Below are 204,671 nucleotides of genomic sequence, written 5' to 3' on the forward strand. Positions count from 1 at the left end.
TAGGGAATCAACACCACCATGCTCTGTGGGAAAAAAAGAAAAACCTTCTGCTCCCTTACCTCTGCTGGAAGCTGGAGGGTGCTAGGCCCCTGTGTAGTAGTGCATAGAATTCTAGCTTTTTTCCTCCTTTCTCTGTATATTGGGCTCAGAGATTACACTGTGTCTCTATGTGAATATGGACAGTTAGCATTTACCAACATGTATCTGTCTACTTTCTCTTGTTTAAAAAAAGAAAAAAAAAACTTAAAAAAATGGGGTTATAGAAGGTCAGCAAAGGGTGGGTTTGAGATGTTGGGTGGGTTAAGTGGGCATTTTCACAACATGGCTTCTCCTTTGGCATGTTTAATTGTGATGTTTAACGGACATCCTTGCAGTTTAAGATGACACTTTTAAAATAAAATTCTCTCCTAATGATGACTTGAGCCCTGCCACTCGATGGGAGAATCAGCAGAACCTGTAGGATCTTATTTGCAATTGACATTCTCTATTGTAATTTTGTTCCTGTTTATTTTTAAATTTTTCTTTTTGTTTCACTGGAAAGGAAAGATGATGCTCAGTTTTAAAGGTTAAAAGTGTACAAGTTGCTTTGTTACAATAAAACTAAATGTGTACACACACACACACACAAAAGAGTCTTCTCCAACACCACAGTTCAAAAGCATCAATTTTTTGGCACTCAGCTTTCTTTATCATCCAACTCTCACATCCATACATGACTACTGGAAAAATCATAGCCTTGACTAGACAGACTTTGTTGGCAAAGTAATGTCTCTGCTTTTTAAGATGCTATCTAGGTTGGTCATAACTTTTCTTCCAAAGAGCAAGAGTCTATTAATTTCATGGCTGCAGTCACATCTGCAGTGAATTTGGAGCCCAAAAAAATAAAGTCTGTCACTGTTTCCATTGTTTCCCCACCTATTTGTCATGAAGTAATGGGACTGGATGCCATGATCTTAGTTTTCTGAATGTTAAGTTATAAGCCAACTTTTTCACTCTCCCTTTTCACTTGGAAATGCTTACCATTCAGTTTATTAACATCCAACCAAACTGGCATCTGGAAAGTCTATTTATTTTGGTTACCTTGCTCAGGTAGTTCTCAAAATGTAGTTTTAAACATTCAAAATGAGGGCTAGAAGGGCCTTAAGTACAGGCAGAAGGAGAGACCAGCTGCTGTTTCACTAATTGACCAAGTAGTGTTGGAAGGTGGTGAGAGATGGGATTGAGAAAACAGATTTTGGAGTCATTTTATTGCCTGGATTTCAAACCCAACCTCTGCCATTTACCAGTTCTTTGATCGTAGGCAAATTACTTAATTTCTCAGTTCCCTTGTTTCTAAACAGGAAAATAATAGAATAATATCTCTCGAGGCTGTTGTAAAAATTAAATGAGATATCTATATTATAAAGCACTTTGAATCATACCTGGAATATAGTAAGTGTTAAGCAAATGCTTGTAATACTGTTTTATGCTTTAACAATGAAAGTGGTAATCCACCTCCTCCCATTTGAGAGGAAAATGATTAGCCATGCAGATTCTGTACAGATTTATAGCCATATATTGTCATGGCTGCTTTTCACAAACAGTGACCAGTATTAAAATTAAAAATGCTTAAATTAACAATATTGTTCTTTACATTTGAGCTCCACTTATACTGCATATGGGCTTCCTTGGTGGCCCAACCAGTAAAGAATCTGTCTGCAAAGCTGGAGACGCAGGTATGATCCCTGGGTCAGGAAGATCCCTTGGAGAAGGGAATGGCAACCTACTCCAGTATCCCTGCCTGGGCAATCCTATGGATAGAGGAGCCTGGTGGGCTACAGTTCATGGTGTCTCAAAGAGTCGGACACCACACGTGACTGAGCAACACTCTATACTGCATATAGTCTGCAAGTGATTAGATTTCATTTGTATTGGTCCTGTTAAACTATAATGTGCTTTGAAAAAACTTTTTTAACTTTTTATTTTATATTGGAGTGTAACCAGTTAACAATGGTGTGATATTTTCAGGAACACAGCAGAAGAACTCAGCCATATATATACGTGTATCCGTTTTCCCACAAACCCCCCTCCCATCCAGGCTGCCACATAACATTAAGCAGAGTTCCCTGTACTTGTATGTCCTTGTTGGTTACCCATTTTATCTTATCCTCCCTGGGTGTGGTTCACACTCAGCATGTGCTTGGCTTTGTTCAGCATCCTATCTGTTGTGACTTAATCCCAACAGTCACTAAAAATGAGATTGTGAGAAACTTTGTTCCAGAAAAATTTGCTTACAATACAAAAGTTATTCATTTTTTCAGTGTCTTAAAGAGTTATAGGTCTTTTTTTAAATGTGGGGAGGGGAGAGGTCAACAAATGACTAGGATTTAACCCAAATGATTAAAAGGACAGGATGTTCTTTTTTCCCCCTAGAGGGCCACAGAAGGAAATGAGAACTAAATTTAATATCATGAGTTCTCATGTTCATAAATTGATGTCTTAGGTTTATGTGTCCCAGTAATTGTGCCCTGCTTTGGAAAGAATTACTCTGAAAGTTTAGTTCGAAGACAGAAATTCAGAAGCTGGTAAAGCTGAGTAGAAACTATGAAATAAAAATGTTGAGAGTTTCCAGCAAGGTATTTATCTCATGTGTAAATTCAGGGAAAATTTGTAAAGTGGAGTTAATGTGTCATGTCCCTGCCATCCTTTTCTTTCTTACCTCAGTGGTAAAACTGATGTCAAGCCACAGAGCGCTTTCACTCTCATCTGCTTGTTCAGACTCTGCTATCAGACATTTAGATTTTGGCGAAAACTTAGGTCAATGTGTTACTGTTTTCAGGAAGGATTTGGTTTGAAAACTTTACCTCGAATTATAGATCGCAAGGTTTTTAATTGCCGTGTCATGAGTTATATTGCAAGCAACTGAGACCAGTCTAATTAACTTAGGCAAAAGGAATTTATTGGAAGAATAAGCTCACAGCTCATAAAATTGAAGGAAAGCTGAAGAATCAGGTTTTGGGAAGGACAGGAGCCAAGTCAAGCAACATCTTTGCAGCAGTATCTAATCACATTCTCCTCAGGGACCTCCTTCGAGATGAACTCTGATCTCCTTAAGTTTTTGTGTCATTCTACTCAATATTTAAATGCGAGGGAAAGAACATCTGGTTGGTCTAGCTTGAGGCCAACTCCTTGCTCAGGGAAAGGAAAGGGTGCCAAGACTGCAGCAGTGGGGTGAAACAAGATTCCGCAGAGGACTGAGGCATTCTTGGAAAAGGGAACAACAGATGCTGTGCAGACAAAAACATACATTTACTATACTCACCAAGTAAAGGCATTTCATAAGCCCATAAATGGGTGTGGGACATGCTCTTTGGAGATGCAGTAGAAGATTGTCCCCACATTCAGGTCACCATCTTTCTTCACATGAAGGACCCTCCAAAGAGACCATTTCCTGGTCTCCAATGAGAGCATATAAGCCAAGTGAGATAAGAGCGACTCCACCATTCTTTCAATGGTTTTCTCTCAAAAACCTTTAAAGTTTAACTGCACTTGAGAAAAATATTGAATTCTGAAAGCTATACTTTTCAGTCTTTTGCAATGGTGCTGAAATGTGGTTTCTAAGGTAAATATTTGAATGAATGTTAATATATCTCAACCACTGTTTTAGACTGTAGATCACTGCCCATCTATGCTGCTGCTGCTGCTAAGTCGCTGCAGTCATGTCCGACTCTGTGCGACCCCATAGACGGCAGCCCACCATGCTCCCCTGTCCCTGGGATTCTCCAGGCAAGAACACTGGAGTGGGTTGCCATTTCCTTCTCCAATGCATGAACGTGAAAAGTGGAAGTGAAGTCGTTCAGTTGCATCCGACTCTTAGCGACCCCATGGACTGCAGCCTATCAGGCTCCTCCGTCCATGGGATTTTCCAGGCAAGAGTACTGGAGTGGGTTGCCATTGCCTTCTCCCACTGCCCATCTATAGTCCCAACTAAATGTGCAGTTTCCTGAGTGCAATCCCAGAGTTCTGGTGGGGAGAAGTTCAGGTGCGGACTGATAGTAAACTTTTTCTAAGCTTCTCAGGTAGTTTTAATGTTTGTTTGAGAACCACTGAACCAGAGTCAACAAATCCCAATGGCTGTTGAGGATCTACTCTGCGTCAGTCAGTGTTCTGGACTCTAGAGATCCAACAATGAACAAGACAAAGTTCTTGCTCTTTGGAAGATTCTTATGAAGAAGAAGGAGAAGAGGGCATCACCAATGCAATGGACATGAACTTGGGCAACTCTGGGAGATGGTGAGGGACAGGGAGGTCTGGAGTGCTGCAGTCCATGGGATCTCAAAGAGTCGGACACAACTGGGTGACCAAACAACAACAATGGAGAGGAAATTAATGATGAACAAACAGAAAAAATAAACGAACAGGAAAATTGTAGATCTCAAGCTTAACATGACCAAACAGAAGTGCTCACTTTTCGCCTGTCATTTTCTTTCTTCTCATGTTTCCTCTGTCTTAGATATGGTGCCCTTCTCCACCCAGATTCTCAGGTCAAAGGTTTGGAGATTATTCTGGGTTGACTTCTCTCTTCCCCTCCCTTCCCTTACCGGCCACAAGCACTCTGGCCTGAAGTCATGTCAAGTACTAGTAGTAGCGTTAGTCACTCAGTCGTGTCTGACTCTCAGTGACCCCATGGACTGTAGCACACCAGGCTCCTCTGTCCATGTTATTCTCCAGGCAAGAATACTATAGTGGGTAGCCATTCCTTGCTCCAGGTGATCTTCCTGACCCAGGGATCAAACCCGGGTCTCCTTCATTGCTGGCGGATTCTTTACCATCTAAGCCACCAGGAAGCTCCTCCTTAGCTTGAAACCTCCTAAAAGTCAAACTTACCCTGATCTACCAGAACTACAAGATTCAGCCACCCTCCCCACCCAAGCACTCCCGCCACCTATGGGGTGCCTTGTCCTTTGTTCTCAATCTCCTACGCATACCAAGATTGTCCGACTTCATAACCTTAGAACTGGTTTTCTCCCTGGCTGACAGCTTCAGGTCATTTGGGCCTCAGCTCAAATGTTACCTCCTCAGAGACTTTCTTCATCCTTCCAAACAAGTCATTGTCAACAGTCTGTTTTATTTCCTTCACAGTCTTTAACATCTGAAATAACCTGACTTGTCATCTTGTTTACACATTAACATCTGTATTTTCTCAGTACAATGAAAGCTTCCTGAGTGCAAAGATATTTGTCTGCTTTATTCATTGCTCTAACCCTAGCACCGGCTGTCTGGCACATAATAGGAGTTCAATAAATACTATTTTCTCAATGAATGAAAATAAGTGAGTGCATTAATGGAAAGTAACTGGTGGTGCGTACGTGAGTGCTAAGTTACTTCGGTCGTGTCCAACTCTGTGTGACCCTATGGACCACAGCCCACAAGGATCCTCTGTCCATGGGATTCCTCAGGCAAGAATACTGGAGTGGGTTGCTGTCCCCTCTTACAGGGGATCTTCCGGATCCCAGCTGGAGGTGGGGCTACTTAAACCGGTTATCTGTAAACAAAGGCTGAGTTTTCAGGGTCACGTTTGGAGACTACATAAATTCTAACTTTGCCCCGCACAAACTTTTCATTCCAGGCAGACAGGTTTACTTGCTGTTTGGCCAACATTCCTCATACTCTCCTGTCTGCTCAGTGAAGAGACCCAAGTCGTGCCATCACCATGAGCATGTCCTGAGCAAAGTGTTGGGTGACCTCTGTCAGGAAACTCACGTACACACCTGTGCTCCTTCCACCTCCATCAGCAAAGGCCCTTCTGCTCCATCCTTCCCCCATCACAGTTCTGGCTCTTCATACTCCCTCTTTTCTCCAGCAGAAATTGATCTCTCTCTTCCCTGACTCTTCGAGGATTCTCTGAGTACACTATTTACTTTGACTCTGGAGGTGGCGCTAGCAGTAAAGAACCCACCTGCCAATGCAGGAGACATGAGACATGGGTTCGATCCCTGAGTCTGGAAGATCCGCTGGAGGAGGGCATGACAACCCATTCCAATATTCTTGTCTGTAGAATCCCATGGACAGAGGAGCCTGGCGGGCTACAGTCCATGGAGTTAAAAAGAGACAGACGCAACTGAAGCGACTTAGAACGGTCGCGTGCATTGGAATATGTACCAGACGTGTGCCTTGGGCAAGTTATTTAACCTTTCTCAGCCTCAGTTCCCTCATTTAAAGAATATAATTCATGGTACTGATTTAGCAGGATTGATAAGATGCTTAAATATATATATATATATATATACATATGACACCAGGCATAACACTTGGTACATCATCACTCACTAAATGGTGGCTGTAACAATTATTGGGCTTCCCTGGCGGCTCAGACAGTAAAGGATCTGCCTGCTTAGCAGAAGGCCCAGGTTCGATCCCTGGGTCGGGAAGATTTCCTGGAGAAGAGAATGGCTACCCACTCCAGTATTCCTGACTGGAGAATTCCATGGATAAAGGACCCTGGCGGACTACAGTCCACAGGACCTCAAAGAGTCAGACACGATTGAGCAATCTACACTACTACTACTATAACAATTATTATTTCTTCTTATTGTTAATAAATAATAGCAATTAGACCAATAATCATTGAAATAGAAAATAATATTATGGATAATAATTGATAATATAATATTGGTGATACTATTTATTGATTGTTTACTATTTTCTAGTAGCTTCACATTTATTATCTCATATGTGGTGATTTTACAATCTGGTTGCTTCACCCATTTGTGTTTCATTTCCCAGCTAGATGTTTAGGGCATAGGCTAGCTATGTCTCAAGGTTGGGTTTTTTTTTTAAATAATCCTCTAAGTGCCAAATTGGTGCATAGTTCATCACAAGTCCATTTGTTTGTTGCAAATGGTAAGATTATCTGTAGCTCTGAAATTTAGTGACTTGCATTATATCAGAATATAAGCTGATCTAGAAATTCTGGAAAATTTAAAACTTGGGCTTAGATATGTCAGCTTCTTAAATAGTGTGCTGGTGAAAGGTCTGTGTGTGTGTGTGTTAAGTAGCTTCAGTCCTGTCCAACTCTTTACGACACTATGGATTGTAGCCTGCCAGACTCCTCTGTCCATGAATTTCTCCAGGCAAGAATACTAGAGTGGGTTGCCACGCCCTCCTCCAGGGGATTTTCCCAACCCAGGGATTGAGCCTTCATCTCTTCTGTCTTCTGCATTCGCAGGTGGGTTCTTCACCACTAGTACCACCTGGGACGCCCAATGAAAGGTCTGCCTTATATCTATTTAACACTTCTGAACACCTACTAGGTGCCATGCTCTGTTATAAGCAACTGGCAAAGGCTTCTAAGATAGGCAAAGAATGACATCCATTTGTTTGTATTTCTGGGAGGTTTATAAACTCCATTTTTGAAGTTGCTTATTCCTTCCAAGAAACTGGCTCCTATTTTTGAATCTAAGCCACTTAGAGAATATACAAAACACAGCATAACGAACAGTTCGGCTCTAGAGTCAGAATGCCTGGGTTTGAATCCTAGCTCTGCTAATTTGTTGCTCTGAGATTCTGGGCATGTTACTTATCCTCTATCAGCCTCTGTTGCTTTAACTTAAAATAATAATAGTCCTTATCTTCAAGGATTATTGTGGATATGAAATGAAGTAATGCATATAAAGTATTTAGCACAGGCACACTATCAGTACTGGAAATATTAGCTCTCATTAAACTACTAGTTCATATTACCCTACCGAGCATACTAAAACACTGGACAAGAAGAACCACCTGGAAACTCATTTTTTAACAAAGAGAGAAGGAATGAACATATATATATATATATATATATAAATTCCATTATGGGTCAGGCTCTAGAATAGAAACTCTGCCTGTGTTATGTCAGTCCTCACAACAACATGGTCAAACAGGAATAATTTTACAGATGAGGACTAGGATCTAGAGAGATTAAAAGTTTTGCCCAAGTTTACAGTGTAGAAAGAGTGGAGCCAGGGTTAGTCCTTCTCTGAATCCTTCTCACATAATAAAAAAGGAGCCACCTGTGTTTCATTCATCCTGTCTCAGAGATTCTACAAACATTGTCTTGTTTCTGCAGGGTGAAGTGAAGTGAAGTGAAGTCGCTCAGTAGTGTCCGACTCTTTGCGACCCCATGGACTGTGGCCTACCAGGGTCCTCAGTCCATGGGATTTTCCAGGCAAGAATACTGGAGTGGGTTGCCACTTCCTTCTCTGTAGGGTAGCAGTACTCAAATTTGGTGTACACGGGAATCACTTGGGATGCTTGTCAAAACCCTCAATCCAGGGCCACAGCCTAAAAGATTCTCATTCAAGGATAGAGTCCAAGAACCAGCGTTCCAGGAAACACTCTAAGTCAATCTGTTGCACATAGTTCCTGATCACATTCTAGAAATAGTGTTGTAAGGATTAAAACACCCAGGTTTTTAACTTACAACACTGTAGTGGTTTGTGCCATACATTGACACGAATCAGCCATGGGTATACATGTGTCCCCCATCCTGAACCCCCCATCCACCTCCTTTCCCAACCCACCCCTCAAGGTTGTCCCAGTGCACTGGCTTTGAGTGCCCTGTTTCATACATCAAACTTGGACTGGTCATCTATTTCACATAGGGTAATATACATGTTTCAATGCTATTCTCTCAAATCATCCCACCCTCACCTTCTCCCACAGAGTCCAAAAGTCTGTTCTTTATATCTCTGTCTCTTTTGCTGTCTCTCATATAGGGTCATCATTTCCATCTTGCTAAATTCCATTATATATGCGTTAATATACTGTATTGGTGTTTTTCTTTCTGACTTACTTCACTCTATATAATAAGGTTCCAGTTTCATCTACCTCATTAGAACTGATTCAAATGTGTTCTTTTTAATCGCTGAGTAATATTCCATTGTGTATATATACCACAGCTTTCTTATCCATTCATCTGCTGATGGACATCTAGGTTGCTTCCACATCCTAGCTATTGTAAACAGTGCTGCAATGAAAATTGGGGTACACGTGTCTCTTTCAATTCTGGCTTCCTCAGTAAAACACCCAGTTTTAAGATCATGTAATTCAGATATGTATATTAAAGACTGGTCCTGAAATCTTAAGGCATGTGATGATAATAAACAATGTATTTTAGGTTTAACATAGCGATTGCATACTTTGTGCTAATTTTTAAAAAATATTTATTTTTGGCTGTGCTGGGTCTTTGCTGCTGCGTGGGCAGTGGCTACTCTTGGTCGCAGCACCTGGGCTTCTCATTGCAGTGGCTTCTCTTGTTGCTGAGCACTGGCTCTAAGGTGCATGGGCTTCAGTAGCTGCAGTTCCCAGGCTTGAGCACAAGTTCAATAGTTGTGGCACAAGGGCTTATTTGCTCTGAGACATGTGCGATCTTCCCAGACCAGGGATGGAACCCATGTCTCCCTTATTGGAAGGCAGATTCTTTACCACTGAACCACCAGGGAAGCCCATATTTTGTATTCATTTTGTGTTTCTCTACATAGAAACTGGTAAGTTGATTTTTTGTGTAGGTTGATTTTTTTTAACCTATGTATGGGGCTCTTATTGGAATATCTTATTTACAGCGGTTGTTTATTAGTTTTTTGTGTATTAGCAGTTATTTGTTTAGCCATTGTGTGTTAGCAGTTATTTGTTTAGCCATGATGACTCCTTGATAGGTCAGTCGGTAAAGAATCTGCCTGCAATGCAGGAGACCAGGGTTCGATCCCTGGGTTGGGAAGATCCCCTGGAGAAGGAAATGGCAACCCACTCCTGTATTCTTGCCTGGAAAATCTCATGGACAGAGGAGCCTGGCAGGCTACAGTCCATGAGGTCTCAAGGGTCAGACACAACTTAGCAACTAACCATATGATAATCTTAAAAGACTCATCAAGCGGAGAATGAATAAATGACAATAAATACCCTTTGGGGAAAAAGGGAAGACTCTGAGGGTGGTATTTTGTAAACGTTACAGATATGTATCAGGCCTGGTTCTTAAACAGTTTTTTAAGAAACTGTCAGGCATTTAACTGAGGCAATTCCTTTAAAATAAACCATATGGTCACATAGTACTATTAAAATATGTTGATACATCCTTGAGTATCACTCTGATTATGTCTCCTTGGGGAGTGGGGAACTCATTAGCATGAGTTCCATGTCAGTCCTTCCTCCTCTGTTCCCCAAATACTTTCCACACTCACTTGGCACAAAGGGGTGATCAAAACGTATGTAGCATGGCCAAGTTTCCAAATGAATGGTTCATCTAACCCCACTGATTGAATACATGACATTAAGAAGTATGAAAAGACTGTTGTGCTTCTCTGAGTTTATCTTTCTGTCTGAGAGCTTTAAAAATGTAAATTTGGGGGGAAAGCATGGTGGAGGGCTCTCTATACAAATTCTTAGCTATTCATTTTACAGATGCTATTTCCCAGCCCAAGGGAAAAGCATCAAAGCTGAGAAGTTGTTAAACTGGGAGCAGCAGGGTGCATACGTGAGTGTGTGTGTGCGCGCGTGCACACACACACACACACACAGGGAGAGATAAACCTGTTTGCTTTCCGAACCATTAAAGTAGTAAAACAGGTTGTTTAGGGTAAAGTCCCTTGAACTAGGTAATTGATTTTAAATACATCTGTCTATAATAACACCTTTTCTTTACAAAGTGCTTTGAAAAGTTCAAAGCATTTTTTCTTTTATTATCATTTGAACTCTATAACCACCCTAAGAAGTAGGGACAGCAGGTCTTATCATCCTCCACCACCATTTAAAAGATGGCTCAACTTGAGGCACAAGCATGTCCAGAAACTTGTTTGAGGTCACATAACCAGTTGGTTTCACAACTAGAACTAGAGCACTGGAATTCTGAAACTTAATCCTCTGTTCTCTTGGCAGAGAGTGTCTCGGCTACTGCTTGATCTACCCAGAGTTCATGCGGTGATTTGTGGCTACAATTTAATTGGAGAATACAAATCAGGCATGCCTAAAGAGCTCTACAGAAAGGAGATTGTTTCTCTTAGATCATGACTGTGTTAGAGAAAAAGGAGGTAGAGAATGGAGTCAGTTGTTTTAGACAATGCAAATTACAAACACACAAAAACACTTTGTAATCGGTTTCTGGATATTTTGGGGGGCTATTCATTTCATTAATTTGTGTATTCATTTTTTAAAGTATCTATTAAGTGCCTTTATATAAGAGACTATGCTCAGTACTTTGGGGAAGATACAAAGAAATGCATTTAATTTTGAGGAGTTGCTTTGAATTATACGAATAACAGCCATTTTACTCATTGTCCATTAGCACCTGATAGACAATTGCCTTCCTTGCAGAAGAGCAAGATAAAAAGAGATGAAGAAACTGGGCAACTAATTTCCTTTAATTCTCTCCCTATGTTGTTGTTTAGTTGCTAAGTCATGTCTGACTCTTTCCAACCGCATGTAGCCCACCAGGCTCCTCAGTCCATGGGACTTCCCAGGCAAGAATACTGGAGTGGGTTGCCATTTCCTTCTCCATCTCTCCCTATGGGAGGCTTTTTTAAAAAATGTAAGTGATAAATTGTCTTGCCAGGTACACAAAACACCAAGTTTGCTCTGTCAGCTAATCTAAGGTAATGCCCCCTTGCAAACTAGGGAGGTATGCCAGGTTCCTCATGAGGAACATCAGATCAGGATTTAAGGGAAAAAAATGCTAGACCCTAGCCCCAAAAGCAACTTCCAAAAAGCATCTCTGAAGTTCAGAACTAAATCTCTACAATACTTTCTCCTCCCTGGATCCAAAATGAACTTATCCTCTTCACAGGCGTTCTTGAGGATCTAGACAAAAGGGAACTGAGGCACCAAAGGGTGCAAGAAAAGAAGTGCAGGGACCTGCCATTTGGGTGGAAGATGAATAAGAGTTTGCAAATAATTTTTGTGAATTTCCTTAGAGGTCACTTAAAAAAAAATTCCCTGGGGACGAATTTCTTTACTTTCCAGCATAAACACCTCCAAGCCTGAAGGCAATATTTGTGTTAATATTTACACACATTACGAGCACTTGTTTGATATATCTTTAGTTTATACTACATGAACACAAAATGAGTGAAAGACTTTTTGATGTTGTGACAGGTCTTGCTCAGGCCCCAGTGTGGGTCTGTGAAACAGTATGTATGTTCATACATGTTGTTTATTTGCTGTGTGTGTGAAGGCGCTTCCCTGGTGGTTCAGATGGTAAAGAATCTGCATATAGTGTAAGAGACCCAGGTTTGATCCCCGGTTCAGGAAGATCACCTGGAGAATTCTTGACTGGAGAATTCCATGGACAGAGGATCCTTGTGGGATACAGTACATGGGGTTGTCTATGTGAAGAGTAGAGACCGAGTTAACTTCCCTGAGCCCCGAATTTGTTTCTCTGGGTTTCCATTTTTTTCCATTTGTGAAATTACAGGGTTGGAGTTGGTGAGCTCTAAACTCTGTTCCAACTCTACCAATGATGATGAACCAGTTCTTTTAAATGATGTTCCGATTGCTATTAAACACATACTTTGCATTCCAGTCAGTCAGTATTTTTAGCAATATTGTAGGATTCTGCCGCAAGAAAATTGGTTATAATTGGGTATACAATCATAAGTCAGATAAAATTAAGTTTTTTCGCTTTACAAAAACAATATGTGATTTGCAAAATAGTTTTGGAATAGTTGTAAATAATAAGCTCTGCTTATACATTTAAAATAAAGACATTTTTAATCCAAGTTTTCAGGAGAAGCAGAGTGTAAGGTGAAATACATACGCATCAAATAACAAAAATATAAATGTTTAATTGTCATAAAAATCATAGTATTTTGGAATGCTAAAGGAAAATTTCAGTGCAACATCCTTATTTTAAAAAACAGGGGACTATGGAACAAAAAAGTTTACTTACCTGCTCAAGATCGCTGGTAGTTAACAAAAGCTGTGTAAAAACATCAATCGCAGAATATTTTCCATATTTTTCTCTACTCATATTTTGGGACCACACCTCCTCATTTACTACTGAAGAAAAAAAATCTCAGATGTTCAGTGCTTAAATTGAGGAATATTATTTGAGATAAAAATTAAAGTTATTAAGCAGACTCATTTTCCTCCTGTGTGGACACACCACATTCTAATAATGTAAATAGTAAATTTGGATGCATTTAAAGTAATCTACCTATGAGTTCCTTAATTTTGCTGAACTTTTAATTGCCACTGAAATAGCATAATAGCCAGCTATTATTTTCTTAAATTAGTTTAGATTTTTTATTGTTTTTTCTATAAATAATAATTTTTACAAGTACAGATTGATCTGTCAATAGTATATTTTCTTTTTTTAACTGAAGTACTGTTGATTTACAATATTTTCTAATACTGATATTCACTGAAATACCAGATATGCTTGTATTAGGAAGACTTGACTCTTGTTCCCATTTGTGTGTTTTATTTTATTATTCTTTTCTTGCTCTTGTATTAAATATGAAATAACCTCCCTTTGTAGAGTTATCAGTTTAAAGCGATGATTCAAAATTAATTATTAACACAAAGTACTAGTCAGTTTCAAGGCACATCACTTTATTTTTGCCATGGACCCCAGAGCTTGAAGTTGGCAGGGCTCTTTAAAACCAATGCTTCTAGCATTTCATTGACTCACACTAAATCGGTCCCTCGATCACCCAGTTAATTTTAACCTTGACCTCCCACAGCTGTACAGCCATACTCAGTCCAAAAAAACTCCCTGCTTCCACCCTTTCAGCCTCTCATGAAGCAATAGTGGAGAGGAAAAACACTACCCATTCCTTTAAGAAAGATTCCGCCTCCTCTCTCATAAGCAAGCGCCTAATGGTAATCGTGGAGTCTGTACCAGAGTCACACACTTTACTACTCGGCGTTGGGAGAAGCCGCCGCAGCCGCCGGTCTGAGGCTGCAGTGGGTTTCTGTGCAGCACTGCAGAGTCCACACCTAGAAGATACACACGTCTACTGCCCTGGACACAAGAAAGCCTTGCATCCTAAGCGGGTAAGCAAATCTTCTATTTTGTCCAGAAACTGTGGGAAATGGAGTGATCACGGGAAGGATTGCTCATCAGACATGCTTAAAATGGATTATGTTAATTTGTCTTCCTTTGGGGGCGGGGGGGAGGTCTAGATCTGTGACAGGCAAACGTCCTGTGCAGTGGAGACTATTGTCTGGTATGTACCCCTAACGCACTTTTGGGGGGCTATTCATAAACCGGCTAACCTTGATGCGTGCCAAGCTTTTTTTTTCATTTTTTGCTTTCTAAATGCAAGAAAACATCCAGCCACTCCCAATATCTCTCTCAAATACTGCAGATATTTTAAAATGCCAAATAAAATGACAGGCCAAGCGTTTTCTAAACATTTTCTCCCAAAGCCAGGAAGCCTTCCCCACCATCCTTTAGGGGTATTTAAAAACCATGAGGCATGGTTAGATTTTGAGCATATGGGAGATGGTGGTAGACTAAAATTTCTATAGCTTTGGTCCAGTGGAGAGAGAAAGCGAGGATAAATGAATCACAGTTTGTGCCAAGACAAGATTCATTTTCCACACTTCATATGTGGGAAGAGGAAACTACATTTTAATTAGCACATTTTTAGGGAAGAGGGAGGGGATGAAGATGAGGGGGATGGCACGAAGTATTTGAGGGGGAAGAGAAGAGTCTGCAGAGGAGGAAGGAAATGAAGTGGACTGTCGCCAATGCCTTGGAAACGAAGGGAGATAAGGGTGGGGAATGAAGTTTGTTGTTGTGTGTTAGGGTGGGGTTGACCCAAGAGACCATGAATAACCAGAATGCCGCTCAGAGGGTGGGCTTGGGAGTGGATTTGTGTCGGTGCAGTACACGTATGCGGGAGGGGTGTGCAAGTCGTGGGTGGTAGAGGAAGGTGTGCGTTGCTGGGAGGTCTATTTCTAGGGTAGGTCTTGTCTGGGCGGAGGTGGGGGGGGGGCAGTGTCACCTGTGGATGGATCCACATCCCTGCAAAGTTTACCCGGCCCCGAATTAATTTTCAAGGCTGGCAGTGCCTTGACTTTTCACTCCAAGAGATGAGCTCTCGTAAGTCTCAAGGCCAGGGGCCAAATTCTGGGTGAAGACCCTTGAGGCGTGCAAGTGGAGCTGATAGAGAGAGCCCCTGCCCCTCTGTGGAGGTGAGTAGGGGAAAGAGGCGCCCCCACAGGCAACTATGCTGAGAACACCCAGGCCCCTCCTGTGAGGGGCGTCCGGAGGTTGAACCTTAGCAGTGGCCTCCCGCTGAAGACCCAGCAGCCAGTGTAGGCGGCCGAGGTTGACTCTGAAAGCTGTGGCTCAGCGTCAGGAGCGTGGCCGGCGGCGGCGGGAGGTGGGGGCCTCGCTCAGGTTTGGGCGGGCGGCATTTCCAAGGCGCCCCTCCTTATCCCTTGGAGTCGAGCTTCCGTCGGGGTCTTTTACTCCTCCAACCCTCCCGCAAGGCACGCAACGGATCGAAGCTGTAGAGCTGGAGGAGGACGCTGAAGAGATGCCAGACAGCTGCCCCGCACCAGGCCCTCCCACAGGCCAGGCCTGTAGGGCCCCGCGGCCGCGGCTTTAGAGGCTGGGTGCGGGCGGGAGAGGAGGGGGCCGTAGGGGGCGGTACCAAGTCTCTGGAGGGGCCCGAGGGGCCGCGTTGGGGGCGGGGCACTGAGGAGGCGGGGTCAGGAACATCCTGTGATCCCGAGGGGCGGGGCCAGGACGCTCGGGGACCCGAGGGGTGGGACCAGGGGCGTTCGGGGGCCGCGAGGGGCGGGCTTGTGGGGGGTGGAGCCAGAGGCGCCTGGGGGCCTAAGGGCGGAGCCTTGGGGCGGGGCCAGGGGACGCTCGAGGGGCTCTCGGCCAGTCCCGCCAGAGCGTGAGCCGCCTGCCGGTAACGGTCGCTGGTGCGCAGGGCGGGAGGGCAAAGAGAGGGGTTTATATTGTATTTTTTAAAAACGGAGAGCGAAAGCTAGAAGCATCGCGACCCAGGTGTCGCCGCTTCCTGCCTCTCAGGGCTCGGCGCCCAGGTCCCTCCCTCCTCACGCCCCCTCCCCTTCTGCCCTCCCCTCTGGAGCCGTGCGGCGCTTAAGAGGCGGCGGTGGAGGATCGCGCGGCCGCTGCAGTCCCGGCGGCCGCGGAGAAGGAGGGAGGGGAGCACAAAGCCGGCTGCGCGCTGCGAGGTAATCCTGAGGGGAGAGAAGGCGCGGCCTTTCCGCGGCTTCTCGCGGCGGGGACGGCAGGCGCCCGCGCTGGCTGGGCTGCGGGGACCCTTCCAAGGGGATCGCGCGGGGGTTGGATTGCGGCGACTTGCTGGGCCGAGGGGACTTTCCTATTGGCTGCCCCTGCGGCCTCAGGTGAACCCTTTTCCCTCCGGGACTGGAACGGGAGCCTCGGGCGAGGAAGGTGGGCCTGCAGGGGAGGATCTCGGGGCGCCGCGGGGTGGGCCCGAGTCTTTCGGGCGTCCTCTGATTTCTCCCAGAGGACGGGGAGTTCTAAAAACCAAGAACTGGCCGAAGCTTCGGGATCCGAGGGACCTTAAGCTCTGAAGGTGCGCTCCAGGAGGGTTGGGAGGTTCCCGCGCTTGGAAAAAGGTGGAGGTAAGGGAGGAAGTGTTGTTTTCCTCGTTAAAAAAAAACTTCTTTTACCAAGTTGAGAGTATTCAACCAAACCTTTCTCCCGTAATCTGTGTCCCCATCCCCCCGACACACACCCACCCACCCCACGCCTACAAATGTATACATGTTAGGTTGTGCTTCCTGCCCGGGGTGACAGGCAAGAGTTGGCTGCAGGTCGGGTTAGCTGGTGTTTAGGGGCGTCCAGGCTGTTTGGAGGTATGCCATTATAGCTGAGGCAAGACCACGGAGACAGGTAGAATAAGCTAGGCCTCTAGTAAAATAGTAAAATAGCAAGAATGGCCTCAGGTAAACTTTTTTTGTTGGAGAGATTTAATTGCAAGTAGGTGCCCGTTTAAAATGGGAGCGTGAGTAAAACCTCTAATTTCTTTGGCACATGTGCTGTTGTAATTGACCTGCTGGAGTGGTGTGGAGAGAAATGGAATTTAAATCAACCAAGAGGCTTTGAGTGGGGATTTATATGCAAGTTTGGTGAGGGAGTTGATAAGATTTGGGGGGTAGGAATCAGCTACATTTTAAAGGTGCATGAACTTTTTTATGTTATGACACTTTAGATTTAGCAGTATGAAATGTTTGCTTTTCTTGGAATGGAGTGCATCAGCACCATGCTGGGTACATCCTACTTTGGGCTTTGGAGGACTTCTAATTAGATTATTAAAGGGAGTAAAATAAGAATACCGTAATTTGTCGTTTTTAAATAAGATGCTTGACTATTTTGTTAAAGGAAAAAAAAGGTAATTAAGATATGGGACCCATTCATTTATAGGGTTAAGTTACTTTTGGAGCATATGTATAAAGTTTGTATATCTAAAAGTCTCCATTGCATTGTAATTGCACTGTAACTCATTTTCCTCCGCTTAAATTGAGCAGATTACCTTTGCAAAGGGAAGACCAGGGGGAAAAAAGGCCACTTTTGCTATATTTAAGTGTTCCTCTTTCTGAAGAGTTCAGTGTCTGCTCTTAAAACTCTAAATTGACTGAAAAATGTTGGCAATAGTTGCTTTTAAAGAAAAAAATTGATAGGTCTATTTTGAATGTTAAACATAATTTGAGCTCTTGAGATGGTTATGAGGAATTCAGTAAGTTGCAGCTTTTTTACATATATGTTATAAGGAAATGTTTGTTGGTAGACATATGACACAGGTGGTCATAAGACATCTAGGAACTATTTTGCATGATAGAAAGATTGTATTTTCACAGTATGTTTTACATTCTGAAAATGAATGAGAAAATGATATTGCACACTTTGCTATTTCTAACCCCCTTTTCAATAATGTTACACCAGTGTGAATGCGGGTTCTGCTCAGTGATGTTTAAAGTGTGGATGTGGTCTTTGTAAAACCAGAATGTCTTTTGAGACTAAGAGGACAAAGCATCAGCCCACCTCCTACACACAATCCTGAAACCTAAATGCAGAGTAGGGCCCAAGCTCTGAAGTTGTGAGCGCTCCTGAAGTAGGTCTCTTGTGCCTGAGTGTTTTTGTTACACTTAAGCCTATGCAGGTTGTTAGCTATTTAATCTCTGCCATCTCAAAGTAGTTGGTTAGCAGTACTGGGCAACACTTACGTATGTCATCAGAGTACAAGAAATTTTATTTCTATTCGAGAAAGAAATCATATAAAAATCATAAAATCCCAACTCGGAACAAATTGGGTTTGTAAAATGCTGGGAATGATACTCTCAGAACCTTATGAGTTCTTATATATAAAGTGCTTAGAATATAGTTTGGTACTCAGTGTTTTATGTGTTTATATGCATCACTATAAGGTTACTTTTTTTGAAGGTGGTTATATCATTCGTCCCAGCAAGTGAAGACTCAGCAAATACTTGTAACAGCCAATATTATTTGTTCTTCTTCTGTGCCAGGCACAGACTTTTATATGTTTAATCCTCATAACAACCCAATGCGTAAACAGACATAAAGGTTTAAGTATTTTGTATAGCTCCTAGGCACAGACTGGCTGGTTCTGAACCCAGAGCCCGATTTGAAAGTGAGTCTACATAACCAGTAACCCCTGCTGCTATTAAACTTGGGGTAATACCTGCAAATGAATGAAGTATCTTCACAGGGTCTCCAAGACTCCCAACTGTGCATATGCCTTGTTTAGCAACACCCTTCTGTGTTAATATCACCAAGATGTGTTTAAATCTGAAGGGCGATAATCAATCTGCATTAAGTAGAATCACTTTTTGACTTTGGAAGAGGATTCTCTTTTCACATGACATATGTGTAGCTTGAATGCTAGAATGTGGGCTGTACTATGTTATCTTTTTAATTACTGAAGATTCAAGTCTTTTTTTGTTGATCTTTAAGCTTGCCAGATGTGTAGGGCCTCATCTGGTCCAACAGGCTCTTTGTTGATTCTAGTTCTGCACTAAGTCAGTAGGCTTGATCTTCTGATTATCAACACTGCATCAGCCTGAGGTGAATATTAACTTCAGTGTGTTCAAAATTCCACCTGAGTTACCTTTTACAATTAGCTGTAAGTGGCTTTTACTTTGTCACTCCCATTCCTCAAGGACCTCTGTGTAGCTGCTTCACTAGTGTCGTTGATAGGTCAAGCCAGTTAATTATAACCTAAATTAGTAGCTGTTTTGAAGTAATGTTTAGGATTACTATTGTAGAGATTAAATATGTCCTTTGTTGGCAATTTAGTGAAAGGTAATATTAGGGAGCAGTGTTTAAAACCAGCATTCAAAAAATAAAAATAAAAACAGCATCTGTTGAATTAAGAAAGCTCAAACTATATTGAAGACACAGGCTACTAATATGTTCCTCACACTAAATAAACACTCATTTTTCTGATATTAAAATTCAGTGCTGTTTCAGATTCCTTTGGAAATATTAAACATGTAGAATTTGAATAGAAAACATTTAAATGTTTAATCAAGAGTACTTTCTTTTAGACATAAACTATTTGAAATTAATTGAGCAGTCATAGACTGTGGCTAGTCACTGAGATTCAAAATGGGTGCCCTAATACTTTATTTCATGTCTCTGTTAATGCTTAATCATTTGATCTTGGGGTATGTGCCCTAGTATTTCTAGATGAGATTGTTATGAGATATTTCAGGTCTTGCTAGTGACTAAATTCTTTTGGCCAAAAGCCAAGACAGTCTCAAATTTTTACTGCAGTGGGTTGTGTATGTTAAGAATCCTCTCTAAATCATACAGGTTAGCAGTGTTTCATTGACTGTGGCTTGAAAGAAAAAGTTTGTTATCCCTTGTATATCCCTTATGTCTAATATGTTAGATGAATTTGATTAGTTTTTTTTTTTTTTTCTAGCAGTAGCTAGTTATGGACACACATGTGTAACCATACTACTTGGAGGATGCTCTTCCTTTCAGGTTAATTACAAAATGATTCACCTGGCATTCATGTAGTGATTATTTGAATATCAACTGCATGCATAGAACAGTTTTAACTGAAATTAACTGAAAGTATTAAAGTATTAGAGAAAAAGACCTGTGTGGGTTTTTTGTCTCATGTGTATTTTAATGTTGATCTCTTATATGTGGACTAATCACAAAATCAAGCTCAAAAGTAAGTTAATTACACAATTGAAAACATACTTGAACGTTAAAGTACCGCTTAACTTACTGTAAAGTCTTAGACGACAGCATAGATAATGAGAATCAGAGTCTTTTGTTTTCTTTAAATTATTTTCTTGTTGGGTATCTTTGGAAAGTAGCTTTCAGGTTTCTAGGACATGACTTACTACACTGAAGGAGCAATTTTAAAAAGAGTATCCTAGAAACCTTAAAGAATAAATGTGGCTTTCATAATTGTCTAGCATAACTTAAAAACTAGTTGCATGACCTCCAAAAAGTATAAAAATGGATGAAACTCATGCTTGATGTTTAAAGGCTTTTTGTTTTTGTAAATTTCCTTCCTAGGAAGATTGTATAGACTGGTTTTTAACTATGCCAGAGCTGAATTATTATTATAAAATATGTTTGCTAAGTCGCTTCAGTCGTGTCCAACTCTGTGCGACCCTATGGACTGCAGCCCACCAGGCTCCTTTGTCCATGGGCTTCTCCAGGCAGGAAGACTGGAGTGGGTTGCCGTTTCCTTCTCCAGTGTGTTTAGTCTTTGACATATAATTATATCTTTATAATGAGGTGAGATCTAAGTTGATTTTACCTAATGTCAGGCTGATCTGTCTCACCACTGTATATACTTTACAATTACTTGTTTTAAAAGTTGGTTTTAGTTAAAGCTTAATTGGAAATGGTAAGACTCCCTGATATAAAATGAACTTTGAAACCTCCTGTTTTAAATTGCCTGAAACTGGATCTGAGGATATTGGTATATAGCAGTACATTAACTAGCATTTAAGACTGCTACTGACTCAAACTAGACTAGAGTTTGAAGATTGGGTTATGAAGCTCACTTTTTCTGCTGTAGACATACTGACCTCCATAATATAAAAAACTTCCCACAACCAGCCAACCAGGGGGTGAAACACTTTTTGGAAACTTAAGGGCAGTAATAACTTACATTCTTAAAACCAGTGTTTCAAGAAGCACACTGTATATGTTATTAAAACAATTTTCAAAATTTAATGCTCACAGTGTTCATAAAAACTTAACTCTAAGTAACATACATGGAATTCTTGCTTTATTCCTTTTGCTAATTCTCATACCTCTTTGAATTTGTTCTTGTAATTTTTCACTCCCCCATCCCCCACCAAAGAAATGCTTACTTTGGATGGAAGAGGAAAGGACAGTGCAGGTGTGAGTTCAGGAGCCTGTTTAATTCAGCTCCCAGGGCTATTGGTTGTTTGCTAGGGGAGCTGGAATTTCAACAATGTAGAAAGCAGTCAGGTTGGAGCAGTGCTGAGTTTTATCAGTATCTTGGGGACTTAGTCTGTGTCTTTAATTTGTCACCGTCAGCAGTGTTTCTGTGAAGTTCTTCCACAATGGCTCAGCTCATCCTGTGCAAAAACAGCATTTCCTTTCTCTTTTCCATACAATATTCTTGTCCTGTCATCTTTTGATCCGCTGGAATGACTCCATGCCACGGCAAAGAGATAGGTTTCCTCAGTATTCTCGTGGAGAAGGTAATTAGGCTCATTTGGTACATCTAAAGAAGTATATTTTGGGATCAAGGCCTCCCCGGGGATCCCTTTTTTAATCCTTCAGAAATTAGAGCCAGCAACTGTTAGCTGCATTGTTACTTCTAATCTCCTTTGTCTTATTAGTACATAAGGAAAAGATTCTGTAAGGTCAGCCTTTTATTATCTGAGGAAGTGTTTAGGGAAGGGTGATGATGGTCAGAGCTCAAGTGGAGCTGTGAATGGGCTTAGATGCATAGGGTGAAAGTGGACAGGGGGAAGGATGAAATTGATCTGTTTTCCCTATTTCTTATCCCCACTCCCGGTGCTTTTTTTTTTTCCTTTTTAAAATTTTAAAACCATGTTCCTTTTACCTTGCCTTTCTCCTTTGACTTCTTTTTTTTTTGCCAGGACTGAGTTTTAACTCAACTAGAAAAGGTGGAATTTTTAAGATGATTGCTGAAAGGTTTGGCTTTCACCTGGAGTTTACACTAAAAAGAATTTCCTTCTGTTTCTGTCTGCAACTGTATGCTTTTTAATTAAAAAAAAAAAGTCTGAAGCAGACGTGTGGGAAACCTTACTTATCATTAATAATTGGGAACTATTATGTATTAAAGTAAAAGACAGATTAATGAATCAGAAATATGTATTTGTTTTTTGGAAAATTATATGTACAGTAATTTTGTATTAGGATGTTTGATTCTTTTTAAGTGGGTATGAAGAATTATATGAATTTTTTAAACCAAAAATGTTGAAAGTAATATGAAAGTAATACATCTTTCATTAGTCTTAGTGAATGTTGATAATGACACAATCACAGTTTTCCAAACACTGTGCTGTCTTGAATACCGTAATGAGATTTGATAGACAAGATTTGATCCGTAGCCACTGAAAGGCTGTTACCTCTGTATTAGGGAAGGAACATTTTATGCCTGAATAAAAAAGATAGAAAAGGCTCTGAGAAGCTGATTACTTGGTAATCACTTGTTAGGTGATTTTATTAATATTGTGTTTGATGTTTGTAATCTGAATTTCCCTGGGCTCTTTAAAAGTGTCTGATTGGACCATCAACTTTTGATGAATGAGTTTCTGGAAGGATTGTGACGGCCAGTTAGGAGCTTTGAAGAGAGAATCCCTGCTTTGTATCACACCTGAATGTCATAGCACATGCTTCTTGGCATGTGTGTAATTTGGGCTCAAAGGGAAGAGTGCCATCTACTGAATGAATGACCAGCATCAAGTTGAGCAACCCCAAGTTTTTGTTGCAGAACTTTCAACTGGCTTCTGGAGAAACCAGACTCAGCTTCGTCAAAGAATTTGACAGGATCTTAACACCAAGTGGAATTGTTGTTTGCTTAATTTTAATTATGCTTGCCAGCAGGAGGCCGGAACACATGATGAACTAATTCACTGCCTGTTGAAATGCATGGGGAAAGGAGAAACTTGAAAAAGTTGCTGGGACGTCATCTTAAAAAATAGTCTAGCAACGGTTAAATCATTGTTAAATTAAAAATGGTAAAGAATTGTTTTAGTGAGGCATGTTTCATTAGTAGCACTGGTTATTGATGGCTCCTGCAGACAATAATGCTGTTGTTTAAAATTTGGACTTCAAATCTTCAGTCATTTGTTTAACTGGAGGTAAGGGTTTTAGAAGTATTTGAGTAATTTGGTTAGTTTTTCTCTCTTGCCTTTTTCTTTGTCTCTGGTTCTAAGGCAGATTCCTGTTTGAGTGAATTCTGTGTTTTGAAGTGGATTTTGTTGCTGTTTTGGCTTACTCAAGTGGTCTCCTGTTTTGTTTTTTGTCATGTGTTCCCTCACTTCCAGAAACTGCTTATGGTCATAGCCAAGGGTAGAACTGGAGGTAGTAGAACCAGGTATGGGTCAGGAGTGGAGGTTTATGATACCTGGGACAGACCTGTCAGAGCCAGACAAGAGGGAATTGAAAGGAAGCTTTGAGATTGTTATGGTAAGAAGGATATCTTTGTTATGTATTTATTATATATAATTACTTAATCAGTAACCACTTTTCTCAGCCTTAAAACCTGCCAAGGATCCTGTTAAGCACTTTACATAAATTATCTGAAGTTTAGTTAAGAAACTTGCTCAAGACCATACAGTTAATGAGTGACAGAACCAAGACTTGAGCCCAGGGCTAATTCCTTTAAACGCTCTGCTCACCTGCTCTTTATTAAGCTCATTCTTATTGGTAACTGCACAAAAGACTAGAACTGAGATCACAATGGTATTTCTACCTTTGCTGGAAAATATTGGTGGTTTTTGCTTGTTTGTTTGAAGAAGGTGATAAAATGGTTAAATAGGATTGAGATTTCAGTAGAATCAGGAAATACATGAGAGATGGACTTCCAAATATTTGGCTTGTCTATAATATTCATTTCTTTGTTCCGTTTGCTATAATATTAACTTAAAACCACAAGAAAAGTTCATTATTGAAGCATTAAAGTGAATTGTTTCACGTTGCTTAAAATCTGCTGCTGCTCGGAGAGAAAGGTTGAGTTAATGAAGGATTTTACGTTTGATTTGGGAGAGGGAGTAGGATGGGGATAGGTAGGGATTTGTTAGTCTTTCTGTAGTTCAGTTCAGTCACTCAGTTGTGTCCGACTCTTTGCGACCCCATGGACTGCAGCACGCCAGGCTTCCTTGTCCGTCACCAACTCCTGGAACCTACTCAAACTCCTGTCCATTGATGCCATCCAACCATTTCATCCTCTGTCATCCCCTTCTCCTCCTGCCTTCAGTCTTTCCCAGCATCAGAGTCTTTTCAAATGAGTCAGTTCTTTGCATCAGGTGGCCAGAGTATTGGAGTTTCAGCTTCAGCATTAGTCCTTCTGTGTTTTGCTTGCTCCTAAATAGTTTTAGGTTGTAGTACTTTTTGATATGGTGGTAATATTGCATGTCCACAGCACAGTGAAGTTCAACCATGTGCAGTCTGAGGTCCTGGGGTAACCTCAACTTCTTGTGCACATCAGGTAAGCTCTCTAGACCAGATAAGTACCATCTTAACATACCTTTGTGTAGTTAGACTTTTGAATGCATGTATTCTCTGTTAAAAGATATTTTACACCTGACTAATACTGAGTATGTTTTTGGTACACAACATATATTTTAACCTTTAAAATATGTTTTGACCTTAAAAGGCATCCTTATTACTTTAAAAGCATGGAAATAATTATTTTGGTATAATACAAAGCTTCTGAAATTACAGTTCAGTCATGGTTGTGCTGTGTATTCTAAAACCCAATTGCTCTTTTAGAATTTCTGACTTTTTCCCTTCATATGTAGAAACATTACGCTTTATTGTCTGGAAAATCCCCTTAGGAATATCAGTTATGTAACTCTTTGAGATTCTGACTCTCTATCCAGTCAAGCATTAAAAAAAAGCCAGCAACAACTAAGATGACTATACAAAAGATGTTACTTGCCAGTGTATGATGAATGCTACAGGTACAGATAACAAATACTATAGGTCATCTGATCAAGAAAAGAGCACCATGGATAGAACAGTCAGAAAAAGGTCCCCAGGAAAGAAGAATAGGGGTGGTTCTTTAAAGGCATGGTAGAGTTTCACTAGATGCAGACCTTGGAAAGGGTTTTGGCAAGAAATTTCTGACCATGAAAAGAGTAATCCTTTGGGACTTCCCTGGTGGTCCAGTGGCTAAGATTCCATGCTCCCAAAGCAGGGAGCCTAGGTTTGATCCCTGGTCAGAGAACTAGATCCCGTGTGTGGCAACTAAGACCCGGTGCAGCCAATTAAATATTTTAAAAAATAGTAATCTTTTTTCCTGTAGCACGCTGGAGATAGTTTATAATCATGGTTCACAATCTCGTCTCACTGTAAGGCACGTGAAGGCTATCACATACTCTATGAGAAACAGTGCCAAGGACACACTGCCGAGGAAGTATGTTAGAATATTGCAGGGCAAGGAGGAAAGGGTGGTAGGCTTGGTGAAAATCATGTACCTTTTAAAAATTGTCCCCTCTGGACCTCATGTGAAAATGATTGATTCGTAGAAACATCTTTATACTGCTATTTGAAGCCAGTAATGCTTAGGAAAGTTGGTACTTGCAAAAAGACTTTAGAAGTCTTCATCATTCCCAACACTGGACAATGAAAGCCTCCTTTGGGGAAAAGGTGTATATTTTTCTTAAATCTAAATTCATCCATCGTTTAGTTTGTTTGCTGAATACTGGAGTATAGTTTTGCTGATGGCTCTGTTATAACTTTTGGATCTAACATGTGGATAGATGGTGTTGCTGATACTATGAGATATAATAATTTTGACTTAATTTTTGTGACTATCTTGTTTTGGATACTAGAAAATTTGTCCCAATTGTCTGAATTCTCTTAGGTTTGGTAACATTTATCACTTACTATTTGAAAAATATTAGTATAATTAACTATTCAAGTTATTTTGAGCAAGTCCCTGTTTCTTTTTCACTGTAGTTTTTTAAATAAAATATGTGAGGGGTTGAGATCATTTTAGATCCATTTTAGTTTGAAGAGGCTGTGATTGTAGTTCTTAGAAAGGTGAGTTTACCAATTAGTGGTTTTAGTTGAAAGGTGACTAAGAAACATATGATTGTACTGTGTGAAGGCCCTGGGACTAGGTCTGATAGAAGGCTGTGAAGGTCCTGGGACTAGGTCTGATAGATCGCTAAGACAGCCCCTTGTCTCTTTGTGTATGTGGTAGCTGAGAAAAGGACATCATCATTCTAGGAACTTGTCCATTCCCAGAGTTTCTTTCAGTTCTTCAGAAGCTAAGGGCCCTTGGCAATGGACAGTGGATAGATCCTCTTTGAAAACAATGAAATAGGCAAGAATAGTAACTTTTCCTAAAGCCAACTAGGCTTTAGGAAACCTTGCACTTTTTCAACTAGAAACATTGAACCTTTTTTAGAAATGTACTTTCCTTTCACATCACAACTTTATTATGTTTTGGTATATTAGTTCCTCATAAATATTTCTCTGACCTTTCTTTAGCTTTTCTGAGCAGCTTTATGCTTCCTTTCGCTTGTTCATTTATGCATTAAACAAATATTTATTGAGCACTTACTATGTGCTAGATCCTCTTCTAAGTGCTGGGAATATAGCAGTGAGCAAAACAGATAAACTCTCTTGCCCTAATGGAGTTTATATTCTTGGGGGTAAAGAAAAATAAATAAGTAAAATATATATTGTGTTGATATAAATATTTTGGAGAAATATAGAAGGGGGAAGGGAGATAAAGGAAGTGTTTGGGGGCAATGACAAATTTAAGTGGCCAGAGGAAGTCCTTACTAAGAAGCTGACATGTATGCAAAGACCTAAAGAAGGTAAGGGAGTGGATACAATCAGTACTTTGTCTGTGGGTTCTGCATCTGCAGATTAAATCAACCACGGACCAAAAATATTTGGGAAAAACAATTCCAGAAAGTTCCAGAAATCAAAACTTGAATTTGCTGTGTGCCAGGGCTTCCTTCCCTGGTGGCACAGATGGTAAAGAATCTCGGATGGCAATGCAGGAGACCTGGGTTCAGTCCCTGGGTTAGGAAAATCCCCTGGAAAGGAAATGGCAACCCACTCCAGGATTCTTGCCTGGAGAATCCCATGGACAGAGGGGCCTTGTGGGTACAGTTCAGGGGGTTGCAGAGTCAGACAGGACTGAGCGAATAACACTTTCACTTTCTGAGCCTATTTGCATATCATTTACATAGTATTTATAACTCTTTACATAGCATTTACATTGGATTAGGCATTATAAGTAATCTAGAGATGATTTAAAGTGTATAGGAGGATGTGCAGGGCTATATGCAAATATTAAGCCATTTTATATAAAGGTCTTGAGCATCCACAGATTTTGGTATCAGTAGGATCCTGGAACAAGTCCCCCTTGAGTACCAAGAGGACTGTGTGTGATACCAAGGGGGAGGTCATGGCAGGCAGGGGGAATGCCAAGCAAACGCCTTGAGGCCCAAGGGTGTCTGGTATGGGTGAAACAAAATGGGGGATGGATGTTGGGAAGCCACTGATGACTCTTAGAAGTGGGACATAATCTGACATATATTTTGCAAGGATTATTTTGGTTGTGTTTTGACACTCAATCATGGTGGTACAGTAGTAATCTTGGAGAGATTGCTCTGGTAGAGGTGGTGACATTTGAGTGGATTCCGAATGTAGTGTTCAGACAATAGAACCAATAGGATTTACTGACTAGAATGTGAGTATAGTATATACGTGAGAGTATAGTATATACGTGAGAGAAAGGAGTCAGACGACAGCAAGGTTTGGGGTGTAGGTAGAAGTTTGCAGGAGGAATAATTTTGGCCAGGAGGAATAATTTGGGGAGTAGAAAAGAGTAGAAATTCAGTTTGAGACATAGTAAGTTTGAAATGTCTATGAGAGATGTTGGAGTAGAAGATTCTGTGAGTGGAGATCAGTGTCTAGTTACTGACTGACTGACTATAAAATTGGGAGTTATTATTTTCCTCTTTCATTTAAAATATTTGCATATTTAATCCCTTTGATGACTAGACTTTGCTGTAGTAAGGGTTTGATGTGTCGCTATACATCTTTCTTCTTTGAAGGGGTTTAATCTTAATCTGTCTTGTAAAATCTTGGATTTGCTTTTAACTTCTAAGGACCCTGAATCCCAAAGGAAATCTTTTCCTCTAGGGTAGAACAATTTACTTTTTGACAAAATGTGAAAATAAAAACTGTTGTTACTGCCCTTAAAAACATGTATGTGAATGTAAAATGAACAGTTTGACTGTACCTCCAAAAGTTAATATGGTTTAATGGTTAGAAATAGTAACATATATGTTCCATTATGACCCAGCGGTTCTATTCCTACATTATATACTTAATTGAAAACACATATTCCCACAAAAACGTGTACACTGATGTTCATGGCAGCATTACTCATAATAGCCAAGAAGTGGAAACAGCCTAAATGTCTGTCAGCTGATTAATGGCTAAATAAACATGGTATATCCGCACAAAGGAATATTATTTGGTCATAAAAGGGAATGAAATCTTTCTACTACATGGGTGAACCTTGAAAACGTTATGCTAAGTGAAAGAATCCAGACACAAAAATGCCACATATTGTATGGTTCCAGTTGGTATGAAATGCGCAAAATAGGCACATCCATGGTGACTGAAAGCAAATTGATTAGTGGTTGCCAGGGGAAGGGGATAAGGGAAATAGGGAATATTTGCTTAATGGGTACTGGGTTTCCCTTTGGGGTGATGAAAAAGTTCTAGAACAGATAGTGTTGATGATTGCACAACATTGTGAATATGCTAAAAACCACTGAATCGTGCAGTTTGAAAAATAGTTAAGTTTATGGTGTGTGAGGGGCTTCCCAGGTAGCTCAGTAGTAAAGAATTCCCTGGCCAATGCAGGAGACTCAAGAGACCCAGGTTCGATCCCTGGGTCTGGAAGATCCCCTGGAGGAGAAAATGGCAACCCACTCCAGTATTGCCTGGAGAATTCCATGGGCAGAGGAGCCTGGCAGGCTACAGTCAATGAGACTGCAAAGAGTTGGACACGACTTACAGACTGCACAACAACAGATTGTCCCTTTTGCAGTAATAATTTATATTATGGTGTGTGAATTATATCTCAATTTTTGAAGAAAGATACCCGGAAAAAAGTGTTTGTGCACATTCATATGTACCCAAGAATAACTGAAGAAAAACTTACATAGATCTTACTTCCAAAATCGAACTAGTTTCCCCAGTTGATGAAGCAGGAATTATCATGCTAAACTTGGTTTAGCTTGGTTTGCTTAAAGAGGCAAAGTGAAGATCCTTAGATCATTCAGGTAGAAATCAGGAAGCAGTTTGTGATCCTGTCTTTGGCAAGTCATGGATGAATCTAAATGTTTTTAAATGCCCAGTTTCATGGAGATGACCTAGATAAGCAAAAGAAGGCTCTGTAATAATCAGTTTTGTGGGCTTCATAAAGCAGGAACTCATTTATAAATAACTTTATTAGGTCTTAAGTCAGTAAGATGGCTTATTTTTTTCTCCATACCTATAATTAAAAAGTATGGCGAACTCAATTCCCAGTAATTTTTTTAGCCAACCCAAGATGATATTTACCTTCTTAAAAATATTATTACTATCAAAGAGTTGCCTGTTGAGGAAGTACATGAAAGGATTGTCTTCTTTAACTTTCATGTACCACCCACACTAATGTTTTTTTTAAAATTAAGATATAATTCGCATACCATAAAATTCACCCCCTAATTTTATTAGCAACATACACATACACACATATATATTTTCGTGACCTTTCCTGGTGGCTCAGCGGTAAAGAATCTGCCTGCTAATGCAGGAGACTCGGGTTCGATTTCTAGGTTGGGATCTCCCTGGAGAAGGAAATGGCAACTCACTCCAGTGTTCTTGCCTGGGAAATTCCATAGAGTAGCCTGGCAGACTACAACCATGTCTCAAAAGAGTCACACACGAATGACTTTGTTCTAAACAAAAGCAACAATATATATATTCATATATTCCTTTATTAGAATAATATTTTTGGTGGCTTGATACGTTTTCAGCATTTTAAGGAATGCATATGTGAACCAGACAAGAGCTATAGTGGGGAAAATAGATCCTCGTGTAACTGACTCCACCACCATCCTGAGAGTAGTGCTCTCACAACAATTTACAGGAAGTGCAGATGGGCACAGAAAAGGGAAATGTTTATCCAGTGGAGAGCAGTAATTCACAGAGGAGATGACATTTGAGTTGAGCTTTAGAAGATCTCTTAAATGTTGAAGACGAGAGTAAATTACTGACTGAAATAATAGGCTGTGCAATGGGCATGCGGGTCTGTGGATGGATGTGATGGAAGAGAAAACAGGAAAGATAAGGTTGAGAGCACTAGGTCATGAAGGCCTTGGGTGCTCTTTTAAGAAATTTAAGTTTTATTCTGTGGCACTTAGATTTTAGCTAATGAGGGGCATAATCAGATGTGTCTGAGATTTGGTGTTGTGAAGAATGGGGTGATAAAGAGTGTTGGCAGAGAGACAAGTTAGAAGGCATTGAGATAAGCAGATGAACTAAGGTAATGGCTTTGAGATAGAAAGGGAGGAATGGGACATTTTGGACACAGAAATCCATACAACTTGTTGAACAATGAAGATGTTGAGGGAACATTTGATCACCAGGTGTAGAAATTTAAATGTTGTATTTTACTCCATTTCTGATACTCTGATTTATGACAGAGGGAAAATATACCTGTTAAACTAGAATTTAGGTAGATTTAGCAAGGCTTGAATGTATCTTTTCCTTACTATATGTAAAAGACTTTAGAAATGTGACTGTTTCATAATCTTCTTTAATTTTTAGTGCATGTCAGTGATTAGTCAATTTTCCTGTCTTTGGCGATGTTTTCATTTGTGCATTTGGAAATGGTTGAATAATCATCATTTTGGCAAAAGAATAGTATTTTTGTTTCCAAATGAAACTGCTGTGCTGTGCTTTTGTGTTTCATTTTATACTTCTGTGTAGTGGAATAATAAAAAAGAAAGGACTGAAAGTGGTATTGGCCATTGCAATATCAAGTACTCTATGCTGTCATTACAGGAAGTCATTGTGCCATCTTGAATTTCCCCCTTATTTCATTTAGTGGTTTATCTTGTAACTTATAAAATAACACATGGTAAACACCTGTAAGAAACAATTAGAAATGTCAAAAGCAGCTTACAAAATCATTTGTTTTTTCTTTGTAAATGTAGTGGCAAATCCAATCCAGTAAGACTTTATTTTGTATTTTTGCTTAGTGAAACAATTAAGATTTGGCTCCTCTGATGTTTCTCATCGCTTATTTACGGGCACGACTGACTATTTTTGTTTGTAGCTCCCTTTAATAAAACATGTGCAAAGAGGGTGTTACATTAGGACACAGTGATTTTATAAATGGGTAGAAGAAAATACCGAATTTGACAGAACTGACTACTGAATTAGTGTAGTGTATAACTTGCTTTCGTGCTTAAAGATTCTAAGTGTTAAATGTTTAAAATAACTTATTTAAAAGCACCTCAATAAAATTAAAAATACTTTATGGACATACAATACAATGAAAGTTTTTGTGTTTTGTTTTATTATTCTTTTCTTGTTCTTGTTTTAAATACGAAATATGAGATCATGAAGCAAGATCCAAAAGGCACATAAGAATGTACAATGAAAAGTAAGTTGTCACCCCATCCCCGAACTACTCTACTCTCTCTCTTCCTTCTATATTATTCTAGAGATATTTTTCAGTGTTTATTTTTAAATTCCTGAATCAAGACTTTGCCTGCCTACACCTGGTAGATAAATTGCTGTATAACATTGCTGCATAAAATACAATTTTAGGCTCAAAACAATCTGAGGAAATAGCCAGCCCTATTCTTTTCCTTGGTGTGTTTTCTAGATTCATTGTCTCTTAATTAAAGAGTGTGTTTTCCTAGCTTCCCCTCCCCTTCAGACAAAGCTATGGAAAGTGGAAGGTGGTCATTGTAATCATCGTTCACTCATATTTTATGCTAGGCAGTGACAGGTAACTTTTATGAAATGATGCATGCTAGCAAAGCAAATTCCAGCTGAGAAGTGCTCCCATGGAAAACATCCTCAAGTAGGGAGGGAAAAAAATGGTCAGCCTTTCCCATCGTGTGTATCTGCCCTGTTAGGGCAGCTGGACTGGACTGCTTCTAAAGCTTGACTTTTAATTTTTTAGTACTTGGCATTATTTTGTTGATTCTGCCTTTGGCTACCCACCAAGTCATAAGATTTTCCTCCCAAGCCTTGGGATTACCTGACTCAAAACTTTTCAATACTAGACTTGGTTTCTTCTTTGGATGGTATTTAATAGAACATCATTCCTATGCAGATACTGTAATAGTCTCATATTTGTGTATATGTGGAGGGGTCCTTTAAAAAAGTTTTCCAATGTATTTTTTTTATTTTTGTATTGGTTATCTTTTATTGGTCATTGTTGCAAATTAGGATATTCAGCAGTGATCATGTTCCTCAAGGAGGAGTGTTGGGCAAAGGTCACGGTCAGGGAAGCAGAGTGTGTCCCTGCACTGGGCCCTCTTCAGTGGTACTTGCTTAGCTGCTCATGTTTGAGATCCTTCTAAGAAAGGTAGTATTTGAAAAGTTTGTAAGCTGCCAGCGCAGTAGAAACCCCAGCATTGCTTCCTTTCTTCACGTAGACATACTTGTTGTCATACCACTAGTAACCTCTTTGAAACACTCCAGCAGTGCCTTTAGGGGCAAAATCCTACCTCATATCCAGATTGGCAGCTCCCGTTTTAACGTTAAAATCCATGAGTTTCTTCTTCACTGATACAAGTGATGCCATCTTGGAGTCCTGGGTATCTGCTGTCTTCCAGTACTTTTTACTGTGGTAAAATACACAATATAAAATTTACCATTTTTAAGTGTACAGTTCAGTGGTATTAAATACATTCATAATGTTGGGTAACCATCACCAACATCCATTTCCAGAGCTCTTTTCATCATGTAACTCTGAAATCCTATACCCATTCAACAATAACTTCCCATTCCCCTCCTATATTCCTGGATCAAAAAAATTATTTTAAGATCAAAATTTTGGGTGATACAAAGATCTATTATTCCTATTTCTAATCAAGATTGTAATTTGAAATCCCTATACAGGTCTGTATTATGCAGCAAAGATTATGATTGACATTCAGGACCCTGGAAGATTGAGACAAGGGTCACAGAACCTGTGGCCTTTGATACATATTTCAAAGTGAAGAATTATATAGCCTCATTATAATTATAAGAGACCTCACCCCTCAGCTGTGCAACTTATATATGTTACTGGATGGGAGAGGGAGGTTGTTAATTATGGGAGAGGCAGAGATCAGCAAACTGGTGCTAGCCAACCTCTGCCCCCATGACCTAATAAAAAGGAAGTTTCCCAGTAATAGATACAGAGACTCCACAGGTTTGCACATTTCATTGGATGCTAAAACTCTGCCTTTGTTGAATCATTCAGACCTTCTATTATTAGTCAAAGTGTGAATTCTCTGTTAGCTTTAACATTTGGAGAAGCAGAGCTTGGTAGACTGAGGAGGAGGATGAAATCTAGACCCATAGAATTTTGGAAACCTTCGCATTTTTATGGATCAATGACCTTGTTTGATTAAGTGAAGTGACATCTTCAAAATGGCTGATCTAGACTCAAAACTGTTACCCCTGACTCTCAGGCCAGTGCTTTTTCTACTTTGTTACATTCTCAGCCATCTTAACCCATTCATGCAATTCTGGGGTGAGGGAGTTCACCAGAATTCACTTAGCCTTAGGAGACCTTTGTCTCTTAGGGATTTGAAGCTGCTTTTCAAGAAAGAGTTGGTACCTGTCTCTGTTTGTTTTAATCTCTCAATGAATTGGGGAGTGTTTTGTAAAGCTTTTTTCTAAAAATCTGGGCTTTGTCATGAACTTTCTTGTTATTGTAACAAAAAGCTTTGCTGAACTTCTGTATATTGTTCCCGTTTAAGCATGCTCCCCACTGAAACAAGTCATGTACATGGTAAATGTTTCTGACATGTTTAGGAACATTATATTGAAAATTTAAACTAGATGTATTTGGCTGCCTTGACTTTTTTTTCTTTTGGAAAAGAACATGTTTAAATGAGAAACAGTTCCATCCTCCAATGAAAAGGAAAAGTTTTAGGTCATTCGTTTGAGTAAAATAGATTATAGAACTTCTGGCCTCAATTTTCTATTATTTTCAATTAAGTGGCACATAAGGCATAGTGCCTTACGTAAGGCAGAGTGACGGAAGAAATTGGACATATTAGAAATGTTAATGATATAGTATAATTTTGTGATTAAACTCTATCAAGTAAGGTTTTTAATCACCATCTGTTGCATCATACAAGGACTTTGAATGGATTCTGTCAGATTTTTTTCCCAGTGTTTTGCTACGACATTTAATTCCATGACAGCAGTTTTAGTAGGCATTAAGATAACCAGGTCTGTGTGTGAAAATAGCTGGTGGGAAGCTGCAGTATAACACAGGGAGCCCAGCCTGGCTCCTAGGATGGGTCGGGAGGGAGGTGATATGTACACACACACACACACACACACACACACACACACACACACACTTAACGACTGATTGTGGTGTTTTATGGCAGAAACCAACACAACATTGTAAAGCAATTATCCTCAATTAAAAATTTAAAAAGATAACTGGCTTTTTTTCAAAATACTTCGTATGGCCTTCTATAATACATCCTTCTGAGGAACTGAAAAAATTCATTCTTATGGTGGGGGGAATAAATAAAATAGAATCGCGTTTGATTTTACTGTGAGTGTAAAAGATGTAGTTTGATCTATTTTTAAATCAATTTTAAGGAACAGATACAAAGTCAAAGTACTTGGACATGAATCTGAGCAAACTTGGGGAGACAGTGAAGGCCAGGGGAGCCTGCAGTTCTCAGGGTCTCAAAGAGTCCGACACGACTTAGCAACTAAACAACAGCACCAAAATACTTACTGGAGAACTTGAGTTCAGTGTTTCATTAAGTTGATTTAAACCACTTGGGGGCTAGCAGTGTTTCCTGGTAACTATGGGCCTAGGAATTCCTTGGTACTCCAGTGGTTAAGACTCCACACTTCCATTGCAGGCACAGGTTCCATCCCTGGTCAGGAGACTAATATCCTGCATGCCACACAGCCCAAAAAACCCCCAAACTTTATAGATCAGTTATTATGAAAACCATGTCATGTCTCTTTTAATTATGATTTTTTTTCAAAAAAAAAAAGCTTCTATTGGTGCTTTTCCCTGAGATTTTGGTCTATAGATGATAAAATGCCTTTTAAATAGAAACTTCAATTACCTGAAATTCCTTGGATCCTTTACTGGGAAATAACCAAATGATTAAGCATACAAAAGGGTGTCAGGGATGTATTGGAAGCAGTGACTTGTAGGTGGGTGTATTTTGACTCCTGTATCTTGTGTGGTCTACTGTACTTAGAATAATCATTCAGAGGGAAGATCCTAATATTTGCACAAGTCTTTTAAGCAATAGAGACAAATGTGTTCACAGATGTATATGAAACCAGAAGTTGGAATGATGGCTTTTTAGATTTTTTTGGAGCGTGGATGAGAAAGCTACATGTTTGGTTTGTTACTATAAGAATTGACAATTATTTACCATTTATGATCAGAATAACTAATTATATAGGTTTCCCCAAAGTGTTTTGATAGCCTACTACCTTTTCTTTTAAGAGGAGTTTAATCATAATAGTTTGGGCCTTCTGTTCAAGAACGGCTTTTGTACAAAGTTTGATTTGAAGCCTCATATGGAGGCCTTAGGCTAATGCTGTTTCCTTCCTCAAAATACAAGTGTAGTTTAAAATTTTCTACTATCCATGTTGGAAAAACTACAAAGAAACATGTGTGAATTTTATTGAACACAGTTTAAAAATATCTTTCAACATGTAATCAGTATTAATGAAATGTTGATTCATTGAAGTATTGATTCAGTGAAAAATTAATGAAATATTTTGCTCTTTTTTTATCTACCAAGTCTTTGAAATCCTGTGTAGATTTTACACTGTAGTGCCTCTCAGTTCACACTAGCCACATTTCAGCTACTGGCGGTCACATGTGGCTATTGGCTACCAAATTGGACAACATAGCTCTAGAACATCTTTCTCTTTTGTCCCACATCAGTGTTGCAGATTCTTCAACTAGAAATTTATTCCACAGGGGCTAGTTTTGCCATCTATCTGTGTGTATGATCTGTAACAAAAAGTTCTCAATCATATTTGTTTTGATCATTTTTTGCTTTTATAGTGTGATAACCAAAAACTAGTATTGCTAAAAAACTGTCAATGTAACTGCATGAGAGCTTCAGAGGGCAAGTTCAGTTGGTTGTGGGCAAGTGAAGAGAGCTGGGATCCAAAATGAAGGGTCAGCACCAGGTAGCACAAATTGAACAGAATCCTGCTGTCCTTGAGCAAGTTACTTCACTTCTCTGAGCCTTTTTACTTTATTCATATGTGAAATCAGGATAAAGATAACCATCTCTTGAGTTGCAATGGAGTTTAAACAAGGTAACACATGTGAAATGTGTAACTATGAGTTGCTAAGTAAATTTGTGTTAAGTGATTGTTGCTTGTTTATGTCTCCCACTCCCAAATCCTTTCTTTTTTTTTTTTATTTGATAAAGTTTTATTTTTCAAAATGTACAGCTGGTGGGACCTGTTCATGCATCTTCACCAGCAGCTGGGGCATCTCCACCCTTGGTGTTTCTGGTGTAAATCACTTGAGTTCTGTGCTTTGAAACCAGTTTAATAAGTCCTTTACTAAGGAGTTCCTGAAGGACTGCTCTGGCCAGGAACCACAAATCTTCCATCTCTCAGAGACAACAGCTGGAGTTATAAGCTCATGGTTGGGAACTTCTTTACAGAGTTTGTCATATGTTGCTTTGTCAAACAAGACTAGGTTACTGAGCCTGTCCCGAACTTTGCCTTTGTACCACTTCTTCTTTTTGGCCTTGCCCCTAGATTTGTTCACTGGATCTTTGTCTTTCTTGGCCGACTTTCCGGCATCTTTCTTCTTCTTGTCATCCTTGGGCGGCATAGCGAAGGCCAGAGAGCAACTGCAACCACTGCCGCCTCGCTAAAATGTTGGACAAAAAAAAAAAAAAAGCTCAAATCCTTTCTTGTGAGAGGAATAAGGAAGAGGAGGTATACCTAAAATAAATGTTGTAATATAGTCAAGAAAGCTATCCATTTACTAAACTGACTAGGATTCAGTGTTCAGAACAAACTAGTCCCTAAGCATTGTGATTGAGATTTTAATTTAGGACCATTATCTGGAAGGTTCACAAAGTAATAATATGAAATAGTTCATACTCCACATTGTTGAAATAGAAATGAATAGTATCAATTTTATTTCAGTAATCAGTAAAAATAGCACCTGTAGTTGTTTCTAATTATTTAAGAGAAAAATCTCAATTATTAAAATACCTCTTTTTATCTTTTTCTAGATATGGTAGAAATGCATCATTATCTGTTTCTTTAAAAGTTTTATCACAAGGGTTATTGCAACTTGGAATTTAAATACGTTTGCATCTACAGAAGGCTAGTCTTTAGTGTAATAGTATACTGATGATTTAAACTTGTGTAGTACCTGGAACTAAGGAAATCTCTTCTAAATGAAAGGAAAGCTGTCACTTGGTGACTAAGCTTTACGTTACAATGCAAGTGACCTGTTGTTCTTGCTCAGACGTTACCATCATTTTGTATTTTTAGATAAAAAGGGGGCTTTCAGTGTCATTAGCTGGGTAGCATGTTCTGAATCTATTTGGAAGGAGGGAGGTTTCAATCATACATGTATTTCTGATTCTCTGTGCATTTTGAGAAATTTATTTATAAATTTGAAACACCACTGAAATGTGGGAAAGCGTGGAGTGTTTTGAATAGATGATTAGATTAGATATGAACTTTTCAAAGCTTTGTATGCACCCAATGTGTAGGCCACATTGCTGTGATGTTCTTGGAAATTGGTCACATCTAAAGAGTCAGTTCTTTGCCAATAGCATCTGGTTGCATTTTACATACTTTGAAAGTACTTTTTGAATTGTGAAAGAGCAAACCACATGACATATTTTCTTACCTGATTGAAAGTTGTTTACAGTTATAGTTGAACTTTAACAAACAAAGGCATAATTGTCTAAATGCATGGATTCTTAACACTGATAACCTGAGATTCTTATAGTTACCAGCTTTTCAAATTGTCCAGACTTTTATATTATTCTAGTGACCCTGTACAGAGGTCGTCTTATTGAAAGTTCTTTCAAGTTTATGGAATTTTGAAGGTACTGACCTGACTGGAATACACTGTGCTGATTGGCAACCAAGAAATGGTGTTAATTGATGTGATTGGCATTCCTCTATCCATTGCTTACAGCTTCCTACAGGTGTTACTTGTTACATACTTATATAGATCTTTGTCATACCTGATTGTGTGAGCTTTTGATGTAATAAGAGTAATCTAGGGCTCGGCCCTAGAAAAGATTTGTGAGATGTATTAAGTGGTCTGAATCTAGGCTAACCTGTGAACCGGGCAAAATATGTCCTTGGTTTCCTTAATATTCCCTTCTCAGCACCCCTTTTTTGCTTTCTTCCTCTTGACTTTCCAGGTGCTAACCTATCTCAGATAATCTCTGTTGAAATGTTAGCTGATTAGTTCACTGCTTTTCCAGAGGTGTTAAAAGTGAGGTTTTTTTAATAACAAGGCTTTCAAGGTCCCTAGTGGGATAGTGGGGCTTCCCAGGTGGTACTAATGTAAAGAACCCGCCTGCCAGTAAAGGAGACATAAGAGGTGGGGGTTCAGTCCCTTGATCAGGAAGGTCCCCTGGAGGAAGGCATGGCAACCCACTCCAGTATTCTTGCCTGAAGAATCCCATGGACAGAGGAGCCTGGAAGGTTACAGTCCATAGGATCGCAAAGAGTTGGTCACGACTGAGGTGACCTAGCATGCATGCACACAGTGGGATGGTGAATACTGAGTTTTAAAAGGACAGAGTCTTTGGACTGGGCCCAGGCTTGGGGTCAGGATTGTAGAGCCCCACTGCCCAGTAACTCAGGCACTTGCTGTGTATAGCTATTGACTGCTTGAAATGTAACTAAGACTTAATTGAGATATAGTGTTAAGTGGAAAATACATGCTAGATTTCTGAGACTTTGCAGAAGAAAAAGACTGTAAAGGAACTCAATTTTTAATATTTATTATATGTTGAAATGATATTTTGATATATTGAGTTAAATAAAATATATTGTTAAAATTAATTACACCTGTTCTTTTTACATTTTTAATGTGACTGCTGAAGAATATAAAAGCAGTTGTGGCTCACATTTTATTTCTGTTGGACAGTGCTGTTGTAAAGAGTTTACATTGTGTTCTTACTGTTGGGAGCTTGCAGAGGTTCAGGGAAATGCCCCCTCAGGACGCCTCGGCGACAGCTCTTCCAGCTGACTTGCTGGGCCGCTTCCTGTTACGTGCTTCAAAGAGCCGTTGCCCACAGCAGCCACTCTCCCCACTTCTTCTCTACCCACCACTCTGCCCACCACTCCAAATGATTGCTAGTTCCTGACCGGCTTCTTGAAGCTCAGTTCAGTTCAGTTGCTCAGTCGTGTCCTACTCTTTGCGACCCTATGGACGGCAGCACGCCAAGCCTTTCTGTCCATCACCAACTCAACGGAGTTTACTCAGACTCATGTCCATTGAGTCAGTGATGCCATCTAACCATCTATCCTCTGTCGTCCCCTTCTCCTCCTGCCTTCAGTCTTTCCCAGCATCACGGTCTTTTCCAATGAGTCAGTTCTTTGCATCAGGTGGCCAAAGTATTGGAGTTTCAGCTTCAGTCCTTCCAATGAATATTCAGGACTGATTTCCTTTAGGAAATTTCTTGAAGCTAGATGATTAAAAAGATAGATTTATAAGTACCATGTATTGGGTACCTGCCATTTATCACATAGTGTGCTAGGTACTTTACATAAAATCTTGAATCCTCCCATCAGTTCTCAGGATCGATATTACAAATGACAAGAGATCCATGTACATTGTTCTTTGCCCTGGGTTAGCTAGTGGCAGCTATGTGGCAAAATCAAGATTCCGTCCCAAATCTCTCTGATCCCAGAGCCATTGTTCTTTCTCTTTTATTATGCTCTACTCATGTTTTCCATTAACTGTGTGTGTGCACTTTAGTCTGAAAAAGAATGCTCAATATAAAGGGGTCTCTGGCCGAATAGTGTTGACTGGTCTTTGGTTCCTTTTGTCTTGGTGAATGACCTCAGTACTCTTCACTCCAGGTTGCCTGCCTTCCCTGTCTAGTACCTAGCAGTAGCCCAGACTTTAATGCAGAGACTTATGTTTATTGATAGCCTGTGGAGCAGGATAGATAATCTTGAGGCCTCCTGGGAAAGAGCATCCCTTCCACGTTGAAAATCAGTCAACAAAGAATGTTTCAGATGCCTTCAGGAAGAGACACAAGAGGAGAATTTCTCTAAATTCCAGGGCTATGAAATCTTAAGACTTCAGAGATTGGCCATATAAGGAAGGGTTTTTGTTTTTAATAAACAAAGGTTTTTTTTTTTTTTTTTTAATAAAGGGGGTTGAAATGAAATAATGGCATATTGAGCTGGATAAGTCTTGTATAATCCTCAGTCATCTCTTAATGGCTGTGTCCTTGACATTATTGCATGAAGAATTGAGAACAAGAGAGAAATAGTCCATGTGTTGGCCTGTTTGTCTGTAAATTGGAGTAGATGTAGTCATAATTCATGAATGCTCTGGAAGGCTGGATGTGGCATTTACTCTGCTGCCTTCACTTGGCTCAAGTAAGTGGTAGTGACTTTGAAAAAAATAAGGGGAGAAAAGGAAGATCAAAGAGGTTCAAGGAGTGAAACTAGACTGGAGGTGGGCCACAGGGAGGTTTAGGCAAGTTCAAAATGCAAAGCCCTTTTATTCATGTATACACATTATATTTATAGTACTAGAAGCCATGTAAATGTAAAATACTGTTATTTCAGGGAAGAAACTGTGATATACTAGAAAGAAAATGGAATTTCTAACTAGGAGATGTAGATTCAATTCTCCCAGCTCTACCATCCCTAACCTTGTAACCCTAGGAAACTAGAGTCTGAGATAATCATTGTCTTTCTCCCTTTCTGACTTTACCTTCATGTTTTAATAAGATCATGATGAGTTTGAAAACACTTCGGATAGGCTCATGTGCTGTATTCACATTATTAGTGTTTTTATACTGTTATTTACTCTGCATCTGAAGTGTTGCTTACCTGAAACACCATTGATAGGAAAAAATGTGTACCCAAGAACACTAACATGATTAAGGGAAGTTAGAGTTAAATGGCCAGCAAGTCAGACTAATTTGGCTCTCATCCCTAGGCTTTATAAAAAGGACAGTGGCAGCCTTGTGGGTGAAGGGAATGTAGACCTAATTGCTTATTTAATTCAATCATTCATCCTTTTAACCCCTTTTAAAACTTGACTTTTGTAGGTCGATTATATAATGCATGAATGTGCAAGCACACACAGTGTTCTCTTTAAGTGAAAGGCCTGATTCAATGCCTTTTTTTTTTAAGATTTTGATATATTCATAGTAATAAACCTGGTTTGCATTTCTTTGAGGCTCATGGTCTTCGACTTCCGATCACGTTAATAAAGGGTTGCTATAACTACCAGATGGCAGTCTTTCTTAATCCAGTGTTAGACATCAACAGACTTACACAGAATGAATATAAGCAGAATTCAAGCACAGAATTTGAAGTATTATTTAAACTGCTCATCTTGCAAATTTAGCATAAAGAGGATAATATATTAGCATAAAGAGGATATCTATTGAATATATTCATGTTACCATGCAATTTTTTGGTTCTCAGGGCAATCCCGGAATGCATCTTTAATTTGTATTCCATGTAAAATGCTGGGTACAGGGATATTTTGCCAAATGCCAGTTTGAACTTTACTTGAGATCCATCCAGCTGGCAGATCAGTTGTGCTAATCAGATGAGCCCGTTTCTGGGGAATGGAATTTCATAGCGGGAGCAGTGTTCTTGAAGTATTATTTTAAAAATAAGTAAATTTTTAATTTTAAAGTCTAATGTGCTCTATTGAAATGTATATAGTATAAACATTGTAATATATGTCGTGCAAATACTTCATGCATTTTTGTAAATAATAAATAGCAGGAACAATAAGTTCATTGTATTGTACTCATTTGTTTTTCATTTCTATTTTGAGTTCTTTGGATCATATCTTGTTTCCTCCTTAATCTCTATGAACAGGAAAGATACTGAAGTGCAGATGGGTTAACCCTAGAAACTGTAGGCAGCTAACTTTTCGTGTAGAATAAGCTCTACACTGATACTCTGTTTAAAAGGTGAACTGGTAGAGAGGCTTAGTCAAAGATCACTTGGTGTAAATGAAAAGGAATTCATACACCATAGATGGGGATTAGACCTGAAGAACTAATACGGATCCTTTTAAACTCCAAAGTTACCCTGCGTATAAGTGTTAATATACACTTTCATGATCATGTTAGAAACCTCATGCCACAGAGTAGCATTTCCACAGCATATTCTGTAGATCGTTAGTTCTAAAAGATTTCCCAGGAAAAATAGTTCCAAATATGTTTGGGAAACTGTTTTCTGTACTCTGTCTTAAAGGCTCATAATGCATATTAGCATAAGCAAAGACTGAGAAATATTGCTAAGTACTGGGATTACCTTTTTTAAAAAAGTCAGTGTATTGCAAATTGAATATGTCACATAGACCAGGGAAAGCAGCCTCTCTAGTAAAATGTATTAATATCCCATGGAACTCTTGTTTTATAGACTATACTGGGGGGAAATAATGCCTTAAATTACATATTAACAGATCTCAGAGCTTGTTTTTGTGATTATTCCCCCTTTTTAAGGTTATATTTGGCAGTTACAGATATCTTAGCCTAGGGGAGACATGGTTGTGCTTAAAGCTTTTGTTTTAAAATTATCTTACAAGATAACTTTACATAGAAATTTTGTAATTTTACATAGAAATGTTCATTTTTATGAGGTATGTCTTTGCATTGATGTTGACATTATCTTTTGGGGGCATTTTGATGTTTTTTATAAATATAATTTTTCTTATACTCTAAAATTTACATATACTTTTTGTAAGCCAGATAATTTAACATGCTATTTTCCAATTATATATTTTTTTAAGAATAAAATAAAATATAATTCAACTATTAGGTAAAGAGATGTTTTAGGAGCAATTAAAGTAGTCCGTGGGCTTTCCTCGTGGCTTAATGGCAAAGAATCCACCTGCAGTGCAGGAGGTGTGGGTTCGATCCCTGGGTCAGAAAGATCCCTGGAGAAGGAAATGGCAACCCACTCCAGTATTTTTGCCTGGGAAGTCCCATGGACAGAAGAGCCTGGCGGGCTACAGTCCATGGGGCTGCAAAGAGTCGGACACAACTTAGCGACTAAACGACAGACCAGTCTGTAATTGTTTTTATTTGAACTGGGAGGAGAACCAAAGATTTCAGTAACCCAAGATACTGCCATGTAATTAGTTCTATAAAATGAAGTTTTGAGACTGTCAGTCTAGACAATGACACTCTAAGAATAAACAAATTACCTACTATTTCAAAGCCTACTGTTTATATTCTCTAACCAGAATATACATCAGGGATTTTAAGCATTTTTTGCTTTTCATGAATTTCTTAAATGACATCTGAGAATTTTTTTTAAATGTTACAGCTAAATGTGGATCTTGAATCATCCCCAGGTTGGAAAATTGCAAAGTTGTGTCATATCGTGAGTAACAGAAAATACTAAACATATTCAGGCTTCCCAGTGTGAGCTAGTGCATACATTAAATTAAACCAAAAAAGCTTAGGCAGCCAAAAAAAAAAAGCTTAGGCAGCCATGTTTCAGGTTTTGGAATATGTAATGTATAAATATAATCTCCTACAAGAAAAGAAATAGCTCTTACCATTAACCACCAAACCAAACCATGAGACAGTATTTTATTTTCAGTTGTATTTGGAAGACCATGTTATCTGTTAGCTTTGGCTTGCCATTTGCTGAATAACTAAAAATGGCATGTTTAATGCTAAGTAGCATTTATGACTAGACCATCAAACCCCAAATGGAATTGAGGGAGAGGTATCTTTTACTGAAATATAAAAAAAGAAATTTCCCTTTAGTATTATGTTAGTACAAGATCTTTAAACTAGCTCTCTTGTGGAACATAGGTAATTAATTGTCTTATCCACAGTTTCCTTTCATCCATAAGATACTGCTTGGTGAGAAAGCCAAAAGATTAGAGTGATTACTAACTCCACCAGAAAGTAACTGCTCAGCAACAGAAACGGAATCAAATTTTCAAGCCAAATTAGACAAGCTGACTCAAAGAGAGACTCACTTGTGGAACTAACCATCCTAGCTACCTGGAGAGGGACTCACTCTCTTACCACCAGTGATACTGTGAAGCCTTTTTGACTAGTGGTTCTCACATGTTAGCCTGCATTGGAAGCAGCTGGTGGGCTTATTAAACTGTAGCTTGCTGGGCCACACCCGCACACTTTCTGATTCAGCAGTTTGGAGTAACGCCCAATAATTTGCATTTCTAACACATTTTCAGGTGATGCTGCTGTTCTGAGACCAGATTTGAGAACCGCTGTTATTTTTTTCTAGACTAGGGAATCTTTTTGAATCTTTCTTTTCCTTTCATTCCTTTTCCACCCCCAGGCCACCCACTGTCCCCGTCAAAAGCCAGCCATCTTCTGTTATGGAACTATTCCAGAAGCCTTCTTTTCTTATAAGCTTTTACTACATTGGTTTCTTTCATTTTTTAAAACCATCTACAGTGAGACAGCTTTATACAATGAAGTCAATTTATAACTGTACAGTATTTTTACCAGTCTTGGAATTCTTTGTTTTCTCCAAGCTTTGATATTTCTTACTTAAACATTCCCTTCCATAATTTAGAAAATACATGTTTTAAAGTTGTCTTGTTTAGGGGTTTTTGTTTTTTTTTTTGAGGTATTGGATGTGTTTATTACCTGGATTGTGGTGCTGGTAAAATGAGTATATGCATACATCCAAACTCACTTAATTCATTAATTATGTGCAGTTTGTAAATGATTGTACCTCAATAAAATTGGGAGAAAAGTCAGATATCAAAAATGGAGTCAGACCCTTTATTTCAGGGGAAGGTTAAAACTCCTGTGTCCTTTCTTAACTCAAAGAAGGCTCTGGCTGCTCCTCCGTGTAGACTCTACCAGAAAGGCTTTAGGCAGAAGTCATGTAAGTGGCCTTCCTGAGTCAGGTATATGCAGCATCAGCAGAGTTCTTTGTGGCTTAAGATGCTTTACCCCCACTTGAGAAAAAGCGAAAAAGTTAGTTGTTGAGAGGTAGGTCGGAGCTTCTAGTCTGTGAGGTGGTTGACACAGAAGTGGATGCTGCTCAGCCTGCAGGGTTGGGCCATGCTTGGAAGCATGACTGTGTGTGCAACAAGAAGGTCATTCCATCGCGCTATAGTAAGAGCTGTGGGAATGACTTGTTAGGGAGTTGCCACTGAGTGTGTCCAAGGAGATTGGTGTTTCCTCCATTGCTAGGGAAGGGCAGCACTCACACTGGGGCCTTGGCTGCCATTGCCATGCCCAGGCATTAAGCTTCAGGGACAGCCTTGTCATTCCTTCCTTCTACCATGGACTTCACGAGATTCACGAGCAGCTTCAGATCACCTGTGTGGCTTCAACTCGTTACTCCTTGTCCTTTCCAGAGAAACCTATATTTCTTTTTTTGTTATATACTTCAGGTGTATGACATAATTTGACATCTGAATATACTACAAATTGATCACCACCACAAGTCTAGTTACCATTTATTTCAACTTTTAAATAGATGATTCCCACTCTCTGAGGTACTGTCATATATGTGATCTTCTCATTTCATGCTGGCATTTTAGGGTAGGAGGATACTATGTCAATAGCAGGGTGTGCAGATTACTGCCTAGCAGTTAAAAGTAGTGTCAACGACTAGCCTGCTGGAGTTAGAAGTTAGGTGAAGAGCATTAGACTATTCCTCTTCAAGGAACTGTTCTTTTGTTATCTCAGTCCCTTCCTGGCTTGTGGTTAATCAGACTAGTGCTTTTCTTGCTTTCCAGAAATAGGCCAGGTACTGAGTTCTGAGAATGAGCAGGTGGGTTTCTGGAGGATGGACATTTATAGGAGCACTGGGTATATCATAATAAAAAAGTGAGAAAATGCTACATGTAATGAACTGTTCATAAACGTCAGAGGTCATCTAGTCCACCTTTCTCATTTGACATGGTAAAAGTGGAACATTTCCCAGACTTGCTGCCCAAGGTCATAGAGCCAGCCATATACAGGTCACTTGACCACTGGTTCCGTCTTGCCTCAGGGCTCTTGCTATTCTTTGACACTGGCACGAAGGGAAATTTTGTGGCACATTGGGGTAGTAACTAGCCACATAGTTCAACTTCTTAAAAATTAATGGCACACAATATTTATTTTTGAAATTGTAATGTTTTTGGTGATTTAAAAATCTATGTAAATCCAAAGAAATTACTGCCATTTCATGGCATATATTGTGTGCATGTGTGTGTTTCATTTTTAAAAATGTTTGTTTCTGACTGTAAGAAAGCCTATTATAAAATGTTGAGGAAATATAGATACAAGTTAGTAAATAAAAACCAAGAATAAATCATCCCCCAGAGAGAGCCTAATACGTTACAGTCACTTTGGTACTTTGCTGTTGTTGTTTGGTCACTCAGTTGTGTCTGACTCTTTGCGACCCAGTGGACTGCAGCACGCCAGGCTTCCCTGTCCTTATCTATCCCCCAGAGCTTGCTTAAACTCATGTCCATTGAGTCAGTGATGCCATCCAACCATCTCGTCCTCTGTCACCCCCTTCTCCTCCTGCCTTCAGTCTTTCCCAGCATCAGGGTTTTTTCTAATGAGTTGGCTCTTTGCATTAGGTGGCCAAAGTATTGGAGCTTCAGAATTCAGTGACTTAATGTAACGATTTACTTTTCACTATGTGACCTTCAGTGTAAATGGGAGAGGGGTGATTTTGAGATCCAGGCCCATCCAGGATCTTCAGATCCTACACTAGATCTTGAATCTTCTGCAGCTGGCAATCACAATACAATGTGGGAGTGGACTACACAAGAGTATGAATACCAGGAGGTTGGACTCACTGGGGGCCATCTTAGAGTCTGCCCACCACAAATACCAATGGTGTTTTAGGTAAATCATTAGGGAAGTTGTTGTTTCCACAGATTTCCAACCTTTATCTTATATGGAGATGTTAGACATTGCCAGCATTGCTTGTCTGAGTGAGGTTTGGATGAGAATACCCTCAGTGGAAGAAAAGTGATATAGCTTTTTTTCTCTACTTGGTGAAGACAGGTCATGTAAAACATTTGCCAAGATTGAGAGGTGATTAATGGGCCAGGTTACCTGAAACATAATTGAGCAAATTCACACCGGCAGGATTATATAGCACACATCCAAAACCAATTAATACATGTACTAATTGATACATGTGTACTTTACAGTAAAACAAATAACCCCACTCAAAAAAATGGGCAGAAGACTTAAATAGACATTTCTCCAAAGAAGGCATACAGATGGCCAAAAGGCACATGAAAAGATGTTCCACATCGCTAATTATTAGAAAAATGCAAATCAAAACTACAATGAGGTATCACCTCACATCAGCCAGAATTGCCATCATCAAACAGTCTTCAAATAGTAACTGCTGGAGAGAGTGTAGAGAAAAAGAAACCCTTCCGCAACATTGGTGGGAATGTAAATTGGTGTAGCCACTATGAAAAGAGGGTGGAGTTTCCTCCAAAAAACTGAAAATAGAGTTAACCATATAATCCAACAATCCCACTCTTGGATGTATACCTACACAAAACTGTAATTCAAAAAGATACATGGACCCCTTTATTTACAGCAGCACTATTTACAATAGCCAAAACATAGAAACAGCCTAAATGTCCATCGACAGATGAATGGATACAGAAGATGTGAGATAGATAGATATGTATATGAATATGTATATCTGGTTGTAAAGATGGCACAGTGGTAAAGAATCTGCCTGCCAGTGCAGGAGACTCAGGTTTGATTTATTGGTTAGGAGGGGCCCCTAGAGTATGACATGGCTACCCACTCCAGTATTCCTTCCTAGAAAATTCCATGGACAGAGAAGCCTGGCAGGCGACAGGGTCCATGGGGTCTCAAAGAGTCAGACATAACTGAGCATACACACATACTTTATGGTAATTTTTTTTAATGGTTATCTGTAGTTAGTGGTTATTGCAAATTTAAGTACTCTTTTATTTCATTGCAGTGGTAATTTATAGTAAAGATTTTATCATGGTGAAATTTCCATGTGAGGGAATTTAGACTTCATTCTTTGGCAAATGGGGGAGCCATTGAAGAATTTATAGGAAAAGGAGTGATGAGGTCAGATTGGTTTAAAAAATTTCATTTTGGCAACAATATTTAAAAGTAGATTGAAAGATGAAGGATTGAAGGCAAAGAGATTGTTGTAGTAGTCCAGGAGAGAGAGAATGAACGTCTGAAATGAATTAGTGGTCTCAGGGATAAAGAGGAAGAGAGAGGAAGAGTCCTGAGAGGAAAAATGGTAAAATCAGAAGGAGCTGGTTAGTACCCTGATGTAGGAGGTAAAGGTCCTGTTAAAGAAACTCCTGGTTTTCTGGCATAGAGAAAGAAAGCTGTGACAAAGACCTCATCTATTTCTATAGAAGGATGTGTGGGAAATATGAGTTTGATTTTTCAGCATGTGAATGTTGAGAGACTTGGACAGCAGTAGGAGATATCAAGTGAGCAACTGAATATTTTGTATAAAGCACAAGGAGTTTGACAGGACTGGAAATACAGATTTGTGAATGGGAGAGGAGGATGATAGTTGAGGTTGTGGGAGGCAGATGAGGTTGTCCAAGGTGAATGTGCAGAGTGAAAGAAGTATGCCAAAGGTAGAAACTTTGTCAGATACCAAGGTATAAAACAATTCTTTTTGTAGTTACAATCCAGACCAAAAAATATCATTGTAGGGATCCATTCTAATCCCAGCCCTGCTTGAGATTACATAGATAGAAGTACCAGGACTCCTCTGTGACTTTGAAGAAATCACTTCAAATCTCTGAGCCTGTTTCTTCATCATTAAAATAAGGAGGTTGTTTCAGATCACTGATTCTCAAGGTTTTTTTTTCTTGCAGGGTTATGTGTAATGTTCACATGCATAGCACATTTCCACTCGTGTGCTCAGAATTATGGGCAAATTCATTGCTCTGATTCTCTTTGTCATACAAGAAATGGCAAGTAAATGAGTTATGTTAATATAAAGATAATTTTAGGTCTGTTCCATTATATATTTCAAGAAGCAAATATTTTGCAAATTTGAGTATCTAAATCAGCAAGAACCTACTTGTAATAGATAAGCTCACAGTTGATAGGCATGTGCCAAAGAAACCATACTTAAAACTCACAATCTAGTTAGGTCACTTCCTAAACTCTTTTGGGGACACAGGCTACTTTGAGAATCTGATGAAAGCTATGGACTCTCCCCAGAAAAGAATACATATAATTTTTGTATTTGATTTGAGGGAATCCAAATTAATTTTTCTAAAGTTATTCATTCCAGGAAGCTCTTGGAATTCATGAGTCCTGTATTAAATTCCTTATCTTAGAAAAATCTTCTCCTGGAAGATTTTATGACTTTATATGTTGTAAAAGGAGTCCTCGTTCTTCGAAAATGCACTTTGTGATTAGATAATTATAGGTAAGGAATTCTATAGTTGTTCTAAAATAATGTTGTATCTTAAAGGCATTATTGCTTATATCAGAGATTGTCATAATTAGAAAACAGTTACTTGTCTGAGGGCAAACTGGAAACCATATTAACATTGAGAAGAATAAGGTGATTTAAAGCACAGCTATATTGAAATGTGCTGTGTGCTTAGCTGCTCAGTCGTGTCTGACTCTGTGACCCCATGGACTAGTCCACCAGGCTCCTCTGTCCATGGGATTCTCCAGGCAAGAATACTGTAGTGGGTGCAATGCCCTCCTCCAGGGGATCTTCCCAACCCAGAGATCGAACGCAGGTCTCCCGCATTGCAGGCAAATTCTTTACTGTCTCAGCTACCAAGGAAGCGCATTTTATGCTAACATTCTATATTACCTTCTCAGGAGGAGGGCAGTGAAGGCAGCCAGAAGGTTACGAAGAGCCCAGGCCTTCAGGAGGTTTGATGAGTACACAAGTGTTTTGCTTGTTTATGACAACATGTTTGTCAAATTCAGTCTTGCCCAAGTGACTTGGAAATGTTTAGGAGTATATATGATAGGTGAACTAGAAAAAAAATTCTTTAAATAAAATCCTATAAGAATAATCCTATGTGAGAAATAATTCTACAGATATTTTTACCAAAAAGCCTCATACTTTTAAAAGAGAAAAAATAATTCATTTCAATTAATGCTACTTTTAATCAGGGAATATTCTGGAATTACATATAATATGAATTTTAGTTTAGTGTTAGCATATTTAGTTTAGCTTTAGCTTTATTATATGATACTAACAATCTTATTCATAACTGATTGTGTCTGGTACTTTTTTCCATCAAGTTTTTCACATCTTAAACTCAGGAACCAAATCTAATTATCCTGGTAATTACAAATAAGTACTTCTTCAATAGTTTCCATCATCCAGTTATTTTATAAGAAGGTTTCCACTAATGGTGAAACAATTTTATTTGTTCTTTGTTTAAAAATAAATACCTACCAAAGAAAATTTAAATTAATTTTGATCTAAATTAATATTTAAAAGTTTGAGAAAAAGTAGAATGCATGTTTTTTCACTTCAGAATTTTAATGGATTACCTTTTATTTTGTTTTTCATGAATCATTATGTATTTCAGCTTTTTGGCAAATTGCATGCACTGGGGCAGTAATGATTAATCCTGGTTCAGTGGTCAAGAATGTTGATTTAAAAAACTTATTTCCAGGCTGTGGAACAGCCTAAGGAGGACACAGTGATTTTGTTTGCATTTCAGTTGTGCTGGAGACCTTGGTCTATATGGTTGTTGGGCCAGTCCAATTTTTAGTCGATCTGCTGTTTACAAGTGAACATCTCTTTCTGCTCTGGTAGTAACTGTAACTTGAGGTTGTCTTAGTCCTTAAAGCCAGATGAATTTTTTTCCTGAAATAAACTTTAAGCACTAATAAAATAAGATTAATATATTCATCAAGTTTTTTGGTATTTTAAAATCATATAATAAGAAATGTTTCAAATCCAGGCATGTATATTTTTGAAAGAAGTAGAATTTATTTTCAGGTGTATCCAAATAATGTTTTTAGAGAAAGCTCTTAACATTATCATGTAAAGAAATTGATCCCCCACCTTAGTATTTTCTAACAATTCTATTTTTAAAGTATAGTTAGTCTTTCCTTGGTGCTTCCCTGATAGCTCAGTTGGTAAAGAATCTGCCTGCAATGCAGGAGACCCTTGTTCGATTCCTGGGTCAGGAAGATCCCCTGGAGAAGGGAAGGCTACCCACTCCAATATTCTTGGGCTTCCCTTGTGGCTCAGCTGGTAAAGAATCCACCTGCAATGTGGGAGACCCCTGTTCGATCCCTGGTTTGGGAAGTTCTCCTGGAGAAGGGAAAGGCTACCCACTCTAGTATTCTGGCCTGGAGAATTCCATGGGTGGTTCTTATGACTTTCTACCTTTACTATCTATGTTCCATTTGGATATCTCTAGATATTTTACTTACCCATTTGCTGTTACTCCACTTTTATGGTTAAATTACTCAGTCCAATTTTAATTCTTATGTTTCAACCAAGGATGAATAGCTTGGGAAGAATAACATGGTGAAAAGAACCGATCTTTCTTCAAGGGGAAAAAGATATCACCATTGGAAGCCACATTTTTCCACTGAATAAGTTCTCTCAAGACAGACTGGAAATTTTTAAAAGCTATGTTAATCCCTTGAAACTAATGTTATTTTCAAATTATTTCATGGGGTTCTAAATTCTTCATTCGATAAATATTTTAATTCTTGCTGTTACTAAACAGGATAAAGGATGCAAAGATAAACCAAAAATAGATCCTTTCCTTAAGGAACATCAAATTGCTTCGAGAGAACATGCTGTATACTTATATGTATAAAGTGGTGAAGACTTTATACAGACTTTATACAGACATCAATGACTGGGAGTTCAAAGGAAGGATTGATTTTTGTATTTGGAAAGAGAATCAGGGATGGTATTCTTTTGAATCTTGTATAAGAAAATTCGCTAAATACTTAGTAGAAAAAGAAAACTTATGGTTATATTAATTAGACTTCATAGGTATGAGTATATCCTATGGGAGACATTATGTGAAAATTTAGTCACTGTATTATTGTGTCTTCCGGCCTATTAGGTCGTTGGCTCCTTGACAGTAAGAATCGTGTATTTTTATGGTTTTGTTTCTGGAACTTCATATATATAATGCTTGATGAAACATTATAAAATACTGGTTTGAAAATATTGGTTTAAAATTGAAAAAGAAAAAAACCTGAAATACTGTCATAATGCAGGACAATTTGTTCCTTTTTTTGTTTGTTTTATGTGCTGAGATCCAGTATGATTCTGAAGTAATGTTTACAGTGTGCCTTAAGGTTTATCCAGGTGTGACAGATTCTACTAAGATGAAGTATTTGTCTTCTTAAAGACAGTGGAATTTTGGGTGTTTACCCAAAGACAACGAGAACACTGATTCAAATATATATACAGCCCTGTGTTTATTGCAGCATTATTTATAGTAGCCAGTATAGATGCAACCTCAGTACCCATCAATAGATGAATAGATAAAGAAGATGTGATTGATAAATTGATATATATATATCATTGTATATAATATGACTAAATTATTATATAACATTATGTATGTTTATACATTATATCTTATATATTTTTTTGTTCAGTCGCTCAGTCCTGTCTGACTCTTTGTGACCCCATGAACTGCAGCACTCCAGTCTTTCCTGTCCTTCACTATCTCCCAGAGTTTGCTCAAACTCATGTCCTTTGAGTCGATGATTCCATCCAACCATCTCATCCCGTCACCCCCTTTTCCTCCTACCCTCAATCTTTCCTAGCATCAAGGTCTTTTTCAATGAGTTCACATCACATATAATATTCATGCATTATATATGTAATATATAATGTTTATATAATGGAGTATTACTCAGCCATATAAAAGGATGAACTCTTGCCTTTGTAACAATATGAATGGACCTAAAGGGTATTATCCTAAGTGAAAGAAGTTAGATAGAGAAAGACAAATGGCAATGATTTCACTTATATGTGGAATCTAAAAAAACAAAACAAATGAGCAAAACAGAAACAGTCATAGGAATAGAGTCTTATAGTAGGAGCAGTGTTCTTGAAGTATAGTTATTTTAAAAATAAGTTAATTTTTACTTTTAACACATTATTGACCAGGGGATTTTTGTAGAAACTAACACCAGTAGCATTAATAAATCTCCAGTCAATAATGTGTTTAAATCCTCAGGGGAGCTCCTGGTGTAAATCTCAGTCTGAGAGCAGGAGATGAGATGGCCCAGCTCAAACAGTAAGGCAGAATGCCTTAAAAGCGAGTTCCTCCTTCCTCCACCTTTTGTTCTATTCAGGCCGTAGAATTGATGCTTTTGAACTGTGGTGTTGGAGAAGACTCTTGAGAGTCCCTTAGACTGCAAGGAGATCCAAGAAGTCAATCCTAAAGGAAATCAGTCCTGAATATTCACTGGAAGGGCTGAAGCTGAAACACCGGTACTTTGGCCACCTGATGTGAAGAACTTACTCATTGGAAAAGACCCTGATGCTGGGAAAGAGTGAAGGCAGGAGAAGGGGACGACTGAGGATGAGATGGTTGGATGGCATCACTGACTTAATGGACAGGAGTTTGAATGGGCTCCGGGAGTTGGTGATGGACAGGAAAGCCTAGCATGCTGCAGTCCGTGGGGTGGCAAAGAGTTGGACACAACTGAGCGACTGAACTGAACTGAGGCCTTCAAAGGATTAGATGATGCCTGTTCACATGGACATCCCCTGGGGAGGGCAGTCTGTAAACCCACTGATTGAAATTCTATCTTATCCAGAAACACCCTCACAGATACACCCAGAAATAACATTTAATCTGGACATCTGTAGCCTGTCAAGCTGACACATGAAATAAACTATCATGGGCACTAAGACCCTTTCAGCACCAGGGTTGCTAGAGAAGTTGAAGAGAGGAATTTCCTTACAGCTTAAAGAAACTAATGTTCAACTGTTGTGCAGAAACAACCATACTATAAGGAGGATAGTATATTCTGTTAATAAATAATAATGAGACCTTCAAGAATCTATTCTGAGGTGGTCAAAATACTTGGTGTAGTTCATGGGAATAACTGCAAACACAATAAGAAAGATAGAGCTTTTACTTTTGTTAGTGAGCAAATACAACTTCCCAGTAGTACAGTAAATATAATCCAGATGGCTGAGAGCATAAGATCATAGCAGAAGGGGGGAAATACACTCAACAATTTACCATTAGTCATCTTTCTACATTTTCACATTTAATTCAATAGTAATAAAAAGGATGCTGTTAGATTCACTCTAAAGTAGGTGAATGTAAATAATGCCAGTTTCTGTTTGGACTTAATGTGAAAATTTCTTTTTTGTGGCAGATGATAATGGAGTATGAAAGCTTTTCACTTCTCAGCGAGCATTCCTCAATATATTATCTTTTGGGTTATTGCTGTTAGAAGCTGTCTAACTGGATTCTATGAGGTCACTGTTGGGTGTTTAGATATATTTTAAGCCAGCATTTCTAGTTATGCTGAATAATAGAATAGCATATGTACAATAGAATCAGGTGCATATGCTCTAATACCCAATATTATTCTTCTTCTGTGAACTTAAAGTAGCAAGGTTTATTTCACAGAATGTACTTGAGTTTTTTTGGGTTTTTTTTAGTTTGATTTTTTTTTTTTTAAACTTAAAAACAGTAAATGGAACCTTCACTGATAATTAGTAGTCTAATCTTGCAGGGAAGTTAATAGAACCACTGATTCCTTTTCCTTGATCATTAATGTTTTCACTGAGTAAAGAAATGAGTAAGAGTTTCCTGGAACAGAAATCTTAAATGAAAATTTAATTCTAATGTATATACTGATTGACATAATGTCAAGCTGGAAAAAATACCAGAAAGAAACAGGAGAAAGCTGGAGTGATAAAACATTCAGACAGATGTATTCACAATATTTGATTGAACTGTTGAACTTCTTGCCCAAGTGTTCTGAATTATTTTGGCGATGTGTGGATATAGAATATAGTGGTAAATCAGCATCTTTACGTAGACTGCTAAGCTAATTATCACTCCTTAATTTCAGAAATACTACATGTGGTACTTTCTGAACATTACTTTGCTTTAAAATATTCATATTTTGGGCTAAGTGTTGAGAACAGTGCTCCATATTTGGCAGAGTTAATAGGAAATCTGGTTTGCTCCTAAGTGAAGGAAATGGGCTTCCCTGGTGGCTCAGCTGGTGAAGAATCCGCCTGCAGTGTGGGAGACCTGGGTTCGATCCCTGGGTTGGGAAGATCCCCTGAAGAAGGGAACGGCTACCCACTCGAGTATTCTGGCCTGGAGAATCCCATGGACTACGGTCCACGGGCTCGCAGAGTCGGACAGGACTGAGCGACTTTGACTTTCATGCTTTCAAGTGTGCAACTGTGGATGAATGGATAAACTTGCTATGAGATATAAATACAATAGAATATTACTCAGCCTTTTAAAGGAAGGAAATTCTGACATATGCTACAACATGGGTGAATCTTAGGGGCATTATGCTAAGTGAAATAAGCCAGTTAAAAAAGGCAAATACTTTATGACTCCACTTATGTGAGAATCTAAGATTTTTGACTACTTGAAGTGACAGAAAATACAGTGGTGGTTCACCAGGGGATGGGGAGGGGAAATAAGTTATTTCTTAATAGGGTTGGAGTTTCGGTTTTATAAGACAAAAGAGCTATGGGGGTGGACGGTGGTGATGGGTGCGTGGCGTTATGAATATATTGAATACCAGTAAACTCTACACTTCAACATGGTTAGGATGGTGAATTCTATGTTGTGTTTATTACAATAGAGTTGAAAATTTTCACATATTAATTATTGAGGTAATAAAATTATCTAAAGTTCAAGTCTTTATAAATGCTTATAATGTTAATAACTTATTATTTTTACTTGATTTTTCATATTATAAGTCTAAGAAAATCCTAATAAAAAAACTGATACGCTGAAAGTTTGTTTCTAAAGTATACCTAAGAATATAGATGCAGGTGTCAAAAGACTTGGATTCCAGTCCTAATCCTGCCATTTATTAACTGTGTCCTTGATAGGTTTTTGTCTGTTTAATGGTGGTATAATTTTTCATAGTTTCATAAGCATAAAATGAAACAGTAGTTATGAAAGTATATTGTAAACTAGAAGGCACTGTGCACATAGAAGGGGCTATGTAATCTTTTTGCAATCTGGACTTTCTTTGCACAGTATGTTTTATTAGATGACATAAAAGCCCATCATGCCAATTTTCTTGATGGAATTAGACAGTAACAGTAAAAATGGAACACTTACTGTAAATTCAGGCTAACCACTATGAAATCTTTTGGCCTAGCTAAACATGCAGACTGTTATAGTGCCTGTGGTAGCATATGAGCTTATGACCTGAAGGCTGTTGAATTACAAACAGATTTTTAAAAATCAGCAAAGACATTAATCCAAAAATCACATCACAATCCCAAGTGTTCTTAATGGAATAACTAGCTGCATCTCCAAGGCATCTCCTTCATCTCCAAGGCTTCGACTTGAGGGGAAACCTTAATCCCTGAGCTGACATAATTCAGAAGGGTTCTGATGAGCCTCAAATATATAATTAGTTTCATGAATAAATTGCACATCAGAGTGACTTCCATTTTTGCATTTGCAAAATGTCCCTGGATTGAATGGTATGTCTTCTAGTCAGCTGGTTCCTTTAATGATCAATTTCAGGAACAAACGTGTGTGTGTGTGTGTGTGTGTGTGTGTGTGTGTGTGCGCATGTGCATGTATACTTATGGGCTTCCCTAGTGGCTTAGGTTGTAAAGAATATGATCAATTTCAGGAACAAACGTGTGTGTGTGTGTGCCTTTAATGATCAATTTCAGGAACAAACGTGTGTGTGTGTGTGTGTGGTGTGTGTGTGCATGTATACTTATGGGCTTCCCTAGTGGCTTAGGTTGTAAAGAATATGCCTGTAATGTGGGAGACTGGGTTCAGTCCCTGGGTTGGGACCCCTAGAGAAGAGAATGGCTACCCACTTCAGCCTGAAGAATTCCATGGACAGAGGAGCCTGGCAGGCTACAGTCCACTGGGTCGCAGAGTCGGACACGACTGAGCAACTAACACTTTTATATGTACTTGTATATACTTATACTTTAATATTTATAAAAAGCAGGAGAGTGCAAGTAAGAACTACCAAAGATTTAAAAAGTTAGTCTTGACCTCTTTTTATGTTGAGAATTAAAATTAATTTGAAGATTACAGCTCAGCTGAAGTTGAGGGTTTCCCCCCTTCACAAACAATAGTAGATATAATTTTTAGAAACAGGGGAATACCTTTCCTTATGCTTTGGGAAGAAATGGAATTTTTTGTTAAATAACTCCAGACTTGGGATAGAAAGTGAAAAATGAACCTCATGGTTTAGGGTGTTGATTTGTTCTGACCAAGAGTTAACAGAGGCAATGGGAAATGGACAAATCAGATTTTTCATTTAGTCAACGCTGAATAGATTCACAGAAGTATTGAACTTAAAACCACTGGCATAGATTTAAGATACAAGATCCTTATCTCCAGTCCCTCCCAAGTGAAACTTGATGAAGTTACTTTATAGCCCATCTTCCTCAGAGGTACCCTCATCATATATCTAGAGCAAATGGAGAACTCATGATGGGTTTTCTTCAGCTTCCAAAGGGACTTTTTGGACAGTAGCTATACTAGTGGGAAACTTGGAATTATTATTAGATTACTTTGGTTCTTTCCAGAGCTGTGTCTTTATTAGAAAGTTGTTTGGATTCCTGTGGTCAGTGTTATAAGGAAACACTAGGTTATTAACAGTTTCCAATGGTTTCCTTAAGAGTTCCTTTGGTTGCAAAATCTTTTGATGCCTTTGTTGATAAGAGGTGGGGCGAGGGTAGTTACTCGGTGACACAGATTCTTAAGAAATCTTTGATACTTGCATGTTCTTTTCTCATAACCCCAGTTCTCCCCTTCACTACCCCATCCTACTCAACACTTTTCTAACTGCTTATTATGTGACAACTAACTTTACTCTATATTGAACATATTACATTGTTGTTGTCTGTCCAAAAAATAATTGCCAGTAATTTTTCCTAATAGTTTGCTCTGGAAACTTCTTCCTTTGAAAAGATGTGGGAAAGCATTTTGACTTAACCAAGAGTGACTTTGTTTTTAGCCACTAGATCTCTTTATCTCTCTATTCATAGATGAGAGAAAGATGTTTTCAACTTGGAATACATTCTTTGTAACATGGGGTGAACTTTGTACATAAACATGTCAAAAGATATTAAATGGATCGTTTGGTATAATGAATGGTTCTACCATTTTAGAAATGGTGATTTTGTGGTGTCTGTATACGATATTACTTTTCCAATATGTTATTTTAAAATCATGGACTATTACCGAGTACATTCTTGGGACATACTAATGGGACATGCTTAAAGCATTTAGAATATTTACTTCAAAGAGAAAAGATATATACTAAAAACTGATTACAGTGGATATTACTATACATGGTATAAATACTGAGAAATGCTTGTGACTCACATGTGAGATGAAAATAATCAAGAAGGGATCAGTGACTTGCCTGAAGGATTTGGCTGTAAAATCTAATGGGAAGGCGGCTTTTTGATACAGTGAACTAGAAAAGCACAAGGATTTATAAAATAGGTAATGACTTTCAATTAAAAGATGTAACTTTTGTGATGTCATGAAGCATATTCTCTAAAAAGTTCTGTGCAGGTCTAGAATGTGAATGCTATAGAATTTTATAAATCAGTTTTTAATTTTTTTAAATTAGCTTTTGATTTTTAGTGAGATAGTTAAGTACAAGGAATGACCTTTCATGGGGAAAAACTTAATTCCATTTTGCTCATACTAGTTAAATTGTTTTTTAAATAAACATATAAAAAATGAAAATTAAAGGGACTGTATTTTGCTTTATAAAGGACTTTAATCTTGTCTGTCTTTTCTTCCCTTTAATTTCGTAACATTGTTAATAATACCTACTTTTGGATTTGGGCAGTTCCTAATGATTTTGCATGTATTCTTCTCACTAAGAACCAAAACATGTTGATTTGGGGTTATTTTAATTTTCCCCTGAACATATATTTGCATTAATGGTGCTTAACCCCTTCCTGCTAATTTGAACCCCAGTGTATCTTTTTGATCCTAAGATTTAAAAAAACAATCCAGGAACTTCCCTGGTGGTGCAGTGGCTAGGACGCCACACTCCCAGTGCAGGGGGACGGGCAGGTTCGTTCCCAGGTCAGGGAACTAGATAGATCCCACATGCCACAACTAAAGATCCTGTGTGCCACAGCTAAGATCGACACAGCCAAATAAATAAAAGGAAACAATTAAAAAAAAATTAAGGAAAATAAAAAATAATCCAATTAGCAGAATTTTTAAACAATTACATTTTATGCTACGATTATTGCATTACAGAAGCACCCCTATATGCTTCCTGTGTGTCAGCATATCCAGGATGACTGTTCTGTCCCCAGTCATCCCAGGTGTCCTAGCAGTAGGCAGAAATAGCAAGTTCGATAGCCGCCCCCTGCAGGGATTATATCTTGACTAGGGTGAGGGGTGAAAGAGTTGCTGATGTAGAGAGAAAGTAGATTTCACTTTCTTACTAAGAAAACTGTCTTGTACTCTAAATAAACCTCCTTAACTTTGGGTTGGTAGGACTGGGAGAAGAACATGGAAGAATCTATTTCTAGGCATCCTTTATTTTTATCTTCATTTCTTCAGAGACTCAAAGTTGAGAACTAATGCACTAGTTCACTAGTACTCAAATATGACTGTTCTTTGAAGCTATCTAAGAAGCTTTAAAAAATACTGATGTTTGGGTCTCACCCCCAAGATTCTGATTTGAATGGTACGGGATGCAGCCTGGGTATTGGGATTTTTTTAAAACTCATGTAATTCTGTTTTGCGGTAAAGTTTTAAAATCATGGCTGTGATTGAGTACAATGAAACTAGACAAAGTACTTTATAAAATGTGTCCTTTACAGTTGTGAGTAGTATAACTTCATGGAAGGCAAGAAGCTTGTGTCCCACTGTGTGTCAAATGGGTAAACAGGTATTTGGTGCATAGTAGGCACTCAGAGAATATTTTTTTGTTGAATGAAAGAATATGCTTCCTAAGAATTAGTATGATTTATTTAAAGAATAAACCATTCAAACACCAGTTCTTTGAAATAATCCAAACTATAAAAACTACTGATAGAAAAAAAAAAAAAAAAAAAACTACTGATAGATTAGTGATGAAACATGGATCCTTTTTGTGTGTGTGTGTGTGTGTAGAAAAAAAAACGAAGTTAATTTTTTTAAAAATATATAAAAATTCCTGCATGAATGTAAAGTGCAAATATGATCTTATTCCACTTAAGCGCATTTGCACTTGAGATAAACACACTGGGGCAAGATGATTATTCCACTAAGGCTAACTCCTATCATGGGAAATGTTTCCTTGATTTAGTTTTCTCCTTTATCTCTTGAAAAAGATTTTTTTCTGCTTACTGTTTTCATGTATTTTGCTTTTCCTGTGTGTGTGTGCGTGCGTGTATGTTTGTTTTAATAAAGGCAGTGCTCTGTCTCCTTTCTTCAGGAAACACCTTTTTTTCTGTGTGATAGTCATTTTTTTTTTTCATTTCCACTTTCATGTGAACTAAGAAGTCATCCTTTTCCTGTGAAAAGGAAATTTCCCAGCTGTTCATAAATTGTGGAGCCTGCTGTGGCAGAGAGCACAATCTCAGAAAGAGTTCCTTCTCTTCCTTCCACATGTTCTGTTCTTACTTTTCCACACCGCTGACCTTTTCACATCTAACGTGCACCATCCAAGTGACAACACGCTGACTTCCTGTTTGAGAGTGAGCTCTGTGTGTGTGTCAGACCCTGTGGTAACACTTGGAAGGATTGTGGCAACACTGGTGTGCTCTCCTCTGATTGATTTAAAAGGTAAGCTGAGAAAATCAAGTGAGTAAAAGGAGTATTCTTTTGAAATTAATTCTATAGTGTTTTCTTGGTTAAGATGCTCACCACTTCCTCCCTTCTCTAGACACACCCATTTGAGCATATCACTATTTCCTTTGTTTTGAGCCTCTCTTATATATATGGGCTTTCCACTCAGTCTGTAAAGAATCTGCCTGTCATGCAGGAGACCTGGGTTCATCCTGGGTTGAGAAGATCCCTGGAGAAGGAAATGGCAACCCACTCCAGTATTCTTGCCTGGAGAATCCCATGGACAAAGGTGCCTAACAGGCTGTAATCCATGAATTTGGACACAACTTAGTGACTGTGGCACCCAACTCCAGCATTCTTGCCTGGAAAATCCCATGGATGGAGGAGCCTGGTAGGCTACAGTCCAGGGGGTCGCAAAGAGTCGGACACGACTGAGCGGCTTCACTTCAGTTAGTGACTAAACCACCACCTAATTTATGTACAGAGAACTACCATTTGGAATATGATCTCCTGTTGGTCCACCTGAGCACCTGTAATCAGCATCCAAATACCTAGCTAACGGACTTTTTCAGTAACAAATCCATCCTGAAGTGGAGCTAGAGGAAGAATCTGCTGTATTTCTGTTAGATTATCATTGGTCCCAGATATAGGGTTGCTTTTGCTCAAGCTGCTACTAGTGCCTAGAACATTCTCTCTCGCTGCTTCTTTGCTTGACTGATAACTCTTATTCTTTTAAATTATAATTTATAAATCTAATATATACAATTTATAAATCTCATACACATTGTATATATTATAGTCACACGTTAGCTCCTTATGAAATGCTACCTTTCCACTTCTATTGTGCTGGGCCTGGGTGAGGTAGTCTTGTTTGTGAGCTCACATAGTATCCTCCTGCAAAGATATAAAAGGAATTTCTATTTTTTTTAGTTGTATTTTGGTGCCATGGAAACAACTTTCAGAAATGGGAAACTAAAGATCATTCATTCAAGTATGAATTTCTTAAGAGCCAAGACTAGTTTTGTCATTCTTACTACAACCTCTTTCCTCAGAAAAGTACAACCAACATAGGTGGGGTTTTTTTTTTTTTTGGAGATGTCATGATTAAAGGTTATTCTTGTGAATTCTCAAAGTGCTTGACTGTCATCTGTAGACCACTGACACTTCATCAAGGCTATTTGAATGGGTGTGTGCAGCATAGGCCTGGTCAAAGGATGGGTGTGTACTGAATATGTGAAGGGAAAGGAATAGAATTGAGGCTTGGGAACATTTGTACGTTTTGGATTGCTACTTCCTGTTGGACTAAGGAGACTCCTGTAACTTTGCTGTTAGCTAAGGAGATAGTCCCGTAAGCTTGACAGATCACAGCTGTATCCTGTACTTTGTGTGAAAATGTATTTGCTTTCCCTCCTGTTCATTTTTCTAATTTCCTAATACATCAAAGTTTATTCCAGTGTTTTATGGAGCAAGGAGTTGGATATATGCCCAGAGTACAATGTGAACAATAGTTAAATACTAGGTTAGAGGCAGAGTGAATTAAATATGGGATATGTGTGCTGCAAAAACTGAATGACAAGGAGAAACCCCCTCTGAATAAATTTTTAAAAGATGGTCCCAAGAACATAAACCACTCAATTCCTTTACAAAGAACTAAATACTTGCTCTGTATTGTAACCATTCTACCACATTATTCTCTCTCAAAGCTTTAGAACAACCTCAGGACACTGCTTCTTTCATCTTAACCATCTTTGTTTGCCACTGGAACAATACTAATTACCCAGAGCTCTTTCCTTCTTTGGGATTTCATTTTCTAATGTCTGTTACACTGGTAAAATGCTTTCATCAGTTCCAGTTCATTTCTTCATGTGAGACAGATAGCTTGGAAACATTTTTCAGTATCTCATCTCAGTTGGGATGGAATGTTTCATTGATGATTCAGCAGAATGACAATCAACAATTCCATAGGATAGAGGATTCCAATTTGAGCATTCTTTCCTGAATGGCAACTTTAACTTTTATGGTAAGAGTGGAAAGAGTAGTGGCCTGAAGTCAAGAGATAAGTGCTCTGTGCGACCTTAGGTAGCAGCCTTAAGGAACAGAATTCTCACAGTGAAAAGAGAGAGTTGGACTAGTTGAGCTTAAACATCCTTTCAGCTGTATTTGACATTTTGGGAGCATGAGTTCTCTGCTTGAACAAATTCAGTTGTCTTATTCGTTATATTAATGGCTGTTTCTCCAAACACCCACTCTGTAATGTGAAAGATGAAAAGAAGGTAAGCCAGTTGAACTTTCTGATTTATAAGGATGAAGCCACAGTGTTCCAGATGGTGAGATTCATCCAGCAGAGCCACAAACTACAGCCAAAGTAGCCACAGGTAATGCTGATGGCCTCCTGACAGTGCGGGTCGTGGACTAATGGTAGGGACTGACGGATTGACTTATTCACTGACGCTCACTTTTAGTGGTACAGCACAGTCTAGAAACAGATTGTCTTTTTTTTTTTTCCTCTTACTGCTAGTGGTCTTGGGGAAGTCTCAGTGACAAAATTAACTGGAGTTAAGCCTTCCTTTGGGAACACAGAATAAGAGCATCTTCAAGAAGTTTTTTGTAACAAGTGAAGCAAATGGGTGCTATACTTCACACAGAGTAAACTTCCTGTAGTGTGCTGTGACGCACAGATGAAATCCAGGTGCTTGTAGAGGAAGACGGAATATCCATTTGTGTGGAAATCTATCGTAAAAAAATGGACTGGCTAATGAAAGGCTATTTGCTTTTAAAAATATTTGTATATTTATTTTAATGAGGTATACTTGACATACAACAGTATATGTATTTTATTGAGGTATAATTGATATACAACAGTACATTAGTTTTAGGTATACAACATACTGATTCAGTATTTGTATATGCTTTTTTTTTTTTAAATACAGAAAGGAGGCTTTTCTCTTTTAAATTGTTTTAATTTTTTTTTCAGGTAAACCTTTAAGTATAAGCTTAACATTAATGCATAGGAAAGTGCACAAATCATAAGATATGGCTTGGTGAATATACACAACATGAACATCCTGTGTACCTCACCTCAATCAAGAAATGAAACACTAGGAGCACAGCAGTGTGCCTTCTCATCTCCTCCTACTGGCTTCTGAGATTTGTGTAAATGGAATCGTTCAATATCTACTGGCTTCTTTTGCTCAACATTTTCCCCCCAAATTGTTGCATGTAACAGTAGTTCGTTTTCATTGTGTGTATTCCATTTTATGAATACTCGATAATCTACCCATTTTGTTGATGGACATTCAGATTTTGTTTCCAGTTTTTGGTGTTCATATGCATGCATTTCTGTTGAACCTGTTCCTGGGAGAGGAATGGCTGGATTGCAGGGCTGGTGTGTGTCCGGGTTTTGTAGATAATGCCAAAAAATCTTCCAACATATTTATACTAAATGCACAAGGACTTACAGTGTTCCGGATGCTCCACACCTTTGCCAGGACTTGATATTCACAGTTTTTTTGTGTTTGTTTTTTACATTTTAACCTTATTGGTAGATAGCCATTTCCCATTATGGTTTTAATTTGTATTTCCTTGATGACTAATGGTGTGGGCAATTTTTATGTATTTATTGGTCACTTAGATAGTCTCTTTTGTGAAGTACCTGTTCAGATCTTTCACCAGTGGGCAGAGTTAGGTTGTCTTGTCTTATTTTTATTGATTTTAGTGGTTTTGAGAATATTCTAGGCAAAGGTAATAGTTCTGTCTCTCTCCCCTTCTGAACAAAATAAAGATTTTAAAACAGTTTAACTTTTGTTCTCATTCCCATCTTATGTGATGGCATTTTAGTTCTACCTTGTTTTTAACCCCCCTTCATTTGCTATTGCAATTGTTTTATAGAGCATTTTAGAAACTACTCATTTACCAATTTCTTTGCTCACTCCTTCCATCTCAGCTCTTCCTTCCAGTTTTCTTTCTGAAATTAATCCTTTGAATGTTCCTTTAAGTTCATAGAACATTTTAGTGAGACTGTTTTATTTTACTTCCTCTTGATAGTTCAATGTATAGTTGTAGACTGACAGTTATCTTCTCTCAACACTTTGGAAATACTTCGGTGTTATACCGCTATTTTTTCTTTCAAGTCCACCACAAATATAATTGTCCGTCCTTTACAGGTGATTTGTCTCTGGGCATTTCTGGGGAACTTCTAGACGTGATCTCTTCAACCATGACCTCTTCCCTATTTCATTTCCTCTTTAGGAATTCCAGTATGTTGAACTTCTTTGTTGTCTGTGTATCTCAGCCTCTCTTTTACATATATATATATATTTTTTCTGTCTTTCTGTGCTTCAGTCTGACTAGTTTTTCCAAATCTGTATTCCAAATTATTCTCTTTCCACTTGGGTCTTTATATTATCTTGTTTCTCTCTCATACTTTTAATTCTATCTTTAAGGATTTTGAACATGGTTTTTACTCATGTTATAGTCTGTGTCTCAGTATTCCATTGTCTGCAGTTCTGGGGGTGGAGGAGGTATCAAATTCTACTTTGTTGTTTTCTGCTGACTTTTGTTTAATGTGGTTTGTGTACTCATGTGCTTTGTAATTTTGAATTTTGAACTTGGCCGGATTTTATCTGTGGGAATCCTTAGGTATCCTGTTTTGAGAGTATGTTCTCCAAACCTATGTTTCTTTTCTGCCAGCTGTCTGATGGGGATGGGGGAGGGGCTACCAACCTAAGATCACTTTAGGTTACTCTCTTGGAGTAAGGTTTTGTGGACCATTCTGGTGTGTAAATTCAGATCCCAAGTTCTTGGGAGGATAGACCTGTTGTTACAGATTCTCAGGAGAGATTTTTCTTTTGCCACTCAGTGCTCTGGAAAAGACAGATAAGACTCTGGTCTGTGTGTGTGTGTTTTAAATTCCCTCTATTTGTAGACATGTTTTTTCTTTTTCTTGGTCTGCCTCTTAACTGAGGGTATTACCCTTGGGGACTCTGGCTTTTTGAGGAGGGGAGTGGTAGAGAGGTCTAATAACAACTCCCTGCTTTCTGGAAGGAACTCTATCTACCTCTAAGTTGTGACTTAAAAGAAGATCTGATTTCTAACTGAGGAATTTTTTCTTCACAACATTGAGCTCATCATTTTCAGAAGATCAGGCAACTTCTATTTTTTATTTTTGATCCTACTCAACCCTCGTAAATTGATTGGAAATTCTTTCACAAGTTTTAAGCTGTTTACACTGCTTTGTATTTGTAATTAAATGTTCAGTTTTGTTTTGTTTTAATTACTGAAATAAGAGTTATTTCCATGAGTGTTTCTTCATAGTGGTATGATCTATATAATGACTTTGTTTTGAGAAAGGATTGCTCCTTGGAGCGCTAGCTACACATTTTTGTTTTTAAGCTGATGAAGATGCAACTCCTCAAACTCTCACTGTACTGAAAACACTGGCCTCTGTGCACTGATGGCTTAGGATTTATCTGGTATATCCTGTGTGTCATGGCAAAGACAAATGCTTGACTACAGAGTATCCTTTTTCTAGTTCCTGTAGTAAGGTAGCCATTAATGCCTAGAAGAATGAACAGATGTGATTAATGTAGTAAATCATCTACAGAAAGCTTGAAACATCTCTTATCAGGGAGGCATTGTTTCACCTTTCATTTTTGGGAGTGTCACAAATGTAAAAATAACTGTTAACCTTGAAGTTGAAGCAGCTGATTTGCTTCGGATAGAAGGCCTAACCAAAATCCTTGCTGTAATTTTAGAAGTTACACGATTGAAAAATATAGTAGTAAATGTGTGTTACCTTATTGCTCCCACTTCGTTATTTTTTTAACTTAACAGAAACTCCAAAGGTACTAGTTTGGGCCTCTTTCCCCTCTCCTTCTCACCTTTTTATTTAAAACATCGTATCATTTATTACATTGGAGCAGCGAGAATCAGTTTAAAGGACTTGAGAACTGTGTTAGATTAATGATTTGGCAACTTGGAAATAGCCCAGTGGAGTCACAATCCTGCTTATCTTGGAGTAACTTTTTAAAACTCAACCATTAAGGATTGTTTCTATAAGCTGCCAAATTGAAAGTTAATTGAAAAAAAAAAAAATACACTGATCCACAACCCCCCAGATTCTTGTCAGTATGCTTTGGCAGGATCTTGTTTGAAAGATGATGTAGTCTGCAGGGTAAAAAACTGTATCATGACAATCAATAAATATTGCAGCTCTGTATTTACATGGACTTTAGAGTGTTTTTCCTCAAAGGTGTCAATTTTTCATTTTCATATATCAGGTATTTACTGCTCTTTTTTGTTTGATAGTTTTAAAAATGGTAGTGTTGTTATTATATCCTAACATCTTCTATAAAATTGCCAACATTCGCTGGATTATAGAGAAAGCAAGGAAATTTCAGAAAATCATCTGTCTATGTTTCATCCACTCCACTAAAGCCTATGACTGTGTGGATCATGACAAACTGTGGAAAGCTCTTAGAGAGATGAAAATACCAGACCATCTCACTTGTCTCCTGAGAAACCTGTATGCAGGCCAAGAAGCAACAGTTAGAACCCTGGATGGAACAACTGATTGGTTCAAGATCGAGAAAGGAGCACGACAGGGCTGTCTGCTGTTACCCTGTTTGTTTAACCCAAACGCTCAGCACATCATGAGAAATGCGAGCTGGATGAGTTACAGGCCGGAATCAAGATAGGCGGGAGAAACACTAACAACCTCAGATATGCATGTGATACCACTCTAATGGCAGAAAGCAAAGAGAAACTAAAGATCCTCTTGAGTGTGAAGGAGAGTGAAAGAACCAGCTTAAGACTAAATATTAAAAAAACTAAGGTCATGGCATCCAGCTCCATGACTGCATGGCAAATAGAAGGGAAAAAGGTGGAAGTAGTGACATTTTCTCTTCTTGGGCTCCAAAATCACTGCAGATGGTGACTGCAACCATGAAATCAGAAGACGATTGCTTCCTGGCAGGAAAGCGATGACAAACAGTGTGTTGGAAAGCAGAGACATTACTTTGCCGACAAAGGTCTGTATAGTCTAGGCTATGGTGTTCCCAGTGGTCACATACAGCTGTGAGAGCTGGACCGTAAAGAAGGCAGAATGCCAAAGAATTGATGCCTTTGAAATGTGGTGCTGGAGAAGATCCCTGAAAGTCCCTTGGACAGCAAGGAGATCAAACCAGTCAATCTTCAGGGAGATCAACCCTGATATTCACTGGAAGGACTGATGCTGAAGCTGAAACTCCAGTGTTTTGGTCATCTGATGTGAACAGATGATTCATTGGAAAAGTCCCTGGTTTTGGAAAGGATTGAGGGCAGAAGGAGAACAGGACATCAGAGGATGAGATGGCTGGACGGCGTCACCGATGCAGTGAACATGAACTTGGGCAACGTCTGGGAGATGGTGAGGGACAGAGGCCTGGCGTGCTGCAGTCCATGGGGTCGAAAAGAATTGGACATGACTGGGCGATTGAACAACACTTTCTATATTAGAAAAACACCCCTTCTTTTTCCTGCTACCATTTGTAGGATTGCTCAATCTTTCAGTTAAACAAAACCAAAATTGTTCACTTCTCAGTGTTCCACCCCCTTGAAATAAACCACACAGCTCTCTGTGGGTGTGCCGGCCTCAGACTGCTGCTACAGTTACTTGATCCTCCTTATCTGGCGTCACTCTTGGCTCCTTAGTTGTCTCTTCATCTACTGTCTTAGCTCCTCCTTTTTCTTCTTCCACCCAGTTTTTTCTACTGCTCTAGCCACCTCCCTTCTCAGAGGTTCAAAAGCTGTTCTCGGGGACTTTTTTGGTTTTGTTTTTCCTTTTCTCAAAATATTCTAAGGAAGTTACTTATACACCATCCAAAGATACATGTTTCATTGACAAATTTCTGCACTAGGGTTAAATCTCTCAGTTTGAACTTTTTTGCAAGAGGTTTTTTTTTTTTTTTTTGCTTTTTTGTCAGTGCTTAGATATTATAGGTGTGAATTCATGAATATAAAGTACATATAACACTTGCTTTATGTAAAATATATGCTCTAAAAACTTGGCTATGTCCTAATATAATGGGCTTCCCAGGTAACTCAGTGGTAAAGAATCCACCTGCCAATGCAGGATTCGATCCCTGGGTCAGGAAGATCCCCTGGAGGAGGAAATGGCAACTCACTCTAGTATTCTTGCCTGGGAAATCCCTGGGACAGAGGAGCCTGCAGGCTCCATGCCGTTGAGGAGTTGGAGATGATTCAGTGACTAAGCAACAACAGTAGTTGTAACTTGGTCAAAATGGAAGGTCTGTTCTCAGCAATTTAACATGGTATTCTTTTCACCTTTCATTGGATTAGCCAAATTTTCCAGTTCATAAAAATCTTTCTCGTATGTATAAGCATCTTTCTGGGTCAGTGAGTTTGAGCATTTAGGTGCCTTTCAAATACAATGCTTGTGATCAGTTATGGCTTTCTTTTTTTTTTTTCCCCTTGAAACTGTTATTCACTCAGTCGTGTCCAACTCTTTTCTTCCTCATGGACTGCAGCCCACCAGGCTTCTGTGTCCATGGGATTTTCCAGGCAAGAATACTGGAGTGGGTTGCCATTTCCTTCTCCAGAGGATCTTCCCATCCCAAGGGTTGAACCCAGGTCTCCTGCATTGCAGGAAGTTTCTTTACTGTCTGAGCCATAAAATCTACCATACTTGTACTAGATACCATTAAGGCTTTGAGCCTATATATAGGGTTGGTATATCTGGGCCAGGTTGACCAAATTATTGTTTACTGACCTTTGTATTAACCTAGAGCATTCTTAAGTCTCCTTTCATGGTGATATGGTGGCAGATTGCAGTTTGACTGGCTCCAAGATAATTTCTCTTTATTATTCCTAAGTCTTTGGTTAATGCAGTGTAAGAACAAGCATTGTTCCAAGAAAGGATATAAATGGCTTTTGAGTTTCTTTTCTTAGCATGCAAGTCAAAAGATCAGGGTGAAAGCAAAAGCACATGACACAAAAGTGTATGGTTTGCTAGTAGATTATAAGGTTCCTCTAGCTTAAATTATACAAACCACTGTAAGCTGTTAACTAGTGACAACTTTCATCTCCTTTTTCTATTAGTCTCTATTTTCTATTAGTTTTCTATTAGTTCTATTAATTTTATTTAGAATAAAACCATATGATAAATCATAGGTTTATTAGGTATGTTGCTTTTCGTATCTTTCTGCTCCCCCCACCTCCAGTACCTGCTCATCCTTTTAAGGTCCAACTGCAGTGTAACTTCTCAAGAACTTTTCAAATTGGCTCCTTTCTCTGGGTTTGTAATGCAGCTCTAATAACAGCATGCTGTATAATTTTTTTTTCCATTTATTTTTATTAGTTGGAGGTTAATTACTTCACAATATTATAGTGGTTTTTGCCATACATTGACATGAATCAGCCGTGGATTTACATGTGTTCCCCATCCCCAACCCCCCTTCCACCTCCCTCCCCATCCCATCCCTCTGGTTCATCCCAGTGCACCAGCCCCGAGCACTTGTCTCATGCATCCAACCTGGACTGGCGATCTGTTTCACACTTGATAATATACATGTTTCAATGCTGTTCTCTCAGATCATCCCACCCTCACCTTCTCCCATAGAGTGCAAAAGTCTGTTCTGTACATCTGTGTCCCCAACCCACTAAGTTGCTGGTATGTTAGAATCCAAGATCATATCTCATTCATTTCTTCATTTTCCAGTTGTACTGCCTCCTTAGATGTAGGACATAATAGGTGTTGAATGAGTTGTTAAAAGAATGAATTAATTTAAGTAGAAAAGTGGAAAAATTAGTTGATATTAGTTGATGAATTGACTGACCAACTTAGAATTTAAAGATAATTTTTTGAAATATAAATTCAGAGCAGATTAAAAATCAGTACAGCTATAGATTTGGCACAGAACAAGTTGATATTCTCCAACTTTAATAATATTTAGAGGCAGAAAGTATGATGCAGTAAACTGAAGTAAACTGCCTCTAAATGTGAAAAAGAAATGTGTTTATGGGCTACTTTTGTTTCTGTGTTTGTTTTAATTATAATTAAACCTCCTATCATGCTGTCTGTTTGACTGAGGAAATGTTGGCACATCTACCAACCACAGGAGATACTTTCCTGAAGTCAAGCGGAACTGGAGGGATTGAGGAATGGGAGTGAACATGGGGAGAAAATTCCTAAACCTGTCTCCTGCCCTGTCTTGGATACAACTTATGATGGTATTTGGTGACTCAAAGCTGTTTTAGTTTTAAGGGATGGGATGTGGTTCTTGTCGTGGGTAGGCAGCACGTGTTCTAGAGCTTGATCTTGGAGAAGTAAGATTGTTGGTCCTCTAAGTCCTGTGATGTGTTAGCTTGGCACTCACCTAGCTAATTAGCACTCTTGGAAGGTAAATACTTGAATTTGGGGAAGATAATTTTTTAAAAAATTGGTATGGCTTTTTTCCACTGGGTAAATTATTTGAAATATGACACATTTTCCCAACTAAATAGATTTTTGATTCTCTTTTGGACTTTCCTCCAAAGCAAAAATTATTTGTGAATGCAGGTTTCTTAATAGCACATGAATATTGTGAATTCTTCCCTTTTTTTAATGTAGGGTTTTTATTTTTTTAATGCGGGTTTCTCATTATTTATTCTTGTTCAGTCGCTAAGTTGTATCCCATTCTTTGTGACCCCATGGACTGCAGCACTCCAGACTTCTCTGTCCTTCACTCTTTCCCAGAGTTTGCTCAAACTCAGTAGTCAGTGATGCCATCCAACCATCTCATTCTGTCGCCCCCTTCTCCTCTTGCTCTCAATCTTTCCCAGCAGCAGGGTCTTTTCCAATGAGTCAACTCTTCGCCAAAGTATTGGAGGTTCAACTTCAGAATCAGTCCTTCCAGTGAATATTCAGAGATGATATCCTTTAGGATTAATTGGTTTCATCTCCTTGCTGTCCAAGGAATTGTCTTCCCCAGCACCACAATTTGAAAGCCTCAATTCTCCAGCACTCAGCCTTCTTTATGGTCCAACTCTCACATCCAAACGTTGACTACTGGAAAAACCATAGCTTTGACTAGACAGACCTTTGTCAGAAAAATGATATCTCTGTCTAGGTTTGTCATAGTTTTTCTTCCAAAGAGCAAGCGTCTTTTAATTTCATGGCTGCAGTCACCATCCACAGTGATTTTGGAGCCCAAGAAAATAAAATCTGTCACTGTTACCAGTTTTCCCCCATCTATTTGCCATGAAGTGATGGGACCAGATGTCATGATCTTAGTTTTTTGAGTGTTGAGTTTTAAGCCAGCTTTTTCACTCTCCTCTTTTCACCCTCATCAAGAGGCTCTTTAGTTCCTCTTTGCTTTCTGCTGTTAGAGTGGTATCATCTGCATACCTGAGGTGGTTGTTATTTCTCCCAGCAATCTTGATTCCAGCTGTGCTTCATCCAGCCAAGCATTTCACTTGATGTCTTCTGCATGTAAGTTAAATAAGCAGGGTGACAATATACAGCCTTGACGCACTCCTTTCCCAGTTGGAACCAACCCATTGTTCCATGTCCGGTACTGACTGTTGTTCTTGTCCTGCATGTAGGTTTCTCAGGAGCCAGATAATGTGGTCTGACATTCTGTCTCTGTAAGAATTTTATAGTTTGTTGTGATCCACACAGTCAAAGGCTTTAGTGTAGTCAGTGAAGCAGAAGTAAATGTTTTTCTAGAATTCCCTTGTTTTTTTCTGTGATCCAGTGGATGTTGGCCACTTTATCTTTGGTTCCTCTGCCATTTCTGAATCCAGCTTGTACATCTGAAAGTTCTTGGTGCACATACTGCTGAAACCTAGTTTGTAGGATTTTGAGCATAACCTTGCTAGCATGTGAAAATGAGTGCTGTTGTGTGGTAGTTTGAAAATTCTTTGGCATTGCCTTTCTTTGGGATTGGAATGAAAACCGACCTTTTCCAGTCCTGTAGCCACTGCTGAGTTTTCCAAATTTGCTGGCATTTGTACTTTAACAGCATCATCGTTTAGGGTTTGAAATAGCTCAACTGGAATTCCATCACCTCCACTAGCTTTGTTTGTAGTAATGCTTCCTAAGGCCCACTTGACTTCACACTCCAGAATGTGTGGCTCTGAGTGAGTGACACATACCCATCTTTGCATGAAATGTTCCCTTGGTATCTCCAGTTTTCTTGAAGAGATCTCTAGTCTTTCCCATTCTGTTGTTTTCCTCTATTTCTTTGTATTGTTCACTGAAGAAGGCTTTCTTATCTCTCTTTGCAATTCATTAGAACTCTGCATTCACATGGTTATATCTTTGCCTTTCTCCTTTGCCTTTCACTTCTCTTCTTTTCTCAGCGATCCATTCGTCAGACTTCCTCAAACAGCCACTTTGTCTTCTTTCATCCATTTTTCTTGGAAATGGTTTTGGTCCCACCTCCTGTATGTTATGAACCACTGTCCATAGTTCTTCAGGCACTCTGTACCAGGTGTATTCCCTTGAATCTATTCACCTTTTAAGAGATGGTTAATAAAATGCATTGGTTTTGGAAGTATTATGCCATGGTTGAGTCAAAGTCACTTTTTTTTTTCTCACTTGAAGTTTCACAGCCTTCAGATACAATACACACTCTTAAGTTTGATTATTTTTTGTTTTAAATTGGGATAATGCCTAATCTTTAGACCTACTGTTTCACTGAATTTCAGCTTCAGCTCTGTTAGGCTTGACTCATCAATCATTGTAAATTATGTTGAATATTTTTTTTAATCCAGAAAAAAGCTATTTTGAATATTAACCAAATCTCACTTATCTTCAACCTTTTCTATATGACTTTTCTGTAATTGCTTCCTCTTTAAATCCTGTATTACTTCTTTTAACAAATAACCATCTGTCAAGTATTAAACAGGTGAAGGACATTATTCATTTACCATTCATGTTTTTTAATTTGCCTGTGCTAGGTCCTGAGGCAGCCTGCCTTGCTGTTTCTCAGTGTGCGAACTATGTCAGTGAACAGACAACTGTGAGTCAGTGTAATGGGTGCTGTATTGGAGGTGAGCCACAGGGACTTGTGGCTTTAAACTTTAGGCTGGAGGCTTTCCTTCATAAATCCATCTTTGAAAGGGAGACAAAACTAGGGTATTCCTAAAGGAGAAATTATGGAATATAGTCAGAGATGCCTGCAGGTAAGAGTTCATTTCACCAACTTGAGGCCATCATTATCTTCTTTTTTAAAAATTGGAGTATAGTTGATGTACAGTGTTGTTGTAGTTTCATGTGTTACACATGTATTTATATCTATTCTTTTTCAGATTCTTTTCCCTTATAGATTACTGTAAAATATTGAGTATGGTTCCCTGTGCTATAGTAGGACCTTGTTGTTTACCTGTTTTATATATTGTAGTATGTATGTTTTAATCCCAAACTCCTAATTCATATTTGTTGAACATAATGTGTGTTGAACTATCCCCCAGATTTAAACCCTCAAGCTGTTTCTAATATTATAAGGAACCTGTCTAGTCAGTACCCTTTTCCTGTCTCAGAGCATTTTAAATTCTCAGAAGGAGGTAGGATGTTGAGTCAAAGTGAATAAACAGTTTAGATTCTTGATACATGAACACCATGGTCACCATTCTAATCAAGGTTATCCATGCTGTATTATCACTTCTGAGAACAGTTTGGGGAAGAAAGGCCATGCCGAGAGTAAGAGCTCCTCTTTAGCACTCCCACACATTCCAGGGCCATCTCTGACTTATGTTTCATAACTCTGGGTGGCGGACTGTTCTGTGAAGATAACACCTACATAGAACTCACACACCTCTTACTGCCTCAGCTTTGGTTTGTTTTTTGTCTAGACCTTTTTTCTCCCTCTGACTTTTGCTCCTTCTGTTGAATCTCTTGTACTGTTTGGTTGCCCCTCAACGACTGGGTTTTCTTATCGCAGAGCCTCCCCACACTGTGTGTAAAACTGTCTTATGTGAAAATGACTTGTAATGAAAAATCACCACTCTGCTTTTCATCTCCATTGCCACTGGTTGTATGAGTTTATTTGCTTAACCTCCTTGAGTCTCAATATTCTCATCTATAAAAGGAGCCTGATAGGGTTGTTGTGGGTGGTACATGAGATAAGTATATGAAGCACACCACAGCCTGAATTATTCTAGTGGCACTTCCAACTGCTTGGTGGTAGCCACTTTTCTTAAAACACAGAAGTTTACACATGCTTGGCTTTTAATCTAAAAATCTTGTGCCTGTTCATGTGCCCTATGATTATCTCCCTGCACGCCCCCCCCGCCCCCCCCCCCCATTTTTCTGGCACTTTGCTTTCCTTTTTTGGTGAGTGTTCAGCCTTAGTTGTTTTGCTTCTTTGGTCATACCAAGTGCCCACTTACCCAGGCACGCCCATTCAGCAGATATTCATGGACGGTTTCAGTGTGCTAAGCTCTGTGCTAGGTTTTGGGATGGAGAGGTGCTCTCATTCAAGGAGGGGAAAACACAGGGAAGCAGCCAGCTGGTAGGGGGAGTTCTGTAATGCTATTACTTTAAGCATTATGGAAACCCAAACCCACGTGAAGGAATTTTAAATTTGTTTGATAAGATCAGAAAAGTAGGTTAGCTTTTAGCTGGACCTCTCATTTGGTGGATAAAAGAAAGATCATTTCAGGCAAAATGAGCTGTTTATACAAAAACAGGTAAAAATGTAAGGTAAATATAGTCACTATGAAGTCAGAAGAAAAGGAAAAGCCTTTTTTTTCAGATGTGAAAAACTTCTTGCATCAGTGCTTGCGTTATTTTCTTGGCATATATATGCAAAATGAGAGCAAATGTAGGGGTAGGGTAGCACACGCACTTAGAAGCAATATGTGGAAAGTGCATATTGTTGAACTGAACTTCGTACTGTCAATTTTCCCTCCACTTGCTATGTTTCTTCCCTTTAATCATTTACTGTATGCCAGGCACTTTACGACGGGTGTTTCTTTTAATCCATACAACTTTATGAACTAAGATTTTCCTCATTTAGCAGATGAGAAAACTGAGACTCAAAGGTGTTTAAAAAAACTGAAACTAAAAAACTTGTTTCAGATGTATAGCCTTTAAGTGGTTGAACTCTTCCTTCAAACCAGTGTTATCTCCAAAGTTTCTGTTCTCTTCCCTTTAAAATGTGGAGCTGCAGCCAAAGAGCCTTAGATTAGGTCCACCCAGTAAATTGCTGAGCAGTTGGATGACTGGTACAGACAACCAAAGCTTTCTAAGTTTTTTTCCTTCGCCCAAGAAATTCAGTAATTGGAGCAGATGAATCTACACTTCCTTTTAACCTTATGATTTCTTCTTAGGCTCCTTCCATCTGTTTCATTCATATCTGATCATTTTGTTCAGCCAAGTATAAGTTACGTGATATAGTAGAGAATGTTCTGATCTCCAGGTTGCAAAGACATGACTACTTGGAGTTGTTTAAAATCACTTTTGAAATCAAAACAGTGATTGCCTCTGGGAATGTGGGAGAAGGAGATTGCCTTGGAAAAGACATGACAGAGGTTTTCTGGGGTAAAGAAAATGTTCTGTATCTAGACAGGAGTTGGGGTTATACAGGTGTACACTTAACATCTTTCTGCACCTTCATTGTTGGTACATTTTGTACCAAAAGAAAAAAAGTGATAAGCAAACACTGAACTTTAGTTAATGATATGCCTGCTGAAGTATTTAGAGAAAGTATACAGTTCAGTTCAGTTGCTCAGTTGTTTCCAACTCTGCGACCCCATGGACTGCAGCACACCAGGCCTCCCTGTCCATCACCAACTCCCAGAGTTTACTCAGACTCATGTCCATCGAGTCGGTGATGCCATCCAACCATCTCATCCTTTGTCATCCCCTTCTCCTCCCACCTTCAATCTTTCCCAGCATCAGGGTCTTTTCCAGTGAGTCAGTTCTTCGCATCAGGTGGCCAAAGAATTGGAGTTTCAGCTTCAGCATCAGTCCTTCCAGTGAATATTCAGGACCGATTTCCTTTAGGATGGACTAGTTGGATCTCCTTGCTGTCCAGGGGACTGTCAAGAGCCTTCCAAAACCACAGTTCAAAAGCATCAATTCTTTGGCGCTCAGCTTTCTTTATACTCCATTCTCACATCCATACATGACTACTGGAAAAACATAGCCTTGACTAGATGGACCTTTGTTGGCAAAGTAATGTCTCTGCTTTTTAAGAAGCTGTCTAGGTTGGTCATAACTTTTCTTGCAAGGAGCAAGCGTCTTTTAATTTCATGGCTGCGGTCACCCACCATCTGCAGTGATTTTGGAGCCCCCCAAAATAAAGTCTGTCACTGTTTTCACTGTTTCCCCATCCATTTGCCATGAAGTGATGGGACTGGATGCCATGATCTTAGTTTTCGGAATGTTGAGTTTTAAGCCAACTTTTTCACTTCCTTTTTCACTTTCATAAAGAGGCTCTTTAGTTCTTCACTTTCTGCCATAAGGGTGGTGTCATCTGCATATCTGAGGTTGTTGATATTTCTCCCGGCAATCTTGATTTCAATTTGTGCTTCATCTGTACACTTTCATTTGTACAGAAAGTGTACAATTGCCTGTAATTTACTTTAAAATGCATGAAAGGTAAGTTAGATTAATGGATGGAAAGAGAAATGGGTAGTTGAAGACATGTGTGATAAAGTATAGTACAGTGTTAATGATAAAATCTAGCTAGTACATGTATGGTGCTCACTGTAAAATTCTTTCTAATTTGCTGTCTATGTAAAAGTTTTTTTTTAATGTAAAAGTTTTAAGCATAAAATAAATACATATGTATTAGTATTAAATACAATAAATTCTTGAGGAGAAAAAAATGAACTGCCAAAGTTTCATATCTCCAACCTCCTCATTTGAATGATCTTTGTTAGTACCACCCAAGGCTCTAGTTAGACTGTCATGAGTTTAAGTGACCTGATATAAACAACTCAGGGAGATCTTTGCTTTCCTTAGCCAGTCTTGTAGGTGGGGCAGGTTCCTTCCCTTAGACATTTCAAAGTAGTCTAAGTGTCCCTCAGAGCTTAAGCTTGCCAAGCAAAGCTCATCTCTTTTGCTGTTTGAGTCAGTAACAGTTATACCATATTTCTAGAAACTAGTGTCCCCAGCAGCCAAGGTTAAACTTTTCTTCTCCTCCCTTTCCTACCCCAGATATATCCTCGATCAGATGAGGATTGTTAAGGATAAAAACGTTCTTTGGTTTTGTGCTTTGTTTTCAGTCTACCACTTGTTTGAGATGCCTTATATTTCTTTCACAAATCACACTTCGTGCTTTCACAGCACTTTAGTTGGAGACAACTTCTCATTGTGCTGGTTTGAGTTCTGGCACTTCAGAGCATCTTCATTCTGAAGATTATTTGGAGCAGAGAGCTTTTCTTCTCTTCATTGGTTGAGCCTTAGCCCCTCCCCGTGTGTTCAGTCACTCAGTGGTGTCCAGCTCTTTGTGACCCCATGGACTGCAGCTGGCCAGGCTCCTCTCCCCCGTGGGATTTCCCAGACGAGAATACCGCAGTGGGCTGCCATTTCCTACTCCAGGGGGTTTTCCAGAGCCAGGATCCAACCCACATTTCCTGTGTCTCCTGCTTTGGCGGGTAGATTCCTTACCACTGTGCCACCTGGGAAGCCCTAGCCCCTAGTGGTACCCAAATTGAGTATGCCATCCAAGTTGTGTTTGAAAATACTGGCATTGGGAGTGTATGAACTCTTGTGCAGCAAAAGAAGAGAGGGGAGGTGTTTGGAACGATGAATTCAATCATGGGATACCTAGTTTATTTTTTAAAAAATAAAGTTAAATCGGTAAAATCTGTTTTGAATTATTTTGTTCTAAAAATGACTTTTTCTTTTCTATAACTCTCATGACAGTAATTAATCACAAGTCATTTTACATACTGAAAACACAAGTTATTGACATGCTGTGTGTTTGAAAATAAAGTATAACAAAATGACATTTTACAAAATTTAAGTGAAACAGACATTTGAGGTAAAATTGGAGTTGGAGGGCAAGGGAGAGAAGGGAATAGAATACTTCTTGAGTTCAACATGAGTCTCTGGCACTCAGTAGAGAGTATTTTTATTTAAAACCCACAAAACTGATGGGCAGAGGAAAGGAGAAATTTGATTACTTGAGAGTTATCCTAGAAGATTGGATCTGTAAATTTACATGAATCGCTGAAATGGGCAAGTGTATGTGGGTGCCAAATAATGTCTGAACTAACTCAGAAAAACTCACTTTTTTGCATGACTGTGGTGAAAGCATTGCTTCCCAACAACTTTCACGTTTATAAGGATTTTTTTTTTTTTAAGGACTAACTACACATTGGGCAAGCAGCTCTGTAGTCCAAAAAGTATTGGCTGGATTTAACGTACTGGGGGCATGTGGATTCTGAAAAATGTCACACCTTGTCTATGCCAATAAATCAGAGTGTCTATTCTTGATACTAAATCTGATGTCATTGGCAAATTTTCCTCCTTATTGGTAGGGTGATACTCAGAAGGGAGAAATTTTTTCCCTGTATTTTGCTCTCTCTCTGAGGTGTTCTTACAGTTTCTTTTTCTTTTCTTTTTTTTTCCCTTAAAGCTATGAAATAATACTGGCAAATCCCAAGAAAACTAGCTCTGGATTTCATTTTGTCTGTTCAACTCTGTGTGATCTTGTGCACATTCCTGACATGTTACAAACAGCTTGTGTCTCTGCATGTGCAGTATCCATTTTCAGTGGTGAAAGCCCCAAAAGGAAACAGACTGATTCTTCCATGCACAAACAGCTGGGCAGTTGTGGATGGAATTAATTGCTGATATGTATTGGCTGTGTTTTTCTTCTCTTGTCATTTCCTTTGCAGCTGTGAAAGTGAAATTTGACTTGAAAACAGACACTTCCAACAGTGCAAATCCAAAAAGTATCAAGATGGGACTCTTCAAATAGAATATCTAACTGCTACCTTTAAGTTGCTCATTTTGGAGGTTAGATGGGGAAGAGCAAGGGATGGCAGCAGGTGATTCATAATTACATATACGGATGAAAAAATAATTATATCAGGCAGTTGGACTATGAAAGGAAGATGTTAGAATGGGTTGACTTATATGGCAAGAGTGACCTTATAATCCAGCAAAAGGTTAGATCAGTCAGCACCTACCTCCTGAAAGAGGGTGTTCTAGGCCATCTCTCAAAATATTGAAATTTCAGTACTCCAGACTGATTTATTGTTCCATTGTGAGGGAGTAGCAGTTAGAGAGGGTAATGTGACAGCATGTATCATTAAAAATATTTTCCCAGTCATCTCCCAGAGCTTTTTCCATTGTTTGTGTTAAAGTCTATATAAATGATTATATAGCTTATTTTTTACAGGCTTAGGTATTTTACTGAGAAACCTATTTTTTTTATGTCATCAGTTATAGGAGTTCAGTTAATAATAACTAGTTGTGTCTCTGGGCATAGAGAAAATAGTATTGATTAAAATCATTTTGAACAATAATCATGTTTAATAAGTTTCAATAACTGAAATTTTAAACACTGTTAAAGGTTTTTAGACAGTATATATACATCCTATTGAATATCTTATATGGAAATAAATCAGAAAAAATTAAAGCATGGAGTTATTTGAAAAAGTGATTGCAACTTTTTTTAAAGCCCAGTGTGCATATTAATGATTTTCATCAAAATAATTTCCCCTTTTATGTGTTTATTTCAGTATCATGTCAAAGCATAAATCAAATTCCTTGGTTTTGAAGGCAACTCTTGCTAATTAGTTAATAAGAAAATGCTTTTGTTGTTTCTGCATTGCCAGGAGAACGGGAGCATTGGTAGAAAAGGATAGGTAATGCTTGAACGTGTTCAGGTCCCCTGTCTTAGCCAAATAGGCCAAAGTCAAGTTCTACAGCAATATTGCTGACACCTTGAGATATGCAGAAGCTGCTGTTGCTAAACTTAGAAGTTGGCATGGTTGGACTTCCTTTATAGTAATCCACTTCCACCTATCATTCTGTTGGCTGAGCTGCATGATCTACCTTACATTCTGTCTTTACTTTCTTCATGAAAAAGCAATGTCTGTATTTCATTCTGTGGCAGGAAAGCTGATCTACAAACCTGAAATTTCCCCCCATTTCTTTGAAGACAGTTAACAAATTAATTTTGACTCTGAGGCACTGCAGAGTGTTGTGGCAACACTAACGTGCAGTTTGCCCTCACTGAAGTCGGTCTGGGTGTGTTGTTTCCCCTAGAGTGAGCTCCACCCTTGCTCTAACCGCACGGTGTGGATATCTCACTGTTTAAAACAAAGTTCATTTTTAGGGCAGCGTTGCATCAGAGTTGCCACACAAAAGCCGGCTTAAGAAAATTACAGCAGCTTCCATTCTTTTTAATAAGTAAGTACAAAATTGTCCATTGTAATCCTGAGAGCTCACAGCTTTAGGGGGAAGCAGAGATAAGATAGATGGTTAATTTTGTGCCAGTTGCTACCAATGTGCAATATTCTTCTTGGGGACGAGCCTGTGTCTTTACCAATCAACTAAATTTTTTCCTGTTAGTTCACTTGTCTGCTTTTTGGCTCTCTTGAACAGTTTACTGAATTGTTCTTAATTGTTTGGGGGGATAACATTGACTGTTTAAGGAAAATACTGATAGTCTCTCATGTGCTAATTGTTTAAGAGTAAAATGCTTAAAGTCATGTTTTACACTGAATATATTGGACTCATTAATAGCATAATCTGGCAATACTGTATTTCAAGACATTATGGCATGAACTTTGTGTGTAAGAGTGGGTTCATTGAATTAAAAAAAGGCAGCATCTAAAGAGCCTTTATTTCTGTCATAATGATGCTTTGTCCTCCTGCTGTTGGGTGTTTGTCAGAAGCGTTGGGGAAGGCTGAAGCCCAAAGTTCTGCTCCATGCCTTGTCTGTGCCTCTGTGTTCTTTCTAGAGTTTGTGACGTGAACGGTAAGTTGAACTATAGGAGATGTATTGTTATTCAGTGAGGGCCGCATTCAGCAATAATTCTTTGCAAATGGGGGCTAACTTTTCTTTTTCTCACATATTGGAGTTCTGTTTGGAGTGGGTTTTAAATGCCTGTGAGTATTTAATTCTGCACTGACCTGCGAGGGCACGATGGAGGGCGGCTGTGCTGCGTGATGTCTCCATGCTGTCTTCCTCCTGCAGGGTCAACGTGCCCTCTTGTGGGGCAGACACACCCACTTGATACAAGCAAGTTGAATCATTTGCCTTAGTTGAAATCTAAAGCTGTGTGTTGAAAACAGATTTTCTGTAAAGCTTGCAGGGGTGACATTGTCTCATCCTTTTTGGACTTGGATTTCCTACTTCAGCTTCCTCTTGGTTGAATTACTACTCTTTGGTAGTAGTAATGTGTTGAGCTATGTTCTAACATCACAAGAATATAAGAATAAAGTAAAAGCATGGTATCATAGAAAGAAACACTAGCCTGGAAACCAAGAGGCTTTTACTTTGGACACTAGTTTCTTTATCTGTGAAATTAGGAATTTGGGTTAGCTTTCTAAGACCTTTTCCAGCTTAGAATACTCTTGATCTCTTGGTAAAAGAATCATGCCTATTCCAGAGATGCTAAAGGGAATGCATTAGATTTGAGAGAAAAAAATGTTCAGATGTTAATCCAGAAACATTCTTACAAATGACGTTAGAACTAAAGCTTTGCTTTAAATAAACTGCATGTTCAGAAATTTGGGGGAATTTGCTATTTAGTATCTGAGCAGTAGAATTAGATATATAAATCATCTTCTCAACAAGAAAGTAAATTTTCAAGCTGTAACTTGGTGAATCTCTTGCCACAGGTGTTTTGTAGACATTTTATTAAATGTTGCCTATACTCAATGTGGGCTTCCCTGGTGGCTCAGATGGTAAAGAATCTGCCTGCCATGCAGGAAACCTGGGTTCGATCCCTGGGTTGGGAAGATCCCCTGGAGGAGGGCATGGCAACCCACTCCAGTATTCTTGCTTGGAGAATCCCATGGACAGAGGAGCCTGGCGGGCTCCAGTCCATGGGGTCGCACAGAGTTGGACTGCAGTGAGTAAGCAGCAGCAGCATACTCAGTGTACAGTTATTACTTCTGTAGCCTTGGCTAAGTGGCTTTCAATCTTTAAAATACATATATATTTTGCATCATGACCAATACATGTACCACATACATACCACTTAATCCCCAAAATAAATTTCTCTTAGCACAAAAAACACACTGCTGTATTTTCTGTTCTGAGTCATTTAAAAAAAAAAAGTGTGTTTCAATCCACTGAGTTAAATGACCTCTGCCATCCCCTTGAACTCTAGGAGAATATAGTTACTCCTGGACTTTTATAGTTGCTCCAGAGCAAAACGTGCCAACAATATTGAAGTTAAAATTCAATAAATATTGAAGTTAAAAGCTTTTCTAGATAGATGTCATTTAGAATTGTTACTGAAAGTCAGTAGGTGAGATATCTCATACTGTATCTTATTTTTTTCTTGTAATTGTTATGTAGTGTAGAGAAAATGGTCTTTTTTTTTTCTTAGCCCTATTATATAGCTGCCATCAAATCCCTTCCTCTTTACCTCCAGTGTGCTATACAAATTTTATTTATGCCTATTGTATTAGTGAAAACTAACATACCATGACATGAAAAGGGTTAGAAAGTCTTTTCCAGAGAAATAAATTGTGTGTCATGTAGATTAGATAGGGTCTATCAAGGCTAATTTGATACTCTATCTTTGTTTTCCTCAGAGTTTTCCCAGGACTCAATATAAGTTTCTCTGATTTAATGGACTTCTAAAAAGTATTAATTTTGTACCTTAAAAAATGCACATGAAAAAAGATGAGACAATATAAAGGACATAAGACAAAATGTCTCTTTCTCACCCTGTTTGAGCCCTGTGTCCTGGTGGGTATTTTCTTCTCTATTTTTTCCAGAAAATTTCTATGAATATGAGTGGATATCTTTTTTAAAAATCCAAATAAAATTATATTCCACATAAACCATTGTGTATCTACCTCATTCTTTTTAATGGTTGATGGTACTTCAATGTATGGATGGATATACTATCATTTATTTAAGCATTCATCTTTTGATAGATACCTGGATTATTTCCATTCTCCCTTATCAGATATACTTAGTCTATCAGTCTTCTCTCCTACCTCCATTTTGGGACAGAACCTAAGAACCTAGGTGCTATTGGAAAGGGGTGAGAGTGCTGTGTGGAAATGGAAAAACCCCTCACCACCTTTTGTTCCTCTGGATAGAACACCAAAGTAGGCCCCACTGTCCCGACTATCATGAGTGTCTAAGACTGCCCTGGGAGTCATTTTTCAGCAGATTAATGAAATAACATTGGGTTCAAAGTCTGGTAACTAGAGTGTAAGTAGGTCACTTAACCCCCTTGATCTTCAGTTTTACCATCTATAAAATGACATTGAAATAGATGAGTTTTAATGTCCCTTCCAATTGTAATAGTTACATAGTGTTTTTTAATATTGGCTTAAGCTCTAGAACCCAAATTGTATGAAGTTTCTGTTATTTAAATTAAAAACATCTTTTGTGTATATTGTGTGGTCTGTAATTTGTTTGACCTGCCATATGGTCTAAGCTATTTGAAAGTTTAAGAATGTTAAAAAAAAATAAAAAGAGAAGTTGAATAATATACGGTATTTTACATAAATTCTCCTTTTCCTTAAAAAAAAAAAATCACTTTCAGAAGTATAAAACCCTTTTCAAAAGTAAAAGCAAATCTTTTTATCAAGCTTTTGAATACTTGAGGAGAAGATTCTGAGTGAGGTGATGTTTGTTTTTAAAATGGATCTTTGTAATTTTCAATGAATCCAGCCATTCAGAGTTAATCCTAAGGGCTTTGAAACTTGGCTTCAGTCCACTTGTTTAAATTGTTTTCACATTCTAGCCCTCTAATCCATCTCCTTGTTTCATTGAATGCTAAAACTGATGTTGCTTGACATAGCTGAAGTTTTCTGATTTGGTGCTGAGGAAGCAGTCTTAAGAGGTGAACTGTGCACTCCCATCCTGCCAGCAGAGTTATCAAGTTACACAACGAAGTTACAAAGTAACAGAAGCAGGAGTTTTTGCTGTATCACATGTAGGATGTTTAGCATTGCCTATTTCACAATTCTTATAATTCTGTCAAATGACAGCTATCCTGAAAGCAAAATGGAATAAGAATGTCTTCATTTGATTTATATCATTATAACAGGGAGATAAGATGACATTTTCTTGGCATGGAAGTAGAGGAGTGTGTGTGTGTGTGTGTGTGTGTGTGTGTGCGCGCGCGCGCGCGTGCTGGTGACCCTAGCTTCTTAGCAGAAAGCGTGACATACCTTGAAAAAGTATGCTTCCCTGAAACCTGAGAGATTGTTATCCAAATAATGCTAGTATTCCATGTTAGTTTTCCTATCAATTGTTTGACATAATTCAGTTTAGCAAAATGTATTGAGGACCTTCTAGGAGCCAAGGACTGCATTAAATAGTGGGAATGCCAGGTGATAGAGACAGGCTCACCAGCATCTACTAAAATGACAACTGTTATTTCTTCCATTGTTGCAGTTTTCCAATATCCACTGGTAAGTAGAACTGGGCAGAGACAGTTCTTCAAGTTTGAGAAAATAAATGAAAACAAAGTGTATTTCCAGTATTTAATAAGGGGTATTAATGTCTTCTTAGGGTAGTGTCAGTTACTCTTCTGTGTGTGGGTCTGCTGGTGACATCAGTGTCCCACTAATCAAATTCTAAATGAAAGAAACACATTTGTGATATGTGGATTAATTGAGCCCTCATTTTTGCCTATTGTTGCACTTATTGTACCTTGTATTTTGTAGTGGCTTAAACAATTGCTTGTATGAAACTAACCTAGAAAATGGTCACATCATATCTTGATGGCATATCACAATATCCTTGTCAAGCTACTTCATCCATTGTGGCATTTACAACTAAGGAAATTATCCAGAGTTAGAAATATACAGGATACTTCTGCCTACAGGATGTTGAACAAACTTTGTCTAGTACCTTTGAAACCATTGTAGAAAAACAGTCCCAGGATAGCAAAATCAGTCAAGTAGATTGTCGTTTGAACTGAAGCAGAAAGCTTTTTAAACAAGAGAGAAATGGTCTAATCATTACTCTTGGTCTGTTATGTATGCAGTCCCAGAAGGGACTGCTTTTTTCTCCTTTGGAGCCCAGCTTTTGGCCAGAGTCCTGTGACACACAGTGGGAATTCACTTCCTATCAGGAAACGCTGTTTTTCAATGTATTATCTTGTTGAGACAACCACAGTGGACAATAGGCTATTAATGTATTAGAACAACAAGTGTCATAACTAAGCCAATATTTGCTTTGTTTTGAGTGTTGCCCTAAAAAAAATCTTTGGCCAGGCTTCAGAATATGTTTGACCATCAGTAACTGCTGGGTACAAAAGCCATGAAAGTTAAAAAGAGCAAAGAAGAAAATAGTGCTTTAATAATGGAGATGAACTTTTGCAGGTTTACTCTACTCACTTCCTATCAACAGAGAGAGAAGAATAAATTATTTCAGCTACGTTTTGGGGGGTATGAAAAATGTCCATTTAAAAGCCTGTTTTGAATTTTGGAAGCCCTACCAAGAAACTGGTATAAAGAAAAAAGCCTCCAACTCAAGTTCTCTTACAAAATATCAAGCCTTCAAAAGCTGTTACTTTTATAATGAGTGATTAAGAAGAAAACTCCATTCAGGGGGTGGTTAGTTAATATCAAGTCACTACTATAATTATGTGATAAGACTACAATAAAATTTCAGATTTAGAAGGTTGGCCTGGAGGTCATCTGTTTCAAACCACCTCACTTTATACATCATGAAATTCAGACCTTACCTCTTCAATGAAACCTTCCCTTACTATCTTAATCCAGAATTCTGTTTATCAGCAGTCCTCAACAACTCTTAGATATCTTATTTATTTTTGCATTTTTCCAAAACAGTTTAATTAAAAGTGAAGAATCAGAAAAAATTAGGGGATGGGGAACCCAAAAGAGATTATGTGAGTCCACTGGCTCAGTCACAAAGAAATACCATTGTCAAAAAAGATGTTTGAGTTCAATACAAATTTTATACAAAGAAAATGTGAAAAAAAATACTTCCATATGCTAAAAGCAATTATGCTTCACAAATAAGGCCAGCTAGGCTACTTTTCTTCCTTTTTTTTTTTTTGACAACTGCAATTCACATGTTCTTTCCTGTTTCCTTTTAGTACTGTCTTTTTTTATTTCTTCTCTAATATGGGTAACTAGATGGAAACAGTACAGTTCGCATCCTCTTAGCAATATTGAAGAGAAAGGAAACAAGACTAAAATGTACAACAGAATGTACTGGAATGATACCGTACAATTAATTTTTCTCATATACACACATCACCTTTTTGCTTTGTTCAATGCTTCTTGTTTTACACAACATACAAAGTGGTACTACGGCATATGTAGTGTAACAGACAGCACGGCGGTGTCCTGTTTCCCCTCCAGTTGCCTTTGTTTCGTGCTGACATAAAACAAAATGCCGTCATATAAATATTACATACATGCTTCATCTCAGCTCTTAGATATCTTATTTTTATTTATGTTTCATTTGGCATTTGGCGTAAACTGGCTTGTACTGTCAGTTCTCTCTCCATGTAGTCAATAGAGAATTTTAATTCTCATTAGTTAAACTAAAAAAGTCTTCAAGGGCAGGACCTGGATCTGTGCTTTATATCTCTTTATACTCTTTATCTAACAGCTGGATTAGTGGATAAGTCGCTTTTTTGGTTTTATTAAGATGATATTTTGTAGCATTATTAGTATCTGGCCTCAGAACACAGTGGTTAAAGAGCAATTTTTAAATTGCTCTTTTTATACCTTCACATTTTTTTGTGATTACTTTTCAGTCTGCTGTAGACGTTTCACACGTTTCATTACCTCAGCCGTCTTGGGTGCCTGGCCATTCGGATCAAACTGTGATTAGCCCAGTTTTCAAGAGTTGCTCTAGATTCTCTGTCCTAGTTTACTGGAGAATGGGATATTATAAGTCAGTAGCCCTACTCACCTCACTCAGTTTAATAAACCCTTACTGCGTAATGTTAGTAAATGTAAGTGGACGGTGAAGAAAGGAAAAAGATGTTGGCCCAGTTACTGGAGCAGACAACATAAACAATTCAAAAGCAATACTGACTATGATCAAGTGCTTTGGGAATACTAAGGGGAGGGGCAATGGGGAGGCTAATTCTGATGGAGAAGACTGGGGAAGCCATCATGGAGGGAGTTGCTTTTCTAACAGACCGCAAGGTGTAGGTTAAGATTTGACTGGATGGAGATGAGCCGGGAAAACGGAAGTTCCAAGTATGTGAGAAATAAGGTGATCAGAGCATCAGTTAGGGAAATGGCTTTTGTTTGGGAGAGTCATCATTTTCCTCTAAATCTGTGAAGGATCCTAAAGTCTTTTCCATCCTATTTTCAGAGCCTGAATTTTAGAAACCCCCAGCCTGATTCTGAGTAATTTCTTTTTTATAGATGGGACTCTAGGATGCTTAAAAAAAAAAAAAAAACAACTTGAGGGAATGACTAAGAAAATAGTGTGTTTGGAAAATTATGGTAGGTAACTTTGTGTTACTCAGATGTAACGGTGAACCCAAAGGATTGTAGTATCCGTATTACCTTTTAGAAGTTTAAAATAATACTTTACAACTTTATAGAATACCCTTCCCTGACAGTAGAGATAAAAAGTAGACACAAAGTATTTACCAAACTCTGGAGAGCTACTTAAGTTACTAAGCTCCATAAAGATTGCTTTTTATCTGACAATAAAGTCTTGATGTAGGCTTTAAATCCAGCTAAATAGGCTCTATAGAACTAAACTGAGAGTCTAGTCTTTGTGAGCATCAGAAAAACAAGAATCCTACTCCAAGCTTGAATGTAAAATACAGCAGGCAACTTAAGTGGACCCTTCAGGCATGTATGAGTGGGCATAAAAAGCTGAGTCATAAAATATATTCTCCCTAGTGAATTACCTTGAAGGTTTAAAAGAGAAGTGTTCTCATTGTCTAAAAATGGTATAAATGACTCTAAATTCTTACTAAAGCGCACACCAAGAAAGTCTGTTTTGTGTGTTTTTAACCCTGAATACATACCTACAGACCCCTTAAACTCAAGAAACTGGTGCTTGAGGCACTGGGTGATTTTTCTTTCTCATGAAAGTTAACATTTAATGTACAGTAGCTTTTAAAATTAGTTTATTGCCAAAACCTTTAGTCAAAGGAATTTTTTAAATGTCGTTCATATTCAAATAATCTCTTACATTGAGAGATCGTGTGATTGGCATTCTTTATATCATATGCTACTCTAAATAAGGTGAAAAATCTTGAGTAAGATAAATTGCGGGACTTGTGTGAGTCACAGTCTCTCCTAGGACCCGTTTCTTCCTATGGAGACATGAGGGGGTAGTACTTTGTAATAATACTCTAACACCTTTAACTTCTAGAGATGCTCTTCCTCTTTTGCTTGTAATTAGATAATATTAGGAAAGGCAGTATTTATTTCTTGGAGGAGTTGCCATTTAGATTTATAAATGCTGGTTGTTTCTCTGTTATCGTTACAAAGGTATTTTTCCAGCCTCTTGTTTTTAATAAGCTTGCCTCTGTAAATTAAAGATGTTATTCTAATATTTTCTCTTTTCCCCTGAATTTGACATTAGATTTTTTAAATCTTCTTTCACATTTTTTTTTAACTTTTTATTAAGACTTCTGTTTCCAGCTGTGGAAACAGCTGATCTTCCCATCATCTTCAGTCTTCTCAATGTTCATGTCTGAAAAGAATCTCAGTCTCTTTTCTCTTCTATGAATTGTGATAAAATATCAAAATGTGTGCACACACATTTTCAAGATTCTTACTCATACTGACTAGGCTTACTTCTCAAGGCTAAATCTTATTGTATACCAGGTCAGAATCTAGACCTCTTTAAATGAATCTACAAGCCTATATGGCAGTAAATGTCTAACACAGTTCTAGATGAAATAATGAAGCATATGTAATCTAGACATTAGGATCCAAAGGACTCCCCGCACCTCTTTCTAAAGCTCACAGTTACAGTTTTAGATTGTACTTTGCGGAAGATAAAATTTAGTTAATTGACCAAGGGATTTTACTTATTTATTATTGACTTGATATTCAAATTCCTGAGAGTCACACTCTGTACTTCATGTTTTTACATTCAGGTAAACTTCATTATAAGAAAATATAATCTATGAAAACATATATCTTAGTCAAAGAGTTCACACTAGAGGTGGGGACTTGGATTTGGAGCTGAGTAGATAGAGGAGGAGTTGGAAACATTTACCAAAGGACCTTAACCAGGTGTAAATTTGAAATGACTCAAAATCTGAAAACCCTGAAGTTTAGTGATGGGGACAGGTATAGTAGAAGGTCAAGATACAACATAGTGTAGGTTCTGGAGCCCACATGCTTGAGTTTATATCATAGCTACACGCACATTGCTGTGTCACCTTGTACATGTAACTTCAATGTGCTGTTTCTTTGTTTGTAAATTGAGTATGGCAATAGCACCTACCTGCCTAAGGTTATTATGAGGATTAAATGAGAGTTAAAACATGCTACCTTTTAAAACAATGTTAGGTAATATGCTCAGGAAATGTTGACTACTGGCCATTACCCCTCTCCGCATAAAAACATTCAAAAATTGTGTTTTTTAAAATTCTGGTGTAATTTGTTTAATGGGAAAATGCAAAAGCTAAATTACTAAGAAGGATGGTGTTAGTAACAGAGTTGGAACGGCTGAATGCCTGACAAAGATTTGGAATCCAGGCAAGACCCTTGAGGATAGGACAGATTCCTTGCAACAGACAGTAGGAAAAAGCCCAGGTGTACGATTGTTAGTGTAAGGGAGGTTGGACAGTAGGTTTCAAACCCTGGCCTGTAGGCAGAGCACAGGAAAAGGGTGATCTGGAAGGGTGGCCATTGGTAGAAGTCTGGATGGGAATTAAAGCCGGGGAAGTCTGCATGGCATCTGCAGTCCCCTGCTAAAAGTCAAGATTTGTGCTATTAGGTTACCTCAGGGAACAGTAGAAACTGATAGAAGGGTCCAGGACTAAAATCTGGGAAAGAGGGCCTTTAGAAATACTTTAAATACTTTTGAAAGTGGAGTTACCTGATAGAAAGGCAAGAAGGGGATTCCCTCGTGGTTCAGACAGTAAAGAATCTGCCTGCAATGCAGGTAAATCCAGGTTCACTCCCTGGGTCAGGAAGATCCCCTGGAGAAGAGAATGGCAACCCACTCCAGTATTCTTGCCTGGAGAATTCCATGGACAAAGGAGCCTGACAGGTTACAGTCTATGGGGTGGCAAAGAGTTGGACACAACTGAGCAACTAACACGTTCACTTTTGAGTGAGTGAATGGCTAAGAGAGAACAGAGTTTGATTATTAATAATCAGATAAAAGTATTGCTAAAGTGAAAGTCAAACATCAGAGTGGGAGCAGCAGCAGCAGGTCTAACCTGATGCTGAGCTGCTAAACTAGTTTCTTAAGGTTTCTTGTAATCCTGGGGGCCCCCAGAGCCTGGCATGAGGCTGAATCTGCAGGTTAGGGTTTAGTGATCCCTAATGTGGGGAGAAGGGCAGAAATGCAGCTTGTATGTACACATGACAGGAAACCTGATAAAACTGAGTGCGTGCCTTTTTAAATTCACTCTTGCTTAATGAAAAAACATTCCATCAGACTGCAATGTTTTATAATTTGATAACTGCCTTACTGTTTCAGCTGTGGTGGAACCAGTAGAGCCCACTGCATCTTTCATTTGTGGTTGATGCTCATTGTGAATCTTCATGGAGTTTTACAAAGAAATTTCTGTTCAGAATCTGATATAACAGGAACATTCATATCTTTTTGCTGCAGATTTTCTTGGGAACAGTGTTTCTTGGTCTAACATTGTGATAGTTTGCAAAAATCATGCCATTGTGGAAGACATTTATGTTGCATTGCCCTTACTTAGATCAAATGATATATCAAATGTCATTTGGCTTGCTATTTTGATTTCTGTCTTCTTTCTTAAAGAGCTGACTTTGATTTTGCAAAGGTGTGCTATCCTCCCCAACTGTTGTGATGGTAAAATGCCTCCTAAAATAGGTGTTATTAGGATGGAAATTCCATTGGAACAGTATGTATGTTAGTTTCCTAGGGCTACCATAACAAAGTACCACACAATGGGTGACTGAAAACAACAGAAATTTATTCTCATACAGTTCTTGAGCCCAGAAGTCCAAAATTTAGGGTGTCAGCAGGGTTGGTTTCTTGTGGTGGCTCTGAGGGAAAAGCCATTTTGTGTCTCTGTTCTAGCCTGTGGTAGTTGCTAGCAGTCTTTGGTGTTCCTGGGCTTGTGGCTGCATCAGTTCAGTCTGTGCCTCCATCACATGGCTTTTTCCCTTGTGTGTCTTTGTGTCCACATCTCAGTTTTTTCTTATAAAGACACTAATCTTTATGATCTCATTTTAATTTGATTACAAATTATGACCTTATTTTCAAATAAGGTCACAATCTTAGGTAATGATATGAATTTTAGGGGATACTATTCAACCCAGTACAGTATGTAGTAAAAAAAATTTAGATTTAAGGGATAATTCATTTGAAAATAATAGTTCCACAATAATAGATTTAAAAAGTAAAAAAAACATTTTTGTGGTTGATAAACATCTCTTTCCATGGACTTCCACTTAAAATCATTATCAGAGTTCTGAATGACAGGTTATGACCAGTATTTTTGGAAATGATTTTCAAGTACTGTTACCTGTGTGTGCTCAGTCGCTCCAGTCATGTCTGAGTCTTTGCTACCTGGTGGACTGCAGCCCACCAGGCTCCCCTGTGCATGGGATTGCCGAGGCAAGAATACTGCTGTGGGTTTCCTCCTCCAGGGGAATCTTCTTGACCCAGGGATTGAACCCGATCGAACCGAATGCATCTCCTGCATTGGCAGGCAGGTTCCTTACCACTGAGCCACCTGGGAAGCCCCACTATTACCTGTGCTTAATAAATTACATTTTCATGACACAGTCTTAGACTTTCCATAGAAAGAAAACAGATGAGGTTGTGATGATCTTGAAATCCTACTTACCATCCAAAATCTGGTAGGAGGAACTTCTTCAAATCAGATTTCTTTGCAGGAGCTATGTATTGAGTTACCTACAGCTTTTGGATTGACTTTTTACAGCTGTACTTTATAATTTATAATCATGAAATCCAGAAATCCTTAGTTGAGATACCTGAAATAGTAGATCAAAATGAATTCTTGGAACTAACTCATACCGTGGGTTCTTTAACATTTTCTGTATATTTTCCTTTGAATTTTTAAAATAAGAAACTTTACCTCATATTTTCTGTATCAGTCTTCTTCCTGTCTTCACTGATCATAATGATGGCATTAGGAATCGACATTAGAAGCACCATCTACAAAAACAACTCAGTTTACTAGATCAGCCTTTTGGGTGAATGTTTTATTTTGCAAATCAACTTGTTTTTAATACTGTAATGAACTTTCGTAGGATCATTTGCATTTCTTCAGAATGAGAAGCTAGAATTTCTTGAGTTCAGAATTTTTTAAAAAAATAGGTATATGTAAGGTTGGAATTTGAGGGAGTTAAGTTTTATATATTACTTGTATTCTGATACTCACTTTGGAAAAATTTTCCTGAGGTTTCAGAGGAGATATGCAGTAATAGGTAAGAGTGAATTTTCCTCAAACATTCCTCTCAAGAAAATGTCAAAAGTGGCGACTTTAAATTTTTCAAGCTCAGTACTGCATGAGTAAATTTTTTATTAAAAGCTTTTTTCCAGGACTAAATAGTAAAGAGCCAAAGATTTAAGGTATCTCCAGAAACTGAGAGCAGTGCCTCTTTCTTTAAAAATCATAATCTCCAGTGATTCCACTTTTTAAAACCTCTCATTTATCATTAGCTGTCAGGTTTTGGATAGTTTCCTGGATCTCAATTTAAAAATTTTCACTGATACCAGGGGACTTAATAACAGAAACTAAATGTCTTAAGGGCACATTTGAGTAATCAATCCACTAGTCTCTGTCAACTTTCTCTTAGGGAAAAAAAAAAAATCCACCTTTTGGTTTTTTCCTAACCATTTCCAAATACACTCCATGTTGAAGACAAATGATGACTGGAGGGATATATACAAAATGTTCATCATATTTTGTAGAAAGGAGGATATAGGCACTGAGGCCGTTTGAATTCTGTAAGATACTTGAGAGAGTTCCTCTCTCTCTGGTTGTTTTACTCATCATTTTACAGGAATATATATATATATATTTAAAAATCAGTTTTATGTTTGCTTTTTCAAGTGATTCATGTTGGGAACAATTTGAGCAAAGTCTAAAAAGTGATTTAAGTTTAGGCTTCAAAAAATTACACTTCTGAACTTTTGGTTCATGTCTTCAAGTTTGTAACTCTGTCCCTTGCATGCCCGTTAGAACTGGTCGATTTGACCTATTTATAATGAGAGTTTTTTCAGTTTACTGACGAACGTTTTTTCCAGTCCTAGCAATGTCTAAGCAAGTGACTTTCTCTCTTTTCCACAGCCCCTACTCTTCAAATAGAAGACCAGCTCACTGTTCCTTCAAACAGGTAATTTTGAAGGAATATTGCTGATCAATGCAATATTCTTCATCAACTGTTAATACCTTAGTGAGAAAGATTCATTTTGTTTGTCCAACAGTGAATGTCTTTAGTCTTTGAATCACTTTGCTCAGTGTAACCCAGCAAGGACCTACTTGAACAACATTGTATTATGGGTATATAGAACTACTACTATGTTCCACTTATACAAGCACAGGGTGTATTTTTCATGTTTGCTAAAATAGTTTATCTTAATTAGAAGTATTACATCTATTTATAAAACAGTTTAAAGCCAAAATACTCCCAAGCTGTGCTCTCCAATTGATATGTTTCCTTTCTCATGCTGAGCCAGCTATCAGTTTCCCTTAAGTACAAGACCCTTAGAAACATGAAGGGTTGTTGTTACTGTTATTAGTTTGTTTTATTATTGTTGGCATTGTTTTCCTTGACTTTAAGACAGATTTTTTTTTAATTGATGTGTAGTTGATTTACAATATTAATTTCAGGTGTGCAACACAGTGATTTCCTATTTTTACAGATTATACTCCATTAAAAGTTATTATAAGATATGACTATAATTTCCTGTGCTATACAATATATCCTTGTTGTTTATCTATTTTATACATAGTAGAGTGTATCTCTTAACTCCATTCCCCTAATTTGCTCCCCTTCTCTCTCCCCACTTTGGTAACCACTGGTTTGTTTTCTACATCTATCAGCCTGTTTCTCTTTTGCATATACTTTTTTTTTTTAGATTGCACATATAAGTGATGTCATACAGTAGTTGTCTTTCTCTGACTCATTTCACTAAGCATAATATTCTCTAGATCCATCCATATTGCTGCAAATGGTAGCATTTCATTTTTTTCCTCATGACTGAGTAATATTTCATTGTATATATATGCATCACATCTTCTTTATTCATTTGTCTGGCATTTGGGTTGCTTCTGAATCTTGTGTACATAAATAGTGCTGCTTTGAACATTGGGGTGCATGTATCTTTTCAGTTAGTGTTTTTGTTTTCCTGGATATATACCCAGAATTGGAATTGCTAGGTCATATGGTATTCTATTTTAGTTTTTTGAGTTAAGTTGAATTTTTAACTCAGGCCCAAATCAATAGTATATTTTGCCAATCAACTGTAGATTCATTGAGTCCTAGACTTTTGTGTTGAAGCTTAGCGTTTATAGTTTTATTTTAAAGGTGTACTGAACAGAAGTAAGGTTTCCCAGGTGGCTCACTGGTGAAGAATCCACCTGCCAATGCAGGAGACACCAGTTCAGTCCCTGGGTCAGAAAGATCCCCTGGAGAAGGGAATGGAAACCCACACCAGTATTCTTGCCTGGAGAATCCCATGGACAGAGGAGCCTGGCAGGCTACAGTTCATGGAGTCTCAAAGGAGTCGGACACAACTTAGTGACTAAACAACGGCAACAGAAGTCATTTCAGAAGAACAGAAAAAGGATTCAGAAATTTAAGAATGATTTGGATCAATTTTAGGATTCTGGCAATAGACCACAGAGAATTAAATTTATACCAGTTTGGTAGCCATCCAAGACTTTTTTACTTTACTACTTTGAGAATATTTATCATTTCTGTTTTGGAGCTGAGTATTTTAATTCTAGAATATATTTTCAGGTGCCCAGTAAAGAAAGACAGTAATTAAGTTTGTAATAGCTGTATGTACTTGTAGGAAATAAAGCCCTTTGAGCTGTTCCATCTTTTTTGGTCCACTCTTCCACACCTAATTAAGGTCTATAACTGTGAGTTAATTCCTTGTTTGGTAGTCCAAGGCAAATTGCTAAATCTCAGGGTTTTTTTCTTAATCTATACAGTGGAATTACTGCCAACATAATTTTTTTCTGAGGGTGGAATTGTCTCATTATACATGAGATGAGATGGATGGCATCACCGACTCAGTGGACATGAATTTAAGTAAATTCTGGGAGGTGGTGATGGACGGGGAAAGCCTGGAGTGCTGCAGTCCGTGGGATCGCAAAGTCAGACACGACTGAGCGACTGAACTGAACTGAACATAGTTAAAGACCCTCAACTCTTTTTCAAGTGATGCTAAATTAACTTTAGAGATAAAAATGTAAACCTGAACATAATTTATTGGTAACCCAGGGCACAGTCAGTGTCATTCTGATAATTCTAATTAAGACATAACAGTTATCTGCTAGGTAACAATTACAACTTCCAAAATACTGATCATTGCCCGGGTGGTGGTATTTTCATATGGACTTGAGCCAGTTTAAGGACGCTTACCCTGCATGTGTTAATTAGTTCCTCTTTGTTTGAAAAACAAAATTGTATGGAATGTTCCATGATATTTTATGATACTACTCATCTTTGCCTATCTTATTAAACTTCTTGGTCTGCCCATCTCCTAATACTCCTTGTTCTTATGTATCTTATTTATCTGGATTGCTGAGTACTGATAGAAAAGAAGGCCAAGGAATGAGGAAGCAATATTGTGTTGCATAAAGAGCTAGGAGAACTTAGATCACCCCGATGGTGTTAGGTGTGTAATCTTGGGCATGTCTCTGAATGAAGACCTCTTTCATTAGTTATCTAATCTAGAAAACTAGACATTTGGACTGGTTGTTCTCTTAATTTTTGCTTCAAAGCCTGTAAAGAATTAAAGTGAAAAGACAGATAAGATCCTTAATTTACTAGTAATACGGTTAGTAGATACTTCTTAATTTTTAAAAGTCTAGTTACTTAAAGAAAATGTGTTAGACCGTTTTAGTCATGCAAAGCACCACTATGCAGCTACCTCATTTGTACATCTACTTTTCTGTGCATGCTAGACAGACAATCATAACATTAAGTCCATTTACAAGCACTGGGATTTTTAGGCTTTCTATATTGCCTATTCCTCTCAGTCAATAGTATTTATGAAATACTTGTGTATGGTGGGCCTTGTTTTTTTCTTATATTTCATTTGAGGTATAAATTTTGACCATGGGGCTATCTGTGATTGATATGGTAATACTAATAAATTAGTATTACAAATGTTAATATAATTTTATAGCAGTATCTGATACTTCCGCATTGTAGCTTAAGAAAAATTGCTCAACACTTCTGAGTGTAGTTTCCTCTTATCAGTAAAATGTGTTCCTTGATTCTGGTCTGAAATATTCCAAGAGCACTCTCAGAATCAGTAGCCATTATAGCAATAAGATCACAATGCTTCATGGGCTCATTAAATCTTCTTCCATTTGGGCATTTAGAAAGTGCCATTTGTAGTACTCAATGCCACTCCATAGCTTTTTTTTTTTCTTTTTTCTTGGCTATTATCTACTTCTAGTTCAGTTTTCTATATCTATCAATTTCCATGTCATTTGTGTATAAAATTTTGGCTGGCAGTTGAAAGTAGTTCATGTACTTTATAGTATAAAATGAAGAAAAACTTCATTGGTGGATCTGATGTGGCTTGTCGTAGTTTATGCAGAGTCTAAGTTGTTTTCTGGAACTTTAAATATGTTCACAATTTTATAGTAACTTTCATTAAGAAAAACTAAATAAACCAGCATTTGTTATTGTTGTTGTTAACCAAATATGCTGCTTTGAAGTCTCAGCATGTATTTGATTGTTGTTTTAAATACGAAACAATGGGCCTGGTACTTGAAAAGTACACCCATCTTTTTGCTTATGTTCTGGAGAAAGCTGTTAAAAGTACCAAGAGTTTCAAGTTTGGAAAGACTTTTTATAAGTAATAACTTTTCATAGGATTGTTTTTACCATTCCCAGCCTAGAAGTAACACAAACCAGATTGATTTGGAAAGAGCTGTGATATAGTAAAATAATTCAATTCAGCCGCTGCTATGGAGTATTCTGTCCTTGTGGGGACTACAAACATAAGCAGAGAGATCTCAAAAAGTGAAGTGGAAGTAGCTGTGAGTCAAGAAAAAATGAAGGAAAAAAAAACCCTATTATTGAATAACACAGACAATACTTTCTAAGTGTTCAAATGCAGGAAAATTTAGTTAGCCCTCAAAGCACTAGTATCTCATTGCTATAATCTGCCATAAATCTTATTGTTAAAAGAATCAAGGAATCACTTATTCCCTTCCATCTCTCTAGCTCATATTCATTCCCCCCATCTCCCTCCCTCCTCTCTCTCACACACACTCTTCTCCTTCCTATTTCTTATCTGATCTTGACTTAGAGTGCCTAGGGCAGTGTTTTTCAAACTGTAGATTACAGCTTAATAGTAGATCATAAATAAATTTGACCAGCATTTTTTTAAAGGAAGAGATTAAAATAGAAAATATCAGAATACACCACATAGTAAGGGAAAGTATTAGTATCATGTCCTGAATTTGTTTCAGTTGTACATCTCATGTATTTGTATGTGATTACAATATAAAATATATTTCTTATTGTAGATTGCCATTTTTTAAAAGTTCAAAAGCCATCATTCCAAAATGTTTCATCTAATTATGTCTTGAAACTAATGTTCTTTAAACATACATACTAGTTACTGCATAAATATTTGGATGAGATTTTTAAAGCTAGAACTTTGTTTATGCTTGATATCTTGTTTCTAATCTGCATATCCAGAGGAAAGCCCATAGTGTTAAGTTTTATATTACTTTTTTAAAATCTGTTTTCTGCCTCATTTTCAATTCAGAGAACATTGTTGAAAGACTATTTTTCCCACCAGTGGAGTTCAAACTGGTTTGTGCTGTCATATTTTTCTGAAGAAGAAGACATGACTGTGTAATAGGATTGGTTAATTTTAAAGAGAAAGAGTCCTAGAACTGAGTTGTTTTAAATATCGCCCGGAAGCAGAAATATTTATGCTTTTAGAATTAAGCATAAAAGGTTAAGAAAATATAGAATCTACTACTTACTTCCCTTTAAACATGCTTCCTTAGGGCTCAGTGTGGTGAAGATGCTGACTCCCTTTTAAGCCATGGCAATTCTGGTATGAATATTTTTTCTTCTGGGACCTGAATAAAATCTTTTCAACCCCTCAGTGCCACTGAATAGTGGCTTGAATTAGCATTTGAAAAGAAACTACTAGTTACACCTGCCTGAATCTGACTTGTAATTAAGACCATGGGCGTTAATCTTCTCTAATCAACAAACAGACTTCCTGGAATTGTGAAGTCAAATGGGCCTTAGGAAGCATCACTATGAACAAAGCTAGTCGAGGTGATGGAATTCTAGTTGAGCTATTTCAAATCCTGAAAGATGATGCTGGGAAAGTGCTGCACTCAATATGCCAGCAAATTTGAAAACTCAGCAGTGGCCACAGGACTGGAAAAGGTCAGTTTTCATTCCAGTCCCAAAGAAAGGCAATGCCAAAGAATGCTCAAACTACCGCACAATTGCACTCATCTCACACACTATCAAGTTCAGTTCAGTTCACTCGTCAGTGATGTCCGACTCTTTGCAACTGCATGAATCGCAGCACACCAGGCCTCCCTATCCATCACAAACTCCCGGAGTTTACTCAAACTCATGCCCGTCGAGTTGGTGATGCCATCCAGCGATCTCATCCTCTGTTGTCCCCCTTCTCCTCCTGCCCCCAATCCCTCCCAGCATCAGGGTCTTTTCCAATGAGTCAGTTCTTCGCATGAGGTGGCCAAAGTATTGGAGTTTCAGCTTCAACATCAGTCCTTCCAATGAACACCCAGGACTGATCTCCTTTGGGATGGACTGGTTGGATCTCCTTGCAGTCCAAGGAACTCTCAAGAGTCTTCTCCAACACCACAGTTCAAAAGCATCAATTCTTCAGTGCTCAGCTTTCTTTACAGTCCAACTCTCACATCCATACATGACCACTGGAAAAACCATAGCCTTGACTAGACGGATCTTTGTTGGCAAAGTAATGTCTCTGCTTTTTAATATGCTCTCTAGATTGGTCATAACTTTCCTTCCAAGGAGTAAGCGTCTTTTAATTTCATGGCTGCAATCACCATCTGCAGTGATTTTGGAGCCCCCCAAAATAAAATCTGTCACTGTTTCCACTATTTTCCCATCTATTTCCCATGAAGTGATGGGACCAGATGCCATGATCTTAGTTTTCTGAATGTTGAGCTTTAAGCCAACTTTTTCACTCTCCTCTTTCACTTTCATCAAGAGGCCTTTTAGTTCCTCTTCACTTTCTGACATAAGGGTGGTGTCATCTGCATATCTGAGGTTATTGATATATCTCCCGGCAATCTTGATTCCAGCTTGTGCTTCTTCCAGCCCAGCATTTCTCATGATGTACTCTGCATACAAGGTAAAGAAGCAGGGTGACAATATACAGCCTTGATGTACTCCTTTTCCTATTTGGAACCAGTCTGTTGTTCCATGTGCAGTTCTAACCTTTGCTTCCTGACTTGCATATAGGTTTCTCAAGAGGCAGGTCAGGTGGTCTGGTATTCCCATCTCTTTCAGAATTTTCCATAGTTTATTGTGATCCACATAGTCAAAGGCTTTGGCATAGTCAATAAAGCAGAAATAGATGTTTTTCTGGAACTCTCTTGTTTTTTCAATGATCCAGTGGATGTGGGCAATTTGATCTCTGTTTCCTCTGCCTTTTCTAAAATCAGCTTGAACATCTGAAAGTTCACGGTTCACATATTGCTGAAGCCTGACTTGGAGAATTTTGAGCATTACTCTACTAGCATGTGAGATGAGTGCAATTGTGCAGTAGTTTGAGCATTTTTGGCATTGCCTTTCTTTGGGATTGGAATGAAAACTGACCTTTTCCAGTCCTGTGGCCACTGCTGAGTTTTCAAATTTGCTGGCATATTGAGTGCAGCACTTTCCCAGCATCATCTTTCAGGATTTGAAATAGCTCAACTGGAATTCCATCACCTCGACTAGCTTTGTTCATAGTGATGCTTTCTAAGGCCCACTTGACTTCACATTCCAGGATGTGTGGCTTTAGGTGGGTGATCACACCATTGTGATTATCTGGGTCATGAAGGAAGATCTTTTTTGTACCTTTCTTCTGTGTATTCTTGCCACCTCTTCATAATATCGTCTGCTTCTGTTAGGTCCATACCATTTCTATCCTTTATCGAACCCATCTTTGCATGAAATGTTCCCTTGATATCTCTAATTTTCTTGAAGAGATCTCTAGTCTTTCCCATTCTGTTGTTTTCCTCTATTTCTTTGCATTGATTGCTGAGGAAGGCTTTCTTATCTCTCCTTGCTATTCTTTGGAACTCTGAGTTCAGATGGGAATCTTTTGTCCTTTGCTTTTCGCTTCTCTTCTTTTCACAGCTATTTGTAAGGCCTCCCCAGACAACCTTTTTGCATTTCTTTTCCGTGGGGATGGTCTTGATCCCTGTCTCCTGTACAATGTCACGAACCTCTGTCCATAGTTCATCAGGCACTCTGTCTATCAGATCTAGTCCCTTAAATCTATTTCTCACTTCCACTGTATCATCGTGAGGGATTTGATATAGGTCATACCTGAATGGTGTAGTGGTTTTCCCTACTTTCTTCAATTTAAGTCTGAATTTGGCAATAAGGAGTTCATGATCTGAGCCACAGTCAGCTCCCAGTCTTGTTTTTGCTGACTGTATAGAGCTTCTCCATCTTTGGCTGCAAAGAATATAATCAATCTGATTTCAGTATTGACCATCTGGTGATGTCCATATGTAGAGTCTTCTCTTGTGTTGTTGGAAGAGGGTGTTTGCTGTGACCAGTGCATTCTCTTGGCAAAACTCTATTAACCGTTGCCCTGACAGAATGGTCGACTGGAGAAAGAAATGGCAAACCACTTCAGTATTCTTGCCTTGAGAACCCCATGAACAGTATGAAAAGGCAAAATGGTTGGATACTGAACGAGGAACACCCCAGGTCGGTAGGTACCCAATATGCTACTGGATATCAGTGGAGAAATAACTCCAGAAAGAATGAAGGAATGGAGCCAAAGCAAAAACAATACCCAGTTGTGGATGTGACTGGTGATAGAAGCAAGGTCTGATGCTGTAAAGAGCAATATTGCATAGGAACCTGGAATGTTAGGTCCATGAATCAAGGCAAATTGGAAGTGGTCAAACAGGAGATGGCAAGGGTGAATGCTGACATTCTAGGAATCAGCGAACTAAGATGGACTGAAATGGGTGAATTTAACTCAGATGACCATTATATCTACTACTGTGGACAGGAATCCCTTAGAAGAAATGGAGTAGCCATTGTGGTCAACAAAAGAGTCCGAAATGCAGTACTTGGATGCAGTCTCAAAAACGACAGAATGATCTCTCTTCGTTTCCAAGCAAACCATTCAATATCACGGTAATCCAAGCCTATGCCCCAACCAGTAACGCTGAAGAAGCTGAAGTTGAACGGTTCTCTGAAGACCTACAAGACCTTTTAGAACTAACACCCAAAAAAGATGTTCTTTTCATTATAGGGGACTAGAATGCAAAAGTAGGAAGCCAAGAAACACCTGGAGTAACAGGCAAATTTGGCCTTGGAGTACAGAATGAAGCAGGGCAAAGGCTAATAGAGTTTTGCCAAGAGAACGCAGTGGTCATAACAAACACACTAGCAAAGTAATGCTCAAAATTCTCCAAGCCAGGCTTCAACAGTGTGTGAACTGTGAACTTCCAGATGCTCAAGCTGGATTTAGAAAAGGCAGAGGAACCAGAGATCAAATTGCAAACATCTGTTGGATCATCAAAAAAGCAAGAGAGTTCCAGAAAAACATCTACTTCTGCTTTATTGACTATGCCAAAGCCTTTGCATCTGCAGATCACAACAAACTGTGGAAAATTCTGAAAGAGATGGGAATACCATACCACCTGACCTGCCTCCTGAGAAATCTGTATGCAGGTCAAAAAACAAACAGTTAGAACTGGACATGGGACAACAGACTGGTTCCAAATTGGGAAAAGAATACGTCAAGGCTGCATATTGTCACCCTGCTTATTTAACTTATATGCAGAGTACATCATGAGAAGTCTTGGACTGGATGAAGCACAAGCTGGAATCAAGATTGCCGGGAGAAATAACCTCAGGTATGCAGATGACACCACCCTTATGGCAGAAAGCGAAGAACTAAAGAGCCTCTTGATGAAAGTGAAAGAGGAGAGTGAAAAAGTTGTCTTAAATCTCAACATTCAGAAAACTAAGATCATGGTATCTAGTTCCATCACTTCATGGCAAATAGATGGGGAAACAGTGAAAACAGTGACAGACTATTTTGGGGGGCTCCAAAATTACCTCAAATGGTGACTGCAGCCATGGAATTAAAAGACCCTTGCTCCTTGGAAGAGAAGTTTTAACCAACCTAGACAGCTTCTTAAAAAGCAGAGACATTACTTTGCCAACAAAGGTCCGTCTAGCCAAGGCTGTGGTTTTTCCAGTGGTCATGTATGGATGTGACAGTTGGACTATAAAGAAAGCTGAGTGCTGAAGAATTGATGCTTTTGAACTGTGGTGTTGGAGAAGACTCTTGAGTCCTTTGGACTGCAAGGAGATCCAACTAGTCCATCCTAAAGGAAATCAGTCTTGAATATTCATTGGAAGGACTGATGCTGAAGCTGAAATTCCAATACTTTGGCCACCTGTTGTGAAGAACTGATGCATTTGAAAAGACCCTGATGCTGGGAAAGATTGAAGGTGGAAGGAGAAGGGAACTACCGAGGATGAGATGGTTGGATGGCATCGCTGACTCAGTGGACTTGAGTTTGAGTAAACTCCAGGAGTTGGTGATGGACAGGGAAGCCTGGCGTGCTGCATTCCATGGGGTTGCAAAGAATCAGACACAACTGAGTGACTGAACGGAATCAACAAAGTAGATTTAAATCCCTGATCTACCACTTGCTAGCTCTTGGACCTGAAATGAGCTACTTCTCAGTGACTTTATTTCTCATAGAAAGCAATAATATTAAATTGATCTGACCACAGCAAGATTTTTTACATTTCCTTAACAGAACCAACAGTTGAGTTAGTATTTTCACTCGCTACGTCCCCTGGTTTATAAAGACTAGTAGTGAAATCTGAATAGTATCCATTAAATGCTTTTTACAATATTTTATTTTCTGCTGGGGGCTTCATATTCTGACCGTCCTTAATTTGAGTAAATTACTATGTAACCAGATAGTAAGTTCCAAAGTGACTCTAATCATCGTGAGAAGTATTTTTCAGTGACCAGTTGATGCTAATAGAATGTATACATTTTTATTCATGTGTTTTATTTAGTTGTATTGACAGAACTGCTTTTAAAATACATTCCGGTACAGAAAATATCCAAAAAGTAACTACAGTGTAAGCTTTATTCTGCTGTAGCGTTGATCACATTTTTATGTGAAATAGAAACTAGCAATTTGACTTCTTCCATCATTATGGAATGGCCTTTTTTAAACTTAAATTTTCAAAGTTTGAGATAATCATAGATTCTCATGCAATTGTAAGAATTAATACAGAGACCCTGTGTACCCTTCATCTTGAAGTAGTAGTAATCGCTCAGTCATGTCCTGCTCTGTGTGACCCCGTGGACTGTAGCCCTTCAGGCTCCTCTGTCCGTGATTCTCCAGGCAGGAATACTGCAGTGGGCACACATTCCCTTTTTCAGGGGATCTTCCTGACCCAGAGATTGAATGCAAGATTTCCTGCATTGCAGGCAGATTCTTTACCTTCTGAACCAACGGGGAAGCCCCACCCTTCATTTACTTTCCCTCAATGGTGACATCTTATAAAACCATAGTGTAATATCACAGTCAGGATATTGACATTGTGGTAATCCACTGGTATTATTCAGATTTTCACAGTTTTGCTTGTAAGTCACTTGTATGTATGTTTGTGGGTTTAGTTCTGTGCAGTTTTATCTCATGTGTATGTTCATGTATCCACCACTGTAGTCAGGACATAAAAGAGTTCCATCACCACCAGGATCTCTTCTTTTATAATCCTCCATACCTTCCTTCCTCCTGTGTACTCCTCTCTCCCTCCAGAGCATGCGCCTTCCTCACTCCTGGCGACCACGAATCTATCCCCCGCTCCTATATTTTGTTATTCAAAGAATATGATATAAATGAAATCATGTTATATGTAATCTTTTGCAATTGGCTTTTTTTTTAAATTCAGTTGTGGTTCACTAGAGATTTATTCTGGAGAAGGCAATGGCACCCCGCTCCAGTACTGTTGCCTGGAAAATCCCATGGACGGAGGAGCCTGGTAGGCTGCGGTCCATGGGGTCCCTAAGAGTCGTCGCGACTGAGCGACTTCACTTTCACTTTTCACTTTCATGCATTGGAGAAGGAAATGGCAACCCACTCCAGTGTTCTTGCCTGGAGAATCCCAGGGACGGGGAAGCCTGGTGGGCTGCCGTCTACGGGATCGCACAGAGTCGGACACAACTGAAGTGACTTAGCAGCAGCAGCAGAGATTTATTCAGGCTATTATATGTATCAGTAATTCATTCCATATATTACATGTATAATATTTTCTAGTATGGATATACCACAGTTTGTTTCATCATTTACATGTTGAAGGATATCTAGATTATTTCTGGTCTTTGATTGTTACAACTAAAACTTCTGTGAACATTTGTATACAGATTGTGACATTGTGTGAACATATGTTCTCCTTATTTTTGGGGGGTTAAATGACCAGGAGATCAATTGTTGAGTCATTTCGTAGTTGCATGTTTTGTTTTTTAAAATGCCAAACATTTGCTGAAATTGCTTACTATTTTATGTTGCCACTAGCAAGGTTTGAAGGATCCAGTTTCTCTGTACCCTCCGCAGCATTTAAGGTTATCATTATTTTTTCTTTGTTTTAGCCTTTCTGGGAACAGAACCTATGTAGTAATACTTTGTGATTTTAATTTGTTTTTCCCTAATGACTAATGGCTTTTCAAGTGGCTCAGTGGTTAAGAGTCTGTCTGCCAATGTAGGAGACGTGGATTCAGCCCATGAGTCTGGAAGGTCCCTTGGAGAAGGAAATGGCAACCCACTCCAGTATTCTTGCCTGAGAAATCCCACGACAGAAGAGCCTGGCAGGCTGCAGTCCATGGCGTCGCAGAGGAGTAGAACACGACTGAGCACACATTTCTCACCCAGTCCTTTATGTGGTCTACTACCAATAAGAGCTAGTGGTGTTCAACATCCTTTTATGTGCTTTTCTACCATGCATCCTTTTCAGTGAAATGGCTGTTCCTGTCTTTTTGCCCATTATCTAATTGAATTGTTTGATTTCTTTTTACTTCTGAGTTTTGAGAGTTTGTTACATCTTATACATTCTAGTCCTTTGTCAGATGTGTGGTTTGCAAATATTTTGTCATGGCCTATAGCTTGTCTTTTCATCTTCTTAACAGTGTCTTTTGCAGATAAATATTTAAAATTGAGGGGAAGCTCAATATGTCAGTTTTCCTCTTATGGATCATGTTTTGGTGTCAAATCTGTGAACACTGCCTGGGCCTAGATCCTGAAGATTTTTTTCCTAAATGATTTATAGTTTCTGTTTGAGTTAATTTTTTATTGTGGTAAAATATATATAACATAAAATTTGCCCTTCAAAGTGTATAATTCAGTGGCACTGAGTACATTCACAATATTGTACAGCCATCCCCACTCTCTAGATCCAGAACTTTTTCATCATCTCAAACAGAAACCCAGTGCCCATTAAGCAGTCACTCCCCATTTCTCCTCCACTCCCACCCCTGCCAATCATCAGCCTGCTTTCCGTACCATGGATTTGCTCTTCTGTATATTTCATATAAGTGAAATTATATAACATGTGGCCTTTTGTGTCTGGCTTCTTTCACTTAGCTAATGTTTTTGAGGTTCATTTATATTGTAGATGTAGCAACACTTTATTTCTTTTATGGATAAATATTCCATTAGTGGATAAACAGTTATTATTTATCCATTCATCAGTTGATGGACATTTGGTGTGTTTTCACCTTTTGGCTGTTGTGAGTAATACAGCTTTGAACATTTCATGCACAAGTTTTTATTTGAATACCTGTCTTCAGTTCTTTTGGGTAGATTCTTAGAAGTGAGTTAATTTTTTAATAAGGTATAAGACATAGGTTGCTCCTTGGAAGAAAAGCTATGACAAACCTAGACAGCATATTCAAAAGCAGAAACATTAAAAAAAAGGAAAAAAAGTGGAGATATCACTTGGCCAACAGAGGTCTGTACAGTCAAAGCTATGGTTTTTCTAGTAGTCATTCACGGATGTGAGAGTTGAACCATAAAGAAGGCTGAGCACCAAAGAGTTGATGCTTTCAAACTGTGGTGCTGGAGAAGACTCTTGAGAGTCCCTTGGACAGTAAGAAGTTCAAACCAGTCAATCTAAAGGAAATCAACCCTGAATATTCATTGGAAGGACTGGTCCTGAAGCTTAAGCTCCAATACTTTGGTCACCTCACTCCTAATGAGCGAGGAGCTGACTCATTAGAAAAGATCCTGATGCTGGAAAGACTGAGGGCAAGAGGAGAAGAGGGCGACAGAGGATGAGGTGGTTGAAGGACATCACTGACTGAATGGACATGAGTTTCAACAAACTCAGGGAGATAGTGAAGGACAGAGAAGCCTGGCGTGCTGCAGTTCATGAGGTTGCAAAGAAGTTGGACAAGACTGAGCGACTGAACAAGACTCAGGTTGAGGTTTTCTTTTTCTTTTTCTTCCTTTGCCTATGGATGTACAGTTTCTTCACTATTTTTTGAAAAGGCTATCTTGCAAGGGCCATTAATAACAGAATTATTTTAAAGCTTTCGGAGAATCCCTATCCCTAGAGTTTCTGTATATACACATTAATTGTGAAGAAAAGCAAAAGAATTTGTAATGCGAGCCTGTAAGGATAGTATGGTGGGTTTTATTGGAGTTTTCTTTATATTTGTGAAAGTTGAGGCTTGGATATTTCTGTTACAGACAAAGCAATTGTATTTTCTATGAAAGAAACATAGAGGTGATGAGGAAAAGATAAAACAAGTAGTCCATAAAGGGTTTTATCCCATGAATGACAGGAAGCCATTTAAGGTTCTAAGAAAGACAATCAGATCAAATTAAAAGATGGACTTTAAGAAAGATAACTCTTGGTAGAATGGAATATAGGCTCTAGTCAGGCAAGACTGACACAAAGGTGTGGGAAAGTGTTCACACCCCATTTAAATGGACTTGCCTGTATTTTCTGTGACATTTCTGACTCAGGAACTTAAACAAATTGAGAAAAATCAGCTTCAGATTCATAAAACTGGGGCCATTTTACATATGCTGCATTTAAATTGTTAGTTGTTGTTGTTGTTGTTTTTTTAAGTTCAAGGACCTAAAATCTTACTCCTAAAACTAGCTTGAGGAGAAAACTTTTATTTAAAGAAGACAACTTAACTGCTGTCTTTAAAGGCCTATTATTATTATTTTCCTTAGACTACTTTATCCCCCAGCTCCCAGAAAAGAATGTTTTAACATGAGTGGGTTACATGGGCTTGATTTCCTAGTCTTAGTAAAACCATTGAACTTTGTTACAAAATACTATTGAGAAAACTTCTGGGTCAACTTTTTAGTGAAGGAGAATAGAGTATATGCATTAAGAAGTACTGATTACTAATACTTCTTTAAAGTTTTCACTTTGGAACCCTTTTTTTCACTTCTTACTGTGTACAAAGTGCCTAAAAATGGTAGGAATCACTTCTTTGCTTGCTTTATTAGTCTGTAAGTTTGCATTGCTTTCTAAGCAAGCATGAAATTCACCTGTTTCTTCAAAAGTCGTGTAACTTTTTATTATAAAAATAATTGGTGTTAAATGATTTAATTTACCTGCAGGAATGATTTTTAACCAAATCTTCAAACAATTGCTTTACTGTCTGTTTGATGCGCTGTTTATTCCATTGCTAACTTTATTCCCTGACACATTGCTGTTTACCTGGGCTTGTACCCTCCTTAATGTGAGAAAATGTCATGTTCTCTAGGAAGCTTCCCCTTATTCTGGGTAGAATCCTTTTCACTGGGTTATAGAAACCTCTGAACCACTCTCAGAGCTCTCAGAGGGTTTGACGGAACAGTCCACCAATACCTCTGGTATAAGGCCTGGAACATAGTAGATGCTCAGTAGATACTTGTTGAAGGAAAGAAGGACCTGATATATACTTATTTATAGCAAGTTATTTAACTGTGGCCTGTTTATCGTTATTTCAGACTAATTTAGGAGTTCTCGCTAAGCATAGAAATCACTTAATTTTGTATTAATATGAGCAAAATGTATTAGGTTGAGTAAAAATTATTTAGTCTTTAACATTGGTATCATAATCTTCCAGAAAGGTATTTGGTGACATGTGTCCTGTGGGTAACTATATAATTGAAATATAATTGACAGTACAGTGTACATGTTTAAGGTGTACAGTGTGATTATTTGATACATGTATAGTGAAATACTTGCCATAATATGGTAAGCTAACAGTAGTCTTACCTCACATACTTTGTTGTTGTTACGGTGAAAACATTAAAGTTGTACTTTCATAGCAGTTTTCGAATGTATCATATGGTATTGTTAACTACAGTCATCCTACTGTACCTTAGATCCCTGGAACTTATAACTGAATGTTTGTACTTTGTTTTTATGTACAACTGAATGTTGTACTTTGACCCGTACTTCCCCATTTCCCCCACCCTTCAGCCCTTGGCAACCACCATTCTACTCTCTGTAAGTCTGATGTTTTTAGACTCTTCATGTAAGTGAGATCATGCCACATTTGTCTTTATCTGACTTATTTCACTTAGCATAAGGCCATAAAGGCCCATGCATGTAGTTGCGAGTGGCAGAATCACCTTTTTATGGCTGAATAATTTCACTGTGTATGTCACATCTTCTCTATCCGTCCATCTCTCTGGATGGACACAAAGGTTGTTTTCATGTCTTGGCTGTTGTATATGATGCTGAAAGCTTCTCTCTCTCTCTCTCTTTTTTTCTGAATTCTGTTTATTTCAGATAATCTTGTGGATCCTAGGTTTTTTCCAGGCTTGAAATAGCAGTTCTGTCCGTAGTCTGTAAAATTGCAGATAATCAGTTGTTGCTTATGATTGGCTTAAAAATCTGTGTAAAACTTTTGTTGAGCATCTGGGTATAGAAGAGCACCTGCATGACAGACTACTGCCCTTATTCTTTATTTCTATATCCTTGTTAATTCCCAGTCCTTACTCCAAGTACATAAAACTTTGAAACTTCTTTTTATTAAAAAGCCATGGTAAATAATGAAATTTTTAAAAAAATTTATTTTGTTGAAGTGTAGTTGATTTACAGTGTGTGTTAATTTCTACTGCTAAGCAAAGTGATTCAGTTACACATGTATATACATTCTTTTTATTGTTCTTTCTCATTGTGGTTCCTCATAGGATACTGTGTAGAGTCCCTGTGCTATTCAGTAGGATCTTATTGTTTGTCCATTCTACATATAATAGTTTGCATCTGCTAATCCCAAAGTTCTAATCCATCACTCCCCCGCCCCTCTCCCCCTTGGCAACCAGAAGTCTCTGAGCTTTTGAAGTTTTAAAAAGATCAGAGTGTTTTGAGTCATTTCTAATCTTATTTCCCCTTTTTGGTATCATTTCCTTAATTTTGACAGATTCTGTATATTCTCAGTTGCCTAATAGCAACTCATGTCCTAATAGCATTTAGGACAGAATGTAGACTAAAAGTCTCAAAATTTTAGCCCTCTTGTGTTTTATGATACGTTTCATTGTAAAGTGGACTAGGAGATGGAAACTGTGGCTTTGAAAATTGTCTGACATTAATAGTGGGATTTTTGGCAGGATATTTAATCCATGGAATCTCTAGATTATTAATCTCTATCTCATTGTGTAGTTGCAAAGATGGAATAAGATAGAAAGTTGTAAGAGCATAGTATAAACTATATAAAGTGTTAACACATATATAATATGTTCTTTTATTACTAAAATGAGTGGTTAGATGTACTTTCCTTTTTACCTCACTCATCTAAAAATGCGTTCATCAGGAGTTCTTTAAACTCTTAAGCTTTTACTTATCAGTGTTCCTATTATCAGTTTCTTAAACCAGTGCTGGGACAACAAAATAAATCTACTACCACGGCTCCTTGCTTTTTGCTGTGTTTTTAGTAAAATTAGTTTATAAGCATCAGCAAATTCAGTTAGACATAGGCTTATTATCTAACTCTGTTCCTCCATTAGGCTAAATAGTGCTTTAGGGGTTGAGGAATAGGTTAAAATCCAACTAAAGGCAACATTTATGGGATTTCTTTTTTAAAAATGGCTTATTCATAGTCAGTGACCTAGTGTGGTAAACTAAAGAGAATTGATTTCTTTGTTAATTGATGTCACATTTATTGAGTACCCACTTAGTCTGTACTTGGCCAAGGCAGCATGACATTTACTATTATATGTGAGTTTGTTTGTTTCTCGAAAAACTTTCTCCTTGGAATTTTTATCTGCTAGCTATAAACTATTTTAAGGAGTTCAAATGGCCTTGTTACAAACAACTTCTAAGAAAACTAGGTTCCAGAGATCGGTTAGACCTTTAGACTGCTGATAATTCAAATGGGTATGAAAAAGTTTCTTGTGATAGGTGCTCTGTGCACCACATTTTTGGATAATAGCAGGATGATGAAAAATACTATAGGTTAATGTCAATCTGATAACAGTGTAGCAAAAGCTAATTTTTGGAAGAGTATAATATGGCCAGGGTCATTCCATTAGTAGTGAATGTTATATTAAAAAGAAAAAGAAACAACCCTATTTTTCCTGTGGAGGACACATATAATGAACAGATATCCATTCTTTAGTGTTTTCTTCCAATTTTTAAATTAATGAATTAGGATGTGGAAGATTCAATTATAGAAAAGCTTATTTTTTACATTTCTTTCACTGATATTAATAAGTTGCTTTCTAGTAATCAGATCAGAATTTCATTAAAGCTATGTGATGTAAAGTATTTTAACCTTATTTTATGAATTTGAGGAGTTGTATACTAGAACAATTCAGGTAGCTTGTAGAATGTTGTACATCAAATTGATGTTTTCAAGTAAAAGAAATCAGTTTTAGCATGTTTTGCAAAAATTTATCTTTAACAAAATAAGTTTACATTTCCAGGACCAGAATTAATGCAAGAGTTTTTAATATCTTACAGTGAGTTTACTTGGGCTAAGTTGGGTCAAGGTAGCTTTAGAAATGAATTCTATCAGAGAAGACTATTATTAGAGACAAATACAGAAACCTCACTAGCTGTTAATTGTGTTCAGGAGATGAGATCTGGTATCTTTGGTCTGTATCAGGGATTCAGATCCCTAAGAAAAAGGTAGCCCTTGCCTTTTCCCTTCTGGATCTATCTAGAAACTGTTCTGCATTTAACTTCCCTTATTATGAAGTGATTCTTCTTACAGGCAAATAATCAGTTAAATACCATTTGTAGTGAGAATGTTTTTTTCTGTTACCCAGTCATTTATGTTGAACAGATTGCATTTGTTACCACCTGCAGAGAAAATTTTGCTATACAAAACTGTCTTTACAATTCCTTTTTAAAAATTGTTTCCTTTTCTTCTTCCTTGTTGCACATTTTTGCACTTTGTATATTCAGTTCAAAAGAACAGCTAGGTAAAGGGGTACACTAATCAGTGGTGTCCTTTTCTCATGGTTCAGCCTTGTGCTGCCTCACATCTAAAAGTGAGAGGAAGCATTCCTTCAGTGTGCAGTGACTGCACCTCTCGCTAGGGCAGTGATGTTCTAAGTGTGGTCCGGGATCCGGTGCCAGTCTGCAGACAAAATATGATAGTAAGTGTTTAGAAACTTCTTGTAGTTTGACATTGCCTTGACATCTGAGTGCATTATTTTGTATTTTACAAAAATACTAGTCCACAGCAAATTGGAGAAAGTTCTTCACCGTAGACAATTTGAGAAGTACCAGGTTAGATGGCTTCCTCAACTTCTAATACAAGCCGTCACAGCCTGGGGCTGGGGGATGGATGTTGAATGACTGTCCTATTAGTCTGTCTACTGTTGATTGATTACATGCTCAATTGTAGCAAAGCCCAAATGAATGTTTCCCTGGCATAAAACCAAGGATTATCCTGTCAGTAATCATTAAATGAATCAGCTGTTCCTGTGGTTTCTGAATAGCTTTTTATTGTTTCTCACTGGATTTGAAGTACTATCTGTTGAAGTTGTATAGTCTGGCAGCCTTAATAATTCCTACATTTTCCCTAGAATTTACTGAATCATTTGAAAAACTTATAGCTGTTTCTCTCTTAAGTTAATAAGCTACATTCACTATAAAATACAGTGGTTGTTAAATATGGCTCAAGTTTGGTCTAACATAAAAGCATGAGTAAGAGAGAAAAGAGAATCTCCACTAACAGTAATCACTAATGATGAAATTTTGCTGTCTTAGATGTGGCATTTTACTTTTGGATATTTTGATTATTGCTCCTTTAAAAAATCTGTTTGGCAGTTGATGACATTATTGTAATTGAACCACAAGTTTCTCCTAGCTCTGAAAATATTCAATCTACAATTTAGCATTATATCTATTTTAACCCTAATGAAAAAAAGTGTCCTAATATTTTTTGAAAAGCTGCTTTTTAAAGAAAATGGCCACCGTTACAGGGTAACAGTTCTGCATGACCAGTGTAAAATTCGAATTTAATAATGAATTTATTATTAATATGATTGTCCCACTTTGTATTTATTAATGCAGATAACGAGGAGAGTTGGCAGACGGGAAGCATGAGTTCAGATGCTAGCCAAGGCGTGGTCACTACTCCTCCTCCTCCCAGCATGCCTCACAAAGAGAGGTATTTTGACCGCATCAATGAAAATGACCCAGAATACATAAGGGAGAGAAACATGTCTCCTGATCTGCGACAAGACTTCAATATGATGGAGCAGAGGAAACGAGTTACTCAGATCTTGCAAAGTCCGGTGAGTCAAAATGATTCAGAAGCATTAATTTTTTTTACTCTTTGGAAACCATGATACAGTGAGGTCGGAGGTATCTGCTTTTGGGTTAGAAGAGTGGTGTAGGAAGGGGGACTGGTTGTCCCCAATCTTTCAGAGGCAAAATAAGCACCTAGTTTATAAATTTAATTTGCAACAATTTAATAATAAACTAGCATCATCTTGATGGTAACTTTTCTTATGTGATTTTTGAGTGTAATGTTTCATTACAGGGAAACAAAAGATGCTACTAAATTCAAGGATTCCCATTTCAGACTGAATATCTGTAAAGAAAAGAAAGGCATGAGTGAAGAGTTAGGAACCAAGAAATGAGTTAAATACACCCCATGTGCATATTTTCTTCCTTTGGATATCTTGACAATCATAGGAAGACTTAAGGTTTATGAAGATAACTATCATTTGGCAGCTTAATATTCCATGCACCTAATGTAGGTGCACATATATGCATGCACACCAAAGTAACTGAATTAAACATAGATTCTAACCTTAACTCAAGCTGAAAATTCTGTCTGCACAGTAATATCCAGACTTTGTAAATCATGTTCAATTGATTTAAGTTTCCTATACACCTTTAGTGGAATTGTAAAGGTCACATATAAGTGTTGGAAAATGAGTGATCAACTTGATTTAACATGCAAATTGAATTCATAACTGTATGTATAATGAAGATCATGGGCCCCTTAAGATAGAGTTCATCATACATAGACACACAATGCCCAGGATAGGGTTGTATTAGATTTCCAACTTAGGTACTAAAATAAGCACCAAGACATAGAACTGCCTGAGGTGGCCCTGGTAAATCATTTTTGTTGTGCCCTTGTGGATTTAATCACAGAGATTGAGTCCAAAGCCAAAGGGGAATTCCATTCCTGACTAATTCTCCTGTATCAGTGGCCTAGATAAAAGCAAATAGAAGTTATAAACACAGTGCAGGCTTTCAGGAATTCAAGTATAGCTTAAATATAAAGCTATCCTTTAAATAAACCCTTAAAGAAACCTTTTCTAATGGAAAGGAGGTTAGCCAGAAAATTTAGGTGGCTCAGAGGTTAAAGCATCTGCCTGCAATGCGGGAGATGTGGGTTTGATCCCTGAGTCGGGAAGATCCCCTGGAGAAGGAAATGGCAACCCACTCCAGTATTCTTGCCTGGAGAATCCCCATGGATGGAGGAGCCTGGTGGGCTACAGTCCATGGGGTCTCAAAGAGTTGGACATGACTGAGCGACTTGACTTCACTTATCATGAGAGAGTAAATGTTCAGTGCCTTATTTTATGCAAACAAGTTTCTGTGTTTATAAATACTTGAAGGGCAGACTCCACTTTGAAGAACTAACTAATTAGCCAAAGAATTACGGTAGCATATAGGATAAAGTAACTGAAAGAATGAGATGAAGTTCAGATTTTGTTCAAGATTAAATACCAAGATTTCTTTGGGTAGTGCTTCAAAGAGAATCGTTCAATTCTAAGTAAAGCTTTAAAGGAAAAAGTACCAAACTACATTTTTATGCCAGGGTGTTTTAAAAATAATTTTTCCATTAAACTAAAACAACATAACTGAGATTACCTAATTTTTTCTTTTTTTTTTTTACTTGTGTATTGCCACTGTAAGATTGACTTTAAAATACCAATTTTACTTATGCCTTGGGGAACTTAATGAAAGAATGGTAAAGGGCAGGTGTGTAGATTGTCATTTCCATGTTTATATGGCAAAGAATGATGATTTTCAGCCCAGAAGGAAACAAAAGAATTTTCTTTTTGTACAAAAGAAGATTTAAAAGAATTGTGGATAGGTCATTTTTTTCCCTAGTTCTTTGCTAGTGAATTTAAAATCTTGTTTGTGAAAGACTTGGAAAAGTATATACATTTTGTCTTTCTGCCATGTTTTAGGACATGGCTTTCAAATTTCTTTTAATACAACAAACTTTTCACCAAAGGAAATGATGTATGGTGGCCTGTATTACTAAAAAACAAAACTTAGCAGCTTCAAACAACAAGGTTTTATTATCTCATCATTTCTGTGAGTCAGGAATTCAGGAGCAGCTTAGCTGAGTGGATCTAGCTTAAGGTCTCTCATGACGCATCTGTCAGGGCTGCTGCATCTGAAGGCTTGACTGGGGTGGAGGTTTCCATTCTTTTAAGATGGGTCACTCACCTGGCTGTTGGCAAAAGGCTGCAGTTTTTTGCCACATGGACCTTTACTGAGGCTGTTTGAGTGCTCTCCCCATGAGGAAGTATCTCAGAGCAAAGAGGGGCCTACAGTGCCTTTTATGACCTAATCTCAGACATTTCACACAATACTTCTGCCATATTTGTTAGTTTAGAAGTGAGTCACTAAGTTCAGCTCATACTCTAGAGGAATGAAGCTCCACCTTTGGAGGGGAGGATTGTCCACTCTCTGATCACAATTTATTTTAAAAGCACCGCAGTCTGCCATAATTTATCTACCTTCCTCCCACGTGCAAAATGCACTCACCATCTCCTACTACCCCTGCAAAAGTTTCATCCCATTACAACATTAGCCTGAATCCAAAATATTGGCTTCTAAATCTGGTCCAGATATAGGTGATCTGCCTCAAGTGAAATTCATTAAATATAGTTCCTCTCAATCTGTAGACCTGAGAAGTGCCCTCACACCCATTCAGTGGTGGGACACACCCAAAGCTAACTGCTGACATTCCTGTTCAAAAAGGGAGAAGATTGAGGACAGAGGAGCCACTGGTTCATAGCAATTCTAAAATCCATCTGGGCCAATGTTTGAAAGTTCGCTTGATAAGAACTCAGTCCTTCTGTTTAGTAGAAATGACTCTCCCTGGCTCTTGGCTCTGCCCTCTGGGTTTTTGGTTCCATTCTCTGAATTACTCTTCCTTTTCCTTAAAAAGTAGCCTGTGTTTGCAGCTGTGTATTTTTCTCACCCTGCTTCCTTCTTGTGGAGGTTTTAGAGTTCAAAGACCTCTTTTCTTTTTGTACTCTTTGTTTCTTTAAGTCCAAGCTTGTAATGTTTCTGTGAATATAATTTTCTTAAAAACTTTATGTGTCTCCTGTGAATATTGAGGTTCATTCTGTTAGACAAAACCCATAACCAATGAAGATCAAAATCAAAGGTATTACTAGTACATGTTGTAAGAAACAAATTGTAAGTTTTCTCTTTGAAATGCTGAGTTCATTTGGGGAGAAAGTAAATCAGGAAAGAAACTAATAAAAGCAAAGTATAATACTTTTTTTTTAATAACTGCTTACTGTATACCAGGCAACTATTAAGTATTGAATCCTATTTAATCCTCAAAACAACTCAGTCAGTCAAAGAAGTATTACTGTCCCCTAGTTTTCAGATGAATAAACTGAAACTTAGAGCCATTAAATAATTGCAGAAGTTTTTATACCCTTAGTTAAATAGCGGGGTCTGAATTTAAACTTCAAACTTACACCCTTTCCTGCTAGGCATAAAGCATTCAATAACTATGAGAACGTTCCACCTGTGTTTTATTCTTCTTCAAATTCTCTTGCTCAAGAGGAGTTTCAAATCATAAGACATTTTGGTGTCTGTGAATTTGGATGACAAACACAATGCCTTATTGCCTTGAGCTGAGAAAATAGGAGAAGAGTAATTTGTCTCATCTCAACTTCAAATATTGTTTCTTTCTAGAAATTTCATGGCCTTTTGACATGGTTTTTTTAATTTTAATGAAGTATTTGTCTTAGAAATTAAGTGCTGGTGAATAAACTTATTTAGAGATTTTGTTAATGCACTCAAGAGAATCTACAAGTTTTCTTTGTCCAATATACTCCTTGTATATATGTCTTTGGAGACATATATATGATTGTCCTTGTCTAAGAATGAAGTATCCAGGGCAGATGGTTAGAATTTAATGATGGGCCTCATCAAAGTTAAAGAAACGTGTAAGTTGAAAACTTCAGACCGTTGTAGATATTTAGTAAATTCTGAATACTTGTATGGATGGATATATGAATGGCTAAATGGACTTTGAGTCATTAAACACTTGAATGTTGTCCAGTAAGTTCCTACTGAACTGTACTGCTTAAATGAAAAACAGTTGGCAAGTTTCAGAAAAAGAATGAAAGTTCTTCAAGTCATATCACTGTCAAAGCAATTAGACTTGTTGAGAGAAGTGTATAATGTTACTCTGAAAGATAGGACAACAGCAGTGTAGGTGTTGGTTGGTCAGGCCCATGACACACTAGTGCCTTTTCTTTTAACTTTTCATTTTGTGTTGGGATATAGCTGATTAACCTGAAGTGACTTAGCAGCAGCATAGTCGATTCACAATGCTGTGATAGTTTTGGGCGTGCAGCGAAGGGACTCAGCCATACATATACATGTGTCCATTCTCCCCCAGACTCCCACCCAGGCTGCCGCATATCACTGAGCAGAGAATTCCATGTCCTAGACAGTAGATCCTGAGACACAGTAACGTTTCTTCATAACAGGGCAGCGTGTAATGCTTCAAACTTATTTTAAAGATAGGAGAAACTTCAAAGTCTATTCATGTTAAAATTTCCTGTCTCTATAATTAAGGCCTAAAATTTTTTAACAGGTCACCTTAGTTAAAATAGGTCAGAATTACCATGATTTATCTGGTCACTTTGGAAGTTTCAAATGGAAATATTCTTTATTAACTTTGTTTGCAATTTTATTAAAATGCCAGCTTTAAGAAAAGATATTATTCTAATCTTTAGCTTTATATTAATTACACATAGATATATAAGAAAGATCATCCAGAAGAAAATTTGGTTTATGTGTTTTTTCTCCTTTCAACAGGACCAGTGGTAATCTATTTCCAAATGAATACATTTCTTAATGGAGAAATTCTAAGTAAGTTTGTTATGCTCCTAATTCCACTTGAGGAGAGATCTAATAACATAATTGCAGGGTGCCCTGGGGGCAGCAAGTCTGTAATCTGTTTTTCTTTTTGCTCCAGTTTTTCTTTCTAGTAATTATTATGAGGTACAACACCCAGATGTGGGTATTTAAAATCCAGCTCTGAGATTTATCAGTATTCTGTTAACCTGATTTTTGTAAGTTAGACATTACTTATAGGTCAGTCAGTGTAATTTTATTTTTAGCCTTAACCAAAACTATCGCATCATCAGTTTGTTTTATAAAATAGGTTCTTTTCTGTGATTTAAAAATAAAAATTCTTTCATTTATTACCACTTTCTTCTGACAGTTCTGATTTTAGCTGCAGAAGCCTTAAGATCTGATATTTCAAATTACTCCTACTTTTGCTTTATAATATACATGAATGTGTGTATACCTGGTAGCTCAGTTGGTAAAGAAACTGCCTGCAGTGCAGGAGACCCGGGTTCAATCCCTGGGTCAGGAAGATCCACTGGAGAAGGAGATGGCCACCCACTCCAGTATTCTTGCTTGGAGAACCCCATGGACAGAGGAACCTAGTGGGCTACATATAGCCCATGGGGTCGCAAGAGTCGAACATGACTGAGTGACTAAACCACCATCACATGTGTATACTCTATACTCTTACCTTACGTGAATCTCAAATCTCTTGAATCCTTTATGTTTTTACAAGATTATTTTTATCCATACATTTATGAATTCAGAATTACAGGATCACTCCCTTAACTGACAGGAGATATACAAATAAAACAGTATGAGATTCAGAAAAGCCTTTAAAGTCACCCTCTCTCTAACTTAAACATTTTGTTTTTCACCTAGTGATTTTTTTTTTTTAAACCACATTTTTTTGGACATGTGTTTGCTGAGAGAGCTATCCCAACTATAATGTTCTGGGGACAGACCAAGTTTTCAAGTAGGATTTTGTTTGAGTTGAAGAATTAAATGACTTTTCAAAAATTTATAACTTTCTGTGAAGATTCACTTCTTAGTTTAAAAAAAAATGAATTTCTTCCCTTAGATGATGGACAGGCCTAATTACACAGGAGGAATTTCTCATTCAAGTGACAGACTGATAAGACTGTTTTCTAGAGCCTCAGATTCCAGTGCTAATCACCTGTGAAATGGATCTTTCCTATCACTAACTCAATTAAGATGAGATCAGATTCTTTGCTTTCTTTCCTTATATCTAGGAAAATACAAAGAAAAGAAGCTCTAACTTATCGACTATAATAATTCAGCACTGAACTAGCCACTCAGGGATTCTCTAGAAATATGAAAAACACAGTCCCAGCCATCAGATATTTAACTCTATAGTACAGTAGGAAAAATAAATCACAGTCCTGATAAGTACCCTAAATGCAGTATAGGCAAATGTTAAAAGAATTCAAAGTGGAGTGGGAAGAGAAGTAATATGGAGATCCCTCCTAACAGTGGTGATTAAAGGAGAGACTTCAAGGGGAATGTGGCATTTAAAATGAGTGTTGAGTATGAAGGGTAAGAATTTATCTGGTAGAGGAACAGTAGAAGCCAGCTTTTCCCTTTGATGAAATATAGTGAGCAAGGATAGAAAAGTACACGTTGTGGATCAGAGCATGAGGTAGTAATGGGAGATACAGCCAAAAACTAACCTAACAGATTGTAGGGATCCTGGAGTACCAGACTGTTGTGACCTAAGTTAGAAGTCAGCCAGTTTTCTTATCATTTCTAGTTTTAATCTGTTTGTATCAATTTTTTGTACATGCATATAGTGCTTGTTTTGGATCTGGGCTCACCACCACTTAATCGCACTGTGACATTAGGAAACTCACTTAACTTGAGCTTCTCTTTCCTTGTTGGCAAAGATGGACCTCACATGGTGATTTTGACAGTTAAATAACATGAAGCATATCGTGCAGTGCCTAGCACAGAGTAGATGACTGTTTTATGGAAATGTATGTACATGGGGTTAAATACAGTACTGCTAATGTAAAGTGGTTTTATGCTTTCGTGACAACACTTTTGAAGATTAGAATCATCATTCATTAGACTGTATTTTGGCATTTGAAGGCCTTAGAGAATCTATCACTCCGTTGGCTTTCTGCCTTATTCGCGTTCATGTCTTCAGGGTGTAACAACCCCCAATATCTCCTCTTCTCTGGTCTCTATGTGAGAAGGAAGATGGTTTATGCTGTAAAACCACATATGTGTGTGTGTCGTTTGATCTTTTAACCTGACTCCTCTAACAGAGACCCTAGGGAATTGTTGGTTTAATCTGACTTCAGAAGCCCAGCATGTGATCTTGCTGCCCTACTTAAAAGTGAGTTTCTTATTCTGCTTTGATGGGAGAATTCCTAGCTGTAAGAGGGCGAGTTTTGGTACTCCAAGATCTGCTATATGATTTTTCTTGCTTTATGTCTCACTATGACCTAAAGCTCTAATCTAGCCCGGGGTTTGCTCGTGCTTCTGATCACGGCACACCTACCGCCTTATTAGCCGTGCAGACACACCTAAGAGACATTTCAGCTTCAGTTGCAGACCACTGCAGTAAAACAAATATTGCAATAAAGTGAGTCACACAGAGTCTGTTTCCCAGTGCATGCAAAAGTTATGTTTATATTATATTCTATTAAGTGTCCAAGAGCATTGTGTCTTAAAAAAAAAACAATGTACATACCTTAATTTTAAAATAATGCTGTTGGATAAATGGCACTGTTAGACTTGCTCTGCACAGGGTGGCCACAAACTTTCAATTTATTTAGAAGAAAAAAACATGGTACCTAAAAAAGCACAATAATGTGAAGTGCAGTAAAACAAGGCATACCTATAACTGGATTCAGTGATACTACTCATCTCTGATACAATCAGGCAGATATCCTATACCCAACAGAGTCTGAGATTTGAATCACTATTCCATTTACTTATTAGCTATGCAACCACAAGCAAGTAATTGCCTGTTTTAGGACTTTATTGTGAGATTCAAATGAATGAACTGTAAAGGATTATTTTATTAATATTGAATTTTAGTAGGAACATGATTAACTATCCACCATAAAGACAAACAAAATTTTTATTTTTTGACATAATATTTTAATGAAAGCTTAATATGTTTATTGATAAAATTTTAAAGCCAGCTGAAACAGTTTTATATCATTAGTAAGTTTTATACTAACAGTTTTATGACTGAGGTAATTATCTGAACAATATTTCAAAAATATTTGCAACATTAAGAACTGAGTTATAAATGTCCATGACAAAAAATATTAAATCTTCTGGAATAAAAGAATTCATATCTGTTGAAGCACTGTCAACTATATAAAAAGGCTTTTCATTTACTTTGAAAATTATTTTCTTCTCCTGTACGGCATGGAAGCTATTTACTAGCCTTAAAAGGGAAATTTATATATTTATCTTAATTTCAAAAGGGCTTACGCATTCCTCTATGACACCGTGGATCATCTCAAAGCTTTAGGATGGTACTATCTTAGGGGATAAATGGAAGTTTTTTAAAAAGGCATTTTCACTGATGAAAAAAGCATTTGACCTGAGTCCTTGTCTCTGACATTTACTAGCTCTGTGACCTTGAACAAACTTTTCAACCTTTCTTATTTAGCTTTCTCAATATACCCAGCAGAAATTTCTCATCAGGATCGTAAATAATTGTGATTCTCTTGAGCAACTACTTGGTTTTGTTTTTTTTTTTCTTAAAGCCATTGTAAATCAGCATACTGAGCAATTGTCTTGATTCACGTTGGCTGCTGGAAACTTTAGATAAAAATTGGCCCATCTCTAGCAAATGATACAATTTTATAGTGTGCTGTTTGTATCTCAACCTCATTCCTGGCTCAGTCTAACCTCCATATGCTTATTTTCTCTTTAGCTTGATTTTTCTTACCAATATTTATTTTTGTGTCATTTTAATCTATGGAATCTGCCTTAAATTCTTGCTGGACCAACATAAGGTGCAGTATTCAATAAAATAAATAATGCCTACTTCTCAGAGCTATTGTGATACATATAGTAGGTATAATTTTTTTTTCCTCACTGAATCAAAGAATATTGGTTATAGCTTCTTTGAGTTAAAGCAGGTTTAAATAGAGTTTGATTTTGAAGGGAAGATAAAGTTTCAGAAGAACAGATTGGCCCATTGCCAGATGTCTAGAAGTTTTTTGTAGTTTATATAAAGATAAATGAGTATGTCTGGAAGATTCTTTTCCTTTCAGCCTTAAACATGTTAAAACACTCATGTTAGTCATCAATATGAAGATGTCCATCCATCTTATATGCAGCTCACAGCCGTTTTATGTTCACAAGGTCTTAGAAATATATTAATGGAGTTTTTCTGATAAGTGTAATGTGTCTTTGTCAAGCATATTTTATATAATAGTATCTCTGGTTTAAATCACATACTTAAATGAACTAGATAAAAGTCAATGGAATTAGACGGTTAGAATTTTTTTATAATTATGCCAAGGATTTGTGTTTAACAAGCCTTGCATTTGTAAAAGGAAAACCATGTTTAACTGGTATAAACTGCACTATGAACTCAGAATTCAAATATGGTCACAACTAGTATTTTTTTAAATTAATCATTCAAGCAGCATCTTTCTCTTGGAATTTCTACTTTCCCCTAAATTGTCCCAGGAACTTAAAGTGGTTTACATAGTCCAAAAAGGTTCATCAGTGGTTTCCATATCCAAGCTGTGGTGTGTGGTACACGTGTCTGCGTCTCTGAAAGCGTCACACCAGAGTCTGTCCATCACTGACTGCCATTGCCCCTGCCTCTCACTGCCACGTGGTGGTGGTGTTGAAACCCTTGCCCAACAGGAGATGCAGGTTCACTGCTGACTCAGATGCCTCTGCAGGCCATCGCGGTGCAACGGGGAAGAAGGACCTCCTCCGCTCTTCCCGCGCTAGGCTCAGTTAAGGTGTTCTTTGGTGCTCCATGGTTGAGCTCCCAAGATTACAGTTATTAACACTCAGCTCTTCCAATTCACATCACAGATGCCTTTCAACTGTTTTCTAAAAGCAATGCAAGCATGAGTCAGGACTGGTTCTAATATGTACTACCACCTCGTAGCCTTACAACCACATTTCCCCTTTCAGCATGAGCTTCTATGCCATTATCTAAATTTTTTAAAAATGTTCTTCCTTCTGAAAACCTCTGAGGTGTATTCAGCCTTCTCTAAGAAAGGCTCCATCTAAGCAGCCACTCCAGAAGATTGTATTCCCAGCCTTACAAGGAAGACTACTCACAGGGACTCGAAGGAGAGTCACTCTTCTCGGGAGAATTTCCCAGTGATCTCCGTGGTGTTTATACCTGCTCTCTTGGAGGAAATGATTACAAAGCAGTATATTCTGCCATCTCCCTCTGTGGGAGGGAGAGTGAAGTGGGAACAAACTGAATATACTTTCCAGCCGGGCATTCTGCTACATGTGTAACTAATCTCAAATGGAAGAGCAAGGTCTGGATAATTTACAATGCAAGCGCCTTCATGTTTAAGGTGAACGAATATAGACATGAGCAAGAGAATAGGTGATTAATAAACTAAGTGTTGGTTGAGTGTGATAGAAATACAAAGCCAGCTAATTCAACTAATGTGAAGGATTGGGGGATTTTTCAAATGATGAATTATATTAGCAACTCAAAGCTTACTGGAATAGAAACTGTTCTTTTAATATTCAGTATTTTTATTTGTATAAATACTGTCTGCCACACTTACATCCCCCTTCCCAAAAGAAGAAAAGCAGAGCTCCAAAACAGGAACATTTAGTACCCAGAGTTGGGAGGAAAGTTCGTTCTTTAGCACAGTGTTGCAGAGGGGAGTAATCAGCTCTCTGCTCTTTATGAGTTTGTTTTCAGAGTTTATAGAGCTAAGGAATTGCCATGGAAATCATAAAATGGAAGCCTTGATTTACTATGTCTTAGTGAAGACTTTTGCTGGGAGTTGCTAGAGTCAGAGGCATGTTCCATTCAGATAAGGAGTCTATCCTAACCTAGATAATAAGCTGCTGGGCAAGGAATGGGTCTCTTTTTACATCAGGCTATACTGGGTGCTCTAGTTGCATATTATTAACAGAGTTGCCTTTACCCATGCCTTTGTATTGTGGATGTTGTAAAGCTCATTTTCTTAGAGATTAAGAATGCCTAATGATTTTCTATCCCCTGAAAGCAAAGCTTTTTGCAGCTGCTTCCAGTGTTTTAATTTTCTTATTTTGTGCTTTATATTTATTTTTAAATAGTGTAAATGAAAGTTATTCCTGAGAGGAATGGGGGAAAGATTGATTATATCAGAGCAAGTTATGTTGGGGTCATTCTGCTCCACGTGACACGCATGTGCTCAGTGATTATTTTTGTGTATTACAGGCCTTTCGGGAAGACCTGGAATGCCTAATTCAAGAACAGATGAAGAAAGGCCACAATCCAACTGGATTACTAGCGTTACAACAGATTGCGGATTACATCATGACCAGTTCTTTTTCGGGCTTTACTTCACCTCCCCTCAGTACGTCAGTTTTGTAAAGTTTGAAAAACTGTAATTTCTTCTCCACTTTGAACAGTGTACATTTCTAGCAGCATGTTCTGATCTGGTTCAGTGCTTCAGTTTATAACATCTAATACTTAGAGTAACATAGTGTTAGGGTCTCTTACTTTTTCATACCAACCAGACGTTTACTAGACTTTGTGAGGTTTACAGGATAGTTATAAAATGTGGTCCCTGCCCCAGATAAATGCATATTTGAGTTGAGGAGACATACACTGAGTGCACAAAAGATTAAAACTGCAAGTTAACTGTAGAGGGAAAAAATTACAAAGCAACGTAAAAGAAATTGTCTACTGACTTTTTCTAAGTCATCTTGCTATGAACTCAGAGTTGGATTTGATTATGGAGTGACGTGGACTAAAAGAACTTTATGAAAGAAGAGAGGCCTCAAGTAACCAGACTTTAAAACGATGGAGCAGTAGCAGTTAGACTTGATGTAGAAGAGGTGTTAGCACATTTTATCCATTCACCAGGCCTTTACGGAGAGTGCCAGTTTGGTGGACTGAACGCTGTCAGGATGCCGAGAGTCATAACTGGTTGAGTACAAGCACTTTACATCTCAGAGCGACATGCACAGAACTGACTGCTGCACCTGGGCAGGCACAGAATCCTAGGCCTCAGGGACTTTTCTTTTCCTTCTCTTTCTTTCTTTGGTACTTCCTTTTTTTCTTTTTTGTTAAAGATTTACAAGTAGGAGTTCAATGAATTCAAGTACTTCCCAAATAGAGGAATAGCATGCAAAGAGACATGATGGTGGGAACGTGCAAGGTGTGGGTAGAACTCAAGTGGATCAGTATCTTGGCACACACATCTGGTTAAAGAATCTTTGAAAGAGTCCCAGAGTGAGTTATAAGTGCTTGAACTAGAGTAGTGGTTGTGGGAATGAGAACGAAGAGATCAGTGAGAAGGGCATAGTCAAGGAAGGGGAGAGAAGACTTATCAACAGGTTTGAATGTGGTGATGGTGGGGGTGGCAGATCAGTGGTGAGAGGAACGATGAGTTCCAACATCACTCACTCTTCCCACTTGGAAGAAACTGGAAAATTGAAAGGTTGGGCTAGTTTGGTCCACTTTTTCTATAATACTGATTATCTGACATATGCCATGCACCCTAACAAGAGTATGTAGGGCTAAGGACCAAGAGGCCCACAAGAGTACCACACAGGCCTAGAGAAGAAGTCTAGGAAAGAGGTGGGTAATGGTAACCAGGAGAATGAAGACAGCAAAAGTTGAATTTAGCAATTGGGTCATGAGATATTAAGACCAGTTTTTGTTGCTTGTTGAGGGCAGAAACCAGACTACTGTTTGATTGCATTCTTAAATATTTTTTATTTGAATAAAAGTCAAAAGAGGTAAGGTAGCTTTTTTTTTTTTTAAGATCTTATCAGCTGTTACCATTGGGATCATGTGACCATATTCCCCCAGTGGCATGAGCCTAACTCCCTAACATCACTCCCTACCAAGTACTAGATGAAACAGCAAGGCAATAGCTGATAGGTACTTTCACTCTCAGTGTACTTTCCTGAAGAAGGATAAGCTAATGCAACATTGTGTGGGCTGGTAAGTTTCAGATCATCATTTACAGGCTGGAACACTCCCAGACTCAGGCCACTTTCTGGCAACTAATTTTCAGGTAAGGAATTATTTGACCTGAATCTCTCTCCCCAATTTTTCCTCTTAGGTCTCGGCATGGTCACACCTATCAATGACCTTCCTGGAGCAGATACATCCTCGTACGTGAAGGGAGAAAAGCTTACTCGTTGTAAACTTGCCAGCCTGTACAGACTTGCAGACTTGTTTGGATGGGCCCACCTGGCAAATACATACATCTCAGTGAGTCCTTCGGCTTTCAATTCCTTTTTTTAAAATCCCAACTTGAAGGTAACTGTGCTCTCCTCACCTTTACTCAGAAGTCCAGTTTTCAGACCTTGTTCTCCGAACGTAGCAAGCTGGACCACAGCCTCATCCTGATTTAAACCTTATCTTTGAGAGGCTACTGTTAACCCCAACTTTCTTCTCCATTTGTTACCTGTGTTGTTTCTTTAATTCGGACCAGTCGCAGAACCTATCTGAAAAGAAATCCTCCTGGCAGGATTTTCTCTGTGTATCAATTATATCTAAGAGTCAGTGATTTTTTTTTTTTTTTTTTTTTTAATGCTTTAAAAAGCATTTGGGGCAGGGAAAGTAGAGGAGGCAAAGGAGGTTTCCTCCTTGGTCTTTATTTTTTAAATATTTTTTCCCCGTTCTTCATCATTATCTTGTTTTCATGTTGCCACACTTGGAAACAAGACGATGTTTGGAAGCAAAAGGTATGGAAATAATGTGTTATGAAAATGGCACAGATATGAGATACAATTTTCCTACAACTTTTCATTCCTTCCTCCAGGTATACCTTGGTTTCCCTTTCTTTTCCACCTTAATTCCTTCCTAGGAAGAGATTTTTTTCTCTTTCCTTTGCCTGTTTCCCCTTAATTTCCATAAAGTAAATCAAAATTATAGTCATATCTCATTAGGTTGAATAATATTGGCATTCATTTATCCTGAGATGACCTGACCCTAAACAACCTTAGAACTCCCAAAATAACACTTTAGGTAAGTCCAGTAAATGAAGACCTAATGTCAGATTTTTTTAGCAAGTATTGAAGGCTTGAGGGAAGAAAACTTTTCAAGGCAAGTTTCATGTTGCATGCCTTTAATTTCTGCTTTGTCCATCCCCCCACCCAGATATCTTACAGTTATTCATTATGAGTATATTCTTAGTCATGTTTACACTGTGAAATATAAACACCTCATACTAATTCTATTTTGTTTTGTTTTGTTTCTCCCAGGTAAGAATAAGTAAGGAGCAAGACCACATAATAATAATTCCCAGAGGCCTGTCTTTTTCTGAAGCCACAGCCTCCAATTTGGTACAATTTTCATTCCTTTGTTACTTTTTCTGTGCTTCCTTGTACTTTTCTGACAGCTTTTAGCTTTTAGTAGCAGACAGAACAAGAAGAGGTATGGATGGAAAAACATTTACTAGTGAACAGGGAAGAATTTGGAAAGTTAATGTTGATTTTTTTAAGAAGAGCATTAGGGTTCAAGAAAAGCAGGGTAGTTGAAGAGCCTAATAAATGAATTGATCTAATCAGTAAACCCATTCATGTTTTGAAGAGATTCTTTTGATTTTTTTTTCTGTACTCTGTAATTTGTTTAAACATGCACACACACAGTCTATAGGTTTTATAGATAGATTTAAACAAAGTTCAGTTGGTGTGAGTATAGGGTGTGACATTCTAGCATTTATTTTTTCATGATTGTACTCTGGAGTACTGTCATTGGCCTCTAGAGCAGTAGGAACTTTGTTGATTCTAGTGCTGTGGTGTTAATTAGCAAATAGACATTTTCCAGCAAGTTCAGTAAATGCCAGACCGGTCAGCGAAGAGCTTAAGTTATTCAGTTTCTTAAAAACTGTACTTCTTGCTCAATGCTATTTTGTTGCAGACTACATGTTGTAAATAAAATTCGGTGGGAACAAAGCCACACCCATTCTTTCAACAGTCCTTTGTGGCAGCTTTTTTACTGTAGTGGTAGAGTTGAGTAGTTGCAACAGAGGCCCACAAAATCTAAAATATTTGCCTTCTGGCTTTTGACAAAGAAGTTTGCCACCCCCTCCACCCCAACCCCACCCACCAATTTAGCTTGTGGAACACGGGAAACTTTGATGCTTGTGTACCAATTAAGTATGTCTTTCTGATTTTTCCAGGTGAAAGTCAATATAATAGGAGAAGTGGTTGATCAGGGAAGTACTAATTTGAAAATTGACCATGCAGGCTTCAGTCCCCATGCCGCGATATATTCAACACGTCCTGATGTTAAGTGTGTGATACACATCCATACCCTCGCAACAGCAGCTGTAAGTCACTGAAGGGCCAAAACCAACAATGACCCTGGGAAGTGTTATTTCCATGGCTTTCCTTCCATGATGCTTTATAATCTTCATTCTTTCAGACCCCACCATTTGAAGTCATTTTCAAAGTATTAATCCTCTGCATAAGAAAGCAAAAGGCCCTTTGGACTAAATGCTACTGTTCTGGGAAAAAACTGGAGAGAGAGCATTTGCATTTTTAATGAATCAGTTTAATAATCGCGTCATTGAGTTCTTTAGAGCAAAGCTTCTTTCCTAATATCTGGCACAGCATGTAAATAGAATCCCCAAGTTCTTTTCTTTCTCTTGAAGAAGCAAAGAACTAAAATGGGAGGAGTCTGGAGTGCTGAGCACAGTGAATAGGCCAGTGCTGCGTGAGCTGACTGAAGAATCCAGTTCTTCCTGTGAAGGTGTAATCAGTAACCAAATGTGTTATCTTGGCATGAACCCGATCAAATAGGTGTCCTCCATGAAGTGCGGGATCCTTCCAATTTCTCAAGAGTCCCTGATCCTGGGAGATGTTGCTTATTATGATTACCAAGGGTCACTTGATGAACAGGAGGAGAGAATTCAACTGCAGAAAGTTCTGGGGCCAAGTTGTAAGGTGTGTAGTAGAGTCTCTATCAAAGGAGCTATTTTTGTTGCTGTTACTGTTGATGAAAGCAGTGTGAGCTATGCCAGTTATTTAAAGTGATTGCTTTGGGATTCTATTTTAGGTGCTGGTACTCAGAAATCATGGTGTGGTAGCACTTGGAGAAACAGTTGAGGAGGCTTTTCATTACATTTTTAATGTGCAGATAGCCTGTGAGACTCAAGTAAGAAAAATTTTTACCCCTCTCCCTGCCTTTTTTTGCTTTATTATTTGTTGGGTTGGGTATTGTGTTAACTTATTTCCAGGGTTCTATCAGTTGGTGTCTTTTTGTTTTGTTTTGTCTTGTCTTTTAAGAGAAGTTGTTCATTATAACTGAGTATTTCTTGAAAACAGGAAGAAAGAAAATTAAAATTTATGTATAGACACACCAAACCTAAGGCCTTCATAAACATAATTTTCTTCATAGTCCTACTTTTCAAGACGGCATAGCTGCACATTTCTCCCTTTTCACCCTCTCGCGGTGTGGTGCTAATTGATGAACAGAGATGACTGCCAGTTACCAAAGGTCAGCTGTGTTGTGGTCACTTTGATAAAAAGGGTAAGAGCAGCACCAGAAGTTTTAGGAACTCATGCAATTTCCAGAGGTTCCATAGCCTCAGCCTCATTATTAAAATGGATTAGATATTTATTAACCCCAGAGAAGTTGGGCATATTTAACAGCCCTAATTTCCCCCCTTTAAGAAAAACCAGGCAGATTTTCTTGAAGCAAATGGTTAGAATCTGAATTTATTGGAAAGGCTGCAAAAAGGAGGGGAGAGAGGGGGTGTACTTTTCCTACCAACTTTAACTGTTGTTAACTACCAACTTTTTTTTTTTTTGCTTTAATGGTCAGTCTTCTCAAATGAGGCTATGAAAAGCTTCATTATATTGAAATAACGAGGTGACTTCTGCTTCAGTATTCTTAAATTCACAATATGGTGTTTATATTCCTTTAAAATTATAGCTTTCAACAAAAGTTTAAACTGGACGGCCATGGGAAAACTGCAAGGAAAGAACTTTAAAATTTGGCAAGAGAATTCAGTTACTTGAAATATATTAAAGGGTATGGCTCTAAATGTGTTTTCCATCAGGGAGGGTCAGAGCCCTGGAAGGTATGGATAGATGGAAAAGCTCCTAAAGCTGCCTGCTTTCACAAGTTTCTTTGTTGGTAGCCTGAAGACATGTTACAGATACTTGCAGAATCAAACTTGTGCCTTTTTCAAAGTGAAGTGCTCGTTCCAGTCTTTCCAGTCCTGTGCCTCTAATACTGTGCCATCAATTACAGGTGCGGGCACTGGCGGGGGCAGGTGGGGTAGACAATCTGCTTGTGCTGGACCTTCAGAAGTACAAAGCTTCCACTCACACTGTAGCGGCATCTGGAGGAGGAGGAGTGAATATGGGTTCCCATCAAAAGTGGAAGGTTGGCGAGATTGAGTTCGAAGGGCTGATGAGGACTCTGGACAACTTGGTAGGTAAAAAATTGACCATGAACTTGATTTCATGTTTCCAGATTTAGGACCAGATGTCCCCTCCTCCCTGTGGTTTGCGAACATGCTCATTACTCCTCTGGGAGCAGTGTGACCCTAGGAAGGAACTTGGTGTATTTTAAGACTTGGTGAAACAGACAACTGTCATCTTATCTTAGATTTTTACCCTCTTCCGCTAAGAGTCAGAAAGCAGATTGCCTTCAGACCCAGGAACAAAAACTCAAGTGAGCACTGAGATTTGGCCTCCAGAAAACCAGTTTATATCTTGGAAAGTGTTTCTGGTCAGCAGTTTTGAAATTACCTTTGTCAGAAATAGTTGTGTGAGTGGAAATTGCTTTGTCAGCTGAAATCAATTTTAACTAGATCTTGAAATTTGCTTAACTTCAACTCTAGTGTTATGTGGCAGTTAAGTGGAGTTTGGAAGGATTTCCCCTTTTTGTTTTTCAGCAAAAGAATCATTTGTTTAAAGAATTAGCCTCTAAATGCTGTGTTTGGGACAAGTTTGATTGCTTCAAATGTGGTTTCTCCCTCCCCCAGGGATATAGAACAGGCTATGCTTATAGGCATCCTCTCATTCGAGAAAAGCCAAGGCACAAGAGTGATGTAGAGATCCCAGCCACTGTGACTGCCTTTTCCTTCGAAGATGATACAGTGCCCCTCTCACCTCTCAAATACATGGCACAGAGGCAGCAGCGTGAAAAAACCAGATGGTTGAACTCGCCAAATACCTACATGAAAGTGAACGTGCCTGAGGAGTCTCGGAATGGGGAGACGAGCCCCAGGACCAAAATCACAGTATGTCCCTACTTAACATGCTTTGCCTTTACTAAAGATTTTGCCTAGTTACTGATGAATTGAATGGTCTGTGTTGAAGATATTGGGAAAGTAGAATATAATAATATGACTGTAACTTATTAGATAACATTTGTGCAAGGCACTTTGTTCCACATGCCGTACATAAATTATGTCTATTTATTTCTCCTACTATGGAGCAGATGCTGTTTTTCTGCTCCATTTTATAGATGAGAAAACTGAAGCACAGAGGGATTAACTAATCATCTGTGAATCGTAGAATCAGGGTTTGAAAGCAGGCAATCTGACTCTGGAACCCAGTTCTATCCATTGCATGATGACTGGTTTATAGTTATAGTGTCCTCATGAATCAGAACTATAAAAGTTGTCAACTCCTAATGGTGCCAAGTTTTGTGAATTACTGCACGTAGCTACCCTTAGGCAAGATCTTGTAGATAAAGAAACAGGTAATCTTAAAAGTTTTCAACGTTTTGTCTCAGATTTGGTTTAATTTTGGAGTGCTTATCATTATCATTAAATATTCTCTAGGTACTCAGAATTAGTTCATCCTATCATATAAATCAGTAGTATTCAGTATGGAAATACCTAGGCATCAGTGTTTTTTCTCTAGTCAATATGATTTCTTATCTCCTAGTAAAAGAACATATGTTTCCTAGAATTAATTTTCTTGAAAGAACTAATGGCTAGTCATCATTAATCTTGATAAATATTATCCTTCTTCGAGGGATATGATGGATAAATGAGAATTATATAAGGCTCTTCCACCCCTGTGGTGCCATTATACTATAGATTACTACCAGATTATCCCCTTTGCAAAATGCTAGTCAGGGGCTTGGCCCATTCTGTCAGCCAAAATTTTAAAATGCAATCTGAAAAACTAAATCCTAAGAGATTTCTTGAGTCCTTTTTGATGACTTCTTAGCCATCATCACATGATAAAACTTCAGTGCATGTGGCAACTCTAAATGTGAGTTAGTGTGAGATCAAACTCTATATGCTTGAAATATTTTCACCAACATGTTTAAAATGCCAAAAGGAGAAAATTTAAATAGCTGCATAATTTAGTGTTCTTCATGGTACCAACATTTGTTTGTTTTTAAGTGAACGCTAATTTACCACCAAAAACTGCTTAGTGAAATTCTTTAACATGTTGGCGGTGTATATGCCCCCACCCTCTTGAGTCAATAAACAGTTGTCAAGAATCTACCGTATTTCCTTAGTACAAAGCTTCATTCTAGAAAATTTTTTATTTTTTTTAGTGGATGAAAGCAGAGGACTCTTCTAAAGTTAGTAGCGGAACACCTATCAAAATTGAAGATCCAAATCAGTTTGTTCCTTTAAACACCAACCCGAATGAGGTACTAGAAAAGAGAAATAAGGTAAGACATGGGTCTTCTGTGGCTGGAGGAGGCATTTTTATGCTGTTTTATGTTTAAATCACTAGGGACTGAATCTGATTAATGCTAAGTTTAGAGGTTTGAATACAGAAATTGCCATTTAATTCTGTATAATTTTAACTTGTATGGAATAGCTCCAGCTCTTTTCTGGTTTCTGATAAGAGGGCTATATGGGGAAGAAGTATTAGACATATTTCTGCTGTATTAGTGAAAAATGTAGCTCTCTAACACTGCAAGACAATAGGAAATCTCATGTCAAGAGAAGTGGAGGAGATTAATGTGAGTTGTTAGGATGGTGAAAGAGAGCTTCATGGAGGGGGAATTAAAGCAGCCCTTACCCGGGGTGGTCAAATAGTAAGGAAGCCAAAGGTCACCTGCAGAGTTGCCCCTAAGAACTTCTTACTGTTTTTCAATTCAGATTCGAGAACAAAATCGATATGACTTGAAAACAGCAGGACCACAGTCTCAGTTGCTTGCTGGAATTGTTGTGGATAAGCCTCCTTCTGTAAGTCCATGAAGCAATATGATCTTTGTTTTCCCAATAATTTCTGCTTTTTAAATATGAGTAATTGTTTTTACTAAAGTTAATATAAACACAAGTTAAAAAGTCAAATAATCCACAAGACTTAAAATGTCACCTTCAATTCCCAATTTCTAGGGGCAAGGACTTTATTCTAGCATTTACTTTGGTTTCTAAAGAACATCTTTATTCTCCTTCTTGATTTATCAGTTTTAGACTTCAGTTTTATGTCATCAAATCTGCTTCATCAGCTTAAACCATTGTTTTATATATCACTAAAAGAGATATAAATGCTGACATTTATAATTGTTAAGAAACCAATGATAAGATGAATCCCAATTTCAGAGATGAGAAATTGTGAGAGAAAAGCACATCTTAGAATTAATGAAAGATAATAGTGACTTCTTTTATGGATGATGAGGATTTAGCCTATTTACACAAGGCTTCCCGTTTGCATTCTCCCAGTAAGGTTGTATCACGATGTTTTGTCTAGGTAGCTTTCAGTGTTTATATTTTTAAATGCTTACTGCTGAGCCAGATAGTATTCCAAGATGACACTTCCTTTCTTAGACAACTTTTCTGCCTCCGGAGAAAAAGCTGCCTCCTTTTTTCATTGGCTTAGTATTTGGGATACATTACGCTTAGTTCGATGTGAGAGTTGGACTGTGAAGAAAGCTGAGCACTGAAGAATTGATGGTTTTGAACTGTGGTGTTGGAGGAGACTCTTGAGAGTCCCTTGGACTGCAAGGTGATCCAAGCAGTCCATCCTAACGGAGATCAGTCCTGGGTGTTCATTGGAAGGACTGATGCTGAAGCTGAAACTCTGATATTTTGGCCACCTCATGTGAAGAGTTGACTCATTGGAAAAGACCCTGATGCTGGGAGGGATTGGGGGCAGGAGGAGAAGGGGACGACAGAGGATGAGATGGCTGGATGGCATCACTGACTCGATAGACATATGAGTTTGAGTAAACTCCGGGAGTTGGTGATGGACAGGGAGGCCTGGCGTGCTGCGGTTCATGGGGTCACAAAGAGTCAGACATGACTGAGCAACTGAACTGAACTGAGGCTTAGTTCTTCCCAAACTTTTCTTACTATTTTCCATAGAGTCAAAGGTAACAGGTAGTCTCTCAGGTCTAGCTCTTTGCCATTGTCATTAGGGTCCAGATCTCAGCTAGCTGCTCTTTAGGCCAGATACACTGGCTCATCCTGAGGGTCCTGTGCTTCTCGCTGTGTGGTTCTGTTTCCTGCATTCTGTTTCCAGCATGTCTCCCACTTTCTTGATTTATTCCTTTATCATTGAGCACATCCTCTAATAGCTTTCTGAGAAAGGATACGTATCATAAGAGGTAACAGTCTGAAAACCTGTATTCTACCTTCATATGTGCATGTAATACAGAATTCTATTTTGCAAGTAATATGAAAAACATCACCATGTTGTCCCCTAACTCCCATTAATGTTGAAAGCAGGAGAGTATTGTGATTCATGTGCCTTCCCGTTTTTTAAGACCTTTTCTACATTCCTGCTATTCTGAGATTTTATGATGGTGTGCTTTGTAGTAGATTTCTTTTTTGTTTCCATTTTTAGCATTTAGTAACCCTTTTCAATCTGCAAAGTCTTGTCCTTCAGTTCTGGGGATTTTTTAAAGTATTTCTTCAGTTAAGTAGTCTTTTTTCCCTTCAGTTTCTTTTTCTGTCAGATTATATATTGTTGTTGTTCAGTCACTAAGTCATGTCCGACTCTTTGCCTCCCCTTAACTGCAGCACGCCAGGCTTCCCTGTCTTTCCCTATCTCCCAGAGTTTGCTCAAATTCATGTCCATTGAATTAGTGATGCCATCCAACCATCTCATCCTCTATCACCCTCCTTTTCCTCCTGCTCTCAATCTTTCCCAGCATCAGGGTCTTTTCCAGTGAGTCGGCTCCTTGCATCAGGTGGGCAAAGTATTGAAGCTTTAGCTTCAGCATCAGGCCTTCCAGTGAACCCTAACCCTAACCCTAACCCTAACCTTTAGGTTAGGACTTTAGGACTGATTTCCTTTAGGATGGACTGGTTTGATCTCCGTGGAGTCCAAGGGACTCTCAAGAGTCTTCTCCAGCACCACAGTTTGAAAGCATTAATTCTTCATCACTCAGTGTTCTTTATGGTCCAACTCTCACATTGTGCATGACTACTGGAAAAACCATAGCTTTGACTAGATGGACCTTTGTTAGTGAAGTGATGTCTTTGCTTTTTAATATGCTGTCTAGGCTTGTCATATCTTTTCTTCCAAGGAGCAAGTGTCTTTTAATACCAGGGCTGCAGTCACTGTCCGCAGTGATTTTGGAGTCCAAGAAAATAAAATCTGTCATTATTTCCACTTTTGCCCCTTCTACTTGGGGAAGTGATGAAGTAATGGGACCGGATGCCATGATCTTAGTGTTTTGAATGTTGAGCTTTTTCACTCTCTTCTTTCACCCTTATCAAGAGGTTCTTCAGTTCCTATTCACAGGATATATATTAATATACTGTTAGTTGGATCTCTGACTAAGCCTCTGATTTTTTTCTTTCCTATTTTCTCTTTGTCTTTTAATCCTACTTTCTGGAAGATTTGCTTGACTCTATTTTCTAAGCTTTCTATTTAATTTTCTATTTTGATTTTTTTTTTAATTTTAAGACTTCTTATTCCCTCAATGTTCCTTTTTCTTTCCTTATAATATCTTGGTCTTATTTTCTCTTATAGATTTCCTATTTTCCCCTCTTATTCTGAGGATATCAACTTCAGTTTTTCTTCAGCTGCCTTTATTGTCTGTTTCTTCTGAGTTCCCTTTTTCTTCTTAATTCTGGTCTCCTCCATGTTGGAAACTTTTCCTCAAGTGTCTGGAAGTCCATGGTAGTCTGAATGTATTTAAGAATGAGACACTGAAAGCCAGTCAGAGCTCAGGTGTGTGCAGAGCTTGGGAACTGATGAGCTCCTCTGCAGGGTGCCTGGATATGGACCAGGTTGTTTCTTTCAGGAATGCCCAAATGCTAGTATCTGTAGTTCTTTTATCTGGGGTCATTTAATTTATCCAGAGAGTTCTCTAGTCTCTTGCCAGTCTGCCTCCATCATCCTGGGAGCCCTTAACTGTGTTTTCTGTCCCCAAATCAGTCGTTCTGAAGAGTAAGTCCCTGATCTTCTGCAGAGATGAGAGAGAGAGAGCACTGCTCATGTGTGTGGAACAGGAAAGGGGAGCTGAGAATCTATCTGTTCCTTCTTCACACTTCTAAGTTGCCCCTTTTCAGCTTTTCTTCACCACAACTTTCTGTGGTACTTGAGCCTTATTCAGACCTCCACGGCACACAAGCATTCTTTTTTGCATCCTTCTTTGCAGGGCTAAGGTTTCAATTCTCTCATCTCTGCCACCTACTCTTCTACCTGCTTTCCATCTTCCGACCATGTGTTACCATTTCTCATCCTGTGTTGTCTCCTCTTCCATTCTTTTGTCCTTAAAAGTTTATACCATTTTTGCTACTATTCCTTTACTATCATTTTAGTAGGGTTTGGGGAGGAATTTTCTTTTAATGCATGCGTTCAATCTGCCATGTTTAGCTCAAAGTCTCATTGATTTCTTTCCTAGAGCAAATAGGTACAAGTTTATTTTCATGGCAGATTTTAAAAGTTCTCTTGGTGCCGTTTCATTTTTCGAAGGCTTTTTTTACAAAGGCTTTTTGACATTCTTGGTTTTTAAGGTATTTCTTAGTTACATGGAAATTTCTAGAACTTGGTTTAGTTTTCTTTTTTTTTTTTAAAGTTATTAAAATTGACTTATGCAGGCTTGCGGAAGCATCACTGGCAGTTTTAGTCTATTGGATCAGTGGTCTAAAATCACTAATCTGGATATGAATATTTTAAAACATGTTACTTTATCATTTCTTATGGGTGTTGTGAGTTAGGGTGTCACATCATATATACATTTAAGTGAGTGTATATGAAGTTGTGGGTATATATAGATGTAAATATATATAAATAAATATACATATATGAGTATTACTCTTGGTAACAAGTCAGTGTTTTTTTTTTTTTTGCAAGACCATGCAGTTTGAAGATGATGATCATGCCCCACCAGCTCCTCCCAACCCCTTCAGTCATCTCACAGAAGGAGAACTTGAAGAGTATAAGAGGACAATCGAACGTAAACAGCAAGGCCTGGAAGGTTAGTTCACTTTGAAGTTAAGCCCCAGCTCACCACACTGCTAACAGAGCCCCTTGAGTTGGATGATAGAAGGCAGTCAGGATTTTTTTTTTTAATGTTTCTTTACCATCAGTTGTTCCATGTGCTCTCTCTCAGTCTTTACTTGAGTGTAAGTAGGATTAAAATGTGAAGAGTTACCACAGACCACGTAAGTTAACATGTAGAGAAGACTGTTTTCCTTAGAAAGTAATCTGATTGCTAGCAGAAAGTCTTCTATAGTAAAGTGAAATCCCCAGATGAGTAAAGAATCAGTAGCTAAAGTAAATGTAGATAAATTAATAGATTTAACATTTCAGAAAATGTGGCTTTTTAAAAAATTTTGTTTTACTTTGACATAATTGTGAATTCACAGGTATGTAGCTTTAATGTTTTGTAAAATCTCTGTTGCTCCTGGATGTCTCAAGATGTCAGTACTGTAATTTCCAAATCTAAAGTAAAGTGGGATGCTAGAATTTTTATGTGACTTCCCTTAAGCACATGGGCACTCTAGTAAGGTTTCTTTTTTCTGACTTCAGAACCCTAAGTAAGGGTTGCATTTAAGAACTGTTCATGAAAACACCAATTGAATACTAGCTCACTTTTACTCAAGAATAAGAGATTCTTTATAGAGAGGGTTCTCAGTCTTGGCTCTTTGGATAAGCTTCAGACAATCTATGAGCCATCTGAAAAATATCTTAAATATAATATAAAATATAATTAATATTTGCTTAATTTTATATTTGAGGAAGTCAGGGGTGCAGGGTAGAGGACAAGAAGTCTATGACCCCCAAAGAGCGTAAGAGCCTCTGCTTTAAAGCATCTTCAACACACAGTTGAAATTTTTACCCAAAGCAAAATAGAACCACTAGTTAAAGAATCTTTGTGCCTATTTGATATCATGTAGAAAGAACTAATGACATCTGGATCATCCAGGAAACAGTTCTCATTAGTGTGATAGTGTCTTTGTGACAAAAGGGAGTCATCCTGATTCATTAATATAATCACATTAAGTGTTCTAAGTGGTATTCTTCAACTTATGTTCATTCTAACATAAGGTTGGAAACTTTATTTTTGTATTTTGTAAAATGTCCCTCTTTAATCTCTTATTTTTTGAAAGCCTAAAGATGCCAGGTAACAAATATATAGCACAATAGAACCATCTCCTTGTATATATAACTTTATAAGTAGTTTCTTCCACATTCATTGTGACCTGAATTAGCTCACTAATATTGCTCTGAGAGGAATCACTAATTGGATATTATTCAAAAATTCAGTGAGGCATTTTGCCTCATTAATGTAGCATCATTGGTGAGGCTTTCAGATTTCCTTTCATTTGGCTGCTCAATGTATTTTTGGTTTTCTAACACTGTAGCAAAAGCTAAATGCTTAACATATTATTTGCCTGGGCTGCCAGTAGCCATGCTTCCTTAAAGCATGTATGTCAAATTAGCAGTAGCAGCCGGAGTGTTAACACATGAACCTCCTCTTTCCACACATAATGGTCGATGTGTGGGATAACTGTGAGCATGCTCAGCTCATGGCTGAAGCGTTTATCATCCCCGTGTATGCAGGTATTTGTTGTATGCACTAACCTTCCTGAAACCTTAATGCTTTTTTGTTTTGCATGGCTTTTAACTAAACTCTTATCCAACAGATGCTGAGCAGGAATTACTCTCAGATGACGCTTCATCTGTTTCACAAATTCAGTCTCAAACTCAGTCACCGCAAAATATCCCTGAAAAATTAGAAGGTATTCAATGTAATTTCCCACAGCCTTCACCCAGTTAATCTTTAGAGTCTGTCCCTCTGTCATTTGTCTTCATATAAAGAAATTGAACACCTGATACAGTAAGTTTCTTACCATGCATTTTACTTACAGCTCCCAATGATTTTATTTTCTTTTATTATTATGGGGTGCTACTTTTGTTCGGCATTTATACTGACTTACCTTAATCTGGATATTTGGCAACCTAATAGTTCTTAAGAATTTGTGAAATTAAAATTGGTTTGTCATATGTCTTCCAGTCAGAAGCATGAAATCTTTTTCAACTTTGATTTCCAGATGACTCCAAAATTAAAGAAAAATATATGTATGTTGTCTTCCTCATTTATACTGACTTGATTTACAATGAAACTGTCAAGTCATCAAACTGGACTTATCTAGCCTTCATTCTTTGTTCTAACAACTTTGTTCCCTTTATACCATTTAAGAGCATTAGCTTCATGCTAATAGGCCCATAGTCTATTAAAATAACCATCTGTCTTTATTGGGATCAAAGTAATGCCTTAGTACATTGCTTAAGCATTTCAGTTTTGTAAAATAAAGCAAAGATGTTGACTATATAAAATAACAAAAAAAATCCTCCCCTTTTATAGAAAACCATGAGCTATTTTCCAAGAGCTTCATCTCCATGGACGTACCCGTCCTGATAGTGAATGGCAAGGATGACATGCATGGTGTTGAAGATGAGCTTGCTCAGCGAGTAAGCAGGTTAACCACAAGCACCACCATAGAAAGCATCGAGATAACCATCAAGTCTCCAGAAAAAATTGAAGAAGTCCTGTCACCTGAAGGCTCACCTTCAAAATCACCATCCAAGAAAAAGAAGAAATTCCGCACTCCTTCTTTTCTGAAAAAGAACAAAAAAAAGGAGAAAGTTGAAGCCTAAATAGAGTCTTTTTATAATTGTTATTACAATGTGACGTTGCACATTAAAAAACCACATATAAGTTGATCATTAATAAGCAGTGGTAGATCAGATTGGGGGTCTGTAGCAAACTGGACTTTTAAGAACTGGAAAGAGTTTTACTAAAAGAAAAACATATTATGAAAAACACTTTCAAAGTCATCTCTCATTTTCTATGTCCCAAAAAGGTTTTGAATTTTTAAACAATTGCTAGTTTTGATTAGCTTTGCCCTCATGAAGTATTATTATAATCCCCACAAACAGATATCTGTCTGAATTACTTCAGGCCTTCTACATAATATCTGGAAAGAAATTACCAGTGAACAAGTGAGAGAATTTTTGTTTCTCAAAACCTGCTTCACTTGGTAATGAGATTATAGTTTTTTATCATGATTATTGACTGTAACTTTTGGGTTCCCATTGTTTCAATGGGCATAACAGAATGCTTTAAAAACTTCTAAGATAAGAATCTATAGCATTAGTATACACTGGCACATAATTGTTTTTTTTAAAGTTAAGAAAAGATTCATTTGGAATTTTATTCATAGTATGAAATTTCCTCACCTGAAGTAACTTTGTTTGAAAAAAAAAAGGTCATTTTAGTAAACTATAATTTTTGAAAAGTTCCTTTTTTATTAGTTTAGAAACCCCCTTATTTTTCAATGAAGGGGATTTTATACACATAACATGGGTTATTTAGTTTAACTCTGGCAAAAACGATTTTTGTATGTTGAGACGTTTGTATACCATTCAGTATAAAAATGTCATAAGCCTATTAGCCAATCATTTAACAGTAGAGCACATTTGAGGCTGCTTGGTACTAAGTATACTTTAAATATAATTAAAGAATCCAGGGACTTAGTATCAAAAGGGGATTAGAGCATTTAAAGGCATAACAAGATTCATATTTGAACCTTATAATGTATTTTTCTCTTAGTATTGCTAATGAATGAAAAAGCCCTCGCGTGGTAACCAAATGGGAAGGGAGAGACTGAGAGGAGGTGAGCGGTGAAGGGGATAGGAGAGGTGTTAGGAGAAGGGTTCTAGGGTGATGCGGCACAGTCATGATAGGGTTTGGAGTGTAATTTATTTACAGCATGTCCCCAGTTGCTAAAATCGTGATTCTCTACCAAAACCGTTGTATTTCTTAGTTGACATTCAAGTTTTAAAAGGGTGAAATCCTTTTTAACGTTATGATTTTTAGAAGGTGGCACAAGAAGAAAGCAGTGGGTCTAATCTCCACACCCCCACCATGAAAAAACTACCACTTCTTAATTTTTACCAATTTTTCTTATCTTTTCAGTTAACTTTCTTTCTAATGTAAATACAAATTTAAACCTAGGCTAAATATAGTTGTTTTTTTTTAACTTTCACCCAAGTAATGTCACAAATCAATGTAAAATCAATGACCCAAAATAGTCAATGAGTAAAAAATAATCCAAATTATTTCTGGAGGGTGAGTTGGTGTATAAAAAAAATTCCATGGATTATAGTGTGTTGCGGGGCTGGTTCTGTTTGACTGTGAGTGTTTGACGATGCAAAGTTGAAATGGAGCCTGGAAAGTTCGTTCTAGATCTCACTAACTACTGGAGTCAGTGTTTTAATCTTAGTGGAAACCTTCAGTTGCTTAATTCTGTGTTTGAGGATTCTTTTTTGTTCTACATCATTTATGTTGTATTACAACGTGTGTAGAAACAGTAACCTGTGAACTATGCTTTTCCATAACTTTTTAAAAATATATATATCTTAAATGAATGCAATGTGCATAAGTATTTTTTAAATGCAACAGTGAACTATTTGCACCTTTTGCTAATGCCTCTATTTACTTGCTTTGGCATAAAGAATGAGCCAATGAACCTCTGTGTCCTGTGGAAAATGTATAAATGTTATCTGATATTGCTCTTAGATGTAATGCTAATTAATGTAAAATCACAAATAAACAGTATTTTAAATAGATGGACTTAGTATCATGAGCTTTCTATTCAGGAGTGGTTACTTATCCTGAACTACTCTGTGGACTGTTGAGTTTTGTACTGCAGTGAGATTTTGAGTAAGACTGACACTTCTGAATAAGGAATGTCCTGATACATTTATTTTCAAATTAGTTGAAAATTAACTAATAAGCCCTTCTTGTTTCAGCTCATTTTGGAAGAAATATTCCCCAAGTGACCTATTTTTCTTTCTTGATAGGATGTGACAGTCTTAAATATTTTTCTGGCATCTATAGAGATCTTTGAAGGATTTAAGATTCTGATTCTCAGTCTCAGTGCTACATGGATGTAGAATAGAAAATGTAGTATATATGTTGAGTTTATACATTACTTCTCTTTGATTTTGATTCATGTAACAACATAACATTAAAAAGATAGTAGAATAGAAAGGTTACAATTATACCACAATATTCAACAAAATAATCTATTCTCTTCCAGCTCTTGTTATGTATGTCTTTCCTGTGTATTGGTTATCATGGTATGGATGTAATTTTATTCAAGATTTTTTTCTACTTACTATACTATAGCATATTCTATCCTGAAAGATTTTCAAACTAAATCACTCACATGAATGATGTCTTATGATTTTTTTCCACCACTTTGTCCTAAAAATAGAGTGCAAGAGGGGAAATCATGTTAATTGAGGGTTCTGGTTAATTGAAGTTTTTACTATAATTACCCATTATAAAAATGAAGGGTTTGGGCAGAGAATAGATTCATAGTCTTGGGCATATTTAATTATTACCTTGTCTTGTAAATAACCCTTTGGTGAAAAAATTGCTGTTTTAGAAAGATGCTCATTTGAAAATTCCCTTTCATAAAGCAACAAAGGCAATTATCTTCAGTCCTCACTTGAGAGTCCACAGAGCATGAAAGGTAGCATTGCCTGTACCTTTTCCTCTATTGATTAGTATTTTCATTCAGCAGGGAATAGAGAAAACCAAATGGATCAAATTGTGACAGCATTGGATTTCCCTAATAGTAGGTTTTGTTTTGTTTTGACACAGGCAGAGAACACAAAAAGGCAAATTGGTTATTTTTTAAATTCAAGAGTGATGTATATATGCATCAATATTGCAATTTCAACCAAACTAGAATTTTAAACAAGCAATCTTCTCTGTGGCCACTAGAGGGTGCAGTAGACCTAACAATCCTGTGTATTTCTAGTCCTTGAACTTTCCTTTTCTGAAAGGCTAAGCACCACCATGTTTATTGTCAAATACCCAGAACTTAGAAGAGTTTGTTGCTTATCATTCTCCTCAGCGAGACTGTTCTCAACTTTGTTGTCTCAGCAGGCCCATTTCACCAATGCAGATACCATCAGCAGGGACTCTAATGCCAGTGAACACAGTGACAATTGTTGAGGTGTGGTCTCAGAAAGAAACCATGGTGGGAGTTTTCACGCCTGAGAGTGGCAATATAATACCTGCTTCCAAAAAATAACTTGACAGTTTTTTGACTGGGGAGATAACTGATAATGTCTGTCATTTTTTGACGCCTTCTGTGTTATCAAAAACTATGCTAAATCCTTTTCATGTATTACCTCCTCTGGCCTTTCCAACATCTTAAGAAAGTAGATGATATTATCCTCATTTTGTAGATAAAGACTAAGGCTTGCAGACAACAAAAAGGAGGTGCTAGTGTTTCACTTTGAGATACAAATTTTTACAATTCTAGTACTGTGTGTGTGCCAGGTCCGATGTGTACGTTTCCTGGAGGGAGTGGTAGCTTACTTAGTGTGAACTCTTAAGTCCACCCATGCTGAATTCATGTTTTGATATAAGATGGGCTGTAGATTTGGGATGAAACATTAACTTTTGATTTGGAAGACTTAAGTTTACCCCAAGAATTAAGAAATTGATGAATACCTGAAAAGTGGGAACAACCTGTGGTAATACGATCCTTTAGGATAAAGAACCAGCTCTTGAACCTTCATCATGACACCCAGAAGACAAGATATCTGTACTTTTGCATAAGATGCAAAAAAGAGTTGGGCAGAAGCTCTTTATCTTTGCTTTAAAAAAAAAAAAAATTTCCAAAGTTGGGGGCAAGGAGAGACATTCTAAGGAAAGTTATTTTTAAAACCTGGAAAGACTGCTTAATCTAGTTATAGAAGTATTTTTAAAGATAAACTGTACCAACTTAAATCTTATTTAAATGGACATACTTGGAGATGATCTTCCTTGGAGAAAAATTCTAGCATACATGCTGGAGATCAGAACAAGAAGCCAGCCTTTGGGAGTTTTCAGAGATTGCATTTCTAAGAGATGACCATTAGGGGGCAATCCTGGGTCTAAATTTAGTTTAGTTGATGGAGGCCAGTTACTTCAAAATGTCTATTTGGGGCTTGGATTTGCATCTGTTTTCTGATTATGTGTTACTGGATGCAGAATCAGTTCAGTCGCCCAGTTGTGTCCAACTCTGCGATTCCATGGACTGCAGCATGCCAGGCCTCTCTGTCCATCACCAACTCCCCAAGCTTGCTCAAACTCAAATCCATCGAGTCAGTGATGTCATCCAACCATCTCATCCTCTGCCATCCCTTTCTCCTCCTGCTTTCAGTCTTTCCCAGCATTGGGTCTTTTCCAGTGAGTCAGTTCTTTGCATCAGGTGGCCAAAGTATTGGAGTTTCAGATTCAGCATCAGTCTTTCCAATGAACATTCAGGACTGATTTTCTTTGGGATTGACTGGTTGGATCTCCTTGCAGTCCAGGGGACTCTCAAGAGTCTTCAACACCACAGTTTAAAAGCATCAATTCTTGGGCACTTAGCTTTCTTTATGGTCCAACTCTCACATCCATACTACTAGGAAAACCATAGCTTTGGCTAGATGGACCTTTGTCAGAATAAGGTTGAGGACAGTTTATAAACACTGAATTACTTCATGCATTCCTTACAGCCTAGTTATCTTGTTCTGACTTAGGAAGAATTAGTCCTCCAGAGAAGTTGTGCTTGCCTAACACTAGTCATTCAGAGACAACTCAGCCAGGATCCAAGCACAGATCTTCAAGTCTGCATCTCACACTTGTCTGCAATACCGCAGTCTCCCTTGGAAGCCCATTGGATCATAACCTAGAAACAGATAAATAAAACAGTTATATATAATAAAACAGTTATCTAAAATTCCCTGCAAATTAATGTTTAGGACTTTATTACAGGAATAGTTGAGAGAAACATTGCAGAACAGAGCTCGTGTATTATTTATCAATAATTGTTTTTCCTAAAATTTCAAGTCAGTTAGACGCTGTGTGACACTCTTCTGTGTTTCCTCTCAAGTGAATTCAGATAGTGATTGCCTTCCTACTACAACCTGTGATGTTTAAATGCCATTTATACCTTAAGTGACAAACTGATATGTTTTAATATTCCTTCCATAGCAAATGTTATATGTCTTATCTAGCAGACAGGTGGACATGTCTCCAGTTAACAGTTATTTTTAAGGCCTGTGTAATTTATAGTTGGTTAAGTCTTGATAATGAAGCAATAGTGAAAGTTACTGATTATTTCTGCACAAACTACTTTAGGTTCTGTCACTCTTGGGCCAGTGCTGACCTTGCTTGTAATAGTAAAAAAAAAAAAAAAAGAAAATTCCTTATTTTCAGTCCCGAGTAACTCCTATCTCCAGGCAACATACTAGTTCCTGGCTAATCTCTATACCTTAAAATCAATAGCATTGATTTTATTAATCCAGTTTGGATGTTCACAGAAAAACTATTTTTCTGAGAAATCATTCAGGCTCTAGCCTTCTGAATCAGACTGGATTCTACCTGTGGAATGTGTACCTCTCTAAATAAACTTGCTTTTAAACACACAAAAGTAATAATAAATTCCTAAGAAGTGATTTAAAAATTTTAATATGCTTTTAAAGTAATAGACAAACGAGTAAAAAATATTGTCCGTAAGAGACTGTACTACATATTATTTCAAACTCTTACAGACAAGATATTTTCTCATTGTCCATTTATATTTGACTTTCACTCCAAAGGGTCAGTAGTATGAGCCCTGTGGAAGGACCAATTTGGAGTGTTAATTATTGGACTTCTTAGACCAAAGAATGTCCTATTGGGCTGATATTTAGACATGAGGGTTTTTCAAGAAAAAAAAAAAACGAATTTTCCAAAGCAGTAATATACTAACAGACAGGGATGGAAATGAGGAAGTGGTGTGGTTGTAAGAGGCAGACTATTCTGTGGATTTTCCACTGGTCCTCTTGACTTAAATTATATTTTCTGGATTAAAAAAAAGAGAAACCCTGACAGTCCCAGCCTGGACCTCGGAAGTACAGTGCTGCCAGACGCTTTCCAGTGAGTTGCTAGACTTACTTCATGTAAGGGCGCTTTGTTTTATAAGCAGGATCTAAACTAATTGTTTTTTCCAAGAGCAATAGCTTCAGAAGACTCTTACCGAGCAGGAGCTATGGAGGAAGTCGTTGCAGCACTCTATAACTCACCCCTTTCCTGTTGAGTAATGCTCTGGGGGCTGGATTTCAGTGGTGGCTGGTTGGGCAGACTTTGACTTTAGAGTAGGTGACCTCCTGGGTTTTATGAGAGAACATGTAGATACAGCCAACTTGCTGGCAGGCACAGGCCTACTCTTCCAAAGGTGTTTACTGGACTAACAAGGTTAAACATTACTTCTTACCTGATTTCTATTTTGGAAATGTTGCCTTCAATTGTTTCAACTGAAATGAAGGTCATTTGAGGCTATTAAGACAAACCAAAATGTATTCCAAATATTACCCACCAGGCCATGGTGCTGGGAGGAGGGGAAAAGAGGGGAGGGTTGAAGCTCCCACTGCACTTGGTTGTTTGGGTCTGTTAGTGTGTGTTAGTCACTCAGCTGAGTCCGACTCTTTGCAACTCCATGGACTGCAGCTCACCAGGCTCTCCTGTCTGTGGGATTCTCCAGGCAAGAATACTGGAGTGGGTAGCCATTCCCTTCTCCAGGGGATCTTCCCAACCCAGGGATCAAACCCAGGTCTCCTGCATTGCAGGCAGATTCTTTACCGTCTGAGCCACCAGGGAAGCCTATTAAGCCCTTTAAAATACGTTGTGTGTGATAATTGAGGTGTTTCATTTTTAAAATAATCTTTTAGGTAATTTTACATTATAGTACCATGTGTGTGAAATAACTTCGTATAGGTATGGTCTCCTGTCTCCATTTTGACCTTTAGGTTAACATTGAGCAAGAGTACATGCACATACCCTTGCTGAAGTCAGGCTGAGCATGGCTCAGTTAACTGCAGAAGAACAGGACAGACTGGGTGGGGCAAGCTCTGGAATCCTACCCACTCACAGGGCAAAGCCTGGCATTGGGGCAGCAGCTTGAGCTGAAGCAGGTAGTAGGAAGTCCAGCCCAGCGGGTGAAGCATGGAATCCGGAGGACGTGGCAGTCGACCAAAAGCACAATGTGGTACAGTGGTCCGTATCCAGGAAGTTAAGACCCAGTCAGGAACCTGGAGCAGGAGAATCGGACTGTAGCAACCGTGTAGCTCGTGTCGGAGCCCCAGCCCAGGGCTGAGCTTTAAGAGCAGTGCTTCCTCCACTTCCTGTGGAGCAATGGCAAGATCAGGGAAGGAACTTGGGCTTAGGGGTTTGAGTATATTTCTTTAGAACAGAAACTCAGATGGAAGAATGACAGACAGGGATCCTGTGATCAGAGCTGAGGTACACGGTAATGCCTAGGGTCCCAGGAGGAAAGCAGTGCTCGGAGCCAAGACACCAGGTCATGACTGGCCTGCAAACAGGCATGACTTCTTACTGAGTCCCAGACCCACCTTAGTTCTTGTCTCATCAGGACCAGCTCTGAAGCCCACAGCCTGGTGAGGGGGTCAAGTGGCTCCAGCCAATGGAGGCAAGGAGTGCTGCAGAGACAGGAAGGGGACCTGGCCTGACGCTCATGATGGAAGCAGCCCCCACGTGATAACAGACTCAGCGGGGCAGCCAGGATGGGTTATTAATATTTCACCCTAGAACCCAGCTGAGGGGGACAAGGGCCAAGCACTACCAAAACACTAGCTGTCAGAATGGCCCTGTGTTCCTCGGGAACTCATTTTCTCTAAGAAAATACAGAGTTTACCCCAGAAAATGAGCTCTAGTGACAAATCTGGCCCCCGTTCTGGAAGTCAGTATAAGCTGCTCGTCAAGAGTGCTGGTAATTGGGGATTTCCCTGGTGGTCCAGTGGCTAAGACTCCATCCTCCCAATGCAGATCCCTAATCAGGGAATTAGATCCCACATGCTACAATGAAGATCAAAAGTTTCCGTGAGCTGCAAATAAGACCTGGCTCAGACAAATACATAAATAAATATATACTTTAAAAAGAGTACTAGTAATTGGATAGAAGAGAATCAGAGGGTGGTCTGTATTTCTCCTCCTCCTGGAGTAAATGAGGCTATGATTTTAGGTGAGCAGAAGAACCTTGATTCTACATGGTATGTCTCCAGACCCTTGGGTGATGGGTAACAAGCTTCTGCCCTGGGGCAAGAGTCCTCACCAAAATTTGTCTTACCACACTTGCCCAAAGAATGACCTCTCAGTCCACTCCTCCAGCCTGCTGCCAAGAGGAAGACTTCCTCAGGCCCTTACCTGTCAAACCTCATGTCTGTCATTATCCTCTGTTTAAATCATTCTGTCCTCTACTCCAGGAGCTGTCCATAGAACTGTTCTACTCCCTGGCAAACAATCTCTTCAAACCCATCTCCCTTAACCTGCTTACCTAGCAGAAGGCTTGCAGCCTCTCCAGTATCTTCCTAGCTTTCCAGGAATCCTCCACCTGGCCCCGTTGATGAAGCATGTTACTCTCATCAAAATAACTTCCTTCTTTATCAGACTCCAATGTCACTTTAGGGTCATACTTATCTCAGTCTGTCTTAAATTAACATTATGTATTCCCCCTACAAGATTATGAACTATGGGAAAGCAGAGGTTATACCTTGTTGTTCTTTTTGTCCTCCACCATGCTTCATTGAACACTGATGCTGAATTTTTGTTGCTTATGATGGACAATACTATTCATGTTGATGTCATCTTAACAATATGTACATAGCAAAAAGATGTTCTTGTGTATCTTAAATAGCCAAAATCAGGAAGGGGCTTGAGGTGAAAACCATGGTTAGAGTCACTAGTTTGCACAGCAAATGATTGCTACAGTTTACGAAGTGCCCACCCACCACACGTAGGCATTGTCCCACATGTTTTATAACATTATCTTAATTCCCTTTCCTGCACTGAAGGGAACCTGAGGTTTAGAGAGAAGCTAATACTTTGTTTCATATCATTACATAGTAAATGGTAGATCCAGGATTCAAACTCCAAGTCTGTTTCTTACTCTCTGCCAGATTATTCACCAAATGCAGCCCTCTTGTCAGCTGGTAGAAAAATCAAGTGTTAGAACTTGCAGCAATAACAGAGAAGCCTTCCCCAGGCTGTCTCTCTCGTGGCCAAATTGGCTTCTAGGTGAGGAAGAGTTAACCCAGGACAGAGTGCCTGGGCAGCCCCACTGCAATCACTAACTCGGAGTAGGAGAGAACGTCCTGTGCACATATTCAATATAGTTTTGTTTAGGAACCCGAGGACAGCTTAGAGGATCTGTATAGAAAAGAAGACTGGTGTTGGTCTTTTCTTAGCAAACACTACTGCAGGTGTGCTACTAAATTAACAGTGATACGGTCACTGTGTCCTGATCAGCAGTGTGGTTTCTTAATGCATGTATTGCCCAATATTGCCCATTGAATCTCTGCAGATTGTTTAACTGAAGGCTGCTGTCATTGATAGACGTTGTTGGCACATTATAACTCCCTGGGTAAAGTGTAATAGCTAGGATTTACTGAGCATCATGTGCTTTAAATGGATGCATTAATTTACTACTGCAAACCTCCAGATAAACACTATTATCCTCCATTTTACAGATGAGAAAACTGGCTTTAGAGAAGATGCCTAAGGTGGCAAAAGCCGGGGTTGAAACCTACATAATCAAAGTTGAGAGCTTATTTTTTTACTGTCTTTGATTCCCAAGGATAACTGCTGTTTTATTCATCTTTTTCACTTACATGGATCTCTGGGGACAGCAGACATTAATTAATATGCTATTACATTATACAGGGTTCGGGGTTCAAATTTTCTTTCACTCTGTCACTTTTGTGCTAGAATACTCTTGTTCTAGAATGCTAGCTATGGCACATGATACATTACATAGTATCTAATTCCAACTGTTGGACCAATAATACTCTGAAATTTCCATATTTGAAATCCTTGTAGCCTTTTTTTCTTTGTCCAATAGTGGAACATTATAGTCTAGAGCTTATGCTCTGGAGTCATAGGGACCTGAGTTTGACTCCTGGCACTTTACTTTTCTGTAAAATGGGTAGAATAATTGTACTAAACTCTCAGAATGTTTATAAGAATTAAGTGAAATTGTAATATGCACAAAACTTCACATGGAGCTCAGAATCAATAAGCCCTCAATTAATGTTGGTATTGTTAGCATTATCACTTTCTTTGGTCTCCTTTATCTGCCAGGAGCGAATGCATATTAGAAAAAAGATTAAACTGTAAATGGCTTATCCCTTTCAATGTTATCTATCTGAAATGTTGTCATTCCTTTTCTTTTCAAAATTCTCTGTACAATTATGACTAGATTTCCAGTCTTTGAAAGAGGGCTGGCACTTCCCTGGCCAGTGCTTCTTAATCCAGTGGTTAAGATTTCACCTTCCAATGCAGGGAGTGCTAGTCTGATCCCCAGTAAGGAAACTAAGATCCCACTTGCCCTGGGGCCAAGAAATCAAAATATAAGACAGAAGCTATATTGTAACAAATTCAATGAAGACTTTAAAAAATGGTCCACATCAAAAAAAAAAAAAAAATCTTGAAAAAGAAGGGCAGAAATGACAAGGGATGAACATAATTTATAACTGGCCCTTTACCAGTAAGAAAAAAAATTTTGTTGTTGGGAGACAAGGTTTGTAATCTGGGAAGGTGATGGATAAAGGAATAACTGCATTGATTACTCCCAGACAAGGATACTCCAGAGCAGCAACTTCAAGACCAGAGGGGATGCCTAGACCTAAGGCAGCTTCATGGAGAATCCCATAGGTGCTAAGGAGTGTTTGTGGAAACAACCGCCTCTGGGGCTCTTGTTGGAAAGGATTTTCCTAGCTCTCTTTGTTCCCTTGAAAATTGAGTGCCATCATGTAGGGGGTTGGCCATCTGCAGCCTCTGTGGCTCTAACTATCTGATCTTGGAAATCTAAGAAAGTCCTTTATGAATAAGCTTAAATGATATGTCACAATTTTGGTTTTCCCTCTGGGGGATGCTCTGGTGACAGAGGTTAACCAAAACTGTTCTCCAAGCAGCATGAACAAGTCCCAGAAAAGGCATGTTCCTGTCAGTCCTGGGCTGGGCAGAACATTAGTAGGAAAACAAATATGCTTCATAAGAAAAACCTGCATATGCACAAAACCTGACTAAAGGTAGGGGAGAGGAAAAAGGGGTGTGTAAAAGTAAATGGGAAGGGGGCACAGAATGTAAAATTCGTTTGACAGTTTGAATAATTAAGCACATTATACATTTTCATATTTATTGGGGAGAGACAGGAAAGAATACATTCAAACAGAATGTGTTTAACAGTGGTGATATCTTTTTTAAAATTTATTTTGTTGAAGTAAGTTGATTTACAATGATGTGTTCGTTTCTGCTGTACAACAAAATGATTCAGTTATACATATCCATTCTCTTTCATATTCTTTTCCATTATGGTTTACCACAGGATATGGAATATAGTTCCCTGTGCTATACAGTAGGACCTCGTTGTTTACCCATTCCCTATGTAGTAGTTTGCATCTGCTAATCCCAAACTCCCATCCCTCCTCATTCACCCTCCCGCCTGGCAACCACAAGTTTGTTCTCTATGTTCTCTGTGTCTGAGTCTAACAGTGGTAATATCTTGGTAGTGGGATTACATGTGCTTTTTATTTGACTCTTTCAGATTCCCAAATTTTGAATAAGGAAATATGAAAAGCACAGAGTATCAAAAATTATGATAATTAGGGGAAATGCTATTTTTTAAGTCATATGTCAACCCTGAATGACAAGCACAGAGCAGAACAGTGCCAATCATATGCTTCCATTCATGCAACAGAGGGAGCAAAGTATACATAGTGTTTGTGTGTGTATAAAACATGCCAGGAAAATTAAACCGGAAATCAGTGGCATAGGATTGACCATGGGAAATAGAAGTGCCCTGTGGGAGATGTTTCACCATAAATGCTTTGATAGTCTACTTCTTTAATTGAGTGCCTATATAAAAAGTTTTTAAAATGCAGTATATTTTCCCCATTGTAACGTCAAAAGTTCCTGAAAATTGTACAAAGCATATCATTATAAATTAACTATACATATATTTCAAGCACACTCTGTATGATCTACAGTAGGTAGAATGTCTGCAAGATACCAGGATACCTTGCACCACGTTCTGTGGTGCTATTTATCTAAAGGCCCACATGTCAAATGCAGATCCTCATTTAGAACCAAAAGAAAAAAAAAACCAAACTAGCCTTAATATGAGTCATCAAGTTTCCATTTTTGCCTTGGCTTCCAAGAAACCTAGAGCTATGTTTTGCCTTCAACCAGATTTTCTGGTTGAGGGGGACAGTCAGACTCTTACCGAGACACACCCCATTTATTACTCCACTCTTATATTTCAAATCTTGTTCTAATAGCTTTCCATTTGGTTAGAGCTATGCCTTCCCCTAGATGCAGTTTCAAAACTTCTTTGAAAGGCAATGGCTATGTATTGGTTATCTATTGCTAGGTAACATGCGTATGTGTCGATGCAATTGTGTCCAACTCTTTGCGACCCTATGGACCGTAGCCCACCAGGCTCCTCAGCCCATTCTCCAGGCAAGAATACTGGAGTGGGTTGCATGCCCTCCTCCAGGGGATCTTCCCAACCCAGGGATCAAACCCGCATGTCCTGTGTCTCCTTAATTGCAGGTGGATTCTTTATCCACTGAGCCACCTGGGAAGCCTCTGATAGGTAACAAGTCACTCTAAGATGTAGAAGCGTAAAACAACAATATACATTTATTGTATCTCACAGAAATATTTCTTTGAGTCAGAAATTCAGAAGCATTCTAGCTTGGGATCTTTCAAGAGATTGCTGCTGAGACATAAGCCAGAGCTATGGTCATCTGAGGGTTCAGCTGCGGCTGGAGACCCTGATCCTAGGAAGGTCAGGAAGCTGGTGGTAACTGTTGGTGGGAGGTCCTCAATCCTCCCAACACCGGCCTCTCCACGTGCTGCCTGAGCGTCCTCGGGGCAGGGTGGCCTAGGGAGCAGACAACCCAAGAGAAAACAAGGCGGAAGCCACATCCTCTTATGACCTTGCTCCGGAAGTCACATACCTTCACTTCTGCCACAGCCTCTTCAGAAATGAGTCACCTAGTCCAGCCAGTCTTCAGGAGGAGGGCTATTTGGCTTCACCTTTTGAAAAGAGGAGTGTCAAAGAATTTGTGGTCATACTTAAAAACCACCACAGGGTATAATAAAAAAATCCAAATAAATCAATATCAAATTAGTTAAATGAGATGGTAATGGCCACAAGAAGTAAAGGAAGGTCACTTTTAGAAGGAGGACACACCCATTGAGCACCCTGCTCTATACTGAGCTCTATCCTTCACAAACGGGATTGTGTTTAATTTTTACAGATGAGGAAAGCGAGACTTAAGGAGGTTGTACAACTTGTCCATGATCACGGAGCTAGTAAGTGTCAGAGGTGCCTGTCAAGCACACATCAGCCTGAGGTCACAGCTGAGCTATCACCCATCCCAGCGGGAAATGGAAAGCATTCTCAGCTATTTGCCACCTTGATTTCCCTAAGCCATGGCCACTGGGCCGCCAGAGAGAAATGTTGTAAATACTTCAAGTTGAATGAATTCTAATAGAGCTGTTCAATTCACCTCTAAGTCCTCTGGAATCAAATGTGTTAATTCTCCTTCAGGAGCACCTCCCCTGCCTTCTGCCATTGCCAGTAGGTGCCCAGGCAGAGGCCCTGCCTCTCCTCACCCCAGAATTTGAAAGTCAGCCACTTCTCTTCCCATTGCAGCTGGCTGTAACACGGAGGCCAGTGGGGTCAATGGAGCAGGGTGACACAGCACCGTGGTGTGTGAGGACAAGGCCCTCCTTCTGGTGGGGACTGAACCAAGCCCAATAGGGTGGAGATCGAACAGGCCATCTGCCCTGGTGCTACGCTGGGCTGTGGGGCCCTGATAAGGCCAGGGCATCACCCACCCAGTTCAGCATCCTCTTCCACTTAGACTTCTCTTGACGCTGCCCTTCCATCCGTTGATTGTCACATGGGTACTTTTCTCTGCAGGTAACTAGCAGCCTCTTTGCTGCTGTGAGGTGGGACCTGATCCAGGGCAAGACCAGCTCCTGCTTGGGGGGCAGTGGAGAAACATTGAATCCTTATCCCTCCTCCTCCAACTTTTTTTTTTTTAATGTGTACCATTTTTAAAGTCTTAACTGAATTTGTTACAATATTGCTTCTGCTTTATATTTTGGTTTTCTGGCCACATGTGGTATCTTAGCTCCCCAAGGAGGGGATGGAATGTGCAACCTCCTGCATTGGAGGTATGGAGTCTTAACCACTGGTTGCCAGGGGAATTCCTTCTACCCCTACTTTCCTTTCCAGCATTGCACACTCCATTCCCCTTAAGAAATAACCTTCTCTAATATTTATTCTGGCTGCACCCAGTCTTAGTTGCAGTATGTGAGATCTGGTTCCCTGACCAAGGATGGAACCCAGACACCCTGCATTGTGAGCACAGCATCTTAACCACTGGACCACCAGGGAAGTCCCACAAATGATCTGCTGATAGATTCTCTGGTCAATAGTCCTTTCTGCTGAGAACTCACACCTGGGGAATCCCTGGACTTCTGCTCCACTGCTATCTCAGTTCCTAAGTCACATTTCCTCATACAGAGAATTCTTGGGTTTGGAAGCCGTGGAACCAGTGCTGTGGTTAGAGGCAGAGCTGGAGTAAGAAGTAGGTCAGTTGGGCTGTTAACCGAGGCTCTAGTCTACAAGGGCACTGAAAACCATCCTTGTAGATAAAAAGGATGAAGAATGTCAACTTTTTAGGAGGTATCTTTCAACCGTTTGTGACTCAAAGAATACTATGATGAAATACTCCGAGGCAGGGGAAGGCGTTGAGACTTCTCACATCAGTTAATTGCCAAAGGTGAAGATCTGGTGAACAGCAGGGCTTTCTCTCCGGGTGTGGTCTGTGCATTTGAAGCCCATTGCTGCTTCCACCCCACCCTACTTGGCCCTCCACCCTTCCGTCTGTGCTCAGCCTCCTCTCCAAGAAAAGGAGCAACAAATATTGAGAGGTTATCAACAGACAACTACCACCAAGCTGTCAGCGCATGTGCAAGGACCAGGACTTGTCTGCCCTGGTTGGAGTAGTGTGTGAGAGGGGGCAGCCAGGGCCTCTGGGGTGGATCAGAGCTGTCCTTGCTGGAACAGAGGGAGACTCTGGGAGGAAGTGAACCACACACTGGCTGCTGGCTGTCCACCTTGGTCACAATTAGGTTGAATTTTCCCTATCTTTATAGCTAAGGCAGATCCCTCACTTGGAAGCCCTCGGGACATCTGACATTGATGAAAGAAGCAGGGTGAGCCTACAACGGTGCCAGGAGGGCAGCTGCAAATTAGGGTCAGACCACATTACAAGCAGGTGAACAAACTCCTGCCACGTGGTCCTGAGAGCCCAAATGAAAATGTTACTCGTTCAGTCGTGTCCGACTCTTTGCGACCCCGTGAACTGAAGCCCACCAGCTCCAGAATACTGGGGTGGAAAGCCATTCCCTTCTCCAGGGGATCTTCCCGACCTAGGAATCGAACCCAGGTCTCCTGCACTGCAGGCAGATTCTTTACCATCTGAGCTACTAGGGAAGCCAAGAGTGTGTGGTTGGGCCCTGGGAGAGGTTGGTCCAGGCTGAAAAGCACAGGAATGATAAACTCTGCTAGTATGTGTGGTGCCCCTGAACTGTCCAAGACAGTGCTCTGGGCACTTTAGAAGGATGGTTGCATCCCTGAGGATACCCCTGGGAACAAGCTTCACTATTACTCACCCTGTTCTGAGTGAGGAACCTCAGGCCCGTGGAGGCTACACTACCTGCCCAAGACAGAAATCAATGAGTGGGCGTCGGGATTCAAAGGAGGCTGGTATCTCTGACTTGAGAGTGCCCCCAAGCCACCGCGTCTCTCCTGAGATAAGTCACCTCTTGGATGCTTGGGACCCCCAACTCTTGCCTCTTTGAAGCCTCTACTCTGCTCTGCCCTCCTCCGAGGACGCAAGCCGGGCCCTCTCACCCTGGGAAGTGCCCGTGACCCTTGCTGTGAGACTGGATTTTCCAGGACAGATCTGGGGCCTGAAACAGGGCCAAGTGTGTTCCTGGAGAAGGCAGGGCCCAGCCTGGCAAGGAGGTACTGGGTCGTGGCTGTGGGCTCCACTCCAGGGGTAGAGGGCAGAGGCTAAGCCGCTGAGAAGGAAGCAAACACATAAACTCTGGTGTCGGAGTCTCTGCTGAGGATCAGCTGAGTGAACTTTGCAGATTTCTTCTCTGAGCTCAATTTTCCCAGCTGTAAAGTGAAAACGAGCATACACGCCTCGTGGGGTTGATATTAGGGATGAAACGAGTGGGAGCCCTGCGCCCGCCCTGGAGCTGGCCACTCCAGGATTCAGGCGTCCCCAAAGGGCTTGTGAGGCCCCCCCGGGCCCCCCCGCTCCACCCCACTGCACCTCTCTCCTCTTCCTGTCTCCTTCCTCTTTCTCCTCTTCCATTCTCCGTCTCCTTCTTCCTTCTTTGGGGCTGGAGGCCTCTGTGTGGCCCGAGAGATGTGGCTGAGTGGCCAGTGACAACAGAAGGGGTCACTGGACACACCTGTTGATGGCCTAGAACCTTCCAATGGTAAGGGTTAGCTGAGCCAGGTCTGAGTCAACCAGAGATCACATGACCTGTGACAGCCACACCCCAGGCCCCTGAGCCCCCCGAGCCCCCCACCCACCCCTCACTCGCAGGCACCTGCTGGCCCCCCTCCCTCCTCGCCCCGACCCCCACCCCAGGAGTTCCAGCTATGGTCCAGGGGAAACCATTGACTGCAAAGAGGCAATGGCCATGGTCACTTTTAGCTGGAGGGGAGACTGACTTCCTCCCCGCCCCATAGTCCCCCAACCCAAAGGAAAAGAGAGGCAGGGGAGGGGGCCCCCGGGTCTCCACGCTTGGCTGGTTGGCTTTCTGTGTGCAGGGTATTGAGGCTGCCTAACTGACAGACAGTAAACACAGATAAAGACCCAGGGCGCAGAGAAGAAGGGGGTGATTGGGGTGAGGCAGGCAAGGCACTGGGGGTGGGGTTTGAGGGTCTTGAGAGAAGACCAGATGGCTCCCTGCCGTGTCCCCATCTGGGCCTCAGGGACAAAGGCTGATGCCCACGTGAAGAGGGCCATGGGGGTAGGGCCTGGGGAAGAGGAGGAAGCAAGGGGCTCCCCTTCGTGTGTGAGGCTCGGCAGCTCGGGATGCCCCTCCAGGTGCCCCTCCCTCAGCCCCAGCTCAGGAGGGGGCATCTCGTGTGGTGTCTACACTGCTCCTCCGATCACCCGCTCCTGTGATGCAGGCCTGGGACAGCACCACGCTCTGTGAGTGTGCACATTTTCTGCAGGTTGGTGGTGAGGGTCTCGGCACCCCTGCTGTCAGGAAGAGGCCCCAGGCTATCTGGGAGAGCCTGGCCTCAGCCGCCAGTCCTGTGACCCCCCTGAGATGGCCCCAAGCCCAGGGGATCTCGTCTCACTCCAGGATGGCGTTCTGGAAGGAGGAAGTAAGGTATTCTCCTCCGGGCCCATGTGTCCCCCTTACTCCACGCTTGGGAGAACCGGATCATGGTCTATATTGAACACACTTCTTTCATTTCTGAGGTTTCATGTTGTGGGCAGCCCCTGGGGGATGAGAGAGGATGAGAACCACCTCAACGCCTTTGGAGCAAATTCTCTTATTTCCCCCTCTGTCTTGCTCCTCGGAGAGGCCTTCCAGTCCTCAGCCAGCCCCACCTGAACTCTGAGTTGGCCATCAAGCCCTCACTGAGAAGCACTGTCCTCCCCCTGTTCTCCCCACCCATCCAGTGCGGCCCGGGTTTTGCTGTGTAGCTAAGCGTCACCCAGAGAGACACCAAGATAAAGAAAGCAGGCAGACCTGGGTTCAGAGTATAGCCCTGTGCTAGGACTTTGAGCAAGTGACTTACTTTCTTCCAGCCTCTTTCCTAATCCGTCCCTGGGAAACCGGTACCTCCTTGAAGACTCGTGAGGGTTTAGTAGGCGAGATCCATGAGTAGAATGTTCTGCCAGAACAGAGGCCACATGGTCATCCTATCCACTGCTGTGCTGAGCTTAGTCGCTCAGTCGTGTCTGACTCTTTGCGACCCCATGGACTGCAGCCCGCCAGGCTCCTCTGTCCCTGGGGATTCTCCAGACACGAATACTAGAGTGGGTTGCCATGCCCTCCTCCAGGGGATCTTCCCAACCCAGGACTTGAACCCAGGTCTCCCACATTGCAGATGGATTCTTTACCTACTGAACCACCAGGAAATTTCTTCCCCTTTCAGCCACTCTTTCGATTCCCACTGTTGTGGCTCTAGCCTAGGCTCTTCATTTTTCACCTACATTTCTTTAAATAGCCCCCTCACTGGTCTCTCTGCTCCAGCCTCATACTGCTGGACAGGGAACTTCTTCAAATGCAAATAGTGGTCCTGTCACAACTATCCCAGGATCAATGACTTACAGGAAGGATAAAATCCAGCTTTCTCTGCCCTCAAGGAGCCTACTGTGGAACTGGCCAGCTTTACTTCCACTCTTCAGCCACTCACCGGTCTCTAGCCACTTGCTCTCACACACATGTCACTGCGCGTACTCTTTCCTCATTGTCGTGTGTCCTTCCCCACCTCACCTGAGAGCCAGTCCCTCCGCCTCCTGGGGAGAAGGGGTCTCTCCCGACCCGCCATCTGCCAGGCACCGTGCTGAGCATTTGACTTGCATTATCTCATGTTCAGTTCAGTTCAGTTGCTCAGTCGTGTCCAACTCTTTGCGACCACATGAATTGCAGCACACCAGGCCTCCCTGTCCATCCCCAACTCCCAGAGTTTACTCAAACTCAAGTCCATTGAGTCGGTGATGCCATCCAACCATCTCATCCTCTGTCATCTTCTTCTCCTCCCACCTTCAATCTTTCCCAGCACCAGGGTCTTTTAAAAAAAGTCAGATCTTCACATCAGGTGGCCAAAGGATTGGAGTTTCAGCTTCAGCCTCAGTCCTTCCAATGAATATTCAGGACTGATTTCCTTTAGGATTGACTGGTTTGATCTCCTTGAGCCCAAGGGACTCTCAAGAGGCTTCTCCAACACCAAACTTCAAAAGCATCAATTCTTTGGTCCTCAGCTTTCTTTATAGTCCAACTCTCACATCCACTTATGACTACTAGAAAAACCATAGCTTTGACTAGACAGACCTTTGTTGGCAAAGTAATAATGTCTCTGCTTTTTAATATGTCTAGGTTGGTCATAGCTTTTCTTCCAAGGAGCAAACGTCTTTTAATTTCATGGCTGCAGTCACCATCTGCAGTGATTTTGGAGCCCAAGATATACTCTCACTGTTTCCATTATTTCCTTATCTGTTTGCTGTGAAGTGATGGCTTCACAGATGCCATGATCTTAGTTTTCTGAATGTTGAGCTTTAAGCCAACTTTTTCACTCTCCTCTTTCACTTTCATCAAGAGGCTCTTTAGTTCTTCTTCACTTTCTTCCGTAAGGGTGGTGTCATCTGCATATCTGAGGTTATTGATATTTCTCCTGGCAATCTTGATTCCAGCTTGTGCTTCATCCAACCTGGCATTTCACATGATGTACTCTGCAAAGAAGTTAAATAAGCAGGGTGACAATATACAGCCTTGACATACTCCTTTCCCCATTTGGAACCAGTCTGTTGTTCCATGTTCAATTGTAACTGATGCTTCTTGATTTGCATACAGGTTTCTCAGGAGGCAGGTCAGGTGTTCCCATCTCTTTCAGAATTTTCCACAGTTTGTAGTGATCCACAGTCAAAGACTTTGGCATAGTCAATAAAGCAGAAGTAGATGTTTTTCTGGAACTCTCTGGCTTTTTCAATGATCCAATGGACTTGGCAATTTGATCTCTGGCTTCTCTGCCTTTTATAAATCCAGTTTGAACATCTGGAAGTTCATGGTTCATGCACTGTTGAAGTCTGGCTTGGAGAATTTTGAGAATTACTTTGTTAGTGTGAGAGATGAGTCCAATTGTGCAGTAGTTTGAGCATTTTTGGCATTGCCTTTCTTTGGGATTGAAATGAAAATTGACCTTTTCCAGTCCTGTGGCCATTGCTGACTTGTCCAAATTTGCTGGCATATTGAGTACAGCACTTTTCCAGCATCGTCTTTTAGGATTTGAAATAGCTCAACTGGAATTCTACCACCTCCACCAGCTTTGTTCATAGTGATGCTTCCTAAGACCCACTTGACTTCGCATTCCAGGATGTCTGGCTCTAGGTAAGTGATCACACCATCGTGTTTATCTGGGTCATGAAGATCTTTTTGTATAGTTCTTCCGTGTATTCTTGCCATCCCTTCTTAATATCTTCTGCTTCAGTTAGGTCCATACCATTTCTGTTCTTTATTGTGCCCAGCTTTGCATGAAATGTTCCCTTGGTATCTCTAATTTTCTTGAAGAGATCTCTAGTCTTCCCCATTCTATTGTTTTCCTCTATTTCTTTGCATTGATTGCTAAGGAAGGCTTTCTTATCTCTCCTTGCTATTCTTTAGAACTCTGCATTCAAATGGGTATATCTTTCCTTTTCTCCTTGTCTTTCACTTCTCTTCTTTTCTCAGCTATTTGTAAGGCTTCCTCAGACAACCATTTTACCATTTTGCATTTCTCTTTTGTGGGGGATAGTCTTGATCACTGCCTCCTGTAAAATATCATGAACCTCCATCTATAGGTCTTCAGGCACTCTGTCTATCAGATCTAATTCCTTGAATCTATTTGTCACTTCTACTTTATAATCATTAGGGATTTGATTTAGGTCATACCTGAATGGTATAGTGGAAAGTATAATGGTATACTTTCTTCAATTTAAGTCTGAATTTGGCAATAAGGAGTTCATGATCTGAGCCATAGTCAGTTCCCAGTCTTGTTTTTACTGACTGTATAGAGCTTCTCCATCTTTGGCTGCAAAGAATATAATGTCTGATTTTGGTGTTGACCATCTGGTGATATCCATGTGTAGAGTCTTCTCTTGTGTTGTTGGAAGAGGGTGTTTGCTATGACCAGTGTGTTCTCTTGGCAAAACTCTGTTAGCCTTTGCCCTGCTTCATTCTGTACTCCAGGGTCAAATTTCCCCGTTACTCCAGGTATCTCTTGACTTCCTACTTTTGCATTTCAGCCCCCTTTAATGAAAAGGACATCTTTTTTGGATGTTAGTTATAAAAGGTCTTGTAGGTCTTCCTAGAACCATTCAACTTCAGTTTCTTCAGCATTAGTGGTTGGGGCATAGACTTGGATTACTGTGATATTGAATGGTTTGCCTTGGAAATGACAAAAGATCATTCTGTTATTGCTGAGATTGCATCCAAGTGCTGCATTTTGGACTCTTTTGTTGACTATGAGGGCTACTCCGTTTCTTCTAAGGGATTCTTGCCCACAGTAGTAGATATAATGGTCATCTGAGTTAAATTCACCCATTCTGGTCCATTTTAGTTCACTGATTCCTAAAATGTCAATGTTCACTCTTGCCATCTCTTGTTTGATCACTTCCAATTTACCTTGATCCATGAACCTAACATTCCAAGTTCCTGTGCAATATTTTTCTTTATAGCATCAGAATTTACTTCCATCACCAGTCACATCCACATCCTGGGTGTTGTTTTTGCTTTGATTCCATCTCTTCATTCTTTCTGGAGTTATTTCTCCACTGTTCTCCAGTAGCATATTGGGCACCTACTGTCCTGGGGAGTTCTTTCAGTGTCATATCAATGATAGACCCAAGATGGTGGAGTAGAAGGACATGCATTCATCTTCTCCTGCGAGAACTCCAAAATTATAACTCTCTACTGAACAACCGTCCACAGGAGAATGTTGGATCCCACCAAAAAAGATATGCCACATCCAAGGGCAAAGGAGAAACCCCAGCAAGATGGCAGGAGGGGCAAAATTGCATTTAGAATCAAACCTCATACCTGCCAGAGATGCTCGGAGGGCTCAAAAAAACCCTTGTGCTCACCAGGAGACCCCACAGAGTCTGAGCCAGACCTGCCTTTGAGTGTTTGAGTATCTCCTGCGGAGGTATGGAACAGCAGTGGCCTGCCGCAGGGGCAGGGGCTCTGAGTGCAGCAGACCCAGGTATGGCATAAGCCTTCTTGGAAGAGGTCACCACTAACCCCACCATAGAGCTGCCAGAGCTTATGCAGGACTGGGGAAACAGACTCTTGGAGGGCACAAACAAAACTTTATGTACACCAGGACCCAGGGGAAAGAAGCAGTGGCCCCACAAGAGACTGACCCAGACTTGCCTGTGAGTGTCCAGGAGTCTCCAGCAGAGGCATGGGTCGGCAGTGGCCTGCTTCAGGGTCGGGGGCATTGAGTGCAGCAGTGCATGCATGGTTGAAGGAGGTTGCCATTATCTTCATTACCTCCACCATAGTTATCATTCCCTGCTTAACAGGTGGTAGAACTAAGGTCTCAAGTGGTTAATCCTGTCCCAAATCCATGCTCTTTGATACAATAGCCTTGCAGCTTCAACACTTCCTCCTCCACAAAGCCTTCCCCAACTCCAAGCATGGAGGCTGGGTCTGGCTTAGTGTTTTGAGGACAGAGTGGGTAGATGAGTTTCAAAGAAACAAAACGTTTGTTCAGGAAAAGCACATGATCAGCCCAGCAAACATGGATTCAGCAGTTCCTATATTCAAGGGTCAAGTCTTATCCCATAAACCAGCAATTCCACTCCTCAGTTTATCTCCCAAATAATTGAAAACTATGTCTCCATAAAACCTTGTACACAAATGTTCATAGCAGCATTATTCATAATAGCCAGAGTATAACAAATCAAATGTCCATCAACTGATGAATACATAAGCAAAATGTGGTATTATCCATACAATGGGTTATGATTCAGCAACTGAAAGACAGTGCTGAAACACTATACAACGTGGATGAAACTTGGAAACACTGTGCTAAATGAAGGAAGCCATGTATCGTGTGAATCCATTTATAGGAAATGTCAATAGTCAAATCCACGAAGAAAGAATGAAAGTTAGAAGTTCCAGGGTCTAGGGGTACAGTGACTGCTAATGGCTATGGAGTTTCTTTTGGGAGTGATGAGAATGTTCAAAATTAGACAGTGGTAATGGTTGAAGAATTCTGTAGGGATACTAAAACCATTGAATCGTTCATCTTAAAAGGATGAATTTTATGGTATGTGGATTATATCTCAATTAAGCTATTAAAAAAAAAAAAACTAGATACAACTTAAATGCTCAGCCATAGAAGAAAATTGTGGTACAACTTTCAGATAGAACACTCTGCCGTGATTGCTAATAATATAAAATGTTGATAGGAAAATGTCTTAAGATTATTGAACAGGCATAAAAGGAGTTATAGAACTCAAAATAGAATATATGATTCCACTCTAAGTAAATGTGTAATGTGTGTGTGTTGCGCTGGGGTGGGATAGGGGGTGGGGAACTGCACGGGAAAATGGAAAGATCACTGATACATTACAAGGCTCTGTAGATAAATCTTATCTTTTCTTTTTGTTTTGGAGGGGAAGATTCTCTGGATTTTCTAGTATTTTCACACAATAAACATATGTTAGTTGTAAAAAGAGTGACTAAGAGGTTACCCATGCCCTTCCACCAGCTCATAGTCCAGCAAGGAAGACAGATATGAGCATTGCAAAGGGAGCTAACAGACTGGGAGAGGGTGGAGTTGAGACTCATCTCCTGGAGAGGTTGGACTTTGAAATTATTACTGGAAGAAGCATTTGGGGGTAAATCAGATAACTGGGCCAATGGTCTCCAGTTTTCCAGGAGATGAAAGGAGAGGAGTAAAGGGCGTTTCTCATCAACTCTCCCGAAGACCCTGTGTCCTGTGGCCCAGTCCTCCCCTAAGCTCCTTGGAAAACATAATTCCAGCCAGCTTTCCATATCCCCACAACACTCGTGGGACCATGGGGACATTTGTCAAAGCTAGTGGCCAAGATTCATCTAGGTTGGCCCTGGCAGCTTTTCAGTTAGGTCTGGATCAGAGCTCCCAAGAGCAGCCACAATCATGGGTGGGAAGGAGATTTGCACTTTCCCAGCAAAATGGAAGAGCAGAGGCAGGGCCTCGACACTCACTACCCTGCTATTTCTCACCTTCCACCTTCTCTCGGTCTTTTTAAAATGCTGTTTCCTCTTAAGCTGGGGGAATGCCCAGTGGGCTGAGAACAGAAGTCAGAGGCTGTGAAATAAAACAACCTTCAAGATCAACAGGAAGCAGGGAGATAAATCACAAAGAGAATGACTTGGGGAGGGTGTGTGTTGGGTTTGGTCTCATTTTTAGTGGTCACGGTGGTAACGGTGGTGGGGAATTGAGGCCAGAAGCAGGAAGTCGGGTTTCCCAGCCTCAGCTTTTGATGGTTTCCGGGTCTCCTTGGGTGTCTAAAGAAGGGACTCATCTCTGTGATGAGCCAGATCTTTCAAGTTCCCTTTGTCTTTGAGAGGTGTTAACATGTTCTTGTGAAATGAAACTGCTGCTCCTGGGAGGGGTCCCTCAGAGCATAAGCAAAGCAGAGCATGTTAGCCAGCATCTGGGTATTGCCCTAGAACTGAAGCATTGTGAATAAGCCCCCAATGCATACACTCACACGGGATGATCACTCACAACATGGGGGAGATAGCTTTACTCAGGATCTCCAAGGGACCCGAAATAAAACACTCAGGAGTAAGTTTAACAGAAGGAGTGCAAGATTTGTACATTGAAACTGCAGCACATTGCTGAAAGAAATTAAAGAAGACCTAAATAAATGGAAAGACAGCTTATACTCATGAATCAGAAGACTTAAAGTTGTCAGGAAACCAATATTCCTAAACTGATCTGCAGATGCAGTACATTCCTATCAGAATTCCATATGGTTTCTTTGCAGAAATTGATAAGCTGATCTGAAAATTCACATGGAAATGCAAGAGATTCAGAATTGCCAAAACAGTTTTAAAAAGAAAAACAGGGACTTTCATGGTGGTCCAGTGGCTAAGACTCCATGCTCCCAATGCAGGAGGACTAGTTGCTTGCTGCGACTAAGATCCAGTGCAGCCAATATATATATAATTTTTTAAAGAAAAATCAACTTGGAGGACTCACACATCCCAGTTTCAAAACTTGCTACAGAACTACAGTAACAACGAAAATGTGGTATTGGCCTAAGAATAGGCATATAGATCAATGGAATAGAATTAAGCGTCCAAAAAGAAACCCTCACACTTATGGTCAATTCACTCAACAATGGTGCCAAGACCATTCAGTGGTGAAAAGAAGTCTTTCCAACAAATGGTGCTGATACAAATAGAAACTCACATGGAAAAGAATGAACCTATCCTCTAACCTTACATCATCTATAAAATTTGACTCAAAGATGGACGAAAGAGCTAAATGTAAGAGCTAAAACTACAAAAGCCTTCAAAAGAAAACATAGCAATAAATCTTTGTGACCTTGGATTTGGTAGTACTTTCTTAGATATGGCACCAAAAGCACAAGCAACAAAAGAAAAGTAATAAACTAGACATCATCAGAATTAAAACCTGATTTGCTACAGAGGACACTATCAAGACAGTGAAAAGACAACTTACAAATGGGAGAAACATTTTGCAAGTTATATATCTTATCAATCAGGGACTTGCCTCTAAATATATGTAAAGAAGTATCACAACTCGATAACAAAAGATATGTAACCCATTTTTAAAATGAGCAAAGGATCTGAACAGAAGTTATCCAAAGAAGATAGACAAATGCCAATAAACACATTAAAAGATGCTCAACATCATCAACCATCAGGGAGATACAATCAAACCACAATGAGACACCACTTCACGCTGGTAGAATGACTATTTTTTTTTTTAAAAAAAAAGCTGGTGAGTGTTGACAAGGTTATGGAGAAGTTCCTATACTGGTGGTGGGAATATAACACCTTGCAGCCACTTTGGAAAACAGTATGACAGTTCCTCAAAAAAGTAAACATAGTTACCATATGACCCAACAATTCCACTTCTAGGTATACACCCAAGAGAAACGAAAGCATATATGGAAACAGAAAGTAAATTAAAAGTTGCTGGGGCACTGAGGAGACGGAGGGATGGAGAGCAACTATCTGTTCACAAATATGGAATTTCAAACCTTTTGGGGATGATGAAAATGTTCTAAAATTAGATGGGGGTGATGGCTACACAACCTTTTGAATATACTAAAAACCACTGAATTGAACCCTCAAAAGGAATGAATTTTATGTTATGTAAATTATTTCTTAATTTTGATAGAAATATATATACATGGCTCACATTTTTAATAGACTTTATTTTTAGAGCAGTTTTAGGTTCACAATAAAATTGAACAGAAGGTAGAGAGAGTTCCCATATACTCTGTGTCCCCACACACCCACAGCCACTCCCACTACAAATATCCCACATCAGAATGGTGCATTTGTTAAAACTGATGAACTCACATTGACAAATCAATGTTGCTGCTGTTTTTCAGTTGTTAAGTCACATCCGACTCTTTGTGACCCCGAGGACTACAGTACTCAAGGCTTCTCTGTCCTTCACCATTTCCCAGAGTTTGCCCAGACTCATGTCCATTGAGTCAGTGATGCCATCCAACCATCTCATTCTTTGTTGCCCCGTTCTCCTCTCACCCTCTATCATTCCTGGCATCAGGGTCTTTTCCAGTGAATCGACTCTTCACATCAGGTGGCCAAAGTATTGGAACTTCAGGTTCAGCATCACTCCTTCCAATGAGTTTTCAGGGTTGATATCCTTTAGGACTGAGTGGTGTGATCTCTTTGCAGTCCAAGGGACTCTCAAGTGTCTTCTCCAGCACCACAGTTCAAAAGCATAAATTCTTTGCCCTCAACCATCCTTATGGTCCAACTCTCACATCTGTACATGTCTACTGGAAAAACCATAGCTTTGACTGTATGACCTTTGTCACCCCAAATCCATAGTTTATGGGTAGGTTTAGTTCACTCTTGGTGTGGTACATTCTATCAGCTTTGACAAATGCATAATGACATGTATTCCCCATTATGGTATTATACAGAATGGTTTCACTGCCCTAAAAGTCCTCTGTTCTTCACCTAGTCATCCTTCCCACCCCCTCACCTGTGGCAACCGCTGATCTTTCTACTGTCTCCATATTTTGCCTTTTCCAGAATGTCATACAGTTGAAATCACACAGTAACCTTTTCAAATTGTCTTCTTCCACTCAATAATATGCATTTAAAGATCCCCCATGTCTTTTCATGGCTCGATAGTTCATTTCTTGTTAGCACTGAATAATATTCCATTGTCCGGATGTCCTGCTGTTTACATATCCATTTACTGACTAAAGGACATCTTAGTTGCTTCCAAGTTTTGGCAATTATGAATAAAGCTGTTATAAATATCCTTATGAAGGTTTTTGTATTGACTGAAGCTTTCACCTCTTTTGAGTAAATACTAAGGAGCATGATTGCTGGATCACATGGTGTGAGTAGGTTTAGTTTTGTAAGAAACTGCCAAACTGTCTTCCAAAGTGGCTGCACCATTTTGCATTCCCAACAACAATGTATGAGCGTTCCTATTGGTCCACATCCTCACCAGCATTTGGTGTTTGTTTCATATTTTCACCATTCTAAGAGATGTGTCATGGTATGTCTTCCCCCAGACTTCCCTGGTGGCTCAAAATGGTAAAGTATCTGCCTACAATGCAGGAGACCTGGGTTCAGTCCCTGGGTTGGGAAGATCTCCTGGAGAAAGAAATGGCAACCCACTCTAGTATTCTTTCCTGGAAAACCCCATGGATGGAGGAGCCTGTAGGCTACAGTCCATGGGATTGCAAAGAGTTGGACACAACTGAAATGACTTCACTTTCACTTTCTTTCTTTCATGGTATGTCAATGTTGTCTTTTCACATTATATGTTCATTGAACAGTTTTGCTCTAGACATTGGGATTCAGCAGTGAGTGAAATCTACAACATCCCCAAGCACATGAAGATCCTATTTTTGTGGAAAGAGATAACAGAGACAAGCCACACAGCCTTTCCTAAAGAAAAGCTGATCCTAACCAGTCATTTCATAAATGAGAAATGTGTTTAGAATGCAGGTAAGACAAGGGGGTAAGAACAGTTCATTGCTGCCCTGACACATCCCTGAGAAATTCAGCAAGAACACCTACCAGAGTCACAAAGAATGAGGAGGTGGTAGATCTTCATATCATGTGTTCTAACACCTTGATTTTACAACAGAGGGGAAAAATTTGGGTTAGGCATGTGACTGATCTAAGATCATACACCTGGTTTAAGAGAGGGCAGAATTATCCCCTATGTTTCCTGAGTCCAGTCTCAGTACCTGAAATCAGCCAAGATGAAACAACAAAAGAGAAAGGAGAACCCCAAGTCTCCCCCTAGGATCCCCCTGCCAGAGCAGAGTCTCAAGGCAGCCCCCAATACCACCTAAGGAAGCGAATGTGCCTTGACCCGGCAGCTCTACTCCTGGGACTCACCCTACACACACACTCACAGGTGTGCACAACTTAGGTATATGATTATCCACTGCAGCATTGTTTCTCATAGAAAGCACTGGAAGTGATCCATGTTCATCAGCGGGAGGCTAGTTAAATACATTATGATGCATCTATGCAGGGCCATAATACATAGAGAGTACAAAAGAGTCAGAAAACTCTTTGTGTTCTGAAAGGGAGCAATTTACAGGATCCATCATTACGTTAAAAAGTAAGGTGCAGACGGGGTGCAGAGTATGTTCATTTTACCCTGGAGACTAAAAAGGGATGGGGGCCTTGCCATTGCTTTCCCTCCACCCCTGAATAGGGGTTAAGAAATTCAAACACCAATTGTGAAGACAAAAGAGCCACCCACTGCCCTGACTTTTGGGCTTTCCTGGTGGCTCATTGGTGAAGAATCTGTCTACCAATGCAGGAGACCTGGGTTTGATATCTGGGTCAGGAAGACTCTCTGGAGGAGGGAATGGCTACCCACTCCAGTATTCTTGCCTGGAGAATTCCGTGGACAGAGGAGACTGGCAGGCGACAATCCTTGGGGTCGCAAAGAGTCAGGCATGATGGAGCGACTAATACTTTCACTGCCCTGACTTTCAACTCCTGTTGCTCAGGGAATTTGAGCAGCTCAAGGTTCTTCGGACTGAGCTTTGAATTCCTGGCACACTCGGCACCCTTCCACTGGCCCTGGATGCAGCTCACGATGACACTTTGGGAAAGTGGCCCTTCAGGAGCCGTGGGGCTGTCTGAGGGCTCCCCTATCTGATTGTGTCAGGAGGTCTGGCATTGGCCCAGCTCCCACCAACTCGATATGGGAAATCAGACAAGTAGGTGAACTGCCCGTTCCAACAGCATCCCAGTAACACTGGCTTCTCAGGGACAGAGTGAGGTCACAAAGGAAAGTGTGATGCCCCCAGACCCTGACTGGTTTCTGAGGACACCAGCACTCCAGGAAGGAATATGGACTCTGTGTGGTTAAAGAAAAAAATCTAGGGGAGGCCTGGTAAACAGAGGTAAAGTCCTTCACTGCAGACCTTCTTAGAGCCTTAAAGATGATAACTGCGTTGTGACATTTGTGTGTGGCTACAGTATGTATCATGCTTTTGAACTGTGGTGTTGGAGAAGACTCTTGAGAGTCCCTTGGACTGCAAGAAGATCCAACCAGTCCATCCTAAAGGAGATCAGTTCTGGGTGTTCATTGGAAGGACTGATGTTGAAGCTGAAACTTCAATACTTTGGCCACCGCATGCAAAGAGTTGACTCATTGGAAAAGACCCTAATGTTGGGAAGAATTGGGGGCAGGAAGAAAAGGGGATGACAGAGGATGAGATGGCTGAATGGCATCACCAACTTGATGGACGTGGGTTTGGATAGACTCTGGGAGTTAGTGATGGACAGGGAGGCCTGGAGTGCTGCGACTCACGGGGTCGCAAAGAGTTGGACACGACTGAGTGACTGAACTGAACTGAACAGTATGTATCATGTCCCAAACTCTTCTGACCACAGCACCACTTTGGAGGAAAACAACTATTAAAACCTCCTGGAATAAAGGTAATCCATGGAACACAGTTTGACAAACTCTATTTAGATGAAAGCAGGGTAAACACAAAACACTGTTCATAGACACAATGGTAGAGATAATGACCGCAATATAAACTCTTATCATTAACACCCCCTATTCAGCTGCCCCGGCCCTACTCACAGTGTGAAGTAGTTTTACTTTTTCAAACTGTGGATCATAAACCATTAGTGGGCAGTGAAATCAATTTAGCCACTTGCAATCCCTGGGTCAGGAAGATCCCCTGGAGGAGGGCATGGCAACCCACTCCAGTATTCTTGCCTGGAGAATTCCATGGAGAGAGGAGCCTGACGGGCTACAGTCCGTAGGGATGCAAAGAATCAGACAAAACTGAAGTGACTTAGCACTTGTACACAACCAGCTTAAAACAAATGAATTTGACTAGAATGGAAAATAAGAGCACACTGCATTTAAGACAGATTTTTTTTTTCCCCCTGAAACACATGTACACATATGTCCGTGCTGGGTTATGCCAGCAAATGTGTTTCTCACTGTGGGTTGTGATAGGAAAGTTTGAAAAATACTGCCATAGAGCAGATGAAGGGAAAAGTCAGGTGAGGGGTGCCCTCATCTTCTGACTCAGCCTGTGTGACTCTGGTGAAGGCCGCGGGGACAGCGGCCTCTCACTGGCGGAGCGATTGTGGAATAGATTTTAGGATTAGCAGTGTCACCTTGCCAGACCCAGAGAATGACAGAGGCCTTCTTTGTTATTCACCAGGCTCCAGAAATGCAACTATTCGTTCATTCCTTTTTCAAATGCTGCCTATCCTCCCCGACCAGAAAGCACCTTTCTGTCTGGGAAAACAGGTTTATTGAAGCTCTCGCTTCTTGCTTCAACTTAGACATTCAGAAAGCAGCTTAAACTCCGAAGACTCACTTTGATGTCTCTAGCTATTGGATTGTTCTTTTTTTAAAACTGCAGTGACTTGGCCTAAGTCTTTTCTTTTTTCTGGTTCTATGTGACGGGTGAGTATTCTTTAAAATGTTGAGGTGTTTCATACTGACCAATTAGAGCAAAAATCCTGTGGATCTTTATTTATTCCTCAATTAAGTTGTGCTTTTTTCAAGTCCCAGCTCAGCACTTAATCAGTTGTGTGGCTTTGAGCAGGATCTGCTCTCTTTGTGCCTCTTTCTTCCCATCTGTCTAATGGGGGTAAAGAAATCTGCCTCACCAGGAAGTTATGGGGATTAAATGAGCCCCTTATCACAGTCCTGACGCATGGTAAGAGCTCAATTAAGAACTAATTTAGTCACTCCTCCTCCTCCTGCTTCTTGGAGTATAACTCATCTGTTTACTTGAAACTTGAGGTGAACTGGTTCAGCCTCTGTCTTTCAAGGGACGTTTCAAGGTTTGTAAAAAAAAGCCTGGAGTATTTAGATGTGGGTTCCCAAATCTCCAGACACCCTAGCTTTCTTTCACCTCCTCCCTGGATGGGAAGAGCCTAGTGTACTGAAAAATTCAGGTGGGCTCTTGTGTGTCTTGGGGAAGCACTTGGGACATTCTGAAGGTGATCTCAACCTGCCTTCCCTATAGGGTCTGCCCAGGACTTTGCAGGTGGCTCAGTGGTAGAGAATCTGCCTGCAATGCAGGAGACATAATGAGACTTGGGCTTGATCCCTGAGTGGGGAAGATCCCCTAGGAAGGGCTGGCAACCTACTCCAGTATTCTTGCCTGGAGAATCCCCTGGACAGAGGAGCCTGGCAGACTACATTCCATGGGGTCTCAAAGAACCGGACACAACTGAGCAAGCACTTGCAGGACTTTTCACTGAAAGTTCTGCATCCTGGGAACTGCCTCTCTCCCCAGAAAACACGAGTCAGTTACCCTACTTCCCAGGTCCCCTGACGTTTACCTCTACACCCTCAACCAGCGTTCACTGCAGCCTCTCACTGGGAATCACCTCCCTTCTCCAACACTCAGCCGTCTTGGCCCTGGGCTGGGCTCTGGCTCCCAGAGTCCCTTGATTTCAAATGCCCCAGGCTCACTGATATTTCTCGCTTGACTTATTCACCTTCTCAACTAGACTCTGGTCCCTTGAGGCCAGGAACTATGTCTTGTCCTATCAAATTCAGCCTTGTATCCCTGAGTAACTTTCAGAGCAGAGACCTGGGAGGAGGCCTGGTGAAGTCCAGAGACTGGAAGCAAGTGGGGAGGGAGGACCGGCGAGTGACCGATGTCGGGCAGCCCACTGGGGAGTCAGGGAGGCAGCAGCAGAAAGAAGATCCCGGACTGCCGCTTCCTTCCTTCACTGCCCAGTGTACAAACCCAGCCTGCCCCGGGCATGAGTAGAGCTAACCGAGAGTCCTTCTCTCAACTACAGCTTCCCACGACCGGGACAATGTGGACTCCGACCTTGATCACAGTCTTTTGGTCACTGGGCCCTCTCATCAGAAATACTAAAGGCCTTTATTAAAAACATCTCTGGTGGACTCAGTCAGAATCTTGGGCAGAGGCCAGGAATCTGCTTTTGAACAGTTGATTCTGCTATAAACTAAGATTTAAGACACCTGTGATCTAGTTGTAGCACTTCCTTACTTGCCCCACCCTCCTGGACTTGACCACTGGCTCTTACCCTCCCAGGAAGACAAATGTAGGCCCAGTAGTTTCAGGACAAGAGGTCAGGTGTGAGATGGAGTTGCCCAATAGCATGGGCTCTCAGAAGAAGGCGTGGCTAGAGCTGACCTTTTCATCAGCCTTGGGGTAGATGCCAGGATCTGGGATTGGTGAAGGGGAAAGAGAGCTGCAGGGCAGCCTGGACGAAGACACCAGGCCTGTGCGTCCCTGCTCTAGCACGTGGTCTTCCTGGATGGGTAAAGGCGCATCTTTGTTTTGAGCTTTGATGTTTTTTTTTTTTTTTTAATTCATCCATAGTCATTGTTAACCTAGAACTGGTCCCCAAAAGAGGATTTCAGAGGAGTCTTATCTTATATTCCCTAAAACTAAGTACACAGTTTTATGTGTATTGAACGGGGAAGGGTGTATGCTTCTCTGGAGTAAGGCAGAATAGAATTATAGTTAATGACGTAGACTTCGGGGTCAAACTCACTGAATTTGAAGTCTGGCTCTCGCAGTTTACAAGCATTGACACAGTTACTCAACCTCTCTGAGGCTCTGTTTTCTCATCTGTTAAATGGGTATACCCTATAGATTTGTTGCTAGGATGAAATGAATCAATATATGCAAAGCACCTAGAAGAGTACTCGGGCCATGGCAAATATTACTGATCATTAGCTGTGATGACAAAATAATAGCTTTTTGGCACATCTTCCAACGTCGGTGATCCAAAAGTAGGTTAAGAAACACTGAAATTCTCTGGGGGCTTGAGAGGCAGCATGTAGCACGGTTGTTGTGTTAGTTGCTCAGTTGTGTCCGACTCTTTGTGACCCCATGGATTGTAGCCCAGCAGGCTCCTCTGTCCAAGGACTTCTCCAGGCCAGAACACTGGAGTGGGTAGCCATTTCCTTCTCCCGGGAATCTTTCCCACTCAGGGATCAAACCTTGGTCTCCTGCATTGCAGGCAGATTCTTTACTGTCTGAGCCACCAGGAAAGTACAGTACCCCCATCAGTGAGATCTGAAGGCTCTGTCAGTTATTGTGGGGTTGGGGACAGGTAATGTCACTCTCCAAGCTTGTTAACTGGTCTGTAAAATGCAAGCAGTCATAGTACTTACTTCCTGAGATTCTCATGAGGGTTAACAGAGAGGCTGCCTATGGGGGGGCTCAGCAGGCATCCCCATCCATCATTTTGGTCACGCAGAGACTCCTAGAAACAGGACTTCTCTAACATTGTCCCTTCTACTCATCTCCCCAAAGCCATCTTCCATCCCACCAAAGTAGTTGGGAAAACGGTCCAAGGAAAACTCTCTCCCTCTCTCCACGCTTTCAGATAAGGCATAACTTGTCTGCAAGGGAGCCGTTACAGGGCGAACAGGCTCCTAACTGCTGGCCTCAGGGTGGGAAGAATCAAGAATCCCCCTTGGAGCTGGAAATGAAAGGATGTCTTCCCCTCACCTCCCCCACCTGCCTCCCACTTGGCAAATCTGGCTTCCCTCTGCTTTCTGCTGGCTCCCAGGGTTCCTCCCAGCCCTGTTCCTCATATCTCTGGGGCATCAGGGCGGCTCTGAAGACAGCTCAGGTGCCCTAGAGCCATTAGAAGGTGCCAGAAAGTCTGACACTTTGATTCAGGAAAGACTTGCCTAAAAATAGAATCACAAAATCTCAGTCCACACAGGAGTTGGAAGCCCTGAGATGCATCTGGTCCAGCTTCCTCAGTGCTTGCCTAGTGTCTGCTGAAAACAAACTGCGGCCCTCCCTGGAGGTTCAACTGCGGTTCTGCGGTAAGGCCTGGGATGCTGGGTACGAAGGAACATCTAGGGTGATTCCTGTGATCAGGCAGGTTATTTATACCATCTCTGGAATACCTCTGAGAATGGGGAGCACCTCTAGGGGATGGGGGAGAGGATGGGTCTTAATGGTTAAAAGTGTGAATGTGGAGCCAGGTGTGGGTAGGGACCTTCCCCACTTGCTAACTCAGCCACATTCAACCAGTTACTGAACTTCACTGAGCTTAACTCCTCATCCGTGCTGTAAGGACACTAATTACTTGCAGGCATCTACTTCCCAGCCTGTTAGGAAGCTTACTTAAGGCAGCGTAGATATGAGTCCTTAACATAAAGCTCAACACTCTCCGCTGTCTTCAGTAAACAGCAGCTGTGAGAGTAATAATAACAATAACAAAAAAGCAGTCTTACTTATGTTAAGCTGACACTGCCCTCTTAAGACACACCCACCGCACTCTTTCTGCCCTCTGTAGTCCAACTTCCTGATCTCTTCTGTTAGGTTTTCAGGTATCTGCAAGAGGCAGATGCCACACACCACTTTTTCTTTTCCTTTCTGTTTTACTGAGGTCTGATCGACAGCTATAAATGTATAAAGTGTACAAAATGATGTTTTGATATATATGGACACGGTGAAATGATTGCAACAATCAAGCTAATTAACACATAGCTATCTTTGTATGCATGTGTGTGTGCGGGTGAACACTTAAGGTCTACTCTCAGCAAATTTCAAGTACACAACACAAATTTCAAGTAACCACATTCACCATGCTGCACTTTAGGTGTCCAGAAATTATTCATCTTACAACTGAAAGATGTACCCTTTGACCAAAATCTGCCCCATCCCTCCCATCACCTAGCTTCTGGTAACTGTCATTCTACTCTCTGTTACTATGTTTGACTATTTTTCAGATTCTGTGTATGAGTGAGATCATGCAGCATTTGTCTTTCTATGTCTGGCTTATTTCACTTAGCATAATGTCCTCCAGGTTCATCCATGCTGTCAGAAAAGGCAGGATTTCCTTTTTATTTATTTATTTTGGTTGCTCTGTGCCCTCATTGCTGCACACAGACTCTCTAGTTGCAGCGAGTGGGGGCTACTCTTCATTGCCGTGGATGGGTGTCTTCTCATTTTTTGTGGCTTCTCTTGTTGCAGAGCACAGGCTCTAGATACACAGGCTTCCGTAGCTATAGTACATGGGCTCAGTAAATGTGACACATGGGCTTTGCTGCTCCACAGCAAGTGGAATCTTCCCAGATCAGGGATCAAACCTGTGTCCCCTGCATTGGCAGGCAGATTCTTATCCACTGTACCCCCAGGGAAGTCCCCCCTATTCCATTGTGTATATATGTATATGTGTGTGTGTGTATTTATACATAAACATAGGGTGTGTATGTATATGTATACATACTACTCACCATATTTTCTTTATCCATTCATCTGTTGACAATGCTTAGATTGTTTCCATATCATGGCCACACCCCACTTAATCACCCCCACCCCGCAAGATTTTTTCTACCCTTGAATATGAGGACCGCAAGGCAAGGTGACAACCTCCCAGGTTTGATTTGAGGAAAAGATAGAGATCTGTCCCTCAGACTTCCTGTGGTGTCACAAAACCCCAACACTTCCCATTTTACTTGTGAAAGGCCTTTGTAAAAATGTTTGTGACTCAAAGGAGGAACAGGTGACTTTAGCAGCCAATAGCCCACTAGCTCAACTTAGCTGTAGAATATGTTGGAGGAGAGTCAGGTGCCGAGGAAAAGGGCCCCAGGGCCTAGGCTCTGCCTGGGATCAGAGGCCGAGGGGCCTGCAGCAAGCTGGCAAGCCAAGGTGGCTGATCGCAGGTGTCCTGAGCACGCACCCTCCCCACTCCCTACCCAGGACACTCCCCCTCCCAATGAACAATTGCCCTGTGATGTCTGAAATAAGAGCTCCCTCTTTTCTCAGGAGGGAGAGGTGCCTTTAAAAACTTCCCATTAACTGGTTATCATGGAATGGAGGACAAGATGGATTTTTTCCAACTCTGAGAGGAATCCAGAGTTCCCCATGGTATAGCGGTTGAGAGCTTAGGCTCTGGAAGCAGACTGTCTTGTCTCTACCTCTTAATATTTCTAAGCCTCTATTCATTCATTTGCAAAATAAATAAATAACCAGTAATCACTTCACCTGGCTACTTGGGACATAAATATGTGTGTGTGTGCGTACTTAGTCATGTCCGACTCTTTGCGACCCCGTGGTCTATAGTCCACCAAGCTCCTCTGTCCATGGAATTTTCCAGGAAAGAATACTGGAGCGGGTTGCCATTTCCTCCTCCAAGGGATCTTCCCGACCCAGGAATCCAATCCGTGTCTCCTGCATTGGCAGGCAGATTCTTCACCACTGGGAAGCCCTTGAGACATAAATAAGATCACCCACATAAAAGTATATAGCGAGCCTTTGCTACTGTTACTAGTAGAAGAAGCTAAAGCTACTCTCCAGCTGTGTGGGGAATGGTCCAAATGTGAGGTGTCTTTTGCTTTGCTCCCCATGGTTTGATCAGCCACAGCTGCTCTGCCTGTTTCCACAGCTGGGAAATGTTTGGTGTCAAGGTTCTGGGTGTCAAAGCATCATATGGGGTCCCTGTGAGCGGCTGTTTGTCCGTAGAGAAAGGGAAATAATCTGGACCAAGGGCTGGGGCTCACACCCCTGAGCAGCTGCTGGGTGAGGCAGCTGAAGTGGTGACGCCCAGGGCTGTTCCTGGAGCTGCCCTGGTGCCCTTTGTGACCGGACTCTGGCCACGGCTGCTGCCCCAGGAAGGGGAGGACCAGTCTCCGTGTCCTTTTCTCTGAGCCTGTGGTAGGCACTTTGGGGGCCCATGTGCAGGCCCCTTGCTGGGGGCAGGAACAGGTGTGGGTTAAAGAGCATTTCTGGTGACCTAGGAGGTTTGGTGGGAGGGGAGGGAGCAGTTGCGGGAGGGGTGGGGTTGAGGTGAGGATCTCTTCTTTTCCTAACAGCCTCAAGTCAGAGGTTTGAAGCCACCCACAGCTGATTTTCCCTTCTGTTTGCCTTTGATCTCCAGGAGGCTAAGCCTGATGGGTGGTCCTTCCCAGAGAGGATCCCCCCCTTACTGCCTTCCTCCTAGCCCACTTATTGTGTAGCCACTGCGCGCTGCTAAAGCCACCAGTGGCCAAAAATGTTTTTGTCTTTTTTTAAACTACTAACAAAGAAGACTTCCTCTATCCTCTACTGCACTGAGGATCAGTAAACTTTTGAACAGAGATGAGAGATTAGGATCAAAATATGAAACCAGAAAAAAAAATCTCATCCTGTTTCCTTGGGAGTTTTGCTGCAACTTGATGAAATATTCCTGGCTTTGGAGCTCATCCATACTCACCTCTCACCCAGGTCTAAGAGCGATTGCCCTAAAGTCTGGCAGGGGGTGGAGGTAGGGCCGACATCCTGTCTCACAATGACTCCTCTTTGGAAGGCAGCGATCCCTCTTGGAGAGCAAGATCTTCCTTTCCCTTCAGGTCCAGTGGTTTTCCACTTGACGTCTTGGTAGGCTCCTCTCGGGGCTCTGAGCTGGGAGGACCTCGGGGTCACACAGGGAACCCGACCCTGTTGTCATGATGAGGAACCTGAGAGGAAATGACTCACCCAAGATCACAGCCAAATGAATCCTAGGGGGAGATCACACCTCACATTTCAGGGTTGAACAGACTTGCATCCAAATCACCACTGTACGATGCTGTATATACAGCCGATCTTCCTGAGACATACGTTCATCCACATAAAACAATACCTCTTTCTGCAGGGTGGTTGTGAGTATGAAATTATGGTCTTATACAATGCCTGACCCTTAACTAATAGGCCATGAACTAATCATCTATGAGCCCCACCCCCGGCCCCCACACAGAGTTATTAGTCACGCCCTTCTCTGCCCCAGTTCCCGCAACACTTTATTACTCTCTTGAGGTATTTTTTAAATTATTTCAATATAATTATTTAAGTCAGTCTCTATCTGTGAGCACCTTGAGAAGTTAGAAGATCCAAAAGGCAACAACCACAATCCCGATTCCATTCTTATGCCTGTCCCAGCCTGAGGTCCAAAACTCACACACCCCAATCCATTCACAAGAAGATGGTAGATGTCATACACCATTGGCCAATGGTGGCAGAGATGGCATCAGGAAAGTTGGATGCAAGGGCCTTGGCTTCCTGCTTTCCGCCTCTACCCTGGGGGTGGGAGACCTACCCCCTCTTTGTCAGGGTCCTATGCCCTTGGGGTCTTCCTTCTCCCTCCTCATTAAAATGTGAAAATGACCCATATGGCTTCAAGGAGGCAAGTGGGGTGGTAAGTCAGGGTTAGGATTTGCATTTTAATATAAAGTCTTTTAGCTCCATGCTTTTTGAAGTATAGCTCTAGGACCACATGTATTAGCATCACTTGACAGGCTTGTTGACAAATACTCAAGTCTGTAATCTGAATCAGGAAGGTGGGGCCCTGGAATCTGTATATTTATCAAGCATCTGAAGTTCACCTCAAACTAAGTTTGAGAACAGATGAGTTGAGTCCCAAACTGCAATTTGGGGCACTAACCAGTGGGTTAGAGAGGGTATTTAAAGGGGATATATGCACTGACCTCCCTTTGACCCCCAGAAACATCCTACAGTGAGCATCCTGATAGTAAAATCTAGCTTCTTCGAATCAGATTGGATGCACAGCTCACCTTTTCACTGCTCATCTTTGTTTTTTCTTATCCTTATGCAGTGATTGCTATTTATATTAAAAAACAAAACAAAAAAACTCGAATGCAGTTGAGGCTGATCCTCCAAGTGATGGATGAGAAGCAAAGTTATTGATGTGATTTGAAGGGCACTAAATAGACCTCCCTGAACTCCAAAACTCTCCCCCAGCACATTGGCCTTGTAACTGAAATCCCATTTTAGGTATTGCTGTATGGTGTGGCTTTGAATTTCTGCGGGTCTGTGTGTTGGGAACACCAACGCACTGGGGATCCATCATTAAGCCACCCAAAATCCACAATAATTCCCCCACTGCTATGTGTTTCTTTAATTCTAATTTCCACAATTGGTGTTTTACACAGTGTTCTAAAAGTCAGATAACATGTGTGTCTCTCTTGCTAGTTTCTAGACTCCTCACTGCATATTTAACTTACATGACCAAGCAATTACTGTCATGCCCATTTACCTTAAAACAACTGCTATTTTTATTTTATGATGTCTTCCTGCAGTCGTTGTCACTGTGCATATATGATTTTACACAAGTATGAGTGCTCAGAAACTGTTTTGCATTTTTTGTTTTACAAGCATTATTTTGCATGTACTTTTCCATGGATCTACTTAAACGTCATCATCGTCCTTATTAATGGTAAAGCAATATTTCTTCAATTTGATAACACGAAGTTTGCTTAACCAATTCTCTTTTGTTGGGTATTTGGGCAATTTCTAGGCTTTTAACACTCTGAATCACTCTGCTATCAATACCTTTGTCCAAATAACTTTTTAACTTTTGAAAAATTTCCTGGAGTTGGCTTCCCCAGAAGGGCATTTCCCAGGACCCATTTGGATTTCCAGCTCCTGGAAGGCAGAAACTGATCTTACAGTTTCACTGGCGTTTCATATCCCCCCCACCCCACCCCCACCCCCGTGCCCACCTCCCAAACTCTGATCTGAGTGAGGACAGAAATCTGCCTGTGGGGAGGGAAGGCTCTGTCCATGCGCTGACTGACACCGCCAGGGGGTAGCCCTGTCTTTCCTACTGTCCTTCTAGAAACGAGTTGATCTTTATTCAAGAAATACTCTAATCCTTGAAGGTTTCAGCTGCCAGGACACATTGTCCAGTGGTGGCTGGAGAGGATGCTCCAGTGATGATGGAAAAAGGGCCCTCGGTGCAATCGGCTGGCCACCCACATGTCAGCTGCAGAGTTTGACTTGGATGGTTCTTGAGAACTGCTGTGGGTCCTTTTATTTCCTGGCAGTGAGTGATGAGGGCAATGAGAGGTTCTTTGCCTTAGAAAAAAGGTTCCTCAACTGAAAAACCCAAAACCTTTGTGCTGAGCCAAAGTGAGGTTTGAGTTGTGTTTTCAGGAAATGAGGAACATTTCAAGTTATCTGTGTTCAGTAAACAAGAAAGCAGAGGTTAATTTCCTATTAGCGGGAAACTTCATGGGCCCTCAGTGCTGCAATAAACTGGTTTATTAGGGGCAGTGCGGGCCCTGGGAGTCTCAGTCCTGCCACTTTTGGGCTGTGTATCAAAGTACAAAGTACTGACTCCAGTGCTATTCTTCGAGGCTGTACAATGGGGACAATGTTGATCCTCAGGGGCTCTGCAGAGTGGGAAATTCAACAATGTAAAATATTTGAAAGTGCTTTGTAAGCTGTAAGCAAATGCCATGTATTTCTGTTATTATTGGTATTTGGATTATCATCATTGGCTAATGGGAGAAGACTCCTGTTGTGCCTTCAAGTGGGGCTATGACCTGTGCCTTCTCTTTGAGCATCAGGTAACTGAGCTTAACAGGTAGGCTCAACCTTGTCAAGAAAATTATGACTTTGATCATCACATATTGAATGTTATTTTATGTGCAAGACATTGAGCTTCCTGTGGAAAGAGAAGCACAGCCCAGGTGCCAGTGTCTTTCCCATCTACTGCTTGATTCAACCCCTATTAGAACCTCATATGATAGATGCTATTATTCCCATGTAATAGCTCAAAATTTACTTGCCACGGGAGCTATCTCTGATGATGCCAGACCTGGGATTTGAACTCTGTCCAATGCCAGGGTCTATGCTCTTACCCTAAAGAACTTGTAATTTCTCTGCCCCGGGAACTTTAGTCTAGATGGGAAAAAGATCAAGATATATAGACATGGAGTATGACAGGAGGGAGAAAGTACACCAATAGCTTGCTATGGGTATTAGTTAGCTATGGCTGCATAACACACCACCTCCAACTTCAGTGGCTTAAAATAAAAAAAACAGAAAAATGGCGCTCAAGTCTATGTCTTGACCAGGTGATTCTTCTGGTCTAAGGTGGCTGCACTCATTATCCTGTGGACAGTCGTGGGTCGTTTGTGGGCTGATCATGGCAGGGCTTTCTCCCATGCCTGGGGCCTCAGCTGGGAAGAGAAGGTGAAATCAGCTCTGAGTCTCTTAACATCCAGCAGGTTGGCCTGAGCTTGTTCTCATGGCAGAAGCAGGGCTCTGACAAAAGAGAAGTGGGTAAGACCTCTTGGGGCCCAGAACGGGCCCACTGTGACTTCTCAAAGTCACATAGCCAAGGGCTTAATTGAGGCCATCTCTGCAAGAAATCTACAGTACAATAGTTCTGTTCTACATGCTTTATCTGTATTAAGGCATTTCATCCTCATAACACCTCTATGAGATGGACACTGTGTGTTGCCCCACTTTACAGATGAAGACATTGAGGTACGGATGGATTAAGCAAATTTGCCCAAAGTGGGCTTCCCAGGTGCTGCTGGTGATGAAGAACCCATCTGCCAATGCAGGAGACATAAGAGACACAAGTTTCATCCCTGGGTCCAGAAGATCCCCTGGAGAAGGTCATGGCAACCCACTCCAGTATGCTTGTCTGGAGAATCCCATGAACAGAGAATCCTGGTGGGCTGCTGTCCATGGGGTGACAAAGAGTCGGACAACGACTGGAGCGACTTAGCACTCATACATGGTGCATCTGCTAAGTGACAGAGGGAAGAGTGTGTGTGTCACAGTGAGGTGTCTTCACAGCACACTGCTCCCCTGGTGAAGGCCAGACCCCAAGGCCACGGAGGGAGATGAGACAGGCTACAAGGTGGTCAGTTTAACCAACTTACTTGACCTCCTTCTCTTGAGAAGCTCTGAGGGAAGGGAGGGAAGGTGTTCTGGAAGGTGTCAGAGTGCAGCCACGACGGCCGACCCCTGTATCCCTGAAAATGTCTGTTTTGTTGCATTTAATTTTTTAGAAAGGTCCCCTGGCTGGAACTTCCCGTGTCTGGCCCGGTCTGTTTGTCTGGGAAGAGCTGGGAAGCCCTTGGACGTCGGAGGCCCCAGCTGCCGCGTCAGCTCAGCATTGTCACGAAAATAGCCCTTCTCAGGGAAGGCAGGTACTTCCTCTGGCTGGCTTCCCCTCTCAGCCTGGCCCTCAGAAGAAAAGAGGGGAGAACCAACTGCACACAGGATCGGGATGTGGCTGGTAAGAGGGCTTTACGGGGAATCAACAGTAACAAAGGGAGGAAATGAATATGCAGTATTAGTAATTATACTGTACACATCCCAATTTGTATTTCAATATGTCATTTCCATAATAAAACTGCCAAAGCGAGTAACTAATGACAAGTACTCACGTCAGGGAGTTGGAGGAGGGTTGGTGGGGGGGGGGGGTGGGCATAGAGGCTTTTTTTTGCCTAATAACAAAATTGCCTTCAGTGAGAAACTCCTGGCAGGCTGGCTTTTTACAAGGCAAATGTATTCCAGGAGATGAAGCTTCGACCCAAGGCTTCTGTGGAAAAGGAGTGAAGGTTGACTGGCCAGCTGAGAGCTCCTGGAGTTCCATAACTGGGGTAGTTGTTCCAGGGTGGAGAGGCAGCCTACAGGATGGTCAGGCCAGAGCAGAACAAAATGAGATGGGCTTTGGGCTTTGGAAACTCCATAAGATAAAATCATGAGCTGGCAGCAGCCTTGTGAATTGGACAGCCCTACAAAGGCTCCTAAAGCTGAAGCTCCAATACTTTGGCCTCCTGATGCAAAGAGTTGACTTACAAGAAAAGACCCTAATGCTGGAAAAGATTGAGGGTAGGAAGAGAAGGGGACAGCAGAGGACAAGATGGCTAGATAGCATCACTGACTCAACAGACATGAATCTGAGCAAACTCGGGAAGATGGTGAAGGACAGGGAAGCTGAGCGTGCCGCAGTCCATGGGAGTCACAAAGAGTTGGACATGACTTAGTCACTGAACAGCAACAAGAAACAAAGTCTCCTGAAACTACTATATTGTTGAAAACCACCATGCCTTTGCACATACTATTTCTCCCACTTGGAATGCACTTTCCCCATCCTTTGCCTACCTGTTTGTCTGTTTGAACCCAGCATATGATCATCTCCCTGGAAGTCATTCCTGACCACCAGTCCCCAGCATCAGATTTCATATTCTGCGAGAATATGTTTTCCAAAAATTCAGACAATATCCGCAGTACTTACCAAACAGGTGGTAATTGTCACTTCACTTCTCCCCTCCCCGCCTGGACTGTAAGCCCCTATCCCCTGAGGACACAGAACTCTATGAGCCCCTCCTGGAAAAGAGGAACAAGAGCAAATGGCACATCCCTCTCCATCTCTCCTATGGCCAGGTAAGACTGGATTTGTCCAAAGCTCCTTTCCCTACATATAAATGGACTAGAATGTAATCTTCAGGAAAAATGACAGAATAAATATCTGGGCATTAAAAAGTAATGATAGGTCCGCTGAATTATATGGTGTTCCCTGGTGGCTCAGACAGTTGAGGATCTGCCTGCAATCTGCCTGGGGGACCCGGCTTTGGTCCCTGAGTTGGGAAGATCCTCTGAAGAAGGGAATAGCTACCCACTCCAGTATTCTTGTCTGGAGAATTCCATGGACAGAGGAGCCTGGTGGGGTATAGTCCATGGGATTGCGAAGAGTCAGACACGACTGAGTAACACCTTTCCTTTCACTTTACCAATTACAGTGCTCTTTGTAGACTACTGCAACTGATTTTCTCATAACACAATGAAGTAAGTGGACAGGCATTATCATTATTCTCAATTCATAGAAAAGAAGCAAGAATAAGTGACTTGTCCAAGGTCACATAGATGCGTGGAGCTGAGACTTGAACCCGGGTCTTCAATTCCAATTCCAAAGCTCTTCCCATTAATATGGAAAGTGTCAGAGGTGGTTTCTTAAAGTAAACTACTCATCAGACTCCGAAGTCATCATAGCCCTGAAAGAGGACAGCTGGAGTTACCATTAGCAGATATTTTTAAAAGAAACTAGTACAAAAAGGTTTAAAAAAAAAAAAAATATATATATATATATATATATATATACTGGAAGAGCTTGCCTTTTCTGAAGTTGACATTTGGTGAATGTTCTTTAGAAATATCCTCTAGTGAATTTCTATCTTAGACCCAGAAGTTTTGGGCAGAATGAAAGAGAATGAAGTTGGTTCCCCAACTGAGAGACCCAGCAAACACATGTTTTCAAGTTAAAATTTATATACTATTTAGTTTGATCTTAAATTTCTCAAAATCTCCCTTCTCATTCATTGCCTGGTGCCCACAGCAAAAATATTACACTTAGGCACTTCATTTTATCTTAAAAGATAAAATAATACCAACCAACAAGCAAATATAAGAAACATCTTCCCTCAGCCCTGTCTTCCTTTTCTGTCCTGCAATAGGCTTCTAGGAAGATCTTTCCCCAGTTCTCCACATCTCCTCTCAAGTCCACTATCCACTCCACTTGCTTCATTTGGAGCCCCTTTCTTTCTCCTGGTCCATTGATGCAGCCTCTTGACCTAGGCTTATCCTCCCCACTGCCCACCAACACGAGCTCTCCAAAACCCCAGTGTTACAAGCAGGGCTCCGTCTATGACTCAGCCAGGTCCTAGGCTCTGACATGGTTTCATTCAGAGGCCTGGGGTGGACAGAATATAGGACTCATCCTACAGTGTCCACCTCCTAGTCCCTGGGACCTGTGATAAGTTACCCAAACGTGGAGAAAGGAACTCTGCAGCTATGATGAAGCTGGGGATCCAGAGATGAAGCAAGTAGCCTAGATTATCCAGCTGAGCCCAACATAACCACAGGGCTCCTTATATGTGGAAAAGGGGGGCGAGGGAGAGTGAAAGAGAAAGTGATTTGGAGATACTACACTGCCAGCTTTGAAGATGGAGAGGGGCGACAGGCCAAGAAATGTAGGCAGCCTCTAGAGGCTTGAAGAGTCAAGGAAATGGATTGTCCCCTAAAGCCCCCAGAAGAAATAGAGTCCTGCGGGCACCTTGATCCTAGCCCAGTAAGATCCGTTTTAGGTTTCTGATCTCGAGATCCATGAGATACTAAATTGGTATTGTTTTAAGCCGCTAAGTGCTAAGTGCAATAGGAGAGTAATACAGAGCCGTGGTCTCTCCTGACCTACTTTGCCAACCTCATCTCCTGATCATGCCCCCTTCGCCTGCCCAGCCTCTCAGTCCTCCAGTCAGTCAGACATTCCTCAGACATGCCGTAATCTTTCATACCTCTGTGCCTTTGCAAAGACTGTTCTCTCCAACTCAAACGCTCTTCCCCTTTGGGCTGCTTGCAAATTTCCCCTTGTCCTTCAAGACTGATCTCAAATGTTGTCTCTACGTGCGGCTTCAGGCTAACATAACTGCCCCCTCTCCCAGGCACTGAGTGTCTATCTCCCTTTATTTGAGCTTCTAAGGTAGGTTCTATGCATTTTTGTTTTGTTCACTGCTGCATCCTTTATAGTGGAGTAGGCTCTCAAGAAACAAATGTTTGAAAGGCTGTGTCTTTCTTTCCTGATAGAACCAGGGATCCTGGCACCTAAACTTCTCCTTCTTTATATCTCTAGCATCTAGGGCAATGCCCGGTGCCTGGTAACTCCTCAAATATAGTCTTAATTGACTAATTAATGGCAGTAAACCATGGTTTAAAAATAGATTGCTCTAATGGCTCATGTGATTTCAGAGAAGTAAAACTTTGACTTCTCCCCTACTTCCTGGAAAAACTGGATTCCTCCACATCAGGGCAGGACATAGAACAGCTTGCTCGACATCCTGTCACCTGTTGCAGAACAACCCTGTGTGGTCTGTGTGATTTTCCCCTGCTTTACCCCTGAAGCAACTCTGAAGTCAGCCTTGGAGGTTGGCATCCAATCTACGTTCCAAACACCGAAGCTACGACTCCTTGTACCCAGTCTCTCATGTGTGGGATGACCAGCACACACCAGCACCCACATGGACTGTTATCTCTCTCCCTCAAAGCCCTGCCCTCTGCCAATTTGCATGGAGATAGGAGGAGGGAAGAAAGGGGGCAGTGAGGGACTGCCTGTGAATTCCCCCTTGTGGTTTAAATCACAGACAGTCTTGGCGCTATGCTTGTGTGTGTGCACAGAATATCTTCAGAAGGACACACAGGAAATCAAGCGACCGGAGGTGGCAGTCCAGGAGTGGGTGGGCGATGCCCTTCATTTACTGGGTCACTATATGTCAAATAACGTTTTAGGTGTCGGGTATATTTCAGTGGACAAGATAGGCACCACATACACCTCTTTGAACTCTTTGAATTTATCCATGTATGTATTCCCCTTTCAAAATAAAAATAACCATTTAATTATGAAATAAAATAGAGGGGGTGGAGATCACATCCATACTGTTGAATACTACATAGCTATTCAAAAGGATGGGCTTCCCTGGTGGCTCAGCAGCAAGGATTCTGCCTGCAATGCAGGAGACATGGATTCAATCCCTGGGTGGGGAAGCTCCTCTGAAGGAGGAAATGACAGTCCACTCCAGGATTCTTGCCAGGAAAATTCCATGGACAGAGGAACCTAGCAGGTTACAGTCCACAGGCTTGCAAAGAGTCAGACACGACTGAGTGACTGAACACATACACACTTTCAAAAGGATGGAAAGAACAAGATATATTTTTATGTGAAAAATAATCACAACTTATATTATTTTGTGCATGAAAAGTATACATCTATAAAATGTAATATATTTATGTTTGCACAGATAAATGCAAAAGTATGAAGAAAAACCTGGAAAGATTGTGGTAAGTGATGGGGGATATGATAGGATGAATGAGAACTGTACTGTTTACACTACTTACTTCTTTATCATTTCAAATGTGTTTGAAATATATAACTTTTATGCTTAGAAATATATAATTTTAGATTAAAAAAGGACCCTGAGACCCCCAAGGCTGATCTCAGAACACAGATCCCAGTCGGGAGAGATTCCATCGGTCCTTGAAAGCTGCTTCAGTTGCAAGTTTGGACTGGCATCCCAAACAGAGCCAGGACCCAAACGCGCTCCCTTCTCTTCTTTGCAAATATAGAAAGCCTGCTGGCCTTGAAAACTGATGATATACCTGCAGATAAGCCCAGAGCCCTTAGGAAGGCTGGAGGGGGTGGGAGGGCCGTGGGCTGATATGTCACCTTGGCCCCCACTCCAGGAAACAACAATGAAAAGATATTGGCAACTTTGACATGGAGGAAATTGCTTTCTTCTGTCGGAAAGAGGAGTTCTGTTTTGAGGACAAAACACCACTGGCCCTGACAAAATGCTTAATTAGGAGATAAGCCAGGGAGCAGTGTGAGCTGTGTTGTTTGCCAGGGGTCCTGGGGAGCGAGTACACAGATGCTGTCCTGGCGTGCCATGGTCACTGCTGATCATGGCTCTGCGAGCCACTGCAGAAGCGATGTGGGATTATGGTCAGGGCCCTCCTGGCCTTGGGACGAGCTGTCGGATCTGTCAGGACCTCAATGTATTCATCTGTAAACTAGAAACTGTCAACCCCACTTCACCAAAGGTGGAGGAGATCAAGTGAGACTCTGTGTTTCAAGTTCTCAGCACTGTGCCAGACACCCCGTGCATCTGTTCAGTGGCTGGTGGCCGTGTGATGACTATACGGGCAGTTCTGCATGGTGGCTAAGAACGTGGGCTCTGGGGTCACACCACCTGGGTCAGATTTCCAGCTCCCTCATTTATCAGCTATTGGACTTGGGCAGTCTCTTGACCTCTATGGGCCTTATCAGTAAAATGGGGATAATGCTGGTACTTACTTACCTCTCAGGGTTTGTTAAGATTAAATGAGCTAATTATCTGTCAGGCTGTAAGTGTCTGGCCCATGATGGGCAGCACTTGGTATCAGTTAGGGACTATTAAGGATAACAGCGATAATAAACACAGGATGAGCGCATCCTGAGGGCTCAAAGTCTGCTTTCTCACCAGACATTTCCCCATTGTCCAGTCCTGCTGGGTTGCAAGAGACTTGAAAACGGGACATCCCTTCTCCCAGTTATCAGGATGGATGACATAGAGGGAAGAGGTTTTTATTCCTGATCCCCAGCTTCCCTCCTGGGGAGTTGGGACCCAAGACCCCCATTTCCTTGGTTTCAGAACCAATGCTCTGGGACTTCCCTGGTGGTCCTATAGGTAAGAAGCCACCTGCCAATGCAGGGGCATGGGTTCAATCCCTAGTCCAGGAAGATCCCACACGCCACGAGGCAACTAAGCCCATGTTCCTCAACTGCTGAGCCCACTCTCTAGAGCCTGAACTCCACAACAGGGGGAGCTATTGCAGGAAGAAACCCACACATGGCAACTAGTGAGGTGCCCCCACTTGCTGCAGATAGAGAAAGACTGTGAGCAGTAACAAAGACCCAGCACAGCAAAAAAAAAAAAAGAATAAATAAATAAAATTTTAAAAAAGAACCAATGCTCTTCTCTTGACACGTGGCTCACAGGCAGCCTGGCCAGACTCTCAGGGATGTGGACTGATTGCCCACTTGGAGGGAGGATGGAAAGATGCAGATGATTCTGTGCGGAATTTGAAACCAGAACTGGGTTATAAGCAGGTGCTGCCATTCCTGAAGCTGATAATCCTGGAAGTAGAGAAAATATGTGCATGTTCTGGTCTCAAGGTACCCACCTTGAGAGACTTAGGTTCTACTGGTTTTGAATGGACTCAGTCCTTCCCAAAAGGGGAGGGAGAGAGGGGTGCTCACAGCAAACTGCCCTCCAGTGTGGTGAGTAAGAGTCGGGGATAGCCCAAAGGCACCTCCCCTGATCTCTGAGCACCAGAGCAAAGGTTACAGAGGCGGGTCCATGAAAGGAGTCACACCACCCACCTCAGGTACCTGCATCTAAAATGCAAATTGCCGTGGAAAAGTCTGAAGTTTGTCATCATCCTAAACCTTTGGCATCAGTTAAGAACTGATCAGGAAATTGTTGGCAGCTCCTTGAAAAGCAGAATGGTACCCAAGTGATAGGAATGCTACGTGTGTATTGGGGAGAGGGGGTGGGATATTTTAATATGCAGAGAAAGGGAGCAAATTAACTGCAGGACAATTTGACAAAACCTTTTATAACCTAAAAAATGTGCAAACATATACCCAGCTATTCCCTTCCAGGAACGTATCCTAAGGAAATAATTAAGGACTAAGATTTTGTTCCAGGATGTTTATTGCAACATTGTTTACAGCAGCAAAAAAATATTTGGAAATAATTTAAATGCCTACAATTGGGAGGCTGGTTAAATAAATTATGGTACAGTCATACAATGGAATATTGTGTAGCCATTAAAATATTGTAAAAGCATATTTATTGACCTGGAAAGATGGTCATGATTCATTATTGAGTGAAAAAGAGGTTACAAAACAGCCTGTACAGTATGATTTCATTTTTTATTAAAAAAAGTGTATATATATTTATATAAGATAGCTTGGGAGAATATTCTTTTAGGGAAGATCTTGCTAGAGGCATATGTAATACAGGACCTTATGCAGGATGTTTCTGCATTATGATAATATAGCTTTATCACTTAACATGCCCAAGAGGGAAGGGTGGTACAAATTAAGGGCCTAAAGTGGATAAAGTAGGTGTATTTGTGAGTATATATCAACCAAGACTGGAGAAGGAAATGGCACCCGACTCCAATAGTCTAGCCTGGAAAATTCCAAGGACAGAGAAGCCTAGGGGGCTACAGTCCATGGGCTCACAAAGAGTCGAACACGGCTGAGTGACTGAACACATGGCACATCAAGCAAGATATTGTGAGTAGCAGCTGGGATTTTGATGGATTTTATTATCTTATTTTTTTCTTCTCTGCGTTTTGTGTTATTTACTTTAAGTTTTTTAAGTCGATGGGGAAAAAAAGACTAAAAGCAATCCAAGCTAGATGGCTGGAGGACTGAGAGAGCTGGGAGGGAGGAGAGGCAAGTTGAGGGAGCAACCTGGCAAGCTCCACTTGCTTCTGAATCTCATCTGCAATCTGATCTCCCAAGGACAATGTCGATGACCTTACCTGGGCCCCGGGACACACGTTACCAATTGCCAGGCCATCTTTTCTATAATCATGTCTCCTTTGGGCAATTGTCTGGACATGTACTAGATTCTGAATCTGAGCAAATAATGTCTCCTCAGCCAGACTGCCATGTGGCCCCCACATTTGACATACATATCTTCTGTATTTAAGAATGGTGGGACATGGCTGTATCTTCTAAGGCTAACTCTAATCCCTTCCCCCTACTTTTTAACTAAATATTTTATTTTAATACAATTACGGATCCCATCTACTCATTACCTGGTTTTCCCCAATGGTAACATCTTAACAAGAAACTTGTCAGTGTGTATGTTTATGGTTCTCTTTTCCCAGTTTTATGGAGATATAATTGACATATGAGACTGTATAAATTTAAGGCATGTAATGTGATGATTTCATACACATATGTATTGTGAAATGGTTGCCACAATCAGGTTAATTAACTTATCACCTCACATAGTTACCTTTTTGTATGTATGTTTGGTAAGTACTTCTAAGATCTGTTCTCTTGGCATCTTTCAAGTATATAATACAATATTATTAACTATAGTCACCCTGCTGTAATCAGATCCCTGGAACTTACTGGTTTTATAACTGGAAGTCTGCACTCTTTGATCACCTTCACCCATTTACCCCAACCTTGCCTCTGGCAGCCACTGATCTACTGTTTCTATGGGTTCAGATGTTCTTGGTTTTTTGTTTTGTTTTGCTTGTTTTAGATCCCACATGTAAGAGAGATCATACAGTATTTGACTTTCTCTGTCTTACTTATTTCACTTAGCATAATGACCTCAAGTTTTACCCATGTGTTTGCAGATGGCAGGATTTCCTTCTTTTTATGACTGAATAATATTCCATTGTGTGTGTATCACATTTTCTTGAACCATTCATCTGTTGATGAACACCTAAGTTGTTTTCATGTCTTAGCTATTGTAAATAATGTTGCAATGAACATGGAGTAGAGATATCTCTTTGAGATAGTGATTTCATTTCCTTCAGATATATACCCAGGAATGGGATTGATGGATTGTATGGTAATTCTACTTTTAATTTCTTAAGGAACTTTCATACCATTATAGTGGCTGCACCAATTTACATTCCCCATCAACAGTGCACATGAATTCCCTTTTTTTCACATCCTCACTAGCACTTGTTATCTTTTTGGTAATAGCCATTCTAAACAGTGGCACTAGTAAAGAACTTGCCTGCCAATGCAGGAGACATAAGAGATCCCTGAGTCAGGAAGATGTCCCGGAGAAGGGAATGGCAACCCACTCCAGTATTCTTGCCTGGAGAATCCCATGGACAGAGGAGCCTGGCTGTCTACAGTCCATGGGGTCATAAAAAGTCAGACACAGCTGACACGATGAGTATGTACATGTATTCTAAAAGGTATGAGATAAGATCTTATCGTGGTTTTGATTTGCATTTCCTTGATGATTAGTGGTGTTGAGCACTTTTTGTGTACCTATTGGTTATCTTTATTGAAAAAATGTTTATTTAGGACATTTGCCCATTTTAAAATTAGATTCTTTTTTCTTTGCTCTTGAGATATATGATTTCTTTATATGTTTTGGATATTAACACCTTATGGATGTACAATTTGCAAATAATTTCTCCCACTCTGTAGGTTGCCTTTTCATTTTGTTGATTGTTTCCTTTGTTATGCAAAAGCTTTTTAGTTTGATGTACTTGTTTATTTTTGCTTTTGTTACTTGCACATTCAGTGTCATATCAAAAAATCATTGTCAAGGTCAAAGTCAAGGAGCATTTTCCTTATGTTTTCTTCTAGAGTTTTTATGTTTTCAGCTTTTACACTGAGTCTTTAATCCATTTCAATTTAATTTTTGTGAGTGGTATAAGAGAGAGTTTATACTAAGTCTTGATATCAAGCAGATGGAGTTAAAACTGTTTTAGTTATTCTGATTCACTTGCCTTTCCATACAAATTTTAGAATAATCTTGTTTACATCTACACTTTTTTTTCTGGCTGCTTTCAGGATTTTTTCTTTGTTTTTATTTGTCAGAAATTTAATTATGGTATGTCTTATCATGGATTTCTTTGAATTTATCATGTCTGGGATTTACTCAGCTTCTTGAATCAGTGTTTTTGTCTCAGCAAACTCGGGGAGTTCTCAATCATTATTTCTTCAAGTTGGTTTTTTTTTTTTTTCAGCTTTGCCCTCTTTCTCCTCTCCTTCTGAGATTCCACTGACTTTAATCTTAGATGATTTTCTCTAGTCCCATGTTCTGAATCTCTGTCCTTTTTTTTTTAATCCTATTTTCTCTCAGTTGTTCGGACAGGATAATCTCTACTGCTCCATCTTCTAAATCACTGATTATTTTTCCTCTCCCCTCCATTCTGCTGTTGAGCCCATCTACTGAGCTTTCTATTTTGGTTACTGTGATTTTAGTTCTAAAACTCTGTTGGTTCTTTTGTAGATCTTTGATTTCTGTGCTGAGCCTTTCCATTGTTTAACTTGTTTCAGGCATTTTGTAATCATCCCTTGAACTACTTTCATCATGGCTATTTCTCTGTTATCTAGGTATTGGCATCCTTTGATTGTCTTTTTCCACTTGGTGTGAGATCTCCCTGGTTCTTAGAATGATGAATGATTTTTCTGTTGAAGTTTGGTCATCTTCATATTATAAGACTCTGCATCTTATTTAAACCTCTGTTTCATGTGACTTCCTTTGACACCACTGTGGCAGGAGAAGAGAGAGAGGCAGGGAACTGTCTTGTTACCACTCTGCAGAGCTTGGAGTCCAGATTCCCCTCTCAGCCCATTTGACACCTGATGAGGATGCCCTTTTGTTAAGCTGTGCAGATGGGAATTCCCCATGTGATCTGTACTAACACTGAAGGAGAGGGGTCCTTTTCATCAGCTGGTAGGGGTGAAAGTCCTGGTTCTCTGTTCTGCCATTTCTGGGACCATTTTGGCAGAGGATGTTGGGGAGCCTTGTTACAGCCTAGCTAGGATGGAATTCTGTTCTCCCCTGTTGACCTTTACTGGTGTGAGTGTGGGTGGTGTCACAGTTTTTCTGTGGTGTTTGGCTGAAGCAGAGTGGTTATTATCCAGGAGATTTTTTGTCTTATTAGGCTACCCCGTTCCTGATCATTTGGCTGGAAAGGACAGACTTTTGTTTGTCTCTCTCTCTTTTTTCTTGTCTGCCCTAGCTTCTTCAACTCCAAGTCTGGGATAAATGAGACAAAAATAAAACGCAGAGACTTCACCACTGTGTTGTTCCTTGGGTCCTGAGATCCCTAGCTGGTCTGCCTCTCTCTCTGTACCTCTAAGAGTTTTCTTATATTTGCTATATACATAATGACCAAGGATTTTAATTGTGTTTAGTAGAAAGAATAGAGATTTATGTCTCCCTCATCTTCTTAGAAGTGGAAATTCTTTCCTCACTGTGTTTTACTTACATCTCTTAACAAAAGCAAAAAACCCACTGAAATTTAAGTATCATGCTAACTTCTAGCATAATTTACCAACACTTTTAAGTGATCAAAATCTTTTGCTATTAGAATATCTTCATGAGATATTTCGTGACTCACTTTCCAAAGAGATAATCAGTCTTGAACTATGCAAGGATCCTCTCTGGGTAAATCTGTAATCAGAGTAAAATTAACCCCATCAAAGGATGTTACATTTTGATAGTTCAAAGGGAGGAGGTGGATATAGCTTCATACCCAGGATGGCTGTCTTAAAAATACCAAAATGACCAGCTACTAAGACTTGCTTCACCATGCCAAAACTGCAAGGTTGCTGACAAAGTCCCCCCAGATTAATTATCTGCAACCCCGCCCAACCTTTTGGGTTGGATTTCCCAGAAATAGTGCCCCAGTTCTTATTTTGTTTCTTTCAGCACAGCAAGTTACCAAAACCAAATCAGGAAAAAAACCTCTGAATATTATTAATAAAGGAGGAGTTTCCTTTGAACTAGAGTTTTTTAAACCGCATTTCCCAGAGATTTCCTGTGCAGTTTCAAAAGAAGTTCATGACCACTTTGATTAGGACTTTATCTCAAGCACTAATGGAGATAGGCGTGTTCTCAGACTATCCATCAGCATGGATGTTAGCCAATTATGTCCCCTTGTAAAAAAGTAACAGAACCGCTCCTTGGGGTCCACACTAATAAAATGATCTTCTTCATCAGAGATGAGAGGCTACTGTTTCTCTAGCTCTGAGCCAAGAAAACTTGGGGAAACCAGAGAAGATTTTTCTGCTGTAACTAGGTGTATTTGTAGGTCCATCCTGTATTGAACACACATGGACAAAATGCTGTCAGTTGCAACCAGATTCTTTTATTGCACTATTATTTCAGTTATTTAGGGGTTGGAGAAAGATGGTGGGTGGGGGATGGCTAATGGAGACAGATGGCCAGTGCAATTATCACTTGAAAAACAGGTTTGTCCTTTAAAAATGACAACAGCAGTGGACTCTCAGTGGCAGGTGAAATTTGAAAAAGGATTAGTAAGGGATTACCTAAGAGAAAAAGGACAGGTGTATCTAGGGTGCTCCAGTTGGAGGGGGCACTTTAGCTTTTGAATGACACCCTTAAAATTGCCCCCTCACATTTCAGTTCCATTTGTACCCGTGGACTTTGGCAATACCAGTGGTGGTGAGTCTGAACTCATCTTTAAGAAGGACAAAAGGCAGAATAAATACTGAAGTTTCCCTCCATTATTTGAAGGGAAAATATAGAGAGTATATACTGGACTTGTTAGCAGAGTATGTATGTACCTAAAGAGAAGGCAGGAAGCCCACAACTCAGAGCTCTCTGTCCTGCTTAAATCCCGAATCTCTACTTCAGAAGCCTGGGAACAGGTAAAAAAGAATCTTAACTCTCTGAGGAGAGTGGCTAGGGACTCAGGGCCAGAATTTCTACAAGCGAGCTGATCACAGGGCACTATGGCTAGATGTGACCATCTGACCTACATCCTTTTGATAGATGAAGAAACTTAGAAGTGCAATGACCTGCCCAAGACCATGACTGGTCAGTGACAAAGTCATAAATGGAATTCAGGGAGTCATGTCCTTTTTATGCAATCCACCTTTCTCTTTGGCATGAGTAATCCTATCTTACAAGGCTTGGTTAAGGGCTCAAAGCCAGAAGGCTGAGAACAAGAGGGTCTGAGCTTGTGTGCTGGACTCCTTGGGGAGCTCTAGATCAGACAGGACTGTAGCCCCACCTGTATGATTTTTGGCTGCCAAGCTTTGGGAAAGGAAGCTCTACAGGGCCATCAGGGAAAGGTAGAAGCAGTGAAACAACAGCTACATTGTAGCTCAGATGGTAAAGAATCTGTCTGCAATGCAGGAGACCAGTGTTTGATCCCTGGATCAGGAAGATCCCCGGGAGGTGGAAATGGCAGTCCAGATATATATCCAGGAGTGGAATTGCTAGATTGTATGATAACTCTACTTTTAATTTCTTAAGGAACTTTCATACCATTATAGTGGCTGCACCAATTTACATTCCCCATCAACAGTGCACATGAATTCCCTTTTTTTCACATCCTCACCAGCACTTGTTATCTTTTTGGTAATAGCCATTCTAAACAGTGGCACTAGTAAAGAACTTGCCTGCCAATGCAGGAGACATAAGAGATCCCTGAGTCAGGAAGATGCCCTGGAGAAGGGAATGGCAATCCACTCCAGTATTCTTGCCTGGAGAATCCCATGGACAGAGGAGCCTGGCTGTCTACAGTCCATGGAGTCATAAGAGTTGGACACGACTTAGCGACTAAACCACCACTTATTGGATGCTTCCTCCCTACTAGGCATTGGGCACTTACAGGCATTATCTCATTTGAGCCTCTCAATGAACTTGTGAGGTAAGTATAATTGTCACTTCCATCTGCAGATGAAAAACTGAGATTCAGAGAGGTTATGTAACTTGCCCAAACACATATATGAGAAAATGACAGGAACAGAATTCGAACCCATCTCTGCTCAGCATCAGACCCCAAGCTTTCAACCCATGTGTTGTGTCACTTCTCAAAGGCAGATTATACTCTGAGTTTCTCAAGTCATAGTCGAAATTTGGCTGCCTGCTTAATTCATATACACATAGGAAATAAAATTGGATGCCTGCTAGCTCCGCTGTATCAGGGTGGAGGTGGTAGAGGGAAGACCCATGCCTTTGGAGGGCACCAAGCTCCTTGGAAATGGTGCTGGGCCCCCCTGTGTGGCTCTGGAGACACGATACTGGCTGTATAATCCAGTGCTTGGTAGCTGGAATGTGGCCTGGAAGTGGACCCTTGGGTAAGTGAAGTTTGTCACATGTCTCTACCACTTTCTGCTCAGGGGTTACACACCCTAAGCCAAACCCTACTCCCCTGCCTTTGCTTTCCACCATATTAGGACCCTTCTATCAGTGATTCGCAAGCCCAGTTGCACAGAAGAATCACCTAGGAAATCTTTTAAATTATTGGTAACTGAACCCCATTTCCAGAGGCCTAATTTAGTTGACTAGGTTAAGCTCTCCAGTTAAGTTGCTGGATAAAACACAAGACACTCAGCCAAATTTGAATTTCAGATGAACAACAAATAGCATAAGCATGTCCCCCAAACTGGAGCTTCCCAGGCAGCGCTATTGGTAAAGAACCCATCTGCCAATGCAGGAGATGTAAGAAATGCAGGTTCCACCAGGAAGATGCCCTGGAGAAGGGCATGGCAACCCACACCAGTATTCTTGCCTGGAGAATCCCATAGACAGAGGAGCCTGGCAGGCTACAGTCCATAGGGTTGCAAAGAATCAGACACGACCAATCGACTTAGCACACACACACACACTTGTCCCCCAAATTGCATGGGTTATACTTATACTAAAATATCATTTGCTGTTTATCTGAAATTCAAATTAAAATGTGCATCCCTGTGTTTTCATTACATAAATCTGGCAATCCTATCTCCAGGTCATTCTAAGGCACAAGCCCAGGCTGAGAACCTCTTCCCTACGTGACCAACAATCCTTCTAAGTGCACTTGTGTATTGCACTCAGCTTTGCAACCTCTGGGGTGGGTGGCCAATATGTAAGTTTTCTTAGGACCTTCTGTGGCATGATGTCTGTCCTCTAGCCCAGCAGTGAGGCTAATTGTGGAAAAGGGTGGACAGATCATGAGAGGTTAGCTTGGCCACCAATGGAAGATTGCCAATATCTGATAAATAACACTAAAGGTGCTGCCTGCACCTGATTTGATCCGGAACAAAGTTCCTAGTAGTTGAACAATGTGTGTGTGGTTTTTTTTTGGGGGGGGATGTGCCAAATGGAATGTGTAGTCTTAACTCCTGAATGAGGGATGGAACCCACGCCCCCTGCATTGGAAGCATGGAGTCTTAGCCCCTGGACCACCAGAGAAGTCCTTGAACAAGGTGTATTGCACAGTTGTTTTATGAGTGATAGTTGTTCAGTCATGTCTGACTCTTTGCGATCCCATGGACTGTAACCTGCCCGGCTCCTTTGTCCACAGAATTCTATTTTATTATTTTATGCAAGACACTTATTAGGCACTGCAGGGGAGGCTGTGGAAGCTGTGGAAGAACTCACAACCTAGGAAGGGAGAATCCAGGTTTCCTTTCCAGGAGAAACGTTCAGTCTATAATCTAATAAGGATTTGCCACAAGCTTCCTTGTTATGTACATAAACTCAGCTAGTGAGACTGCATAAACTTATACCCAACCCACGTGCCTGCACAGAGCTGGATGAAAGTAAGTGGGTTATAAACAGGAAGAAGGAACATCCTGCTGTGTTCGGCTGGAGACCAGGGAGCGCCCCAGCCCTGTCACTTGCTTGCTGTGCCATCTGAGACAAAGCACTTGTTTTTTCTCAGTCTCCATTTCTTCATCTGTAAAATGGGGGTGATGACAATAGCTTTTGGAGTTGTTTTGAGAATGAAATAAAACTATGCGTGGAGAATAGGGCTTGAAGTATTGTAAGCATTCCGTGAATAGTTATACTTAAAATAACAAAATACGGGACCACATTACATGTATGTACAGTGCACTTAAAAGTGCCCACATCCAAAGTATGAAAGACTAACAAGACAAGAAGAGATGTCCTTAACAGTCAGACTAAGATCTGACAGAGTCCATTTCTTCCAGGACTTTGACAAGTGAACCAGGAAATGGAGAAAAATGTCTGAATTCTGGCCTCTGTATTTGGGATTTTCTACTCAATTTTACATTAACAATGATGCAATTAAGAATCAAACGTCTAGGGCAGATTCTTGTGACTATATGCCAACATGTTATTCTCATGTGCCTGCCTGTCTAGGATGGGTGTTTTTAGGGTGTAGTTATATGGAAATAGCCTCTGATTACATTTCTGACTTTTCCAGGTAACTTATAATTTTAGACAGTTGTTTTGACGTGATTCTTTGCCAGGTTACACATGCCTGTGAGATTTTTTAGAACTCTGTGAATTAGAATAACACGAAAATTTTTAAAAACTTAACTTCTGATACATAATGTAGTGCGCCTTACTACGTGGAACCACACAAGAGGTCAGTGTATACAAGTGAAAGTCAGTTTCCTACGTAAGCAAGAGAGAAAGGGTTTCCAGTGAAGGCAAACCCTTCCATAGTCTCTCATGATATTTCTGTGATGCATAACAGAATGTAACAGCCCTGCTGTATGAATCTCTGTTACTCTGGCTCCAGCTTAGAGTTTGCCTATCATTCTCTGAAAGACACAGGAGTAAAGGGTTTCTGTGTGCTTGTATGTACCTATATGTATACCTGCATGCACACCCACTGGTCCTAGGTCATGTGTACACCAGGATAAGAAATAAGTCCTGAGAGGGTGGGAGTTTGGACATTTTGCTCACTTCTGTGTCCTGACACCTTGGAGAAGACTGATGTGTGGGAGACAATGTCTTCTGATGGAATGAAGTCATGTGTATGTCGAGTACATGCTCACACATCTGTTATCCCTGATAAATCACACTTCAGTGCCCATCAGCCTTTTCACCCAAGAGAATTGAGCTCTTGGTTAGGAAGGGGAGAGTATAAACTGTAGGCCTCAGGCAGGAGCAATGAAAAAGAGAAGGGAGAGAAAGAAAAGGTTTCAGAGGGGAGAAGAGCATGGGTGGTAGACAGGCGCCCAGGCAAAAGGTCAGGAACTAGAAGCAGCACCATTCCAGGCTGCTTCCTCCCTGGAGATTTTGTGTAGCCCCCAGTGCGGGGGCTGCTTCCCAGATTGCTGAGTCCAGTGGTTCACAGACAGGGCTCCTGTTCCCCCAGACCTCTTTGAAGACACGAATGGGTCTCTTCCAAGTGTTTCTTGTTTGTTTTCCAAAAGAGAGAATCAAAGGGAGGAAAGTTTTTCCCAGACCTGAGATTGCCAGTTTCTTTACTTTTGGCTAGCATTTTACCAGCTCCGTGTGGTCATCTGGTTCTCTCAAGTTGATCCCAAACCCCCATGGACAGTGACATCCCTGTCTGTGATTAATGAACATGGAGGAGATGAACTGAGGATGTTTTTCAGACTGGGGGAGAGAGGTAGACTGAATGCCAATGGCACTCTGCCATTGTAGGGGAGAACCCTGACCCTGCAGATGGTGAGATTATTTCTCCAAAATGACAGAGCCATGCAATGGCCCCAAATTCTCACATCTCTTTGCCATTGTTTCTGTTTTCCCTGAAAATCTTCCAGGACTCTCTTAGCCCATTACTATCCTGACATGTGCACAATACTTCACAGTTTCCAAAGTTCCTTTATAGATACCCTTTTGGCAAGGCAAAGATTGTTCTTCCTACTTTGTAGATGAGAAGACTGAGGCTTTGAGTGACTTATACAATCAACCAGCTCATCATTAGGGGGAAGCTCCTTTGCCACCTGCATACTGCTTTCCCCTTCCATCTCCTAAAGCCTAACATTTCACCATTAGACCTGTATTCCTTTAGCTTAAGGCATTGGCCATCTTTTAATTTCAAATGTTTCTGGAAACGATCATATTTGAGCTAGTGTCAGTCACTGGTACCTTAAAGTACCTGAATTTGCAATCTTTGTTGAAATCGTTTTAAAAATATGGAGACGTTAAAGAAAATAGATTGCTGTAGGAATGCCGGCCCCCCCCCACCCCCGCCACCCCAGCCCCAGGATACACGAGAGAATAAGAAGGTGTGACGAAAGTAAGCTCTGTATGATTCTCACTTGGTCGCAGGGCACTGACTTCATTGCCTGGTGATCCTGGAAGATTCTCCTTTAGAGGCAATTTATTGTTTTGGAGGCTCATCTTGTCCCCAGATATGTACAACAGTCAGAACAGGGAAAGGGTGGCTGGGCCACTGCACTTTTGGGGAAGGGAATTTCCACCATCTGGCTCAATGGGTTTCTGGCTACTCTACAGAGGCAGCATTTTGATATTTAAACTTTAATGTGAGTGACTCAGGAATAGTTTTGCAGACAGTGTTCAGTGCCTCTTCTTACCATGCCGGAGCAAGGAAGCCAGGAAAGGCCAGCACCAAGGTTCAGCCAGGCGAGGAAAGGTCATTCATCTCTTTGACCTTCGTGGCCTAAGCTTCTCTTCTGGGCCACACTTGCGCCATGCTAGGTGCTAGGGCCTGGGGATGGTGGGGGAGCAAGTCATGCTCCCTGCCCTTGATGAGCTCATAGTCTAGCAAACCCTTTAAGAACTGGGCATTGCATGGGAGAAGCCCAGGAGCTGCCTGAGACAGGAAGGGCCTGCCAACCTCAGAGGTCCAGGAGAAGGGAGGGCAGAGTCCAGAAGAGCAGAGATAATGCCCAGGAGTAGGTGACATCCGGGTAAGCTCCAATGTAGGGTGGAGGCTCTTTATCCTCTGCTCATGTCTACACCCACTGGTGAGTGTGTGGGTGGGGGTGGGGGCATGGGGAGTGGCTGAAGGAGGCCTAGTCAGCACTTCTAAGCCTGTGCAGGAGCCAGTGGGAGAGGCAGAGTCCCACAGTTCTAGTTCCTGCCATTCTGCTTGTGCCTAACAGTTCCTAACCCGCACCCCCCACCCCCCCACCCCCCGCAACTCCTGGGCTTCCCTTGAAGCCACTTCTAATAGATAAAGACAAGATAAAGGCTCCCAAGGAGAGAAGGAGTCCTGAGCCAGCTCATCAGATCATTGCCGACAATCCCTTTCCAAAGGGAAAGTTGCCTAGGAAAAACCTGGCTAGGAAAGCTCTAAGGATTAGGACTCAAGAGACAATGCAGGGGACAGATCCCTTGATGGTGTTTACCAAGCCCGAGTGCAAAGACCACAGGTCAAAGAGCGGAGAAGAACCTGACTGGTTGTGCTAACAAGGTCCAAGGAAAAGCTAGATGTTGGAGGGTAGCTTCAGGCAGAAAGGGCTAGTGAGGGGAGCACAGGTGAGGAGGAAGGGCAGGCTTAAGGAGCCCAGGAGAGCCAAAGTGGTCCAGGCTGGGGAAGGGCATCCAATCCAAATGCAGGATGGGGAGGTCTGGGGGCAGCTCTCATATCACAGCCTCAGTAATTAACCAGCCTCTGTGTACCTGAAGACATAATTACAGGCAAAACAACTCCTTTGATGTAAGAGTGTAGTGTAGTCTGGGGGGAAAGATGGGCAAATAAAGAATGATTTTGCTTTAATATGCAAATAAGGTTGTTGGAAAAATAGTGCCAAATAGGCCAAGCAAAGAAACAGAAGGTTGAGAAAATGTGACCCAGGCTGAGTGGGCACCCAAGACATTTAG

At 40.0% G+C, this 204,671-nt stretch overlaps 1 protein-coding gene and 2 pseudogenes across 7 annotated transcripts; 2 read left to right on the forward strand and 1 right to left on the reverse strand.

Moving 5' to 3' along the window:
• Positions 1-556, forward strand: part of LOC133070416 (protein SET-like) — a 1,691-nt pseudogene extending 1,135 nt beyond the window's left edge.
• A 13,310-nt stretch (positions 557-13,866) lies between these two features.
• ADD3 (adducin 3) lies at positions 13,867-144,105 on the forward strand. 7 transcript variants are annotated; one of them, XM_061162606.1, is made up of 16 exons: positions 13,867-14,004; positions 95,193-95,238; positions 114,859-115,082; positions 126,335-126,473; positions 128,193-128,344; positions 129,340-129,420; positions 130,260-130,409; positions 130,882-131,025; positions 131,138-131,236; positions 132,338-132,520; positions 133,077-133,334; positions 134,612-134,731; positions 135,168-135,254; positions 139,321-139,444; positions 141,117-141,212; positions 141,839-144,105. In XM_061162606.1, exons 3-16 carry the CDS (start codon positions 114,888-114,890, stop codon positions 142,129-142,131), a joined length of 2,121 nt encoding a protein of 706 aa, XP_061018589.1. In that variant the 5' UTR covers positions 13,867-14,004; positions 95,193-95,238; positions 114,859-114,887; the 3' UTR covers positions 142,132-144,105. The 7 variants fall into 7 exon arrangements, with proteins under 7 accessions (XP_061018589.1, XP_061018585.1, XP_061018592.1 ...); XM_061162602.1 differs by lacking the exon at positions 13,867-14,004 and adding an exon at positions 15,852-16,170; XM_061162604.1 differs by lacking the exon at positions 13,867-14,004 and adding an exon at positions 16,470-16,587.
• On the reverse strand, positions 36,807-37,332 carry LOC133070761 (small ribosomal subunit protein eS25-like; annotated as a pseudogene).
• Positions 144,106-204,671: the final 60,566 nt, after the last annotated feature.

Source organism: Dama dama, chromosome 15 (genome assembly GCF_033118175.1).
Source record: "Dama dama isolate Ldn47 chromosome 15, ASM3311817v1, whole genome shotgun sequence".
Lineage (NCBI taxonomy): Eukaryota > Metazoa > Chordata > Mammalia > Artiodactyla > Cervidae > Dama > Dama dama.

Bases quoted from the DNA above. Each gene is read 5' to 3' on its own strand.
- ADD3 (XM_061162606.1), top strand. From the start codon at position 114,888: ATGAGTTCAGATGCTAGCCAAGGCGTGGTCACTACTCCTCCTCCTCCC. The intron at 128,345-129,339 runs GTGAGTCCTTCG...TGTTTCTCCCAG, and splicing joins TGGCAAATACATACATCTCA to GTAAGAATAAGTAAGGAGCA. The intron at 131,237-132,337 runs GTAAGAAAAATT...CATCAATTACAG, and splicing joins AGATAGCCTGTGAGACTCAA to GTGCGGGCACTGGCGGGGGC.